The following is a 288,358-nucleotide window of genomic DNA, read 5'->3' as shown; positions in this document are numbered from 1 at the left end:
GGATTAGATTCCTATCCCGTGAGGATAACATCTTCACCAAAATAGTACGGGGCTGGGAGCCTGGGACTGATTTACAACCGAGGAGTCGATGGGCTCTCTCGATCACCAGTCCTTGTGGAGAGAGATCTTTACCAAGAATTTCTATCAAGCACGTGTGAACAAACTGGACAGTGTCCTTCTGTTCAACACCTTCCGGGAAGCCCACCAGTCTGATGTTAGCGCGTCTGGATCTATCCTCCAATTAATCTGAATCAATCCTCCAGTAATTTTTTATTTTCCATCTCTATTTTCACTCTCCCTCTTCTACCCACTCAGTATTCAGTAAGTTGAGATTTTATCTAGAACAATTAACCTAAATTAATGCACTCCTGACTTATCCAAAAACCTATAATCTCATCCATAAAAACAATGCTAGTGTTCAGATTAATTCAACACAGGGGGTATAGCATTAATAAACAATCCTGCCATAAAACGTTCAGTAGCAATGTTGTTAAATCAGTCCAGCTTGAGGAATATAGCATTAATACACAATCCCACAATATAATATCCAACAAGATTCAGATTAATCCAATACAGTGGGTATAGCTTTAGTGCACAGTCCCACAGCGTTAGGCCGGTTCTATGGGTAGGCAAAGTGGGCAATTGCCCAGGACCCCCTCAAAGGGGAGAATCTCTTCTTTCAAATGAATCTTGAATTTTGTTTCTAGCTACCATGGATCCAAAGATATTCAGGTTTAAAGTGGGAATATCATGTGCCATTTTATATATAAAAATCACTCCCGATGGTAGTTCAACAGTTAAAATCTCCTGACACTTATAAAAACAATTTAGATTCATATAAAAGAGGAGAAAAAAGAAGTGAGGTTCTATGTGTCACAGAGCCAGAGATACAGCCCTCTGGAGTGTACCCCCCCCCCCCCTCCAGATTCTTAGCCATCAGGCTTTAGGGAGAATTTGCTGGACACAGGAGCTGCTGCACCTCACAGATAATGGAAATATTCACTTTATATGTTACTACATTTTGATAAGGAATAATATCAACTAATATTCATGTTTTTAATCCTCTCCTATCCAGAACTATCTAAGGCCCCTTTCACACTTGCGTTTTTCACGCGTGTTTTCTGCGCGTGTTTTTGACGCGCAGAACTTGCATTGCACTCTGACCCATTGTAATCAATGGGTCTTTTCAGACTTGCATTTTTTTTCACGCACACACGCGCGTTTTTTTTAACGCGCGTTTAAATCTCGACATGCTCTACTTTTGCAAGTCACGCGCGTGAAAAACGCACCATACAAGTCTATGGAGATGCATCAAAAACGCATTGCACTCTGAGACACTTGCAAGTGCAATGCAAGTGAAATGCGTTTTTCACGCATCAATTGCCATAGAAAAGATAGAGCTCAGTCCTGAGTCCATTTCACGCGCGTTTTCTGCGCGTGAAAAGCGCATTGAAATTGCATCAAAAACGCGCGTGAAAAACTGAGACACTGAACAAACTCTGACTGAAAACTGATTGCACTCTGATGCAAAATGCGCGTTTTTCACTGACCAAAAACTGATCGCACCCTGATCAAACTCTGACGTGAAATGCAACGCGAGTGTGAAAGGGGCCTAAGAGCACACTTTCTCTCTTATTACCTTTTATTTCGTGATAGTTTTTTTTTGCGAAAATTGACTGATAAGATGAACATTCGATCCTCTTTGCCTAATGTTGCTATTATATATTTACACCGCAACCCAGAACATGTCCATAAAGTTATATGTAATACCAATAACACACACATAGTTCTGGAATAAAGTTTATATTTCACACCATCCTCCATTACTTACACCTGAGTTATGACGTTCTCACTCAGATTCTTATGAAGTGCGGAGGGTTCTGTTATTGTGCGGCTGATACAATGGCGCACATCTAAATGTGACTTTTGTTATCTCATTAGCTTGGTTTATAGATATTTAGTTATTTTTTTGGGTGACCATTGTGTAAGGGAGCATACAATGATAGATCTGTGTGAAGCTCCGTGTAATTTTCTGCAAAAATTGTCTGGTGCCCCTGTGGATTTAATGTTCCCTTTGCTGGATATTTTGGTGAATATACACGTGAGGGGTATGTGTGATCTCCTCACATCTTACTGTTTAAGTAAAATATATTTTCTTTATACAAGTATCTGGATTTGTACATATTTTAGGGGAAATTTTAAATGTTAATTGTCAAATGCATCGCCTGGTTGTCTGCTTTCAAAATTCTATTGGTTTTATGGCGCCTTTACTTTTTATTCTGTTTTATTGACATATTTTGAAGGTTGTGACTGTGACTGTTAAAATTTCTAGCTGAAAAGCAGATATCTAGTTATTACAATTATATAACAGTGATATTATGTGGATTTGTTTATGTGAACATATCAAAATAGGACATTTCTAAACTCTACAAATGTCTATCTATTACATTTAGGAGATGTGAAGGTAAATATTTTCTGTTTGGAGCACATTTTTTGCCATCAAAGTAAAATTTTAGGGATTTTTTATAAACTGTTTCTTTAATGCAATTATGAAAATGGGGCAAGTTTCTGTTTTCAGAAATTATGTGGTTTGTTGGGTTTTTCTTCTAATTCTTTTTGCTGTAATTTAGTTTTTACTTTTAAACGTCAACATTTTTAAAATTTCTCTGGTCAATAACGCGACAAAATATCCAGAAATGCCGGGGGGGGGGGGGGTGAAGGGGAGTGGGGGGGAGATAATATCCCTTGGTTGAATTCCCGGGTGAAGAAGCTTATCATCTATTATCTATCTGTCGAGTTATCATCTCCTATGATCTGACCATTTATAGATCTCACTTTTTCTCAATGTATTAATCAATCTTCTATTTCTTTTCATCTTTCATATTTATCTTCTATAATAATAATTATAATTAATAATTCTTTATTTATATAGTGCATACAGATTATGCAGCGATGCACAGAGCTTGCCAGATCATTCCCTGTCCCTGATGGGACTTTTTTTGGGGTGTGGGAGGAAACCGGAGGACCCAGTGGAAACCCTCGCAAACACCGAGAGAACATACAAACTCTTTGCAGATGTTAACTAGTGCTGCAAAGCTGTAGTGCTAACCACTGAGCCATCGTGCTGCCCATCAATCTCCTTATCATCTATCTCTGATAAAATTATACCATATTACAGTTTGTTTTACCATACTAAAGGGAGCCTCTTGCTGACTCTGACTGGTCATAAAATAGTGGGGCCCCACTTTGTCTAGAACCGGCCCTAACCGCGTAACAGCTAACAAAGCAGAAAGTGGGTTTCAAATCAATCCAGCACAGGAGGATTAATTAATAGCATTAATACACAGTCCCTGCATATAGTGTCCCAAGAGAAGGTAAATACAGATTTCAGATTAGTCCAGTACGGTAGCATTAATACACAGTCCCACCATATGGCATCCAACAAAGGTGCTATTAATTTTCAGGTTAATCCAACACGGGGGGTGTAGCGTTGGTACCCAATCCCACCATATAGCATCCAACCAGGGTGGGGTTAAATTTCAGGTTAGTCCGGCCCCGTGAGTGAGTACACAATCCCACCGTATGGTATCCGACAAGGATGGAATTTAACTTCAGATCAGTCCAACCCAATGGGTGTAATCTTTAGTACACTATCCCACCACGTGACATCCGACAAAGGTGCTGTTAATTTTCTAATTAATCCAACACGGGGTTATACCATTAGTAAACATTCCCACCATATTGCATCCAGCAAGGATGGGGTTAATTTTCAAGTTAGTCCAGCGCAGTGGGTATAGCATTAGTACACATTTCCACCATATAGCCAGGGTCGGTCTGGCCCGCCGGGGGGCCAGTGAATCCCCCGGTGGGCCCCGACTCCTGTCACTATAGCATGGGCCTTTAATCGAGGCTGCTCCTCTACTACTAACAATAGTATTTGCATCATTCAGATGCAAGTACTATTTCTTACAGCACCGCGCAGAACGTCCTGTGCGGCGCTGCTGTGACACAGGAAGCACTTGCTAGCGCTTCCTGTGTCACTACCACAGAAGCAGCCAGAGGAGCGAACAGGAGGAGGAGCGAGGGGGAGGAAGCGCGGGAGCACCACATTCAAATCTGTGGCTGGTCTCCCTGGAGGTGCAGCCCGGGCAGAGCTGACAGGAGAAGCCCCGCCCACCAGCCCGGGCCTGCTGCACAGAGGAGACAGCTCCATCCACTGCCTGACCTGGACCTGCTGCTGGATATGAGGTAAGTGTAATGTGTATATGTATGTGTCTTCTCTGTGTATGTGTGTTTTGTCATGTGTGTATATGTGTGTACAACATGTCCTGTGCTTGTATATAGACTGATAACATGTAATAGCTGTATATATAGGTGTAAAGTGTTCTATATGTGTGTGTATATAATGGTATAACATGTATTAGGTGTGTGTATATATATGTGTGTCATGTATGTGTATATACAGGTTTTACATGTGATATATGTGTGTATATGCAGGTATACCAAGTAAAGGGTGTAGATATAGGTGTAATGTGTGTGTGTATATACAGGTATAACATGAAATAGATATATATATAGGTGTAATATGTAATGTGTGTGTATATTTATATATAGTGATTGCTGGGGGAGCTGTATACAGTGATTGCTGGGGGTGCTGTATATAGTGATTGCTGTGGGAGCTGTATATAGTGATTGCCGGGGGTGCTGTATATAGTGATTGCTGGGGGAGCTGTATATAGTGATTGCTGGGGGGAGCTGTATATAGTGATTGCTGGGGGAGCTGTATATAGTGATTACTGGGGGAGCTGTATACAGTGATTACTGGGGGAGCTGTATACAATGATTGCTGGGGGAGCTGTATACAGTGATTATTGGGGAGCTGTATATAGTGATTGCTGGGGGAGCTGTATACAGTGATTACTGGGGGAGCTGTATACAGTGGTTGCTGAGGGAGCTGTATACAGTGATTGCTGGGGGAGCTGTATACAGTGATTACTGGGGGAGCTGTATACAGTGATTACTGGGGGAGCTGTATACAGTGATTGCTGGGGGAGCTGTATACAGTGATTACTGGGGGAGCTGTATACAGTGATTACTGGGGGAGCTGTATACAGTGATTACTGGGGGAGCTGTATACAGTGATTACTGGGGGAGCTGTATACAGTGATTACTGGGGGAGCTGTACACGGTGGTTGCTGGGGGAGCTGTACACGGTGTTTGCTGGGGGGGCTGTACACGGTGGTTGCTGGTGGAGCTGTATACAGTGATTACTGGGGGTGCTGTATACAGTGGTTGCTGGGGGAGCTGTACACGGTGGTTGCTGGTGGAGCTGTATACAGTGATTACTGGGGGAGCTGTATACAGTGATTGCTGGGGGAGCTGTATACAGTGATTGCTGGGGGAGCTGTATATAGTGATTGCTGGGGGAGCTGTATATAGTGATTGCTGGGGGAGCTGTATATAGTGATTGCTGGGGGAGCTGTATATAGTGATTGCTGGGGGAGCTGTATACACTGATTACTGTACGCTGTATATATTTTGTACTACATGGCGGTACACTGTATGCATTTTGTACTACATGGCGGTACACTGTATGCATTTTGTACTACATGGCGTTACGCTGTAATTATTTTGTACTACATGGCGGTACGGTGTAATTATTTTGTACTACATATTACATATATGGGGGGGGGGTCTCTCTATGGCTCGCCTCGGGCAGCATAAAGGCTTAAATTCTTCACCCCTGTATTGGAGGCCCCTGCCAATGGCTGCAATAGTACTCGATGCGGCCGGAAGCGGACGCTTGGGTACTATCACTGAGTGCGTGCACCGCACTCAAACCTCAGATGCTGGAGGGAATGGCAGCATGTATGGGGATAGCAGTTTGCATGGGGGGCATTAATAAAATATGGAGGGGGGGGGGGTGGCAGTGTGTCCGATCAGTATTGTAGTCCCTGACTTACCTTCTAGTGTGAGACTGCTCTCAGCTTATATACTGTTATATCTATAGGGTCAGAGAGCCAGGTATGACTTGTCTATGTGGTGCAGGGATACCAGAGTGGGGTTATTGTCATCAGTTCTTGTAAAGGTTTTCAGCATTTCCTTATTGGAAGGTTGGTGCAGTGCGAACACTTACATCCCTAACCACAGCCCAGCCACCAGCAGAAAGCCCTGGAAACCAGGGGTAACTCTTATACTATCCCTAACCACAGCCCAGCCACCAGCAGAAAGCCCGGGACACCAGGGGTAACTCTTATATTATCCCTAACCACAGCCCAGCGACCAGCAGAAAGCCCTGGAAACCAGGGGTAACTCTTATACTATCCCTAACCACAGCCCAGCCACCAGCAGAAAGCCCTGGAAACCAGGGGTAACTCTTATACTATCCCTAACCACAGCCCAGCGACCAGCAGAAAGCCCGAGAAACCAGGGGTAACTCTTATACTATCCCTAACCACAGCCCAGCGACCAGGAGAAGCCCGGGACACCAGGGGTAACTCTTATACTATCCCTAACCACAGCCCAGCCACCAGCAGAAAGCCCGGGACACCAGGGGTAACTCTTATACTATCCCTAACCACAGCCCAGCCACCAGCAGAAAGCCCTGGAAACCAGGGGTAACTCTTATACTATCCCTAACCACAGCCCAGCCACCAGCAGAAAGCCCGGGACACCAGGGGTAACTCTTATACTATCCCTAACCACAGCCCAGCGACCAGCAGAAAGCCCGAGAAACCAGGGGTAACTCTTATACTATCCCTAACCACAGCCCAGCGACCAGGAGAAGCCCGGGACACCAGGGGTAACTCTTATACTATCCCTAACCACAGCCCAGCGACCAGGAGAAGCCCGGGAAACCAGGGGTAACTCTTATACTATCCCTAACCACAGCCCAGCCACCAGGAGAAGCCCGGGACACCAGGGGTAACTCTTATACTATCCCTAACCACAGCCCAGCGACCAGCAGAAAGCCCGGGAAACCAGGGGTAACTCTTATACTATCCCTAACCACAGCCCAGCGACCAGCAGAAAGCCCGGGAAACCAGGGGTAACTCTTATACTATCCCTAACCACAGCCCAGTCACCAGCAGAAAGCCCGGGACACCAGGGGTAACTGTTATACTATCCCTAACCACAGCCCAGCCACCAGCAGAAAGCCCTGGAAACCAGGGGTAACTCTTATACTATCCCTAACCACAGCCCAGCGACCAGCAGAAAGCCCGAGAAACCAGGGGTAACTCTTATACTATCCCTAACCACAGCCCAGCGACCAGGAGAAGCCCGGGACACCAGGGGTAACTCTTATACTATCCCTAACCACAGCCCAGCGACCAGGAGAAGCCCGGGACACCAGGGGTAACTCTTATACTATCCCTAACCACAGCCCAGCGACCAGGAGAAGCCCGGGAAACCAGGGGTAACTCTTATACTATCCCTAACCACAGCCCAGCCACCAGGAGAAGCCCGGGACACCAGGGGTAACTCTTATACTATCCCTAACCACAGCCCAGCCACCAGCAGAAGCCCGGGACACCAGGGGTAACTCTTATACTATCCCTAACCACAGCCCAGCGACCAGCAGAAAGCCCGGGAAACCAGGGGTAACTCTTATACTATCCCTAACCACAGCCCAGCGACCAGCAGAAAGCCCGGGAAACCAGGGGTAACTCTTATACTATCCCTAACCACAGCCCAGCCACCAGCAGAAAGCCCGGGACACCAGGGGTAACTCTTATACTATCCCTAGCATTAATGCCCTGAGGTGATATCACCACTGCAGCTCCTGTACACAAACCAAGAGCCGAGCACTAGCAGAGAGGGAGGGAGAAAGGGCTTAGCTTATCCTCTGCATCACTGCCCCCGCTAGTGCTTACAAATTCCCTCATCCCAGAATATTTATATGCAGTAGTAGGTGGGCCCCCAAAATCAATTTCACTGGTGGGCCCCAGGCACCCCAGTCCGACCCTGCATATAGCATCCGGCAGGAGCCGGATGCTATATGGTGGGAATGTGTACTAATGCTATACCCACTGCGCTGGACTAACTTGAAAATTTTGCATACTGCATCCAGCAAGGATGGGGTTAATTTTCAGGTTACTCCAGCGCAGTGGGTATACCATTAGTACACAGTTCCACCCATTACACCGGGCGAGATTGACGACAATTTTCAAATTAGTCTCACACGGGGGGTATAGCATTGATACACAGTCACCCTGTAGTGGCCCAAGAGCGATGATAAATGCTGTTCTAGCATTACAACATAGTCCCACCGTGTCAAAGAAAAAAGCGTACTAAGGGCAACACTGCTCCGGAATGGCATCGCGGAGCCGGGAGGTGAAGGGGCGGAGCCTTGGGCGCTCTGTGTTACGTCATGCCGCACCTTCTCCCGCACAGCCACATTAATTTTAATCGACATATTCATTTAATAATAATTCTTTATTTATATAGCGTCTACAGATATGAATGGATTTATTACCCACTGTACCGCACAGGTTGATGCAAAAAAGATAAAGGATGCTCTATCTTTTCCTGTACGACCGGCTTTGTTGCATGGCTCCGTGTGGAGGGGTTCGCAGTGCTCACCTCTCCTGCCAAATGTATGTTATGCCAGGGCCCTGGCCCAAATATAGCATCTGTTTGTGGGAAAGGAGACTTGAGGCACATGTACACGATGCGCTAGCGTTGTGTTTATAAATACAATGCTAGCATCCAGGGACGGCCTCAGCTCAATTTCATTTTCAGTGAAACACATGCGATCGCTAACCAGCACCAGGTGTTTTGTATTGTTTATATGCAAGATACCTGTTGCTGGTAACTGATCATATGCATTTCACTGGAAACGCAATTACAACAGTGTCCATGACAGGGCTGAGTAACACAAGCATGTATATCATTATGAATAAAGCTCAGTGCAGAGACCCTTTGCATCATATATATATATATATATATATCCCCAACACTAAGGTTGTTCCCTGATTCACCATGTTTGTCTGCTTGAAGCCCTAATATACAGAGGGCCTTACTCTTCAGTTCTAAAGCTGGCCTCCTGGTCAGCACCACTGTGACATAATCACTGTTTTAACCGAGTAAGGACCTGGCCCTTTCCTGTTTTTCATTTCCATTTTTTCACTTCCCACCTTCAAAAATCTGGATATTACAGCTTTTACTGACCGCCACAAATGACATGTCTAATTTATTCTTTGGGTTGGGTTGGTACGGGTATACCAAATTTGTATAGGTTTTATAATGTTTTCATGCATTTACGAAAATTAAAACCTCCTGTACAAAAGGAGCCCTCTCCATGCAGCGGGACCCGACCACCGCCGTGAATACACGGCGGCCGGTGGCAAACCAGTTAAAGCTGCATAAAAGTTAATGAAGTATTACATATGTATTTATATATTTATACTTAAAGGGCTGTCCTGTTGTTGAGAAACGTGGCTTTCTTCTTCCAATAACACCACACATGGTATATACAGATATTGCAGTTTAGCCGTTTGGAAATGAACGGACCTTGGTTGCAATACCAGTTATTACAACCCATGGTCAGCTGTTTTTGGAAGAAAGCAGATATGTCTTTCAGCCCCCAGACAGCCCCTTTAACTTTTCTCTGTTTGCATTGTCAAGAAAAGTTAATTTTGCTATACTGCAGGGGCCAAGACACTATAATCCACACGTCCATATGCAGAGACCTAAAAACAAACATTTAATATTTCCATGTAACAGAAAGTGTCAATTTCACTGGTGGGTCCTTGGCACCTCAGTCTGACCCTGGAGCTACCTCTAGTGATGTCGCATATGCTCTTTATCCTCAGGTTGCAATCGAGAAGTAGGGTCCTTTTTTTCTCTCGACGGCTCCTTGGTCCCTGTTACAGGTAATTCTGACCCAGGGGAGAGTGGTTCTTTCTTAGGTAAGGTCAAGGGCAACCCTCCTATAACTCTCAGAGATGTCTTGTTGTTCTCTGGGGTCCGTTTGTTGGAAACTATGATGCCTGATGAGGTCAGCCTGGGAATACCAGCAACTTGTGCACTATGCTTTTCGGAAGCCAAGCCTCAGACTACACAGGGATTTTAGCCCATTTGAGGACCTTTGCATGCCATAACGAAGGGCCGAATCTCTGCGATATGCCATAATCATATCCTCCCAGTCCTCCTCTCTTCCGTCTTTTGTCCAGCATTGGGAGCGTGAACTGGGTAAATCCTTTCTAGAAGTGGCATGTCTCCGATCATTTGATTTCTGCCACCTGTTTTCAATGTCTTGCAAAGCACAAGAGACAAATTACAAAATTCAGTCTCGTTGGTATAAGCACACCTGCCATGAGGTGAGTTGAGAACTTCACCTAGGGGTGAAGAGACACTTGGCGTTTTTAGGCTGTTTTTACTAAGTGCGTTTTCAGATCGTAAAAAATGCATGCGCTAAAAAACGCATCCGGTTTTTTGAAAATGCATGCATTTTTGTCCCTCTTAATTGCGCAAATTCGGAAAACCGGACAAAAACTCATGCGTTTTCAAAAAACAGATGCGTTTTTTTACGATCTGAAAACGCACTTAGTAAAAATGGCCAAAAACGGCCTAAAAACGCCACGTGTGTCTGCACCCTCAGGGTGAAGATACACGTGGCGTTTTTAGGCCGTTTTTAGTTAGTGCGTTTTCAGATTGGAAAAAACGCATGCGTTTTTGACAGGTTTGACCAATTATCTTAATTCAAACTGGTCAAAAACGCATGCGGACCAAAAACGCCACATGTGTCTTCACCCTCAGGAGGTGCGTCTCCTGCTCGACACAGCCCCCCACCGCCACTGCCGCCGACACCAAAAGAGCAAAAGTAGTTGTGTATGCATATGCAGTATATGTGTTTATTTGTAAACTGCTACCGAATTTGATATAAATAAGGCTACATTGACACTGCCTTATGGGGGACGTATATACTGCTGAAGTATATAGGCCATATATACATCCCCCGTAGAAGGCAATGCCTGCACGGTGCTGTACAGGAGCGGTACGGTGACGCACAGCATTCCATAGCTGGGGAAAAGATAGAACATATCCTATCTTTCCTCGTAATACTGCACTGTGCGCTATGGAGAGGGGCGGGGCGAGCAGCACTCACCCCCTCCTCCTCTCCTGGACGCCGACATGTGCCTGACGTGCTTACGGTACGGCAAGCACAGCGTTGTGTGAATGTAACCTAAGGCCGAATTCACACAAACGCATGTGGGACATATGTATGGATGTACTACATGGCGGTACACTGTATCTATTTTATACTACATGACGGTACGCTGTATCTATCTTGTACCACATGGGGGTACGCTGTATCTATATTGTACCACATGAGGATACGCTGTATCTTTCTTATACTACATGGCAGTACGCTGTATGCATTTTGCTTTATTTTCACACCAAACCAATATGATGGATCTGGTCCTGACACATCTTTTCCCTGATATATTACATAGTGAGTGTGTGTGAGTGTGTGTGTCTCTAAAACTCGCCTCGGGCAGCAGAAAGGCTTGGTGCACCCCTGGGTCTAGGGTCCCAGCCATTTGACATTTCCTCTCCCCGTCCTTCACTCTACTCTTCACTTGCGGTCCTTCCTCCATTCTCTCTCTGTACTCTCCCTGATCTCTCCCTTTTCTTTTACTTCCTTCCATGCTAGTGCTCTTTTGATGTGTAAGATCCCTTTGCTTATAACTGAATTACTTACATGACAATTAATTGCACAATATATGTTCCTTGTTTTTTTTTTTTTCTTTATGTGGAATACCCAGAAATCTCAATGTGGATATGGAATTGAGAACATTCTTTCAGGTGCAAACCCTTTCACACTTTTCAGGTGCAGAGGTGGGACGAGGCAGATATTAACCCTTCCAATGCCAGTGGCTTTATTTAAAAGATAGGGGTGTTGTCTTTGTTCCTGAGGCAACAAGGCATCTGTAAGTTTTGTTACAATAAGCCAGTAGTTCATTGTAATGAATATTGTTTAAAAAGCCATATACTGCAATACAGTATTATTGCAGTATATGGTAGAAACAATCAGACAAACAATCTAAGGATAAAATACGCTAGAGGGTATAAAAAAATATATATATGTTAAAAAAACAAACATTTTTTTTAAAAACAAATTCAAATCACAGCCCTTTCCCTAGAACTGATATAAAACGTAATAAACAGTAAAAATCACGAACAGGTTGGGTATAGCCGCATCTCAAAATGCCCCATCTATTAAAATATAAAACCGGTTATTGCCAGTGGTGAACCCCATAATGGAAAATAGCATCCAAAATGTGTAAAACACTACTTTTACATTTTTTTTTTTATTGGATGTAAAATGGTGTAAGAAAAGTGATCAAAAGTTCATGCAGTCCTCAAATTGGTGGTAATGAAAACAATCAGCTCATTTTGCCAAAAAAATTACAACTCACACAGCTCCGTATAGCCAAGTATGAAAAAGTTATTAGCGTCAGAAAATGGCAAAACTAATTTTTTTTTTGGTACACATTCATTTAATTTTTGAAAATGTACTAAAACACAATAAAACTATATTAATTTGGTATCGCTGTGATCGTACCGAAGCAAAGAATAAATCAGCTTCCTAGTACACAGCATGGAATAATAAATAACATCACTGAGAAGTAAACATTTGTTATGCAGAAAATAAGAACTGTACACGGAAAAATTAAAAAGTTATGGATTTTTGAAGGTGGAGAGCGAAAAATTTATGAAAAAATCCTGCGTCCTTAAGGAGATTGTTTGCAGATGCACAAGTGAGGGAACCACCTCTGGAGAAAATGGTGAATGCTAGACTTTGTTATCCACGGATTATACTTATTTGTAGCAATCTAAAGGATAGTAATATAAATAGGATAGCTAATGCTGGTCACAATTGTCACACCAGTTAGAATTAAATAAACCAGAGAGCTACCCACCTAAGCTTACCCATGTGCACTGTGCCCTCTTCAATGCGTGTTTCAGCAGCTCAAGCTTTCGTCTGGGGGGGGGGGGGGGCTGAGGGCTGAAGGTTTGAGTGGCTGCCATATTTAATTCTATATACCTTCCCAGGTGATACTACTTATCCAAGGAAACAATGGTCTGAGCCGTTTTAGTTGCATTAACCCTTCTCCGCAAATGACCTTTTTCTGTTTCCATTTTTGCTTCTCACCTTCAAAAATCCATAACTTTATTTTTCGCTATATGAGGGATTGTTTTCTGCGTGACAAATTGTACTTCTTTGTGTTGGTGTTTAATATAATGTACTGGGAAGATGGTAAAAAGTTTCAAATATTTCCAGAATAATTTTTGCTATTTTAACCCCTTTGTCTCCAATGATCATTGGTACTTGGCAGTTTAGTTATGTTGTTCTTTAAAGGAAATCTACCAGAAAAATAAAGCATGAGGGGCTCATAGATTCAAACACCTTGACTTTTGTAATCTCTTATTTGTTATCCATGGCCTCCTACCTTCCAAAAAGATGCTCAAGAGACAAAAGAGCTTCAGGGGTGTTACCAGATTTCCTCCATGGCTTAGCTTTATAGACTGTTGCACTGTACAGGAGCACTTTCCCCTCCCATTGTGTGAGATTAGGCAGAGGGAAGTGCTAAGGGAGCAGGCACAGAATGAAATGCAATGTGAAAGCTGATGCAAATGTGAAAGCTAATGCTAATGCAAATGCCTGTGAAGCTACATCATGGAAGGGCTCAGGTTATCTACCCCCCCCCCCCCAGGGTTCTTCTAGCATAATTTTAAAAGTTGACTTTAGAAGGAAGGAGGCAATGGATAACAAATATTAAAAAAAAAAAAAAAGAAGACAAGCACAGTGCCTGGATCTCTGGATCTTTGAGTGATTGTTCTGATGTATTCATGCTTGATTTTGATTGTAGATTTCCTATAAATTATATCTTTAGAACAATTTTACATATCATGAAAAATAAGGAAAAACTGTTATGATGTGTTCACCGCTCCCAATTCTCAAAGGGAATTTAGTGCATATAAAGATTGGGGGATTAAAACTTAACTTTTATTAGGTATGTCATAAAAGGTTTAGGTCAACTCATGCAGCAGCACTAAAATGCTTACTGCGAGCACAACCAGCCAGAAACATCAGTCCGATTATGCATAAATTTAAACATCCACTATGCAAATATTAATAAACATAAAAAATCTAAAATGTGTGCCAATCATCCGCTAGACACAAGTGGCTGTATTAGAGATTAACAAAACTCCAGCCAGCCTCAGACACCCACACTGATAGACTACATATTTGGGCTACATATTTGGTCTAGTGGCACGAGTTGAATGAGCTATGATAGCAAGGTGGAGAATTATTCCTTTCCAATTGATAGCATTCTTTAATCGTCTCTCAGATCTATCGATCAAGGGTAGATTTGCTGTATTTTTTAGGACCATGAAACTGAATAAAAAGACAATTGGAATGTCAGAAATTCTTTGCGACTTCGAGGTAAGCGAGTAGAACACGTCTGACGTCAAGAAATTCAAAATCGGAGTAAGTGCTGGTAACACAACCTTTTGGTTAAGGTTCAATGACGGCGTCTGCCAGGCCTTTAGATCTACTTGCTCTACTCAGTCTCCAGGCCACCAGAGGTGTCCCGAGATTGGGATGAAGGAATCCTTTCTAAAGTAACAGGTCCTCTTTAAGAGGCAATTTCAAGATTCTTTTTCTCGAAAGTTGTAATGCAAGAAGAAACCAGGCTCTCTTGGGGTAGGATCTTTTTGCCTCTAGAAAATTTGAAACGGAAGAGCAAAGGACTTTGAAGATCAGTGGTACAAAAGGAAACACAAATTCTTGACGCCACGGAATTGATAACCCATCTACTGTGGATGGAGAGGGAGCAGAACAGAACCATCTTGGTATTCTCTTTGGATGCCATCACATCCAGGGAGGGAGATCCCCATTTTTGAATGATCTGAAGAAAAATTTCTGGATTCTGCCTTGTTCAAGTGTAGTCAAACAATTTATAAGATTCTAACATCACCAATTTTACTGGTCTTAATTCTCTCAAATTTGAAGAAAAAAAATCTCCTGTGGAACCCAGTGGACACATCTGTAGTCAAGACTACATGGTTTGGTGGGCTGAAGGGGCAACCTTGCTGAACTCTGAGGGGTAGACACCACCACTGCAGATCTTTGATTATTATTTGGGGAATCGTCAATCATCTGTACAGGCCTGGAGGAGATTTGTTCCAATAATTTTCTGCAACAGACGAATATGGGCTCTGGCTCAGCGGACCGCTTCTATGGCGTAAGTCAATAGACCTCAATGCGAACCTGACTGAACACTGGAGTGATGACCTAAAAAGTTTAATTGCAGATAGAATTTTGTGCACTCTTTTTGCCAAAAGATACAGGTGCCTGCATGAAGGATCTATTATGAACCCCAAAAACTTTATCGAGGTTGTTCAAGGCAGCTGGGACTTCTTCATATTAACTAGGAAGCCATGTTGTTGGAGCATGTTGATTGCGACTTGAGATTCAGAAGTACTTGCTGTGATGGTGCTTTTATCAGCCAGTCGTTGAGGTAAGCGACCGCAGGGCTGCTGTGATCACATCCATGAGTTTGGTAAATACAAGTGCTAAAGTTGAAATGCTGAATGGCAGGCATAGAAGATTTCTTTGGGTCATCTTCAATTTATGTGTCCTTTAAATATAGGGACATGTAGATAGGTTTCCTGCAAATCTATTGTTGCCATCAGATTGTTTGGTTGCAATAGACTGATCATAGAACAGATGGATTCCATGCGAAAACTTCTTTGATTAGAAACTTGTTCAGGTAGGTGAGATCTACCACCAACCTCCACGTTCAGTACTGGGAACACTGATTAATACACCCCTTTGTTCTCATTGTGTACTAGCTCTAGTACCCTTTTTTAAATTGAATTCTTCCAGAAGATGATGAAGAATTTGACTTTGTTTATTAAGAACTCGCCTGGGGGAATTTTCTGAAATTCTAGTATGTAGTCTTGAGCGACACGGCCCAAGATGTCTTGGCTCATTCGGAAGAGGATGGGGGAGATTAATCTGTCCACGCCAGATTAATAAAATCTGTCCTACTTTGAACTAAAAAAAACCTGTCTGCACAGCATTTATAGAAGGTTTTAGACAGTTTTCTAGCTGTCCTATGACTAGCTTGACAAAAGGGGCGTTGCCTGGTGTCACAAAGGTTCATGCGCCAAAAATACTCCTACTATGGGAAGACTTCTGGCTTCATTGATCCCAGTGATCAGGGTCTTTCTTCTACTATAAAGTTTTCCTCTTATTAATTCTGTATCTCTGCAGTCTTCCTGAGGGAAATTAGGAAAGGAAGCCCCTTTATATTTGAGGTTTTTTTTTACTTAAGGGCCATGGGTGGCTTAAAAGTTAGAAAGAAAAGTGTGATTTTGATGCCAGATGTCCTGCTACCCCAGCCTTTAGCCACAAGGGGCTATGTGCTGCATTCGAGGGGGCCAACTATTTGGAGGAGAGTTTCACCATATCTAGGGACTGGTCACACACAAACTCTGCTGCTAGCTTAAGTGAAGGAATACTTTGGAGTATCGTATTCCTATCCACTCCATTTTCCAAATCATGAGTTAGTTCACATAGACATACCTGTAAGGCTCTTGCTAAGGTGCCAGGGCGGATGCAATTTTGCAGGCGGAGGCTGATTGAGAATAAGCTTTCCTAGGAACAGAATCTGACCTTTTGTCCCTAGGATCCTTTAATAAAGATGATACTTCTGACAGAAAAAGGGCCTATTTTTGGAGGGTGCCCCAGTACCGGCTCTAGAGAGCCTGTGCCGGCTCTAGCATATACGTTATATGTGGATTTGATCCTGGCTGTAGGGTCCGAGTATTTTTCAGGTCTAGCCCATGGTTGTTTAATCAAATCTGAAACCAATGGGTGGACAGGAAGAAGTTTCTCTTTCACAACCAAAAATAAAACTGTTGTTTTTCTGACTTCCCATCAACTCCTTTCTTTGACTTGACTGCCTTGATTCCGGGACTTTCTCTTTCCGTTGTAGATAGTAGCCATTCCAGTCACCAGACGAGTCTTCTGACAAACTGGTTTCAAAATCTGAACATGGTTATGATTTTTACAGTTTATTTATTTTAATACGTGTTCTAGGGAAAGGGGAGGGGGGTGTGAGTTATACTTTTACTTTTTTTTAACTACTATTTCGGACCCTCTAGAGCAGAGGTCCCCAACCTTTTTTGCACCAGGGACCGGCTTTAAGCTAGACCAGTTTTCCATGGCCCGGTGGGGGCGGGGCTTTGGTCATATGGGGTGGGGTTATGGAGGGGTGGAGCTTATAATATAAGATATCAGGGAGTGTCCGGACCAGATCCATCATATTGGTTTGGTGTAAAAATAAAGCAATACAAAATGCATACAGCGTATCGCCATGTAGTATAAAATGCATACAGCGTATCGCCATGTAGTATAAAATGCATACAGCGTATCGCCATGTAGTATAAAATGCATACAGCGTATCGCCATGTAGTATAAAATGCATACAGCGTATCGCCATGTAGTATAAAATGCATACAGCGTATCGCCATGTAGTATAAAATGCATACAGCGTATCGCCATGTAGTATAAAATGCATACAGCGTATCGCCATGTAGTATAAAATGCATACAGAATACCGCCATGTAGTATAAAATGCATACAGAATACCGCCATGTAGTATAAAATGCATCCAGCGTGCCGCCATGTAGTATAAAATAGATACAACGTACCGCCAAGTAGTATAAAATGCATACCGAGTACTGCCATGTAGTACAAAATATAAGCCCTGATAAATATCAAATGCTGCATATACATACAGCATATATACACATAAACAAACAGATACAGCATACACACACACACACACACACACATACATACACACACATATACATATATACAAACACATATATATACACACACATATTACATATATTTACACATATATACACATATTACACATATATACACATATTACACATATATATGCAAAGATAAAGTAATCTTACCTCTCTATTGTGTTCCTGGAAATTTCAGTGCCTTGTCCTGCAGCGGTGGTGGCGCGGTGAGGTAGCCGGGAGCGGGTAGGTCGTGAGAGCCGGGAGGCTAGGGAGCCTGGAGCTTAAGCGGGGGCAGGGGGAGCAGGGAGCCGGGAGCCGAGAGCCTGGAGGGGGGGGGGGGGACGTTAGCGGAGCCGGGTTAAGACGGGAGTGAAAGGGGAGCCGGGAGCCGGAAGCGGGTAGGTGAAGAACCGAGAGCGGGGGGGCAGAGGGAGCGGTAGGGGAGCGTGGAGCTTCAGCAGGGGCAGGGAGCCGAGAGCCGGGAGCGGGGGGCAGAGGGAGCGGAGAGCGGAGGGAGCGTGGAGCTTCAGCAGGGGCAGGGAGCCGAGAGCCGGAAGCGGGGGGCAGAGGGAGCGGAGGGAGTGGTAGGGGAGCGTGGAGCTTCAGCAGGGGCAGGGAGCGGGGGGGCAGAGGGAGCGGAGAGCGGAGGGAGCGTGGAGCTTCAGCAGGGAGCGGGGGGCAGAGGGAGCGGAGAGCGGAGGGAGCGGTAGGGGAGCGTGGAGCTTCAGCAGGGAGCCGAGAGCCGGGAGCGGAGGGAGCGGTAGGGGCACGTGGAGCTTCAGCAGGGAGCCGAGAGCGGGGAGCGGAGGGAGCGGAAAGCTCGCAGCAGTAGCGGCCCCGCACAGCGGGCACATCACGTCTTGTACCGGGGGGAGGCAGAAGTTCCCCCGCGGGCGCTCCCGGGGCCCCGTGTGTTGTGTGAGGTGCGGAGATGAACCGCAGGACCTTGGCCTTCAGAGGCGGCTGCTCTCTGTGGACGAGGCCTCGGCCTGGAGCCTGAGCCGACAACTCAACGGGGGGAGCGGAGCCGCGGCCCCCTGCGCGGACCGGCTGATAAACTGCAACGGCCCGGTCCTGGTCCGCGGACCGGCGGTTGGGGACCTCTGCTCTAGAGCACTTTAACCCTACAGGGTTTGATTGCTCATTCTACGCAGTATATAGCTATTTTACTGATGATCATTTACAGGCTATTGGAGATCACTATACATGCAAGCTTACAAGCCTCTATGGCAACCCTCCGATGACATCACAGGGCTGGCGATCGGCCATCCAAGATGACAGCGCTCATCATCATCCATGTTAGGCGCTCTCTCTCTCTCCATACAACGCGCAGCACCAGCACATAATAGTACGTCCAGGTGCATGAAGGGGTTAATAAAATAAAAATGTGGTCACAGAAATTTTGTGAATCTGACAAAAGTCAAAATAAATTAAATTTCTATGAAAACAAATGAAAACAGACATTGATTTTCACCCATGCTTCAACAGAATTAAATAAATAAAACTCATGAAAGAGGCCTGGACAGAAATGTTATTAGGGACATGGCAATACCAAATATATTGTGTTTTATAGTGATTTTCACTTTTTATATTATATGTGGTTTAATATGGTAAGGCTACGCCAATTAATTTTGATGTTTTTATCCTGGAAGAGAGAGCCAAAAAAAAAAAAAAAAAATGTTCCACACTTGACCCAGTGGAACCTTTGAATATTTTTTTATTGGTCTCAATTGCTGACCATTATAATCTTCTCTCATATGATTTTTTTCCCATGTTCAACTAAAGGCTATGTTCACACACATTCCGCTAGTATTCTGTTGAACTTGCATTTACATAGTGTAAACATGAGCACAGTGTAAACATGCATGCAATGTAAACAGAAACCCAATGTAAACGTAAAGCAAGTGCAATGTAAATGCAACGGCAAACGTCATGTAAATGCAACGGCAAACGCCATGTAAATGCAAACGCCATGTAAATGCAAACGCCATGTAAATGCAAACGCCATGTAAATGCAAACGCCATGCAGACGTGAGCATAAAGGCAATGTAATTGCCATGTAAACGCAAATGTAATGTAAACACATAGCAAAGCCCCACGTGAATGCCAATACAACATAAATGCAACACATATGCTATGTAAATGCAGAGTAAATGCGTCACAAACTCCATGTGAACACATATGCGACGCAGATGCCACATAAGCAATGAACCGTGAAGCGTACATCACGAAACAAAACATAAGCTTAAACCTGACACAAACGTGACGCAAGTGTAAAGGCAACACAAGCAAATGCTGCGTTGGTGCAAATGCAATGTAAACACAAACACGATGCAAAGGCCATGTAAACATAAACGTGCCGAAAATGCAGCGTAACCATACATTCTACGATGACGCTGCACGTAGGCAGAAATGTGATGCAAACACGCCGCAAACTTCATTTAAACGGCAACACACCGCAAATGCAACATAAGCAAACACCACATAAGTGCAAGTTAAATTCAAACAGCACATAAACACTATGCAAACTCCACGTAAAACGCAAATGCAACAAAGTAAATGCAAATACCATGTAAACCCAATTGTAAACGCAACCACCAGGGAAATGCCATGCAAGTGCCATGTCAAGGCAAATGCCAAGTACCCACAAATGTAAACGCAAATAAAAATGCAATGTTAGCGCAAACACCATGTAAATGGAATGATTCCGTAAATGTAATGTAGATACTTTCACATCACGTTTTATGTTTATGTTCTGGTAACATTCCAATTGAGATTACATTGTATCCGCGGTAAGATCGCATTTGGTTTCACAACTTGTTTGCGATGTAAATGGAATGTAAACGCAATTCCGTAACATTGTGATTATGTAAACGCAGTGTCAACAGAATATTGGCAGATTGTGAGCATAGATAAAAAGTCACAGCTCACTACTGTTCATAGTAGCTTCTCTGACATTGCCTGACACTGATTGGACAGTATAGGAAAATTAGCATAACACACACCTCCAGCTCCTCCTGTCTCTCTTCGAACATCAGATACTGGGAAGTCCTCCTGAATCTGTGTAGCAGCCCCTATAGAATGGCACGCTAATATCCACATGTGTGCCTCATGTCCTCTAAAGGTCCTCTTTAAGAAACAAAAGTGGATAAAGTAATTTAAGTAACACGCAAAAAAGTTAGTGGACCCAGGGTACCTTAAAGATACCCAGTGAAGTACCATCCTGTGAGAGCAAGAGAAGCCGGTTGCCACACATAAGTAGGTTCAGCACGTGCACCTGCCTCGACACGCAGACTGGTGGCACCCAGCACATCCTCCTGAGCTATCCCTGGACACAGACAAGCCTATGACAGTGGGAGGCTGCGACCAGACAGGGAGGGACAGGAATTCTGCTAACCCTAGCCTGCACACTACCGCAAGGGGGACGTATATACGGCCGATATACGTCCCCCATAGACAGCAATGGGCGCGCGGCGCCCTACGGGAGTGGTACAGTGCAGCACACGTGCGGCACCGTACTGCTCCGTGCCCCGTGAAAAAATGGGACATGTCCTATTTTTTCAGGGCATACGGCGCCGTGCGCCATATATCCCTATGGAGAGGGGCGGGGTGAGCAGCGCTCTCCCCCTCTTCCTCTCCCCGCGCGCTGCCGTGTGCCCGCCGTGCTACGTGTGAATACAGCCTTAGGCAGGAAAAGGAACCTCACCGAGGTTCTTCTGAGTCTCCTGCCGGGGTAGGGAAACAAAACTGAGGCACGGGAGGTCTGGGTTTCCTGTCCCCAGGGGCAGTTCCTGGTCTCTCTGATGGGTGCTGTCATGGTGAAAACAATTATTCCAAGGAAATGGAAATCCTGCTGATCTTCTCGTAACTAACACACAGCAGTGTTTTTAGCCTCACCTGAGTACCATGCCAGCAAAGTATGTATGGTTTAAACCTGGCAAAAATTCTAACAGAGAGCCAGTGTTGTGATTAAACTAACCACTCACCTACTGGACCAGGTACCTTCTACACTTCATGAATAACTTATGATAATACAACTTCACTAATATCTGGAGTGGTGATTGATGATGAGGTACCCCCCCCCACTTGCTTGGGTCTCCTGTGAACACAATGTAGTGGAGATCAGGAACTGCGTTACAAAGGTAGATGAGAGGAGTAAGGACTTGTTGTGTTTCTGGTACCCTGGAGAGCTACTATAACTAATAATTATTCATTATCATTAAAACCTGTAAATGTTTTTGTATACAGTTAAAACAGCAACTCTAGCTATAACGTAAATAAAGAAAATCTGATAAATGCCATTTGTGTGAAAATGCTATATTGCTATATTGTGATACAAGGCCATGAGGAGCAATTAAGGCAATTGAATGTGACTGTAAATCGCAGTTCTAATATTCTGTAATACACACTTTGATTACATTTATGCTCCCCGCAATTGTGCTGTCAAAAACCCATGTATTCATATTGTTTAGAAAATGACCATGGTATTTTAATTCGTTTCATCATTTTGTGGTATGTATTTAGTGTAAAAACCATGAGAGATTATGATCGCTCTACTTTCAAGTTTTGTTATTAAAACATGAACATCATAGGAAACTATGGCTTTTAAAATCAATGAAAAGTTGCACATAGTTGATGAAAAGCATATTTTAGGTAGGCATTCATTTGTACAACAAGCAGCTTAAGATTAATAACGAAAATAAAAAAAATTCCAGTAAAATTATATATTTTGTTGCGTAAAACATCCATTCTAGAAAACGTGTAACGTAACTTCAGATAATCATCCACTTTCAAACCAAGAGAAATAAACCCCATTAAGTTCAGTAGAATTAATGCCTCCAGCCAACAAGTAGCCTTTGCATGACAATGTGTGGTCAACGCACATAGCCGAGTGCCTGCAGAACTGAAGGCAGTTCTCTTCACAATAAATATTATGGGACATTTGTCAAGAAATTGTCACCAATTGTGGGCTTCTTCTTCCCAACCAAAATCATTATCTTCATCCCAACCTTCTGCTTCAGTCTGTAAAATAAATATATATATATTTAGTTAAACACACACTCACAAGTACAGGTAAAAGGAAAAATATGCAGAAACAGATGTTGTAAATGAGAGCTACTACAGTAATGACAAGAGCACAATATCAGAGTTCTTTCATAACGCAAACTATATCAGGGTATGTATGGATGCCACCATTAGAGCAAACTAACAATATATGATCCAAAGTTGTCAATATTTTTAATAGAGTGACCTTATTTGTGTGAGCAATGTTCTAGAATGATAGACATCTGTTCAGATTATATATACATTTAAATGATTAAATAGAACCTGCAAACATCAGGAACAGTACATAAAATAATAAAAGTATAATGCTTTTTACCTCTTCAACATCAGTAGCAGCAAATTTTGAAGAAAATGCAGTTGACTGTTCACCATTTGGATCTACATTGGACTTTGTGTCATTTACAGTCTCTTCTTGGTAACCAAGAGAAGAAAAGGCAGTAGAAATTTTTATTTCTGGTGCCATGTCAGCAAACCAATCCAACTCAGCATCTCTGCTTTTGCATTTCACCTTTATTGTAAATTCATCACCCAAACTATTCCACGAGTCCAATTTCCTTTCAGAGACTTTTTCTTGTGGTGGCTTTGTCACTATTAATGTGTCCGTGTGGGGATTTCCACTTGCTGCAATATTGTCCGAACTAGAAACAAAACTGACACTGGAACATTCTTTGTCTTCGAAACGTACATTTACTTCATTGGAGATATTAGCAGCTTCTGGAATGGGGCGATCATTGGATAGACTGAAGTCATCCCACTGTTCAGCATCGGGATCATCAATCTCTTTTCTCATTTGCTGAAGGTTGACTAAATTGTCACCTGTGAAACCATCTGATTCACTCCAGTCCGGCCAATCTTCTGGTGACTGTACATATTCAGATTTAAGGGCGAAAGTCTTTTGAACCTCAGAAACATCATCTACTGAGTGTAAAAAATTACTTCCTTTAAAAACAAAACAAAGCAACATTATTGCGGTTGGATTGATGGATGAACATGCTTGTTATATGTATTGAATTTGAATGCATATGTTGCCATTGTTATCTGGTGGAAATCCACCTTCGATTTGTAGACAGTTCCAAATTCAGTTTTCAATAAAATATTACAAGCTTTACAGCCTTTGACCTTCAATCTAATATGTGGCAAGCAGTGTATACTGACAAACAATTAAGGTTATTCAACCTTAATTGTTTGTCAGTATACACTGCTTGCTTATTAAAATGATTCCTCAACAGTTACTGTAAAAAAAAAAAAAATTTGAATTTTTGAAATTCAAAATGTTCTTCTTTTGCCACACATAAATCACAGAACCTGATATTCAGCCCCTCAGCAGGGCACAATAGCAGAGTTCCCAAGAATTTATCAAAATCATAGAGAAAATAGAAACATCTAAAAGATAATTTTTATCAAGTCCCTTAATAAAAAGACATACTGTCCATCATTGCTGATAAAGTTATTTTAGTAATGTTCTGGTATGAACTTAGAGGCCTCCCAGACAGGGCACTAACTACTCCAAAACAAACATCACATATAGCACTAGGTTTATATAATACACTTATAGGTATTAGTCAACGATTTCAAACAGACTCACTAGCCCTACGCATTTCTCCGTTCATTTCGGCTCCTCAGGGGTCTCACTGTGCGAAAAGTTGGACTAACCAATGTCTTTGCAATAAATATTCACAATAATCAGAGTAAATATAAAAATTCCAATACCATCCAATTTCATGCTGCTATCAAATTCATCTCATATTGCACATGCTCATAGAGTCAAAAGAGAAACCAAAAAAATACAAGTGCCTGTGATGAACAAGGTATAGCGCTATAAATCTACAAATTGGTAAGCCCTAGATATTAGTGAATGTATCCCATGGACCATAAAGTGCAGCAACAAAACAAATTATGGGCATGTGCAATATGTAATGAGATCTACAGCATTATCTTCAACGAGAGCAGGAACCAATAACTGGGTCACTATAAGTTGCAGGGTTAGATCATATTGCACCTGTTGCATTAGATAAGACATGAGCAAATTCATACATGTCTCAACACCAAGTCCGATTTTATATTTTCTGTGCATATAATAAACAGGCACATGGCAAAGGTACTTGGCTTGATGCATGAGAAGTCCTGTGGGATACCCAGATGAAGATAGCATGGATGTCACCACTCTCGGCCTTGCTTCCTGGTTTTACGAGCCTACAAGCCGATGTCTCTTTAATGCCTATGCGCCAACATCTCTGAACTGGCACTATGCACATGCGTCACCTCCTCACTGCGTGCGCGTATCTTCCTTGAAGGGAACCTGTCATCAGAAATTGGCCTACTTATCCATTACGAATAAGTTGTCAACCAGCTGAACAGCTTCTTGGTCATGTTTTCTTTTATGGTCCAGCTTGGTGGCATCATCCAGAAAATCAACTTTGAAGTTAACAGGTTGTATAAAGTCAAGGAGGCAGAGAGTTTAATATTGAAGTCAAGCTCTCCCTGCCTCTGAACACCTCCAGCCCTGTGATTGACATAATGGGGCACATTTACTAAGGGTCCGCGGACAGCATTTTTGTCTGGTTTCCTGACTTTTTGCGTTTTGCGAAACATTTAACTAGGGTTTTTGGCACACGCAATCGGATTTTGGTGCAATCGCGCCGACTTTCATGCGACACAAATCGGGGGCGTGGCCGTCAGACAACCTGACTGAGTCGGTCTAAGCGCAGGATTTAACATTCAGAATTTTGTCGCAAGCCATGCACTTACATGCACGGGGAAGAAGAAGGTGAACTCCGGCGGACCTCAGCGGGGAAGCGACTCATGCAGGAAATTGGAAGCATCTTAGTGAATTGGACCAATCTTCGTGAATCACGGCAGCTCCGAATAATCGTCGGACAACGCACCACGAGGGATTGCGACGGGACGGGTAAGTAAATGTGCCCCAATGAGCTGGACATCAAAAGATCTGGTCAATGACGTCCCTGAATGCACGACCATAAATTACGTATAGCGAAGGGGGCATTTTGAGGCAGGGAAAGCTTGACTTGGGTGTCAAACTCTCTGCTCTCAGAGTAAAAAACAATGAACGGTTCAGTCAAGCTCCAAGCACAGCGTTTTTGATCCTTTACTGTCGCATGAAGGTAATACAAATACTTGTGGGGGACAACAGTAGCTTACGGGTTTCGGGCGGATATACCGTCCTTAATCATAGCCGACTATGCTCTCCCTGCATCTGAACAACTCCAACCCTGTGATTGAAATATTGCGCTGGACATCAAGAGATAAAAGATTGGATGAACAATTTAAGATAGTACAGAAATTTAAGGAACAACCGGATTTTGATTAAAGAAACAGACATTAGACCTGGCGGGCTCTGATTTGGATAATATATCTAAACAGAAACAGTCAAGTAGAGGAGGAAGAGGCGGTAGAAATAGGGGGAGGGGAAACCGAGGAAATCAACACAAATATCTACCTCTATTTTACCATATTCTGCACCTTCCTCTCAGACTGGCCTGAGAAGCACAGGTCCTCAAGCACCTTCCATATCCTCCTATACCTTCTCTACAACAGCATCATTTTTTTTACAGGAAGGCCTGTTACAAATTGTGTACACCTTCAGGCAATGACACAACATGGGGAAATAGTGGATAGAGGTGAACAACCACCAAAAATAATTAATCTCTCGACACACACCTTCACAGAAACAGAAAAATCTATTCTGGCAAAGGGTTTATCATTTGTCCAGACATCAAGATTTAAATGTCTTGATTGGATTAAGGACCTACATTTGTTTGTTCGGACAGAGAGATGGAAGAAACACTGCAAACATGTCAACATGCGTAGATGTCAGGAGGTCGGAATAGAGAAAGATTAAGAGCAGATTTCCATTGTCTCTTTTTAAAGGCCAATCCTTATATTATGGACATTTGTTACATGTAAGGGCTTATTTTCTGCAAGATTAGATGCACTTTACAAATACTTCATTTTAGTGGGCTATTAGCTTACTGATGAGATTTATTTTAACTCTTGAATGTATGGGGGGGGGGGAATTCTTGGTTTCCTTTTTTTGGGGGGCCATACGCCATGCCATAAAAATAATATTATCTTTATTCTATAGATCACTACGATTATGGTGATACCACATTTATATAGTTTTTTGCATATATTTTTTGAATATAGAGAAAATCTTATTCGTTTTCGTATCGCCATCTTTTCGTAGACATAACTATATTATTTGGTATATTATTTGGCTTAAGGCTTATTTCTTATGTGTTGAGTTGCCCTTTTCAGTGGTACCATTTTGGCGCACATAACTTTTTTGATCACTTTTTAGAACATTTTTGTAAAAGGATTTAATGAACAATGTTAATTTTTGGCGAGTTTTTAGGGTTTCGTTTTTATGGTATTCACCAAGTGGGTCCAATAATGTTTCTGCGTTACTGTACAGATTTATGGCGTTTTCTTGGGGGCTTGGAATTTACGGCTTTCACTGTGTGCCCCCAAATTACATTTCTACTTTATTCTTTGGGTCGGTGTGATCACGGGGATACCAAATTTGTATAGGTTTTATAATGTTTTCATACATTTACAAAAATTAAAAACTTGTGTAGATTTTTTTATTTTGCCATCTTCTGGCGCTAATAACCTTTTCATACTTTGGTGTACAGAGCTGTGGGAGGTGTCACTCTTTGCAACTTCTGATGAAATTTTTAATGCTACCAGTTTTAGGACTGTACGACTTTTTGATCACTTTTTATAGATTTTTTTTTTATTTTTAAAAATGGCAAAAAATGCCGTCTTCCACTTTGGGCTCCATTTTCCGTTACAGGGTTAAATGCAGTCAAAAACAGTTATTATATTTTGATAGATCGGGCATTTTCCAATGCGACCATACCTAATGTGTTTCTGATTTTCACAGATTTTTTTATATTTATATCAGTTCTAGGTAAAGGGGGGGTGTGATTTGAATTTTTAGAGGTTTATAATTTATTTTTTTTTTTTTAACTTTTTTCTAATTTTAACTTTTACTATTTTTCAGACTCCCTAGGTTGAAGCCGCCGGCAGCTTTGCTTGTTAACACCCGCGATCGGTGCTAGCACCAATTGCAAGTTTTACCAGTAAGTCTTTGTATAAAGCAAAGACTTACAGGCTAAGGAGAGGGTTCAGCCCGTGAGCCCTCTCCATGCACCCGCGGCCGACCTGTGACGTGTTGTTACGTCACAGGTCATGAAAGGGTTAAAGGAAATCTACCATTTGTTTTTATGCATTGTGAAACAAACATACCTTGAGAATACTGTAGTGAGACTGATGCAGAAATATATATTGTTTAATCCCTGAACTGGATGGTTGGCTCAAAAAAAATTTTATAAAATTCAGGACCTTGGGGAAGCTGGGTGCAGGCCTACATAAACACATTACTTCCACATATACATGAGCTGCCTGAACTGTCCAGGCAGGACAAATCAACCTGAGCTGGATGACTCATACACAGCAGGTGGGGGATGGTGTAGCAATTGATGACTTCTGCCTGTCAGGGACAACACAGAGATTACGTATTATTCGTTATACGTTTCTGCATCAGTGTAGCTACAACATTCTCAAGGTCATGTTTAATTCATAATACATAAAAGCAAATGATAGATTTCCTTTTAACCTAGGGGACAGAATGTCTCAGGTTTACATATTCTCCAAGTGTACTTGACTATTGGCAGAGTAAATTTCACCCTGGGTTCCCAGACCTCTGCCCTAAGTACTCCAAGACCTAAGGTACCTTCATTCATTTAAAAGGAAATCTACCATTTGCTTTAATGCATTAAGCTATCTTAGGTCTCAGAGGTCTGGGAGCCCAGGGTGAAATTTACTCTCACAATAGTCAAGTACACTTGGAGAATATGTAAACCTGAGACATTCTGTCCCCCAAGTTAGTGGATGCCAGGTTGGGGGAGGAGAGGGAAAGATCCCACTCCTCATCCGTCACGTGACTATGGTCAGTCTCCCAGCGTGCCCTTTGCCAGAGCAAGTGTTTGCCTAATGTGGGTAGACAATAACTCCCTATACAACCAGAATGTAACAGTGTGTGGATTGCAATTTATACAAACAGGAGTATGAACAGGAGTATGTTCCTTTACCTCTCAGGAGAAATAGAAGTTTATAATAGATCATAAGCTTCTGTTACCATGGCAATGTACTTTGGCTTAGCTGCATCTAACTGGTGGTAAGCCAAGGCCGATAACCATCATACTTGCAGCCTAAGAGGTTTAAATATGCCCCCCATTTTAAGTTACCGTAAAAATCATGAAGATAACATTTTTACAGATCTTGTTCTCTTTGGAAAACTACCAAAAGGCACTGGTTTACTTCTATTAAACATGTAGCATACTGTACTGAAGTTTGATTTCTTTAAAGCATGAAGCCTTCAGTTTAATATATAGGCAACTCTTACCATCAGTTTGGAAATCATTACTTCTGAAATCCTTCAAAGGATGTGCCCGCAACTCTTCTTGAGCCAAACAATCCTGATTTACTTCTGGGAAGTTGCTTTTAGAGAGTACAGTTGATAAGCTGTTCTGCGGTGAAAGGCTGAGATGGTTCTTACCCGAATGTACTGGGGAACCTGTGCATTATAAAAGATTAAAAAACATAAATCTACCTTAAAATAGCAACAATACAATAAGACATTAAAAGTAGCAATAAATTAAGGCTTACAGAGTCTGCAAATGGATGGCTGAGGCCAACATCTCCTTCAGGGTATTTCAATATTCTGCTCCATTAAAGGAGCAGAACTACCAGTATGCAATAAGAGACAACAATGATGCCATAATTCTCCAATACCTTAAGTAGGAGCCACTTGGCAGTTTAAGTACTTACCCACCAACTCCAACCATGTCTGTTCATAGGAACTTCAAGCTGGGCCAGAAGTTTCGGCGGTCACAAAACCTGCTGGTGATGTGACTAGAACCTCAAAAGACTTGCGGTCGTATAATATAGGCAGCTAATGAAAAAGATGGGAACTGGATTTTTATCTGCAGTTCACATTCCAAACAAGGTCTTCAGCTGAATGCATCTTGAGTACTGCATCTCACAGCACCGTAAGCCTGATGCAATTTGAAAGATGAGCTTCTTATCTTTAAAAAGAAGTTTACCATTAAAATCAAGCATGATAAACCATGTTTACTCATAGATCCATGCACCATGACTGTGCACCAAGGGGGCTGGGTGAGACATGTTCTGCTCAGTGTAACAGCCTGTGAATCTGCAGCACTGAAGGGCTCTGGTAAATGCCCCCAGAGCCCTTCAGGCTCATTAGAATCATTTTAAAAATGAGGGCATGGATAACAAATATAAAGAAGTTACCACAGTCACAGTGCTTGGATCAATGTGAATGCATCCCTGGTTTAGTATGCTTGTTTTAAATGGTGTATTTCTTTAATATGATATCAGCATTGCTCTAAGTACTGTAGAGCCCAAGATATGAGCATCTACAGTTACTCATCTCAGGCTCTCACCCCATTTGTGCTAATTTGCATAGGACTTTGGAATCTGACAGACACAATGTTAAAATAAAAATATATATCTACACTCACCGGCCACTTTATTAGGTACACCATGCTAGTAACGGGTTGGACCCCCTTTTGCCTTCAGAACTGCCTCAATTCTTCGTGGCATAGATTCAACAAGGTGCTGGAAGCATTCCTCAGAGATTTTGGTCCATATTGACATGATGGCATCACACAGTTGCCACAGATTTGTCGGCTGCACATCCATGATGCGAATCTCCCGTTCCACCACATCCCAAAGATGCTCTATTGGATTGAGATCTGGTGACTGTGGAGGCCATTTGAGTACAGTGAACTCATTGTCATGTTCAAGAAACCAGTCTGAGATGATTCCAACTTTATGACATGGCGCATTATCCTGCTGAAAGTAGCCATCAGATGTTGGGTACATTGTGGTCATAAAGGGATGGACATGGTCAGCAACAATACTCAGGTAGGCTGTGGTGTTGCAACGATGCTCAATTGGTACCAAGGGGCCCAAAGAGTGCCAAGAAAATATTCCCCACACCATGACACCACCACCACCTGCCTGAACCGTTGATACAAGGCAGGATGGATCCATGCTTTCATGTTGTTGAAGCCAAATTCTGACCCTACCATCCGAATGTCGCAGCAGAAATCGAGACTCATCAGACCAGGCAACATTTTTCCAATCTTCTACTGTCCAATTTCGATGAGCTTGTGCAAATTGTAGCCTCAGTTTCCTGTTCTTAGCTGAATTGAGTGGCACCCGGTGTGGTCTTCTGCTGCTGTAGCCCATCTGCCTCAAAGTTGGACATACTGTGCGTTCAGAGATGCACTTCTGCCTACCTTGGTTGTAACAGGTGGCGATCTGAGTCACTGTTGCCTTTCTATCAGCTCAAACCAGTCTGCCCATTCTCCTCTGACCTCTGGCATCAACAAGGCATTTCCGCCCAGAGAACTGCCACTCACTGGATGTTTTTTGTTTTTCGGACCACTCTCTGTAAACCCTAGAGATGGTTGTGCGTGAAAATCCCAGTAGATCAGCAGTTTCTGAAATACTCAGACCAGATCTTCTGGCACCAACAACCATGCCACGTTCAAAGGCACTCAAATCACCTTTCTTCCCCATACTGATGCTCGGTTTGAACTGCAGGAGATTGTCTTGACCATGTCTACATGCCTAAATGCACTGAGTTGCTGCCATGTGATTGGCTGATTAGAAATTAAGTGTTAACGAGCAGTTGTACAGGTGTACCTAATAAAGTGGCCGGTGAGTGTATATATCCATCTCTCTATATATATCAAATCTTGCTCGTCAGGTCTAAGGCCTAAAAGATCCTCCCAAAAGTTGAAAAAAAAATTACTTAGGAGAAGCCAATTGGTTTTGAAACCATCTTTAATCGTCAACATCAAAATAAAATAATTATATTGAATCAACTAATAACCATACATAATATTCTTGCATATCCACTTCTGTCCTGCCTGTATCACAACATGCTAGACAAAATAAAAAAAACAATGTATTGTGTTCAAAGTCCACAGTCCGGGAGTGTTGCCCAGAAAGATGCCTAGGTGTAGGTTTCAGATTTTTATTCTATTAAGATTTTGTTGAAATTACCTTCTTAAACTACTTATTGTACAAGTTAGTCGTGATCTTAGTAGCTATTGTACTGTATGCAAACAACATTGTATGTGAAGGCTGGAAGGAAATGGAAAGAAATGAAATGGAATAGGAAAAAGTCATTGACTAGTAAGGATCCCAGTTCTCCAATACTTTGTTGGGATGAAGATTTGTTGCATCTCTTAAGACTGCAAGATGAACTAACTGAAACAAAACCTAAATAACCCTAAAGGATAGAACCCAACATGGACTAACACCTTCATAAGCAGATTAAATAGAACTAGCAGTTATAGTACGTCCTGGCGAGTGCTTCATTAGAGCACCAGGACGCACTACAACGTCCCGCTTGCGGCACCGGCTCACAAACGAAGCCGGCACCAGAAGCAGCGGCTGTCAGCTGTCTAGTGTGCAAGGGTCGTCCCGCTATGGATCGGATCTCCCGTGCCGCTTACCGGGGGATCCGATCCTCTTCTGGGCAGCCCCGAGGACTGCTAAGTGCCCCGGGACTGCCCGATGCTCGCAGCAGTCAGACCCCCTCCGGGTCTGACTGTAAACTGTCTGAGCATGCACGAGCATGCCAGACAGATTACACTGCTCTACAATGAATAAGTATTGTAGAGCAGTGTATAGGACTTGAAACAGCGATCAGAGCATCGCTGGTTCAAGTATGTATAAGTAAAAAAAAAAGTTCAAAAACACAAAAGTTTAAACATTAGAATAAATTAAAAATATAAGTGCATGTGGCAAAAAAAAAAAAAAAAAAAAGCTCCTATAGGTCCACATTAAAAAAAACTAAAAAATTATAGCCTGTACAATGTGACAATGCAAATCTGTTCTGGATGGCGCCTCCTTCCCTCCTATGCCCGGCCGTGCGCCCATACAGAAGGTTACCACCACATATGGGGTATCAGTGTACTGGGGAGAAATTGGGTATTAAACTTTGTGGATCCTTTTTTAATTTAACCCATTGCAAAGGTTTAAATTTTCCACCCAAAATGAATTTTTTGTCAAAAAATATTTCAATTTGTAGACCACACCTCCATTTTGTTTTAATTCCTATAAAACACCTAAAGTGTTAACAAACTTCTTAAGAGTGGTTTTTCATACGTTGAGGGGTGTAGTTTCCATAATGGGGTAAATTACGAGTCTAGCTATTATTTAGGCCTCTTGCAGTCATCTAAATACAGGTTTTGCGGATTTTCCCAAAAATGTGAAAAATGGCACCTAAATTCTGAGCCTCATAACATTCTAGTAAAATATGTGGAATCTTAAAAAAACATGCCAACATAAAGCAGAGATTTGGTAAATGTAATGTATGAATTTATTTGGGTGCTTTGACTATCTGTATCAAATGTAAAGAATTTAGAACTTTGAAAATAAAGAATTTTTCCAAATTTAGGTTTTTTTCATAACTAAACGCAAAAGATATCATCCAAATTTTTAAACTACCGTATATTCCGGCGTATAAGACGACCTGGTGTATAAGACGACCCCCCTACTTTCCTGTTAAAATATAGAGTTTAAGATATATTCGCCGTACCAACGCATACAAAACACCGGTTAAAATTGAAAAAAAAAAACAGATTTGAATTTAACATGGTCCTTTTTTTAATTTAAATTCTTATGACATGCAGGTATATAGCAGGAAAACTGTCGCTCATAAACATAAGGCATACAACAACATTACCATTGTCCATTTTACTGTAAATGTTACCATACTGTACCTTAAATTTTTATTTGATTAAATATTCCATGCCATGTACTCAGAAGCGGGAAAAATTCCAAAATTCCAAATGCAATGAAAATGGTGAAAAAACGCATTTGCGCCATTTTCTTGTGGGCTTGGATATTACGTCTTTCACTGGGCGTCCCAAATTACATGTCTACTTTATTCTTCGAGTCGGTACGATTAAGGGGATACCAAATTTGTATAGGTTTTATAATGTTTTCATACATTTACAAAAATGAAAACCTCCTGTACAAAAATAATTTTTTTGATTTTGCCAAATTCTGGCGCTAATAACTTTTTTTTATAATTTGGTGTACGGAGCTGTGGGTGGTGTCATTTTTTGCGAAATTTGATAATATTTTCAATGATATCATTTTTAGGACTGTACGACCTTTTGATCACTTTTTATAGATTTTTTTATATTTTTCAAAAATGGCAAAAAAGTGCCATTTTCGACTTTGGGCGCTATTTTCCGTTACGGGGTTAAACGCATTGAAAAACCGTTATCATATTTTGATAGATCGGGCATTTTCGGACGTGTCGATACCTGATGTGTTTATGATTTTTACTGTTTATTTATATTTAAGTCAGTTCTAGGGAAAGGGGGGTGATTTGAAATTTTAGGTTTTTTTTATTATTATTTTTTTTTTTTTACTTTTTTTTATTTTTATTTAAACTATTTTTCAAACTCCCTAGGGTACTTTAACCCTAGGTTGTCTGATCGATCCTACCATATACTGCCATACTACAGTATGGCAGTATATGGGGATTTTCCTCATTCATTACAATGTGCTATCAGCACATTGTAATGAAGGGGTTAAAACGAAATAGCCTCGGGTCTTCCGAAGACCCGAGGCTACCATGGAGACGGATCGCCGCCCACAATGACATCACGGGGAGCGGCAATCCCAGGTAAGATGGCGGCGCCCATGCGCCACTATCTTTTTGAGGCTGCCGGCAAAGCTGTGAAAACACAACAATATGCCGCAAAGACTTACCGGCTATGGAGAGGGCTCAGCCCGTGAGCCCTCTCCATGCAGCGCGACCCGACCGCCGCCGTGAATACACGGCGGGCGGTCGCGATTACCGGCGTATAAGACGACCCCAGACTAGACAGAAGATTTTTCTGTCTTCAAAAGTCGTCTTATACGCTGGAATATACGGTACTTTGAAGTACAATGTGTCACGAGAAAACAAAACAAAAAAAAATCTCAAAATCCCCTGGATATCTCATAGCGTCCTAAAGCTATAACCACTTATAGTGACACAGGGCAGATTTGAAAAATTGAACCGCGTCCTTAAGGCCAAAATAGGCTGAGTCCCAAAGTGGTTAATCCTGATAACACTAACAGCGCAACACTGCTGCACTGGAGATAGCGCTAGGACAGTGGTTCTCAACCTTTCTAATGCTGTGACCCCGCAATACAGTTCCTCATTTTGCGGTGACCCCAAACCATGTACAAGAATATTGTATTTGTGACAGAAATGCAATAAAATCGTGGCTCCGATGGCTTTAGGCGACCCCTGTTTTTGGGTCATTCGACCCCCGCCGGGGTCGCGGCCCACAGGTTGAGAACCACTGCGCTAGGAGCTCATTACTTTAGTGAGCAGCTCCTAGGGCTTTTTTATGGGTGACAGGTCCTCTTTAATATTCCATGTTATATACAGTACTGAGAAGCAGGAAACAAATTACAAATGAGGTGAAAAAGAGAAGAAAAAAAAAACTAAACATTTGCACCATTTTCGTTTGGGCTCTGCTTTTACGGCCTTCACTGATCGTTCCATCTCTACTTTATACTTCTGGTCGGTACAATTACAGGGATCCCACAGTTATATAGGTTTTATGATGTCAAATAGATTTTGATATTTTTTTTTTATATCAGATCTAAGGAAAGGGGGTGATTTGAAATGTTTTTCATGGTTTTTCAGCCCCCCTAGGTTACTTTAACCTTAGAGGATCTGATTGTTCCTACCACATATACTGCAATACTATTGTATAGCAGGTTACGCCAGTTTTGCCATGGATCTGTGCCACCGGAACATTGCTACAGATCGGCATAAATGACAGCACGTAGAGTCTTATACAAACATCTACCATTTGATTTAATGCGTTATGAACCAAACACAACCCGAGAATGCTTTAGCTGCACTGATGCAGAAACATATCTTGTTTAATTCCTGATCCGAGTGGTTTTGCTGAAAAAACAATTTATAAAATTCAGGATTTTGGGAAACATGGGTTGCATGCAACTTGCTATTCATAAATACATTACACAGAGCTTTCTGAACTATCCAGACAGGAATAATCAACCTGTGCTGAATAACTTATACACAGCATTTGAGGGATGGTGCAGCGATTGATTACTTCTGCCTGACAAGCACAACACATCATTCTCTGAAGCAGTGCAAGAGGAGAAGCACTGAGCCAGGCAAAGCAGAGCCAGAGCCTCATTATCCTGAATTTAATAATTGTTTTTTCAGCAAAACCACTCAGCACAGGGGTTAAACAAGAAGTGTTTCTGCAATAGTGTAGCTACAGCATTCTCAAGGTATGTTTTGTTCATAATTTATGAAATCAAAATGGTAGATTTCCTTTAAATGCCTCTGGCAGTATTGCCAGGGGTATTTAACCCCTTCCCGACATTTTGCAGTGCTATTACGTCATGGATTGTAACGATCACTGTGTCTATATCTCCCCTCAAGGACCAGGGGGAGGGGGGGGGGTCACTCCCCCCCTCCATGCCCACGATCGTTGCAACCAGCTGGTCAATTCTGACCAGCCGATTGCAGCAATGTAATAGTTAAAAGATGCTGTATTCAAATCTCAACAGCGTAGAAGGAGGTGATCGATGCGGTCCTTGGAAGCAACGATCACCTCCTTCTGCCAGGTGGCATAGTGCCACCCTCCTGAGCGATCCGATCTGTCAGTCTGTAAAGACCGACATGTTGGGCAGCGATCGGTACCGCCGAGGTGCATGCCTGGGAAGACATCACGCCACCATCCCTGAGTCCTCCGGGGGTGGTGCAGAGTGCTGCCCCCCACCAGCCTCATGTCAGACAGGAATGGAGGGACAGTAAGTGGAAAGGTGGTGAATGGTGCTGTGCAACACAGCACCAGATCACCACCATGGGTCACAGAATAGAGGTGGCATCATGCCACCTCCCAGATCGATCGGTGGCATGTCCCATTCATCCCAAAGAAACTTTTCAGCAGAGAAGGCACATGTCTTTCTTGCCTCCGATACCGATTCATAAGGGGAGAATGCCACGTTCCTCTATTTCCCATGCTCCTCATCCGGTGATAAGGGGCCCTCCAGAAGGCGCCCCAAGGCATCGGTTGAGGCTGTACCCCAGCCCCCAATGACCCCCCTGATAATTATGAGCCTCAAATTTCTGAGTTTGTGGGAAGTTCAGGAATTAATTTTGAGACTGAAAAAGTAAATTTCTGTGAGTCCTTCCAAGTCTTTTTCTCTGAGGACCTTGTGAATTTGATGGTGGTCCAAACAAATTTGCATGCCCAACAGTTTTTGACACAAAACCCAAATTCATAATTTTCTAGCTGGACCTCTGTAGATGCGGTAGAAATGATGAAGTTTTACGGTCTTGTGTTACATATGGGCATTGTCAAAAAAACCTGGAGATAAGGCAGTATTGGAGTCCTGATATTTTTAAAGTACTCCTAAAGTATCGCATAGTAATGACTCGCACGCGGTTTGAGGCCATTCTAAAGTTTTTATACTGCAATGACAATTCGCAGAGCCAACCTCAAAGCAACCCGTCATTTCGTCTATACAAAATTAGGTCAATCCTTGATGACTTTAGCACCAAGTTTTTTGAGGCCTTCACACCTGAAAAATGTATTTGTGTAGACGAGTCACTTGTACATTTTAAAGGAAGACTAAGAATACGTGTGTGAATGTAGCCTAAGAACTAACTAGCATGTAGGATTTACCAATGGTTGCCTTGCTATAATTTATAGTTAACTGCAATACATACACATGGATAAAATTGTTGGTACTCCTTGTTTAATAAAAGAAAAACCCATGAAGGTCACATTTCTATGCAAATGAACAAATGAAAGGCAGGCATTGCTTTTCAACCATGCTTCACCAGAAATAAAACTCATGAAACAAACCAGGACAGAAATGATGGTATCCTAAAAAGATTTGAGCAAAAGGAAATGTTAAATCAAGGTGTGTCCACTAATATGCATAACTGGTGTTTACAATCTTGTTATCAGTCAGTGGCCAATATGTAGGGGCTACAGCTACTCGCTGTGCAGTTTGGTGACATGGTCTGTACTACACTCAACATGAACCAGAGGAAATGAAGGAAAGTTGTCTCAGGAGCTCAGAAAAAAAAAAATTATAGACAAGAATGTTAATAGGTAAAAGGTTATAACACCATCTCCAAGCAGATTGATGTTCCAATGACTTACAGTTGCACATATTATTCAGAAATTTATGATCTATGGGACTGTAGTCAACCTCCCTGGACATGGCCGGAGGAGGAAAATTGATGACAAATTAAAGAGATGATACAATACAAATGGTAAGAGTCCAGTTCTAGTGAGATTAAAGGTGAACTTCAAGCTCAAGGTGTCAGTGTCAGATCACCCCATCTGTTGTTGTCTGATCCAAATTGGACTTTGCTGAAAACAAATCATAAAAAGCAAGACTGGAATTTGCAAAACTACATGTTGACAGGCTACAAAGCTTCTGGGAGAATGTTCTATGAACAGATGAGACTAAAATCGAAGTTTTTGGCAAGGCACATCTGTTGATATGGAAAAATAAAGCACATCTTGAAAACCACACTGTCCCTACTGTGAAACACGGAGGAGGCTCTGTTATGTTCCAGCGCCGATCTGTGTAGGGTACAATGAAATCTCAAGACTATAAAAGGATTAGAGAGAGAAAGGCGCTGCCCAGTGTCACAATGCTTGGTCTCAGTCTCTTGTCATGGGCCTTGCAACAGGAGAATAACCCACAGGTAAAAACTTCCAAGAGGAAAACATTGGAATATTCTGAAATTGCCTACTTTGAGCCCTGTCCTAAATCTTATTGAGCATCTTTGGAAGGAGTTGAAACATGCCATCTGGAAAAAGGTGCCTTCAAACCCCAGAGCAGTTTGCTCATGAGGAGTGGGCCAAAATACCGCCGAGAGGTGCAAAAGTTTTATTGACAGTTACAGAAATCGTTTTATTGCAGTTATTGCCTTAAAGGGGTTATCCGGGTTTAAATTTTTTTTTATGTCCGGGCTGGGGAGGGCTAGTTAAACACAATAAACATGTACTTACCTCCTCCGGTGCTGCCGATGTCCCGCGCCGCGGCCCGTCTTCTCTGTGCGCCGGTTTCATTACACCGGCGCACAGGGAGCTTCCGGCCGGCCGGAAGCTCCCATGCGCACCATCTCTCAGCGCTTACAACGCTGAGAGATAGGGACGCATGGGAGGAGCCGTCCACATCGTGGACCGGAAGCTCCCTGTGCGCGGCTTCCGTGCCCCTGTAAACAAACAGGGGCACGGATCGAAGGGACCGCGGCGCGGGACATCGGCGGCGCCGGAGGTGGTAAGTCCATGTTTATTATGTTTAACTAGCCTTCCCCAGCCCGGACATAAAAAAAATGTAAACCCGGATAACCCCTTTAAAAGGTTGTGTAACAAAATATTACGTTAAAAGGTATAATAAGTTTCTGTCCAGGCTTGTTGCATGAGGTATTTTGTTTAATTATATTGAAGAATGGTTGAAAAGCAATGTCTTTATAGAAATTTAATTTGACATTTTGTCAGGGTCATTTTTGAGACCATTGTGGTTTTTTTTTCATTAAACAAGAGGCACCAACAATTTTGATCATGTGTGTGCTAGACACTATCATGATAGTATTGTGTAGAGGAATTTATGTATGCATGTATGAAGTGTGACCTCTTATCATAGCAATGGCTGTTTCCCAACCTTGCCAGACTATTCCACAATAGTCTGCTTCAGACAGATCATACTACAATGTGAGACATGGATAAAAATGATCTAAAAAAACTAAAACAATTTTTAATGCCCAGAGCAAGGAATCACAGAAAAGCTTTCATAGAACACCAACTATGCCATTATCAGTTGTTACGGGCAAAAAAGATTATTTTTTAGTAATCCTTCATAAATCTGCCCAAACGTACAAATTCCATATTGGGAAGCGAAGTCTACCTTGTTGTGCAATATAGTAGAATAAACAGCCAGATTTAGAGGAATGACAAAGCAATGTAGACATCACAATGAAGACTAGGGGATTCTGGGAAACATGCAAATATGGAGAAAGAAAACAATACCTCTTTAGGCAGCCACTAGAAGGGAACCTGTCACCACATTTCCACATATAAAGCTAGTGATAGGGCTCTATGGGAACCTATTAACTTACCAACACCATTCTTCATCTTACACTACCTGGCATCAGAGGGGGCGTATCCTGCTTGGCCGGCTCCACCCATAACCTTATGCCTCCTTACTATTCAGCAGTTCAAGTCATGTGACCAGGATGACATTATCTCAGGTCCTTTAGCCTCTTAACAATAGCAAACTGTACCCATACAGTACTGTATGTGATCACATGAAGTCACAGGAGCCTTCATGGACTTCCTCCTCTCCATCCTCCATGGAGGCTGCTGTGAGTTCATATAATCAGATACATGGGGAATAGTTTGCTATTGTTAGAAGGCGGAAAGACCTACAGTGGTGTCACTCTGGTCACGGGAAATGAATATAACACAAGGCACTGTGTAAAAAAATTGACACAATATTTCCCATATGTACATAGAGCTTTATTTGTCTGTTGTTGAATATTAGCAGATGGTCCCCAAGTACAAGGAAGGATATGGAAGAGGGCACCAAATCCAATTTTGAAAATAAATGCTTTTAATTGGATTGAGTGCCATCTTCCATTTCATTACTTGCATACGGGGTTGGGACCCTATTTTGGCATCATCAAATACTGAAACAGGAGTGCAGTACCCAATCACTGTAATTAAGGTACAATGCCTCACTGGCATCTATTTTTAAGTCATATGGGGAGGACTGGTAACCCTTTGCAGGCATTGTTAGTCAGAATGGTAAGATTCTGGAGACAGGTCTTTTTTAACACCCAGCAAGAGTAACAAGAACTCTTATGATATGTGGGATTAAACCAAAAAAAAAAAAACACAAAAAAACACAAAAAAAAAAAAAACACACCACATGGGTACCTGGAGTCAGATTCAACAGTGTTGACTACAGACTACATATGAGCAAGGCAAGATGCTGATACAACTATGATTTCTTTGATAGAGGCATCAAAGTATTTACAGTAGAGGGCTCCTTCGCCATCACAATTCATCAGATAGATATATCTAAGTAATGCTGCCAAACAAACACATTGTCACTTTCCATTGTCAATTTCCAATATTTACAATTGAATAAAGTTTACATTTTAAGTCATATTGATTTTATTTAGTAACGTGGCTTTAAAAACATCAACCATAAAAGCCCATACAATTAAAATAAAAACTAATTTTAAAGTTACTTAAAAACCAAAAAACCCTGAGAACCCCAATATGGTCCTACTGTAAACACCATTTCATCCTGCATCAACTGTTCTTTAAGCAGGGTAACATGTAAAATACAGAGATAACAAGGTAGATATATACATACATGACTAGGAGATGGTGCTGCTTATGTAATTACTTCTCAGACACCATGACAGCAATGCTTTCAATTCAAAAAGGATATACAACACATTTCGGCCCTGAATCAAAGCCTTCATCAGGAATGAGATAAACATAGAGCAATAGAGGCAGCATTACTTACATAATACCTGTGTACTCTAAGTGTATGTCATACCTGATCAAGTCTCAGGGCTTTATGCATTGTACACCCTTTTTGCATTAAAAGTTTTCAATGCCATCCGGCATCTAAGAAAGAAACTATGGAAGCAGTGCCCTGTCCTTAAGGGCTTAAGTTTAATAGCTTTTGGAGATATTTTATCATTGTAATCCTAGCCAGAACTTTTTTGGTCTCTATGACAATTGGATTTTAAAAATGTTGTGTTGTCATAAGAACCAGGATTAAAAATAAAGCTTCATTACAGACACCTGTGATAACTGTTACAGCTGCATATTGTAGCCTAGGACTAAAGTACAATAAATTACCAATATCCAGTGGTCCGTTTGTAACTAGGTGTCGTATGTAAGTCGAGTGTTCTTAAGTAGGGGACCACCTGTACTTAGCCTTTCCAGATATTCATCTCTTATTTCCCATAGATCATTATAGTTATTATATTATTATTTCCCATAGTTATTTTTTACCGATAATTACAGTAAGCTTACATCTTTGTGAACATGAGCTTCTTCCTGTACCAGTGGCATGGCCACTGAGCAATGCAGTGTGAATTCAGGCTTACCCTCAAGAATGTTATGTTTAAAGATTTTAGCTATGTAGCATTTTCCCTCAAAAAAACTCTACAATCAACACAGTAACCAATCTCTTGCAGCAAAGCATCCAAAGGAGATAGAAAATAGGAATAGAAAATGATCAGCCAGTACTGAACAAAGTCTAAAAACCAGGAGCTCAAAGAGGTCTATAATTCCAAATGCTGACAATTTCTTATTTCCAAGCTTCAGAGACGTGAGGTATATTCATGGTTAAAATTAACTCAACAGCAAATCGAGCCGCAGGCCTAATAAATCTCTAGGGCAGTAATGAAAATAGCTAGTGCAAGTTGTTGTTGTTGTTATTTCCAACAATGGGAAATCTACTTCACAGAAGAAGCAGAAGTCCATAAAATGGTTGTAAAGGTTTAAGAAAATTGCAAAGTTATAGCATAGCAATGTGTCATTATATAGATTGAGGTCCTGAAATGTGAAGAAACTGTATATAAAAAGAGAAAATATGGTTGTACCAACACAAAACTGACTGGAACGTCCCAGAAGAAAATCCAATGAAGAGGTAAAAGAAGATGGGAATGTACGTTATACTTTGTTTTGGCGGTTTAGCAGGAAATCTAATATTGGATATTCTAACCAGGGTTGTTGCATCATCTTCACGTTGAAGAGAAGAATATCCTGTTCTTCCAAAACCTGGGCCTCAATTTATATAGATGTTCAGGTTAGTGTTTTCATTGACAGCATACTTATATCCAATCAGGAGGAGAATGTAGAGATGTAAAAGGCAAAGCTATGAAAAAAGATCCAACATTATAAGACTGTCTAGTAAAAGGTGAAAAAGTCCATAAAACAAATATGTTAATATTATAAAGTACAAAAAAATCTACATGCTTCTAGCTAAAAAAAAAAAAATCCAATAAACTGAGAAAGGAGAACAACAAAAGGGGAAAAATAAAGAATCAATCCTCAAAGTGTGTTAGAAAAAGTGCATTCTCACTCACGTACTGGGAAACAAAATAAGCATGGCATATCACAAAGCCCCAAGAGTGGCAAAAAGAATAAAAACTGCGGACAGCTGACTTTTTAACCACAATATACAAGATCTAGTGACCTAAGAAAATTTGGCTAACACAAAGGAAAGAGGGGACCTATGTTATAAAATAATATAACCTAAAACATGCCATTGCTCTAGTAGAGATCCTACAACATTTACACTTTATGAAAAGATGCAGCAAACATCTAATAAACAACTTGTATTGTCCAGGCATGCATCAATTTCGAACAATTATCCTACAATGTTAATCCAGAGGACAACAAAAAACCCCAGTAGACCTTATGCAGATGACAGCTTACTTTGGACATGTGCTAGCTGCCGTTTTCACAGAAAGTACACCTCTCTATGCGTTTCTACAGAACATGTGAGCAGGTCCTATACCTGACAATGTTTACTCTGTGGGTAGTCATTTCTATGTTCATCACTGTATGAGCAGACTTCACACAGGTTGCAAACAAACAACCATGGGTTAGTAGTTTGTGGCTTGTGTAATGCACGTTAGGCCCCTTTCACACTTGCAAGACAGCGGCTGGATATACACTCACCGGCCACTTTATTAGGTACACCATGCTAGTAACGGGTTGAACCCCCTTTTGCCTTCAGAACTGCCTCAATTCTTCGTGGCATAGATTCAACAAGGTGCTCGAAGCATTCCTCAGAGATTTTGGTCCATATTGACATGATGGCATCACACAGTTGCCGCAGATTTGTCGGCTGCACATCCATGATGCGAATCTCCCGTTCCACCACATCCCAAAGATGCTCTATTGGATTGAGATCTGGTGACTGTGGAGGCCATTTGAGTACAGTGTCATGTTCAAGAAACCAGTCTGAGATGATTCCAGCTTTATGACATGGCGCATTATCCTGCTGAAAGTAGCCATCAGATGTTGGGTACATTGTGGTCATAAAGGGATGGACATGGTCAGCAACAATACTCAGGTAGGCTGTGGCGTTCCAACGATGCTCAATTGGTACCAAGGGGCCCAAAGAGTGCCAAGAAAATATTCCCCACACCATGACACCACCAGCAGCCTGAACCGTTGATACAAGGCAGGATGGATCCATGCTTTCATGTTGTTGACGCCAAATTCTGACCCTACCATCCGAATGTCGCAGCAGAAAATCGAGACTCATCAGACCAGGCAACGTTTTTCCAATCTTCTACTGTCCAATTTCGATGATCTTGTGAAAATTGTAGCCTCAGTTTCCTGTTCTTAGCTGAAAGGAGTGGCACCCGGTGTGGTCTTCTGCTGCTGTAGCCCATCTGCCTCAAAGTTCGACGTACTGTGCGTTCAGAGACGCACTTCTGCCTACCTTGGTGGCGATTTGAGTCACTGTTGCCTTTCTATCAGCTCGAACCAGTCTGCCCATTCTCCTCTGACCTCTGGCATCAACAGGGCATTTCCGCCCACAGAACTGCCGCTCACTGGATGTTTTTTCTTTTTCGGACCATTCTCTGTAAATCATAGAGATGGTTGTGCATGAAAATCCCAGTAGATCAGCAGTTTCTGAAATACTCAGACCAGCCCTTCTGGCACCAACAACCATGCCACGTTCAAAGGCACTCAAATCACCTTTCTTCCCCATACTGATGCTCGGTTTGAACTGCAGGAGATTGTCTTGACCATGTCTACATGCCTAAATGTGCCGCCATGTGATTGGCTGATAAGAAATTAAGTGTTAACGAGCAGTTGGACAGGTGTACCTAATAAAGTGGCCGGTGAGTGTATGTCCCATTAGATGTCTATCTGCTCTATATCTTTTCCTATGTTTACGGCCAAGAATCGTACTTCGCTATGGAGAGGGAGGAGCAGCGCTCCATCAGCCGGGAGAGCATATATTAGGCGTGAAAAGAGCCATAGTATGCAAGTAGGTTAAGGCTCAGTCAATTGTCCTATTGTGGAGAAAAAATGGTAGTCAAAAGAACTCCCTGGTTCACTGTCCCATCCAAAGAATCTAGAATCTTTTAATACCATCCAGAACTTGAACTTCAACAAAGTAAACTATCACCAGCTGGCTTACAATTGTAGTGCAGTCAAGATAAGCAGAAGTCCATATAGCCTTCAGGAAGAAAAGTCATCTTAAAACTTTATTTGTGCTTTATTTTCAGTATACAACAAAGGTGTGGATGAAACCAACACCTGTACATTTCTAAGAAGAAGCTTAAAAGGGGTTGTCCACTTTCAGCAAATAATTAATAGTTTGTGGAAGGAAAAGTTATACATGCACCTGCATGTGTATCACATCTCCAATCTCCATGGACAAATTCTTACCACTGGAAGTAAATAGAGAAGCTTTCTATAGAAGTACAGCAAGCAGAGATCTAGAAAACCATGAGGAATGGATACAGAAAATATATTGAAAAATTTTATAACTTTTCATTACACAAATAATATTAATAATTTACCGAAAGTGGTCGCCCACTTTTTTTATTTACAGAAAGTTCCTCCTGAGTGCAATTCCTCCATTTACTGCATTCTATGTGATCTTACAGCCGTGTCGGGCATTGTGTGGCCCGTTGATTGTTTTTGAGTCACCCCATGTGACCGCAATCGTGGTGGGCAGTCAAGCAGGAACATTGGAGTCTGGCTCATGTGAGGCTACAGTTGTAGCTACCAAGCTGTGGCAGAGCAGGGACTAATACACTCCCTGCTCTGCCACTATGGACAGCACAGCTCCCAACGCATAAAGTAATGACCTCAACGGCAGCCTTGCTGTAGGGCCAACGACAGCCGCCGCTGAAGACCAGAAAGTGGAGTACTTTTTTCATTGAAAAAGGAGGCACTATATATAGGCGAATAATGGGAGGGGCAAAAGGGGGCATTATAAAAATGGGCACAAGGAGTGAGTACAATTATAAAAGGTAGCATAATGAATGAAGGTGTGATAAAAGGGGGTGTTATGAAGGGGGACATCATTAGATGGTCATTACATAGAACTAAATATATTCGTCTGGCTCTCCATTCCACATTCTCATGTGGCCCGATAGGAAAATTAAGTGCCCACCCTTGTCTTAAAGTAAAGAATCCCCTTTCTAAGACTATGCTAATAAGCCTCTAGGCTAAGAGCATGCTCCCATGTCATTGTTATCGGTTTCCCTTTCTCTCCGAGTTATCCATCCTGCCATAAGCCATGGAGACAAACCAGCAGCCTAAGGGTACTTCCACACATGAAAAAACTGTAGCAAGAAGTCTCCTGCTGATCTCAATGGGAACCCACAATGTGTCAAATCGGTGCAGACTTTTTCTGGTTTTAAAGATTTCAATTTAAACAAGAATATGTAAGGGGAACCCCACAGCACAAAAATAGCTCTAGATACATACATAAATATCTATAAATAAATAATCTCACTTTATATAAAGAGAATAAATATGGGAATAGAGGTGTCAGGATATTGTGCTAATAATGTCTTCAAACATTACAGAGACTACATAACTACACTCCCAGTGGAGGCTCATGTACATTACCGTTACCAAGTGAGGGAAATTGTCCCCGAGCTAAACAACGGGCAAAACAACAAACGCCATCTGTACTACAAAATTCTGCAGAACCTAAAATGTTATAAAATTACATACTGAAAAAAAGCATGTTTTTGTGGCTAGACACAGACCATGGGCCACAAAACAGAAGCCATATTGTTCCTATTGTTTTAGCCTTGTATGCTGGTACCAATTTTTCTAAACATTTTTAACAAGAGAAAATGCTTCATATTTCTGATGTTGTTACCTTCAGGAGTTGTATCTGTAGTTTTTGTAAATCCAGGGATAGTACTTTTGAAAATCTTAACTCTTCCACCACCAACAACTACTTCTGGTCCAAGTAAGCACACCAATGCTGCTAGGCCACGAAGGGTTACAGATACTACTAAATCACTTGTGTCACGTAAACCCAGGAGAACCTAAAAGACACGGTCAGATATAAAATTTCAATACAAAAACAATTAGGAAAGAAATTATAGGCCGGTCTTCATATAACGGTCTATGAAACACAGACATTTATAAACAAAGAAAAAATATCAAATAAGGAGAAAAAGCTGAAATCAGCCATTTTATAGTGTTATACTGAACATCTATCATTACAAAATGCACTTACTTGTGGAAGGATAATGTCTTTCAGCTCTTTTAATGTGAAGAGCTCTCCATAAGCATCTATATGGGTAAGCAATACCACACGAACATGTTCTTCATGTACTTCAAACATTTTCATCAATACTGGGATTACTTTGGTCTGGAAGAGAGCTGGGGACAGAAGGCAATCTTCACGGTTTCTTCCCATAATATCTATATCAAAATAACCGAAGTGGAAACAATTCAAGAAATATTTTAACCCCTAGGATGCAGCCATTTTGGAGCTTAAAGGGGTATTCCTATCTGGGCATTTACATTCAATTTAATTCATTTACCATATGTAAACATTTCTTCAATTAGATGTTATTAAAAAAATGTTCCTGTGTGAAGATAATTTCTCATAAATGTTGCCATGTTGTCCTTAGAAACGAGATAGCTTCCTCGGATACGACCATCTCAATCTCTGACAGCAGTGGCCAGACATGTACTATTCAGTCCTGCCTGACCTACTGGATTCAGCAATCATTACCACAGGACGGCAGTGCGACATACAGTAACTCCAGGACATTTCATATACAAAAACCTTTTGTTTCTTTGTGCAATCCCTCCAGCAGAGGTGGCCGTATTCAGGGACAGTGTCTTGTTTCTAAGGGACCATATGACTACATTTATGAGAAATTATCTTCACACAGGAATTCTTTTTAATGACATCTAATTGAAGAAATGTTTATATATGGGAGATTAATGAATCTGGATGTGAATGCCCAGACGAGTACCCCTTTAAGGCTCAGCCCTATTTTTTGTATTCTGACATTTGTCGCTTTATAACTTTTGAACACTGTTACTTCAAAATGATTCTGAGATAGTTTTCCTCACATGTTGTACATCATTTTAGTGGTAAGTGTTGGCTGATAAGTTTTCCGTTTATTTAGAAAAATTTATTTTCTTTTTTTTAAATTTGCCATTTTCGAAATCATAGTGTTTTCAGGCAGATAGATTTACCACCTAAATAAGTTGCAGAATAACCGTTCCCATATGTCTACTTTACATTTTCATCATTTTTTTTTTAAATGTCTGGATAATTTATTTTTATGTCACCCGTCTTACAAATCAAATACAATTTTCCGTATTTTCAGAATTGACTATTTTGGGGATAAATACTGTTTTGAATGAAATTTTACATATTTAACATGAAAAAACTCCTATATATCAACCTATTTTCAAATCCGCACCCCTCAAACTATCAGAAACAGTTTTTTAGGAAGATTGTTAACCCCTTGAGATCTTCATAGTAATTAAATCAAAATGGAGGTGAAATTTAGAATGGTCAAATTTTGTCGGGTATACGGCCATTTAGCCACAAAATTTACACATTTCCAAAAAATAAAACCCATCTAAAAATTTGTTATGCAATTTTTCCAGAGTACAGAGACCACCCAAAGCGAGGCGCAGAAGGGAAGGAGGGACCTGCAGCTGCCAGGATTTTAGTTTCCTCATTGGCCCCTTTTGTAGGCTATAAAATATTAGCTTTTCCGTTATTGGGGGCCATGTGATGAGCTGCTTTTTCCCATGTTACCATTTTGGGGTTGGTATCCCCTATTGTTTAAAATTTAGGAACTTTTTTTTTTTTTAAAGGCAGGAGTAGAAAAGCATCAATTTTTTTTTTTTTTTGGGTGTTCACCTTATAGCCTAATAATCATGTAATCTTAATTCTATGGGTTTATATGATTACGGGGATACCATACTTGAATATTTTTTCTTACATTTTACTAAATTTGCCAAATAAAACCCTTTTTTGGCTATGGAGCATGTTGTACTTTGCAACAGTATCATTCTGGAGTACAAAGGTTTTTTTGCTCACTTTTTATTGCATTTTTCTGGATTAATTATAATTTTTGGCTGGCTTTTATTTTAATGGCGTTCATCATGTGGGTTCAATAAATATTTGCTTTTATTCTACGGGTTGTTACCGACACGGTGATACTATACATGTGGGGTTTGTGTTACGATTTGGACTTTTTTGATTGATTTATTACTTTATTTTTTATTAAATAAAATTTTTTAAAACTTTTGTACTAGTTCCACCATGGGACATAAGCAAGCAATCATCTGATTGCTTGTTCATTATGTATTGCAGGGTAAAAGTAGTGTCAGCCTATGCAGCGATCGTGGGGGAAAGACCCCCCCAAAGGCAGTTAAAATGCTGCGGTCGCGCTGACCATGGCACTCAAACACCCACAATTGGAGCCCACTCTAACCGTGGGTGTTACACTGGGGTGTCGACTGTTAGTTACAGCCGGCACTCTAAGTATCCCGATGGCGGTTCGGCTCAGATCTCGAGTTGAACCGGCATCGGCTCTGCGTCCGATATTTATGGGATGCTAAAAGTTAAGTTAGTGTGCTCAGCGTCCAATATATTGGACGCTGAGCAGGAAGAGGTTAAATACACACACAGGCATAGATCATCTAACATACCACTTTGGTGGAACACAACTTTGCTTACAAAATCCTCAATAAGAATCTGCTGCTTTATGGTAACAGAGCTGGAAAATTACCTCTTTTAGGCCTGAGAAGATGAGGCAAGAAACTTTTCACAGCCATAGGCTCAGCAAATACAAACTGATTCAGTAGGAGAGGAACTAATCTTGAGGAGATGAGCTCTTCATGTAAAGAAGACACTCTATCCAAGAGAGTCCTAGACAAGAGCAGACGCTTTATGACACAATTTCATTCTGACAAATAACATTTTCCTAACAAAAACATATATAAAAGACAACTTAGCACAATATGAAACCTTGTGGGCTGATACTCAATGCCGCTGCAAGATTTCTGTAAGACAGGAGGCGGGTTACAAATGCTTTAGGGTTATGCAATAGCCAGAGGGGCTCTGGTAATGCACTCCCCCCACCCCACCCGAAGGATTCCTTAAAGTATATTTTATACCTAAAGTACAAGAGCAAAGCTCCTAATAAACATATAGTTGTATTAATGCTATTAAATGGGTTTCCCATGAAACCCGCTTTTTCCCTGCTTCCCAGTACACGGCATGGAATATTGAATACAGTCAGTATGAAGTGCAATTTGTCATAAAGAAAACAAGCCCTCACACATCCAGTTATGGATTTTTGAAAGTGAAAAACGAAACTAGAAAATGAAAAAGGGTCTAGTCGGTAAAGGTATAATAACAGTGAAGTAGAGAATGTGTTCTTTTGTTATTCTCAGTATATTTAAGAATCTGGCTGAAACTCGCCAAGTTCAACAGGGTGATATCTACCCGCAGTATATTTACAGCAGGAGGTTGTGGTCCCCAAATTATTCTCCATAAAAATATTTAAAAGACAATATGATATTCATGGCATGGCCTTTCGTAGGCTTCCCAAGCCGTAAGCAGCAGAAATTCAGGGAACGTGGGGACACTGGCACTGTAATGTGTATTCTCCATATAAACATATGCAGTTTAGCATAAAGTTTCCTTTAAAACTCACTTGAAAAATTCATTCTTCTCTTCTTCAGTTTTCACAGTTAAACTTTCTAGGAAATTTACAACTTCCAGAAAATCATTTCTGTTGGTGGAAAAATAAACTGTGTTACATTAAACTTTTAATGGAATGTTAGAACTAAGAAACAGTAATGAGTGAAAAATAAAACGGGATGTTATGGAAGAAAACAATCATTGCAACAAAATAATCAATAAATACTATGATAAAAAAAGCACTGCACTTTACAGCTGTCTACAGAAGGTGCTAGGTTAAATAAATTACAACTGCGAAATAATATGCAAACTATGTTTCCTAGAGAAATATGGTCTGTTCTAAACTGGAATTACCTACCTAAAAAAGTCATGGTTTAGTAAAGTGGACAGGGCAGGTCGAAGCTCTGGTTCAGGGTTCAGAAGTAAGTTCTTAACAGTGTTCTTGAAGCTAGAGAGCACTTCAGCTGGAAACAAATTATAAATGTTGTTTGGTTTATTTTAATGCCTTTGGGTTAGGCCCTAATTCTCCATTATTGTACAGCAAAGATTTGTAAACCCCACCTTTAAGTAATCTATCTGTAGTATACAATAAAGCTCAGGTGAAATTTTCAAAGAAAATGAGAAAACACACCATTCAGGCAGAATAATTTATTACCATTTTTTCACTTCAAGAAGTCACAACATACAACAGTTACATGTAATACTGTAGGTCTGAAAAGGAAATTATCCACATGATTGTTGGGGGGTGTCACTCATGTGACCCCCACTGACAAGCTGTTTTACACTCCAGACAGTGCAAGAACAAAATAGCTCCATCCATAGTGCAGCCGCCCACTAGAAACGGAAATATCTTAACAGCAGCTTTGAGTCATGTTCATTCTACAGATAAGTTATCGTAAAGGGAACTTGGCAGCATAAATTCAGTGTATTAAGCAGCTCTAAAAGTTTCTTTCATGGCATAGTGTAGCCACATTAGCCAGCAAATCTAATTTAAAGGGATATTTAAATTTGTTATTTAAAGTCATGGAAGCTGACATATTAGCATTGAAATCAGGCTCGCACTGCTTCTTTCACCACTCTCCCTGGATGCAGGGCTGTCAATTATATCAGAGAGGGCGTCCTAAAGCAGGGAGGGGCAGAGAGAATTCAACTTCACAGCAGGCAATAATAGTACTGGAGACCCCATAGCAGACTTTAATAATGGAGAAACCCCAAGTGTAGACAATAATAATGCTGCAGACCCTAGAGCATAAAACCACTAATACTGGAAACCCCATGAACACCATGGGCCCTCTTTTGCTTCCAGCAACACACTGCATTCTTCTTCATCTTATGTCTAATGCTGGGTTTATGCCCCGGCATTAGGACACAGAAGAGCTCCACCTGGAAAGGTAGAGGTCGCAGGAGCAGTACAGTACAGCTGACAAGTACTTAGCAGAGTGCGGACCACAACTCAAGGCTTTTGCCCGGCCGGTAGAGGTATTTCATTCTCTTCTAGGCTTTAAGTTGAGATAAATCTGTGCTGCACTTTATGCTCAGTAGCGAAGCTCCTCCTCTACAGATCTAAGGAATAAGAAATGCCTGCACTGCTAGAGTGACCAGGAAAACAGGACTGTGGAGTCAGAGTCTATGACCATTTTGGTGGAGCTGGAGGCGAAGTTAGGGAAATTAAGGAGTCTAACGTTTGGCTTACCGACTCTTGAGATGCCACCAAAAGAAAGAAAATGGATCTGGAAGAAGTTAAGCTACTTAATCACAATATGATAGCGATTAATAAGGTCAATTTCTGCTGACAGGTTCCCTTTAAAGTAGGTTGATCAGCTGATATAAGTCATATACTGCTCAATATAATATATTGCTACTAGCAATGTAGATCTATAGCTATAATAACAGGGCAAAAAACCTGCCCCAATTGGTTTCCTAAAGAACACATCAGTCTCAAAGTTGTAAAACTGCTGTAATCAGGAGCAGAGTGAAAACCCCACATCAGGATAGCAATGACCAAGCAGCCTGAAAACAACCAATATCAAGATCAGAATATGTGTGCGTCGTATAGGAAATTAATAGTTCTGCAAAACATATTTGACTTACACTGATCTTCCACATGTGCCAGAAGACTTTCTACCAATCGTCCAAACAAAAAGGCATCGCGAGCATGGCTTAAAGATACTGGCAAAATGCCAAACTCTGCAGACTGAAATACAAGTAAAACAAAGCTATTATTTTTAAGTAACTTGTAGGATTCTCAATGGATTTACTGCTAAATTACTTAATGAGAAAACACAAGGCATCATGGGAACTGTAGGCATCCTAATGCTTGCTGCTGAGGAGAATTTCTAACAAGTAATTCTGGCCACGGAGTGCGCCTTTTCTAGAGATACACAGCGTCCCTCACCGGATTTCCCCAATTCTCAGTGAAGATGTTCCTTAGTTCCATGACACACATTCTCGAAAACACATTGTTTCTTTCATCCATCAATAAAAACTATTAAATGATTATAAGTTTTCAATAGTTTCCGTGAAGCAGCGTGGTAAAACATTCTCCATTTTTCAGCTTCCTTACTTGTAAATAAGCAACTTCAAAACTGAAAATTTTATAATTGTAGATCCAGACAAAAAAAAAAAAAATTTTTGCCCCAGTGACAATTGGAGTTTCCAAATTTTTTGCTGTATTTGTACCAAGGATTATGAATAAAGCTTCATTACAGACACTTTACAGCTGCTCATTGCAGTCTGGGACTATAGTAAAGCTGCCAGAGAGCTTCACCAGCGGGCAGAGAGGTCTGTCTTTAACTAGAGATAGTCTGTAAGTAGGCGACTGCCTATATTTGGAGTGCTGCTATCTTCTTTGCATATGTATATATGGTTTTAAGGGGTTCAGTAATTATAAAAGGTTGAGAGCAATTGGATGGTGAATGAAGCAGAGCAGTCTGTGTAAGTGAGGTGTCAAATTTCCTTTGCTGCTCATATTCCAAAAAACACGGTAGATTTATGCCACATTTAAGAATTTAGCACTTTCTAAATCCTAAGCTATTGTTTTGTAGCCCATTGTGTTAAAATAATGACAACCAATTGCAAGTTATGAAAAGCGATACGATACAACAGATATGTGTACACACCCTAACAGTTAGCAAAAAATAAAACATAGTTTCCACTTCACCCACAAACACACAACCTCCATTCACTGTAAAAAGGTCATTCTGTTGCCAGGTGTAATATAAAGCAAAGGTCTGTTTGAGTAATGACCAACAAGGACTAGAACGTGCCTTAATGCATTTCCAAAACAACTGCTCTCCAGGCTTTTTTTCAACAATAATCCCATTTATCACTAGGGTGCACGACCTCCCCCTTATGTTTCACTTTACCTGAATGTTTCAGAGAAAATGGTATTCAACACAATGATGTGATTTGTATATTGCATTAAGTCAGCCACAAGTCTCAATGGACAATGGCATAATTTAACATTAGGCATGGATTGTATCCCATGAGAGATATCCCATGTCATTATGAAGATCTCTGTGGGATTCATTATAAAGTGTGCAAACAAAGTGCAGACAATGTACAAATAAGACCATGAAGCTTGAAGAAAATAATGTTTATCAGCCAAGTTATAATAACCATGAAAACACACACAATATAATTTTCCAATGACAACTTTGTTACTAAAAAAAAAATAAATTACGTATCATGCCAGTAATTGAAGAAGAAGAAGCCACCCTTACAGAAATTTCTCCTATCCTAAAGGCAAATGATAAATTCACTTTGACCCTCAGGTCAGGTATCAAAATATCACCGGGAATTTACCAAGCACCAGCAGTTCATATTTTCCCCAGTTCATGCCAGATATACCAAGAGGCTCCGGCATTGCCTAGCTTTGTGCCGATCTATACCTGAGCCAGGAAAAGGATCCCCAAACACTCCATGCCCCTCCACAGCCACTTGTCATGAAGATGGCATGAGTGGGGTAGAAGGTTTGATAAATCCCTCCCAAACTTTCTAGCATTTCCTTTAAAACTCTCTGGCTCACATATTTAGAAAAATAAAATTTAAAAAGTTCCACCCACATACTTATCACTGAATAACATTCTCACCTCTGGAGCCACCTCTGTCAGTTTACAGACCATTTCCATCCCACCCAATTTCCAGTGTCCATCTTCGCTTACAAATACGGAAGACAAGCAAATGTTGTTATGAGAAACCTTACCCTGTCAAAAAAGAAAAAATAAATCATAACATTGATAAAACGATACACAAATTAAAGCCAAGGGAATTATTGAGCTAAAGAGATCCTATTTACCCTTTCATGAAGAAATACTAAAGCCTGTAGAATATCATAGATACCGGCACAGATTTCATCAGCTGAAAGCTTCTGAAGGAGCATTTCCAAGGGCTGAACCCGCTCGGTTACCAGGTAGATCCCATCCTCCTCCACAGTGCAGGACAAAAATCGCAGAAGACATGGATGACGTAAGGTTTTCAGATGCTTCAAAAAGGCAGAAAAATAAATAATAAAAAACAGAATGAAAAAAGGTACTCAATGCACCAACAAAATCACAAATGTGCAATCTTGGACTAAATGTATTCATAATTGACCAGGCCAGCCTTGCTCTCAGTAAGTTGAGAATGTCTTGCCTTGGCACTCAATATATCTCCGAGAGGACATAGATGAGGGTGACAGTATTATACACAGAAGAGTGCCATCAAATCTGGCACTTCCATCAAATACTCCTTCATAAGTGGGATATACTTCCTATTATACACTTATGTTAGACATATAAACCGGGAAAGCTCTTAATCTACGCAAGGGATGTGTCCATAGACATACACTGTCAGACAGAGATATCCTGTTGGCCTCAGTCTGCAAAGGATACGTCACATCCAGCAGGACATAAAAAGTATAGTAGACTGTTCTCCTTCACCATGACCCTGCTGAAAAAATTTTTTTTTAAAAAAAGAGTAAAAGCTCAGTGAAGGTCATAATGGCCAAAGGTAGACGGTGCCCAATGTGATACGGCATTCATCTCTAGCCTCTGCTGAATGTACATTGTGAGTGCTCCATGGCCACATACCATGTATGAGGACGTATCACACTGTATTGGCATACAGTAGGGTATGCTGCTCTCCTTTATTGTATGTATACATTGGGTATCCTCGCAACATATACTTACAACATAGGGTAAAAACTGAGTATGAATGTAGCCTTAACCCATGCTCCTTTGGAATGGTATCCTCGCTGGTAAACATGACTGCCCAAGAATCTATTCAATCTGAAGTCCTTTATTGTAATTTAAATATACCTAACAAATACAACAATTTCATTAATGATGTTCTTAAACATAGGTGATCAACTAGAGATTGTCAATGTCCAAAGTTGGCAATGCCTTAATTGGCTGCCCAATACCCAGCCTTGTTCAAGTTAATACACGTCTATGATTGTGCAGTGGTACAAAGAATAATGAGGCCCCACAGTATCCCTGCATCACCTGAGGCGTCGACACACAGAAAATGCATATTTCTGGATTCAGGGAAATCCAGCAGCATGTCCTCCTGCTGAGGCCTTCAGTATATATATGTTTTTTAGACTTTACATGGCCCCTATGTTCTCTATTATATCAGGACAATGCGAATGTATGGTTAACTTACATGTGAAGTACAGTAAAAGAGAAAGCCCTGTGAATGGTACAAGATCCAGATTGACTCTGCGTCCACTTTCCTAGCATCATAAGAAGGAAAACTATGTTCCAGTGCTACCCCTAATAAAGCAGCTCCCATCATCAATGTGATTTTCAAGAAGCCTAATGACATGATGTTGTATAATAGCCAAACCAGAATCTGCGGGGAGAGGAGTTACCTCCTTGCAGATAGTAGGGAACGGTCCATAGTTTCATGTCTATACCTACGGGTATGGCTATTATCTCACATCGTGTCACTAGGATTCATTAAAGTCAGACATAGATGTATTATTTAAAGTAACACTGGAGCATTTGATTTCCCAACCTACTCCCGGAAAACATATTTGCACGTTTCTTACCCAGGACCTTGCAGTTAGGAGCCATAGTGTTTGAGTCCTGGTGGCAGACTGGATTTGCTCTCTAGAGGGTTGTCATTTACTACATTTCACCAATTGCCAAGTGTTAAACCATTTATTCTCCTAATACAGTAGATAACATCCTGCCACGTTTTGAAATCCCTTCCATACATAGCTGCTGGCCAGGATCTTCTCTGGCATACAAAGGGCACAGGGCACATGGAGACAGCACATTTCCATGGGCTCCACTTGTTATTGTAAAGGACACGGTGTTGCCAGGATGGTCTGTCACTTTCTAGGACAAGACAGGATGAGGCTGAGGAGCAGGTGCCATACTGAGACCTGTTCTCGCCATGGTGAGCCCTTATAACGCAGTGTGATGGGACAGTGACAGTGCACTAGCTGTGCTGCATAGTGGGAGCTCACCTTGGCCGCCTTGTCCACCTTATCCTGGTTGTCCGGCTGATACACAAACACAGAGGCCGGGCGCCCCTCCTGCAGCTGCGCCGGATGGATGGTGAGCCCGGAGGGATGCGTCCATGGCGGGTCCTGCAGTGTAAATCCCCTCATGGAGCTGCTTTCAGAGCCCATAATCCTGCAGCTGTATGCAGGAATGGCTGCCTTTAGCCCGGCCAGCGGGATCTTCTCTGCGGCTCCGCTACACGGACAAGGAAGGCTTAATGGTGACTGGCAGCTCTGCTTCTGGTGCCGCACTGCCTTCTCATAGTGTCCAGCAGCGGCGCTATCACCTCCAGCAGCGGGGGACTGCGGGCTCCCTCTATAGCAGCGGCGCTATCACCTCCTGCAGCCTGACAACGCACCCGGACGTGCAGCACGTCAATCCCCGTAACCCGGAAAAGACTGTAATCCTTTCAGTCCAATAGCAGCCGAGCACACAGCGGTGGTACCTGCCCAACAGAGAAGAGGAGTGATTGGTGGGTCATTTAACTGCTTCCTCACCGAACATAATACCACAATACTCACTTCTAGCTGCCAGAAATAAGCGCTTACAACAGCAGTGTGAGAGTTAAAAACCAACCATAATATGGCGATAGTGCCTGCTGGTTAGGTAACCTGCCCGTACTCTGGCTGCCATGTTGTAGGGCAAAACCTAACAGAAGTCTGTAGACGAAATTTTGGAACAGTAGAGGGCACTCCTGTATCAGGATTGGGTTTAGTATAGAACAGAATCGGAAGACTTCGATTAAACCCTTTCCCTGCCAGGCGTTATGGAAAATTTTGTCCTGTTATTGGCCATAGCAATTTGTACAGTTTTGACAAGTACAAATAAAACTGAAATTACAGAACAAACAATTATATTAAACCCCAACAAAACATATATTTTCTGAAAGAATACACTTGCCCAATTTTCAAAATTGCAATTACCCTTTATCACTGAAACTTGATTTCAACTTTAAGGGGTTTTCCCTCAAAAGAAAATTCTCACATCTGTTAACACAATAAATATAATTTATTGCTGTTTTAGCTCTTATGTCTCCCTCAGCTACTCAGTGCAAATTCCCAGGGTGTGGGTGGGGCCTCTCTAAGCAGCCACATTATGACCCATCTAGTTCTGTGGGGTGACAATGTGGTTACATTATCAGGGTATAGGTGAAAATACACTTTCATCTGGCTTCTGACATTGTACTAACACACACATACAGAGATGAGACAGATACATGAGATTACACAGAGGCTGACAGACTTTTACACTGTTACACTTTGAGCTCTGCTACATATCACAGATATGTGCCTGCTTCCCCCTGGATCACTTACCGCCTTATAGCTTGCAGCCTCTCTCTCTGCTCATGATCTCCTGGCAGAGTGTCTCTCAGCTCCATGCAGGGGGCGGGGCTACAGACTCAGCAGAGAGAGACAGAAATCTCAGTTCCAGGATCTCACACAGAAATCCAAGATGGCCCGACCCTAAGTTAGAAGTTACAGGGTTGTGTCTAGGGGCAACTGAAATTGTGTACAGCAGGACTGATAGAGACAAGTTGGACTTATATCAGTGAAATGCTGGATTTTTGTTTATAACAAATAAGAGAATATAGCCAATTAGAGCATGTGTTATTCTGTTAACCTGTGTATATATAAGAAACTTGTCTTTGTGGGAATACCCCTTTAAGCATCTATCTAGACACCAAATTGTCCAAAAATTGTGGTATGAGATGGTTCCTTAAAGTTTTGGAAAAAATAAGACCTCAGGTACACTAAACCATTCCTCCATTGAACCTGTTGGTGGTATTATCTCACCTAATTAGAGATCCCTAAGCACATCTAGAAGAACTCTCTGAAGCATCTGTCATATTACACAGCTTTTGGCAATCACTACAGCCTGGATCATCCTGAAGCATCATCCAGGTTTCCTACCCAAGGTGGTCTCCATGTTTCACCTTCAACAAGAAGTTGCCCTACCATTCAATTCAAAGGAAACTGCAAGGGTTCTACAGCCAGCAAGGCTACAATAGCTGGATGGATCAGATCCACTATATCCTTATCCTATTGGCTGGAAGGATTGCCCATCCCTGCAAAACGAGGGGCCCACACAACTAGTTTCATAGTTTCTACGGTTGAAAAAAGACACTTGTCCATCAAGTTCAACCAAGGAAGGGAAGGGATTGGATGAGGAAGGGATTTAGGGGAAACAATTCTATATAACATAACCATCAATGTTATTTAGGTGTAAAAAGGCATCTAGACCCTTCTTGAAGCTATCCGCTGTCCCTGCTGTGACCAGCGCCTGAGGCAGGCTATTCCACAGATTGACCGTTCTCATAGTAAAAAAGCCCTGTCGCCTCCGGTGATTAAACCTTGATTTCTCCAAACGGAGACAGTGCCCCCTCGTCTTTTGATTTGATCTAATCTGAAACAACTTACCACCATATTTTTTGTATGGACCATTCATATATTTAAATAAATTAATCATGTCCCCTCGTAGTCGTCTCTTTTCCAGACTAAATAAATCTAGTTGTTTTAATCTTTCCTCATAACTGAGACCCTCCATACCCCTTATCATTTTTGTGGCTCTACGTTGAACCCTCTCCAGCTCCGGGGCATCCTTTTTATGGACCGGTGCCCAGAACTGGACAGCATATTCCAGGTGTGGCCGAACCAGTGCCTTGTATAGTGGTAATATTACATCCCTATCACGAGAGTCCATACCACTTTTGATACATGACAAGATCCTACTGGCTTTAGAGGCAGCTGATTGACATTGCATGCTGTTATTCAATTTATGATCTACTAGTACCCCCAGGTCCTTCTCAACAAGGGACTCTCCCAGATTTACTCCCCCAAGGACATATTTTGCCTTTGGATTATTGGCCCCCAGGTGCATAACCTTACATTTATCCACATTAAACCTCAATTGCCAAGTGGATGACCAAACATTCAGTTTGTCCAAGTCACCCTGCAGCCTATGAACATCCTCCATAGACTGTATTACACTACACAGTTTGGTGTCATCTGCAAAAATAGACACAGTGCTATTAATTCCTACCTCTATATCATTAATAAATATATTAAATAGTAGTGGGCCAAGCACAGAACCCTGGGGTACACCACTCATAACTGTTGACCATTCCGAGTAGGAATCATTGACCACAACTCTCTGGATACGATCCTTCAGCCAGTTTTCAATCCAATTGCAAATGATTTCTGCCAAACCAATAGCCCTAATTTTACCCATCAGGCGTCTATGAGGGACAGTGTCAAATGCCTTTGCAAAGTCCAAGAACACAATATCCACAGCTGCTCCTCCATCCAAGCATCTGCTCACCTCTTCATAAAAGCAGATAAGGTTAGTTTGACAACTTCTATTCTTAGTAAACCCATGCTGGCTGTCACTTATTATACTATTTGATGTCACATACTCCAGTATGTAGTCTTTTACTAACCCTTCCAATACTTTCCCCACAATGGAAGTTAAGCTTACAGGCCTGTAATTGCCAGGCAAAGTTCTAGAGCCCTTTTTATATATTGGCACCACATTTGCCTTGCGCCAGTCACTTGGCACCACACCAGACATTACAGAATCCCTGAAGATTTTAGCCAGCGGTACAGCAATAACAGAACTGAGTTCTTTAAGAACTCTGGGGTGTAACCCATCTGGTCCAGGAGCTTTGTACACATTGGGGCACATTTACTTACCCGGCCCATTCGCGATCCAGCGGCGCGTTCTCTGCACAGGATTCGGGTCCGGCTGGGATTTAAGATGGTAGTTCCTCCGCCGTCCACCAGGTGGCGCTGCAGCGCCGAAAATAATCTTAACGCCCCGGAATGCACCATCCCATAGAAGGTGAAGGTGAGCGCTCCCCAAGCGACACATTTTCGGTTTTTAAATGCGGCGGTTTTTCCGAATACGTCGGGTTTTCGTTCGGCCACGCCCCCCCGATTTCTGTCGCGCGCATGCCGGCCCCGATGCGCCACAATCCGATCGCGTGCGCCAAAAACCCGGGGCAATTCATGTACAAGCGGCGCAAATCGGAAATATTCGGGTAACACGTCGGGAAAACGCGAATCGGGCCCTTAGTAAATGACCCCCATTGATTTTATTGAGCTTAGATTGGATAATGTCTACATTTAGCCAGCCTAGTATCACAGGATCCATGACCCGCACTTGCACCACCCAAGTCAGAAGTTCTCTCTTCTATTGTATAAACAGAGCTAAAAAACCTATTAAGTATCTCCGCCTTCTCCTGGTCTCCAGTCACCGATGCCCCATTTTCAGAATAAAGGGGTCCAACCTGTTGTGACCCATTTTTTTTTGCATTGATATACCTAAAAAATTTCTTGGGATTTGTTTTGCTATCTTTAGCTACCTGTCTTTCATTTTGTATTTTGGCTGATTTGATTTCTTTTTTACAGATTTTGGTAAGTTTCTAGAGCAGTTAACTAGAGCAGTATCAACCGGAAAGATCAACCGGAATCAACCAGTATCAACCGGAAAGGGAGTGGTTAAGGATCCATCTCCCCATTGAGTGGGAAGGGGGAGCTAGACTCAGGGTAATGGAGATAGTGGTCAGATAGGGGTGACACGTGAATATCTGCCTCCACCCCTCTGTCCAGGTGGAAATGATCTATGAAGAAATAGTCAATCCTGGAGAACATATCGTGAGTAAAGGAGTAGTACGTAAAATTAAGCGAACTTGGATACAGAGATCTCCATATATCCACCAACTGGCCCTCTAGGAACAGGTCCCTAACTCGACGCCTCTGGGCTCGTGACAGGTGCGTAGCACCATTTGAAACGTCCATGTCTGGGGACATAGCAAGATTTAGATCTCCCCCAAGAACCAGGATCCCCTGGGCTGTCCTACGTTGGGCATATAAAGATTTGCGAGTGTGACAGTCTGAGAGAAGAGGGTTCCCTTGACAAATACATATCTGCCCTCCGTGTCAGCCCTAGTGTCCATAAAGACCCAAGGGGTGTTTTGTGCAATCAGTATACTCACGCCTTTGGAGCGTGAATCCTCTGAACATCCATGGTAGCAATACGGGAAGCGGCGGACGGAGACCCTCTGAATCCTGTCCTTGCGGAAATGTGTCTCCTGAAGGAAGACCACCTGTGCTCTCAGTCTCCACAGGTCCCTCTGTAGCATCTGTTGCTTCTCAGGAGTACGTAGGCCTCTCACATTGAAAGAGACAATTTTTACGTTAGGATCCATTATACCAGCTCTCAGTTAAAGAAGAGAGGAGACTGAAGCAGGGGGAGGCATGGAAGGGTGGGGGAAGGAAGAAGCAAAGGACGGAGAAGTCTTAGTAAAAAGAGAATTTAGCGAGAAAGAAAGAGCGGGGTGTAGAGGATAGGATCTCTAGAGGGGACACTAGGTTCCAAAAGTCAATCTAAAGGGGAAATAAGAAAGGTTTTCTAAAGGTATCTGCTCAAAGCAGTCAACACCTGGGGATTCCCTAATGGGGAGTTTAGTAAGGCAATACAAACAGAGGAGACAACCGCCCCGGACGTATCTGAGAATGATGCGATGTGCCAGCCACACCTCCAGACCTTAACGACTACAGGTCACTTGTCCTTGGACTGGGTGCATCCGCAGCATGCTCAGCTACAAGGGAGAGGTGTATGAGGTATGCCGGAAGGAGCCAGTTAAACAGCCCCCCCCCATGCACTAGGTATTGTAGTGACTTTGGCCAGGCCACCTTAGGGAGGCCCGTCGCAGTCCTATGTTCAACCAGGGCTTTTAGGTACCTCTCTGGAACTGGACTCCCAACCTGGGACTTGCACAAAACTATGTGAAATATCGACAACTAACTATGACAACTTTCAACTAAACCTGGCGAGGAGGCCCTTGGCAACCTTGTAACTAGCTGTAGTTTATGTCAGCTGCCCTAGAGCATAACTAACAACCAAAAACAGACATGGCTCAGAGACTGTGTTAGGGGCAGGAGAAATGCACTGCGACTGTCCAAGATATCAAGCAATAAACCAGAGCCAGATAGAAGTGTTTGGTCAGTCAGCTCATCTTCAGCGACAGATCAACGGTCATCTAGGTGTTCCCTCCTAGCTGGGCGCTCCTTTGGAGGGCGAGGGACGATCTCGGCGCCCTCGCCGGGAACATGGCAGAGCTGCCACCTGCAGCCAGTCCGGAACATCACACAGGGGACATCCTAGTAGATTAAAGAGGGCCGGCAAATCACTGGGATCATAGACAGGCAATGAACGTCCTCACCTCCGCACAACCAAGTGAAAAGGAAAGCCCCAGATGTACAAAGCATCATATTCTCTAATTTTGTCCAGCAGGGGGCGTCGTCGTATCTGCAGGGTGCAGGCTGAAAGATCTGGCAGGATCTGTATGGTGACCCCGCCACGTGTCAATTGGCCTCTTTCTCGAGCGCATCTCATCAGTGGTTCCTTGGTACGGTAATGTTGGATTCTCCATACTACATCACGTGGGTAAGCCAGATCAGTTGGTTTCGGGCCTAGGGCTCTGTGAACCCAATCCAGTTCAATCGGAGCATCCTGTGGGTCCCCTAGCACTTCATTGAAGATTGTGGTGACAATGGACCCAAAGTCCTCCCCCTCTTCTTTCTCCGGAAGTCCCCTCAACCTCACGTTTTTGCGACGACCCCGATTCTCAAGGTCGTCATGTTCCAGAGTCAATGAATGTATCATATGCTGTTGTGCATTGACTCGCTGTTCTAGCTGCTCCAATCTGATTTCATGGGATACAGTTTGTCTTTCTTGAAAGCCTGCCCTCGAGCCCATCTGTTCCATGGTGCGGTGTACCTCATCCAGACATTGACATTGCATCTTCTCCATTCTGGAGATCATAGAGTCGAAAAAACTTCTTGTAGGTAAATTTCTCAAAGACTTATGCAAGTCAGCTCTGGTCAGTGGGGGTTCGCCCGGGAGCTCAAAGTCCTGTACGTAGGGGGAAGCCCGGGATTGGGAGGGCAGGAACTCTGGGCATCGTGGGTCCATTTATGCTGAAGGGGACCAGTGACTTGGGGATGCAGAAGGGGAGAAGATCAGAGGTGGTGAGGCCTGAGGCCCAAGGGTCGTCCCATGATGCTTTGAGGTCGGCTCTGCCCCCTCTCAGTGAAGGGGACTGCATTGTACCCCATTGTGCAGCCGATCCCGAATAGGACTGTAACTTAGGCCAGTAGGTATTCCTGTGAGTGGCCTTTGTGGGGTGTTGCCTGCCCAGCTTGATCAGTGGCCCCATGCATTCTGACGCCTGACCAGCTGGGGACGCAGCGTGTATCTGCGCCTGGTGGATAATGTTTCTCCTTGCAGTACCCTCCAATTGATGCTGGAGGCTGCCTGCGGTCTGTATTGAGGGACAACTCGCCTCACTGAAGGGAAGCGATTCTGGGCCCAAGTTTGGGCCTGCGGCATCCTCCATATTTTCCTGCGCCGCCGGGAAACAGGGGCTCGAGAGCACTTGAGTCCCTGTTCCGCTTTCCCTGGGCCTGCAGGAAGGGTAGCATTATTCTTCGCCCGTGAGTCTGTGGACGCCGGCAAAGACGATAGAGGGCTGGCATCGGGATTTCCGCGGGCAGCTCTATCTGTGGGCGCCCATGGCGACCTGTCGGTAGCGGGTTTACCGCAAGCGGCTCCCGCTTTTAGGGGCTTGGGACTAAAGTGGAGGTCCCTCACGGCCTGAGAAGCAGGGGCACGGTCAGAGGAGGCGGCCATCTTCTCAGGCGCAGCGGCCATGTTCCCAGGTCCGGTGGTAGTGTCGGTCCGGGAGCGCAGGTAACGGGGGAGGGTATTCGCTGGGTGTACCGCAGGCTTCAGGGTGGTCCTGTGTGTCTCCCTTTACTCATAGCCATGGTCTTGTGTGTTCTGGGCACAGGGATGACACTAAATGTTGTCCAGGTAGCGGGAGCTCCAACGGCGTGCCTCTACTCTCTCTGCATGCCGAGACCATGCCCGGCAAGGAAAAAATTTAAATTACTCTCACCAGTAATTGGATTTTGGGTAGTCCTCCACAACAGCACAGGATTTTCCCACCCTCAAAAAAACAAAACAAAACCCACAAAATTAAAAAAGTAAATACACTTTTGTAGATGTCTCATTGGAGGCTCACACTTTAAAAGTCCTTTACTTCGAGCGGAAGGGACCTCCATTTATTGGCTTCACATTGTTTCCTGTCCCTGGGGAGGAGGGGAATCTCTTCTGGAGGACTACAGAAAATTCAGTTACCGTATATACTCGAGTATAAGCCGACCTGAGTATAAGCCAAGGCCCCTAATTTTACCACCAAAAACTGGGAAAACTTATTGACTTGAATATAAGCCAAGGGTGAGAAATACATTGGTCACAGCCCCCCCCCCCATATATAGCTAGCAAGCCCCCAGTAGTATACAGCCAGCCTTCCCCCTTGTAGTACACAGCCAGCCCCCAGTAATATACAGCCAACCTGCCACCTGTAGTATACAGCCAGCTCCCTAAAGTATACAGCCTACTAGCCCCCAGTAGTATACAGCCAGCCCACCCAGCACTTAAAAAAATAAACATGTATACTCACCCTCCAGCGGTCCCGATGCTCATTGTGGCTTCTCTTCTTGCTTCAGTCTTCTGTTACAGCCAGCAGAGGTGCTGCCATGTGCTCTGCCGGCCATGCATACTATGATGGGGCCGCTGATGACATCATAGTATGCGCCGGCCGGCAAATAACATGGCCGCGTCTCTGCCGGCTGTTACAGAAGACCGAAGAAAGAAGAGAACCGCGGGGAAGATAGAAGAGGAGCCGCGCCAACAATGAGGAGCCGCGCCGAGCATCGGGGCTGTTGAAGGGTGAGTTTATTTTTTTTAATTGACATCGGCTAACTATATACATACACAATGAAACCTCTCCAGAAGACCAAGTCTCTGAGAGGACCACTCCCTAAAAGACAGTTTTTTTATTAAATTAAATCACTGATTTAAAAAAAAAAATTATTCTCCACAGAAGCTGCCCTGCATCTGCACCCTTTCTTGTGCAAAGAGATCTACTCAAAGAGGTTTTATTGTACAGTCATGGCCAACAGTTTTGAGAATTATACAAATGTTAATTTTTGCAAAGTCTATTGCATCAGGTTTTTTAATGGCAATTTGCATATAAAGAGTGATCAGCTTAACAGCAATTCATTGCAAAATCAATCTTTGCCTAGAAAATGAACTTTTCCCCCCAAAACACATTTTAACTTCATTGCAGGACTGCAATTAAAAGGAGCAGCTAACATTGTTTCAGTGATTGCTCCCTGTTGATGCGGACAGGGCTGGAGATCAATCTGTCATGATTAAGTAAGAATCACACGACTGGACACTTTAAAAGGAGGCTGGTGTTTGGCATCATTGTTTCTCTTCTGTTAACCATCGAGGTTAGGATCAATGGATCCTCTGGACCACCGCGGGAGATGTAACTAGCCAACACCCGGAACCAGAGCCTAGCGGCACCTGGTATTCACCAGAGCCCGCCGCAAAGCGGGTTGGACTTGCTGCGGCAGGATACCACTAGGTCGTTCCCAGGTGTGACTAGCCCACGGTGGCAGCCGAGGTCGAGGTACATGGTTAACAGAAGAGAAACAATGATGCCAAACACCAGCCTCCAAGAAACTGTTAGGATCAATGGATCCTCTAGACCACCGCGGGAGATGTAACTAGCCAACACCCGGAACCAGAGCCTAGCGGCACCTGGTATTCACCAGAGCCCGCCGCAAAGCGGGTTGGACTTGCTGCGGCAGGATACCACTAGGTCGTTCCCAGGTGTGACTAGCCCACGGTGGCAGCCGAGGTCGAGGTACCTTAGCGGATGACAATCTCGTAGACAGGTCCAGGCACAGGGTCAGGGCAGGCGGCAGAGATGCAACGTCAGGTCCAAGTCCGGGGTCAGCAACAGGAGGTCCAGGCAGGTGGGAACGGGAACACAGGCACACGGAACACAGCAACACGGAGGAACTCAGGTAACACGGCAACACAGGACTCAGGAGCGGGAACACACAGGAATACACAGGAACACAGGAATACACAGGAATACGCAGGAATACACACGAACGCAGGAATACCCGCTTGGAAGCTTTCTCTAAGGCTATGAGGCACAAAGATCCAGCAGGGGACACAGGAAGAGGCAGGATTCTTAAAGGTGAGCTGTGCGCTGGCCCTTTTTTAATTTTCGGCAGGAGCCACGCGCGCCCTAGGAGGCGGGGACGTGCGCGCACGGCAGTTCGGGGAAGAGCAGGAGCCGGGAGAGGTGAGTGAGGAGACCGGCCTGCAGCGGGGGCAAACGGGGGAGCACGGATGCGCCCGCGATCTGAGACAGGGATTGCAGGAGCACCCGTGACAGTACCTCCCCCCTTCGGCCTCCCTCTCTTCTTGGGCCTGAGAAAACGTTGGAGCAGGCTCTTGTCCAAGATGTTATCCTCTGGCTCCCAAGATCTCTCCTCAGGACCAAATCCCTTCCAGTGTACCAGAAACAACCGCCTACCTCTCACTGTCTTAGTATCCAGGATCTCCTTCACCTCGAAGACATCAGTAGAGTCCGCTTGTGGGGCCGGAGGGAGAGGAACTTGTCAGGTGAAGTGGTTTAAGATGACTGGCTTGAGGAGGGAAACGTGGAAGGAGTTGGGTATGCGCATGCTAGGAGGCAGCCGCAATTTGTAGGCCACCGGGTTGATGCGACTGAGGATTTCAAATGGACCCAAGAACCGGGGTCACAATTTGTAGCCAGGGATCTTCAGTCGGACGTACCTTGAGGATAACCAGACCCTGTCACCAGGAGCTAAGACAGGAAAAGGCCAACGTTTCTTGTCCGCTTGGTCTTGGCAGAGGTTTGGAGAAATGAGGTATGGACTTGTTCCCAGATGGCTTTTAGATCCTGTACCAAGTCCTCCACAGCAGGAACATCTGCAGACACGGGTAACGGAAGAGGAGGCTGTGGGTGCAGTCCGTAATTAATAAAGAAGGGAGCAGAACCAGCAGAAGTGGAGTCCAGGGAATTGTAGGAAAACTCCGCCCATGGTAAAAGAGAAGCCCAGTCATCCTGACGAGCGGACACAAAGTGGCGGAGATAGCACCCCAAAGTCTGATTCATCCTCTCTACTTGGCCGTTGGACTGAGGATGATAGGCAGAGGAAAAGTCCAATTTCACTTGCAGCTGATTGCACAGAGATCGCCAGCTTGGACACGAACTGAACACCTCGATCAGAAACGATGTGCCATGAAGCCGGAAGATGTGCTGGAAGAAGAGACTGGCAAGACGTGGGGCTGAAGGCAAACCTGGTAGAGGGACAAAATGGGACATCTTAGAGAAGCGGTCTGTTACCACCCAGATAACGGTATTGCCAGATGATGGCGGCAGATCAGTAATGAAGTCCATAGCCACGTGAGACCACAGGCAGGTAGGCACGGGTAACGGCAACAGAAGACCAGCTGGTTTTTGTCGTGAGGGCTTATTGCGAGCACAAGAGGCACAAGACCACACAAAATCCCGAACGTCCTTGACCAAATCAGGCCACCAATAGAAACGGGAAATCAGGGCCACAGAGCGCTGCACCCCAGGGTGCCCAGCCACTCGAGAAGAATGTCCCCAGGTCAGGATCCTCTTTCGAAGTCCAGGTCGTACATAAGTCTTGCCGGGAGGTAATTGCCGAAGGTCCACCGGCGCTGCCAGCACAAGCCTCTCTGGAGGAATGATGTGTCTCGGAGCATAGTCCTCCCCCATAACATCGGAAGCACGTGACAGGGCGTCAGCCTTGATGTTTTTCTCGGCTGGGCGAAAATGGATCTGGAAGTCAAAACGGGAAAAGAATAGGGACCACCGGGCTTGACGTGGGTTCAACCGTTGAGCTGTCTGCAGGTACTGGAGGTTCTTGTGGTCCGTGAAAATACTGACTGGAAATCGAGCTCCCTCCAGCAGATGACGCCATTCCTCCAAGGCAAGCTTGATAGCCAGAAGCTCACGATCCCCTATAGAATAATTCCTCTCTGCGGAGGAAAATGTTTTGGAGAAGAAGCCACAGGAGAGAGTTCGGCCCCTAGGCCCCTTCTGGGTAAGTACCGCTCCAGCTCCTACGGAAGAGGCATCGACTTCCAGAAAGAATGGCTTCTCGGTATCAGGTCTGGTAAGAACAGATGCAGAGGAAAACGCAGTCTTTAATCTCGTGAAGGCCTCCTCAGCCGCAGGGGGCCAGAGACGAGAATTGACACCTTTCTTTGTTAGCGCCACCAGTGGAGCTACCAGGGATGAAAAATGTGGAATGAATTGCCTATAATAATTGGCAAAGCCCAGGAATCTTTGGATAGCACGCAGTCCCACTGGGCGTGGCCACTGAAGAACTGCAGATAGTTTAGCGGGATCCATCTGCAGGCCTCTGTCGGAAATAATGTAGCCAAGGAATGGAAGGCTCCTTTGATGAAAGTGGCATTTTTCCAGTTTGGCATAGAGATGGTTAGTCCTGAGGCGACTGAGCACTTGCCGTACATGGGACTGATGGGACTCGAGATCAGCAGAAAACACGAGGATGTCATACAGGTAAACCACAACACAGCTGTACAATAAGTCCCTGAAGATATCATTAACAAATTCCTGGAAAACGGGTGGTGCATTGCAAAGTCCAAAGGGCATAACTAAATATTCAAAATGCCCATCACGGGTGTTAAAGGCAGTCTTCCACTCGTCACCCTTCCTGATGCGAATAAGATTGTAGGCACCACGAAGATCCAACTTGGTAAAGACTCTCGCGCCCGTAGACGATCAAACAACTCCGTGATCAGCGGCAAGGGGTAGCGATTCTTAACGGTGACTTTGTTAAGACCGCGATAGTCTATACAGGGGCGAAGAGAGCCATCTTTCTTGGTGACAAAAAAGAAACCTGCGCCAGCTGGAGAGGAGGATTTACGTATGAAACCTCTTTGCAGATTTTCCTTAATATATTCAGACATGGCGGCTGTTTCGGGTACCGAGAGCGGGTACACCCGACCCCGTGGAGGAGAAGAGCCGGGCAGCAAGTCGATGGGGCAATCATAGGGACGATGTGGAGGAAGAGTCTCTGCCTGTTTTTTGGAGAACACATCTGCGAAATCCAAGTATGGAGCGGGGAACGCCTCCAGGGGCTTGGGAGACAAGGTGGAAGTCCAGACAGGGAGCGGACGAGGGACATCCATACAATGAGAAGAACAAGCCGGGCCCCAACGGAGAATCTCCCCAGAGGACCAGTCCAGCACAGGGGCATGTTGCTGCAACCAGGGGAGACCCAACAGGAGGGTGGAAGTGCTTTGGGGTAGTACAAAAAAAGAAAGTCTTTCTTTATGCAAGGCTCCAACTTGCAGAAGCAGGGGTTCCGTGCGAAACCGGATGGGCACGGAAAGAATCTGGCCACTGACTGAGGCAATGGACAATGGTTTCTCAAGACGAACCACTGGGAAGTGATGCCGGGAGACCAGGGCTGCGTCCATAAAGTTCGCTGTAGAGCCTGAATCCAGGAAAGCAGAAACTTGGATCTGGGTGCCGGTGTCTACGCTGAGGAGCACAGGAATAATCAGACGTGGAGAAGCTTGGCACACACCTAGGGACGCTTCTCCCAAGAGCCCTAGGTGCTGGCGTTTCCCGGACGTTGGGGTCGAACAGGACAAGTCCCGATGAAGTGCCCTGGACTGGCACAATACAGACAAAGGTTCTCCTGTCGTCTTCTGGAACGCTCTTGTAGAGAGAGCCGGATTCTGTCCACCTGCATGGGTTCCTCAGCAGACGATACAGGCGGAGGCTGGAGCGGTCTTTGGAAGGCAGGTGCGAGGCGAGGAAAACGTCTTACCTGAGCTTGAGGATGCTCAGAGCGAAGTTCCTCGGCGCGTTCCTTAAACCGGACATCTATCCGAGTGGCCAGTGTGATGAGACCACCCAGAGTTGACGGTAGATCCCGAGCCGCCAGTGCATCTTTGACCTGCGGCGAGAGTCCTTTCTTAAAGGTGGCGATGAGAGCTGCATTGTTCCAGGCAAGTTCAGAGGCCAGGGTGCGGAACTGAACAGCATACTCTCCCGCAGATGAGTTGCCTTGGCGCAGGTTCAACAACGCAGTCTCGGCAGAAGAAGCCCGTGCTAGTTCCTCAAAAACGGCCCAGAACTCCGCCAGAAAAGCCACAAGAGTAGCCGTGACCGGGTCGCCTCTGTCCCAAAGAGAAGTGGCCCAGGCCAGGGCCTTCCCAGAGAGAAGACTGACGAAAAATGCCACCTTGGAACGCTCCGTGACAAATTGCGAAGGCATAAGTTCTATTTGTAGGGAGCATTGAGTAATAAAACCCCTGCACTGTTTGGGGTCTCCGTCTCCGTCTCCGACAGCTGTAGTCGTGGTTCAGCAGCAGGAAGGCAGACCGGGGTTGCAGGAGCCACGGGAGCAGACACGGGAACCTGTTGCTGTTGCTGGGCGGCTAGCAGCTGTTGCAGCATGGTGGTGACTTGATCCAGCTGCTCGCGTTGAGCAGCAATCTCCCGGGATTGCTGGACCACTATGGCGGCAAAGTTTGGTCGAGTGGGAAGTGGAACCTCGGCGGGATCCATGCCGGACTTACTAACTTACTGTTAGGATCAGTGGATCCTCTGGACCACCGCGGGAGATGTAACTAGCCAACACCTGGAACCGGAGCCTAGCGGCACCTGGTATTCACCGGAGCCCGCCGCAAAGCGGGTTGGACTTGCTGCGGCAGGATACCACTAGGTCGTTCCCAGGTGTGACTAGCCCACGGTGGCAGCCGAGGTCGAGGTACCTTAGCGGATGACAATCTCGTAGACAGGTCCAGGCACAGGGTCAGGGCAGGCGGCAGAGATGCAACGTCAGGTCCAAGTCCGGGGTCAGCAACAGGAGGTCCAGGCAGGTGGGAACGGGAACACAGGCACACGGAACACAGCAACACGGAGGAACTCAGGAGCGGGAACACACAGGAATACTCAGGAATACGCAGGAATACACAGGAATACTCGCTTGGAAGCTTTCTCTAAGGCTATGAGGAACAAAGATCCGGCAGGGGACACAGGAAGAGGCAGGATTCTTAAAGGTGAGGTGTTCAGCCAGTGCACCAATTAGCGGTGCACTGGCCCTTTAAATTTTCGGCAGGAGCCGCGCGTGCGCACGGCAGTCCGGGGAAGAGCAGGAGCCGGGAGAGGTGAGTGAGGAGACCGGCCTGCAGCGGGGACAAGCAGGGGAGCACGGATGCGCCCGCGATCTGAGACAGGGATCACGGGAGCACCCGTGACAGAAACATGTGCAGTCATCATTGCACTGCACAAAACTGGCCTAACAGGGAAGAGTATCGCAGCTAGAAAGATTGCACCTCAGTCAACAATCTATCGCATCATCAAGGAATTAAAGGAGAGAGGTTCCATTGTTGCCAAACAGGCTCCAGGGTGCCCAAGAAGGACCACCAAGCACCAGGACCATCTCTTAAATGTGTTTCAGCTTTGGGATCGGGCTAACAGCAGTGCAGAGCTTGCTCAGGAATGGCAGCAGGCCTGGTGTCTTAGAGCAAGGCCTGGTGTCAAGGAAGGCAAAAAAGAAGCCACTTCTCTCCAGAAAACACATCCTGACTGATATTCTGCAAAAAGTACAGGGAGTGGACTGCTGAAGACTGGGGGTTCATCATTTTCCCTGATGAATCCCCTTTCCAATTGTTTGGAACATCTGTAAAACAGCTTGTTTGGAGAAGACAAGGTGAGCGATACCACCAGTCTTGTCTCATGCCAACTGTAAAGCATCCTGCAACCATTCATGTGTGGGGTTGCTTCTCAGCCAAGGGAATCGGCTCTCTCACAGTCTTGCCTAAAAACACATCCATGAATAAAAAATGGTACCAGAATGTCCAAGAGCAGTTTGGTGATCAACAATGCCTTTTCCAGCATGATGGAGCACCTTGCCATAAAGCAAAGGTGATAACTAAATGGCTCAGGGAACAAAACAGAGATTTTGGGTTCATGGCCTGGAAACTCCCCAGATCTTAATCCCATTGAGAACTTGTGGTCAATCATCAAGAGACGGGTGGACAAACAAAAACCAACAAATTGTGACAAAATGCAAGCATTGATTGTGCAAGATTAGACTGCTATCAGTCAGGATCTGGTCCAGAAGTTGATTGAGAGCATGACAGGGAGAATTGCAGAGGTCCTGAAGTGCTTGGAGCGGGAGGGATATTCACACTTGTTGTCGGGAGGTATCCGATTCGAGCGTGGTAGTAGGGAAGAAGAAAAGAAACAGCGCTACCTCGTGAAGAGCGTAATGTAACGGAGAAAGAGGTATGGGTGGATAGGTCACTCCCCTATTCACATATGCAATTTGCACATGTAAGAAGTGATTCCAGCAGCCAGTAGTCTCCTGTAGATCGTCAGTATCCGGGCCAGATCCCGGAGCTGAAGAGATTCAGTGTGCAGAACCCAAGGGGGGACAGGAGTGTCGGCGCTCAGGAAATCCTCAAAGATCCAGTGGAATTAGCTCGATCTGAGCAAAAAATTTATTTTTTAGACATTAAAAAACAAAAACAGTTAAAATGCTACGCGTTTCTGCTCCGTACCGAAGCGAGAAAACAAGAGAAAGTAACGAATTTCCAACATCAAAAAAAGACCATACACTTAACTTTATCACAACATTCGATAAAGGCAATAAGGAGATTCGAGAAACCCTGAATAAACATTGGGGTATCCTTTTGAGGGACCCTCATCTCATAGGGATTATCCCAAAAAAAACGAAAATAACTTTCCGGAGAGCGACAACTCTTAAAAACATCCTTGCTCCGAGCAGACTGAAAACTATTGACCTCCCGAAAAATAAAAATATCACTCAGAAAAAAGGAATCAGGAGATGTGCCCATAAAAAATGCCTCTGCTGTAAAATGCTGAATCCTGACTGCTCATCTTTTAAATCCTCCAGTACAGGGGAAACCTTTCAAATTAAGCAAGAACTATCGTGTGCCTCCGATTTCGTTGTATATTTAATCAACTGCTCATGTGAACTACAATATGTGGGACATACTATCCAAACACTCAGAGTCAGAATGAATGGCCACAGGCATAAGGCGAAAACTGTTTTTTTGAAGCAGAGCCTTTCTAAACACCTCACCATCGAGAAAAACTGTTCCTTTGAAAACCTTACGCTCACGCCTATAGAACAAATCCCTGAAAACAGCAATAATAGGATAAAAACCCTCAATAGACGCGAATCCTATTGGATTTTCAAATTGGGAACATTGCATCCAAATGGCCTCAACGCGGTTCTATAATCTATCTAAACTAAAACTCTCCACATTTAACCTTCATTTCGCTGACACTGGATGTGTGCTGTGGCATCTCTGGATATGTAATATGATCTCCCAATGCCCAGCACACTATTACTTACATAGCCGATTTCTGCTCGACACTATTCTGCTCGACATACATTGACCTCCGATGCCCGGCATGTAATTTTCCAAAGAGTTCAAAGCTTGTCCTCTCATCCAGGTCCCTGTAATCTTCAGCCACAGCAATCAGCTCCTCTGACTTCCTTGTTACCTCCGTCTTTACCTCTCACTAGTAACTCTCACGACGAGGCTGATCAAGTAACCACTTTATCCCTCCTAGGCTATCGTAGTCTTCCGGAGTCCATCTTCTGGCAACCAGACACTCACCACTTTTAAGGCTGCCGGCAAAGCTGCCGGCAGCCTTAAAAAGATAGCGGTGCATGGGCGCATACTCACCCTCCGGTGGCCCCGATGTAGGGGGGTCGTTTTATACACAAGGTCGTCTTATACGCCGGAATATACGGTACATCAAGACTGCAGCATGTTTGTATTCGGATGACCTGAAGCATGTGGTCAGTCAAATACTTGTGACCAGGGGAGTAAATAGGAGAGGCAGGGCCACCTATAGAATGGTGAACATCTTTATTTTTTTAGTGTCAGGTCGGATAACACGGCCCCCATAGTGGCTGCTGTGTCTGCTACCACTGTAGTTCATCCCCTGCTTGTGACATCACCCAAGATCATAGTTTATGCAGTCTTGGAGTTTTCTACATGTTGTCAGCAATAGTGAGGACTGATATTCTCCTGGACCCAGCCGCTACAGATCGTCTCCTAGTGCCCCTTCTAACAAGAGCCACCCACCCTTCTCTCATCTCCAGCACATACATATGGATTCCCATGGCAACCAATCCAAACAAAGGCAGGGAGAGCTGCCAAGAGAACAAGGTTTCCATAAGTCCACCATGACGGCCCCCTGGAGGTTGCTTCTCCTTCCTCTGTAGGGACAGGAAATTGAGAGTATTAAAAAGCCCTCCCCCAACCTCCCACCAGTGTATACCAAATAACTACACCGGTATAGGCTTATTTTAGGTATAGGTAAATTTTATTTAGTATGTTATATTCACATACAGTATTTACAAGAAGAAACCAACAAAACAACAAGGGAGGGAAATAACAGGGCCGTCATGGTGGACTTATGTAAACCGAATTACCGATGAGGACTAATTCCTTTTTTCCATTTCGTCCCCCATGACGGCCCCCTGGAGACATGCCAAATTGTCCCCAGTTAGGGAGGGACCACGGCTTGTAGGACTTTACGGTTGAAGGCCAGATCTTTTGCCATGGCTATATTCATTCGGTAATGGTTAACAAAGGTGGAATTTGCACTCCAAGTGGCTGCTTTGCAAATTTCATCAATGGAGGCTCCCCTTCTCTCAGCCCAAGATGTGGAGACTGCTCGGGTAGAGTGAGCCCTTAACCCCATCCCGACATTTGACGTAATAGTACTGCATGGCGGTAGGTGCGTTCCCGCAAAATGCAGTATCATTACGTCAAGCTTCTGGCGCCGGCTCCTGAACGGCGCCAGAAGCTGCGGGTGTCGGCTATATATTATAGCCGACACCTGCCTCTAACACCCGCGATCGGAGATTTCTCCGATCGCGGGTGTTAACCCCTAACGCGCCGCGGTCGCGCTGACCGCGGCGTGTCAGAGGCATTTAAATCTAATCTAAGGTGAATCGGACCTCCCCGCGGCACTTACCGGGGGGGGGGGGATCCGCTGCTCCGATCGCAGCCCCGGGACTGCCGGTGCCCGGGGCTGCGAGATCTTCATCCGGAAGCCGGGTCCGTTCCTCCTGGCAGGACCCGGCTGTAAGACACTGGGCATGCGCAGCATGCTCAGTGTCTTACATTACACAGTGCAATACATCTGTATTGCACTGTGTAACCTGTAAAAAAGCTTGAACAAGTGATCAGAAGATCACTTGTTCAAGCTTAGATGTCATTAACTGTAAAAAAAAGTTAAAACAATAAATAAAGGATTTTTAAAATAAAAATAAATAATAAAAGAAAGTGAAAGTCCCCCCAAACACCACATTTCCCTGTACACAAGTAATAAAGTATAAAAAACACTAAATCACAAAAAAACCCCACTTATTTGGTATCGTCGCGTCCGTAACAATCTGTACAATAAATCATAATCATAATTGGACCCTCTAGGTGAACGTGGTAAAAAAAAACCCCAACAATTTTCCAAAAATTAAAACTTTTTATCAAATTGCTTTACAAAAAATGTTCTAAAAAGTGATCCGAAAAAGTTACAAGCGCCAAAATGATACCACTGAAAAGAACAACTTGTCACGCAAAAAATAAGCTCACAACCAGCTCCATCAACCATAAAATACTATAGTTATGCTGCTATAAAAATGGCAATACTAAAACAAATGCAATTTTTTCTATTCTAGTTTTCCTTCAATAAAATTGGACAAATATAAATAAAACTATATAAATGAGGTATCACCGTAATCGTAGTGATCCTTAGAATAAAGATAATATATTATTGTTATGCTACAGTGAACACCCCCCCAAAAAAATGCTAAAAATCCAAAACAAGAATTGATGATTTTATTTTCCTCCACACGAAAAAAGTTAATAAAATTGCTTCGATAAGCTAAACACCCTCTAAAATAAAGGTTTGCATCTTGTTTCGCAAAAAATAACCCCTTATTTGTCTAAATTGCTTAAAAAATAAAGATTATATAGCCTATTCCCAACGCGCGTTGTAATAGAACGGTGCGGCGGGTAGTGACTTGCCAACACGGTTCAGACACATTGATCGGGGCAAGATGGCGGCTGATCCTGACAGCCATCCATCCTGCCCCATGGAACAGAAGGGTTATGTCCCCCCGCATCCCCCCCAGTTCATGATCGGTGCTATTGGCTCATCAATGCAGACCAGCCAATAGCAGCGAATTTACTTATGACATCAGTAATACCGGTCACTATGTCTGTAGACACGGTGATCGGGGCAGGGTAGCGGCTGTTCCTGACAGCCATTAATTGTGCCTTGTGGTTCAGAGGGGTTTTGTTGCCCCCCTCTGTCCATGTTTGCTGTTATTGGCTGGTCGATTTGGTCCAGCCAAAAGCAGCAATATTCGTCACAATGGGCATCGCTAGGGTGAATAAGAGCAACACTTGGCGATAATTTCCCTACGAAAAACGAAGATATGGTACAAAAGCGCTGACCGTGTACATTGTACAGATGATGCTGTACAACTCTTACGAGCTGTTCCAATGTGCAGGTCCTGCCATATCATTTCTCCGTTTTCAAGAGGAAGATATTAGGAAACTAATATTGGGACAAGAAGGATGGGGCCCCAGTACCTCTGGTTTAGATGTTCCTGTATTTTGCCAGGGCAGAATTTTCCCGGTGAATTCTGCTGCTTCTAAAGGTAGGACTCAATAAAGAGTCTGTTCCAAAAGAGGAGTTAGGATGGACACTACATACTACTAAGAGAACTGCGACAACTCCAAGTGTGACAAAAGTTTAGTTGGTCCCTTGGTATATTCCACCTCCTTATACGCAACACATTCACAATTCACGCCCAACCTGTTGTGAATTCAGTAAAATGAATAATTGTAACAACTGGTAGGTCACGTTGCTCCCTATACCCCTCAATTATCTCATAAGGGGCGCCACATAACGGGCACTGAACTTTCCAGAAATAATTGCAATTTCCATCTTGGACTCCATTGCACATTGTATTTGGAAACCACCTATATGTTCAAAATGCTCATTTCACCACGTGTATTACACTACACCACATATTACACATTTCTATATTCCCCAAGGGGTGTACATTCAACAATTAGGGTCACTTTTCGGGTTTTCCTCTGCTTTGGTACCACTACGGCTCTCCAAATGTATCCTGACACATGTGAAGGATTTCTGTAAAATTTAGCCTCTAAAAGACAAGCACCCATCTTTTCCTCTACTGTGGGCCCATAAAGCATTTTATTGCACATGTGGGGTACTTCTACACTCGGGAGAAATAGTTTTACACCTTTTTTGGGGTTATTTAATATATTATCCCTTGTGGCTTACAAAAATTAGGAGTAAAGTGACATTTATAGGAAAATTTTCACCTTTTTAATGTTTAGGGCCTAATTGGATCATTCACCTGTAGGGGCAAATACATATATTACACATTGCAAAGTTCTCTAAGGGGTGTTCATTCAAAAATTAGGGTCACTTTTCGGATTCTTATCTGTTTTATACCACTAGGGTTCTCCAAATGCATGTCAAACATTTCTGTCAAATTTGGCTTCTAAAAGGCAAACCTCCCCCTTTCCTTTTACTGTGCGCCCATACAACATTTTATATACACATGTGAGGTACTTCTACACTGGAGAGAAATAGGTTTACACATTTTGGAGGGTTATTACATATTTTTATCCCTTGTGGCTATAAAAAATTAGGGGTACAATGACCTTTATAAGAAAATGTTCATCTTTGTCCTATTTAAGCCCTAATTAAATCAAACACCTTTATGGACAAATACTCATATTACACCTTGCTAAATTCTCTAAGGGGTGTGCTTTCCAAAATGGTGACACTTGTTGGGGTTCCCCTCTGTTTTGGTACCGCTATGGCTCTCTAAATGCATCCTGACACATGTAAAGGATGTTTGTCAAATTTGGCTTCTAAAAGGCCAACGCCCCTCTTTGCCTTCTGAGCTTCACTGCGTACCCATACAACATTTTATTTGCATGTGTGGGGCAATTTTATACTCGGGAGAAATGCTAGTACACATTTTTTGGGGTTGTTTCATCTTTAATGCCTTATGGGATACAAAAATTAACCGTAAACGTGACTTATTTGGGGAAAATGTTTATCTTTTTCCTTTTAGGGACCTAATTGAAGCAAACACCTGTGGGGGAAAATACACATATTACACCTTGCTAAATTCTCCAAAGGGTGCACTTTCCAAAATGGTGACATTTGTTGGGGTTCCCCTCTGTTTTGGTACCACTAGGGCTCTCCAAATGCATCCTGACACTTGTAAAGGATGATTGTCAAATCTGGCTTCTAAAAGGCCAAAGCCCCTCTTTCCCTTCTGAGCTCTACTGTGTACCCATACAACACTTTATATGCAAAAGTGGTGCAGTTCTGTGCTTAGGAGAAATAGTTGTACACATTTATGGGGTTGTTTCATCTTTTATCCCTTGTGGCTTACAAAAATTTGGGGTAAAAGTGACTTTTTTGAGAACATTTTCACCTTTTTTCCCTTTTGGGGCCTAATTGAATCAAACACCTGTTGGGGCAACTACACAAATTACACCTTGCTAAACTCTCCAAGGGGTGTACTTTCCAGAATGGTGTCTCTTGTTGGGGCTTTCCTCTGTTTTGGTACCATTATGGCTCTCCAAATGCATCCTGACACATGAAAACTTTTTCAGCCATATTTGCCCTGCAAAAACAAAACAACGCTCTTTCCATTCCAAGTGCCCCCCTGTGCCCGTACAGCAGGCTACAGGGACAAAATGGGTATTGGCATACTCAGGAGGAATTGCCCTAAACATTGTAAAATGCATTTTCCTTTTTAACCCATTGTGAAGGTGCAAATTTTAGTGTTCAATGAATCTATTGTAAGATAAAATTACATTTCTGTAATTTCACTTTCATTTATCTTTCACCCTCATGAAACGCTCAGAGGGTTAACAAAATTCCCAAAGGTTGTTTTGAATATTTTGAGGGATGTATTTTCTGATATGGTGTCATTTGTGGGGGTTTTCTGTCATGTAGGCCTTATAAAGTCACTTCTAACTAAATTGACCCTCCAAAAGTAGGTTTTGATGATTTTCGTGAAAATCTGAAAAATTGCACCTAAAGTTATAAGCCTCCTAGCATCCTAAAAAAAGGAAAAGATGTTTGAAAAATGTTGCCAAGTTAAAGCAGACATATGGAAAATGTTAGTTATCAAGTTATTTTAGTGACTAACTTACCAAAAAGTTGAAAATTTTGAATTTTGAAAACATAGTTTTTTTCAAAATTTTTGGCAAATTTCCATTTATTTCATAAATAAATACTAAATATATTGATTAAATTTCTCAACCAACATGAAGTACAATGTGTCACAAAAAAACAATCTCAAAATCAACTGGATATGTTAAAGCGTTCCAAAGTTATAACCACTTAAATAGACACATGTCAGATTTTAAAAAAATGGGCATTGTCAGGAAGGTGAAAAGTGGCTTCAGCGTTAAGGGGTTAACTTCATAGGAACAGGAACACCTTTAAGACCGTAGCATTCCCTGATCGCATTTGTGATCCACCGGCCAATAGTTGACTTAGAGGCCTTTCTTCCCTTATTTTTCCCTGCAAATTGAACAAAAAGGTTTGAGTCCTTTCTCCAGGGATTTGAGACCTCTAAGTATCTAAGTACTGAGCGCCTTACATCTAGGAGATGCCACTTCTCCTCCGTAGCATTCTTAGGATGGCAATATGATCTCCTGACTCCTGTGAAAGTGAGAAACAACTTTAGGTAGAAAATTGCTATCAAGTCTGAGAGTAATTCTATCCTCAGAAACTGATAGATAAGGTTCACAAATCGACAAGGCCTGGAGTTCCCCTATCCTTCTAGCGGATGTGATGGCAACTAGAAATGCTGTTTTGAGCGTTAAAAAACTTATATTATTTGAATCATTGGGTTCAAAGGGGTCTGAGGTTAACGCATCTAAGACCAAGGAAAGGTCCCACTGGGGGGAAGATTCCTTTTTCAGTAGGTCTTAAGCAGGTACAGGCCTGAAAGAATCTCTTTACCCGTGTTCCACAAGTGCTGTATCAAAATATGCGCTTAAAGCTGACACCTGCACTTTCAGGGTACTAGGTTGTAATCCCTTGTCGAAACCCTCCTGCAGGAAATCAAGAACCTTGCAGATATTAGGAGAATGTTGGTTAGGTTGGTCTTTAGACCAGGCACAAATTTTTTTCCATATGTTAAGATAGATAGCATGGGTCACAGGCTTTCTACTATTCCTCAAAGTAGATATAAATCAGAGAACACAAGAGAAAGGGGAATACAATGAAAAATGAGATACATTGAAAGTGAAAAAGATTATGCTTTATTTGGTACAATGTGAGTTTAAAACATAATAGATAAAAAGGATGGCTACAGGAGAGGCAGAAGTCCACAAAGACCAGGACATATGAGATACAAGTAATAAGTAAACAATAGTGAGGGGCATGCTGATGACAGACTCAAAACTGAGTTACAGCATTGTATGTGCCCAAACGGTTTAACAGCAGTGACAATGCAATACCATGAGCAGAGACTAATCCACGGACATGTACAATATAAAAAGCTGTGCACCGAAACCCTGTATTCATAGCTACCTGGTCAGTAAGAATTCCCCAACGCGCGTTTCAACCCGCCGGTCTTTCTCAAGGGGTAACGCTAAGTAAAACCAGCCCAGTATATAAACAGCAACTGTCCAATGAGGATTCAAGATCTGTTAGTGTGATGAAAATCACCTGTCATCACGGTGCATTCCTGTCTGTATGAGTCCGCGTCACCGGCCGGGACGGGCGCTGACGTCACCGAGGCGGTACACGTGACCGCGTCTTGTGACCTCAGCGACACACCTCCCAGCACGGAGACCGCGGGCCAGAGGCAGGCAGGCATGCGCACTAGGTGAATTCGTGAAGAAAGTTGAATCCTAGAAGGCATAGGATGTCAAATAAGGAGGCATGTGGTGCATACCAACCTATTGGAGGTGCCGATGTTCAAAACAGTAAGTTGGACAATATAGGTGGAAGTAGTATAGACCCAATGCAACATTTTGATTGAATACCAATAAAAAGAATTATCTTGCAGTGAATGACATACTAAGGGATTTTTACAATACAAGTGCAGGGCTGACATAGACCAAGGATAAATTCATGACTCATATATAAATGACTGGATATAAAAAAATTATTAAAATTAATATAATTGATATATAGAGATTACTAAATATGTGCTATCTGTATACACAATTGCATCAATAGTTGCTATCCATTTAATAATAATAATAATCTTTATTTATATAGCGCCATCAAATTACGTAGCGCTTTATACATATTTATAACAATATATAAATAAATATATACATCAACAGTTGCTATCCATATACATAATTATAACAATAAATATATAAATAAATATATACATCAATAGTTGATATCCATATACATAATTATAACAATAAATATATAAATAGATAAATATGTACAAAAGTGAAAAAATTCCTCATTAATCCTATTAATGTGCACAAATGCATTAATAAATGAAATATGTACTGAATGAAAAAATTCATCATTAATATTATTACTCGTAAAATTTAAATGGATGTTCAGATCTTAGTGGGTTAAAAATGAACAGTGTATGTGAATGCGGGACTGAAGGTCCGGTGTGTGAGGTGACGATAACTGGGTATGGGGTGCAATGATGATAGATAGTGAGCACTGTAGGGATGAGTGTAGTCTGCGAAGTGATGATGAGTGTGATACAATGTGAGTGTGGGGATGCATGTGAAGTACAATGACATGGGGGTGTGGAAGAGATGTGACAAATGTGAATGCAAGTGTGGTGGAAAGGACAAGTCATGTTACGTACATATATTCAGTAAACAATAAGCATAATAATACAGAGGGACTGCAAACAATAATATTATCCTGGGTAAGTATTGAGATAGTGAGTGTAGGATGAAGTGAGAGTGAATGTTGAAGCAACAAACACAAAGTGAAGTGCTGTGATAACGCGTGATGTGAAAAATGAGGTGACTGGAACCCTTAAAATAATACTTACATTGTTCCAAAGGATAGATGACCTAAGGTTGCATGAGTTGGTCCACCTGTATATGTCGCTGAGGTCACAAGACGCGGTCACGTGTACCACCTCGGTGACGTCAGCGCCCGCCCCGGCCGGTGACACGGACTCATGCAGACAGGAATGTGCCACGATGACAGGTGATTTTCATCACACTAACAGATCTTGAATCCTCATTGGACAGTTGCTGCTTATATACTGGGCTGGTTTTACTTAGCGTTACCCCTTGAGAAAGACCGGCGGGTTGAAACGCGCGTTGGGGAATTCTTACTGACCAGGTAGCTATGAATACAGGGTTTTGGTGCACAGCTTTTTATATTGTACATGTCCGTGGATTAGTCTCTACTCATGGTATCGCATTGTTACTGCTGTTAAACCGTTTGGGCACATACAATGCTGTAACTCAGTTTTGAGTCTGTCATCAGCATGCCCCTCACTATTGTTTACTTATTACCTGTATCTCATATGTCCTGGTCTTTGTGAACTTCTGCCTCTCCTGTAGCCATCCTTTTTATCTATTATGTTTTAAACTCACATTGTACCTAATAAAGCATAATCTTTTTCACTTTCAATGTATCTCATTTTTCATTGAATTCCCCTTTCTCTTGTGTTCTCTGATTTCTATCTACCCTGTACGGGGATGAAATAGAGTTCCCTGGCACCACCCCCTCCTTATAGGCATAGATTAGTACGCATAGCGGTTTTTGATCGTAGTATTCCTCAAAGTCTTTATTACCTTAAAGGAGAGTCCTTTTGTGTTCAGGAAGGCGCTTTCAGGATCCAGGCTGATAGATTCAGGAACCCTGGGTTCTGGTGTAAGACTGGTCCCTGGTGCAAGAGGTCTAGAATCCTGGGAAGGATGAATGGAAGGTCTAGAGCCAGCTTTTGCAGGATTTCCCCATCTGAGGACAATCTCCTGGAAGACTTTGGATTTCAGACTCCATTCATGAGGGAGAATAGGTGTCCTGCTGAGGTAGTCTGCTACCTCGTTCTCTGAGCCTCTCAGATGGACTGCTGAAATTGAAAGAGCATTTTCTTCTGCCCAAGAAAATATTTTCTGGGAGATGTTCTGAAGTTTCTTTGATCTTGTTCCGCCCTGTCTCTTTAAATATGCAACCGTAGTTGTATTGTCGGAGAAGATCTTTAGGTTCTTCCCTTTTACATCCTTAGTACAGGTTTCCAGGGTTTTTAGGACGGCTTTCAGTTCCCTTTCGTTTGAGGATGCACGAGACATTGAATGGGACCAGAGGCCCCTGAACCTGAACATACTTCCCTGGAAGAAGAGCTCCCCAACCTGAGGTGCTGGCATCTGTCTGGACCTGGATTATTGGCCAGAGAACCCAGTTCACACCTCTTTGAAGGTGATCAAGATCCTTCCACCAGTCTAAGGATTTTTTTACTGCTGAAGGAATCTTTAATCGTAAATTCAGGTGATGGCAATCTTTGTCCCATTTTGACAGGATCCAGGACTGGAGAGGTCTTGTATGGTTCTGGCACCAGGCTACACATTGGATGCAGGAGGTCATGGACCCCAGAAGACTCATCGCTGCTCGTATCGAGATGTATTTCCTCTTCTGGAAGTCCTTGATTTTCAGAAGTAATCTGTCTCCTTTCTCCTGTGGAAGATAAGAAGTTTGGGTTAATGAATTTAAGGATACTCCCAAAAATTCTTTAATAGGATTGGGAACCAGATCGGATTTTTCCAAATTTATAATCCAGCCCAATTCCTGAAGAACTTCTATTGTCACCTTCTTTTGTTTTTCTAGATGGCTTACCGAGTCTCCCACTAGTAAGAAATCGTCCAGGTATGGGACCACTAGGACTTCTTCGGTCCTCAAGTATTTGACCACTTTTACCACGACTTTGGTAAAGACTCGGGGAGCTGAAGAAAGACCAAATGGTAAGGCTGTAAATTGAAAATGAGACTCCCCTGAAGGAGAAACCAATGCAAAACGCAAAAACTTCTGAGAATCTGCATGAATGGGAATATGATAGTATGCATCTTTGAGATCTAGTGTACACAAAAATGCATTGCGGTTTATTAAGGGAGTGGTAGATTTTATGGACTCCATTTTGAACTTGACATATGTCACCCATTTGTTCAAGAATTTTAAATTTATGATTAACCTGTAAGACCCATTTGGCTTCTTTATTAGGAAAAGGAGGGAGTAGTGACCCGTACCTTTCTCTTCTGGGGGGACTGGACAAACCACCTCCTTATTCTGCAGGGTAGACACTTGCTCCCAAAGAGCAAGTTTCAAGGCTGCGGGCAATTGATAATATGGAACGAAGTTTGCTGCTCCTGGAGCACAAACTCTCTGGGGAAGATGGTTGTGGGGAGGGAAGTATGGAGGTGCAGAATGAGGGGGCAGCAAGTTGGGTAACATGTAGAAGGCGGGGTAGAGGGAAGAGTTGTAGAGAGTCTAGTCCTGATCTGGTGCACCCCAATAAGTTTGCCAGGCTGGCGGATGAGGTGGATATCAGCTCTGGGGTAGCAATGCTGCAGAAAGACGTGGCCGCTAGCAACCAGGGGAATGTCTGCTCCAGTAAGAAGGGTAATGGGAGCACAGGCAAGGTCAGACAGGTGCTGGTAGTGGGAGATTCCATTATTAGGGGAACACACAGGGCAATCTGTCACAAAGACCGTGCATACCGAACAGTGTGTTGTTTGCCGGGTGCTCGGGTTCGGCATGTTGCGGATCGGGTTGGCGGATTACTGGGAGGGGCTGGTGAGGGACCAGCAGTCATGGTCCACATTGGCACTAATGACAAAGTAACAGGTAGGTGGAAGGTCCTTAAAAATGATTTCAGAGATTTAGGCCATAAGCTCAGGGCAAGGACCTCAAAGGTAATTTTCTCCGAAATACTGCCTGTACCACGTGCCACACCAGAAAGGCAGCGGGAGATCAAGGAGGTAAATAAGTGGCTCAAAAGTTGGTGTAGGAAGGAGGGGTTTGGGTTCATGGAGAACTGGGCTGACTTTTCTGTCGGCTACAGGCTCTACAGTAGGGATGGGCTGCACCTCAATGGGGAGGGGGGCGCTGTTTTAGGGGAAAAAATGGCTAGAAGGTTGGAGGACTGTTTAAACTAGAGACCTGGGGGGAGGGCAACTACACCTGTGCAGGGCAAATAGACGGTGTACATAGAGAGCTGGGAAGAGTCATAGTCCATGGGGGAGGAAGGGGGGCTGGAATGAGATTGGGGAATAAGGACAAAAGGAATACGGACAGGAAAAACCATATAAAGTGTATGTACACAAATGCCAGAAGCCTCACAAACAAAATGGAGGAACTGGAACTCTTGATGTTGGAACGGAAATATGATATAGTGGGTATCAGCGAGACATGGCTGGACAGTAGCTATGACTGGGCTGTTACTATAGATGGTTATAGTCTTTTTAGAAAGGATCGTATAAATAAAAAAGGGGGAGGGGTTTGTTTATATGTGAATTCTTGCCTCAAGCCCGTCTTGCGAGATGACATCAGTAACGCAAATGTGGAGTCCCTATGGGTGGAGATAAGAGGAGGGAAAAAGAATAATAAAATATTACTAGGGGTTTGTTATAAGGCTCCAAATATAATGGAGGCAGCAGAGGAAATGCTGATAAGTGAAATGGATGCGGCTTCAAAGCATGGTGAAGTACTTATCATGGGGGACTTCGATTACCCAGATATTGACTGGGGGGCAGAAACCTGCAGGTCCTTCAAAGGTAGCAGGTTCTTGTCAACAACAAAAGACAATTACCTGTCGCAACTAGTCCTGGAGCCAACAAGAGGGGGGGCACTGCTGGACCTTATCCTGACCAACAGACCTGATAGGGTATCAAAACTACAGGTTGGGGGGAACCTGGGGAATAGTGATCATAATATCATTGATTTTGTATTACGCTTTACTAAAAGCGTTAGTGAAGGGGCAACCAACACTCTAAACTTCAGGAGGGCAAATTTTCATCAACTAAGGGAAGACATTAAAGGCATAGACTGGGATAATGCTCTCAAAGACAAAAGCCCCCCCCAAAAATGGGACTTTTTCTCATATATTCTGAAAAAGTCCTGTAAGAAACACATACCTTATGGGAAAAAGCATAAAAGGAACAAGAAAAAGCCTATGTGGCTGACTAGTCTTGTAAGGAAAGCAATAAGCGAGAAAGATAAAGCGTTTAAGGTGCTAAAACGTGAAGGTAGCGATGAGGCATTACAGGATTATAGAGAGAAAAATAAATCCTGTAAAAAGCAGATAAAGGCCGCAAAAATAGAGACTGAGAGAAATATTGCCAGGGAGAGCAAAAATAATCCCAAATTATTTTTCAAGTATATAAATGATAAGAAATTAAAAACAGAGAGTGTGGGTCCCCTTAGAAATAACATGGGGGTCATGGTGGAAGGAGATGAGGAAAGGGCCAATCTACTGAATGTCGCCTTCTCAACTGTCTTTACCCAGGAAAATCCCCTGGTGGAAGACACAATGAGGAATAATGTAAATTCTTTTTATAATGTCAACAGTTTAACCCAGGAAGAGGTACGGCGCCGCCTCGCAACCACTAAGATAGATAAATCACCTGGGCCAGATGGCATACACCCCCGGGTTCTGCATGAATTATGTACGGTGATAGACAGACCGTTATTTTTAATATTTGAAGATTCCCTGAAGACTGGTTATGTTCCACAGGAATGGTGCATAGCAAATGTGGTACCAATATACAAAAAAGGATCAAATAGCGATCCTGGAAACTACAGACCCGTAAGTCTAACTGCTGTGGTGGGGAAAATATTTGAGGGGTTTATTAGAGATGCTATCCTGGAGTATCTCACTGTGCACAACCTTATAACCCAGCGTCAGCATGGGTTTATGAGAGATCGGTCCTGTCAGACTAATCTGATTGGTTTCTACGAGGAGGTAAGTTCAAGACTGGATCTGGGGGACGCTGTGGATGTTGTATATCTGGACTTTTCAAAGGCATTTGACACCGTGCCACATAAAAGGTTGGTATATAAAATGAGACTGCTGGGAATAGGAGAAAATCTGTGTATCTGGGTAAATAATTGGCTTAGTGATAGAAAACAGAGGGTAGTCATTAATGGCACATTCTCAGATTGGGTTGATGTTACCAGTGGAGTGCCACAGGGGTCAGTATTGGGGCCACTTCTTTTTAATATTTTTATTAATGACCTTGTAGTGGGTTTACACAGTCAAGTTTCAATATTTGCAGATGATACCAAGCTGTGTAAAGTAATAAATACTGAGGTCGATAGTTTAGCATTACAGAGGGATTTGTGGAAGCTTGAGGGATGGGCAGAGAAATGGTTGATGAGGTTTAATGTAGATAAATGTAAAGTTATGTACTTGGGCCATGGAAACAAAAAGTATAATTATGTTCTAAACGGTCAATTACTTAGTAAAACTGAAGCTGAAAAGGACTTGGGCGTATTGGTGGATGGTAAACTTAATTTTAGTGACCAGAGCCAAACGGCTGCTGCTAAAGCAAATAATATAATGGGATGTATAAAGAGAGGAATAGATTCTCATGATAAAGACATAGTTCTGCCCTTATACAAATCCCTGGTCAGACCACACATGGAATATTGTGTACAGTTTTGGGCACCAGTGTATAAAAAGGATATAGTAGAGCTAGAACGGGTGCAGAGGAGAGCAACCAGGATTATTAGGGGAATGGGGGGACTAGAATACAATGACAGATTACAAAATTTGGGATTATTCAGTTTAGAAAAAAGACGACTGAGGGGAGACCTCATTACAATGTACAAATACCTGAACGGACAGTACAAGGATCTCTCCAAAGATCTTTTTATACCTAGGCCTGTGACCAGGACAAGGGGGCATCCTAGAGGAGAGGCGATTCTACCATCACCATAGACAAAGGTTCTTTACTGTAAGAGCAGTGAGACTATGGAACTCTCTGCCGCAGGAGGTTGTTATGGCCGACTCTATGTACATGTTCAAGAGAGGCCTGGATGACTTTCTGGAGAGAAAAAATATCACGGGTTATGGGGATAAAACATTTATTTAATTGTTGAAGGTTGGACTTGATGGACTTGAGTCTCCTTCCAGCCTTATATACTATGATACTATGATATACTATGATGATGTGTCAGACTTCCTGAGGATTGCCTGGACAGAAAAAAATGATGAGGAGGAGAAGACATAAATTCTATACGATAACCATCTTGGATAATGGAAATCACCCACTTGCTGTTTGTTATGTTCTTCCACTGAGTGAGATAGTTCTCTAACCTTCCACCCACCCTGGCATCACTGCTCCTTTTCTTGTTTGTTCGAGGAACTGAATAGGAATGGCTTATTCTTTCCTCCCCTGGAGGTATTCCAGAAGCCCTGTCTCCAGGAGGATCTCCTCTTATTTTTTGGCTGGTCCTTGTTTGCTCTAAAGCCACGAAAAAACTGCTTTTTTGGTGTAGGTTTAGGTTCTGGAAAACCTTTCTTCTTATCCACAGCTTTGTCAAGAATCTCATCTAGCTCAGATCCAAACAAGAATTCACCTGAAAAAGGAAGGCTGCAAAGTTTTGCTTTAGAACGAATGTCCCCCGACCATTGTTTTAACCAGAGGGCCCTTCTGGTAGCATTTGAGAGGGCGGCATCTCTTGAGGCAAAGCGAATAGACTATGCTGAGGCATCAGCTTAAAAGGCAGTGGCAGATTTAAGTAATGGCAGTAAATCTAGAATTTCTTCTCTAGGGGTGCCTTCCCTGGGATGGTCTTCTAAACCCCCTAACCAGAATAGGAGAGTGCGGGATACTGAGGTTGCAGAAATGTTTGTTTTGATTCTAGTCATAGAAGACTCCCAAAGTTTTTTAAGTAGACAATCCGATTTCCTGTCCACAGCATCTTTAAGTTGTGTGGAGTCCTTAAACAGCAAATCCGTCTTTTTTACAACCTTGGTAATAGGAATGTCTACTTTGGGTACGTTCTCCCACAATTTGGTCTCTTCTGCGTCAAACAGTAAGCAATTTTTAAAGTCTTTAACCCCTTCCCGACATTTGACGTAATAGTACTGCATCGCGGGAGGTGCGTTCCCGCAAAATGCAGTACTATTACGTCATGCTTCTGGCACCGGCTCCTGAACGGAGCCGGCGCCAGAAGCTGCAGGTGTCAGCTATATATTATAGCCGACACCTGCCTCTAACACCCGCGATCGGAGATTTCTCCGATCGCGGGTGTTAACCCCTGACACGCCGCGGTCGCGCTGACCGCGGCGTGCAAGGGGCATTTCAGAAGAGTCGCCCCCCCGCGGCACTTACCGGGGGGGTCCGCTGCTCCGATTGCAGCCCCGGGACTGCCGGTGCCCGGGGCTGCGCGATCCTCTCCTGTGTGCCGGGTCCTGCCTTCTTACAGGACCCAGCTGTAACACACTGAGCATGCGCAGCATGCTCAGTGTGTTACATTACACAGTGTAATACATCTGTATTACACTGTGTAATGTGAAGAAGAGCTTGAACAAGTGATCAGTGGATCACTTGTTCAAGCTAACCTGTAAAAGTTAATAAAAGTGTTAAAAACATTACATAAAATAATTTTTTAATAAAAATAATTAATTAAATAAAGTTAGAGTCCCCTAAACACAAATATTCCCTATACACATGCAATAAAGTGAAAAAAACACAAAATCGCAAAAAAACACCACATATTTGGTATCGCTGCGTCCGTAACAATCCGTACAATAACTCAGAAACATTATTGGACCCGCTCGGTGAACGCCGTAAAAACAAAACCCGAAAAACACGCCAAAAATGTACATTTTTCATAAAATCTCTACACAAAAATGTTCTAAAAAGTGATCAAAAAAAGTTATTTGCGCGAAAATGGTACCACTGAAAAGAACAACTCAACACGTAAAAAATAAGCCCTAAACTAGCTCTGTCAACCAAAAAATATTAAAGTTACATCTCCGAAAAGATGGTGATGCAAAAACAAATGAGATTTCCTCTATATTAGTTTTTATCCAGTAAAATTGTAAAAATAAATGAAAAACTATATAAATGAGGTATCACCGTAATCGTAGTGACCTATAGAATGAAGATAATATAATATTTTTAGTGTACGGTGTACGACCCCCAAAAAATACGAAAAGAAAGTAAACCAAAATTGACAATTTTCTTTTCACCCATACATTCAAGAGTTAATAAAATCTCATCAATAAGCTAATGACCCACTAAAGTGAAGTATTTGTAAAGTGCATCTCATGTCGCAGAAAATAAGCCCTTATATGTCCAAATTGCCAAAAAAATAAAGATTGTATAGCCAATAAAAAGTGACAATGCATAATCTGCTCTGAATGGCACAGCTTCCCTTCGATGCCCTGGCGTGTGCCCATACAGCAGGTTACCACCACATATGGGGTATTATTATACACGGAAGAGATTGGGTATCAAATTTTGTGGAGCGTTTTGGTATTTTATCCACTGAGAATTTGTACATTTTTTGAAAAACATATTAATTTAGCCAAAAAAATTTTACTTTCAAAATTGCATCCGATTTTGTTTTAACCCCTGTAAAACAATTAAAGGGTTAACAAACTTCATAAAAGTTGTTTCATGTACGTTGAGGGGCGTAGTTTCTATAACGGGGTAATTTATGGGGTTTACTTTTATTTAGGTCTCTCAAAGTGATTTGAAACCTGAGCAGGTCCCTCAATAGCAGGATTTTGCGTTTTTTATGAAAATGTGAAAAATCGCACCTAACGTTCAAAGGCCCATAACATCCTACAAAAATAAGAGTATGCATAAAAAACCATGTCCACATAAATTAGACATTTAGTGAATGTTAGTTATTACGTTTTTTTGCGGTTATGACTATGTATGGAAAAAGTAGAACATTTTGAAGTTCAAAAATCTAAAATTTTTCCAAATTTTCACCAAATATCTGATTTTCTCATAAATAAATACAAAACATACCACCAAAATTTTTCAAATAACCTGAAGTACGATGTGTCACGAGAAAACAATTTTAAAACCACTTGGATATGTTAAAGCGTTCCGAAGTTATAACCACTTATAGTGACACAGGGCAGATTTGAAAAAATGGGCCGTGTCAGGAAGGTGAAAAGTGGCTTCAGCGTTAAGGGGTTAAGGACATTTAACCATTTCGCTGGCTTTCTCCACTCGTCAACAACAAGACCCTTTAAATTTTCTATAACAGGAAACACCCTCGTTTTCTTCTGTCTCAGTCCCCCAAATAATTCATCTACCATGGATTTTTCTTCTACTTTATCCTCAATTCTTAAGGTATACCTTAGGGCCTTTATTAAGCTATCCAAGTCTTCATTGGCAAACAAAAATTTTGGGTCATTAACCACCTGAGGTTGTGAAAAAACATCCTGGTCTTCTGACTATCTCGTATGAGCATCATCCTCTACATATTCAGGACTAATTTGGGGTCTTTTCAAGGGGGGACCCTTAGAGGCCTTAATTTCTTCCCTCATAATGGTCCTTAACTCATCCAAAAAAAGAGGGCTTCTCTTCCTTAAGGATCCTGTCTAAGCATTCTTTACACAGGCTTTTCTTACATGAGGCATCTAATTTCGCATTACAAATTTGGCAACGCTTGGAAGGAGCCTTTTTAGGCCTATCCTTATCTGGCTCCTTCTCTTTGGGTTTGTCTCTCTCTCTTTCTTTTGGGAGATCTTTCTCCTGTTAATTAAGAAGATAGGGAGTGCTTAATCAGTAAAGACCCCTACAAGAGACCCCAAAAGATGGCAATAGGCAGGGAAATAATCCCCACACATTCCCAAAAGCGTTTACTCACAGAACCCAGGGTTAGGGATCGCGTCTCAGCCACATCCGCCATGCTGTCCAGCTCCATGGAGACCTCAGCAGAAGTGAAACTACACTGCGAGCGTCTAAAATACTCTCCTTCCGGCGTCTGACGTCATCAGTGACAGCCCATCTCCCAGGCTGCCCCACTTCCTGCGCCGAGGTCTCCGGAAGTGGGGCATCGCGCGAACAAGCGGATGATGTGCCGGCAGCTGCAGACCCCAGCAGGAGCCGTATGGCCACCGGCACGCCACAAAGGGCAGCCCAGCACTGGAGACCCCAAGTAGAGCCAGGAGCTCGGACGAGGGAGAGCTGGGGAGGACAAGCACCCCGAGAGGTACGAGATCCATACCCCCTCCCCCCCCGGAGGAGAGAGAGAGGATTTACTCTCAACCCTATCCCCTGTAGGGACAGAAAAACACTGGTGGGAGGTTGGGGGAGGGCCTTTTAATACTCTCAATTTCATGTCCCTACAGAGGAAGGGGAAGCAACCTTCAGGGGGCCGTCATGGGGGATGAAATGGAAATACCTGTTAGCAGGCAAAAGGCTGCAGCTACCTAACCAGAGTAAATTAGAGAATTACTTATTTTAGTTTAGTCCACATTTACTAACAGTTGTTTATCCATCCACAGATGGTCAAGCACTGGGGAGGGTGCAGGCCGGTACTTTTGGCCTGAAAAAGGCCCAAAAGCTGTAGACTCTCCCACCCCAGTAATGTCAGGCTGTTGCTGCTGCTTTATTGTATCTGGCTGGTTATAAAAAAATACAGGGGGAACTTTGCTATTTTTTTTCTATAAGAAGTCCGCTACAATAAAGCATCAGCAGCAGCCTGATATTATTGAGATGGGAAAGCTCATTTTGTTTTGGCTTTCAAAGCCTCCAGCAGCCCTAGTCCATACTAGTCCATCTATAGATGACCAAGGACTGGATTGTACCACCTCTTCCAAGTGTCCCTATTAGTGGCGGGTACCAGGGTAATGATAAGTGCGTTAGGGTAAGTCTTTTTATTGGCTAACCATAAGTCCCAGACTTGGTAATCAGTGCTGTCCATTAGACAACACCAATCCTAAGGTGAAATTCTAGTTTATAAAAAGGATAAAAATATAGAAAGACCCAAGGCTGTCTGGATTTAACCTGTTCATTGTGCAATTCCCACATTTTAACAAATGAGGAGGAAAATCCCCATATACTGCTATACTGTAGTATGGAACTATAATGTAGGATCATTCAGACAACCTAGAGTTAAAGTACCCCAGGGGGTCTGAAAAATAGTAAACATTAAAAAAAAAGTTAAAAAAAATTAAAAAACCTTAAAATTCAAATCACCCCCCTTTCCCTAGAAGTCATATAAATAACCAGTAAAAATCATAAACACATTAGGCATCCCCACGTACCAAAATGACTGATCTATAAAAATATAATAACGTTTTTTCACAGCGTTTAACCCTGTAACGGAAAATAGCGCCTAAAGTCAAAAATGGACCTCTTTTGCCATTTTGAAAAATAGGAAAAATTCTATAAAAAGTGATCAAAAGGTCGTAGAGTCCTAAAAATAGAAGCATTGAAAACGTTATCAAAAGTCAAAAAAGTTATTAGCGCCAGAAGATGGCAAAATTTAAAAATAAATGTATGAATGTGTAGACAAGTGTATGAGTGTAAAAATGATTGTGATTGTATAAATGTGTATATTTTTTGAGAAGGGGGCTCTATTCAAAGGTTTGCTATGGGGCCCAGCCTCTGCTAGTTATGCCCATATTTGTTATGCATATGTAGTTTATTTGTGCTTATGTCTGTGCAAAGTATACATGGCATATGTGTATTCTGAAGAATAACATGCGGTATGGGGCGAGCAGCGAATGATTAGATGTATGGGGGCCCCGTTTCTGAGTTCACACTGGGGCCCACTAGGTTCTTGTTACACCATTGGCTGTCTGTATTACTATGGGCTCATGAACACAGCTAATTATTCCTCAGTACCATGTCTAAGCCTAGTGCTAGTGAAACTCAGAGCAGGTCCTAAGCCTCTTTAGTGTTGAGGCATTTCCACGGAAGCGGTGTCAGCTCCATTTTCTCATGCATTTTGTTTTAAAACTCTCACTGTGCGTTCCGGATGACACCTTGCCTTTATTCTTTGGTTCAGTTCTGTCACACATTTATAGGTTTGATTTGTTTTAATACCTTTAAAACAAAATTAAAATCTTTTTAAAATGCTGTTTAGCCATATTGTGACATTCATATCTTTTTCATACTTCAATGTTCAGGACTGCCTATGATGTCATTTTTTTACAGGACAGGCCGTCTGTTTCATTACTACCATTCTGGGGACTGCCCAACCTTTTGACGACAATTAATCAAACTTTTTAATGGGTATCAAAATGGTAAAAAAATCACAGATTTTCACAATGTTTACCACATTGGATGATTATTTTAAAAGACTGGGCATTGGGATACAGGGATACCTAACATGCATAGGATTTCAGGGGCGCAACTCTGTTTCTCTCATTTGGTGTTAGATCATTTGTGCATAGTAACATTGGGTAAAACGTTTATGTCCCACACCCCTCAGAGAGCTCCACGTTTGCCCTCTCACACGGTCAGAACACCCCATGTTTAGTCCAGCACCAGGGCCGGCATTAGGGGGTAGCAAACTTGGCATTTGTCCAGGACCCTGTCCTGATGTGGCCCCCTGCATGTGGACTTTTGTGGGTAGAGGATGTATTTAGATTTTTTTTAACCCCTTTCTGCCGCAGCCCTTTTTCGTTTTTGCGTTTCCATTTTTCACTCCCCACCTTCAAAAATCTCTATTTTTTAATTTTTCCATGAGCAGAGCTGGCTTATTTTCTGTGTAACAAATCACTATTCAAAATGGTGGTATTTAATATTTCCTCCCTTGTACTGGGAAGCGGGAAAAAAATTACAAATGCAGTTAAATTGGTAAAAAAAACCCCCAGTTTGTGCTGTATTCTTATGGGCTTGTATTTTACGGATTTCACTGTATGCCCCAAATGACACGTCTACTTTATTCTTTGGGACGGTACGATTACGGGTTACCAATTTGTATAGGTTTTATAATGTTTTCATATATTTACAAAAATTAAAACCTGTACAAAAAAAAAAAAAATAAGGATTTTGCACTCTTCTGGCGCTAATAACTTTTTTATACTTTGGTATACGGAGCTTTGGGAGCTTTTTGTCGTTTGTTGCGGCTTTTGATGCTCTTTACAATGTTATCATTTTGAGGACTGTACGACCTTTTGATCACTTTTTATAGAATTTTTAATTTTTTTAAAATGGTAAAAAAGTGCCATTTTCAACTTTGTGCGCAATTTTCCGTTATGGGGTTAAACGCAGTGAAAATACGTTATTATATTTTGATAGATCGGGCATTTTCGAACAATTCGATACCTAATGTGTTTATTATTTTTACTGTTTATTTATATATATATCAGTTCTAGGGAAAAGGGAGTGATTTGAGTTTTTAGTCTTTTTTTATTATAATTTTTTTTTAATTTTTACTATTTTTCAGACTCCCTAGGGTACTTTAACCCAAGAACCAAGGCTGTCATGGCGACAGATCGCCGCTCCCCGATTATGTCACGGGTAGCGACGATCCTCGGAAAGATGGCGGTGCATGAGCCATCAGCGGGAAAACACCTGGCACCGATTACGGGTGGTACCGGTAAGCCTTTGCTGCAATATTCAGCAAAGACCATCGACTATGGAGAGGGCTCAGCCCGTGAGCCCTCTCCAAGCACCCGCACCCAGCATGTGACGTAGTATTGTGTCACATGTTAGTAAGGGGTTAAATCACTTGGTTGAATGCCCGGGTGAATATGCTTATCATCTATCTTCTGTCTATATATAAAAATCAAAAAATGGTGGCACTCCAAGTTCAGTGAAAAAGGAATTCTTTTATTCCAAAAGTGTTCCTTTTTCACTGAACTTGGAGTGCCACCATTTTTTGATTTTTATATGTAAAAAGATTTAACAAACCTGAAGGTTGAGCACCCAATTTTTCTTAACTGGTGCAGCTGAATTGTTTTAATTTTTTCTGTCTATATATCTATGTCTAGTTATATATCTCCTATAATTTGTCTATTTTCTATCTATATAAATATATCTAACTTTTTGTCTATTTATCTTCTATTATCTATTCATCAATCAATTGATCCATCTCTCCTCTACTGTATCTATCTCTCATATCTATCTTTTATCATCTATCTAGTGGTCTATAGATTTATAGAAGGATAAATGGATATATCTATAAATGTATATATCCTTTCATATTTATTTTCCATCATCAATTTACCTATAATCTGTCTATCTCCTAAAAATTCTCCTACAGTCCCATATTACAGATACTTACCATACTACTGTTTGTAAACTACAAAGTGTTATTACCGTGCAGACCTAAAGGGAGCCTCTTAATGAATGTGACTGTTCATAAAATAGTTTTATTTTGGGGCCCTGCCCAGTGCATACCACTCCTCATTCACAGCCCCTGTGTTCTTCCCTCTCCTCACTACTGATTGCCCTTTTTGTTCTACCACCTCTTAATTGAGTTAGTTGTCCCATGTTCCCCCCCCCCACTTCATTCAGTTAACCCCCTCCTCTTTCAGTTAGCCCGCCTTATGTTCTCCTCTTCCTTATTTAGATAGCCCATTAGCAGAGCCTTTTACATACAGACTGGGTTTGTATCACGCTCGGCGATCCCCATCAGCTCCATAAAGATTAATGGAGCAGAACGGTCATGCATGGCCATCTGCTCCCTCAGTCTGGTCTCAGAACGGAGACCCCCACGGATCAGCAAGTTAGGCCCTATCCCATGGATAGCGCCTAACTTTAGTTGGTGGGAAAACCCCTTCAAATTGATCATTAAAATATAAGCTAATATGTAATTAGTTATTTAAAATATTAATTCATGGATAGGGCCTAACATTAGTTCGTAGGAAAACCCCTTTGAGTTTAAACATGTAATTATATAGTTTAAACAGTAAATAAAAAATAAGACACAAAGAAAATGAGACTGAACCTTAATAAAATTACAACATTTTGTCTTAGCAGCAATAAATAAAACTGACAATGACACTGTTTGAAATGTTTTTAATGGCATGAACAAGATGAAAAGACTGCAATAATGCTGTAATGTGATTATTAAATTAAATATAAATAAGAAATTAATAACACTTTATGACATCAAGTTTCCTGAATTTTCCAAGTTTCCCCAGTCAAACCATTTGTGTCTGTTTCCACTGCTTATATGTAAAACACATTGTAGGATTATTTGGGCAAGTCGTACCTTATGAAATTCTATTAGTGTAGTAATTGTAGGAGATGCACATGTATACCACAATCTAATAACAAGCACAGATAAAACACGGACTAGAGGCATGCTTTCCCCAAGGCTGATGTGAATGATTAGTCAATGTGTGGGGTGATAAGCAACTATCGTGCTCCGATTCCATAGTAGTAAGGCTCATCAGGGCGATAGCCATAAGCAGTTGTAGGTCGTCCGGGAATGGCAGCAGACTGTCCAAAATTATCAACACCAATCCTAAAAGAAAAAAAAAGACATTTTATCATATGTCATGACTTGAATTAAAACAGTAAAAATGATGGTTTTAGCAATTTCATAAATTTAGTGAAATAGTATACATAATATATTAGCTTTACAAATGTCAGGAATGTCACAGAAAAGGTACGCTAATGAGCATTTGCTTTTTACCCACAAGATGGCACTCTTGTATATTGACTAAAAAGGATAAAACAACCCTGAGTACGGTAACTCTTAAAACAAACAAAAAAAAAATCATTAAATTGAGTGACTGTAGGATCCTAGTACGATTATTCTGAAGTTGCTTTATCACAAGTTAATTTTTATTGAGATTTTATTTTGAGATTTAATAAGCTGGAGTTCTCCACCTCGCAAAATTCTGCAATGTACATAAACTCCATATGCACTATATATATATATATATATATATATATAAACCATATACATGCAATCCCAAGGTAATGGAACAGATATGTTAGTTCTTAAGTTGAATTTGCATGCAAGTTGGGAAAGGTGTATTTCATAACCTTAACTCCAGGAAATTTTGGGCTGCCTAGGGAACAAGGATTAATAATAAAGTGTCAATGCCGACAACAAAAAGTTTATTATTATAGCCTCAGACTTAAGATCAGTAAATTACCAGCATCCAGAGGTCTTCCCAAAAAGTCACAGTGGGCAGAAAGGTCCGTTTGTAACTAGGGGTTGTCTTTAAGTTGGGTGTCCCTAAGTCAGGGACTGCCTGTATTCACTTTCAGTCCATTACTTCCATTAATGTTGCTGTGTAAAAATGCACATCATCTTTGTATAGTTTTTTTTTTTTTAATTCTAAAAGCATCTAAATACAGCAAATCTGACTAAACCTTTTTCACATACATTTCTTAAAACATGCAACAGATTGTGTAATCCCATAGTAATCACCTATGAGAAGCAAAATATACATATCAACAGTCATGCTTCCGTAGTGCTACACAAACTATTATTGTTATCCTGAAGGGAGGGCTCGGTCTGAACTAACAAGAACATGGGCAACAAATTAAAACTAAACTTCTGCTGTACTCCAGAGTTTTTAGAACCTTTAATATGTAAGCAAAACCTCTGCTCTTTTGTAATGATTTTTTTAAATGCTGAAATCACTTCCAGGCCTCGGTAATAATGACAGGACCTTGCATGTGGACTTCTAAAAGCACAAATATTTCTTTTTCCCACTGACTCACCAGCCCTGTCAAAATAAATTTAATTTGAGATGCTGTGGCACTTAAAAGTTCTTGGATTACCTCTGCTGATGCATTGATCTGTGACCTGCCAGGAGTGGCAACTGAACTTGCAAGTTTAGATTCTGGGAGGGGTCTACAGACAAGATGTCTAGGGGAAACACATCTGAGGTGCATTTCATCCTAATTTTTATCATGGCTTTACACTGTATTGTATAAAAGTACAGGCAGTCCCCGGGTTATGTACAAAAGATAGGGTCCATGGGTTTGTTCTTAAGTTGAATTTGTATGCAAGTTGAAACTGTATATTTTATAATTGTAGTTCTAGAAATTTTTATTTTTTTTTTGCCCAATGACAATTGGAGTTTCTAAATATTTCGCTGTAATGGGACCAAGGATTATCAATAAAGCTTCATTACAGACACCTTGCAGCTCATCATTGCAGTCTGAGGTCTCTATATGCCCTTCTGCTTTCATACATGACCAAGATACCATGCTTCAATGAGTATGTATACCACATGTCCAAATGCATGGTATTATAAGGCTGAATGCAGAAAAAAATTATACCCAGGACCCTGTATCACACCCAATATACACTCACTGGCCACTTTATTAGGTACACCATGCTAGTAAAGGGTTGGACCCCCTTTTGCCTTCAGAACTGCCTCAATTCTTCGTGGCATAGATTCAACAAGGTGCTGGAAGCATTCCTCAGAGATTTTGGTCCATATTGACATGATGGCATCACACAGTTGCCGCAGATTTGTCGGCTGCACATCCATGATGCGAATCTCCCGTTCCACAACATCCCAAAGATGCTCTATTGGATTGAGATCTGGTGACTGTGGAGGCCATTTGCGTACAGTGAACTCATTGTCATGTTCAAGAAACCATAGGAGGAAATATCCCAGCGCTCACGTCTTGCTACGTTGCAATAGATTTATTGAATCATAAGTATACAGACAGAACGCGTTTCGGCTTACAAAGCCTTTGTCAACTGCCGTCCCAAGAAACCAGTCTGAGATGATTCCAGCTTTATGACATGGAGCATTATCCTGCTGAAAGTAGCCATCAGATGTTGGATACATTGTGGTCATAAAGGGATGGACATGGTCAGCAACAATACTCAGGTAGGCTGTGGCGTTGCAACGATGCTCAATTGGTACCAAGGGGCCCAAAGAGTGCCAAGAAAATATTCCCCACACCATGACACCACCACCACCAGCCTGAACCGTTGATACAAGGCAGGATGGATCCATGCTTTCATGTTGTTGACGCCAAATTCTGACCCTACCATCCGAATGTCGCAGCAGAAATCGAGACTCATCAGACCAGGCAACGTTTTTCCAATCTTCTGTCCAATTTCGATGAGCTTGTGCAAATTGTAGCCTCCGTTTCCTGTTCTTAGCTGAAAGGAGTGGCACCCGGTGTGGTCTTCTGCTGCTGTAGCCCATCTGCCTCAAAGTTCGACGTACTGTGAGTTCAGAGATGCTCTTCTGCCTACCTTGGTTGTAACGGGTGGCGATTTGAGTCACTGTTGCCTTTCCATCAGCTCGAACCAGTCTGCCCATTCTCCTCTGACCTCTGGCATCAACAAGGCATTTCCGCCCACAGAACTGCCGCTCACTGGATGTTTTTTCTTTTTCAGACCATTCTCTGTAAACCCTAGAGATGGTTGTGCGTGAAAATCCCAGAAGATCAGCAGTTTCTGAAATACTCAGACCAGCCCTTCTGGCACCAACAACCATGCCACGTTCAAAGGCACTCAAATCACCTTTCTTCCCCATACTGATGCTCGGTTTGAACTGCAGGAGATTGTCTTGACCATGTCTACATGCCTAAATGCACTGAGTTGCCGCCATGTGATTGGCTGATTAGAAATTAAGTGTTAATGAGCAGTTGGACAGGTGTACCTAATAAAGTGCCCGGTGAGTGTATCTATTACATCAAATAATAATTTTTTCATACAATGGTAGAACACAATTTCATGATGGTATAGTGCACTGCCCTTTGACAATGCCAACTATAATTTAGTTACATGTTTTAAGGCGGTAATAACACAACCATGTAAAGAAAAGATCTAGATTTGTACCTGACAATATGGATAAAATAATTTTCCCATGTATAAGTAATAATGTTATTGAAGTCTGCTGTAGGGAATGTGGGTGGGGGAGGGGGGAGTGGGTTGTTTTCATGTTTTTGGTCCTTTGTGTAACAATATGTTTGTAAAGTGTTGTAAAAAACAAAAATACAATAACAATTTTTGATCAAAAAAAAATATTATTGAAAATCTTTGGTCATTGCAATAAATATTAGGAATTTTTCAGTACATGGGCTATAACTACTTTTTCAGTTTTGCCCCACTGAACAGTGGTTAAATTTCTTTAAGTAGAAAGTCAAGTTTTTCCTAAAGGTTAGGAACACAGATGGTGAATATGCTGTAGGCTAGAGTAGGCTTAGAGTCTTCAGCATGTCAACATCTGTAAATTCTAGGAGGGGGCATTTATACATTTTTTTGTTTTTCTTCTTTATTTTTTTTTTTGTGACTTTTTAGCATTTTTTGCACCTTTTTTGCTACTTGTGTTGCCATTTCACAAGTTTTCAGATATGGACATCTGTAGGAGTCACAAATTTTTGCACAATCACGCTTAAAGGTTGGATTTGATGGACTTTTTCCAGCCTGATATACTATGATACTAAAAGTCACAATTGTTTGGCAAATAACCTCCAGTCCAGAGCAGGCATATGCAAGGGGCTGCTTAAACATTTGAGACTCACATGCCTCATATATCAACCACTAGGATATATCAAGCAAGCCCAAAGCCTTACAAAATATCCAAATACTAGGCACATGTTTCCAGACTTAAGATAAATGCCCCCCCCCCCCCCCTAGATGTTTAAACAAAGTCTACCAACAGTTTTGACCAAATACACAGTTCGTCTGAACAGTGTTAGGTTTCAGACCTGGAGAGCCATGCCAATTATGTGTGTTCTGTTAGTATAAACACAAGCAAAGGACTGGACAATTAAAACTTAACTTTTACTAACGTACATAATTAAGAAATCACTTCCTGAGTATCTCTGTAGACGTTATGTGCAAACAACAGCACCAAAATAATGTTTAAAATTGGAGCAGTCTTACCACGTCAGATGTCGGGCTTCAGGATATCTATTCCTGTTGGAGGCCTGTATATACACTCACACTCAACATTATACAGTCCCTAAAGCCCCAATTGATCCTGTCCTGACAATGACAGTACCCATGTAACCTAGTCCCCGTCCTTCCCTACGCATTTCATCACCATTTAGGTTGAATCATCAGGGGACTAGTGAGGACGAGAAAACTCCAAAAGGGGAGCTAGACAAAAATATGTCTGGGGAGAGCTTGGAATCCTGGACTAAGGCCTTACACACAGGCCTTCCGTGGTTTTTCCCTCAGAAAGGTTAAATACTCATTTTGTGAGTGGTATACCCGGCTAGTGAGCACTCTAGAGTATGTTGGAGATATTCTCCTTGTGTATGATAAGCCCCACTTACAAATCTTACCTTACCTGTCTGCCGGGTTTTCACGTCCTTTCTGGACACCACCGGAAGTGTCCCCATTCCTTCGGTGGAGCATATTCGGAACAGTGCGCCTTCCAAATATATTGCGCATTATTGGTGTTTTCCGACCCAGAAGAGGGGACATGGTACTGGAAGTAATAGTCTCTATCCAGCAAGATGATGACTGTGGCGCCTGCGCATTAGAGAGTTATACGGTCCGTCCGTATAACTAACCAAACGAACCATCTGCACATGCGTGTCGGAGGTATGTGCGTTCCATCCCGGAACGCATGTCAACAGCGCCGTGTTGTCCAGCCTCTTTATTTGCTTATCGGCGCTTCTCACTCCAAGCCAACAATCCGTGTACCTGTGTGGAGTGCTGCAAAAAAAGGAGGACAAGAAGACCGTATAGCGGTACTTCAATACAACTATATTTAGCCAACACATTATAAAGGAATCAATCTCCAAACAGTGATTTTGGCTCAAAAAGTGACATGCAGCAGGAGTATAATTCTTTAAATATTACATTTCTTTCTAACAGGATTACTCATGAGATTAACCTTCTTAAAAGATAACGTACAATATCCACAAATGGAAAGCATACATATGTTTGGGGGGTGTATACATTCTTCATACCTTCTCATTATTTTTCCGATGGGTATAAAAAGATGTCACCTCTAAGATGGCATTCAATTGGACTCGATTTGTGTAAACAGAGCCTGTAATACTTGATAGATTCTTGGTTAATCATATCTCTATTACTTGTGGCCGTAGATTATACAAGTTTTTTTTTGACTGGGGTACCGTAGTAGATCTCATCTTTCCCAAAACTATCACAAAAGTCTCATAAAAAAACATTTAAAGTTAAGTTGTTCATTAAGTCCGTTGGGGCTCACTGTCTGAAGTTCAAAAATCCAATAGGACTCCCTTTGTAGAGTCATTTGTTCCCAATCGCTCCCCGCAAAAGAAGCTTTCAAAATAATAAAAAAGCATTGGAACATCTTGTTAATGGACCCCAACATACAAGATGTATAAGTAGAAGGAGATGTATGGGGGAACATCTATTGGACATTGACAAAAATAATGACACATCAATAGAGAGACATGTAAACCAGAAACATGGAGGTGACACATCGGCTATATCCTTTATGGGTATAGACATTTTTAACTTCAGACAGTGAGCCCCAACGGACTTAATGAACAACTTAACTTTAAATATCTTTTATGAAAATTTTGTGATAGTTTTGGGAAAGATGAGATCTACTAGGGTACCCCAGTCAAAAAAAAAAACTTGTATAATCTCAGAATACGACCAAGTAAAAAGATATGATTAACCAAGAATAGATCAAGTATTACGGTCTCTCTTTGGACAAATCGAGTCCTATTGGAAGCCATCTTAGAGGTGACATCTTTTTATACCCATCAGAAAAATAGCAAGAAGGTATGAAGAATTTATACACCCCCTAAACATATGTATGCCTTCGATTTGTGGAACTTGTACTTCTGTTAGAAAGAAATGCAATATTTAAAGAATTATACTCATAATTATGTCAGTTTTTGAGCCAAAATCAATGTTTGGAGATTGATTCCTTTATATTGTGTTGGCTAAATATAGATGTACTGAAGTACCGCTATTCTTGTCCTCCTTTTATGCGGCACTCCCCTTGGTGCACGTATCGTTGGCTTGGAGTGAGAAGAGCTGAAAAGCGATTAAAGAGGCCGTGCATTCTGGGATGGATGGACCGCATAACTCTCTAATGCACAGGCGCCACAGTCATCGTCTTGCCGGATATTGAGTATCACTTCCGGTATGATGTCCCCTCTTCCGGGTCGGGAAACGCCGATGATGCGCTATATGTTTGGTTGGCGCACTGTTCCGAATGTGCTCCGGTGGCATCCGGAAAGGACGTGAAAACATGGCAGACAGGTAAAAAACCGCCAATAAGCCATAATCATCCTATGATAGATTTGTAGATGGGGCTTATCATATGTAAGGAGAATATCTCCAACATACTCTAGAGTGCTCACTACCCAGGTATACCACTACAAAATTAGTATTTAACCCCTTATCACCGACACTAGTTTTCAGCTCAATGACCAGACTCGATTTTTCAAATCTGACATGTCTCACGATAATTGGTTATAACTTCGGAACGCTTTAACATATCCTGGTGATTTTGAGAATGTTTTCTCGTGACACACTGTACTTTCAAAAAGTGAAAATTTGGCAAAAGTTTGTAAAAATTCTTCATTTTCCAAGTTTGAAATGTTCTGGTTTCCAGACAAGATGTAAAACTACCCAAAAAGTTTGATAATTAACATTTACAGAATATCTGCTTTATGTTGGGATGATATTTTATGCTTCCGGTCATTTTTCTAGGATGTTATGAGACGCAGAACTTTAGGTGTGATTTTTCTTATTTTCATGAAAATTGCCAAAACTTACATTTTGAGGGTCAACTCAGCTTTCAAGTGACTTTGAAAGGCCTAAATAATAGTAAAACCCCATAAATTACCCCACTATAGAAACGTCACGCCTCAACATATGTAAAATAACTTCTATTAAGTCTATTAACTCTTTAAGTGTTTCACATGGGTTAAAAAATATGGACCTGCAATTTAGAAACTAAAGAATTTTTTTGGAAAATACCGTATATTCCGGCGTATAAGACGACATTTGAAGACAGAAAAATCTTCTGTCTTCTCTGGGGTCGTCTTATACGCCGGTAATCCCAACCGCCCGCCGTGTATTCACAACAGTGGCGTACCGATCGCGGTACCGAGGCCCGCACCTGACCCCTGCGCTGCGCTGATAACTCAGCGCAGCACAGCGGGCAGATGTTTTAAATTGTGAGAGCCGCGGGCCTTTCCCTTACAGCGCACGGACTGTTCTGCATCTGGTCCGTGCGCTGGATCAGGAGGGCCCGGAGCTGTCACAATTTAAAATTTGAACGGGCCCCCGATCCGCCCCCGTCCCACCCACCTCATCCATCGACGCCGGCACAGGCTTATCAGCCGTCGCCTGCACCGATCTTTAGAAGAGAGAGAGAGCGCGAAGAGGAGAGGAATAACTAGGTAAGTTTTATTTTTCATTTTGCTTAAATCTATGGGGCCCTGTTTCTATTTGGGGGGGGGGAGGCATAGGTGAAAGTTAGGAAATGGCTATTTGGGGGGGATATTACCTATGGGGGACATTAATCACGGCTACTGCTGAGGGGACATTGATTATGGCTACTGGTGAGGGGGGGGGGCATTAATCATGACTACTGCTGGGGGTGGGGACATTAATCATGGCTACTGCTGGGGTGGACATTGATTATGGCTACTGGTGAGGGGGGGCATTAATCATGGCTACTGTTGAGCGGGGGGTACCGACCCAAAGAATAAAGTAGACATGTCATTTGGGGGCTCAGTGAAAGACGTAATATCCAAGCCCACAAGAAAATGGCGCAAATGCGTTTTTTCCGCTTCTGAGTACATGGCATGGAATATTTAATAAAATAAAAATTTAAGGTACAGTATGGTAACATTTATAGTAAAATGGACGATGGTAATGTTGTTGTTGTATGCCTTATGTTTATGAGCGACAGTTTTCCTGCTATATACCTGCATGTCATAAGAATTTAAATTAAAAAAAGGACCATGTTAAATTCAAATCTGCTTTTTTTTTCATTTTTACCGGTGTTTTGTATGCGTTGGAAAAGGGGTAGTCTTATACGGCGAATATATCTTAAACTCTATATTTTAAACAGGAAAGTAGGGGGGTCGTCTTTTACACCAGGTCGTCTTATACGCCGGAATATACGGTACATTCATTTAGGCCAAAACTGACATTTTCAGAATAAATTAAATGATGAAACGCACTGCAACGCACTACAAACTCCTCCAGAGTTTACTGATACCCCATATGTGGTGGTAAATTGCTGTACGGGCGCACGGCCGAGTATAGAATGAATGGAGGCGCCATTCACAGCAGATTTGTATTGTCACATTGTACGACCTATACAATTTTTTTTTTTTTGGTAATGCGAACATATGAGGGCTTATTATGTATGGGATGAGATACAAGGTATAGATAATTTGTTTTGGGAGTCTAAAGCTTATTCATGAGATTTTATTAACTATTTCAAGGGGGACACAAACAAAATCATCAATTTTTATTTTGGATTGTTAGCATTTTTTTCCCCCCACTCACCGTAACGTAAAAATAATATTTTATCTTTATTCTCTGGTTCACTACGATTGCGGGGTTACCTCATTTATATAGTTTTTCTTATTTTTGCTCAATTTTCCTGAGCAAAACCAATACTGGAGAAAAAAGCATTGTTTTTACTATTGACAACTTTTCAGGGCCATAACTTCTGTATTTTTTTGTTGTCAGACCTCGTTGAGGGCTTATTTTTTGCAAAAACAGTTTGTGTTTTATATACTTTATTTGCATTTTATGTGTTACTGGGGAGATTATGGGACTTTTATTTTATTTATTTAATTATATTATAAAAAGATTTAATTTTTTTTTTTTTAAAACCTTTTTTTACATTTTCTACTTCTTGGCTTGAATTAGCGATCATCCGATCACTTGTTCAAGCCTTTACACTGCAATACACTTGTATTGCAGTGTATAGTGTAAGTAACTGAGCATGCTGAGCATGCTCAGTTACACACAGCCGGGTCCTACCGGGGGGTCCGATCCACAGGGATCGGGGAGTTTTTCCGATCCCGGGTGTTAGTGCGGGGTCTGGGCTGTATTATCACAGCCCGACACCGGCACCAGCGAGACCCGGTGTCCCGAAATCTTCTTTTGACGCGCCACCGTAGAAAGGCGTACGCATCAGAAGAAGTACCCTTAATGACCTTAAAAAGCCGATACGGCGGTCATTAAGGGGTTAACCTTTCTAAGGGAAGAACCCGCAGAAGGCCTGTGAGTAACCTTAGTCCAGGATTCCAAGGTCTCCCCACACATATATATGTCTATCTCCCCTTTAGGAGTTTTCTAGTCCTCACTAGTCACCCTAAATGGTGATGAAATGCGTAGGAAAGGAAAGGATGGGGAGCATGTTTATTTTGATATATCTTTAGGGATATACAGTACCCTTGTCTTGGGATGACATGGGAACTGTTGTTGTCAGGACAGGAGCAATTGGGGCTGTAGAGACTGTATAATGTTGAGGGTGAGTGTATATACAGACATTCCCCTGTTAGGCCTCCAACAGGGATAGAGATCCTGAAGCCTGACATCTGACATGGTAATTTTAAACATTATTTTGGTGTTGTTGTTTGCACATAATGTCTATATAGATACTCAGGAAGTGATTTCTTAATTATGTACATTAGTAAAAGTTAAGTTTTAAGTGGCCAGTCCTTTGCTTGTGTTTATTCCTCTTTAGCCCAGGACATTGTTTGAGCATTTTTTTTGCTATAGCAATTGATTTAGCCATATTTTGTTTGCTGTTGGTAGCAGAAGGGCTCTGAAAAGTGTATTTATATTCCAGGATTTTAGCAGTTGTCTCCCCAAACTTCTGTGCATACAAACTGCTGCCCAGATTCTGCTTTAATATGTAACCAGAAGCCTGCTTCAGTAGTGACGCAGAGCAGAGGGCATAAGCTAAAACATTTCATTTTTCACAGTTCTGCAGCTACTAACACACAAAGATAAACCTACACAGATTCCCAGGGCTAATAGCTAATACTGGCTGCAAAAATCTCCAAAACACTTGCTTAGGTATGTCTCCATGTGCATCATCATTAGAAATGATTAGCACCATGCAGAAAATAAAAATGTCTTCCAATAACTAAAACAGACAAACATGGATGGTAACAAAGTAATCCAAAAATTGGATTTCAGAAGTTGCAACACTACGTGGGCATCTTCTTTTGCAAAATGTTATCATTATATGGTTTCCGAGTTCCGAACACTACAAGGAGATGTAATAAAAACCAAACAAACTCAATATAATGTAATATAAAATCAAAACAAAACTGGTTAAAACACACACTGGTTGTTATTGTTCTAATAAAAAAATATTTTTCCGTAAAACGAAGTAACGGTATTAAAAAGTTTAGATACTTTATCATCTCAATATCAACTTTATATTTTATAATTGCTTTTTACTGCCTTTTTTAGATCATTTATTGCTTGAAGCTTTGTTCACACTTCTATTTAAGGCTATTGTATTAAATGAGAAGGAAAAAGGAGAATGCAGTGCTAATCTTTCAAAACAGAATGGGAGAAACTAACAGAGCCCAGTGTAAGCTATTGGTAACTCACATGATGATTCCCGAGCACAGTTATTTTCTTTTATTGCTACAATGGCAGAACACTATCAGACTGTGCCCAAGAACCAAGGAAGCCTTTTTTATGTCTTTGCCAGTTTGTACCTTATTCTTTTTCATTTTAGTTATAGGCAGCTATTTTAGACCATGTATAGATTTTTGTAGTATTTCCCAACACTTTACCATATGGCACATAACTTTATCCTGCCGGTCGGGTGTGTGGAAACCCTAAAGGTTTATATTTTAAACAATAAAAAAAATGTTCAACTGTGATCTTGCCCTAAATTAGATCAATACTAAACCTACTGCCTTAGATCACTAGCAACTACAGTACCTTACTTGGGCAACTTGCAACTACAGTACCCTAGTACCTATTGGCTTCTTATGCTAAATGTGGGACAATAATCTAGGATTTATATGCTCTGTGTCTCTATTATTATCAGGTTAGCACCTATATTAAAATAGTGCAGTGACTGTGAATAAGATTAGAGTAAGAACCAAGTTTTTGACATTATTTGGGCTGCTAAGCATGTGTTCAGCAGATTCAGTTGTATCGGACACTTTTTATTGCATACTGTGTGTGTGAAATGTAATATTATTTCTGAATCAGTGTTCTGGCTAATGTTAACATTATGGTTTTTCTAGAAAATCATCTGTTTTAATTTAGAAATAGTCTTCCCGTGAGAACATAGACTATTATAGGATAGAGGAATGCCTTAAAACAAAGGTCACAGCGCAAATTCCCATGTCAGTTTCGAACCAGTAGGAAGATATGGCATTCATTTCATGTTACTAAGTTGGATGCCTTTTCTTTGACATTATTGATCCCATATTTTGTTTATGTTTACTAAAATAGTAAAAACAGTATTTATAACATATTTTAGAAAAATCTTTAAAATGAATAAATAAATAGGTCAACTTAATCTGTAAAGTCTTTTTTTGGTGATGAATAGTTAAAATGCGCTAAAACTTTTTCTACAACATCAATTTTTTAAACTTATTGGGGCTTATTTACTAAGGGTCCACAGACACACTTTTGTCGGACTTTCCAACGTTTTTGGGTTTTGCACGGCTTTTACAGGTGTTTAACAGGGGGTTGTTGTGCACGCCATTGGATAGTGGCGCAGCTGCGCTGGCTTTCATTCGACAGAAATCAAGGGACGTGCCATCGGATGATTTGACGGATTCGGATTGAACGCAGGATTTAACTTTCAAATTGTGCCGCAAGATCAAGCACTTACATGCAGAAGAAGGTGAACTCCGGCGGACCTGAGCGGGGAAGCGACACATGCAGGATATCGGGCACACGTTCTTTGTGAATTGCGGCAGAGTGCAAAATCGTCGGTCAATGCACTTTCTGCATTCTGCATCCTCCGGACGGGTAAATAATTGTGCCCTAATGGATGGAATCTATTAAAGGGGTTCTATGAAGGTTGAAAAACATGGCAATGCCCCGTCTGACCATGGTGGAGATTTCAGCTATAGTCTCTGCCAGTTTGCGGAAAAGCATCAAAACAGGGAGATAGGAGGCTTGTTAGATGCCCGAGACTGAAGTTCCAGTAAGAATCAGATGTTTAGCATTCTGGCTATGGATATCATACAGCTAGCTGGGCAGTATTTCATAAGCATATGGTGGCAGAATTCCAGGTACTATGGGTGCCATTATGATTAAGCTTTGTGCATATTATGGCTTGGTTTATTATAGAGCCCTAAACGGCTATACAGGTATAACTCCATCTGTGTTTCATTTCATATAGAGTTTTTTAATAGAATTTCAATTCTGGTATGCTCCATTGGAAGTATTATGTAAACTGCTACTAGGGGTGAGGCTCTCTTCATATATACACTGGAGAACAAAAAACAAAACAAAACAAAAATCGAGAACAATGTGTGGTCACTTGATTTTTTTTTCAGAAATAATGTAATCTTCATTGATCAACATTTGATGGATACACCCTGGTGTATTCATCAAATGTTGATTTGATTAGAACAGTGTTTTATAAAATTACCAAAGTATATAAACGTAATACGATTATTTTGCAAAACATTTGATGATCATAATTAGGGACCAGCAATGACTGCAGCATAGTTAAAGATTGTAACTAAATTTTCTAAAGTGTAAAGGCCTTTGCTTTGATTGACTTCAACACATCTGCGGTCACAGGACATCACTAATCTCTCACACTGTTCTGGTGTGATTTTGGTCCACTCTTCTTCTAGTCTCTTCCACAGTTCCGTGACTGTTGTGGGTTTCTTGGCCATAACTGTGTCACCAAGGATTTTCCAGAGGTTTTCTATTAGGTTTAGATCGTTACTCTGGGCTGCTCATTTCATTGTTTCTGTTTCAAGGAACTTCGCTACCCATTTGGCTGAGTGACGGGCATTGTCCTGCATGAAAATTGCTGGATGATTGGATGAAGAATGCAACGAAGGAACCACGTGCTGTCGAAGAAGCTTCAATTTGAGATCCAATTTGTGCAGCAGAAACATTCTCCAAACCATTACACTTCCGCTACCACCTTTCACTGACTTTACACACTTTGGGTTCAATCTTTCCCAAGTTTGTTTGCAAACATAAAGGGGGGACATTTTCTTACCTGTCCGGAGGAGTTCACAGAAAATAAATTGTCTGTGTATAATGCACTAAGATTGTGCGCCCGATATCCTGCATGTGTCGCTTCCCCGCTCAGGTCAGCAGGAGTTCACCTTCTTTTTCCTGGTGCATGTAAATGCTTGATCCTGCGCCACAATTTGAAAGTTAAATCCTGCGCTCAGTCTGAATCAGTCGGATCCTCAAACAGCCCACCACCCGATTTCCGTCACATGAAAGCCAGCGCAATCCGATCGTGTGCGTCACAATCCCCAGTTAAATACCTGTTGTTGGAAAAACCAGCGAAAGTGCGTTCGCAGACCCTTAGTAAATAAGCCCCAATGTTTCCCATAAGATCCAAATAAAATAAAATTGCTTTCATCACTAAAATAAACTGTGAAACACTCCTTAGTGAAAGGTGAGCCTTTTGAATCTATTTCCTAATGAAAGCTTTGGTCTGCAGGTTGCGCTTTCAGTCAAAATGCTCTAATAAGCCGCAACAGATCCTTGCCCTGTTCAGAGCTGAACTGGCAAGCTAATCCAGCTGCAGTTTTGAAACAATTACACATTAACCCCTTAAGGACGCAGGGTATTTTCGCTAAATTCTCGCTCTCCATCTTCAAAAATCCATAACTTTTTCATTTTTCCGTGTATAGAGCTGTGTGAGGGCTTATTTTGTGCGTAACAAATTTTACTTTCCCATGATGTTATTTATTATTCCATGCCATGTAGTGGGAAGCCGCAAAAAAATTCCAAAAGTGGAAAAATTGAAAAAAAACTGCATGTGCGTCATGTTCTTGTGGGCTCAGTTTTTACGACTTTCACTCTGCACTCCAAATAACACCTCAGTTTTATTCTTTGGTTCGGTGCGATCGCGGCGATACCAGGTTTATATAGGTTTTATTGCGTTTTAATACATTTTTAAAAATTAAACGAATGTGTACAAAAAAGAAAAAAAAATTTTTGCCATCTTCTGACGCAAATAACTTTTTCATACTTTGGCGCATGGAGCTGTGTGAGGTGTCATTTTTTGCGAAATGAGCCGACGATCTCATTGCTACCGTTTTGAGGACTGTGCGAAATTTTGATCATTTTTTATTACATTTTTTATGTCATCTAAAAAGGTGTAAAAGTCGCGTTTTGGACATTTGGGCGCCATTTGCCGTTCCGGAGCTCATCGTCGTCAATAACCATTTTTATATTTTGATAGATCGGGCATTTTGGGACGCGGCGATACCTAATGTGTCTGTGATTTTTACTATTTATTATATTTTATATCAGTTCTAGGGAAAGGGGGGTGATTTGAACTTTTAATATTTTATTATTTTTTTTACATTTTTTAAACTTTTTTTTTTCTTTTTTTCCCCACTATTTCTTAGACCCTCTAGGGTACATTAACCCTAGATGGTCTGATCGCTCCTGCCATATACTGCAATACTACTGTATCGCAGTATATGGCATTTCTGCCCACTATACATTACAATGAGCCACAGGCTCATTGTAATGCATGTGCAGAAGCCATGTATCCTCGGGTCAAACGAAGATCCGAGGCTACCATGGCAACCGATTGCCGCCCCCGATGACGTTCGGGGGCGCGGCGATCGGAGGTAAGATGGCGGCGCCCATGCGCCGCCAAATTTAAAGTGCCGCCGGCGACTTTGCCGGCGGCAAAGAAAAGGTTAACACCCGCGATCGGTGCAAGCAGGCCCGTGAGCCTTCTTCATACAACCTTCACAGCTCCATGGCGGATATATCCGTCACGGAGCGTGAAGGGGTTAAAGATCCTCCTTATTATCCTGTCTTTTGAGGGTGACCAGCCTTCTTGTGGGACTTGAATGAGTTTGTGATGTTGTAAAGATGCAATATTCTAGAAATCACAGACTTAGAAAGACCAACTTCTATTGCTATGTATAGCTGATGGACAATATACATGTGGACAATATACTGCCAGAGCGTTTCAGTCAGTTTGGAACAGCACACCATTTTTTGCAGAATCAGTGAAAACTGGAAAGTTAGGCTGCCAGTTAAATAGGGTTTAACAGGTAATTAAGGAACTTAGCACCAGGTGCCATATTAACGCAATAACTTGCAAGTATCTGAAACTGTTCTCTAATTGGGATCAGTTTTCTTTATCATTTATCCAATTTACACTTTTATTCAAATTACTTTTATTTATGTGCTTTAGAATATATACAATTTATAAAATAAGCTTAAACTACTGCTATCTTACTCATGTTAGGATAGATTTACATAAAACTATTCAATGAGCTTGAGAGTTAAGAAATTGTGTGGCATTTCTAATTTTGATCTCCTTCAGAGCCAAAATGAGTATATGAACCTGTATACCTGTGCCTTGAACACTCTTCAACATTTTTTTTGTCTCCTTTAGTATTTTATTTCTTTTAAAATGATATAAACTATGATATAAATTGCATAGTGCATGTATGCAGTTGTGATGTTGAAACAGAGAACTGCCTAAGATCGGCACCAAGTGTCTGAATCTCTTCCACACAAATCTTTAGATATGTTTTTCTCTTAGGCAGCCGTATCTGTTGATCCAATTACAAGTACATATGAATACATTAGGCTTAAGCAGTTTAAGTAATCCCTTAATGCATTGTACAGGAAAGGCTGAACATTTTAAAAACACAAGACGAAAAACCCCACATGAATTAGCTTTCTTTTTAAAATTCCCAGTTCTGGCATAAAACAAAAGTTATGGGCCCTTTATTTTCTGAGGGTCTTAAATCTTTCCTCAAATGCTAGCCTTTAACCACTTATCTTTAATAAAGCGAGTCCCGTAAAAAGGTGGAAGGGAGGTGGCAGAGGAATAAAATAAATTACAAAGACAACATCATCAAAACTGGACATTGTGCCTTTGAGCTTTATATTTTTAGCTTTTAAGGACTTGACTGGCTTAACATTTCACAGCATGCGAGTGGTGAAAAAGAAGGAAATTTACTCTCATTAACTGCAGTGAAAAAGAGCTATGTAATTCGAGAAGTGACAGAACTGGGAGATCAAAGCTTGTTCAATCTGGAAAGCCAAATAAACCCCTCTGGCTACTTCCTGGAAGGAAAATTACTCTGACAAAATAAAACAGAAAGGTAAAGAAAAAGTGTCCAGCCTGTTTAAGGGCTGTCATAGGAACTCATATTATTAGTGCCATTTTATGTATATTCTCAATTTTTAAGTTAATTCAAACTTGTATTTATATAGTTGTAAAAAGAAATAAAAATGTGTAACAAAATTTTCTCTGTGACTAGTGCTTCAAACTTGGGTGTATGGCTTGGGTATTGTCCAGGTGGGGCGTAAACAAAAAGTACAATCATAATTTAAATAGTCAATTATTTGGCTCAGCGGTTTCTGATAAATAGATTATATTATACTCCTATCCTCTTACACAAAATGGGTTACTCTCCTGATTCACATTGTGCCCTGATCTGCAATGTTTTTGGAATCAAGTGTTTGACCTGCTGAAAAAACTTTTACCACCATTATCCAGCCATGCCCTCTTAGGCTATGTTTCGGATTTACCATTAACGGCTGTTCAAAAGCTCACTGTTATCCAAAGTCTTACATCAAGCTTGCAAGTTGGTTGTGTCTCATTGATTAGCAATTGTCAATATAGTAGGAGGCGTGTCTAAAGAATATTATTCATATCATAAAAATGGAAGAAAAAATGTATTCAAAATGCAATACAATAAAAAAATAGCAGTCCAATGGTGCTCTTGTTTGCTGACTTCAGGTTTACTGACATCTTTTTTGCTTAGGGATATGACTCTATTGGCGCAAAGCTGAAACTAGTAGCTTACCGCACCTTACTTTGTGTAATAAAGTGCCTTATGCCTTATCACAGAGTGGCTTTTGGACAACTTTGACGTGCGAAGGGCTTGGGTTGGCGGGAGGGAAGTTGTGCTTGACCATATTCATTTAAAATGTTACAAATCTATGTAATAAAGATTAATTTATTTAAAAAACCAATTGTGATTATTTTAGGCAAAACAGCAGAAGAAAAAGATTTGAGGGTTCTAGTGATGAGTTACTTAATTTTAGTGACCAGAGCCAGGCAGTTGCTGCTAAAGCAAATACAATTATGGGATGTATCAAGAGATGCATAGATGCTCATGATAAGGACATAGTTAAGCACCCATACAAGTCATTGGTCAGACCACACATGGAATATTAAGCGCAAATTTGGGCTCCAGTGTATAAAAAGGACATAGTATAAAAGGACAGACTAGAATTCAATGACAGATTTCAAAACTTGGAGTTATACAGAAATAAATGACTCCATTATGATCTACAGTTATCTGAATTGGTAGTACAGAGTTCTTTCTAATTTGTAAGTGGGAAGAATGGGGTTTGTTGTGGGGATTGGTGTGTCTTGTTTGGCACCTGGTGCCTTGTGCACTGGCTAGCTGTCATACGAGGACAATAAAGGTTATTATTTGTACATTTGACCATTATACACATTTTTTCTTTAGTCCTGTTATTGACTTGTTGTAACTCTTTTTGATTAGATGACCTATTTGTTTATTTTGGCAAATCTTTCTAATGATGTTATTATACCATTCTCTACTCTTAGAGGAGATGCAGTCCACCAGAGCTGCAGGATGCTTTACTGTAAGAGCAATGAGACTATGGAAGTCTCTGCCACAGGATATTTTGATGGCTGACAAGTTCAAGAGGGGCCTGGTTTCCTTTTTTGAAAGAGGAAATATCATAGGGTAACAAAACACTGTCATTTTGATGTTGATTCAGGTAGTTATTTTGACTGCCCTATTGGGGTCAGCAAAGATTCTTTCTCTAAATTTGGACCAATTGACATTTTGCAAGGCTTTTTCTGAATCAATACTGTAGGATTTATAGGCTGAATTTTATGAACCTTGATGTTTTTTTCAACGATACCAACATATCAATACTATCATACTATAATGGAGTTTTACTCATGAAGAGTACATCTGTTTTTGACTCATTGGCCAAGATTTATTTTTTTGCGCCAGTATTCTGGCATAGTTTGCAGATAAAAACATGTGCAAACTGCTTGAACATGTATTTATGTAGCATTGCAGTCAGTATTCTGAAGTTCGCCACAACACAATACTGTGAAATTAAAGGGGCATTCCAGTGTATATTCGCACTGGCTGCCACCTCTACGGTGGCAAGTCCGACATAATTGTGGCGCACGCCCGTTAAACTGGGTGCACCAGAAAAAACAGGTGCATTCAATTTAAGCGTTATTGGTGAATGTGATGTGTGCCAAATTAAGGAAGACTGCATGTCAGTCTTCATTAATCTGGCACAATCTGCATATCATTGAGGCAAATTGCACTGAACAGTAAATCTTGTCCAATATGTTATTTAGATTCATTTATTTATTTGGATAGTAAGCATACTATATTTTCTTTGCAAGAAATGTAGGAATCCAGGTAATTCCAAATGTTACAATTTCACTTGTTTTTCATTCATCTGTTTTATTGAAACAGTATGTCCATTATTTTACAGATTACTCAAACAGTTTCCAATTTTGTTAAAAACTTATGCAACAATCTTGCTGGTTTGGAGACTTAAATTTTCCAGCATTACAGACCGGGTAAAAGCAGTTTGTTAAAACAGTTTCCATTTTAGGAAGGTAAGTTTTTAAAACAGTGCAGTGATTCGATATTCGAAAATGTAACTGTCTGACAGCATTATGGATGCTTTTTACTGCTCCACAGGCAATTAGCAGACCTGGCATCTAAATCAGGATCAATGCAAGGTATCTAGAAAATGGATAATCTTTTAATGCAAATAACATCTACAGATCAGAGCTATGATTCTGCTATTTACACATAATATTGGAAGCAGTCTAAAAAACACACAGAAATACTGAATAGAAATATACACTAATCACCATTTACACTGTTTAATAGTGGCACCGATGAGATCTATATCTTGGGTAAAATAATTGCAATTTACATATGACAAAATGTTTGCCTTTCAAGCAATATTACGCTACGGCTATAAAACACACGTACATGCAAGATTTCACAGACTGAGCAATGTGCCAGGAACAGGAGTCAAAGCATCAGTTATATATGAGTCAAGGAATTTCTGCTGACACCCAGAACAACACCTTACTGAGAACATGTTTACAGTTTGGTGCTGTTGTCCATAGGTTTTGCTGTGGCTTCTTTTACAAAATATAACCATCATGCTTGGAGTCTTGTTTCCTGGCAGTGTTCATGTGCAAAATCTGCCCAATGCATAGTCCAGGTTTCAAAGACTGAGTATAATTGTGTGTTTTCAAGATTAGAAAGTAGTCTGAAATGCAATCTAGAAAAGTTTTGGTCCCAAGGCTGCTTTCATTATCACCTAGACTATGAATGACTATCACTTGAAACTTCTCTCTAAATTCTAGATTACTGGTCCCGTGCCAAGTTACAGTTCAAATTACAGTCATAGATTTCAAAAGTCCTGCATCAAACAATGTCATAATGTTAATTACCAGCTATAAGTATGTTTAACTGTGGACAATTGCTGCTGAATGTAAAGAGGTAACCACAAAACTTTGAAGAAGTTCAATGATATGCAAGGAACACTGAAAATTGAGCTTTCTAGTAAAAAAGCACACAATTTTCCACAAGTCATTTAATATTGTACACGGTTTACAATTTGGGACAAGTGCAGACTTTAACCCCTTCATGCTTCGTGCCCTATGTGTACACCGCAGGGGTGTGGGTGGTGTATGAAGAGGGCTCACTGGCTAAGCCCTCTTCATACACAGGTGGGGTTTGTTGCATATTGCAGCAAACCCTCACTGTTAATAACCGCAGTCGGTGCACCGATCGCAGCTATGAACTCTTCCGGTGCTGTAGGTGCCGTGGGTGCTTGGATCCAATTGTTGCTCCCCCAAGGCTTATTGCTGGCGGTGAAGCACATAACGGAAAATAGCACCCAAATGTCAGAAATGCAACTTTTACACCATTTTACATCACATAAAAAATGGAAACAAAAGTGATCAAAATCTTGAACACGCCTCAAAATGGTAGCAATGAAAATGTTGGCTCATTTCACAAAAAATTACACCTAACACTGCTTTGTACACTGCAGTATGAAAAAGTTAGCATCAGAAGATGGCAAAATTTTCTTTTCTTTTTCGTACACATACGTTTTATTTTTGAAAATCTATTAAAACCTTTATAAATTTGGTATCACCGTGATCGTACCAAACCAAAGAATAAAGTAGAGGTGTTATTCGGAGAGCACAGTGAAAGACGTAAAAACTGAGCCCACATGAACTTGACGCAAACACGTTTTCTTTCCCATTTTTCCCACATTTTTTTCCAGCTTCCCAGTACACGGCATGGAATAATAAATAACGTCACGGAGAAATAAAATTTGTTATGCACAAAATAAGCCCTCACACAGCTCTGTACACGGAAAAATGAAAAAGTTATGTATTTTTAAGGTGGAGTCAAGAAATGAGCGAAAAAACCCTGCGTCCTTAAAGGGAACCTGTCACCACGTTTTTCATAAATACAGCTAGTGACAGGTTCCTATAGAGCCCTTGTAACTATCTGACACCTTGCTTTTAGCTAAAAATTGTTTCCTTCAGAAGCCCATAAAATCAGTTATAATCTTGCCTGGTATCCATGCATCTTTGGAGTGAGTCAAGGGGGCGCGGCCTAATGTCATGTGACCAGGGTGACATTTTCACAGTTCCTTAAGCTACTTAACATTAGCAAACTGTACCCAATGTACATATCTGACCACATAAAACAATCATAGGACTCCTACTCTTCTCCATGCAGGCTACTGTAATTTCTTGTGATACAATATGCTGTGATTTCATGAGATATATGCTTGGTGTACAGTTTTCTAATGCTACAAAAGCTATAGACCTGCGATGATGTCACCCTGGTCACATGACATTGCTGCATCATACAGGAATGGAAAGGAGCTGTGGGAATCAGCCCCGGTAGGCCACGTCCACCTCGACTATAGCCATGCTTAGATACCAGGTAAAACTACAAGAAACTAAAAGAAAGGTGTCAGTTAGTTACTAGGGCTCTATGGGAACCTGTTACTACCGGTATTTCTGAAAAATGTGGTGATGGGTTCCCTTTAAGGGGTTTATTTATTTTAATTTTAATACACTGCATAGTGAACTTAACATACCATGTGGTCAAAAAGTATATAGACACGTTTAAATTTTTTACTTTTTGTTTCATTGCAGTCAATTGTTTTTTTGCTCATTAATGTACACTCTGTACACCCCATCTTCACAGAAATAAACAGAAATGTAGATATTTTTGGTTATTTATCAAACAAAAAAAACTGAGATATCACTTGGTCATAAGTATTCAGACCCTTTGCTCAGTATTGACTAGAAGCACCCTTTTGAACTAGAACAGACATGAGTCTTCTTGGGGAATGATGCAACAAGTTTTTCACACCTCAATTTGGGGATCTGTGCCATTTTTCTTTTGAAGATCCTGTCCACTTCCTTTGGGTTAATTAGATAGTTGATAGATAAAAATATTAATAATCCCAAAAAGGGATATTGTCTTTTTGCCACAGCAGTACATTTAACACAACAGAAGAAAACATATATACACACACATAAAAGATGATTACAGGATGGTGAACATTGGTGGACAGGCATTTTCAAATCTCTCCAGAGATGACCAATTGGGTTTAGGTCAGGGCTCTGGTTGGGCCAGTTAAGAATGGTCACAGAGTTATTCTGAAGCCACTGCTTTGTCATTTTATTTTATCTGTGCATTGTCTTTTGGTAAGGCCCTGTTTGTAAGGTCCAGTCTGAGTTCCAGAGCAATCCAGAAAAGGTTTTCATCCAGGATATCTCTGTACTTGGCTGCATTCATCTTTCCTTCAATTCCAACCAGTCATCATGTCCCTGCAGCTCACGAACAACAACTACCATATATACTCGTGTATAAGCTGAGTTTTTCAGCACAAAAAATGTGCTGAAAAACGTCCCCTCGGCTTATACACGAGTCAATGTAAACGTGTAAACTGTAAAAAAAATACTTAAATAATAATAAACTTATATACTCATCCTCCGGTGGCCCCGACGTACAGTGCTGCTCCCCCGATGTCCGCGCCGCTTGTCTTCAGGCTTCCGCGCCCGTCTTCTCTCTTCTGCTGGGCGCCGCCAAGGGGAAAGACATGGCGGCGCCCGGCAGAAGAAAGAAGACGGGCGCAGAAGCCTGAAGACAAGCGGCGCGAGGGGAAGCTGCGCTGCACGTCGGGCCACCGTAGGGTGAGTATATAAGTTGTTTTTTTTTCTTTTAATGCTGGGGGAAAGCTGTATACTACTGGGGGCAGTGCTGTATACTACTGGGGACAGTGCTGTATACTACTGGGGGCAAACTGTATGCTACTGGGGGCAAACTGTATGCTACTGGGGGCAGGCTGTATACTACTGGGGGCAGACTGTATACTACTGGGGGCAGGCTGTATACTACTGGGGGCAGGCTGTATACTACTGGGGGCAGTGCTGTATACTACTGGGGGCAGTGCTGTATACTACTGGGGGCAGTGCTGTATACTACTGGGGGCAGTGCTGTATACCACTGGGGGCAGTGCTGTATACCACTGGGGGCAGGCTGTATACCACTGGGGGCAAGCTGTATACTACTGGGGGCAAGCTGTATATTACTGGGGGCAAGCTATATACTATAGGGGGCTGGTTGGCTATATAGTGGGGGGGGGGGGATCTGTGACCAATGCATTTCCAACCCTCGGCTTATACTCGAGTCAATAGTTTTTCCCAGTTTTTGGTGGTAAAATTAGGGGTCTCAGCTTATACTCGGGTCGGCTAATACTCGAGTATATACGGTATGTCCCAATGTTGGGATTATATTTCACCAGTGATCAGCAGTTTTTCACACAAACCGCCTAGAATTAACCCCAAAAAGTTCAATCTTCATCTCATCAGACCAGAGAATGTGTGCCCGGCCATCCTCCTTCAGTGGATTACAGAGACTGTATGGGCCTCAACGCTTGGTTATTTCTGGCCACCTGACTCATTCAAACAATTATAACTGAACGTCCAGTTATCAATAGTTCTAAAAAAACACCTTCGTGCCACACACACATTATTGTACACCAAGTGTGAGGAGAGAGAAAAAAATTAAAAGGTGGGAATAACCGGGGTGCTGCTGTGGTTCAAGGAAACACAATTGCCGGTGAGTAATTACCGCTTTCCCCCTCTCCCCCTCCCCTTCTCATCACGACATCACCGAAGATAACACTCTTCGACCCAAAAGAAAACTCGTGTTCACCTGCCACATCCAATCTATAGGGCTTGTAGAAGGTGTGTGTAGAAGACTAGGTGGCAGCCTGGCAGATCTGGCTTACTGACACCTCTCTATACTCTGCCCAAGAGGAGGAAACAGTTCTTGTAGAATGGGCTTTTAGCCCTTCCGGCACTGGTTGCTTCGCAGCAACATAAGCTGAACTAATAACTAGCTTAATCCACCTAGATGTAGCCATGGCTGAGGCCCTCGAAAAAGAATAAACAGTCTGTCTGAGATACTCCATTCTTCAGACCTGGATAAGTAGATCTCAACAGATCTTTCTACATCCAGCTTACTATATTCTTTTTCCTTATCTGTAGATGAGTTATTACAGAAGAAAGGAACCCTAATCTCGTGAGACCGGTGAAACTTTGATGCTACCTTAGGTAGAAATGCCAGGTCTCTTGTAAGTACAACTCTATCCTCGAAAATCTTGGTAAAAGGTGCTCTACAGGACAGGGCCGAGATCTCCCCAACCCTACGGGCCGAAGTAATTGCCACAAGGAAGACTACCTTTAGTGTTAACCATTTTAAAGGGCATATCTCAAGAGGCTGAAATTTATTTTTTAGTAAATAATTTAGGACCAATGTGAGGTCCCAAGGAGGAACTGTACATCTAAGATGCTCATGCTCATACATCATACAAGATGCTGCCTTAATAAACCAGACTATCCAAGGATTTGAAGCTAAGGGAGATTCAAACAGAGAGCTAAGGACTCGTATCTGAACCTTAAGAGTGGCTGGTTTTAAACACATATCTAGACCAGCCTACAGAAAATCAAGAATTTTAGCTATATTTGGATGACTTAAGTCTATCTGCTCTGGACTGCAGAAATCAGGAAAAACTCTCCAGACTCTGAAATAAATTTTATAGGTAACTACCTTTCTACTACTCTGAAGAGTTGTAATTACCTTGTCTGACAGGCATTTCTAAATCAGGATGCGCCTTTCAAATTCCAGGCAGTCAGATATAGACTCGCAATCTGTGGGTGGAACACTGGCCCCTGGGAGAGAAGATCTTGCCTCTCTGGGAGGATCCAAGGATCCAACACTGAGAGTTCTGTTAATATCAAAAACCACGCCCTCATGGGCCAAAAGGGTGCTATTAGAATGATCCTGGCCTGATCCTTTGTCTTCTTCAGAACTCTTGGAAGGACTGACAGAGGAGGAAATGCATAGGAGAGGCTGAAGTTCCGTTTTATTGAAAAGGCATCCAGGCTCATTGGACGATCCTTTGGGTCTGGAGAGTAGAAATGTTCGACCTGTTTGTTTCTCCTGGTGGCGAACAGGTCTATCCTTGGCCACCCCCACAGTCTTGCTATCTTGCAAAAGTGTATATGAAGGGGGGTTGGCCCCTAGAAGAAACCAAGGTGACCTGGCGAAACACGTGTTGGGACACTCTTCACTAATCAATGCTCACAGAATAGGGACAATTAACTAAGGGACAGTGCTAGCATACATACCAATAGAGAGCCAGTGCAGCGCTGGGTTCCTGCGCCTGATACAATTCATACCGTGTGTGTGCACGGAGACTAGCTACAGCAAGCTGCTGGCGCACTGTGTCTAGACACATGCGGCGCAGCACATCGATACCAGCAAGGAATCTGACACAGCGCGGCACTGTGTCTGTATTCACACATAGAAGCATTGTGCTCTCAGGCGGCCTGCAGATTATTAGCACCTGCCGCTGGATGATGCAAACAATATACCACTGTCTCCTCTTGTCCTCTTATAAAAATTATTAGGAGGAAGTGACATTGGACTACAGGAGGACTGTTCAAACTAAGGGGACCTCCTCCTGTATTACTGTCCCAGGCTTACAGTATATAGCCACAGTGACATTGATTAATTGTGGTTTGTATTGCCACACAGAACCTCATGGTGTATGTAGACGCACACAAGTCTTGGTTATTTTAATATAAGAACAAATAAAAGTTACATTTGAAAGTGATACACTTTTTCCTCTTCCCCAAACCCCCCTTCATATACACTTTAATCCTTTGGTGGTGCACATAGTGGGTGTTTGCTCTGTATAGTGTGAACACGCTTCTACCCATTCTCTGTCTTGCAAAAGACATCCCTGTGGAGAGACCGCTCCCCCTGCCGTAGGAGTTGACGGCTTAGGAAGTCTGCTTACAGATTTTCTTTCCCTCTTATGTGAACTGCTGAAACCGATCTCAAGCTCGTTTCCGCCAATCCAAAAATTTGATCCGTCAAATTCATCAGAGGTTGGCTCCTGGTAACTCCCTGGTGAATTATGATGGATACTGCCGTCCCATTGTCCGGAATAATCTTCAGATCTGTCCCCTAAATTACAGGCAAGGATTGTTTGAACGCCTCCAGGATGGCTCTCAATTCCCTGTAATTCGAGGACAACCTCTGGGTCTCCTTGCTCCATGCCCCCTGGAATGGGAGATCCTTCACCAGGGCTCCCCAACCCCAGGCACTTGCGTCTGTTACCATGGACAGTGGTCTTTCCTCTCTCCAGGGTCTGCCCACCTGGAGGTTCTCCTACTTCAACCAGCATCCTGGGGATCTTAGTATATTTGAGGAAGTGGAATCTTCCAATCCAAACTGGCTTGGTCTCTGTCCAAGGCTTTAGCATGTACAACTAGAGCTCGTATGTCTACCATGCTAGAGCTCGTATGTCTACCATGAAAAAAGGCCTAGAACTTTCATTATCTCCCTTATTGTAGGAGATTCTTTCTTGAATAAATCCTCCACTGAGACTGTTATCTTCAGAACTTTCTCTGGATGAAGGAAGGACTTCTGGCAATCTGAATCTAACTGGATTCCCAGAAATATTTTTGATTTTGAAGTTGAAAGGGAGGATTTCTTTAGATTCTCCATCCGTCCTAGACGGTGCAAGATCTCCAGAACTACCTTCTCTTGGGTCACTAGTTCCTCCACCGACTTACCTACTAGAAAAAAGTCATTGAGATATGGCACAAAGATCCCTTGAGGTCTCCTTACGTAGGCTACCACTTCTGATATCAACTTCATGAATACCCTTGATGCTATAGCTACCCCAAAGGGTAGGGCTCTGAACTGGAGGTGTGTGAGAGTGCCATCCAGCACTACCACCACTCTCAGGTATTTTTGGCAGCTCGGATGAATGGGAACATGGTAGTACGCATCTGCCAGATCCATAGATGCCATGTAACAATCTTGAAAAAGTAAGTTTATCGTGGATCTTATGGACTCCATCTTGAAGCTGTCTATCTGCAGGTATTGATTCAGAGGTTTATAATGGTATGAAGGGAACCATCCGGTTTCTTTATGAAGAACAGGGCCGAGTAGAACCCTGCACCCTGCTCCTAAAGTGGAACCCTGCTGAGTACGTTCTTTCCCAATAGGGACCTCACCTCCGCCTCTAGAGCCTGTTGAGCTTCCAGAGCTGACACCGATGTTATCTTGAAGAGCAGTGGAGGGAGAGAAACAAAGGGTAACTTTAGACCGTCCTGGATAATTCCCAGGATCCAGCCACTCCCTGTGATCTTCCTCTATTCTTCCTTGAACAAGGAAAGTCTTCCCCCCACTGGTTCTCTGGTGTCATTGCTGACTGGGGTGCTTGTTGGAGTCTGAAAGGTGTGAGAACATGAAGCCCTTTGTTCTTCTAGATGATCTACATCCTTCTTTTCTGTCCCTAGATCTCTGTCCCTAGATCCCTAAACTTTCTTGAGGGAAGAAAGAAATTTTCCTTGTGGTTTTGTGCATGGGAAAACGTTTCCTTCCTGTAGTTACCTCCGTAATTGGATGCGATCTTGAAGCACCTGACTTAATCTTTTCTTCCAGCTGAGTAAGCCACATGAAAAGTGATCTGGAGACACAAGTAACGGCGATGTTAGGCTTAAAGGTTCCTGCGGAAGCCTCCCAGGAACGTCTTAGAAAGTTATCCGCTTTCTAGACCATGGGTCTTTCAGAACACCAGAAACTTCTACTGGAAGTTTGGATAGGCCTGGACTTTGGCAATGTCCACTTTTGGCGCTTTATCCCATGCTTCCGTATCATTTTCCACAAATGGATATTTTCTTTTGATAGCTCTGAGAAAAAATACTTTCCTCTCTGGTTTTTTCTATTCCGCTTTAATAAGGGAGGAGATGTTCTCGTGAATGGGAAATAATCTCTTCTGTTCTCCTAATTCCTGGAACATGACATCTGTCACAGACACACATCTGGGACTCCACCACACTTCAAACATATTCAGATAAAAATATGATCCCCAGGGGACTAAGAATTAGAAAATTCCCCTCGACGGAACAAAATGCTGAATTTGAAGCAAAGTGGAATGATATACTCTCCAATTGCTCCCTACAGCTAATGCAACTAATCATCACGGATGAACGGGAAAGGCTTGCATCTCTAGAAAATGAAATTGCAGCTATTCAGACGCAAATGCAGCCATTTGAATCCTGCAGCAACTTTCAAGATCTACAGAATACTACACAAGAACGTCTTAACTCTCTTGAAACAGAAATTATGCAAAACAAAAAAGAAAAATTTAAAAGAGATTTAGACGACTACACCACAAATCAAGTTTATACCAAAACATCCCAGTCTAAATATAGACCTATTTTGCGAAGGAGAAACAAACGCAACAAACCTAAAAGTAAAGTGACATTCTCGTCCTCGGAATACGAGTCAGATCCCAATACTGACATGTCTGATGTTGAAAATTCCTCTTTCCCAAAAGAACAGCGGTCAAAAAACTCCAGACCGGTGGCCAAAACGGCCACAAAAAATGTCGCAGAGGGGGCAGAAAACATAAAGGAGGACGCGGTAAAACGCACTTACACAACTCGACAAACCAAGAAATAAATCATAATATATGTGAGAATTCTTCCATATCCACTGCCACAACACGATGTACCACCACTTTCAGTGTTGTTAATCTCTCTGCCAATACTTTATCTTTTGATCAAATCAGTGTATTGAAAAAGGGCCTAAGCTTTGCTCCTACTAACAATATGGATCTGTATCAGACTATTAAGGACGTAAATAAGTTTATAAGACTCTTAACAGTAAAAAAGCACTTTTTGATCTCAACAAGACATCCAGTACTCTGTCCCCTAACATTTCTAACTTGACTAACAGTACGGGACAAGAACTGTTTGATCAGAAACTTCATTTTCAAGAACAAGTCCTACTACTCAACCTAATAACTGATGATACTCAAGAAGATCAACTTACCTCTATACTGGACACTTCCAAAATTATCAACACCAAAAATCCCACCTTTTATCCAGTTAACGCAAGATGCACTGAAATGGATATGTTCCAGGAAGCAGTCGAACATGAACTTAAAATTCTACGAGATTCCTCTATGGCAAACTCTCATAACTGTAACCTCACTTTCAGGGAACGCAGGGCCATAAAACAACTATGCAACAACCCTAATATTTATATTAGACCATCTGATAAAGGTGGCTCCATAGTTGTACTCGATAAGGAGTTATATAAAAGGGAAGTTGAGACCATGCTACACGATCCTCTTGTATACACCAAATTGTCTTCCGACCCCACTGAAATTATTTCGGGTAATTTAAAACTTTTACTACAAGAGGGCAATTATTTGGGCATCTTTGATAAACACATGACCGAGTACCTCCTTCCACTCAATCCTGTCACTCCATCTTTTTATGCCCTACCCAAAACACATAAAGAGCAGTTCCCCCCACCCTTTAGACCCATTGTTTCCAACACTGATTCTCTTACTGAACGGCTCAGCGCATGGCTTGATAAACTTCTCCAACCCTTGGTGTCCCGCCTCCCTGGTTTTCTCCAAGATTCCAAAACAGTCCTTAATGTCATGAATAATTTCTCCTGGCAATCATCTTACAGCTGGCTTACATGTGATGTCACTGCATTATACACTTCTATTCCACATAACACAGCACGTACAGCAGTTAAATACCATTTACAGAAATACAGCAATTACAATGAAACACTCCAAGACTATATCATCACAGTTCTCACTTTCTTATTATCCAACAATTTTTTCACATTTAACAGTGTTTTTTATCTCCAAAAACTTGGATGTCCCATGGGGGCCATTTTTCCCCCCTCATTAGCCAACTTATACATGGCATATTGGGAAGAATTGTATCTTTTTACTTTTGATAATCCATTTCTTACATCTATTGCCTGGTACAGCCGGTATATAGATGACTGTCTCCTGGTCTGGAACTCCGACCAGGAGACAGTCCAAAATTTTGTTACCTATCTTAACCATAATACTCTGAACCTACAATTTACTTTTTCCCATCATCCGGTAGACATACCCTTTTTAGACATCATGTTAACAGGCGACATTCAAACCCATTCTGTCATCACTAAACTGTATCGAAAATCCACCGCTGGGAATACCCTATTACATGCAAACAGCTGTCATCCACCGCACACTGTCAAGAATCTCCCTATAGGTGAGTTTCTTAGGGCCAAACGTGCCTGCACACTACCCAATGACTACATCACCGAAAGCCAAAATATCGAGAACAGACTCACACAAAGGGGCTATACTCGCAAATTGTGCAACAGAGCTAAAAACATAGTGGACAATAAAAACCGTGACACTTATTTGGAATCTAAATGTGCAAAAAATACACACAATCAGTCTCGCATCACGTTCACCACTCACTACAGTTTACAGTATTACCAAATAATTGACATCATCCATAAACATCTGCCCATTCTCAAACACGAGGCGACACTCAGACAAATATTGCAGACTGGCGTATCTTTTTCTTCCACCCGAGCCCGCACGCTAGGTAATATTTTGTCCCCTAACACTTTTTCTGATAAGACTCCACAGAGACAGTGGCTTCAGGTCAAAGGCAGCTATTGCTGCGGCGGCAGCCGTTGTAACTTATGCAAATACATGTGCAAAGCCACATCATTTACCTCAGCAAGTACAGGCTTAAGTTATAACATCTCCTCATACATCAACTGTGAGACCTCTCATGTTGTTTATCTTGTCCATTGCCCAATCTGCTCCCTTCAGTATGTGGGCTGTACTGCCCGCAAGCTGAAGGACCGCATCAGTGAACATATAACTGGTGCCAATCCACGCACTATAGCTAGTACACGCAGTCTCTCTGGCATATCGAAACATTATAAAGAATTACATTCAGGATCCATGAGCAGTATGCGTGTCACAGCCATAGAACAGGTCCGCAAGCCCCCTAGAGGAGGAGACTGGAAAAAACTGCTGTACTCTCGGGAAGCCTTCTGGATTTTAAATTTGGAGACTCGATCTCCGAAGGGATTAAACTCCAAACAAGATCTCATGTATATTTACTAATGTTTATGTACACTTAGAATATTATTATTGCATGTGTCTCTGTTTTGCCTTTTTTCCCTCCCCCCTTCCTTTCTTTTCATTGTTTCCCATGTTATTTGTATCCACGCCCGTGGAGGGTGTGTGCTTTTCCCATGACCTCACCGGAAACTCGTGCAGGTGTACCACTAGGTATTATTTAAGCCCTGTCATGAGTTATTTTAGCCAGGTATGAGTAAGGACCATACAGCTTAAGGTCCGAAACGCGTTACCGCAAGCTCCTTTTTCCCAGTGTGTTTTGTCATGTCGTCTGTGTGTTCCCATGCCTGCTTTCTTGCTTCATGCAAGTTTTTTTCTATTTTAATGAAGATGGAATAAATTTTTGAATACTTTTTATCTCACAAAGTCTTACTTGTACATACCTTCTTGCTGGAGTCCGCACCTGTGTTTCCTTTTGCCATTTGCCTTCTCGGTGGTCCCGATACCGGATGGGACCTTGGACTCCGTGCAACCTGCCGCTCCCAGGCCTCAAGAGAATCCATCTGGGTGAGCTGTTTTTCCTTCTCTTTTTTCTTTTTTGTAATCTGTCACAGACCGTTCCTCCTCCTCATCCTCTAGTTTCATCATTGCCCTGACCAACTTTATTAGTTGATCAGTATCCTCCGCTGAGAATAGAGGCCTGCCCGACTTATCTTCCTTTTCCGAGTCTGAGGACAGTTCCTCTGGGCTTGAGTCCAAGTCGTCCAGCACTCTAGAGGTGCCAGGGCAGCTATGGTCCCTGAGGGTTTTTTTATTCATGCTGTGACCCGCAGCTTGCTCCGCATCACCCTGCCGAGGCCTCTTCACCCACTGGTAAGCCTTCGGTGGGGCCCGTGCAGAGCCTCTACGGGGTACCTGGGACTCCCATTCCCCCTCTTACCGTGCTACGGTGCCTCACCGCGGTTCCCTGGATCCCCGTCAGGGACAGGAAACCAACCATTAAAGTCCTGAGTTTCCTGTCCCTGGAGGCGGATCCCTCTCTCTGGTTGGGTGCTGTCATGGCGAGAGGGGAAAAATAGGGTTCTTCTTTATCTCTTTCAGCAAGGTTTTTCTCCCATGATTGCGTAGTTTGGCTAAGCGGTCAAGTCGAGGAAGAGTTGTGGTCGTCCCAAACTTCTTCCATTTAAGGTTTATAGATGCTGTAGAAATTCTTTTGTAACCTTGGTTGGATATGTGCCTTGCTACAATTCTGTCCCTGAGCTCCTTGGGCAGTTCCTTAGACCTTATGATTTTCATGTGCTCTGACATGCACTGTGGGCAGAGAAGTCTTATATAGACAAGTGTGTGCTTTTCCTTAAACACAGATGGACTCCAACAAAGGAGAATAACCATCTCAAGGAAGGTAAGTGATCATTCAAAGGGTCTGAATACCATGTGACATTTCTTTTTGTGATGTTTTTCTTGTCTAATAAATTATCAAAAATATTTACAATATCTCAAATTTAAAGGGGTCTGAATATTTTTTTTTTACCCACTGTATACTATTCATTGCAGTTACACTGAACATAAAGTGTAACCGTCATTTCAAAAAACTTTTGATATGTTGTAAGGCAGGTAATTTTCAGCCCTTTTGCAATTGGATTAGTTACCCGAATCTTGCTCCTTTCTCTTGTATTCTGCAGACTTCCCCTAATTGTCAGTGATCTCTCAGAAAGCTGTTGCTAAACAAATCCTGTCTTCAGAAAGGAGGTGACTACAGAGGTAGAGACACGCCCCCATCTCTCTCCCTGCACACAGCTGTTCACCTCATGGCTCAGTGCTCCAGCAGTTATGTGCTGACAGGAACACTAACTAATGTAGTAACCAAACACCTTATCTCTCCTTCAGCTTTCCCTACACTTTTGTGTAAACAAATAATCCACACAGACAGAAACTGCAGTCCACCTCCCCCCATCAACTTAAACTCCACAGCAGGAAATGGCAGGAGACACTCTCCAAGTCTTCAAGCTGTTCCCTCATGTGCTGTGCTGAAGTTTTACTTAGATAGGTTGGTAGATAGATATAGATACATAGATAGATATAGATAGATATGAGATAGATAGATAGCAGCAGGTACCTGTAATGAGGTGACAGGAGGCAGATCCCGCCCCTCCATCTTGCTGATTGTAATGTTTTTGAGAGCTGGAAACCATGATTCCAATGGGCCAAAAGAGGTACTAAATTAAGACCGAGATGCAAAGTACTTTGAGGAATGATTCCCAGGGACACCAGGAGCAGGCTTGATAAAATTTAGGCTTGTGGATCTGTGAGCTTCAGAACTGGAGGTACAGGCAATTGAAGACATAGTTGGGAATGTGAGCTGCAGGTAAAGGTCCACTTCTCGATTCCCTTTATCTAATTTTTTCTAGCTCACAGAATTACAAGCCTGATGTGATTTGTAAGACGAAATTTTTATGGAACAAAAAACTTGTTTCTAATTTCTAGAGAGCCAAAGCCAGAAGTAAAGTTCCCCATTCAGCATATAAAAAAAGAAACTGATTGCAGGAAAAAAAGTGACAATTTCTACCTTATTGCATAAAACAGAATGCCCCTGAAGGGGCAGGATAGATTAGTGGTAAGCTGGTAAAATTTTGTCCCTTCAAGCTATCTCTACTGACTAAGAAACCATACCGAGAATTTTGCCCCTGAACCGAACATCTATTATATACATTTATATAGATTTAGCAAGTTATAATAGCAAAGCAGGCACATATCTATATATTATAGTTGTACAAAGTTTTATGTAACAAAAACTTGCAGAAGGAACACAAATGTGATTACCCTGTGTTGAATGCATGCTGTCCAATAAGATCTCCATTCTGAAGTTGATAGTCATTGAAGAAGTCTGGACTTACAGCACCTTCAGGTGGCATCAGTCCTTCTATGTCGAAAGACAAGGGAAATTATAGTCTATTATTAATGTTTATAGTTATAGAGTTTTTTAAGATTCTACCTACATAAAATGTAATTACCAAATACATTTTAGCACATAGAGTAATGACATAAAAGCTGTTAGTGTAGGGACAGTCATCTTAGATTAGATAGTAGTACATATTTGTAGATATTTTTAACCCCAGTGATATTGCAGGGTTTGATTCTGCTCCCACCTCTTCTGATCCATATCATCTATATGTGAGCAACCCCATATCTAGTGTATGTTGTTAAATAGGAAGCTCTGGTAAGATGGAATCACTAAAGAAACACTCTTTAATGAATGGACACACAAGAGTAGCTGGACTGTTGTGTGGACTGGTTACAGATCATATTTTTAAGTTATTACTAAATAACTTAGTTATGACTTCAATCTCATTCTCTCCAAAATGGTTTAAAGAGGAATTTTCTTTTCCGCATCTGTAATAATATCCACGACTGTAGCAGAGAAATCATCATAATTATCTCTGCTGTAAGACAGATGATACCAGGCTGTCTACTCAAACCCAGGACTCCCTATCTGACAATAAAGAGCCTAATTAGCACAGCTGTAACGCCAAAATATGCTAATTAGGCTCTCTATTGTCTTTAGAAGACGGCAAAGAGATTGAGTTAATAGAAGTGGTTAAATTACCTCTTTAGTAACATAAGCTTTATAGGTGTAAATGTTTTTACTTTTCAGTTAACAGAATCACATAAGGGCTTATTTACTGTACTATAAATTGTACTTCCTATTGCCACTACTAACATAGAATGTGGAGGCCACCACACAAGCAGAACCACTTGTGTTTACAGTGTACAAATAACCTGCTAAAAATTGGAACATACATCAACATAGTCAATAAAAGATCCAATACTCTAGATTAGGACAGCATCTCACCTGCATTGTAGTACAAGTCAGGTCTTTCCAGAATATCTCCTTCATGGATAAAGGGTTCAATGGGTTCATCTCCATAAAGATATTGTTCATTTTCATCCATTTGACGGCTTTCCACCATCTCAAGCCACTGAGAGTTATGCCATCGGAATTTCTCACTCTGTATCTTCTTTGCCCATTCTTCATCATATTCCTACACAGATAAATGATCACTGCTTATATTTCAAGGTGTCTTACCAGGATTTGCATTTTGTATGTATACTAAAGCCCCACCCCAATCATGAGAACAGGTACTTGGTACTCTCATTTTAATGAGACATCAGTTTAGCATGTGTGATAATACCCATCCAACTCAATAGGAGAGTTCTGGAGAAGCAAGGTACAGCATTCACCTATGCCACAGTTCAAAATGTTGGTAAACTTGCTTGACCACTGCTCCAATCAAACAGAGGGAAACAGAACAGGATTGTAGAGGTCACAGCATTTAGATTCCCAATAATCAAAGCTGTGAAAATGTTTAAATCTATTCAAATCTATGATCAATCCAGAAATCCTGTAGAGTCAATACTGCATCATTGGTACCCAATATAACATGGTGTAGGTAACTAGTTATAAGAAATGTTAAAAGCAAATCCTCAGACCTGTATGTCCAAATGGAAAAAAGCAATGAAACTAGTACCAAAAGCTTTCATTACTCATATCTCATTTCTCAAGTCTATACTACTCACGTCACATTGCTCATCAAAAAGATTGTTTTTTTTTTTGAATCAGGTAACGTTTATTAACAATCACCAATAAATGACAAAGATGGTCTGTGCATTTGTTATTCGTTAATGTTACATCTTTTTGTACAAGAATAATACACAGGCAAAACAGGACCCCCCTTCCCTACCCTGCGGTCTGGCCCTTCGCCCATCCACTAAACAAAATACCCCATAGGAGTGCCTCTTTCAGTAGTACATTCACACAAACAAAGATTAAAAGATAGCGTTTAAAGTCCCAGCAATCCACCAGGTCTGGTTCGCATGCAACAACACATCAGTTCCTCAGATGCTATCTCTTGACAGTCTACCCAATTTTCCATTGTTTCTGAAACTTAGCCACCGCCTTTCTTTTGACACACACTCTCAGTTCCATACGGATAGTATTGTTCAACATACCCTTTCTTCTCCTATATCTGGAGGGGAGGCATCCAGCCAGCGGCGAGCAATAGATTTTTGTGTTTGATATAAAATTTTTGCCACCTCCAGCTGATCTACGCAGCCAAGCACACACAGCTAGGCTTCACTTGGGGCCTACACCTCAAATACCTCATAAATAAGTCTGAGTACATCCTCCCATAACCTTGACAAGAGAGGACAAGACAAAAACATGCATCACATTTGTCTCATCCGTCCCACACCTTGGTCAACATGCATCTCCATGCACCCCCATCTGTCCAAGTAACAGTTGCGATCTCCTCTGAGCCACATTTAGTGACAGCACTCTAGGGGACGCTACCAAATCTTCCCATTCCTCATCCAACAGGGGTCCCACATCATCCTCCTGTTTCCCGCGGACCATTGCCACCTGATCTTATCCAATATTTTCCTATACAGTATAGATATCAAACCTCTCATGGACGCAGCCTGAAGCACACCCGTCATCACTCCCAGAGATGAGAACAAAAGTCCATGGTCCTACCACCAACAACTTCCTAAACATACCCCAGACCTTCTGTATGAGTGCAAAAGTGGGAAGGTGCCTAGCCGATCTTCCCAACATCCCAGCTTCCAAAAAGATTGTTTAGATATGTTTTTAAAGACCACAGTAAGTGTCTAAAATGTAAAGGTGATGTGCAGATATGCTGCTTATGCCCTAAACTATTTTGAGGTTGGACAGAAATGAATATTTAGGATTGTAGAGGACTTCAATTTCCAAGATCTATGACATCCCGTGTGTTATGGAAGACAATTTGGAAATACCGGTTTAGTGTCAGCCTAAAATAATATTGAGAAAGGCTATTTTCGTTCTTATTATGATGAATTGGAAAAAGAGAAAGCTCCAAGCTTTTAAAGATGGAGAGTTTACAAAACTATCAAATCAGTATTGGAGAGAATGGAAGAAACACTAAAGCAGTGGTTCTCAACCTGTGGGTCGCGACCCCGGCAGGGGTCGAACGATCAAAACACAGGGGTCGCCTAAAGCCATCGGAGCCATGATTTTATTGCATTTTTTGGCACAAATACAATATTCTTGTACATGGTTTTGGGTCACCGCAACATGAGGAACTGTATTGCGGGGTCACAGCATTAGAAAGGTTGAGAACCACTGCACTAAAGGAAACATAAGATAACCCTAGTACATCTAATAATAATGAAATGTACCAAACAGAAGTAATACGTTTGGTACCCACCCTTCTTCCAAAAATGGAAGGTGGGTGGGTTGGGATGGGATGGCAATGTTAGGTTTGAGATGATGACCATTGAAATATGTTGTCTAGGAAGATTAAATTTAAGTATATTTGAAAAAAAATGCATAAAATTGTATAAAAAAAATAAAAAATGTAAAATTTGGTGCTAACTTACCGCAATGATATCAAGGGTGTTATCACATACTTTTCGTATCTCTGCATTTTTATCGTGCATTAAGTCTATCAGATAGGCAGGAGCCTCTGAAATGTTGACTTTAAGGAAACTAAAATGACAGCAACTTAAACATTTATTAAAAATATAGTACAAAAACATAAGCTCTCTGACATGATCTTCTTTTAGAACTTGCTATTCAATTAAAGAATAATTTAACAAATGCACACAGTAACTATGTAGTTGTCAAATTAATAAACTTAATTAATTAATCAATAGTTAATTAATAATTTAACTATTGTATATTTACTACTTACATAAATAAACCATCTATGTAGGGGCCATTTACTTACATAAATAAACTATGTAGGATCCACTTTATACTAGTGTTATTGGCACATAGAATCATTATGTAGAATTATGATGTTTGCTACTGGTGCAGATTCTTACCAGTAAGAATTGAAAAAGTAAAATGTTAGTAAAGTCTTAAAGAGTAATTGTTATTTCAGTTATATTTTAACATTGTGTACATCGGTCATTTGGGGAGCTTTTGTAACATAAATTTAAATTCCCTAAAAAGAACTGCAAAAAAAGCATGTTGGCAAGGAAATGTCTTCAGACTTCATGCACACGCCTGCAACTAGCTGCAAAAATGGCAGCCATTGGTCAGCCACCATAGACATCAATTGTACGCAGGCTTCCGTCCTTCTCCAGAAGGCTCATGGATCACGTCTGCTCGTGTGGACGTGTGCATGGAGCTTCCATCTGTATAGGGTCTACATTTTGTAACAAACATTATGAAATGCCCTTTATGATCCCCCTAAAAAATATTTTACTGAAATGACAGTTATTCTTTGAATAAAATTGTTAAAGTGATGTTTCTTTCTCCTGAATACCGTACTTAATTAGGTAGTGTGATCAGAAGATACTAAAGGGTTAAACACAACCTGACTACATGAAAACAGAGATTGTCCAGAGTTAATTTAAAAGGTAACTAATAATTGGCTGGGACTCCGGAGATGCAACTACGTAAAAGATGCGGTAAAACATGCAGCCATTACTCCTGCTTATAGGCTTATGTGTGTACAATCATATCCTTAATCCTAAGAAAACAGAGAAGAAAATGTATATTTAATGTGATGTGTCCACTAGTAAGGGGACTTTCATTCTTTATGATTGTTCTTTGATTTTCTCCTGAGACTGGGGGAACTACAGAAAAGCTAGTTTCAGTGAAACAGGTTCCTGTTTGCAGATTTGTTGATTTTTTTTCTTATTGCAATGCTTGTGAACATTGGATATAACGTGATTTTAGGTCCAATAAATTGAGCTGTAATCTGGAAAAGAGAAACACCCATACAGAAATCAACACAGATTATAGATGTGTGTAAAGAGCTATTTAACCCATTCGAGTCACAGCCAAGGAAAGTAAAAAATCAAAAGACACAGTCATGAAGTTATGATTTCAACCAGACAGGAAAAATGTCAAACATAAATTAGCATAGCGCCTCAGCTGCAATTTGCTGAATGTTTGGCTTAGTAGAAAATCTGCAACTGACAAACATTGGTAGACCTTCTTTGGACAAAAGGCAGTAGTACAGGCGGCCTTTGTTCCCTACTCCATAGAGAGACAAACATCTTGACTTAGAAAAATCTACATAACAGACATGACTAATTTTTCCAAAAAGCCTGAGTGCCTTGCGCTCATTAGCATATTTCATAAACAGTTTTTTAGGGAAATTGCCAAGATTTAATAAAAACAGTATTGGACAGATGACATCTCGGTCAGTAAGTACATTATAGGACTCTACCATCAGTATTTCTGGTGGTAGATGTCCTTTAAAGAAAGGCAGCTATGTTCTGATTACCGTATTTTTTGGAATATAAGGCGCACTGGAGTATAAGGCGCACCTGATTATAAGGATGAATGACCAGCAGGTGGCAGACCTGTGCACAGCTCAAGGCAGCTGGTGTCTGTTAGTGTGGTTCATATATAAGGCGTACTGGACTATAAGGCGCACCTTTGACTTCTCAGAGAATCAAAGGGGTTTTTTTTTGCGTCTAGTCCAAAAAATACGGTAGTTGCTTTACAATTGTTTCAGATTTTTAACACCTCATGCCAAATTAGTGCAAAGAAAGTTAAAAGGAAATGCAATCCTTAGTCCCAATCTAATTTCAGTAAACTGCAAACAGAGAGTGGTCCCCATGCCCTTCCCCAAAGTGACCCAAATCAGTAAAAATAGAAGCCAAGTCAATGTACTCTATATTCCACCTCCATGGCATATATAAATCTATTGATTTTATCTGATACAATAAAAAGTTGACAATGTTGACAACAGGTACTTTCTGTATTGAGTTTCTTTTATTATGAATTAAGGATACGGGTTTCTTTTATTATGACATCCCTTGTTGCTTGATGAAAAACCATTTGGTAAAAGACATAAACAATCTGGCATACAAACTCGTCATCTTCTTGTTGAGCTAAAAAAAAAATTAAATAAATAGAGAGTCATCCTTATCATCACAAACAAAATAAATTAATAACACAGGAAAATGTACCATTCAGTAGTTCAATAAGTGCTGGAATAATTCCAGATTTTGCCAACAATGCAGCACAGGAGTCATCCATTGACACGGTTCCAATCATTATAACCACTTCCAAGACAAGATCATCTTCAGCAGATCCTTTGACAAGATATAAAAATGTTATATGTTTAATACATAAAGAAAGACTCATCATCTACTGTTCCAATCAATCCACACAAACTCCCATCCTGCAAAACAGGCACCAGGTTTATTGAGCAAGGAAGTAAAACAAAATTATGTTTTATTAGCACTTTTGCACTTGAATCAATGCTCAAATGTAATGAATACTGATGTAAGAGAAAACAGATTTCTAAATGAAAAAAAGTGTATGTTAACGCAACATATTTTAGCATGGTCCATGCCAAAATACCTCTTTAACTAAAATCAATAGTATACATATGAGCATTTTTATAGACTTTTCAGTCAAAATCTATGTTAGAAAGCTTGAGAGTGGCATTTAAAGCAAACCTTTCACTAGGAATGCCGTTTTTAGCTCGTGCAAGTCTAAGTTATGTAGCTACGCTGCAGCTGCACCTCTGCCGGGACTCACCACTTTCTGCTGGCAGGGAGCCAGGTAATGAGAATTAAACTTATAGACACTATTGAAATGATTCAGAATCCTGACAATATTTATTTTTAAAATCGACATAGTGTAGGCTACGGGAACCTGTTAACAGCTAAAAATGACATTTCTAGTGACAACACAGAATTTCATGGACTTGCGTCTCCTTCCAGCCTTATATACTATGACATTAACGGAAATCAGTGCGATACTGGTGTGAAAATACCTTCAATAACACTAATTCTGTCTCCACTGCCTGTTCAAGCAGCTCACAGGAATTCCATTCCAGTCTTTATCTAGTTAATTCATACATTAGCTACACAAGTAGTGTATAGGAATAACAGCATGTCAGGCTGTTACAATTGCTACAGGATGCTACCATGTGTATAGGAGTATCTCATACACACAGGCTGTACGGGCATGGCCGCCAGAACCAGTAAGTACATAGAAGCAGCCAGCACCAGGAATATCACATCATTATACAGGCTGTCAGTCAAGTACTGTGGGGTTTGGCTGAGCCTCACAATCATGAATAAGCTGGACTGCTGAATAAGATAATGACTTATTGGACCCATCTCAAGTCATTTACATAGAGCTTTAGGACCAGATTGTTTAACCTCCATATCGAGTTTTTATGGCGGCCATTAAAGGTACTGATGGCTTCTGACGACGCAGAAAGGCGGAACATCAGAAGAAGATTGCGGGACATTGGGTCCGGAAAGTAGCGGTCCGGAAAGTAGGGCTGTCTCATTACAGACCCTCCAAACCCGAGGCCGCAGTCAAGCATGCGCAGCATTATACAAGTCACCTGGATACGTTAAAGCGCTCTAAATCCAATTATCGCGATAAATGTCAGATACTAAAAATTGAGTCTGGGCATTAACCCCTTACCGACGCGCGTCGTAATATAATATAGATTAGAATAAAAAACATAAAAATTCAAATCACCCCCCTTTTCCTAGAACTGATAAAAAAATAAACAGTAAAAATCATAAACACATTAGGTATCGCCATGTCAGAAAATGCTTGATCTATGAAAATATAATAACGGTTTTTCACGGTGTTTAACCCCTAATGGAAATAGTGCCAAAAGTCGAAAATGGTACTTTTTTGCCATTTTGAAAAAAATTTAAAATTCTATAAAAAGTGATCAAAAGGTCATACAGTCCTAAAAATGAAAAAAAAAATGGTAGCATTGAGAACGTCATAAAAAGTCACACAAAATTACATCACCCACAGCTCCGTACACGGAAGTATGAAAAAGTTATTAGCGCCAGAATATGGCAAAATCCCCAAAAAAACATTTTGTACGGAAGGTTTTAATTTTTGTAAATGTATGAAAACATTATAAAACCTACACTCACCGGCCACTTTATTAGGTACACCATGCTAGTAACGGGTTGGACCCCCTTTTGCCTTCAGAACTGCCTCAATTCTTCGTGGCATAGATTCAACAAGGTGCTGGAAGCATTCCTCAGAGATTTTGGTCCATATTGACATGATGGCATCACCCAGTTGCCGCAGATTTGTCGGCTGCACATCCATGATGCGAATCTCCCGTTCCACCAGATCCCAAAGATGCTCTATTGGATTGAGATCTGGTGACTGTGGAGGCCATTTGAGTACAGTGAACTCATTGTCATGTTCAAGAAACCAGTCTGAGATGATTCCAGCTTTATGACATGGTGCATTATCCTGCTGAAAGTAGCCATCAGATGTTGAGTACATTGTGGTCATAAAGGGATGGACATGGTCAGCAACAATACTCAGGTAGGCTGTGGCGTTGCAACGATGCTCAATTGGTACCAAGGGGCCCAAAGAGTGCCAAGAAAATATTCCCCACACCATGACACCACCACCACCAGCCTGAACCGTTGATACAAGGCAGGATGGATCCATGCTTTCATGTTGTTGACGCCAAATTCTGACCCTACCATCCGAATGTCACAGCAGAAATCGAGACTCATCAGACCAGGCAACGTTTTTCCAATCTTCTACTGTCCAATTTCGATGAGCTTGTGCAAATTGTAGCCTCCGTTTCCTGTTCTTAGCTGAAAGGAGTGGCACCCGGTGTGGTCTTCTGCTGCTGTAGCCCATCTGCCTCAAAGTTCGACGTACTGTACGTTCAGAGATGCTCTTCTGCCTACCTTGGTTGTAACGGGTGGCGATTTGAGTCACTGTTGCCTTTCTATCAGCTCGAACCTGTCTGCTCATTCTCCTCTGACCTCTGGCATCAACAGGGCATTTCCGCCCACAGAACTGCCGCTCACTGGATGTTTTTTCTTTTTCAGACCATTCTCTGTAAACCCTAGAGATGGTTGTGCGTGAAAATCCCAGTAGATCAGCAGTTTCTGAAATACTCAGACCAGCCCTTCTGGCACCAACAACCATGCCACGTTCAAAGGCACTCAAATCACCTTTCTTCCCCATACTCATGCTCGGTTTGAACTGCAGGAGATTGTCTTGACCATGACTACATGCCTAAATGCCGCCATGTGATTGGCTGATTAGAAATTAAGTGTTAACGAGCAGTTTGACAGGTGTACCTAATAAAGTGGCCGGTGAGTGTACATAAATGTGTTATCCCTGTGATCATACTGACCCAAAGAATAAAGTAGACATGTCGTTTGGGGCGCACAGTGAAAGCCATAAAATCCAAGCCCACAAGAAACAGTGCAAATGCGGTTTTCCACCATTTTGACTTCATTTGGAATTTTTTCCCTGCTTCCCAGTGCAATGTGTTACACAGAAAACAAGCCGTCACAGATTTTTGAAGATGGGGAGTGAAAAATGGAGATGAAGATACAAAACATGGCCAGGTTGTTAAGGGGTTAAGCTGAAAACAAGCGTCAGTGATAAAGGATTACGCTTACAAAAATGTAGAGGGACAATACTTTCTATGAAAATCTAAATAATACAGGTTCTCTTTAAATGATCTTAAAGGGGTTTTCCCATGAAGCTCCCTAGAGATTAATGAAGCACAACAGTCATGCATGTCCGTCTGCTCCATTAGTCTGAGGAGCGGTGAGGGGTTGGTTGGATCTTGCTTTACACCATCAATTACAATGTGTGATATGCAAGTTGTAATAGATGGTGTGGAAAATCCCCATATACTGTCATACCGTAGTAAAGTACCCTAGGGAGTCTAAAAAAATAGTTAATTACTAAAAAAAAATTTGAAAAAAAATATGCAAATTAAAAATTCAAATCACCCCCCTTTTCCTAAAACTGATATAAATATAAATACAATAAAACAGTAAAAATCACAAACATGTAAGGAAGGTATCACCACATCCCAAAATGTCTGATCTATAAAATTTAATTTAAATTTAACCATTTTCCCAGCATTTAACCCCGGAAAATAGCAACCAAGGTCACAAATGCCCGCTTTCAAGTACACAGCATGGAATATTAAATACCGTCAGTATGAAGTGCAATTTGTTATGCAGAAAACAAGCCCTCACACAGCTCTTTACATGGAAAAATAAGAGAGTTAGATTTTTGAAGGTCGAGATTGAAAGATGGCAATGCAAAAAATGGCCTGGTCATTAAGAGGTTAAATAAGAACATAAATAGCCCATACTGTAGTCATCGAGTTAACTATTATCACAATGCTGGTATCTGTGTTTACGTTAATAAATTATTTGTCATTGTCACTTGTTAAAAAAACTATTCAAGTTAGAAGATTTATGAGAAAAAAAAAATCTTAAAGCTCTTATTTGACTAATTACAAATTTTAAACCCCTAATGATGTTTGCACAATAAAGATAATTTTTAACTCCCTTACTCTACGATTTTACTTAGTTTTTGCTCCTATCACTCAGTGATAGTCAGTGTAAAATTCCAGAGTGTATATGGACTCTAGCTGAGCAGACACTTGATGGTTCCTCTGTGCTATGAGATGCTGTGTGCTGACAATGTGCTTAGATTATCAGGGTACAGGGTTTAGCAACACTTTCATTTAGCATCTGAACAGTCTACTAGTACCTGACACAGAAAAAGAGACGAGACAGATCAGAGTCATAAGATGGATATAAGACACAATGAAACACTGAGCTCTGCTACCTCAACTATAACACACACAGTCAGCTCTGCTATGCCAAAGGGTCCAAATACTTTTCATTTCCACTGTACATAAATATACACACACATACATACATACACACACAATAAATCACAAATAGGGGCCTTATGACACATGACTGTTACTCATATGACTTCAATATGTGCAACGGCAGCAGTTATTCATATACTGCTGATCAAATATAAAAACAGATAGCAAATAAAGCTTAATGTGTTATTTCAGTAATATTTTACCTGGTTTAAGTTTATCCTTGAGGTAAGGTACAAGCTTATATTCTTTGAGAACCAGTTCCCAGTCCAAATCACTGATAGTGAGGTTGGCAAGGGTCCCTAGGCATTCAATAACAAATTCTTCTTCTTCATCATTTGAAATCTGAGCTGCCAGGTCCCCAACATAGTCCTGTAGCATTCATATTGCATAATTTTAGTTAAATATTCCAAATGGGTTACATAACATTTATTCCATATTCACACAGCAACTATTTCCATACACAGAACAAGGATGTCCAAGCCCACCAATAACAGAGGGTACAATATAAATTCAATATGAATGATCAGTTAACAGATCTGTTTCCTAAATTCTAATCTGGTCACTTTAGCAGAGCTGTAATTTTCACACTTCAGTGAGCTTACAGCAAGAATTCAATAATAAATGTCAATTTAGGAAGATAGGAAGAGTAGGGTGCAGGTAAATTATGGATAAAGTGATGAGTGAGAAAGAAGCATTTTTAAACCAAATAAATAAATAATACTTTCAAATAAAATAAACTTTGTAATATATTTAATTCATACATTATTTTCTGAAGTTAGAAACAATTTGTTACACACATTTAATGGAAGATGTGGGAAATATTAAGATGTAGTAATTAGCATAAACATAATTCAAAAAATATGTCATGTGAATAGATGACTGACACAATATTTTAACAAGTAATACATAAAAAAAATTACTTACAAGAAACAAATTCTTGGTTGGCCCATCATGTTGAGAAATATTCCTGATCATCTTCATCAGCAATGGATCCTTAAATTTTAGTGCTTTTTTCATCAACATCTTTAGCCCATTTCCTAGGGATAAAAGATAAATTCCTGATATTTCCATGTTTCAAATGCGGGCACCAAACAGAAAAGAATGTTCAAGTATGGAGGAGTATGTCACTGTATCACATGTCCCAATTAAAGGTAAAGACCTAAGACATTTTAACATAGACAGTGTGTGTGAATAGTATTCAGACCCCTTAAAACATTTCACTCTTTGTTTTATTGCAGCCAGTTGGTAAGATCAGAAAAGTTCTGCTCACCACCTTGACAGAAAAAAATCAGAAATGTAGAAATTTTTGATAATTTATCAAACAAGAAAGACTGAAATATCACATTGTTATAAGTATTCAGACCCTTTGCTGTGACACTCATTTATCTCACATGCTGTCAATTTCCTTCTGATCCTCCTTGGGACGGTTATACTCCTTTATTGGAGTCCAGCTGTGCTTAATTGAAACTGATTGGAGTTGATTAGGAAAGGCACACACCTGTCTATATAAGACCTTACAGTTTACAGTGCATGTCAAAGCACATGATAATCATGAGGTCTAAGGAACTGCCCAAGGGGCTCAGACACAGAACTATGGCAAGGCACAATTCTGGCCAAGGTTACAAAATAATTTCTGCAGCAATCAAGGTTCCTATGAGCACAGTAGCCTCCATAATCTCTAAATGGAAGAACCATCACTTTCAGCCCTCCATCGGTCAGGGCTTTATGGGAGAGTGTCCTCTCCTCAGTGCTAGATAGTGCATACAGCTCGCAAAAAAAACCCTTTTTTAATCTCACCATTTGGCTGCAATAAAACAAAGCCTGAAAAATTTAAAGGGTTCTGAACACTTTCCAAAACAAATGTATAAAAAAACTTCACAAGAAATATAATATATATACACACACACACAAACATAAAAAATATAGTGAGCATTTAACTTTCCATGAGAAGTTGTAATGGTTTTAGAGGGTCAGACTAATATATGCAACTCAGTTCTACTCAATACTTATATACTGTATTCAGTATATAACTTATCCCTACATAAGAAAAACGGTAAATAAAACATTATGATGATTCAATTAAAATACGGAGAACCTAATTGCACCATTATTATAGGAAGGAGAATGGAGCTACAATTTTTCAATGAGCTCAAGCGAGCCTTTGAAAGAAAAGAAAAGTTAGAGGGCCGGATGCCCAGATTTGTATTAGAGGAACATGGAAGAATAATAAGATGACATAAGTTCTTCTCATACTGTATTTTGGATTTCCTTGCATAATTTTTTTTTTTTTTAATTAAATTTTTATTAAAGTTTTACCTGTAAACACACATCTTATAAGAGAAGAAAGAACATTAATCTTTCATAGAAAGTCATGTGCCAAATCAGTTTAGGATTTCCTTGTATAATTGCCTCACATGAACACAGTATAATTGTACAGCAAAGAAAGAAGTTACACCTTACCTTCACATATTAACTGAGCATTTCTTTTATTTGCGGCTAGATTTATGCAGAAAGAAATCAATTCAAGATCAATGCGTTCCTCGGAACACTCAAACAACATTTTCATCAACTAAAAATGGAAGAAATATAACAAAAAGAAACAATTACTAAGCTGTTCATAACTTAGCCAGCTAATAATAAATGGGTTGTAGGAATCAAAACTGATCTATATAAAATGAAACCATAAAAAAAAACCCCATAAAAGTTCTGATGCAAAAGTTAATTTAATTGCAGGCTAAACATCTGTTCACACTACAATCGCTATTAGAAAGAGTAACTTGTTTTGAATGTTCATTTTTAAGTTTTTAAAAGCCTGACCAATTAAATGAGCAGTTGACTTTACGAACTTGTGGCCTATAAGTTGCTTATTATATAGTTGTTTACAATAATTGAAAAGCATGACACATCAAACACAGAGATAATTGACACCCAATAGGAAATATTAACATTAAATTTGTCCTGCTTTAAAAGGTACCCACTGTCATCTTTTCCTAATTTAGCAGGAAGGCATTAAAAAGGACTTCAGGCATTCTGAAGATGTAAGAAGGAGCTTAATCAGACAAGTCCCATATTGAGTATCAGATAGCATAAGGGGCGCAGTAAAAATCACTGTGTCTAGACTGTCTGGCACCTGACTTCACATAGTTACCAGTGACCAGAGGCCAAACGCTAAATCGTTCTCTCTCTGTGCACACACCTCTTCCCTCCCCTATCCTGAACATCTTTAAGTCATTATGCTGTGGTTCTGCATGCTTTAGGAATTAGTCTACAGACCAGCTTGAAGTTCTGCACCCTGCCAAACAATAGAGTACGGAGAGCAAAAGGGTTCAGATTGGATGGATGCTTTGAGAGTGAGGCTTAAGATCAAAGTCTGACTGAAAACAGAAGGCAAGAGTGAAACATGTGGACATCCAAGCCAATTCTTCATCATGCTAAGTAGAAAATATTAAAATGTTCACATGACATCACATTAACGCTATGTGAGTGTATGGTTGACATTTGCATGTATTTAAACACTACTACTTCTGGGTTATAAAGCAAAAAAAAAAAATGGAGTGTTTTAACGGTTTCTACAATAATGTTGTTTGATTCTGATGTGAGGTAACTCTGTCTGACTATAAAATGAGAAAAACAACTTAAATGTACACTGAAGCAGCCACCTTTCCTTGACTAAAATAATTACTTATAGGGCATTGCTGCTTTTTATCACTATACCCACAAATATACATAATAAAGATGCATTTAATTCTTGCATGACATAAGCCAAACTTTATAAATCACAAAAGCAGAATAAAATCCGTCACTAACAAAAATATTTCTTAAAGTTTATTTAGAGGAAAAAATTATTTTATAACCAAATGACTTCTATTATTACAACTACTACTAATAGTAATAATTTACACCAACAATTCTAAATTCTGATGATTCTGCACATATAGAACATTTCTAAAAACACCTTTATTATATTAATTTGCTAAAATGTGTGCTGCCTTGCCTCCATATATCAGCTAATTGGGATACCATTTATTATCTCTTTGTGTGACCATTAGGATCACACCCCCTTATGGCTGTATGGAATATACTGTTCTCAATGGCTACTAACTCCTAACTAGAAAGATCAGTAAAGCACTCTGCTCCTCTGTGTGCAATTGAAACACCTGACCTAGCAGGAATTAGTTTAAGATGTAGAATAGCACCTCATAAGCCAAACTTCACAAAAGCAAAATAAAAGTGGTCTGATATATAAAACATTTTTTAAAGTTTATTTACAAGAATAATAATTGTTGTGATTTTAAAACCGAAATCTTCTACAATAATTTACAGACAATGATAACTATAAACACATTAATTTCATATTTTATGGTTCTAATCTTAGCATTGCAAGAATATGTAAAGAAGACAAATTTTTTTTTTTATTTATTTTACATTTGCATATACACTTTTAAAAGGTTTTGTCTTTAAGGGTGTGGTATGATTAAATAAAAATGTGTTAATTGTTTTTAAAGTGTAAAATAACAACCAAATAATAAAAACTGTCAATTATTCTATTTCATACCCCATTTTGCTCCTATAAGCAGAACTTCCGCTGTCGTTTGGTTATAAACAGGGAACTTCTCTTCCATCTCTGTATTGCAAGGCACAGATGTCTAGTTGGCCCAGTTCATTCACTATGCTAAAAAACAACACCCTTCAAGCAATGCCTTAGAAATAGGGGAAGCTTCAAGCTTACTGCCAGTGTCCAGACCATAACAGAAGCTTCCAGGACTAAGAAAGTTTACTGTTAGGATGCTTAATACATTAACTCAATAACCAGTATTAGTTGTCTCAGGCCAAGGTGGTCAGTAATCAGTGCGTATAACAGATAAAAGTCTCCAAAAATCTTTACATGGGAACATCAATGTGTTCAAGGTGTGCACCACAGTATGCCAATCTTTTTATGGCTGAACTGGAAGGTGCACATGCACCAAAAAACCCATGATCTACCTCCGTTATATTGATGACATTCTGATCATCTGGACTGCAAGAGAGGAGGCCCTACTTAAATTCCATGAGCGCTACAACAACTTTCACCCCACCATCAGTCTGAAACTAAGCTATTCAGACAAGGAGATACACTTTCTGGATACCACAATACAGATTAATGACAGCTGCTTAACCACAACAATTTTCTATAAACCAACAGACAGAACGGCCTACCTGAGAAATAACAGCTTCCACCCCAAACATACCAGACAATCTATCATATACAGCCAGGCCATACGCTACAACCGTATATGTTCAGACAAGAAAGATCTGGAAAAACACCTCCTGGAGCTCAGGTCTGAATTTCTCCAGTTGGGCTACAGACCAAAAGTGACTGATAACCAAATAAGAAAAGCAGCAGCCATCAACAAAGACCATTTACGTACATATAAGGAGACCAAACAGGAGGCCATGGTCCCCCTAGTAGTCACTTACAGCCTACAACTAGAGATCCTACCTCATATTGCCAAGGGACTCCAACCGATTCTGCATAAAGATACAAGACTCAAAGAAATATTTCCAGTCCCTCCTCTCCTGTCCTTCCGGCAACCACCAAACCTGAAACAACTGGATGTCCGGAGTGCCCTGAGACCCCCATCAGAAAATGGTACATCACCCTGCCTGCAAAGCAGGTGTAAAATGTGCCAGCACATTGACCAGGTACCTGTACCTTAATCACAGCAGGTACATCAGATCAAGAGGACCTTTTCCTGCAGGTCTTCTAATGTGGTCTACCTTATTATGTGTCAACAGAGCCCCACCACAGGCCTTTATGTTTGGGAAACATACCAGAGACTCCATCAGTGCATGAACTCAAACCAATATGATATTGAAAATGAAAGGAAAGATCTCCCAGTAGCTGCACAGCTTTTAGTATGGGTCAAGCTCCTTCTTGAATCGCATGGGATCTACTTCTGAACATGTGCAAATGGAGAAACACACAGTTAAAAAAAAAAGACAAATTGTATCTTTATCTGCAGTTTACATTCCAATCTATGGTTTTACTTGCCCATACATCTGCTTCTGTAGCTTACAGAACCACAAGCCTGAAATAACACCCCCTGCAGCTTTTATACCGGACTCATCACAGGCAAAATAAAAATCTGTATGTAAAAAATACAAACTTTTTACATGACTTTAGAACAGTAAACTGTTAAGAGGTAATGCTAGAAAAGATAGATCATACACTAAATAATGCTGCTAATATAGTGTCATAAAAGTAAGTGATTGGTTTCATAAAAAAAAGTCAATAATGTAAAAGACAATGTAAAAACCCCAAGTTCAAAGAAAAAAAAAAAAGAGATAATAGGCCTCACCGAATCTGTAAAAACCCAATCTAATTAACTATTGTGTTAATTATCCAATATGGTGAACAAAGTAAAAACTAAGAAAAAAAAATAAAGTTGCAGGATTTACCAACTTATTGTGCATCCACCTCCAAAAAAGGCATTTGTAGGAAAAAAGGGAACCAATAAAAATATTAACTCTTTCAGCAAAAAAACAAGCACTGACACATCTCCACCAGAAAAAAATAATGGCTTTTGGAAATACAATAGTTCAACCAAAATAGAATCTTTAACAGCTACAAAGCCTCCTGCAAACAATAAGCCTCTGTACAGCTACATTGGTGAAAAAATAAAAATGTTATCACTCTTGTCATGTGACATGCTTAAAAGGGTTGTCCATTTTTAGGAAATAATTGATATTGTTTGTGTAAGGAAAAGTTATACAATTTTCCAATATATTTTCTCTATCAATTCCTCAATGTTTTCTAGATCTCTGCTTGCTGTCCTTCTATAGAAAGCTTCTAAGTTTCATCCAGTGGATAGAATCTGTTCATGTTGCTGTGATGGACATGAGTATCACAAGCTATTTGTATCACACAGCTCTGATTACTCTCTATGATAATAATGGCTCATGCACCTGCATAACCAGGGACAGATTTTTATCCACTGGAATTAAACAGAGAAGCTTTCTATAGAAGCACAACAAACAGTGATCTAGAAAAACCATTTGGAAGTGATAGAGAAAGTACCGTATATTCCGGCGTATAAGACGACCTGGTGTATAAGACGACCCCCCTACTTTCCTGTTAAAATATAGAGTTTAAGATATATTCACTGTATAAGACTACCCCTTTTCCAACGCATACAAAACACCGGTAAAAATTTTTAAAAAAAACAGATTTGAATTTAACATGGTCCTTTTTTTAATTTAAATTCTTATGACATGCAGGTATATAGCAGGAAAACTGTTGCTCATAAAGGCATACAACAACAACATTACCATCGGTATGCATAAAAACATTGAACACCATCCACCAGTAGCCATAATTAATGTCCCTCCTCACCAGTAGCCATAATTAATGTCCCCCATCTACCAGTAGCCATAATTAATGTCCCCCATCTACCAGTAGCCATAATTAATGCCCCCAACCACCAGTAGCCATAATTAATGCCCCCCCCTCACCAGTATCCATAATTAATGTCCCCCCCTCACCAGTAGCCATAATCAATGTCCCCACCCCCAGCAGTAGCCGTGATTAATGTCCCCCCTAGCAGTAGCCATAATCAATGTCCCCCCCACCAGTAGCCGTGATTAATGCCCCCCATAGGTAATATTCCCCCCCCCCCCAAATAGCCATTTCCTAACTTTCACCTATGCCCCCCCCCCCCAAATAGAAACAGGGCCCCATAGATTTAAGCAAAATGAAAAATAAAACTTACCTAGTTATTCCGCTCCTCTTCGCGCCCTCTCTCTCTTCTAAAGATCGGCGCAGGCGACGGCTGATGACGCGTCTGCCAGGTCAGGTGCCGGGTCATAGACCTGGCGCAGGCAGGCGTGTCATTAAGCCTGTGCCAGCGTCGATGGATGAGGTGGGTGGGAAGGTGGGTGGGAAGGTGGGTGGGACGGGGGCGGATCGGGGGCCGTTCAAATTTTAAATTGTGACAGCTCCGGGCCCTCCTGATCCAGCGCATGGACCAGATGCAGAACAGTCAGTGCGCTGTAAGGGAAAGGCCCGCGGCTGTCACAATTCAAAACATCTGCCCGCTGTGCTGCGCCGAGTTATCAGCGCAGCACAGGGGTCAGGTACGGGCCTCGGTACCGCGATCGGTACGCCACTGTTTGAGGCTGCCGGCAGCTTTGCCGGCAGCCAGCGCTGTGAAAACACCCGCGATCGGTGCTAGCACCGATCGCGGGTGTTACCGGTAAGCCTTTGCAGCAATATGCAGCAAAGACTTACCGGCTATGGAGAGGGCTCAGCCCGTGAGCCCTCTCCATGCAGCGCGACCCGACCGCCGCCGTATAAGACGATTACCGCCGTATAAGACGACCCCAGAGAAGACAGAAGATTTTTCTGTCTTCAAAAGTCGTCTTATACGCCGGTATATGCGGTATATTGAAAAATTGTATAACTTTTCATCACACATTTACTCAAAGTAGCCGACACATTTAATTTCTGGAGCTTCTGTGCAGACCTCCATCTCTGTGATTATAAACACATTCAACCACAGACGGTTTTTCTGGAAGTCTATCCCAGCTTTTCATTCAGGAATATGAGGTCTGCAAAGGGTGGTACAAGCCGACATATACTCTGGTATGACATGGATTTGAATGTGTCTAATTTTTTACTTACAAAGAGTATTACAGTCAAGACTTCCCTAAATTACATAGTCCATCTAATTCCAGTCATGTTTCATTCATCAGCAGCTATGGGTGAATCATCTGTCAGACAAGATTTCTTAGGCAAGCCAAAATAAATAAATGATGCAAGGGACAGGTAGCATCATATATAGCCCTTTCGGTGCTACCATGTCGAATTTCCAGACATCTATGTTGTAGATCTATGATATATTGTACACAAATAACAGTATATACAACCTACGTTAATGATCCATACATAATGATCTTTATATAATGATATATAATCTGAGCTAATCTGAGATGTATACGGTAGTTTTTATATAGCTTATTATCTTGTGGTCTATTGTAATTATGTGTATAAATCAACCCATCTATACAAACTTGTACAACTTTGACATACAAGTTAACCCCTTCACTGCCATGTAGCTCTATACGTGCATACGTATATTTTTTATGTGTATACGTATATTATATTAATAATATACGTGTATACGTATATTTTTGCACATGCCCCGTGCAAAAAGGACAATTTTTAAACGTTACAGTTGAAGTAGACCAATTTGGCAAACTCTGTGTAGCACTGAGTAATCTGTGCTATATAAAGAATTAATATTTAAAAAATGTGATTTTTATATACATAAATATATACATATATATGCTTTCTATTTCTGAGATAATCGCATGTAATTTTAAGAGTGCATCTCCGGTTCTGTGAAGCATCTATACGCAAGATATAAAGGGGAGAAACTCCTGTTTGATATGAAACGAGAATAGTGTTTTTAGGTGCCAGGGTTCAGGAGATATAGGCGTTTGAAGTGTGCCCTCCTCCAGCCTGTCAGCTGAAGGCAGAATGTAGAAGGAGCTGCAGGAAAGAACTTCGCTTACAGTCTGCAAAATTGTAGAAGTACATGCAACCTCTGTCTCTGAAGAACTTGGGGAAGTATTATAACAGTTACAGGAAGGGGTTATTTTTCAACCGCTGTTTTGTATTTATCCTCTTGTTAAAGGGAAAACAGTTTAAACAGTAAGGGTACTGTTTACTGTACCTCCAGCCAAAATTTTTTGTTCTCTGAGAATTGGATTTTAAAACTTTTGGTTTATCATAAGAACCAGAAGTAACAATAAATCTTAATTGCAGACACCTTTGTTAACTGTTACAACTGATCATTGTAGCCTGGGACTAAAGTACAGCAAATTACCAACATCCAGAGGTCCGTTTGTAATTAGGGGTTATCTGTAAGTTGGGTGTTCTTAAGTCGGGGACTGCCTGTTTTGCCAAAACTTTTGTTGCGCTTTAACATTTATGGACAGTTAATAATATTTTTTGGAGCCCTGCTCTACTTGGTAGTTAGTCTTAAATAAAAATTTACATAAACATCTTACTTTTTTCATATTAATGTGTCATAATTTTTTTTTACCTTTAATGTACCATTAACAGACGTATAGGAAAGATTCAAGTGAAGTGTATCAGCTGATATACACACATGTATGTTATGATGGGAAACATAGAATTAATGAACCCCTTCACGCTCTGCGACGGATATACCCGCCTCAAAATGAAGAGGGCTCACGGGCCGAGCCCTCTTCATACAGAGATGGGCTTTTGCTGCATATTCTCTTTGAAGGAAAGACATTTGGAGTGACGAATCCAGAGAGACGCCCAGAAACGTCCTCCTGGGATCCAGATGCAATGGTATTATGACAACTCTTTTTGTTCTCAAATTGGTCACTAGTTCTATCACTATTTTTGAAAAGGTCCTTAAAGCTGACGATATACTGAATGGAAGGGCTTTGTATTGGTAATGACCTATATTTCCCTCTGGGGCAAGTACCACGAACCTGAGGAATTTTTGGGATGTTTTGTATATATCGGCACATGATAATAAACATCCTGTAGATCAGTTGTGCACATGAATGGGTGGATCTGAGTAATCGCCGAACCTACGGTTTGCATTTAGAATTTTCTGTATAGAATGTAATCGATTTAGGTTTTTCAGGTTGCAGATAATTCTGAATGAACCGTTGGGTTTTCTTATCAGGATTAACGGAGAATAATGACCTTCACCCATCTGTGTTATTGGTACTGGGATGATAACGTCAAGATTCAACCGCTTTTGAACTTTCCACAGATTTAGTCTAAGCTCTGCTGACGGTTGCTTGGTGAGTATGAATTTTTTGGGAGGAAGTGTAGCTTGTATCCATCTTCCAGCAACGTCAGAATCCAAGGATTCTGTGTAATTGTTGTCCACTGCTGGTGAAATTCCAGGAGTCTTCCTCCCACTCTTGCGTCATTTCCTGAATGATGGGGTAGCATTGCTGGTCACCCCTCCTCCTCTCCATTGTGGTTGACGTATAACCGCCCATAGCCATGCTGGAATACGTTAGTGTATATAGGGCCTAAATATAATTCATTGAACTTTTGCAACAAGCACTTGGATTTTTAGGAGTACATGACATACCATATCAAAATAACATTATGGAATAATTCATTTTACCTGAGGTATGCAGTCTGTATATGCAAACATGGATTTACATCGATCATCAATACTTATATGATACAGAATGCACATAACAATTTGCTTGTAGTTTTCATTTTCTGGAATATAAATGACAATAGTTGCTTTAGAAAAAAAAAAAGGAAAATGTATTTGAAGCATCAATGTGTTATAATATAAATTTGATCACATTTGTAGCATCTTTTCACAAGTCTTTGAAATAAAAAAAAATCCATCTTTGATATTGTCAGTGCAATTACACCTAAAAGAATCAGATTAAAACAATGTTATAAAAGTTTTCATGAGTTATGAATGAATGGAGATAAAATTAAAAAAGAACTATTAAAAGCATATGGTCAGCAAGGGTTCCAGCAGGGAAATCTTTAACCTAATTGGCTAAGCATAACGTGGAGGCATAAATTTTACGGTGTGTAATAATGGCAAGCAATGTGGTTAGATCTTTTAGTTAAGTTTCCCAGCAGGGCATATGCTTTGCATTTGGTCTTTTTGCCAAGATTGACCTCTGTATTTTAATCAGTGATTAGATACTGAAAATAACAAATGCAGGATAAATCTAAAGCAAAGAACAAAATATGGAGGTCTATAGTATGACTAATAAACCATTAAAACTGGTTAAATATCCAGTCATTTCATACTATAGAACATTACAAAGCAATTGTGGTTTTCAAGGGCTATTATATACCATATATACTCGTGTATAAGCCGAGTTTTTCAGCACAAAAAATGTGCTGAAAAACGTCCCCTCGGCGTATACACAAGTCTATAACAAAACCCACTTAAAAAAAAAATAAACTTATAGACTCACCCCCCGATGTCGGCACGTCCCGTCTACTTTCTTCTCTGCGGCTCTTCTTCCTCTTTCTTCTGTTATGGACGCGGCCACCTTTTCTTCCTGGCCGGAGCATACTACATGGCCGCGTCCATGACAGAAGAAAGAAGACGGGATGCGCCGACATCAGAGGGTGAGTATATAAGTTTATTTTTTTAAGTGCTTGGGGGGGTGGGCAGGCTGCATGGTGCTGGGGGGCAGGCTGCATGGTGCTGGGGGAGGGGGGCAGGCTGCATGGTGCTGGGGGCTGGCAGGCTGCATGGTGCTGGGGGCTGGCAGGCTGCATGGTGCTGGGGGCTGGCAGGCTGCATGGTGCTGGGGGCTGGCAGGCTGCATGCTACTGGGGGCTGGCAGGCTGCATGCTACTGGGGGCTGGCAGGCTGCATGCTACTGGGGGCTGGCAGGCTGCATGCTACTGGGGGCTGGCAGGCTGCATGCTACTGGGGGCTGGCAGGCTGCATGCTACTGGGGGCTGGCAGGCTGCATGCTACTGGGGGCTGGCAGGCTGCATGCTACCGGGGGCTGGCAGGCTGCATGCTACCGGGGGCTGGCAGGCTGCATGCTACCGGGGGCTGGCAGGCTGCATGCTACCGGGGGCTGGCAGGCTGCATGCTACTCGGGGCTGGCAGGCTGCATGCTACTCGGGGCTGGCAGGCTGCATGCTACTCGGGGCTGGCTGGCTGCATGCTACTCGGGGCAGGCTGGCTGCATACTGCTGGGGGCAGGCTGGCTGCATACTGCTGGGGGCAGGCTGGCTGCATACTGCTGGGGGCAGGCTGGCTGCATACTGCTGGGGGCAGGCTGGCTGCATACTGCTGGGGGCAGGCTGGCTGCATACTGCTGGGGGCAGGCTGGCTGCATACTGCTGGGGGCAGGCTGGCTGCATACTGCTGGGGGCAGGCTGGCTGCATACTGCTGGGGGCAGGCTGGCTGCATACTGCTGGGGGCAGGCTGGCTGCATACTGCTGGGGGCAGGCTGGCTGCATACTGCTGGGGGCAGGCTGGCTGCATACTGCTGGGGCAGGCTGGCTGCATACTGCTGGGGGCAGGCTGGCTGCATACTGCTGGGGGCAGGCTGGCTGCATACTGCTGGGGGCAGGCTGGCTGCATACTGCTGGGGGCAGGCTGGCTGCATACTGCTGGGGGCAGGCTGGCTGCATACTGCTGGGGGCAGGCTGGCTGCATACTGCTGGGGGCAGGCTGGCTGCATACTGCTGGGGGCAGGCTGGCTGTATACTGCTGGGGGCAGACTGGCTGTGTACTAATGAGGGCAGGCTGGCTGTATACTACTGAGGGGCTAGCTGGCTGTATACTGCTGGGGGCAGGCTGGCTGTATACTGCTGGGGGCAGGCTGGCTGTATACTGCTGGGGGCAGGCTGGCTGTATACTGCTGGGGGCAGGCTGGCTGTATACTGCTGGGGGCAGGCTGGCTGTATACTGCTGGGGGCAGGCTGGCTGTATACTGCTGGGGGCAGGCTGGCTGTATACTGCTGGGGGCAGGCTGGCTGTATACTGCTGGGGGCAGGCTGGCTGTATACTGCTGGGGGCAGGCTGGCTGTATACTGCTGGGGGCAGGCTGGCTGTATACTGCTGGGGGCAGGCTGGCTGTATACTGCTGGGGGCAGGCTGGCTGTATACTGCTGGGGGCAGGCTGGCTGTATACTGCTGGGGGCAGGCTGGCTCTGTACTACTGGGGGCAGACTGGCTGTGTACTAATGAGGGCAGGCTGGCTGTATACTACTGAGGGGCTAGCTGGCTGTATACTGCTGGGGGCAGGCTGGCTGTATACTGCTGGGGGCAGGCTGGCTGTATACTGCTGGGGGCAGGCTGGCTGTATACTGCTGGGGGCAGGCTGGCTGTATACTGCTGGGGGCAGGCTGGCTGTATACTGCTGGGGGCAGGCTGGCTGTATACTGCTGGGGGCAGGCTGGCTGTATACTGCTGGGGGCAGGCTGGCTGTATACTGCTGGGGGCAGGCTGGCTGTATACTGCTGGGGGCAGGCTGGCTGTATACTGCTGGGGGCAGGCTGGCTGTATACTGCTGGGGGCCGGCTGGCTGTATACTGCTGGGGGCCGGCTGGCTGTATACTGCTGGGGGCCGGCTGGCTGTATACTGCTGGGGGCAGGCTGGCTGTATACTGCTGGGGGCAGGCTGGCTGTATACTGCTGGGGGCAGGCTGGCTGTATACTGCTGGGGGCCGGCTGGCTGTATACTGCTGGGGGCAGGCTGGCTGTATACTGCTGGGGGCAGGCTGGCTGTATACTGCTGGGGGCAGGCTGGCTGTATACTGCTGGGGGCAGGCTGGCTCTATACTGCTGGGGGCCGGCTGGCTGTATACTGCTGGGGGCAGGCTGGCTCTATACTACTGGGGGCAGGCTGGCTCTATACTACTGGGGGCAGACTGGCTGTGTACTAATGAGGGCAGGCTGGCTGTATACTACTGAGGGGCTAGCTGGCTGTATGTTGCTAGGGGCTGGCTGACTATATACTACAGGGGGCTTGCTGGCTATATACTGGGGGGTTGTGACCAATGCATCCCCCCCCCCCTCGGTTTATACTCGAGTCAATAGTTTTCCCCGTTTTTTTTTTTTTTTTAAATTAGGGGTCTCGGCTTATACTCGGGTCAGCTTATACTCGATTGTATACGGTAGTTGTGTAGATACAATGCTATAAATAAATTAAAATATCTTTTTTCTTATTGTCCTCAGGCAGCAGGATGTGTTTATATCCTAATAATGACAGAAGGGGTCATAATCAGTATCAATAAATAAAATCAATCAAGAAGCCAATCTGTTGCACATTTTTTCTAAAGTGACAGAGGATATTTTGACTTTTGAAAAGTGTTTGGATAATATTGCTAGAGCTAAAAAAAGGCTTAGTTTTCAGTGTTCTGCTTTTTATTTCGGTGCCATTATTACAAGCATTGGTTCCTCGGTCACTTCAAATACATTGGGGGTCATTTACTAAAGGCCCGATTCGCGTTTTACCGACGTGTTACGCGAATATTTCCGATTTGCGCCGATTGTACCTGAATTGCCCCGGGATTGTGGCGCACGCGATCGGATTGTGGCGCATCGGCGCCGGCATGCGCGCGACGGAAATAGGGGGGCGTGGCCGAACGAAAACCCGACGTATTCGGAAAAACCGCCGCATTTAAAAACCGAAAAAGTGTCGCTTGGGGAGCGCTTACCTTCACTTGGTCCGAGGTGGTGAATTCCGGCGCGATGAGATGACTTTAAGCGCAGCAGCGCCACCTGGTGGACGGCGGAAGAACTACATTCATAAATCCCGGCCGGACCCGAATGCAGAGCAGAGAACGCGCCGCTGGATCACGACTGGACCGGGTAAGTAAATGTGCCCCATTGTCTTGTATTTGCAGGTAGTGTGCTACAAAGGAGAAGACAGCAGAACAGACACACCAGAAATTTGTGAGTACCTTCTATGGCATCTGTCAGAAATCCATCTCTGCCAGGATCTCCAGCATTAGTAGTTGTCTGCTATGGGGGTCATCAGTATTATTGGTCTAGTATAGAGTATCCAGTTGTAGGCTTCATTCACATGGCCGTAATCTGGTTGCCTGATTTGCGACCAGATCACTGCTGCCACAGACCTCTACGGCTCCTGGTCAAGGCACAGTGAGCACACGGTGTGTCACCGCTCCACAGCCACTCGTCTGCCTATAGAGAGAGGAGGGGTGAAGAGCGCTCACCCCTCCCATGTCCTCCTTCCTGCCCTGTTCCCGTCCAGGATCCAATCTGGGTGGGCACATGGCCGTGGGAATGCACTCTTTTTCGTCTGCTCTGGGGTTCTCCAGAATTATATTGTCTACTCTAAATATAGTACAGGCAGCCCCCGGGTTACATACAAGATAGGGTCTGTAGGTTTGTTCTTAAGTTGAATTTGTATGTAAGTCGGAAGTGTATATTTTATCATTTAACCCCCAGCCAAAACTTTTTTGGTCTCTGTGACAATTGGGTTTTAAAAATGTTGGGTTGTCATAAGTATCAATATTGACACTAAAGCTTCATTACAGACACATTTGATAACTGCTACAGCTGTTTATTGTAGACTAGGACTAAAGTACAATAAATTAGCAATATCCAGAGGTCCATTTGTAACTAGGGGTCGTATGTAAGTCGAGTGTTCTTAAGTAGGGGACCGTCTGTATCTGGTTTCTGAGGTGACATTTTGTGTTGTACTGTGGGTGTGGGTGCATCTAGGGTGCTGGTTTCTGGTGCAGCCCCTTAAAGTTAAGCAGTATGATAATGTGCGTTGTACACCCCAGACCTAAATCCTTAGAACAGGAACAAAACAGACATTTAAAGAAAATTTCATAATTTTTAGAATTTATTATATATATAGGGAACAATGTCTGTCCATTTTATCATGGCTCTGACTCCACCAAAAAGGTCACCATATCTGACTCCACGACTCCAACTCCATAGCCCTGAACAAAAAAACATTTTAGAACAAAAAGAACAACATAAAATAAAGTCATTAAACTATACCTAGAAGAACAGTAAGCTTGGGCAGAAGTCCAACTTGCACCATCTTGTTTCTAAGTCCAGTGTCAAAAGAGAGGTTCAGAAGGAGTCGTAAAGTAATATTCAGTAAATCTTCATGCTCACATGGCACCATTTTACAAAGTTTTTCAATAATATCCATTTCCGCCTAAAAAATAAACATCAAGAAAACTAATTTTTGGATAGCGGAGCAGAAAATACACAAGATGATCCACTGTCTTATTTGCTGAAGCACATAAATCTTTTTTAAAGAAAATACATACGGCATATTTTTTTTAAACAAGGCTTTTGCTATTGTTTTGTTAAAATAACTGCTAGTAAATCCTTGCAAAAAATAACACACATACTGCCTGCATACCTTTAACAGTTAATACATTGCCAGTGCTGCAGTTCATCTGACCTGTGAAAGGTGCGCTGTTCAAGGGATCTGACCAACAATGGTCTCGTTCACGACCAAAAGCAGACATACTACCTTTGCAGCTGCACACAAGGTTTGAGAAAGTTCTACCTGCCACAATAGGTAATATGCAAATGTTATGCCCAGGATAGGATAAGGAAATCATTGCCTCTTGGCTACCTTGCAAGGCAGCCACTTTAACATCAAGCCTTACTTGTTCAGTGGAGACTTACAGACTACACTGTACTGACCAGATGCAATCACATTGAAAAATCACAACCTACAACTGGGAGTCTGTCCTTATGGAATAGATAACTGGATTTGCTATTATCCTGCATTACGTTGCTAGGCTTTCTGAAAAAGGTCATGCTTGATGTTAATGGGGCTTCCTTACAAGGTAGCCAATAGGCATTGTTTTCCTTATCCTATCCTAAAAAATGTATTTGAATATTTCTCAGAGTACCCCAGTGCAGAATAAATGGCTGTAAGTGGCCACATACCTGCAGAGGCATTTTTAAATGGAAAGTTCTCTGAAAAGAGAGCTCTTATTTCCATGCCACAATAGGTCTCAGAGAAAGGACTGACAGCTGACAAATAAATGTCCTTTCTGGACAAGAAGTTAGATGAGTACACATCTACAAACAATATATCAGTGGATCAATGCCCACACGCAGATCAATGACACAGGCCTGGAGTTCAGTGTGGCAACAACCACCCAACCAAAACACCGTTTCTCTCAAGGACACCTTTAGGGCACTCCAGGAGAAGATTAACAATCTTGGAAACAAATACCAATGTGATTATCTATATTTCCCGCCAAGGCCCTTTTTTTTTGCATTTCCGTTTTTTGCTTCACTTCTTTATTAATCCCTAACTTTTTTAGAACAGAAAAACATATGCAGCAATCAGCATTATATTTTTAGATACTAATACAGTAGACGGGATGTAAGGAAACCTTCTGCAAAGCTTCCATCTGTCCATTAGTCCATAATAGAAAAAGGTTAAGAAAAACCCCTATGTAAGAGTGTGGACCCGTGGGGGAAGGGTGCACCGCCAAAACTTTGCTATGGGGCCCACTCATTCCAATTTACACCACTGTGTAAAGGTTAACACCAGCGATCAGTGCCAGCCCATGAGCCCTCTCCATACACCGCTTGCTGTACACCGAATTACTATCACGCGGGTTTGCAGCAAGAAGTAAATGCACAAATGTTTTTAGTGTGTTAAATATTGTGTAACATTAACACATATTTTTGCAGAAACTTGACAACCCCTTTAAAGAAGTTTACCTTAATTTCTTCATCTGCAGATATTGCAAATGTGCTGAACTTCACCTTATAGCTGTGGAATATGGCATCTTACAAAGGTTCAGTCTGTGGCCAGACCAAAGAGACCAACAAAACCAACAACTCCAACCTTGTCAAGTCATCATAATGTTCTTTCGATCACCACTATATGGAAACATCTGATCAAACAAAATCTCAAGTTCTAACTGCAGTTAACTTCTAACATTTCTGTTCACTTAAACTTTTATGTCATTGTACTAATGTTAGCTGTTCTTTTCCTACTTGAACAACATCCATCTATCTCTACAGAATCCACCATCCACATCAATTCTTTCCTCTATCCTTCACTATTGCACACTTCTCATGTTCTCTATAGTTTATCTAACCATCCTAAAATTAAAGAGACAATGTAACACAAAGGCAATTACATTGTACAAAAGAGAATTTCAAAGAAATTTTCAAAGTCAAACAAAACAAGGCTACTTGTGGAGGGGTACAAGTTACAATCATAAAACGCATATGCTCAAAAGTAGCATCCCATCTTTTGAGAGACGTAAAAGGGTGCAGTTAAGATTAATTACATTAACTTAAATCACAACAAGATGAAATGGGGCCCCAAGAGCAAATCCCTACATGATAAAGTAAAAAGAAAAAAAATAATAAATGTCTGCGAGGCCCTCTTCCACAGCACTATATGACCTAGCCATAAGAGGGTGTGTTCAAAACCAACACAACAACAATCAATAGAGAGATCGACATTCATCAGAAAGGTGTCGAAACTTTCTGAGCACCGTTAATCAGGCATATTGGCGAAAGAACCTAATACTGGTAGCAAGACAGGGAAGAGGGGAAAGGAAGAGCAAAGAAAGCTGTATGAAGGAAAAGAATCGAAAATAGGAGTTCATTGTTGGAAGAGCTTAGAAAAAAGGGGAGTGGGGCAAGACATGATAATATCATATATAGGACTCAAACCCACTATCTGCTTCAACCATTCTGACCAAGTTAATAGAGCTGAGAATATCTTATGTGCCTACACCTGGTCACTTGCTGGACATTTTTATTAAAAAGAGTTGTTGCTGCATTTCCCTCCTTAGGCTTATACTCAAGTCAATAAGTCTTCCCATTTTTTGTGCCAAAATTAGGTGCCTCGGCTTATACTCCAGTCAGCTTATACTGGAGTATACACAGTATTTTACTTTTTTAGAATGAAATATCTTTGTTGCATTTGACTTACCATATCATTCTTGTTTTCTAGGAATATGCTGAGCTTCTTAAGAAAGGATACAACAAGGATAAGGAGCTCACAATTATCTCTGTCTAATGCTTTAACCAACATATGGACAATATTCTTGTTTCTCATCTTCAATTCAGTGCGAGTATCCTCAGCAAGATTAAGCAACAGATAGAGGGCAACTAAAACAATAATGATAATAAATGGCTTAGATATTGTGTAAACAAATTAAAGGTTAGCAAATATGAAATACTGCAAGGTACAGCCTTTCCCTAAAAATACAATAAGTGCTTGTATTTATGTCATCTACAACACTAAAAACAAAATACATAAATTGGTCACAAGAGAAGGACAATCAAGCTCTGTTCAAAGCAGTATAGAATATTGAGATAAGTATATCATTAGTTTTCACAGAAGTAGTTAAAATGAATTGTCATTTTCTTACCTCTATGTGGAATGAAATAATAAAGCCCTAGTATGTTGAAAAGAAATCAGTGTAGTGTAAAATAATTAATTTTTAAAATAAAATCACCATGCACTATACAGAGGGAAAATCCATGGAGCAGTAATATCTTAACCTTACATTATTCTGCACAATATTATATTAGAAATTTTGTTCTGTGGGATGACAGTAATTGCTGAAGTATATCTTCACTTCCAGAGAAAAAATGTCACCTATTTAAATGCTGCATTCTGATGCGATTGTGTTTGCTGTTTCCATGTTTTGCAAAACAAATTTGTTCTGTTAAAAAAGGGGCTGGCTACTTTATAATAAATATCTTTTATTAACCATGTCTCTGCTTGTACAGTGTATGTACCTGGATCTTTGCCTCCTTTAAAAGTTGCAGCCTTTCCCTGTACTTAGCATGCTGCCCTCCACTCTATAGTGGCGCTGCTGGGTTTTCATGTGACATCCCTCTCTATGGGCCTGGCTGTCTTCTGCAGAGCCAAGAAATGAGCATACACAGTGGAGATTTTCCCCCTCTTCACTTCTCACACAGTCCATCCACTACAGCCTTATCATTTACTACCTGGAAGCTGCACCCTGACTGAGCCAAGGAGGAGGGGTCAGTCATCAAGTATAGGGAGGGAGGAACAGAGTAGCGCAGGCTCTACGCACATTAGAAAATTAAGTTGCTTAGTTGCTTTCATTCATTCATTCATTGATTTATGTATTGTATACAAGGAGACAAGTTTGGAACAAATGTATGATGAAAATTTCAATGCCTTGTCATAAAAGTCACCAGATTGCAACACTAGGAAAAAGTGAAAATAGACATAAAACATAACTTTTAATAAATAAAAAGTAAAAAAGTGTACAATGAACAGTACATAAGACCAAGGGTCAATAAAAGCAGCAATCACCTATTCACAATAATGCGAGCAAGTCTATAAAGAGTGAATCTACCCAAACACAGTGCAGTGAAAAAAGGGCAGAACTAGATATGGGCAGAAATGGAAAGAACAAACCACCATATAGGGTGGAGAGATGAGGCACTGCACCTAGAAATCCCTATGGCTGCACTGTCTCTAGCCCCATATCATGACTCCAGCCTGACAAGGACAGTCCCAGGGAGTCCCCATAGATATAAGGGATCCCTTAGTATGCCCTCACAAAAATCTTCACGCGTTTCCAAATCCACTAGGTGGGCCTTTCATCAGGGGAACTAAACAAATAGTCCATGATCCGTGGCATGCAGGTCGCATATAGGTGCAGGACAGTGGTCCATCCACCCACACAGCGGTGTAACATAAGGCGGCATAACATGGCAATGCAGTCATAGGGATTACTAGGTGCAGTGCCTCATCTCTCCTTGGCCTGGGACAACCTATATGGGGGTATGTTCTTTCCATTTCCGCCCATATCTTGTCCTGCCTTTTGAAGACAGGTAAGATCTGCTCCTTTTTCACTGCACTGCACTGTTGTGCATAGGTAATTGCTGCTTTTATTGACCCTTGGTCTTATGTACTGTTCATTGTACATGTTTACTTTTTATTGCCTATTTTCAACTCTTCCTAGTGTTATTTTGTACAAGGTAGTAAAGGTACATGGGCAACCTCACAAACACCTTTAAAACCAATTTTGTAAATACAATAAACATTAGTTTCCTTATTTTCTCATTCTATGGTCGGTATTTATTATAAAAGGTACTACAAAAATTAGTTTATTTTCCTCTATAGAATATCATAAATGTTTGACCTCGATATAGTCCTGAAGACAAGAGACTTAATTTAGCTCAAAATGTATCTTTCTCCATAAGCTTTTTTTCTTTACTATTATAGAAAGGTTAGCAGGGAACACATTAATTATCATCATTTACAGATTAATGATAATATAGACTTAGCAGCTGATTAGATCTTGTTACCAGCAATCTGTATAAAGATAGAAAACACTAATGTCTTCTAAAGACTCAAAAACCCATCTGTGAAAAGAATCCCAATTATTGTTAGTATTGAAGTCATGGTAAAATATACCTACACCGAAGTTAACTCTAAAGTGACCAATGCGTTACACTTGGTAAGAAACTGACCTGTGACACCAATTCCAGTAGGTTCCCGCAGGTCCGATAGATGTATGCAGCGGTGTGTTTTCCTAAGTCCAGGTATGCGTTATGCCAACGCCGGTGTTCCCGATTGTAAACCACGCAATAGCAGATCAGTAGAGAAGCCCCGGCCGGCAGCTTCACTGAATCTGACTGACAAACGGATGTACCGGTGACGTCACCCAAGGTACGGATATTCCAGAGAGACAAAAAGAGTTTCCACTGACACGTTATCAAAAGCAACGGCTTTCTTCCTTAGGGTAGAGTTCCTGACTCTGATGATGGTACTTATATAGATTCTGTAAAATGTGGTACTAGTTCGTTCTTAAAGAATGTTAAATGCGTGTTATTGTGATTATTCGGGCATTTGATCATCTCTATTGTTACTTATTTCAAAAAGTAAGTTTACCTAATGACTCATATTCCTCTATCCTCATTCCTATTGCTGCTCATATTTCGGAGCCTTTTGTTCTGTCAATACTGGAGTGGTCAATCTTCATTTAGAGTTGTTCCTTATTTCTGAAAATAAAACCTATGTAATTATCTTTATTGATTTAAATTAAAATTGTATATACTGATTTCTCTACTTTAAAACTGTACTTTATAAAATAATCTAAATATTGCACGATGTTTTAGATTCTGTGTATGTCAGACATTTTGCTAAACAATCTTTTAAAATATGATAATATTCAATAAAATTAAAAATGAAATAGAAGTATTACTAATCATAAGGCAAATAGTTCAATTTCACTGTTTAAGCTGTTGGGTATTAAAGTATCAAGCTAAAAAATCCAGCAAATTTCTGCCTTAGACATATATTTTATATAGTTACCACCTCTCCAATCTCGTTTCACCTGCTCTATTCCAAATATAATGCTGTCTTTAATTTGACCATCATGTTTCTCCTTGTAATGTCGTGATAGGAGATGGCCCTCATGACGTTTTGCTATATTTCTCAAGTGTTCCTTTATCCTTGTCATGAGTTTTCTTTTTGTGTGACCGATATATCTTTTCCCACATGGGCATTGTATATAGTAAATTAGCACTTTCGTATTGCAACTAATATGTTGTTTAATAAAGCGGGAATTGTTATCGACAAACGTGTGGATTGCAGACCGTGCATTGGCACATCTTACAATGTCTACAGGGATAAAAACCTGGTTCTTTGAGGAAGTTATTAATATTATTGTTGTTGTTATAAAGCTCTCCATGTTTAATTTTCCTCCTGTTCTGTATAGTAGGTGCAATCAAGTTCCCCAAATTTTGTGATTTTCTCAACACAAATTTCGAATTTTTGTCATGTGACAATATGCTCCAATGTTTCTCAATAATACGTTTAAAGACATAATGGTCCTTAGAGAATTGTGTGATTATTGGGATCTTTGTGAAGTCATTATAAATATCAAGATAATTTTTTAAGATCATTTACTTGAAAGAAATAGATCCCTAGATCAGATTTTATTTTACGAATGGAGTCCATTTCATATGCCTTCTGGATGAGTTTGCTTTCCAAATTATCAGCTTCTCTTAGAAAGTCATTTAGTTCTGTACAGTTTCTTCGGTGCCGTAAGAATTGACTCTTAGGAATATTATTCAACCACATAGGTAAGTGGCACTTACCTATGTGGCACTTACCTATGTGGTTGAATAATATTCCTAAGAGTCAATTCTTACGGCACCGAAGAAACTGTACAGAACTAAATAACGTTCTAAGAGAAGCTGATAATTTGGAAAGCAAACTCATCCAGAAGAGATATGAAATGGACTTCATTCGTAAAATAAAATCTGAAATAGCCAGTACTTCTAGGGATCTATTGTTTTCAATTAATGAGAAAAATAAAATAAAAACGATCTTGATATTCATAATGACATCACAAAGATCCCAATAATCACACAATTCTCTAAGGACCATTATGTCTTTAAACATATCATTGAGAAACATTGGCGCATATTGTCACATGAGAAAAATCCGAAATTTGTGTTGAGAAAATCACAAAATTTGGGGAACTTGATTGCACCTACTACACAGAACAGGAGGAAAATTAACATGGAGAGCATAACAACAGCAACAATAATATTAATAACTTCCTCAAACAACCAGGTTTTTATCCCTGTAGACATTGTAAGACGTGCAGGAGTACCAATGCACGGTCTGCAATCCACACGTTTGGCGATAACAATTTCCGCATAATTAAACAACATATTAGTTGCAATACGAAAGGGGCAATTTACTGTATGCAATGCCCATTTATTTTAAGAAATAAGGAACAACAGTAAATGAAGACTGACCACTCCAGTATTGACAGAACAATAGGGTCCGAAATATGCGCAGCAATAGGAATAAGGATAGAGGACTTGAGTCATTAGGCAAACTTACTTTTTGAAATAAGTAACAATAGAGATGATCAAATGCCCAAATAATCACAACAACACGCATTTTAACATTCTTTAATGACGAACTAGTACCACATTTTACGGAATCTATATAAGTACCATCATCAGAGTCAGGAACTCTACCCTGCGGAAGAAAGCCGTTGCCTTTGACAACGTGTCAGTGGAAACTCTTTTTTGTCTCTCTGGACTATCCGTACCTTGGGTGACGTCACCGGTCCATCCGTTTGTCAGTCAGATTCAGTGAAGCTGCCGGCCGGGGCTTCTCTACTGATCTGCTATTGCGTGGTTTACAACAGGGAACACCAGCGTTCGCATAACACGAACCTGGACTTACGAAAACACACCGCTGCAAACATCTATCAGACCTGCGGGAACCTACTGGAATTGGTGTCACAGGTCAGTGTCTTACCAAGTGTAACGCATTGGTCACTTTAGAGTTAACTTCGGTATAGGAAGTTCAGTTCTCTTTTAATAACACACGCACATACATTTATTTTAGCCAGCGCAGGTATATTTCCCTTTCTTTTTTGGTACTAGTAGCGGTGGAGAGGCACACCCCTGATACCAGCGACGGCATTTGTCCCAATCATACCCCCATCGTGCGCCTGTGTGATTTTTATTTTCATATTTTAGACTAGTTTAAAGGGAGTTTACATACTCCATTAAGCATTCAAAAAGAAGAGAAATCCGAAAGAGTGGTGGATAAAGTGAGGTAGCCCGCAGGTGACCCATGATTACCTATTGGTGATCCCAATAGGTTGGAAATTACATGAAAAAGGCTAAACAGTGCGCCTATAATGGTAGCGGCCACACACTGTCATGTAACCCGGATGATGACATCCAGTAGACTCAAGGCACCACTTTCACAAAAGCAGAATTATTTATTGATTCATAAGAGGATGACATGTTTCGAGGGGGAACTTCCCTCTTTATGAGATCCTATATAGTCCCAACCTCTTTATGAGATCCTATATAGTCCCAACAGACCGATCTCCTGCTTATATGAAGGGGAGGATAGTGATGCAGTTAGGAAAAGCTGAGGACATGACTTTGATGCACCAACTACCTCATTAAAAAATGGATTAAAATGTGAATTTATTAGAAATGACATAATGGACAGAAATACTAAAGGTATTTTTACCATTATTCATGACATATTGCCAGCAGACTAAAATACTTAGGTAGGTTGTAGAGTCTTTTTAAATACAATCTTACCATTTGGAACCAAGCATGCCAAAGAAAAATGTGTAAACACACAAAATGTAAATAAAATCTTGACATGAAAGCCAAAAGGAGATATATTAAAAAAATCTAATGCTGATCAAAATTGTTCACCAGATACAATGCAGTCGTACGTACCCCTTAAAAGCTGTTCCTGTTTGACAAGAAGCCCCTGGTATTTTTTATATGTTTTCTCATATTCTTTTTTTAAGGATGTAGTTTCTGGATCATCATCAAGTATTCATCTTAGTTAAGAAATATAAAATTTGTGACACTAACATCAAGTTTACAAAAATAAATGCAGTTCACACCAGACCTGTAGTTATGGCACAATTAAAATTACCGTAGTCTTCTATGTTTAGAATTTGCCATTTTATTTATCTTATGAAGCCTTCTCAAAATTTCCAGCTCATAGGACAAACGTAAAAACATTTTCTAGAGTAGCGCTATTATAGGCTGACTGCAAAAAAAAAAAATTTAAAAAAAGAGCCTGTGTACAAGAGGATCATAGCAGTGGTACAAAGCTACTGGGTATTTTCCTCCAGGGGTAGTATAAGGGACATTTTCTGATGAAAAAACACACAGACGGACATTTAATAAATCTAGAACACCAATAAATAGATCTAATTCTAATTAGACAAATTTGTCACATGAAAATTGTTATTTAGTTCAATCTAGCCAAAAACGATCTAAAAATGAACTAAATATCACCTACGCTCCTATTTATCGTGATCCCAGCAGTGGTGTTCTTTAATCTTGACACAACGGGATTGCCTGGAAAAACAGACTTATAATTGAGTAGGCCAGAGCGCGGGGACAAAATACACTGTGCTCTAGGTTGCTAATTATACCCACACCTCCCTCTCCCAGCATGGTGACGTCACGCTGGAGACGTGAATAATTAGCAGCCTGGAGGGCCGGACAGCTTGTACCTGCGCTCCGGCCTGCTAATTAAGTCTACTTTGACATATGTCACGATAATTGGTAATAACTGCGGAACACTTTAAATAACATATCCGGGTGATTTTAAGATTGTTTCCTCGAGATACATTGTACTACATGTTATTTGTAAAATTTAAGTGAGAAGTTTTAAGTTTCATTCTGGAAAAAAATTTCAATTTGGCAACATTTCGGAAAAATTCTTCATTTTCAAAGTTTAAAATGTTCTGCTTTCCAGGCAGGTAGTTAAACTACTCAAAGAGCTTGAAAGTTAACATTTGCGATATGTCTACTTCATTTTGGAATGATATTTTATGCATCCTCTCATTTTTCTTGGATGTTATGAGGCTTAGAACTTTAGGTGCGATTTTTCTCATTTTCAGGAATATTGCTAAAACTCACATTTTGAGGGACAATTCTGCTTTCAAGTGACTTTAAGAAGCCTAAATAATAGTAAAACCCATAAATTACCCCACTATAAAAACTACACCCCTCAACGTTTGTAAAACAACTTCTAGTTAACCTGTGGGTTAAATCAAAATGAAAGTGCAATTTAGAAACTTTTGAATTTTTTGGGAAAATACATTCATTTAAGTCAAAAATTACTCTTTTCTAATGATCTGCGGGGGACACAATTACACGCCTGTGTTTGTATCAGTTTTTTCCACGTACGTACCCTATCCGTTTTTTTTCACATATGCAAAAAAAAGTGATGGGTTTCTTATCTTCTTCTTACCCAGCCCTCTTGGTTGCCTAGGAACATTTGAAAAAAAACCTGTCTGCATACGGATGTCATGCATGTGCTGTCCATTATTTTTGCCGTTCATTAATTTTTTCAACGAACATGTGACATAGGAAACAATGGGGCAGATTTATCAAGTGCCTGAAAGTCAGAATATTTCTATTCATGAGCATTGGTAAAATGAAAGCTGAGCTGTGATTGGTTTCTAGCTGAGCTAGAAACATTCTGACTTTCAGACACTTGATAAATTGGCCCCATTGGGTTTGTTTGCCATCCGCAAAAATGCCTATCTAGCGTATTGACATAAAAACGCCTGTCTAAATGACTATTTTATATTAACATTGCCAGGAATCTTTTCAATTCATGTACTACACTCATAAAGCACTAAATCTTTTCCTCTCAAATCACGCTGTTGATCGCATGTGTTTCAATGGAAATGCATAAGTGATTAGGCTGAGCCCCACCCACAAACATTTGTATTGCATTTCTAAACATAATGTAAACCCCCCCCATGTGACCGCACCCTAAACATTCAGATAATACTTTTTTTCTTTTCTTGAAAGTATCATATCAATATTGTGATACTTTTCTGGGTATCGTATCGCACTCGAAATTCTGATATCTGATATCGGCGGGCTGTGATGATACAGCCTCGCACCGGCACCAGCAGGACCCAACGTCCCTTCTTCTGATGCGCCAACATATAAAAGTGGCGCGCCAGAAGAAGTTCCCTTAATGGCCAAGGTAAAAACATGATAAGGCGGTCATTAAAGAGTTAAATTAATCTGCTCCAGTATGTCAACGTAAAAAAAAAAAAAAATTGTGAAAGGATATTTGCCTTCTTCTTCTTGGCCAGTTCTTCTTGCCATAATTCATGGCGTTTCAATTCATGGTCAATGATGTTCATACAAAGTGCTCCAATTTTATAATGTGTTATTAACCCATGAAATTGAGAAAAACTATAAAAATACAATGAAATCAGTTTTAGTTAAAGATGTATTCAATTCTGACACACACTTACCCAGACATGTACATTAAAGCTTGCTCTCCTAAATAAACAGCATGTAAATTACCCATATTTTATAATCCTGTATCTTAAATCACATTTTTTTTATTTTTTGCATGCTCATGTGAATTTGTGAATATTTTTATTTTCATCCTTTATGAACATTTTTTTAAAATAAGTTTTGCAATTTGTTCTTTTTCATCTATGAATTATATTCTATAAGAGGTGTGTTTTACCTATTCAGGTTTTTATATGAAATTCCCATATTATTTTTCAAATTGTAAATTTTTACTAGAGTATTTTAGTTTTTTTCTTTTTCACAGAAAAAAGGCATACAATACATTGCATACAATATACGGATGTGCAAAGTTCAGATATTTCGGGAGGGCATGCAGTTATGTTCCAGGTTACATGCCCTATGAGCGCAAAAAGGAATCCCGTGGCTCCCATACCTTATAGAAAGCATCTAATGTTTAGTTAAGGGAGGCAGTCATTTGTTCCAAAGAATGAATTCCCTTAAATCGGGTAAGTAGATCCGGGGTGCTGTCTGTTTCCAAGGCCTCGCTATAAAAACTTTTAGCTGCTGTACAAAGACTTAAAACAGTTTAGTGCAGAATAGATTACCTGCCAAAGCCCTTACCATATCCCAAAAAGGAGCTACAAGGGTCCATAAAATACGGTACAATGTACCTACATCAGCTAGACACCTCCAACAAGAAGATGATATTGCGGGATTTAAAGGGGTTTTCCCAGGAAAAAGGTTAGGCCCTATCCACAGGATAGGTATCGCTCTGTGCACCATTGCCGTCTATGGGGGAGCTGGCGTCTTAGCTTGCAGCCGTACATACGTCCCCCATATGGTCGTGTCAATGCAGCCTTATTCTATACTTGACTCAATGGAAATTTGTGCATCACCCATCACAGATTAGAGCTCTTTTTGAAGAATAAGAGTTATGTAATTGTTTATCAGTAAAAAAGAGATTTGTAATCATGAAAATGGAAATAAAGACCAATTCTAAAAAAAAAAAAAAAAGAATAAATACAGAAACTGGGGGATACAAGTGTTTGTTGCAGTCAGCCATCATTTGCTATTTTTTCCCGTAGAATAACCCATCTGAAAGCTGCATGGTTCCGTAACATTATCAAATATTTGAGCTCTATTTACACAAATAATATCATTCACAAGAATTGTTACATTGAACGAATAAGTCTCACCTTGAGAAGCAGAAAAATATATAAATGATATTTGTAGCAAGCTCAACACTTTGCTTCCAGTCTTCCCTCAATACACGAGCCAAGGCTCCTAATGCAGTTTCTTAACAGAGAAATAAAGACATTATTATATACTGTCAATCCAATATCTCTTATAATGATTTATTAAAATGCATCTCAGTGAATTATTAAAATGTGACATTATATCCTGATAATGAATAGAAATAGTTCATTGATAACCAAGCTTCTTACTGTCTGTAAAGAGTTCATTGAGTGAACCGTAACACAATGTACTTATGAGACTATATGTGTAACCAGGTGGGGAGGGGGGGTTGTTGGAAGGGAGGGGGTGGGGGGATATTGTTTTAATGTATGTAAAACTTGAAAATGTTTAATAAAAATTTGATTTAAAAAAAAATGCATCTCAGTTATCAACCAACTTTGCATAACTTAATATCTCAGAGTGTTATGGGAGGTGTACTCCTCTTTTTGAATAATTTTCCAGTCTACAGTCCACGTCCATAAATATGCAGTCCATATTGAGATGGTGAGAGGAGACTCTTCTACTTGATGTCTACATAGAACTTAAATTTAATCGGAAACATTATTGAGTGTCTGATAAAGGTCATGTTATAACGTTTATTTTACTTTTGATATCTGCAAAGTTTGTTAAAAAGTCAAAGAGCCAATTTAACAAAAATACTTGCCATTAAGCAATAACTCCTCCAAATTATCTGGGTTTCTTGCAAGTTGAAGAATTAGCGCAGAGCCACGGACCTTATCAGGAATATCTTCATAAAGCAACTCAATGTATTCATCCATGTCATTAATATTAGCAATTTCATCAATCTGAAAATCGGAATGTTTTATTAAGAATGGTTAAAACTGCATGTGCCTTAAACCAGATTTAGTACATACATTCTTGTTTTACACAATGAACTAAGCAAGTACTCCAGTATAATGTAATGAAGTAAAAAAATATTTATCAGCAAAGGGCAACTGGAAAGTCCTACCTCCATTCCCTCAAATGGTGGTGGATCCTTAGGTTTGTTATTCTTCTTTTCCTTTTTTTCTGCAAAAGGAAATAAATGACCATTAGTTCTTCTAATGTTCATCCTTATCAGAAAAAAAACTTCTGAAATGGAGAAACACCTCGGCTCATAGCACCATCACCAGTTTCCATAATGGCAACTAAATACTGATACATATGGAAATGTACAATGAAAATGTAATCTTAAACAGATCCATAGACCAAGTCGTCAAAAAGTTATGGGTGTGAGAATTTAGTATGACAACAAAACTATACAAATTTGGTGTCTCCGAGATCATAGTGACCTATGGAATAAAAGGGATGTATTATCTGGACTGCACTGCCAGAGCCATGAAAACTTGCAAAAAAAAAGGTGCAACTGCAGTTTTTCCACAGCTTTTTGAAAAAATTTCCCATATTCCAGTAGATTCCACACAATATAAAAAATAGTGCCACTAGTAAGTTGTCTTGGAAAAAACAAGCCCTTATATATCTCTGTAAATGGGAAAATAGAGAGCCCTGGCTTTTGGAATTGGGGAAGTGAAAAATTGAAATGCAAGCACTGAAAATGACCTGGTCTGGAAGGGGTTAAATAAAAAATAGAGCTTTCTCTTAAAGGAGTTTCTGGGAATGTCAGCATCTGAAAACATAATAAAGTGCCCAATAGGAAGTGGATTTGTAGGTTCATTTGAAGCTGGTAGCTTTAACAAGAGTGTGCAAGTTAAGAACGTGCATAACAAAACAAATTTAATAGTGCGATGCACTTTGTATTATATCTTAGTCTGAACATTACATTTTACATTTAAGTATTCATTTTATTTGCATAGTCTTGATTCTATCCACATTCAGGATGACTATGTGTCAGTTTATAGATTTTTTTTCCCCTTAAAACATCAGTGTAAAGAAAAGTTGATGCATCATCACTCTCGAGGCTGAATGATATTGAACAGGAAATGAAACACTGGCTTATATTCAGCTGGCCTAAACTTGTAAGACATGAAAAGCCTCTGAACTATGAATGGCTTAAGCAACAATTACTATAGTTTAGCTGTATCGGGAGCACACAAACCTTGGAATGTACTTGCAGGATATAAATATAATTAAGTAAATTGTGCACATAACAGAAAATATTTGCATCTCAATTGTTTCACAGATGGTTTCAACTAAAGGGATAATAATAAAATACATATTTTAAAAACCACCCTCATCCTCTTCTATTAATTATTTGTCTGGGTTTTTTAGTTTTTCCATAAATGCATCAGAGAAATTTTACAAACAACCTATAAGCAGAAAACACCATTAAAGAGAATCTGTCATCAGAAGTTTGCTTAATAAATCACTGGCAGTATGTTGTCAAGCAACTGAGCAGCTTTTTAAATTATGTTTCTTTCATGGCCTGGTGGTGTGACATTATCCAGAAAATCTACTTTTAAGTGAGATGTAAATTGGTTTTATGATGTCAAGGATGCAGAGAGTTTAAAGAGGACCTGTCACCCATAATTTCGGCAGTAGGAGCTGCTTACTAAAGTAAGCAGCTCCTAGTGCTTAAACAAACGCCGCAGTGTTAGAGTGAAAGCGTTACCGGAAACCTCTGGGTCCAGATATACAACATCCACAACGTCCCCCAGATCCAGTCAGGAACTTACTTCCTCATAGAAGCCAATCAGATTAGTCTGACAGGACCGATCTCTCATAAACCCATGCTGATACTGGGTTATAAAGTTATGTACAGTGAGATACTTCAGGATAACATCTCTAGCAAACCCCTCAAATATTTTCTCCACAACAGAAGTTAGACTCACAGGTCTGTAGTTTCCAGGATCGCTTTTTGATCCTTTTTTATATATTGGTACCACATTTGCTATGCACCAGTCTTGTGGAACATTACCAGTCTTTAGGGAATCTTCAAATACTAAAAATAACGGTCTGTATATCATGATACATAGTTCATGCAGAACCCGGGGTGTATGCCATCTGGCCCCGGTGATTGAACTATCTTAGAGGTTGTGAGGCGGCGCCGTACCTCTTCCTGGCTGAAACTGTTGATATTCAAAAGAGGGTTTACATCATTCCTCATTAGGTCTTCCACCATCATCTTCCTGGGTAAAGACAGTTGAGAAGGCGACATTCAGTAGATTGGCCCTTTCCTCATCTCCTTCCACCATGACCCCCATGTTACTCCTCAGAGAGCCCACACTCTACGTTTTTAGTTTCTTATCATTTATATACTTGAAAAATAATTTGGAATTATTTTTGCTCTCCCTGCCAATATTTCTCTCAGTCTCTATTTTTGTGGCATTTATCTGCTTTTTACAAGATTTCTTTTTCTCTATATAATCCTGTAATGCCTCACAGCTACCGTAGTGTTTTAGCACCTTAAACGCCTAATCTTTCTCACTTATTGCTCTCCTTACAAGATTAGTTAGCCACATTGGCTTTTTCATGTTCCTCTCATGCTTTTTCCCCATATGGTATGTGGTTAGTGTATTGTAAACTCAAGATCGGCAACGGCATTAAAGAAATGTAGAGGTTCTTTCACTGCAATTCAATGCTTCTGCATACTGCTGACTATGGTACAATATTCATATGTACATAGTTAGATGTCTGGCCATGTTCAGACGTTGCTCTTGAATTGAAAGGGGAGGGGGTCTTTTGGACAATAATATGAAAGCTGTAAGAACACAGCCCAGAGGGAAATGTTGCAAATGTTGTTTTTTTGTCAATTTCAATGCATTTGAAACTTTTTTCCATGTTCCCAGTACGTTACATGAGCTATTAAATATTGATGCTAGAAAGTACAATTTGTTACCCAGAAAACAAGCCCTCATACGTCTCTCTGTATAATGAAAAAAAAAATTAAAAACTCAAAAAGCAAAAAGTAAAAAGAGTATTGGTGGGAAGGAGCTCATGGAATGCTTTAGAACAGTGGTGGCGAACCTATGGCACGGGTGAGGTGGCACTCTGAGCCATTTCTGTGGGCACTCAGACCATCGCCCCTTTACAGAGTTCACCAAATAGGACCAAATCTTCCTGCAGTCCAAGGCAACTTAAGCGACACTTCTTTGGAATAGTGGGAAAAGTGAGAAGATGTTGTCATAACTGCATTATCTTTAAAGGTCATCCTGCTGAACCCTCCATTCTTTCTCTACGGAGAGACTCTGGAGAGAAGCTACAACAAGAGTCTGATTTGCCCTCCTTCTTTCAACTGTATTGGAGGCCTCAAGGGCCCGAAGATGTGGAAGAATAGGTAGCAATAAGTTACTGCTTAAAATGACATGTTGGCACTCCACTGTAAATAAGTGAATTTTGGTGGTAGTTTGGGCCTTAGAACATAGCTGCCAATGACAGATTTAGCATCTTTCAAAACATCATCCTTGTATTCCAATAGCTAGGATGTAGCACTGAATGTTATGGTACGTCTCATCCTTTTCTAGTCTATGGTCCATAAGTCCGTCCATTTACCTCTTTAAAAACTTACTTGTAGATCCATCTACTCATCTATACTTGCCCATACCTTGGCCCATACTCAAGATGGCGAAGTGGTGCACATCCCTCCAGCGCATGCGCTCATCTTGGCGGTGGCCCTGGACTTCCGGTTCACGATGACGCGCACACTATGTGCGTTGTGCGTCTTCCGGAACCCGGTACCGCCTCCTGATGGGTGCGTGTCGACCGCGGCAATGCACCAATACATACACTTGCCGTCCACCTGCTCATCAGGTATGATACAATTTTACTGGTTCCAACAAGACATCTGACCTATATATGCTGGGCATCTACCACACCACTGCTGTGGCGGTGGTTGTGAATCATTGGCTCACAATTTTGGTATTATGCAACACCCATTTAAAGACTGGTGACCATCTCTTGGTGACTCTTGTTCTTGTGGATTTTATTATATGCTTTTAATGGTTTATTTTTGATGGCCATACTTAATGATAATAAAGCTTGTGTAATGTTTTCATTATTAAGTGGTAATGAGTATTACTTATTGATGGGGAATATTTTGGTCCTATACACCTCTATTGGTATTATATGTTTTGGATTGGTAATAGGAGCAGTTTACCTAGTATTGGGTTTTCTTTTTTTGGTATTTATTGTTTGTTTTGATTGTAGATCACCCAACTAACACTATGGATTTCTGGAGTAGGGAATCGAATTGGCTATCTATGGTGACTCAGATTTTTAATTGCGACTCTGTGAGCTCGATGTCTGGGAGAGATGAAACTAGGGAAGGATCTGCCAAGAAACGTGTGAAAACGTTGTGGAATAAAGACGCATTAGAACAATATTTGGCCAAGGATTTGGTACCTAGAGGTTTGAGGGTGCAGGTATATCCCTCTTTCTCTTTAGATGATGAGATTACTAAAAAAAGAAGGGAAGAAGCATGCACCTTTATTGAAATATTGATTGGTATTGAAAAAAAAAAAATTGGAAACTATAGAGCAACCTATGGTGCCTTTACAGGAAAAGATTAAAACACTACTATCTGGTGATAATTTGAATAAATTCGAACAAGATTTAAATTCCGACTATTTAAAATGGGAAAAGGATATCCAATCGGTCAAAACGAAGAAATTTCAAAAGGATATGTTGGACTTTCAGAAACATCGTGTTTATCGCTGGCAACGAATGAATCTCACACGTTCCGTCAGGAGATCCGACTCCACAACATCGATTGACACCTTGGCTTTGGACTCCTCATGCTCTGGAGCAGAGGGTATCTCAGAATATCGTGGGCCTAATCATAATGTGAGAGGCACTCCAATGAAACGGAAATACAACAATCAGCAGGACCCCAACAGTGGCAAATTGAAGGTAATTAATCTTTCTCAAATTGTTTTTACATCGGAACAATTGTCTCTACTTTCTCTGGGCTTGAATTTCAGCCCAGTGGCCACTTTTGATGATTTCACAGCCATTAAGGATGTGTATTTACTGTGGAAAAAGCATTTCTGTAAAAGCGATGATTCCTGTTCTATCACAGCCCCGGAAGACCTGGAAACACTTTAGAATCAAATATTAGAATCACTTCTACAGGAACAAGAACAACATGGGGTGAGTGACCAAATGAAATTTCCTGCAGAGATTAGACCAAGATCTACCACGTTTCCCCCCTGGTCAATTAGCCCAGAGGTCGAAATGTTTGTAAAAAATGTCGGTGGCAGAATTACGTAAGCTGCCACAACACCGTAAATTTGATAATCTAACCAGGTGACAAAGACAGGCCCTACAAGAACTACGCAACATGAAGCAGGTGGTTTTCAAACCCGCCGATAAAGGGGGTAATGTGGTGGTATGGCCGACATAGATGTATGAAGCTGAGGCTTTCAGGCAATTAGGACAACAGGATTGTTACAAACAATTGACAGAAAACCCCACAGAAACTTTCAGCAAGGAGTTGGCATATATATTGGACACGACTCTGGAGAACCATATTACACCACCACAAATTAGAAAAGGGTTGGAGGTGGACTTTCCTATCATACCAACCCTATACTTTCTCCCGAAAGTACATAAGGACGCCAAAGTACCCCCTGTTCGCCTGATAGTATCGGGTTGTGGCAGCTTATGTGAACCTGTCGGTTCATAGATTTCTACCTACGGCCATGTGTAGAAGAATTACCCTACATCCGTGATTCCACTGACGTTTTGAAACGTTTAGAGGATGTTGTGATGGAACCGGACATGTTTTTAGTGTCTTTTGATGTGGAGGGACTATACACCTGTATCATCCATGATCTGGGCATCAAATCGGTGAAATTTTTTCTAGGGATCCGTGACCTAGATGAGGACTTTGTTAAATTTCTCCTCATATTGATGAGATTTATTCTGGATCATAATTATTTTCTGTTCAAGGAGAGATTTTACATGCAGGCCACTTGTGCCCCCTCGTATGCAAATCTCATCCTTGGTTACTGGGAAAGGAATGAGGTCCAGGAAGCCATGGACAGGGCATCAGGACAGGTCATTTCCTGGGTGCGATTTATCGACGATGTCCTGTTCATATGGCAGGGATCGAAGGAGTGCTTGGACCAATTTTTGGATGACCTGAACTCCAATAATTTAAATATCAGGCTGACTAGCAACATTTGGAGTTCTTGGACATTCAAATTGATGCAAGATGCAATGGTCAATTGAGCACATCCATTTATCGTAAGGAAACCTCAGTTAATGAATTATTGCATGCCAGCTCCTTCCATCCAGCTCATACAATACGTTCCATGCCTACAGGCCAGTTCTTGAGAGCGAGACGAATCTGTGATACCCAATCCAACTTTGAAGATGAACCGATGAATCTTAAGACCCGCTTTAAACAAAGAGGCTACCGTGACTCGGATATACAGAAAGGATATTTACGGGCCAAATCATCGGATCGAAGATCCCTACTCACCCAACAACCAAGATGTTCAAAAGAGAATAAGGTAAGGATTATCACAGCTTATAACTCCCAATGGAGAGAAATTAATATGATTTTTGAGCGCTTCTGGACCATACTCCAATCTGATCCAGAAATTAAAAAGCATATTACAAACACACCACAGGTGGTCTCAAAACGGGCAGATACCATCGGCAATATGTTGGTGAGGAGCCACTATGCACCCCCGAAATCTAAAAATTATATTTTTGGATCAAAAGGCCCTGATTGGGGATCTTTTCCCTGTGGACACTGTAAAGTATGCCCTCAGATTGTAAAAACTAAGACATTGCAGGACTCTGAGGGCCGACGTGATTTTAATATTGTGCATTTCATAAATTGCAGTTCCACGGGTGTAATTTACATCGCTTGCTGTCCCTGTGGATTGAAGTACGTGGGCATGACTACACGAGAACTAAGGGTTCGTATCCAGGAACACATGAAAGACATAAGAGCAGCAGCTAAACTCCTTCCCACGGATCACAAACAAATAATGTAGTTGAAACCGATTCCCAAACACTTCTTGGAAAGCCATGACTGCAGGTGGCGTGATCTGCGGGTGTATGGTGTTAAAGATATTACACTGGACTCAGACGCCATCTTACGTACTGTCGGACATTTTAAAGACTCAGCATTCATTTCATATAACTTTGTGTAGTGATAACTAAGTTTGGGTGTTTCCCTCTGCAAACAAAGGCTTAGTGCTCACTAGCACCACCTAGAGGAAGGTATCCAGGCGAGCACCTGGGAAGTTTCAGTATTTGCATGTAGCCAATAGTATTAGACTCCTTTGTGTGCTTACATCCAATAGTGTTACATTTCCTGGGTGAGAACACCCAATTATAGTTGTTGCTTTCCTACTTACACGCCTTATGTAAAGTGCCTTATGGTTTTCTATAAATGTGTCAGTCCCACAATAAAGTAGCAGTCTTGTTGCTAACTTCCAGGAAGGACAGGTCTTGTCTTTTCATTCAAGTTAGTCACATTCCAGCGCTGGACACAGACTCATTTAATTTGAAAGTCACCTTACAATGATTAGGGGTTTGAGCCCCAGATATAAATCTATAAGAATGGCATAGACAAAATCAATCTGGGTGGACGTGGCGGAAACGCCTTCAAGAAATTGGAGAGGATCGAACTTAAATGCATTGTCAAACTGGCTACGACATCCCCCCAAGGATTAAATGAAAAACTCTCTTTCTCCCCATATATATAACTCCAGCTCCTAGTCGCTAATTTTAAGCAATGTCTTTATTGGTTTGTCTTTATATCAATTTTTAAGTGGTTTGTTGCTCGGGTTTACCTTGTGGTACTTTTGAGGTGGACGTGAGGTCATCAGTTGAGGGAGGTCCAATTACAAGTGATGGCTACTCCATTTTACCTTTTCTGGCTTGAACAATTTCTAGATGGACATATACCAGTGGTGGCGAACCTATGGCACGGGTGCCAGAGGTGGCACTCAGAGCCCTCTCTATGGGCACCCTTGCCATCAACCAAGGGCAGTGTTCGTCAGACAGGACTTAAGGCCTCTTGCAGCCCAGGACCCTAGAAGGAAGCTACAATGATAATCCAAACTTTTTCTCCTTCTTTCTACTGTATTGGCGTCCTCAGATGCCTATACAATTCCAACCTGCGAAAGAGCAGGGAGTAATAAGTTACTGCTTAAATTGTCGCCTTGGCACTTTGCGAAAAATACATGGTTTTTGGTTGTAGTTTGGGCACTAAGTGTCTAAAAGGTTTGCCATCACTGACATATACTATGGCTGGTCCATATATGATTTATATTGCTTCATTATGATCTGTACGCGCATGGCTTCCTATCTTGGGGTGCAACAAATTCTCTATATATATAACTATATATATTTCATGGTGCACTTATGCACTTTATTATCGTATATCTTCTGTCATCCTTTGGGCTTATTATATAGGAGTAAGCACTAGCACATATTGCATATGAGCACTTTGAGCCTTTTTTTGCATCTCCATATATTTTTAATAAGGCCCCTCACGGACAATGTTATTTATATTATCCAGTGGTAACTATTAGAAAGTTATTCCTGTATTCCAATAGCTAGGATGTAGCACTGAAAGTCCGTTCATTTAACTCTTTAAAAACTTACGTGTAGATCCATCTACTCATCTATACTTGCCCATACCTTGGCCCATACTCAAGATGGCGAAGTGGTGTGCATCGCTCCGGCGCATGCGCTCATCTTGGCGGCGGCCCCAGACTTCCGGTTCACGATGACGCGCACACTGGGGCACATTTACTAAGGGTCCGCAGCCGCGAATCCGTCGGGTTTTTCCCAAATATTTCCGCTTTGCGCTGTATTTCACGGCATTGTGGCGCACGCGATCGATTTTTGGCGCAACCGCGCCGACTTTCACGCGACAGAAATCGGGGGCGTGGCCGCCGGCCACCCCAAAGGATTCGGTAAAAACGCGGAATTTAAAAAGCCATTTGTGTCGCAAGATCAAGCACTCACATACACCAGAAAAAAGCAGGTGAACTCCGGCGGACCTCGGCGCAGCAGCGACACCTGGTGAATATCGGCGCACAGACCTTAGTGAATCACGGCAGAACCCGAATCAGCACCGGAGAACCCGCCTCTGGATCGCGACTGGACCAGGTAAATAAATGTGCCCCACTGTGTGCGTTGTGCGTCTTCCGGAACCCGGTACCGCCTCCTGATGGGTGCGTGCCGACCGCGGCGATGCGCCAATACATACACTTGCCGTCCACCTGCTCATCAGGTATGATACAATTTTACTGGTTCCAACAAGACATCTGACCTGTAACACTTATATATGCTGGGCATCTACCACACCACACCACTGTGGCGGTGGTCGTGATTCATTGGCTCACAATTTTGGTATTATGCAACACCCGGGTGGGTAATATGCTTGGTTACAACCAAAATTGGATATACGGTGATGATATTGATATTTGTGCATTTGATAATGCTTGTTACGCAATGGAAGACTGGTGACCATCGCCACACTCTTGTTCCTGTGGATTTTATTATATGCTTTTAATGGTTTATTTTTGATGGCCATACTTAACCCCTAGGCGCACCAGGACGTTATAGAACGTCCCCGGGGCTAGATGCTTAGCGCACGGGGACGTTCTATAACGTCCTGCTTCTGGCACCGGCTCACGAACGGAGCCAGTACCAGAAGCAGCGGCTGTCAGCTGTCTAGTACAGCTGACAGCCTGCGCTAACACCCGCGATCGGAGCCGGCTCCGATCGCGGGTGTTAACCCCTTACACGCCGCGGTCAAACATGACCGCGGCGTGTAAGGGTGTTTGCGTTGTGGATCGGATCCCCCGTGCCGCTTACCGGGGGATCCGATCCACTTCTGGGCAGCTCCGAGGACTGGCATGTGCCCCGGAGCTGCCTGGTCTCCATGGCAGCCAGACCCCTTCCGGGTCTGGCTGTAAACTGTCTGAGCATGCGCAAGCTTGCTCAGACAGTTTACACTGCTCTACAATAAAATAGTATTGTAGAGCAGTGTATTGAACTTAAACCAGTGATCAGAGCATCACTGGTTTAAGTTCAAGTATGTATAAGTAAAAATATGCAAAAACACTTAACACTACACATTATAATAAATAAAAAATAAATACATAAAAATATAAGCCCCTAAAATGTCACTTTCCCATAAAAACACTTAATAAAGTATAAAAAACACAAAAACACAAAAAACCCCGCATATTTGGTATTGCCGCGTCCGTAACAATCTGTATAATAAAACAGAATCGTTACTGGACCCGCACGGTACACGCCGTAGAAAAAAAAACGCAAAAACGTTCCGAAAAAAGATAATTTTTAATTATACCCTATCAAAAAATGCTCTAAAAAGTAATTTAAAAAATGTTATGCACTCCAAAATAAGCCCACTAAAAAGAACAACTCTTCTCGCAAAAAATAAGCCCCTAACCAGATTTGTCAGCCGAAAAATAAAAAAGTTATGCATATGAAAAGATGGTGATGCTAAAATGAACAAGATTTTCTCCAAATTGGTTTTTATTCAGTACAATTGAATAAAATACACAAAACCCCACATATTTGGTATCCCTGCGTCCGTAACAATCTGCATAATAAAACAGAATCGTTATTAGATCCGCAAAGTGAACCCCGTAAAAAACAAAACAAAAAAAGCTCCAGAAAAAAGATCATTTTTAATTAATACCCTATAAAAATGCTCTAAAAAGGGATTTAAAAAATGTTATGCACTCTAAAATAAGACCACTAAAAAGAACAATCCTTCTCGCAAAAAATAAGCCCTTAAACAGATTTGTGAGGCAAAAAATAAAAAAAGTTATGCATATGAAAGACGGTGATGCTAAAATTAACAACATTTTTGCCAAATTACTTTTTATGCAGTAAAAATGGGAAAAAAATTAAAAATCTATATAAATGAGGTCTTTTTGTAATCGTGGCGACCCATAGAATAAAAATAATATACTATTTTTATGGTATGGTAAACAGCCAAAAAAAAAACCCCATAAAAATCTTCCTGAAAAGTGATGATTTTCATTTCCTCCACCAACAAAGAGTTAATAAAATCTCACCAATTAGCCTATAGATTCCCCCAAATTACGTACCAGAAAAGTGCATCTCATGTGGCAAAAGAAATAAGCCCCTATAGGTCCACATTAAAAAAAGAAAAAAATTATAGCCTGTACAATGTGACATAGAAAATCTGCTCTGGATGGCGCCTCCTTCCATTCTATGCCCGGCCGTGCGCCCATACAGCAGGTTACCACCCCATATAAGGTATCGGTGTACTCGGGAGAAATTGGGTAACAAACTTTGTGGAGCCTTTTTTTATTTAATCCATTGTAAATGTTTAATTTTCCACCCAAAATGGGTGTATTGTGAAAAAATATTACAATTTGCAGACTGCACCTCCATTTTGTTTTAACCCCTATAAAACACGTAAAGCGTTAACAAACTTCTTAAAAGTGGTTTTTCATACGTTGAGGTGTGTAGTTTCCACAATGGGGTAATTTACGAGTCTCACTATTATTTAGGCCTCTCAGTGTCAATTAGAAGTTGAGCAGGTCTATCTAAATGCGGGTTTTGGTGATTTTACAAAAAATGTGAAAAATGATACCTAAATTCTGAGCCTTATAACATTCTAGTAAAATATGTGGAATCTTAAAAAACCATGCCAACATAAAGCAGACATTTGGGAAATGTAAGTTATGAATTTATTTGGGAGCTATGACTATCTGCATCAAAAGTAGAGAATTTAGAACGTTGAAAATAAAGAATTTTTCCAATTTTTTTCCAAATTTTGTTTTTTTTCATAACTAAACACAAAAGATATCATCCAAATTTTTAAACTAATTTGAAGTACAATGTGTCACGAGAAAACAATCTAAAAATCCCCTGGATATCTCATAGCGTTCCAAAGCTATAACCACTTATAGTGACACAGGTCAGATTTGAAGAATGGGGCCGCGTCCTTAAGGCCAAAATAGGCTGTGTCCCCTAGGGGTTAATGATTATAAAGCTTGTGTAATGTTTTCATTAATTAAGTGGTAATGAGTATTACTTGTTGATTGGGAATATTTTGGTCCTATACACCTCTATTGGTATTATATGTTTTGGATTGTTAATAGGAGCAGTTTACCTAGTATTGGGTTTTCTTTTTTTTTGGTATTTATTGTATAATTACATGTTCCATATTTTTATTACAAACTTTAGAACTTCCATGTCTAAATGTAGCCTAAAACTAGTAGTAATAAGTTTTCTATTGTTTCATTGATAAAACTAGACAATGATCATATTTTCACCTTTACCAGTTAGGCCATCCCTGCGATTTTGCAGATAATAGAGAAGTTGTTCCACTTCAGCTAATTTAGAGGGATGGATCAGCTTACATTCTTCAACCACTTTTCTTGCCAGAGAGGATATGTCAGTGTTGGCATTGAGACTTTTCAGGCGAATGCTGCAAACAAAGATGTGAACATTCGCTTATTTGTTACAGGTTTTGCCTCAATTGCTCAGCATTATTTTACACCAGAATTTCTGCTCATACATTACAAAATAGCTCATCAGCTTGGTTAAAGGGGTTTTCCAGGTTTAGGAAATGTTTGATATATAAAAATAATGAAGAGTTCATACTAACCCACTGAACACTGAAGAGGGAGAGTATGAACTTTGAGCCATATATCTAAATTTCCTACAGTCATGGCCAAAAGTTTTGAGAATGACACAAATATTATATTTTCACATGATCTGTTGCCCTCTGGTTTTTATGTGTGTTTGTCAGATTTGTCAGATTGGACAGATTAGCAGTCCATTCTTGCACAATCAATGCTTGCATTTTGTCACAATTTGTTGGTTTTGTTTGTCCACCAGTCTCTTGATAATTGACCACAAGTTCTCAATGGGATTAAGATCTGGGGAGTTTCCAGGCCACGGACCCAAAATCTCTATGTTTTGTTCCCTGAGTCATTTAGATATCACCTTTGCTTTATGGCAAGGTGCTCCATCATGCTGGAAAGGGCATTGTTGATCACCATACTGCTCTGGGACGGTTGGGAGAAGTTGCTCTTGGAGGACATTCTGGTACCATTCTTTATTCATGGATGTGTTTTTAGGCAAGACAGTGAGAGAGCCGATTCCCTTGGCTGAGAAGCAACCCCACACATGAATGGTTGCAGGATGCTTTACAGTTGGCATGAGACAAGACTGTTGGTATCGCTCACCTTGTCTTCTCCGAACAAGCTGTTTTCCAGATGTTCCAAACAATCGGAAAGGGGATTCATCAGAGAAAATGACTTTGCCCCAGTCCTCAGCAGTCCACTCCCTGTACCTTTTGCAGAATATCAGTCTGTCCCTGATGTTTTTTCTGGAGAGAAGTGGCTTCTTTGCTGCCCTCCTTGACACCAGGCCTTGCTCTAAGAGTCTCCACCTCACGGTGCATGCAGATGCACTCACACCTGCCTGCTGCCATTTCTGAGCAAGCTCTGCACTGCTGGTATCCCGAAGCTGAAACACTTTTAAGAGACGGTCCTGGCACTTGCTGGTCCTTCTTGGCCGCCCTGGAGCCTTTTTGGCAACAATGGAACCGCTCTTCTTAAATTCCTTGATGATGCGATAGATTGGTGACCGAGGTGCAATCTTTCTAGCTGTAATACTCTTCCCTGTTAGGCCAGTTTTGTGCAGTGCAATGATGACTGCACATGTTTCTTTAGAGATAACCATGGTTAACAGAAGAGGAACAATGATGCCAAGCACCAACCTCCTTTTAAAGTGTCCAGTGGTGTGATTCTTACTTAAACATGACAGATTGATCTCCAGCCCTGTCCTCATCAACACCCACACCTGTGTTACTGGAGCAATCACTGAAACAATGTAAGCTGCTTCTTCTTGAAATGTGTTTTGGGGAAAAAGTTCATTTTCTAGGCAAATATTGACTTTACAATTAATTGCTGTTAAGCTGATCACTCTTTATAACATTCTGGAGTATATGCAAATTGCCATTATAAAACCTGATGCAGTAGACTTTGTAAAAATTAACATTTGTATCATTCTCAAAACTTTTGGCCATGACTGTATATTTGAACAACACTCCAGTAATTGTCTGCTCTGGGGGTCTCCAGTATTTGTAGTTTTATACTTTTGGGTTTTCCAATATTAGTGGTCTTATACTCTATAGGGGTCACCAGAATTATTATCTACTATAGGGTCTTCAGTATTTGTCTTGTCTTGACAGCTGTCTTGAACAGCTTGTTCGGAGAAGACAAGGTGAGCGATACCAACAGTCTTGTCTCATGCCAACTGTAAGGCCCCTTCCACACTAGCGAGTGTGATGCGATGAACTCGCATCACACTCGCAACGCAAGCTGCCGGGAACGCACGGCCCGAACCCTGCACCGCGGGAGTGAACTGACATGCTGAGTTCACTCCCGCGGTGCAGCGTTCGGGCCGTGCGTTCCCGGCAGCTTGCGTTGTGAGTGTGATGCGAGTTCATCGCATCACACTCGCTAGTGTGGAAGGGGCCTAAAGCATCCTGCAACCATTCATGTGTGGGGTTGCATCTCAGCCAAGGGAATCGGCTCTCTCACTGTCTTGCCTAAAAACACATCCATGAATAAAGAATGTCCTCCAAGAGCAACTTCTCCCAACCGTCCCAGAGCAGTTTGGTGATCAACAATGCCTTTTCCAGCATGATGGAGCACCTTGCCATAAAGCCTTAAATTTATGCCCCTGATCCGCCTATGAAGTGTACGGACTCTTTCCCTCTGCAAATTTGCACATCCTTCTAGGAAGTGCTGGCAAGGTTGTTCTTGCACATACATGGCTCTCTGTACACTATGTAGGTGGATCAAGCAGTGGAGGAACACAGTGGTGCTCTTCAGAGCATGTTTGCTCATTTGTACCTGGGGACGGAACGGGGAGGCGAGTTGTAATCATCTACCTTCAGATAATCTAATGGTAGGTCTCCTTTAAGGAGCAAAATGGGTGCTTTAGTAAGGGATTAAAAAAAATAATAATGTAAATGTATTTAAAGAAACGTAACACAGAATGAACTTTAAACTTGAGAATAACTTACATTTTTTGACACTCCTTTCTCTCACCAAGCATTGGATCCCCCATTTCTCCGAGGATAGTGGCCTCCACTTCATAGTGGACAACAAGGGCTTTTTCTGAAGGGTGGACATCTATGTTACCTCCTTTCACTTTCCTAAAAACAGAAACAGGGTGTAAAAAGTGGATCACAATAAGGTGCCTTGTTTAAACATTAATCCGTATTTTTAATGACCAATAACTATGCAGCTTGTGCGCAAGAGGCGAGTAAAGGTGAGCACTTTTATTTGGATGTATATAAAACAGCTGTTTTACTTGTTATGCTGACACTGGCACTAATAACCTGCCTCAGCCGGTGATTGGAGGAGAAGTGGGGACCCGGGGACTGCCTGTACTATAAACTCTCTTCTGTATTTACTAGATATACAGGTGCTTCTCAATACATTAAAACATATTAGCATAAAAGTTATTCCTTTCTCAGGAATTCAATTCAGAAAGTGAAACTTATATTATAAATGATCAAGAAGAAGGTCCTCAGCACTATCCTATCTCAAAATATACACTTGTATAAAAAGTATATACAAATGGTGTGTTAGTGGAGGTGCTATCAGTAATGTGCAGGGGTCCAACCTGCACCAAACAAATATGCAACCATAAAATAAATACCAAGCACTAACTCGCACTACACCAGACACGTGATGCAAACCTGGAACAGATATTTATTGTTTTAAAAGAATTAAAAAATCAAATGGTGACCTGATAACAACTGATAGCTAGTTTTAGTTTTGTGGCTATATATTCTGACATAAGCTATATTTGATAGGTAACAGACGTCACAATATAAATCCTTGAATGTACCTGAATTAACCTATAAGCAAACAACATTTTATATAAAAGATAATAACACTTCATATGAAACATAAAATGAGATCTGTGTAAACAGTGTAAATAGGATCACAGGCTGGGCTATAATGAAAGGTGGCACTGTTAAAAAAAAGTGTGGAATATAAAACAGTCTAATTTTATGAGGCAATGGCCCACATTTATTAAAGCGTTTGCACCAGTTTTCTGTCTGACTTCAGTTTTCTGCTTGCACATGTATTTAAGTGTCTGCGCCAGTTTTGTGTCGTGGCTACATTACTGATGTGTGCCACAATTCTGCCACACAAAACAAAAATGGTTCACACTTCCAGAGCAATGCCGGGTGCACTAGACTAATGAAGACTGTGCGCCAGCTTTGAGTAATCTTGTACACTTTGGGGGTTTTCTTGACTGTAAGCCATAATCATCAACATTAACAGAAATAAACACTTGAAAAATTTGACTCTGTTTGTAATGACCCCATATATCAGTGGTAGCAAACCTTTTGGGAGGACAAGTGCCAAAGTTGCAACGCACTAATTTTTCAAAAAACACTAGAATGAACTTACTGTTCCCTTCTTTGCCAATAGCTTACAACAGTATCTTCATTCTCCAGACACCAATACCATTAAAAGATGGAGGGGCCTTTAGGATCTTACACAGAGCGGTCTAAGCATTCAATTTCCCACCGTCACCACAACACACAGACTGCTTAATGGCATGCCCCAAAATGCCAAACTCCAGCTACCGAACTGTTTCATGGGTTATGGGACTGCTCCCACTCACAACAGTTGTGGAAAGAAAAAAGCAGTATGGGGGGGGGGGAATTTCCCTGACATGTGACCCCCACTTTTGTTCCTGTTCCACTGCGATCTAGTAGAGACCATGGAAGGAGATGGGACAGAATCATATGTGCCCAAACTGTTCCACTCACCATGCCTGGTAGTCAAGAGACGCATGCTACAGCAATGGCTAGAGCCGGAAACCCCATTAGTTCAGAGAGTCATCTCCCAAATGAAAAAATATTTTCACATAGAAAGATTAGATACTGAGCGACGCAAATCCAAGCTCACAGGTCAGCTATTCAAAAAATGGTGAAACGTCGTCGTTCACCATTTCACACTTGAAGAAAGACTCTGCATAATGCGACCCTTTACACAATGGTATTTGATGGAGAATCTCCGGGGATCACTGGGCAGATGGGGACTTGTCTGAGAGAATAGTGCAAAAGTTGGTAATAGGGAGGGAAGAAACGGTGGGGAGGGGAAGGAAAACAATGGTATGTTTATAAGGTCTAAAACCATATTGTAAATAGCATATGGGCGAATGATATGAGTTGGATGATGATGTGTTTACTCGCCCCCTTTTTTCTTTGTTTGCACTGCAATGTAATGTAATATGTACCAAGGTAAAGCATAAAGCATATGCAAGCCGAATATTGTCACCTCTGATGCGCCATCTATTCGCACGCAGCATTGTCACCTCTGATGCGCCATCTATACGCACGCAGCATTGTCACCTCTGATGCGCCATCTATACGCATGCAGCATTGTCACCTCTGATGCGCCATCTATACAGACGCAGCGGTGTCACCTCTGATGGGCCATCTATATGCACACAGCGGTGTCACCTCAGATGTGCCATCTATACACATGTAGCAGTGTCACCTCCGATGTGCCACCTATACGCACGCAACGGTGTCACCTCAGATGTGCCATCTAAATGCACACAGCGGTGTCACCTCTGATGCGCCAGCTATACACACGGCTCCGTGTCACCTTTAATGCGCCATTTATATGCATGAATCAGTGTCACCTGTGATGTGCCAACTATATGATGCGGTGGCATCTCTGATGTGCCAATCATATGCACAGATCGGTGTCACCTGTGATGCGCCATCTATATGCACACAGCGGTGTCACCTGTGATGCGCCATCTATATGCACGCAGCGGTGTCACCTGTGATGCGCCATCTATATGGCGCAATGGCACCTCTGATGCTCCATCTATTTCAGTGATGGAGAACCTATGGCACGGGTGCCCGAGGCAGCTCTCAGAGCCCTTTTTGTGGGCACCCGGTCCATCGCCCCAGCACACCAGACAGGAATCAAAGAATTTTCCTGCAGTTCCAAGCAACTTAAAAGATGCTGTTTTCAGTGATATTTTGATACCAGTGATATTGGTGTCACCTCTGATGCGCCATCTATACGGCCAGTGGCAGCAGCAATATTTATGTGCACAGAGCACTGGTCCTTCTGAAGTGCTGTATATGTACTATGTTCTATATATAGAACGCTTGGTCACTGGTAACCCTTTATTACCTCCCCCTGGCCTGCTATATCCTGCCTGTCACCGCTGGGCACACAAGCCTATAGAAAGGACCATTACTCGGTGTGATGGAGAAGGCTGCAGTATGGGTGTGTACAGGATACAGTAGCAGAGGGTCAGCCATGTTGCACTATACAGACATGGTATATAACAGGACTATGGTATATAATGGGATGGGCCTAGCCTCTATATAGCAACTTTTATTCATCCACAACGTCAATAAATGCAGAGCAGCCGCATCCCACCCACAATGTTCACCTCTTTAGGTATCTGGCGTCCTCGGACTGCATGTCTAGTACCAGTACCGGTTCCGCTGGCGTTTAGCACGGGATGATGACGCTCATGTAACCGGGAGGACGGATCGTTTGTTGTTGTTTCCAGGGGAATAGCACTGCCTTGATTTTGGAATGGGAAAGGCCCGGTATGACGTCACTGTCACATGACTGTGTTGTGCCGGCTGAGGAGGAGCAGGGGAGGAGTCTGCTCTGTAGAGAGAGCACAGCATCTGGTGAGTGTGCAGCGCTGGTTCTCCTCTGCACATATATTACCTGGTGCTATTCTGTTTACACCTTACTACAACCCACAATTGTTTTTCAGCCTTCAATTGCATATGTAGAAAATTAACATTTCCGTTGCACTCCATCAAAAAGTGTTGTGAGGCACCTGGTAAACCACAAAAACCCTTTAAAGGAGAAACAAATGTACATGTTTTACATCGTATGGATTCACTCTGATACGAACCATATCCTGTATCTCAAGTAATTCTTGATTGTGTGGGCTCTGCTTAACAGAATATGCATAACCAGGGCCGGATTGAGGTTGGTTGGGGCCACTATTGAATGTAGTCCAGACAGTAAACAGCAATTGCTATATACTGTTCCCCAGAAATAACTATATACAGACTCCCCAGTTATCACTATATACCACGCCCAGTATTCACTATACACAGCCCCCTGACATCTCCACCGGGCCCTACCCTTTTCTTGAGGTAGCTGGGCCCAGAATACCGGAGTGGCTGGCTATTATGGCCTTGGGCACCTTGGGCCAATGTGAAACCATCTTAGGACTGGTGTCTGTGCTGTGTGTCAGTTGTTTTGTGTCTCCATTTTGCTTTTGTTTTATCCCCACAGTTGCAAAAAAACCCTGAAGGTTTAACCCCTTCACGCTCCGTGGGGGATATATCCGCCACGGAGCTATGAAGGGTGTATGAAGAATACTCACGGACTGAGCCCTCTTCATACAGAGATGGGCTTTGCTACATATGGCAGCAAAGACCCATCGCTAACACCCGCGGTCGGTGCTTGCACCGATTGCGGGTGTTAACCTGTTGTTTGCCGGCGGCACTGAAAGCATGGAGGCGCATGGCCGCGGCCATGTTACATGCGATCATCGCTCCTCCAAACGTCATTGGGGGGGGCGGTGATCGGTTGCCATGGTAGCCTCAGGTCTTCGTTTGACCCGAGGCTGAATGGCTTCTGCCTATTCATTACAATGAGCCAGTGGCTCATTGTAATGTATTGTGTGCAGAAATGCCATATACTGCGATACAGTTGTATTGCAGTATATGGTAGGAACGATCAGACCATCTAAGGTTAATGCACCCTAAATGGTCTAAGAAATAGTGAAGAAAAAAAAAAAGGAAAAAAATGGGACAAATTAATAAAATATTAAAAAGTTCAAATCACCCCCTTTCCCTAGAACTGATATAAAACATAATAAACAGTAAAAATCACCTTGTCCCAAAATGCCCGATCTATCAAAATATAAAAACGGTTACTGCCGGCGGTGACCTCCGGAACGGAAAATGGTACCCAAATGTCCGAAATGCGACTTTTACACCTTTTTATATGACATAAAAAAATGTATCAAAATGTCACACAGTCCTCAAAATGGTAGCAATGAAAAAGTCAGCTCAATTCGCAAAACATGACAGCTCCTACACCAAAGTATGAAAAAGTTATTAGCATCAGAAGATGCTTTTTTGTACACATTCGTTTAATTTTTGAAAATGTATGAAAACGCCATAAAACCAGTATAAATTTGGTATCACCGCGATCGTACCGAACCAAAGAATAAAGTAGAGGTGTTATTTGGAGCTTAGAGTGAAAGTTGTAAAAACTGAAAAAAAATTAAAAAGTTATGGATTTTTGATGATGGAGAGCGAGAAATGAGCGAAAATACCCTGTGTCCTTAAGGGGTTAACATTGGTTTGAAAACATATCTGGTTCCCAGTATCATCAGTGAAACAAACTGACCTGTCTTCAGCATCCGCACCAGTGAAAAACAGCGGTCAGGTTTCACATCTTTTTTTCCACGGATAGGTGGAAAAAAAAAGTCAACGTGAAGACACCCATTGAAATCAATGGCTCAGTAAGGAATCTGTGAAATTAAATGAACCAAGGATGTTAAAAACAACATCAATGTGAATGAGCCGAAACACTGTGACACTGGGGCTCATTTACTAAGGGTCTGCGAACCGCACAAACGCCGGATATTCTGCCGATTTTGAATTTGCGCCATATTTAAAAGGGTATTGTGTCGCACGCCATTGGATTTTGGCGCAATTGCGTCAGCTTTCATGCGACACAAATCGGTAGGCGGGCTGTCGGACGATCCGCGGTATTTAACTTAAAAATTGTGCAGCAAGCCAAGCACTTACATGCACCGGGAGGAAGATTGTGAACTCCGGCGGACCTGCTCAGGGAAGCGACGCATTCAGCAAGACGGGCGCGTGATGAAGTGAATCGCGGCACAGTGCATTGTCCCCGGACAATGCACTTTTGGAATCTCCTCCGGACCAGGTAAGTAAATGTGCCCCACTGTCTTTTGGTAAATCTGCCCCAATTATTTTGAGCTTTTAAATTTCATGCTCTAATTCTCATCATCAAATACAGCTTTGAATGTGAGACAGACAGGATGATTATGTATAGAGTTATGGTAATCTCATAAATAAATTTGACCTGATAAAATAAGAAGTGTCCCTTTAGGAGACAACCAGTTCATAGCTTAAGGCTCAGCCCTATTTTCGTATCTAACATTTCTAACATTTCCCATATATCTACTTTAGGTTTTCATCATTTTAAAAATATCTGGATATTTCATTTTGATGTCATGCAGCGTACAAATCGAACATCGGTCTCAGACTATCAGAAACAGCTTTTAGAAGGATTGTTAACCTTTTAAGATCTTCAAAGTAAGCAAAACAAAATGGTGATGACATTTAGAATGGTTCAATTTTTTTAGCAATACATTTATCTAACCAAAAAATTTACACATTCACAAAAAAATAAAAAGAGAAAGCCCATCTTAAAATTTGTTATGCAATTTCTCACGGATATGGAGACACCTCAATGTGGATGGTATTTGTTGTATGGGTGCACAGCGAAGAAGAGAAGGGAAGGAGGGTTACACATTAGCCAGTTTTTCCCCATTGAATTTAGTACCTTATATACTCGAGTATAAGCCTAGTTTTTCATCACAAAAAATTGTGCTGAAAACCCAAACTCGGCTTATACTCGAGTAAAAAATATATAGGTTTTACCCGGTTTTTGTGGTAAAATTAGGGGCCTCGGCTTATACTTGGGTCGGCTTATACTCGAGTATATACGGTAGTTTTAAGCTGGTTCAGGGGCACACTTTTGTGAGCTATAAAATATTTATTTTTCTGTTAATGTTGCCATATGAGGTCTTATTTTTTGCCAGATTACATGAATTATTCAGCAACATTTTTTGGGGTGGCTGTGCCATATTGCTGAAAATTTTATTAACTCTTTTTGTGCGGGGTTGTAGAAAAAACATCAATTCTGTACTTGATTTTTGACAATTTTTTTGGGCTTTTACTTTATATCCTAAGTAACATGTTAAATGTATTCTACAGGTCAGTGTGATTACAGTGGTACCAAATTTGTATATTTTTGGTTATGTTTTAGTAATTTTCTATAATAAAACTTAATGTGGGGAAAAATCTATAATTTTTTGCATTGCCATTTTTCAAGTTGGATTAGTCTATGAATTTTTGGTCTATAAAGCTGGTTGAAAGTATTACTTTACAACATTACCATTTTAGTATAGATCTTTTTTTTGATCATGTGGCTTTAATAATGATCTTGTTTTATTGTATGGGTCTTTATGGACACAGCGATACCTTGTATGTGGGGTTGTTGTCAGGCCTCGGGGTCAGTGAACCCCCTGGACCACCTGGGACCGGAATCTAAGTGGCACCTGGTCTTCACCAGAGCGGTATGGTCTTGCTGCGGCGGGGTGCCACCAGGTCGTTCCACAGGTGCGACTAGCCCGAGTTGGCAGCCAAGGTCAAGGTACCAATACAGGAGACAGTCTCTTAGTCAGGTACAGGCTGGTTGTCAGGGCTGGCGGCAGAGATACAGAGGTCAGAGTTCAATTCCGGGGTCAGCAACAGGAGATCAAGGCAGAAACAGGGAACAGCACAGGAACGGGAAACAGGAACATGGAGCAAGGAACAGGAAGCTTTCTCTCATCGCTATGAACTCAAAGAGTGATGGGAGCCGACGGTTTAAATAGAAACATGGAAGTGGCCAGCACCAATCAGTGGTGCGCTGGCCCTTTAAATCGCACGGCCTAGCCTGGACGGAGCAGGATTGTGGAGAGGTAAGTGAGGGCCGGGACGCTGACACCTAGAGGGACACCCGTGACAGTTGGTATGGTGATATTCACTTTATTATTTTATATCTAAGTGTTTTATGTAACAGGGCTTTGGGGACTTTTTTATTAATTTAAGCTTTTTGCGATTTAAATAATTTTCAAAACTTATATAAACGTTATAAAACTTTTTATAAAACTTATTTTAATACCCTGCAATACTGATGTATAGGCTGACACACTGCCAGAAAAGGGGCACTGATCAAGCAAAGAATCTCCATGCATGCATTTAAAGGGTTAACACTCACGATCAGAGTTACATGGGGATTTTCCTGATGACGGTTCAGCTCAGGTGTAGAGCTGAACCTTCATCAGGTCCATAAGGTACTATTACGGTCTGGAGCACAATCTGCCACTCTCCATGATGTAATAGTATGTCCTAGAGCAGCAAGAGGTTCAAATGGTTTTCCATATATGATCCAGATAAATCTAAAAAGTCCAGAAAATAATTAATTAATAGGAGTTTAAAGCTATATGCTAATGTCAGGGCCGGCGCTATGGGTAGGCAAAGTGGGCAAATGAATCTTGAATTGTGTTTCTAGGTGCCACGGATCCAGAGATTTTCAGGTTTAAAGCGAGAATATCAGGTGACATTTTTTATATATAACAATCACTCCCAACGACAGATTAACAGTTCTCTCTGTTATATATTCTGTTTCCTTAGAAACACAAATTTAGATTCATATAAAAGATGAGACTCTTTTTTCATAGGAAAAAAGAAGTGAGGTTCTATGTATCACAGGGCCAGAGATACAGCCCCCTGAAGTGTCCCCCCTCCAGATTCTTAGCCATCAGTCTACAGTACAGGGAGAATTTGCTGCACACATGAGCTGCTGCACCTCACAGATAATGGAAATATTCACTTTATATATTACTACATTTTGAGAAGGGATAATATCAACTAATATTAATTTTATTATCTTATTAGCTTGGTTTATGGATATATAGTTATTAATTGGGTTACCATTGTTTAAGGGCACATACAATGATAAATCAGTGTAAAGCTCAGTGCAATTTTATGCAATAATTGTTTGGTGTCCCCTGTGGATTTAGCATTCCCTTTGCTCCATATTTTGGTGAATATACACATGTGGCGTATGTATGATCTCCTCACATCTTACTGTTTTAGGAAAGTATAATTTCTTTTTATAAGTATTCTGGATTTGTACATATTTTAGAGGAAATTTTTAATGTTAATTGCCAAATGCATCGCCTGGTTGTCTGCTTTCAAAATTCTATAGGTTTTATGGCACATTTACTTTTTATTCTGTTTTATTGCTATATTTTGCAGGTTGTGACTGGCTTAAAATTTGTAGCTGAAAAGCAGATATCTAGTTATTACAGTTTTAGTGATATTATGTGGATTTATTTATGTGAACATATCAATATGGGATATTTGTGAACTCTACACATGTCCATCTATTACATTTAGGAGATGGGAAGGGAAATATTTTCTGCTTGGAGCACATTTTTGCCATCAAAGTCAAATTTTAAGTATTTTTTAATAAAATGTTTCAGTTTGAATCAAAATTGCATGAAGGCGCCTATGTCTATAAACTCTTTAATGCAATTTTGAAAATGGGATAAGTGTTTGCTTTCAGAAAATATGTGGTTTGTTGGGTTTACTTTAATTCTTTTTGCTGTAATTTCGATTAAATTTTAAACATCAAAATTGTAAAAATTGCTCTGCTCAAAATATCCAGAAATGCCTGGCAGTGAAAGGGTTAATACCCCTTGGTTGAATTCCCGGATGAAGATGCTTATCTCTCTATAATCTGACCATTTATATATGTCGCTTATTCTCTATTTACTAATAATAATAATAATTACCGTATATACTTGTGTATAAGCCGAGTTTTTCAGCACAAAAATGTGCTGAAAAACGTTCCCTCGGCTTATACATGAGTCAAAAAATAATTAAAAATGGACTAAAAAAAAAAAAACTTATTTACTCACCATCGCGTTGGGCGCCGCCATTGTTCTTCTCCCGTGCGGCGCCTAGTATGACGTCAGCAGCGGCGCGTCATACTAGGCGCCGCACGGGAGAGAACAGTTGCGGCGCCCAACGCGATGTTAAAGAAGACAGAAGACGGCGCGGAAGCAAGAAGAGGAGCCGGGAAGCCAGAAGAGGAGCCGCGATGACATCGGGGGAGCAGCGCTGCGCATCGGGGCCACCGGAGGATGAGTAAATACGTTTTTTTTTTTATTCTGGGCTCACTGTTTCCTTCTGGGGGGACGCTGTATACTACTGGGGGGGGCGCTGTATACTACTGGGGGCATGCTGTATACTACTGGAGGGCAGGCTGTATACTACTGGGGGGCAGGCTGGGGTGGCTGTATACTGCTGGGGGCAGGCTGGGGTGGCTGTATACTACTGGGGGCAGGCTGGGGTGGCTGTATACGACTGGGGGCAGGCTGGGGTGGCTGTATACGACTGGGGGCAGGCTGGGGTGGCTGTATACTACTGGGGGCTGCCTGGGGTGGCTGTATACTACTGGGGGCTGCCTGGGGTGGCTGTATACTACTGGGGGCTGGCTGGGGTGGCTGTATACTTCTGGGGGCAGTGCTGTATACTACTGGGGGCAGTGCTGTATACTACTGGGGGCAGGCTGTATACTACTGGGGGGCAGGCTGTATACTACTGGGGGGCAGGGCTGTATACTACTGGGGGGCAGGCTGTATACTACTGGGGGCAAGCTGTATATTATAGGGGGCTGGCTGGCTATATACTTGGCTGGGTCTGTGACCAATGCATTTCCCACCCTCGGCTTATACTCAAGTCAATAGGTTTTCCCAGTTTTTGGTGGTAAAATTAGGGGTCTCGGCTTATACGTGGGTCGGCTTATACTCGAGTATATACGGTATAATGAATAATTCTTTATTTACATGGCGCACACAGATTACGCAGAGCTGCACAGAGCTTGCCAGATCAGTCCCTGTCCCCAATGGGGCTCACAATCTAATCAACCTACCAGTAATATTTTGGAATGTGGAAGGAAACCGGAGGAAACCCACGCAAACACAGAGGGAACATACAAACTCTTTGCTGATGTTGACCAGCGCTGCAAGGTTGTAGTGTTAACCACTGAGCCACCGTGCTGCCCATCAATTTCCCTATCATCCATCTATCTTCTTTAAAATTCTCCCATATTATAGTTTGTTTTGCCATATTAAATGAAGCCTCTTGCTGACTGTGACTGGTCATAAAATAGTTTTATTTTGTGGCCCCCCTTTTAGTTTTGCCCAGGGCCCCTCTTTGTCTAGAACCGGCCCTGAGGTGAGGAGACCCTCCCCCACTCCCAGGCCTCTCAGGAGGTGAGGAGACCCCCCCACCCCCAGGCCCCTCATGAGGTGAGGAGACCCTCCCCTACCCCCAGGCCTCTCATGAGGTGAGGAGACCCTCCCCCACCCCCAGGCCTCTCATGAGGTGAGGAGACCCTCTCCCACCCCCTGGCCTCTCATGAGGTGAGGAGACCCTCCCCCACCCCAGGCCTCCCATGAGGTGAGGAGACCCTGCAATAGCTCTGCTTCTCCTCATGTAACCACATACATGGAGCTGGATGCAGAGAAACAGTACAGTAGTAGTAACTCTTCTCTGTTCTCTGCTCCTTCACTAACCACATGTGCAGCTCCATGCTCTTCTGTCATCTCTCCCTGCACTACCACTCCCATTATCTCTCCCTGTAGCATACCTCCCAACATTTGTGAAAGAGAAAGAGGGACAAAATGGCGGCATGCCAAAAAAATTATCCTCATTGGGATTTGAACCTAGAACCTGCAGTGTCCATGAACAATAATGACACAGCTATGACCTCTGTGATTATCAAGGATTAGAATTTTGGTAACTAAGAACTGTGACTACCACTGTTACACTGTGACACAGAATTAATGCCTTGGTATATAGGGAGGGATCTTCTCAGAGATTATTGTAATTATTGCGACTATTATTATTATTATTATGGAGATTATTATTATTATTATTGAGATGATTATTATTATTTTTACTATTATTAATAATCATCTCCATAATAATAAAAATAATACAATTTATAATAATAATAATAATAGTCTCAATAATTACAATAATAATCTCTGAGAAGATCCCTCTCTATCAGTGCATTAAGTCTGTGTCACAATGTAACAGTGGCAGATAACACTTCTTAGATACCAAAAATCCTTTGATAAGTATCACTGGGCTTATAGCTCAGTTAGTTAAGGCTCCTGTCTACAGTGCAGAGGGTCCCAGGTTGAATCTTAATTTAATTAAATAAAGAGCTTGTGTCTGGGGAAGCCCTGGAGACCATGCTGATCTGAGCCTGATGACGTGGTCCCTGCTCTCCGCTAACCCGACACTTCTCTGAAAAGGATTCCCTGCCCGATATCTGCTCTGGGGAACCCCAGGAGATGCAGTGACCATATATGGATAGAGATCTGACCCTGATGACGTGGTCACTGCTCTCCGCTAACCCGACACTTCTCTGAAAAGGATTCCCTGTCCGATGTCTGTAGAAGCCATTCTGTACTGTGGGTTCTGGCTTTCAAAGTATTTACTATGCGGACACAGCGCCGGGACATGCGGGACCCGGGGGGGGGGGAATCCCTGACAATCTGACAGCTGCCCGTGACGCGGGGCAGAGGTAAGAAAAACGGGACTTTCCCGGCAAAATCGGGACGGTTGGGAGCTATGCTGTAGTTCCTACAGTAATACTGGGAGCTCATACTAGTTGTGCTCAGTCCTCAGAGGATGCCCCTGCACTTTCTCAGGTGGTTGCTGGGGGGTCAGTACAGTCCCCAGTAGTTGTCTGTGGCAGATGCCACTGCAGCCCAACAACCCCACCCCATAGTCAGGGGGCTGCTTGGATTAACCCCTCACATGCTGCAGCTGTGAAGGCTTTCACTGCAGTTTTCTCCTTAGCAGGAAGCTACTGTAATTAACCTCTCATGTGCTGTATCTGTAGAAGATGTCACTACAGCCCTCCCCAGTCAGGGAGCTGCTGTAATTAACCCCTCACTTGCTGTGTCAGCCTTTTCTGTCGCTCCCCTGTAGTCAGGGGCTGTGGTCACTTCAGTATTACCACATCTTGTTCCCCATGGTCACAGAGCTCATAGCCATAATCCCCTTCCTCCGCCCGGGAGTTACACTGGCTCTCCTGCCGCGGCTCTGCGGAGTCTAATTCAACCTGGCGCAGGCGGCGCTCCCCATCATCTCCGGTGGGTCCTGAGCGCTAAGACGATGACTGGTACTTGAAACCATGGACGGCATATGCGGGACCGCAGTGGGTCATTCCAGGATCATCGCCTGGTTCCTCCAGTGACTTCAGTTCCTGTGGATCGTCCATCTATTCCTGCAGCAACTGCTGAGCTTCAATATGGAGGTGCTGCGGGTGTGCGAGAGATTCCAAGGTGAGACAGAATAGTCTCCTCTCTTATGACCTTATTACACGGGTTTCCTAGATATTAGCGCAGCTCCGGCCCCTGTCCACGCAGGTAGCCATAAAGACTCTGTATAATGTACAGCCCGCATATAGATTGGGGAGAGGATATGGGCCAATGCTTACATTGATATCTGGCCCTTGTGTCTGTAGAACTGCTTACAGCAGATAAGGAACAAGTAATTCTATCAACATGGACCCAAGTCCCTAACACTAAGGAGCTGAGATTATCAATAAATACCCCAAGGCTTTCTCTGTTTTTAGATGTGATGGGTGAAAATCACTTGAGTGTTATTCTGGGATGTTCACATATCGGGATGCAATTTATTCTTCATGCAAGACACAGGTGGCCTTTCTGGTGGTGATATGACACCATTTACAGGTTCCGGTTATGACCCGGAGCTGATGGTCCTGCAATAAGGGACACTGACTATTTTCTGCCTCTGTAGATATAAGCTCTAATGCCTCTCCTGTGGGGGGCGCACATGTGCGTATTGTATGTCTCTGTCCCGTTTCCAATTATCCTTTTAAGGTAGCACCTGCAGATGAAACGATGGCAGTGAGTGCACTAAAGATGGGGTTAAGATGATCCTTTTAAGGTTAACTGTGTTCATTTTTTAGGTTTTGTTTCCTTATTTCATGTGTGTTTAATAGTGTGGGTTGTTTTTTCAGTACAGTTGCAATAGGCCATCCCAGTGTCCTTTGAAAAATATATAGAAATACGTTTCCTGGGGAGGGGTGTTGGGCCCCCTTTTAGGTGCCCCTGCCCTTCAGCCTCCACTCCCCATTTCTTGACATGCACATTTCTCCTTTGGATAGTTCCAAAGAAGGAACCAGCGCACTACTGTCTCATTTTTCCCCTATCCTTCCCCAAGAGTCGGTCTATGACGAGATGTTTCCTGGGAAAGCTTAGATGTATTATGTTCCTTATATCCGTGTTGTGTTTCCCCACCAGTAGGCGGCCGGGGGCCCCAATGGCCTGGTTGGTTATTGATTTGGCTTTGTGTTTCTTGTTTGTTCCCCCAGACTGAGCAGCTATGTGGACGGTGAGTATTATTGTGATACTTGTCTTCCCACCATTGCTTCATTTCCTTTATATGATTACTATGCTGATTTGCGGATCTTAGGGGACATGTACAGGGATAATTTTATACATGGAGAAGTAAAGTTATTGCAGTGGGAAACATTTTAGTTCTTTCCTGTAGGGGGTTGTCTAACATGTCACCTTTTTTTCGCTCAGTTACTATTTGGACGATTTGTCTGTAGATCCCGTAATTTTCCTGTTTGTGCTCCTTTGTTTACATTTTCCTGCATTGTTGTGATATCCCTCCGGATAAGGCTTGAGGCCTGTGCTCGGTCCTCAGCCATATACTGTACAGGCTGATTGCTTTGTAGACGTCTTTTGTGCGGTTTCTCTATGGCTTCATGGTTGTTGCTCGCAGGGTTACACCGCTGGGGGAGTTTTTGTCTCACAGCATTTGTGCTTGTTTTATAATATCAGAACATCTCATCCGTATTATCACCAGACTTCATGTGCACCTTACGATTTAGTGATGATTTTGTTGCCATACAATGTTATTACATGCTGACGGCCAGGGCCAGGTCTCCTGTGGTTTTGGTTGGAATTTGGGGACCTGTGCTGCAGAACCTCGGGTACCACAGTGATCTGACTCTGGCCCAATCCAGAACCTGACTTTTCTGGATCTCTTCCCATTTGTGGTTGTATTGATTTGTGGGGCTACTGTTTCCAATATGAGAATTGATTTCTGTGCTGATAACTTAGGGTTGTAGTTTGTTATTGACTTGTTGTAATCTTATTCTTCCCTTCCGGGTCTTTCCCTGTTGTGTACTGGGCCCGACATGTACTGAGTGTTTTATACTTTGGCTGCAATATGTCCAGTTTGAGTCTCCAGGTCTTTTCACCAATGGCATCCAATATCGGCTATGGAAGGTCTGGGGTCCACCCGGTGGCCATTTTCTTCACACATTGTGGTTAGGTGCTACCCAGCAGTTTTCTCCTTAGGATACAAGACCTTGTTTTCTTTGCCTTTAGCCTAACCCCTAGTTTTGTGACCATCTGTATCAGGGATCTTGTCTCTCGTTCAACCACCCTCCTACCCTCTGTTTATTAAGGAATGATTCACTTTGGCCCAAGTGTTTGTATATCGATACAATACTATCATAGGCGTAAAAGTTGCCCGATATTGGTCAGGTACAGCTGTACAGGTTTCTAGGGGCTGTCTCTGGCCCGATTACAGTGTCTCAGGTGATTTTATCTTTATCTCGGTTTGGGTCCCAATTTTTAGTTCATGAAAGTGCCTCCTCCCCTCACTTTCCCATATTTAATTTCAGGTGATATTTTAAATATGTTGAGGGTCTTAGGTTGGACCCAAGAAGATGTGAATCCTGGGTGTGAATTTCCCCACTGTGGGACTAGTAAAGGATTACCTATCTTTTCTTATCTTATGAGGGCACACATTCCTTTCAGATTGGGGCAGCAGCTGAGGGGTTTAGAGCCGGCCTCCCAGGTGTGGAAGTTATGAGGTTTGGGAGGTCTACATGCTTTGCTCACTGCCTGATTTATTGTGGGATTGCTTTTTTTACCTTCTTAATGTTTCAGGTTCTCTTTTAATGTTTGCTCCATGACAACATTTTGGATTCTGTGTCATTTGTACATATTTCAGGTACAAGTTTTTGGGGTATTCAACAGGCAGATGTATTTTGGAGGTCTATCCAGGGCTTAAACTGGATTCAGGTCCTCCCAGAGGCTGTATTATTGACCTTAATGAGACAGACCTTGGCAGTGTGCAATCTTCTTTCAGAAATTGTGAAAACTAAGTTTTGAAGAAAGTTCCCCGAGTTATCTGGCAAGGTGCTAGGAATTCTACTGCTGTAGAGCAGGCCGGGCATACGGTTAACTCCGGCATGGTCCATTTCATGCACTGTAAGTGTGGTGATCTAGTACGGCACAGGTAGATGGTGAGAATGATGCTCAAAAAGCGCGATTTTATTCCAAGTGCCTGATTTTGGATATTACGGGTTAATACTGTATATAAAATAAATAAAGCTGTGACCTAATTTTCCACCCAGCAAGAAGTGTCTGTCATATTTTGGAAATTACCCATAACACAAATATCAGTAAACTGTAAACAAATAAAGTGCCCTTACAGGTGGTTTACCTAAGGTGTTCTGTTACTTAACCCCTTAAGGACGCAGCCATTTTGTAGCTTAAAGCTCAGTCCCATTTTTTGGATTCTGATCTGCGTCTCTTTTTATGGTTATAACTTTTGAACACTGTTACTTATCTAAACGATTCTGAGACTGTTTTTCCCCACATGTTGTACTTCATTTTAGTGGTAAATTTTGGCTGATAAGTTTTGCGTTTATTTACAAAAAAAAGAAAAAATTATGAATTTTTTGAAAAATTTCCCATTTTCGAAATTCGAAATCATTGCGTTTTCAGGCAGATAGATTAACCACCTGAATAATTTGCCAAATAACATTTCCCATATGTCTACTTTATATTTTCATAATTTTTGAAATGTCTGGATAATTTATTTTGATGTCACGCGGCTTACAAATCGAATAGCGATTTTCCGTATATTTTCAGAATTGACTATTTTGGGGATAAATACTGTTTGAAATTAAATTTTACATATTTAGCATTAAAACCCCCCTATATAATCAACACATTTTCAAATCTGCACCCCTCAAACTATTAGAAACAGCTTTTATGAAGATTGTTAACCCCTTGAGATCTTCATAGTAATTGAATCAAAATGGAGGTGAAATTTAGAATGGTCAAATTGTGCCAGTTATACGTTCATTTAGCCATAAAATTTACACATTTCCAAAAGATAAAAAGAGAAAACCCACCATACAATTTGTTATGAAATTTCTCCCAAGTGCAGAGACCCCCCACATGTGGCCGTTACTTGTTTTATGGGCGCACAGCGAGGCGCAGAAGGGAAGGAGCTCCCTGCAGCTGTGAGGATTTTAGTTTCCTCATTGGCCCCTTTTGAAGGCTATAAAATTTTCGCTTTTTTCGTTATTGGGACCATGTGATGGCATTTTTTTTTGCGGGATGAGATGCTTTTTCCAGTTTTACCATTTTGGGGTTGTTATCCCCTATTGTTGAAAACTTAGGAACTTTTTTTTGAGGTCACGAGTAGAAAAGCATCAATTCTGTACTGGATTTTTAACTTTTTTTTTTCCTGTTCACCGTATAGCCCAATAATCATGTTATCTTTATTCTATGGGTCGATACGATTATGGGGATACCAGACATGAATATTTTTTCTTATGTTTTACTAAATTTGCAAAATAAAACCCTAATGTGGGGGAAAATCTATCATTTGTGCATCGCCGTCTTCCAAGTGGCATAACATTGTTACGTTTTTGGCTGGTTAATGGCTTGTTTTTTGTGGGACATGTTCTACTTTGCAACAATATCATTCTGGAGTACATATGTTTTGTTGATCACTTTTTATTGCATTTTTAGTGGGATTCAATAGGTAAAAATCATAATTTTTGGTGGGTTTTTAAAGTTTTTTTTATGGCGTTCATCGTACGGGTTCAATAGTTATTTAGTTTTATTCTACGGATTGTTACGGACCCGGTGATACTATATATGTGTTGTTTGTGTTATGATTTAGACTTTTTTGAGCGATCTTTGTCTCTATATGTTTTGGGGCTTATGGGCATGTTTAGTGATTGCTTGTTCATGGTAATATTTTGCAATACTTCTGTATTGCAGGGTCTTAGCAGTGTCAGCCTATGCACATGCATAGGCTGACACTGTGCCTTTAAGATGACGTCACAGACGCCATCTTAAAGGCACTGCCTTCAGGCATCTCTGGGATCCCAATCGAACCCCAGAGATGCCATAGCAGCGATCGGTGCCACAGAAAACTGTGCGGGGACGCCGATCGTGGGGGAAGCATTGACCGCGGCATTTAACGGGTTAAACACCCGCGGTCGGAGTGGGCTGTAGATTACCGCTGACATCCCACGACCCCCGATGCTGGTTCGGCTCCTGTGCAGAGCTGAATCGGCATAGTCTCTGCGCAGTAGCTGTAATTTGTAGACCCCCCAATTTCTCTGAGGAAATAGAGGGTCACCTATATAAACAGATGGAGCGGGCTGCACAGGAGGGGACCGTAGTGATAATGGGAGATTTTAACATTCCAAATATAAATTGGGGTCAGGGCTCTTCTTCATCTGTAAAGGGGAGACATTTTATCAACTTTCTGCAGGATAATGTTATGGTGCAGCTTGTAGAAGATCCCACAAGAGGTGATGCACTGTTAGACCTTGTGATTTCTAACAATGCAGAGATTGTCCAAAATGTCAGTGTCCGGGAACCCCTTGGGAACAGCGATCATAACAAAACTATTTTCCTCTTAAACTGTAAAAAGCAGAAACAGGTGGGGAAAAAAAAAAAACGAAAACTTTGAATTTTAAGAGGGCTAATTTCCAGAAATTCAGGGCTGCACTACAGGATATAGACTGGGATCAAATACTGTCAAATGATGGTACTAATGTTAAATGAGAGAAATTCACATCTATCCTGGGTAATTATACTTCTAAATTTATTCCATTAGGTAACAAGTATAGAAGGCGGAGATACTTAATAGGTTTTTAGCTCCGTTTATATAATAGAAGAAAGAACTTCTGACATGGGTTATGTAACTATGTGAATGGTCCATACAAAAAATATGGTGGTAAGTTGTTTCAAATTAAATCAAATCAAAAGACTAGGGGGCACTGTCTCCGTCTGGAGAAATCAAGGTTTAAGGCGACAGGGCTTTTTTACTATGAGAATTGTCAATCTGTGGAATAGCCTGCCTCAGGCGCTGGTCACAGCAGGGACAGCAGAGAGCTTCAAGGAGGGTCTAGATGCCTTTTTACACCTAAATAACATTGATGGTTATGTTGTATAGAATTGTTTCCCCTAAATCCTTTCCTCATGCAATCCCTTCCCTTCCTTGGCTGAACTTAATGGACAGGTGTCTTTTTTCAACCGTAAAAATGACTCACTGGAAGTAGCACGAAATGGCCGTTGCCTTTTTGTGAGCATCACCCCCCCACTCCCTCCCTAGCTTGTCCTACATATGTGAGTACCATTTTTTTACTACAGGATATCGGTGAGTGCCGTCCTTTCCAATATACTTATGCTCTATGACACGGAACTTCTTGGCTGGGACACGGAACAGGAATGCAGGCACAGGCTGGAGTACAGGCACGATGACACACACGATGACAGGAACGCAGGAACAGACCACAGGAGGCAGGACCACAGGGACAGACCACATGAGCAGGACACAGGAACGGACCACAGTAGCTGGATACAGGAACGGACCACAGGAGCTTGACACAGGAACGGACCACAGGAGCTTGACACAGGAACGGACCACAGGAGCTGGACACAGGAACGAGACACCAGAATGGCAGGACCTCAGGATGGCAAGACCTCAGGATGGCAGGACGTCAGGAGCCACAGGACCACAGGAACACCCCAGGGATGTTACAGGAATGCCACAGGGATACAGGAACATCACAGGGAACTCAACATGGAGGAACCTTGGGAAGCCAGGAACACGGAGGAACACTGGTAACACACAGGAGACACCAGGAGCATATGGAAACGCTGGGGACAAACAGGAGGTTTTCACTTCAGGGGGAATGGTTTGAAGATCCGTCGAGAAATGCTGGGAGCCACCGATTATAAGGTGGAGCCAGATTAGCCAGCGCCAATTGGGAGGGCGCTGGCCCTTTAAATCCTGATAAGCTGGCGTGCGGGCCCAAGTGAGTGGGGACACGCGTGGCCTAGTCAGGCAGCAGGATCGCGGCCTACACGGGACCGGAGTAGAGCCAGGAGAGGTAAGTCCGAGCAGGGGAGTAACCGCGACACAGGGAAGGGCATCGGTGTACCCGCGATTTGTACCGAGGATGGCGGTTACGGCCGTGATGGTTGATCAGGTTTGGACCAGTTAAAAGAACGTCGTTCAGGGACATGCCATGATGCTTGGCACTGGAGTCAAGTGCCAACCTGATCTGGTTCGGTTTTCGTGGGTGATATACTCCAAAAGCAGGAAGATACCAGCATTCTTCATGTTCTTGCAAAGGTGGAGCTGGCTCTGTGTGGTCCTTGTAAAATATCCTTTCCATAAAGGCCACAAAGTGACTTTTCATCTCAGGCTTGTTTCTTAATGTACGTTGCAAGGAGATGAATCTGGATAATGCTTGTTCCTGGTTATTAGGAAGCCTGGCTCTTTCAGCCCGAAACGGTAAGGGTGCAACCCAATGGTTAGATTAATCCTTGAAGCATTCACTGTCCATTATTTTGATAAACTCTTTATCTTCTATGGACAAAGCTACTCTGTTGTCATCTTGTGTTGTGCGAAACACTGATCCTCCTAAGTCATCATAAGGCGTAAGAATGATGTCTAGTGCCTTATGGAAATTAGAAAGATGCTCCTGTGAAGTATTGTTATGTGTTTAATGAAAATGCTTTTTATTTTCATATGCTGTGGATGAAGATTGATAACAGTGTTTGATAACCGTGTGATAAAACTCTGCTGTGCAGTGGAAAGATTGTGGGCTTTGGCTGATTTACGATACTGCCCACTCCAAGGAGAACAGAGTTTGTTTCTGGGATGCCCATGTGATAATTTACTAGCCAATGAACTATGGACATTACTTCTCATCTTTAAAGGGGTTGTCCGAGTTTTAAAAAATTTTTTATATGCGGCCGGGAGTGGGCTGCCTAAAATAATAAAGCTGTACTTACCTTCTGGTGCCCTCCAGTATCCAGCATTCAGCTTCCGACCGGCCGTGGCCTGGTACGCCTATCCGTCCCTATACACAGCATTGTGTATGGGGGCCGGAAGGTTGTCGGGTCCGGCCGGAAGCTGAATGCAGCGCCGCTCCGGCGGCCATGTTTATTTACATGGCGCCCGGACCGGAGCGACAGCAGCGCTGGATACCGGAGGGCACCGGAAGGTAAGTACAGCTTTATTATTTTAGGCAGCCCGCTCCCAGCCACATATATATATATTTTTAAACCTCGGTTCACATGTCGGGTCCCGGTACATGGAGAGGGCTCGCAGGCCGAGCCGGTAAGTCTCTGCTGAATATTGCAGCAGAGGCTTACCGGTAACACCCGCGATGGTTGCCGGCACCGATCGCGGTTTTTTTACTGCTGATTGCCACCGGCAAAGGTGCCGGCGGCATAAAAAAGACGACGGCGCGCGGGCGCCGCCATCTTTCCGTGGATCGTCGCTCCCCGTGACGTCATCGGGGAGCGGCGATCCGTCGCCATGGTAGCTTTGGGTCTCACGAAGACCCGAAGCTACTTCGGGTTAACCCATTCATTACAATGTGCTATCAGCACATTGTAATGTATGAGTAGTAAAATCCCCATATACTGCCATACTGTAGTATGGCAGTATATGATAGGATCGTACAGACACCCTAGGGTTAAAGTACCCTAGGGAGTCTGAAAAATAGTAAAAATAAAAAAAAGTTAAATTACAATAAAAAAACCTAAAAATTCTAATCACCCCCCTTTCCCTAGAACTGATATAAATAAACAGTAAAAATCATAAACATATTAGGTGTCGCCGCATCTGAAAATGCCCGATCTATCAAAATATGATAACGGTTTTTCACTGCGTTTAACCCTGTAACGAAAAATCGTGCCCAGAGTCTAAAATGGCACTTTTTTGCCATTTAAAAAAATTTTAAAAATTCTATAAAAAGTGAACAAAAGGTTGTATAGTCCTGAAAATGATAACATTGTAAACGTCATCAAAATCCACAAAAAACGGCACCACCCACAGCTCCATACACCAAAGTATGAAAAAGTTATTAGCGCCAGAAGATGGCAAAATCCCCCAAAAAAATTTTGTACAGGAGGTTTTAATTTTTGTAAATGTATGAAAACATTATAAAACCTATATAAATTTGGTATCCCCGTAATCCTACCGACCCAAAGAATAAAGTAAACATGTCATTTGGGGTGCACAGTAAAATCCAAGCCCACAAATGCGTTTTTTTACCAATTTCACTGCATTTGGAATTTGTTTCCCGCTTCCCAGCACACGGCATGGAATATTAAATACCACCATTTTGAAGTGTAATTTGTTACGCAGAAAATAAGCCATTACACAGCTCTGTACATGGAAAAATAAAAAAGTTACAGATTTTTGAAAGTGGGGAGTGAAAAATGAAAACGCAAAAACGAAAAAGGGCTGCGGCAGGAAGGGGTTAATGTTGTGCTTAATTTGGCTGCGTCACTGTCTCAGCGTGAGATGGCTACTACACAGTGTTCTTTGCCATAAGTCATCAAGATTATCACAGAACTCTTCCTTAATTACTTAAAACACTTAGAAATGACATGCCATGCGGTCAAAACACATTGCTACTGCACAGTGATGATGAATATGTCTGCAACAGTCACAAATGTAGGACAGCATGAGGAAGGAGGAAGTGATGCCACAGAAAGAGGAGGAGAAACTGGGCAACAGTGCATGATGGGATAGCTAGCTTAGCGATACAGCAAAGCAAACATTCAAACAATGAAAACTTTGACCAGTAGGTGGCAGCATGCATAACATGAGAATGAACAAATCATATCAGACTGAATGTACAATACAAGACCAATAACATTGGCAATATGACAGGCTATCAAAGCATAACTTGCATCAGTCAGATATTATTTGCATGTTTCCTGAGTATGCCAAGAATGTCTTTCATGAAAAAAAAACCTTAAATAACTTTTACGACAGAAGTGTGCTTTGAATGTACCCATGCATCATGACTCTGTGGAAGAAACTCACTTGGCCTGTAATTTGTGTAGTAATTGTATTTCCATTTTAAAGTTACATTTAAAAATCATAGCATTTTTGTTTAACACAATTCCAGAGACATTTAAAAATAGATCATTTATGAGTTCCAGTCGCACATCGTAACTTAATAACATGCTTGCCTGGCTGTTACAGTAACATAATCAAAACATCATTACTTAATGAACCACAAACCCAACATTTTTTAGTTTTACTGAAACCAGATGTTTGGAGAGGTTAAATGCTGTAATCTGGTTTCATATTGAATACAATGAGCCATGTATAAAATAATAATCCATTTACTGCTTTTGTTTTCACATTTCATGTACCCTCATTATTTTCAAGACCAAAATGGGAAAATGTGATTTAAAGCAGGTGTGGTCTAAACTGATTGTGCACATTAGAACTTCTGATATGCCACTGACAGCAGCCAGAGGGCACTGTGCATAAAAAAAAGTGTTGGCCATAGTAACCAAACATATTTCACCATATTAATAAAACCTTCTCCATAAAAACAGCTGTCTACCATTGGTTTAATGCATAGTAGTACATCACCAAGCTAATGTAGATATACCAAATCTTACATATGCAAGGAATGTAATACAGGTACTGTGTTATCTGTGACTTGTTACTTTTACTATAAAATAAATAAAAAGAAAGATCCAAAAAATTCTTATATTTCTGGGAATATCTATGCTAATGAAAAAGTTATTCTTGTTTCTTATACAGTTTGTATGAGGCATTAATTAATAAATGAAGTATTAAATGAACATCTGAAACTGTCTATCCAATTCCCATAAGCCCAGAGATCAATTTATGAATGATAACTTTTATCCCTAAAATAATTTTTGAATTAAGTTTTCATGTGTCTGCCGTTTAAATAGATGATGACATGCAGTCTGTGTCTTGTAAAATTCATAGCAGGACTTTTGCAAGGTATATTCTCCAGAAATAGAGTGGCCTTTTTGAGTCAAGTTGAATTTATTCAGAGATCATATCATTTTACACTTACAGTGCAGTTAGTTCTCGGTTGCGTCTTACTATCAGTTCACAACAGCACCTGCTGTGGGCTCACTAAATTCTCAGTGCTACTGCCAGCAGCGTCTTATACTTCAAAATTCTGGTATAAAGTGACACATTATATAGCGGAGCACAGTAGTCTAGATGTTTGTGGATCACCGTCCACACCTTCATTTATGTCAAGATACAAACATGGAGTACCTGGGAGCTCACCTTGCCTTTAAGTCACGCTGGCACAAGACAGATGAAGAACTTTGCAGACATAGTATGTCATTTGTTCTTCACAAGGCAATACGAAATGATTTCTTTGAGAGTTACCTCTATTTATTGGAGAAATATCCTCTTGGTAAGTAACATACAATGTCATTTTATTTAGAACCTCTAAATGAGAACATTTTCTATTGTCCTATATGAGATTATTTAAAGCTTTTTTTGGCTTGGGAACTGTACTCGTGTATTCTAGGTTATATAATGATCTAGGTTTTAAAACTACAATATGTCTGCATATGTTAGCTAGAAAGTCCAAAAGTGCATTATAAAATGAAAGATATACATGCCACATTGTATGTCATGTATGTTTATCAAACACGTCACTCAATGACAAATTAAAACAGTAGTATAGGATTAGGCAAAATTGTTGTATTTGTGTTATGTGTAGCATGTTACCTAGTTTCTTTAAATTGTTTTAGCTATAGATAAAGAGGCTAAGAACTAGAAAATATCATAGAAGAAATGTAACAAAGAAAAAAAACGATACATACTAGTTTTCTTCCCTTCACTGCTCTGATGTTTGTTTACATGAATGCCTTTATACACCACATCACTCCTGCAGCCAGTCACTATAGCTTCCATCTACTATAAACTGCACCACTGTGATTCAGACAATCATAGTATCAAAGTAGCTTAGGTTGGAAAAAGAATTAAGTGCATCAAGTCCAACCTTTAAGATTTAAACAAATGTTTTTTTCCCCATAGTCTGTGATATTTTTGCTTTTAACCCTCTGCTTTTAACCCGCCTTTTTTATTTTTGTGTTTGTTTTTTACTCTCCTCATTCCAAAAGCAATAACTTTTTTATTTTTAAGTTTACAGAGATGTGTTAGGGTTTGTTATCTGCGGGACAAATTGTACCTTTTTAGTGGCGCTATTTAATATTCCATGCAACATACTGGAAAGCTGTAAAAAAAATTCCAAGTGCAGTGAAATTGACAAAAAAAATCCCTTTTGTGGCATTTTCCTGTGGTATCTGTTTTATGGGTTTTATTCTGTGCTCCAAAAAGCATTTTCTCTTTATTCTTTGGGTCACTATACTAGATACCAAATTGATAAAGATTTTGTAGAAAATGAAAATCTTTTGTACATAAAAAATATTTGCCATTTTGCCAAATTCTGAGGCCAATAACTTTTTCACACTTTGGTGTACAGACCTATGGAAGGTGTTATATTTTTGCGGTATGTGGTGCCGTATTAATTTATATCAATTTGGGACGTATACAACTGTTTGATCATTTTTTATTCAAATATTCATGGATGGAAAAATGGGAAAAAGTGTCAATATGGTCATTTTTGGTTTGTTTAGTTTCTTTTCAATAAACTTTATTGAAATTTAGCAATGCCATGTTTGTGAACAATTTCTACAATTATGAACTTTCAGGGTAATTGCAGTTATGCATATACCACAATCAGTAACAAAAGTAGAAATAAATCGCAATTGTTAGTTAAGCAAACCATATACCTTTGCATTGTATAAGTCATAGGATTTATCTGATATGAGGCTAACCCATGCTATTAGTATAAAACAGGGAGATTAAGATTCTATGCCATTTGGAAACATATATTAAACTACATCTACCAGGCTAGACGGGGAGAAAAAGGTGGGACATAAGTTACCATGAATTGGGAAGCCCGGGGTTGGGGGAAGGGACTGGTAGAACACAAAGGCCAAAACATATAGGGAAAGAGGGGGGTAAGGTTGAGAATAAAATTGTCCACTGTATAATTCCTTCCCAGTTAAACAGGGGTCTGGAGGGACCATTGAGTCATTATCCAAGTAACCAACTCTTTGGAGCAAGGGAATCCGGGTGGGGGTGGGGGTTTGAAACCTTATATTACTTTATTAATTTTTATCTATGTTCTAGTGAAAGGGGGTGTAAATTATACTTTAACTTTTTTTTTTACATTCTTTTAATATTTTTACCATTATTTCACACACTCCAGGGTACTTTAACTCTGCAGGGTCTGATTGCTAATACTATAAACAGCTATACTACTGTATTGCAGTATATAGCAATTTTACTGCTGATCTCTGCTGCCTGCCATCCGCTGGCTATGAGAAATCATTACACATGGCTAGCTTACAAGTCTCAATGAGATTATAGACTACCATGGCAGCCAAATGCTGCCCTCTAATGACTTCACGGGGGCAGAGTTCGGCCAAAGATGAGGGCACCCATGGGATGGTAAGTTAGGTGGTAAGTTAGGCAGTAACAGGCGGGTGTCAGCTGAATTATACAGCTGACATCCGCTGTGTATGGAGAGAGCTGGTGTGCGTAGGAGTTAAGAAAGGCATCGACCATAACAACCTCATGCTGCAGAGGGTTCCACAGTTTTACTACTCTTACAGTTAAGAATCCCCAGTTAAGAATCCCCTAAAGTCTATGGGGTCAGTAATACCACCTCTCCTCTAGGCGGTAAATCTCATCAACCATTCCTCTTGTAAACCTCATCAACCATTACTCCGCACGTTCCTCCAGCTTCCACAAATCCCTTTGTAGAATCCCTTTATAGAAGCAGCCTCAGAGTGGCAAACAGAGTAGTGTTCAAAATTGCCCTCGGTTGGCACTACTTCTTTTTCGACAGCAGAGGATAGAACACAGCCATACATTGATATGAACATACTTCGGTAGCACCGGTGCTCAGCACAATGTGGCAGAGAATGGCAGTTCAACAAACAAAGAAATAAAATAGGCAGTACTCACCATCCAGAAGTCTTCTTTATTAGTCACAAAATAGGTGCAGAGGGAATAAAACTTTACATGGCGATGGGCCATTTTGCGTTACATGCACTTCATCTAGCCATAATTGAGACGCCGGGAGCAGGACTCCTTATAGGAGGTTCAACCTTGTATGTCATCAGTTCCTGTGTGTCATTTGATGCTGATCATGAGAAGGCTGGACGTGCTCTGGACTGAAACCCATCTGACAATATGCAAAACAAGCCATCTCAATGTGCAGTGAGATTAAAAACATTTTAAAACAACTAATTATATAAGAGCATGACATTAAGCTACAATGTGAAAAGTTATTCATATAGCAGAGCTTATCAGACAAAAGAATATTATAAGAACACTGACATTTCATTGCAGTCTTTCGGTCCTAAATTACCCAGTGTTTCTGTGTGAAGAATCCACCTTGCTTCGCATCGTAACAATAATTTATCACCTCCTCCTGGTAGAGAACCTATTCTTTCTATACCTGCAAAACCAAGAACATCAGGATTCTGACTTTAAGCTCTTGCAAGCAGGGACCTCATTCATATGACTCTATATTAATATATTACCCAGAATCTGTATACATAATGCCATCAAATTCTGTAGTGCTTTGCAAAGATTATTATAATTATTATTACCTGCATTCTTGCTTTATGTTTGCTATAAGTCTAGGTGATCCCTTTCCAGTTGTTATGGAATGCCATTCTTCTCTAATTCTAATGAAAAGTATCATTTTGCCGACATAATACCTTCCACAGGGGAAGAAAATTACGTAGACTACAAAGTCTGTTTTATAGCTAATAAATTATTTGACAGTTTTCTGAACATTTCTCATACATATATGTTGTGACTTTATATTGCATTTTCAAAAATTACATTGGCTAAATTCCCTTTCAGAATGTCACATTCTAACCAGATCAAATTTTTATCGGTAAACCGGCTTCTAACCAACATGTCTTTAACGGTACAATTCTTTCTCAAGACTACTATAGATCTAAGATGAGATTTATTTATTTTTTTTCGCAAAATGTGCCTGTTTCTTTGTATTGCTGAGTGTATATCTTTTTTGTTTGGGCAGAATTTGAACAAAAATACAAATCTGTCTTTTGTGTTTCCCTTTTTATTTAAGAGGGATTCACGTTTCACCGATTTGGCCTTTGTCAATGTCTTACCTAGATCCATCTCTGGATAACCTCTTTTCAAGAGGTGGTTTTTAAGAGTCTGGAAATTCTCATTGGTACAGTTTATCAGCCTAAGGCGCAGGAATTGACCATAACCAATGGGGACAGGATGAAAACTAGTAAAATGCAGTAAGGAATTTGTTGCAGTGGGTTTGGGGAACACTTTAGTTTTAATTTTCTGATTTTCTACATACATCTCCACGTCCAAAACGGAGACTCAGAACATGGAGGTGAATTTCACATTCATATCATTCTAATCATTAAGATATAATTAAATAATTCCACGCTATGAATATGTCATTGATGTATTTTAACTCCTTCCCGATGCATGCCATAATAATATGGCAGTGTGGGAAGTGACTTTATGGCTTGCGGTAGGTGCTGACTCACGTTCAGTACCAGCACCATACAGAACGGGTGTCAGTTGCATATCGCCTCTGCATATCGTATATTCCTCCGGTTGCCGGTGTCAACCCCTTACACTCCACGAGCACAAACTGACCACGGTGTGTAAAGGGCTTTTGACGTGAATGGGGGGGGGGGTGTGATCCTCCGCTGGCTCTCTTAACTCCTTTCTAGAATTCCCTCTTTTATGTGAAATCAAAAAACCCTGTTGAAATTAATTCGGCCCAAAACTGACTTTAAAATGTGGGTAGTAAGAGGCAGAGGGCTGCAAAAAGGGCATAATAATCTGGCAATTGCTTTGCCAAAAATCGGATATGGAAGGCACTTATAGTGTAACTCTAATGTCATAATAATTTATGTGATTCCCCTTTTAAAAACAGAACAATTGCCTTTTTCTTTCCAGTGCTTCTTCCCCCTCTGGATTTTCTGCCAACACTTCCATCATTTCCCTCATTTAGTGACTCATTGTGGTATTATGGAACTATTTTGTACAGAATAAGCATGGTATTTCTATATGTGGCGGAGTCCTGGACCGACCACACTCTGCGGACGGAGCTCATATATTCTTCACAAAGTTCTTGCTTTCCTGTTATGCAGCAGAGGTGACACTGTTATAATTACAGTGTTGGCTCTGCTGCATATCGGTGGAAATAGAAAAAGACAACAGACAGCAACTGCCTGTATTGAGGATCATTTAAAACGTATATATTTTTTTAGAGTACTATTAAAACTTAGCCTTGTGTATAGTGCAAAAGCCCTATAGATTATTTTTCCCTAATACAGGCTTAGACTCAGGGAGGACTCCAAATGTGTACAACTGGCTAATATTACATATAATAGATATATAGACCGCGTTAACATAGATATCACACCACAGAATTCATGAACTTGCTGTATTCATGTATTCTGAAGCCAGCTATGCGTAGTTTATACAAGAAGGGTCCTACGCCCAAGTCCACTAAAGTGCAAAGCAAAGAACCATATATCACGGTTCTACGTCAAACAACTCCAGATGGTCACTTTGTAAATTAATTTTATTTTATAGTATAAACTACACCTAGCGCGATTCCCTGTTGCAGTTGTTGGGCAACAGTTCATCAGTGGTGTCTTAAACATAATAGGAGTCAAGCACAATGGTCAGAGCTCATTGTGGATCTTCACACATAATTTTATTTCTCTGACTCATATTTAACATCAATCTGCGTTAAAATAGTTAGCAGCTCCGTGTCCCAGTCTGTGATTTGTTTAGAAGTAATTTACATCGGCCAGCGCTCCATACATCCAACTCATAAGATTCATTACTTCATTAGCACTCCATGAGTCGATGTAACGTCGGCTATCTCGTACAATTCTTATCGACACTGTCTATACTGTCCCTACAGTGTCTTAGTTTGTTGCTAGCCATTATACTGACTATAATGGCTAGAATATGAATATATTTCCACACATTCATGCGGGCTAGCTATCTCTAAGTTCACACACTGAGCTCACTCATATCAACAAGACACCTGCTCTGGTATGGCTGCCTGATTATTGGTGGAAGTGGAACTCCTTCCATCATAAATCAATATGATGCACAGAGTTCTGTCCCCTGCAGTGTGGTCAGTTCGGGACTCAGTACTTTTCATGTTCCGTGATCACAGCAAGTTTATTTTATCCCTTAAAATGGAGAATCATTTTCAAAATTTGGACTAAAGGGTTTTTTTCCATGAAAGAAAGGTCTAAAATTTTAACTCCTTACTTTACAATTTTACAGTTTTATTGCTGTTTTGATGGTCAGTGTAAAATTCCACAGTGAGGGTGGGGACTCTCTAATACACTAAAACTGACAGTAACATCACTCTCATAGCTACATATATGTGGCAGGTCCGCTGGAATACATATATAACAAACCAAACCAACCAGGCCAGTGTCATATGACAAATTCAATTCGGCATTCAGAAGAATTTTATTGTTATGCATTAAAAACATCTAAAACACGGCACATCCCTGTGTGCCCCTCAAAGCCATTGTGACAATAACACAGTGGGGCACATTTACTTACCCGGGTCTTCCGGCGATTCATGAAGGTCCTGCGCTCGATGTCCGCCAGGTGACGCTGCTGCGCCGAAGTCCGCCGAGGTGCCCCGTAGTTCATCGTCTTCATCGTGGTGCATGTGAGTATGGCCCGTGCGACCAATTTTTTTTTTTTTAAATGCAGCGGTTTTTCCGAATCCGCCGGGTTACCGTTCGGCCACGCCCCCCGATTTCCGCTGCGTGTATGCCAGCGCCGATGCGCCACAAACCGATCGCATGCGCCAAAATCCCGGGGCAATTCAGAGAAAATCGCCGCAAATCGGAAATATTCGGGTAACACGTCGGGAAAACGTGAATCGGGCCCTTAGTAAATGACCCCCAGTGTGTTCTCCTCTTGAAAGCCAGACAATATGGCTATATAACAATGTGGACAAAGTGCAGATAAAGTGCCAAAAATGAGTCCAACTGCAAGTCAGCAATATCAAACTGGACAATATCATGAAATCAGTCTAGGCCAAATAAGGTAAAGATATTTTTAAACAAATGTCACCAAAGTCCATGTATAATGAGGAGAAAGACTTCCCCACGCATATCGCCGCGCTCCTTTGGCTTCCTCAGGAGTGTTCTGATACCAATGTGGGTAATCCTTATATTTGTTGAGCATGGGCCCCGGCGTCTGACGTCACTTCCGGGTAGGATGTCATGTGCACCTCCTCCACCTCCATGTAAGGACACCGAGTGCGCCACAGGCCATGCCCCCCCGACACCCGCGTCAAAGCACACGCCCCTCCCTGGAGGCCCGCACGAAATCCCAGGCAATCCAGGCATTTGCTGCATCACGAAGTGGTAATGGTACTTCACGTATGATTTGAGACATTCCATCAGAGGTATCATTTCATTGTAATTTCTGCAGATTGTACAGTAGTTTTAGTTGTATACATCAGACAGGTTCATGAGAGGTACAGAGGAGATGATGCTGGAGGAGACAATTGTAATTGGGCTACAGAATCAGGTTAAATCAGACATATATAGTATATTGATAGGCGATGTTAAAAACAATGTGATTAAACCTTATTATTATAATAGGCATGCAGTGCTGTAGTGCACGTGTCAGAAAATAAATTGAATGAAGAAATGGGACTACTATTGGCCCCTATGTAGTGGTGTGTGAGAATGGAAGCCTTAAATAACACATCCAAAGAAGCCCATCCTGAGATATGTGATAAGAAGTTGAACAGTACACAAAGGTGAAAATATGATAAAAAAAGGAGCACCCTCCCATACACATTGATAACCCACTCCCACCCCACTCCACTCCTAAAGAACACACTAACACATACCTCCCCAAACACACACACTCCCCCATATATTATATATATGCTTACCTTTGTTTGTAGAATCCTGTGAACAAAAGTTCTTCATTTAGTCCACAAGGAGCCATGGACTGCATGGTGTCGATCCATCTAGATTAAAGTTGTAATAGTTTAGACGTCAAACTGCCCCCCCCCCCCTTAAAGTTGGGGAAGATCCTGTCTAGCCCCACGATTTGTAAATCTTTGATCTTATCGTTATGATATTGAAGAAAGTGATTGGCCACTGCCGTCAAGTTTTTGTCATTTTGGAAGTTTCTTTTTGCTGTATTGATGGTAGAAAAATGTTGCTGTATTCTCCTTCTCAGCTCCTGTGTTGTTTGCCCCACATAAATCTTGGGACAAGAACATACTATGGCGTACACCAGATTTTTGGTTTTACAATTGGTATAATGGTTTAAGCGGTATGTCTTACCGTACAGTGGATACTTGAAAGTGTCTTGTCCCATCATGTATTGGCATATGTTACAGTCACCGCATGCATTGGTCCCCTTCAGCCGGTGTCCTCCTGTGGTGCCTCCACTTGGTCTACTGAAAAGACTATGACTCAGTTGGTCCTTGAGGTTCCTAGCTCTTCTTGCCTTAAGGGCTGGTTTATCAGTAATATGTTTTGTCAATCTAGTTTCACTCAATAATATGTGCCAATTCTTCCTCAAGATACAGTGTATGTCATTCCATCGGTTGTTGTATGTAGCTATTAACCTGACTTTATTGTCAGGTAGTCTTTTCTTGGGTTTCAAAATCTCCCATCTGATGCTGTTCTTCGCTCTCATATAGGCTCGGGAGATAACCTTTTTAGGGTACCCTCTAGCTCGCAATCGTGTTGTAAGATCCAGTGCGTGTATTTTAAAGTCATGGTTATCACTGCAATTTTGTCTCAGCCTGAGGAATTGACTGACAGGAATACCATCCTTGAGATGCTGTGGGTTAAAACTGGTATAGTGCAGTAAGTTGTTAGTCGCTGTCTTTTTACGGAATGAGGAAGTCTCAATTTTGATATTAAGTATCATAAGTTTCAAATCCAAGAATTCCACCTGTTCTGTAGACATCTGTGGAGTGAATTTTATGTTAAGACTATTGCAATTTAACTCTTCTACAAATTCTCTACATTGTTCTTTTGTGCCACTCCACAGTACAATCACATCATCAATATAGCTATACCATTTGATGACATGGTCCCGGAACTTCTGCAATGGGTGTAGGTGCGTCTCCTCCCACCAACCTAAAAATAGGTTGGCGTATGAGGGTGCGCACCTAGCACCCATTGCATTCCCTGGCGGTAAAATTTCCTATCAAAACAGAATAATTGTGGTTGAGTACGAAGCTCAATAGATCTGAAATGAATGAATCGTGCTGTCTATCACTATCAGTCCTTTTGTTGCGATGATATGCCACCGCTCCTATGCCTGCTTCATGCCCTATGCTAGTATACAAGGATTCTATGTCCATGGTATGTAAAATCATACCTTGTACCGTTTGAGTCCCTTTCAATACTTCCATAAGGTGCATAGAGTCCAGCTGGACCACCATAGGTTGAAGAAAGAAGTCCAAATAGGAGCATGCTTGCTCACTCAAGCTTCCAATTCCCGCAACGATGGGCCTTCCTGGGCGGGGGGGGGACCATCGACTTGTGAATTTTGGGGACTAGATAAAACGTTGCTGTCACTGGTTTGTCCGTTTTGAGGTAACATACCTCCTGTTTAGTGATTATACCATAATTGAAGGCAGCATCTACCAATCGATCAAATTTTTTCTTGAATGTCATCGTGGGATCTCCTTTGTCTGCAAGGCCAGTTGCTAAAAGCGTTTCTAAAAGGCTTGCAGGTCTGCATACTCAATTCACATAACTGAGTTTCCATAGTTTTCAGTTTTGTAAACAGGCTGGTTCTTCAGCAGGGCATCCTCCTCCACTCCGGCAGGGCCGCATCTGCCATGAGGCCAGAATTATTTTATACTGGGGGGAATGATGGAATTCTATATATATTAATTGGGGCTATAATTACTTTATACTAGGGAGAGGGGTGCTGTATTTATTATATGGGGCCAGAATTATTTTATACTGGGGGGGATTCAGTATATATTATATGGGGCCAGAATTATTTTATACTGGGGGGTGCTGTATATATTATATATTACTAAGCGGGGGGCTGTATATGGGATACATATATTACTAAGCTGAATGCTGTATATGGGATCAGTATATTACTAAGCTGGGGGGAATGTATATGGGATCGGTATATTACTAAGCTGGGGGGGGCTGTATATGGGATACAGTATATTACTAAGCAGGGGGGATGTATAGGGGATCGGTATATTACTAAGCTGGGGGGGGCTGTATATGGGATACAGTATATTACTAAGCTGGGGGGATGTATATGGGATACAGTATATTACTAAGCTGAATGCTGTATATGGGATCAGTATATTACTAAGCTGGGGGGAATGTATATGGGATCGGTATATTACTAAGCTGGGGGGGGCTGTATATGGGATACAGTATATTACTAAGCAGGGGGGATGTATATGGGATCGGTATATTACTAAGCTGGGGGGGGCTGTATATGGGATACAGTATATTACTAAGCTGGGGGGATGTATATGGGATACAGTATATTACTAAGCTGGGGGGATGTATATGGGATACAGTATATTACTAAGCGGGGGGCTGTATATGGGATACAGTATATTACTAAGCTGGGAGGATGTATATGGGATCAGTATATTACTAAGCTGGGGGGAATGTATATGGGATCGGTATATTACTAAGCTGGGGGGGCTGTATATGGGATACAGTATATTACTAAGCTGGGGGCTGTATATGGGATACAGTATATTACTAAGCTGGGGGACTGTATATGGGATACAGTATATTACTAAGCTGGGGGGCTGTATATGGGATACAGTATATTACTAAGCTGGGGGGCTGTATATGGGATACAGTATATTACTAAGCTGGGAGGGGACTGTATATGTGGGGCAAGATTTTATTTAAGCTGTAGGCGATCTGTATATGGGAGCTGTATATAATTTAATTGGGGGGGTGAATAATGAGGCCTTTAAATATATGAGAGCAGGGCTATATAAAAATAAATTTATATATATATATATATATATATATAATAAATTTATTATATATATATATATATATATATATATATATATATATATATATATATATATATATATATTAGGGGGTGCTATATATTTGATCAGGGTTGCACTGTATGTAAATCATGTAACATAATTACAGGGTGGGATATATTAGTTATAGGATTACTTTGCATGTAAACCAAATGTTGGGGGGGGGGGTCTGTATTAATAAATTGGGGGTGTTGTATATTGATTGGTGCTGTACATGCTATAATTCCAGTAGACTATATATATATATATATATTTATAGATATATATGTATGAAGGGATGTTTTGTATGTGGGGAGAGTGTGGTCAGTTGTGTTGTGAGGAGTATATATTATTTAGGAGCACAGTGTTGTTATCCAGGAGCTTTATACTGTAAGTGACTGGGGTATTTTTAGGGACGCCGGGTGGAGATGCTGCACGGAGCTGAAGATATCTGGCAGTGAATTCGGCAGTGATACGTTATGGATTGGAGAACCCGGAATAAAGTCCTACTGATTGAAGAGATTGTCATCTATAAGGTACTAGATGCCACTAATGCCTCTCAGATCCTGTAGTCAGTCACACAGTGTCAGGGAGCTGTCTGTAGGGTTGTTAATTGTTAGTAAAGTTTAAGGATTTACTTAACAGGGAGCGGGGGGGGGGCAGCATTTTAATATTCGCCTCAGGCAGCAAATATGCTAGAATCGGCCCTGCACTCCGGGCACTTCTCCTGTTGTGTTTCTTACCGTCCGTATGGCCATATAGGACATAGTGGACTTCATGAGGGGGACCACACAACATGCATTAAGTGACAAGAGCAAAATTACAATCCCCAATATCACCCCCACTTAAACCCTTCTGATTTCCCAACCACAAAGTGAAGGACAAAGTGGAGTTTCTCTTGAGTTCCCTGGACAGTCCTTCAATCATTTTAACGGCATGGTTAATGGATCCATAGGGGGCAGTATCATTCAGGATGTACATGCAACAAGACACTCCCACCATCTTTCAGACTCCTCCCGTCTCAGCAAGGATCATATCCAAATCCATGCTGTTCTCGAAATCTCAGATATAATTCACAAATCTCTGTTGATTACAATAAAAACCGTTAACCCAATCAACATTTTATTCATAGCTATCTGAGGAATAATGGACTCTAGACCTGCCCATATATGATTGTGGGCTCATCTGGGACCCCCCTATATAAACATTGTTATCTAGGTCCTTCTCTCTTTGACTTCTAGAATACTTTGGGATTCTCTACCTTTTCTTTATGTGTGTTATTAAATTATACTTGGGGATGACTTGAAGGAATGCACAAATTGTATCACAGCACACTCAGGCTTGACCTGACTTTTATATCCCCACAAATCCAGTATACATCAGACACTGCTAATACAGGGTTACCTGTGCTGTCAATGTTAAAGAAGGTCATTGTCTTGTTGCATCAAATGTAGGTAAAGTCTCCTACCCTAGGGACATCCTGGTCAGCCCTGTAGATACAGTGATAGTCATGGTTGGGGTAATAGTCACAGTCTCCTCGAGCTCGGAAACATGAGACAAAATATTTTAATATTCGTCGCATATTCTAGGCTGCCAGCTTTCTTTGCTCTGGGTTAGGGACCAATGGTAATAGCTTCAGTACAAATCTTTGAGACTCATTACTGTGGGCAAACCTTAATAGCATAACTGTATCACTGACATATTGACAATCACAACATAAAAATAATCTTCATAGGGGCGTAAAAAGGTGATATAATACTGCAATGCTATAGGTCAGCTTGAATATCTCTCCATAAATTCACTTTCCCAAAACATGCAGATGAACTTTACATATGATTTCTCACACAGAGCACTGTGTCCAGGGAGACAGAATGTTTTTACTAATAGTCCTGAAAAGAAGACTCCAATGGCTCCTCGGTGATGCCAAAACATAAGATAAACAGGTGCTGTAGCAAAAATATAGGACAAGAGTCAAGGACAGAACTGTCTCTCAGCAGATGCAAACAAAATTATGACTCTTGAGATGAATAGATATTTTACAATATAGTTTCTGAGTGGACAACATAGCTCCTTCCCCCCCGCTAAGACAAAAATGGCATCCGTTTAGACCAAAATGGCGTCTGTTTAGAGGAATATATCTCTCACACAAGCACACGTCTATCCTCTCTAATGGACAAGAATATAACTACTATAATACTGTCCCCTATGTACAAGAATGTAATTACTATAATACTGACCCCTATGTATAAGAATATAACTACTATTATACTGCTCCTATGTACAGAATATAACTACTATAATACTGTCCCCTATGTACAAGAATATAACTACTATAATACTGCCCCCTATGTACAAGAATATAAATGCTATAATACTGTCTCCTATGTACAAGGATATAACTACTATAAAACTGCTCTTCTCAGCACAGCAACCACTGTATACTGCTTCCCCCGCAATCACTATATACAGCCACCCCAGCAATGACTGTATACAGCTCCCCCAGCAATGACTGTATACAGCTCCCCCAGCAATGACTGTATACAGCTCCCCCAGCAATCACTATATACAGCCACCCCAGCAATGACTGTATACAACTCCCCCAGCAATGACTGTATAGAGCTCCCCCAGCAACCACTATATACTGCTTCCCCCGCAATCACTATATACAGCCACCCCAGCAATGACTGTATACAGCTCCCCCAGCAATCACTGTATACAGCTCCCCCAGCAACCACTGTATACTGCTTCCCCCGCAATCACTATATACAACTCCCCCAGCAACCACTATATACAACTCCCCCAGCAACCACTATATACAGCTCCCCCAGCAACCACTATATACAGCTCCCCCAGCAATCACTGTATACAGCTCCCCCAGCAATCACTGTATACAGCTCCCCCAGCAATCACTGTATACAGCTCCCCCAGCAATCACTGTATACAACTCCCCCAGCAATCACTGTATACAACTCCCCCAGCAATCACTGTATACAGCTTCCTCAGCAATCACTGTAGACAGCTTCCCCAGCAATCACTGTATACAGCTCCCCCAGCAATCACTGTATACAGCTCCCCCAGCAATCACTGTATACAGCTCCCCCAGCAATCACTGTATACAGCTCCCCCAGCAATCACTATATACAGCTCCCTGTAATCACTATATACAGTCCCCTATAATAACTATATACACCCCCTATAATAACTATATAGAGTCCCCTATAATAACTATATACACCTCATATAACTATATACACCTCATATAACTATATACAGTTCCCCTATTACTATATATACCCCCCTATAATAACTATATAAACCCCTATAATAACTATATACACCCCCCATAATAAATATATACAATCCCCCTCTAATAACGATATACACCCCCCTATAACAACAATATACAGATTCCTATTATCGCTATACCCCCCTTCCCCCACATAATAACTATATACATTCCTAGATAAAATACTAAAATTGTACTCACCCTCCATTGTTCCCACAATGTGCGCTGTCTTCATCCTCCCTCGCGGTGTCAGGGTGGAGATTGGATGTAAACAAGGATGGAGGCGCCCTGCTACAGCCCGCACCATGACCCAGCGGCTGGGCGCCGCCATCTTTATTTACATTGGATCGTCTATGGCAGAGAAGGGAATTTATTGTTCCCTCGCTCTGCCATGGACTAAAGGCAGAAACATCGGCGGGATTTGGCCCGGGGAGCCCGGCATCAAATACATTGTTGGCGAATTGCCCCAATTTGGTGGGAGCCCCTTTTAAAGGCAAAGTGGTGGGGGCCCCCTATGATCTGGCTGTGGCTCTTCTGTACAGGAGTATAACTACTATAATACTGCCCCCTTTTACAAGAATATAACTACTATAATACTGCTCTTTTTACAGGAGTATAACTACTAACCTTCTAACTGTCAGCAGCACTGTGCCCCTGGCTGCTGTATAGAGGAAAAGCCAGGGTCATGTACAGCCACTCATTGAGAAGGATCTTGTCATTCAAAGTCCCAAAGCACAATCCTGTGTGCTTACTGCACACATTTATTAATACATTTTTGCCACGAATTTTGCCCTTCAAATAAAATGCATATATTTTATTTAATCCATGCAATATATATATATTTTTTAAGCTGGCTTCATGTTGCATGGGTCAAACCAAGTAAAGCACATCTAAAAAGGCTTTTTATGAAAATGAGCCTGAGGGGTTCTGGGGTCCATAGGTGTTAATGCATCCTGGAGCCCCTCAGGCTTATATGCAAAGATTTTAAAGCCTTTTTTCTTAAAAACACGGGCATTGGAAGTTTTAAAGAAGAGAAGGTTCTGCTAGAGCAGGATCCTTGATCCTGGTGGTAGATGTCCTTTAAAGTGGTGAACCCCTAATTTTTTCATCTGAATTAGATAATAGGGCAGATTTATCAAGCTGTCTGAAAGTCAGAATATTTCGAGTTGCCCATGGCAACCAATCACAGCTCAGTTTTCATATTACTTAATAGATGTGGACCAATATACTTTGGATGGATGCACCATGAAATATTAACCTCTGTGAAAACTGAAAAATAACTGCCATGTAAAAATTGTTCAGGGTTGAGATAAGCGCAAGGCATTTTGTTAAGCATATGGCATGCATAACAAGAACTTAAAAGATTACGTTTTAAAATCCAGGAGATGACGTTTAAACAGGTGCTGACTAGAATAGCCTGCTGGAGGTCCTTACAAGATTTGACCTTTGCAACTGCAAAATATTGTCAATCAAAACTTATTGGTTGCATTGATGCGATTTAAATTGACATTTTAGAGTTTAAAGAACATCTACCATCAGTATTACTGATGGTAGACATGTTCTACCAGGAGGGTCCTAAGGAACATTCCTCAGGACCTCTTTTATTATAACTATATATGTGGCAATATATTGTTATAAAAAACTATGCTAATAAGGATACATTCACATGACTCTAGAAGGACGCAATGGACGCCTGGAGCGATATGGTACTGCACACATGCGGCTCCGTACACAGGGAAGGATAGGGCATGTCCTATCTTTCCAAGTGTCAAGGCGCCATGGGCAATAAATCACTATAGAGAGTGGAAGGGTCACCTCTCCATGGCGTATGGCTACAGCCTGGCGGGAATACATTTGTGTGAATCCAGCCTTTGTCTGGGGCACTCTAGCTTCGTCACCGGGGCACCTCAGAGCACCTTGTCTTTTAATAATACACTTCCACCATTCTGTTAAAAGTCACAGAGTGAATCATTCTTGGGGAGTGAATAATTTAAAAGACTTGGCACTCTGAGGTGCTCTGGTGATGTAGCCGAAACTCCCTAGGCTTATTGCCACAATTGCAGCATATAGAGTTATAACAACGTTCCTCAGGAACCTCTTAGTAGGACATGTCTGCCATCAGTGAAGCAAGCATCGATTGCAGGTGTTGCTGGAAGGTGTTTGCTGCCCCATACACCTGCAGTATACTAAATCCTATCACTGACTTAGACCATCTAGAGCTTGTGCACAAAGGAGACTGCTCACCTGCACTGTCTGGTTCTGTTCTTAGGTGTCAATCAAATAATACTGTCACGGGTGCACACCTGTTTCCCTCTCCGTGCTCTCTCGGTCCCAGCTTCACTTACCTGTCCCCTGTCCTGTTCTGGCAGTCGCGCACACGCGACCCTATTTCCTAGGGCGCGCCCGTTGGCTCCTGAGGGTTTAAAAACCCATACCCAGAATCCCTTATAACCAAGTCTCTCCCTGCACAGCCCGTAGGATCTTTGTGCCTCGTTGCCATTGAGAAAGTTTGTTCCTGATGCCCTGTGCTGATATTACGATTTCAGGTTGTGACCCTGGTTCCGTTATTGACTGCCTGTGCTGCCTGTCCTGACCTCCTGCCTATCCCCAACCACAATCTTGCCTTACGACTTTGCATTTTGCCTTGGCCATGGACAAAATTGCTCCTGCGGAGCGACCTGGTGGTACCATGACGCAGCTGCCACAGCAATTTGCGGCGGGCTCTGGTGAAAACCGGGTGCCACCTTGACTCTGCTCCCAGGTGTTGGCTTCTGTCATCGTCTGTGGTGGTACAGTGGGTCCCCTACCCCCGGTGCCTGACACATTCTTCTGGTCGACTGTGGTAGTATGCCAGAGCCTCTGTTTTCCTCTGACTGCTGTGAATTTAGCCTCTGCTGCACTCATGACCTTTCCTGCAATTTACCCTTGTGCAGGCTTGGACTGGCCCACAGGTGAACAGATGGAAGGGGCTATGTGTGTGGGGTTACAATATAAGGGATAGATGAGAGGCCACAATATGAGGGGGAGATGACAGGGGCCACAATATGAGGAGGAGATGAGAGGGGCCACAATAATGCGAAATGAGCCGACATTCTCATTGCTACAATTTTGAGGACTGTGCAACATTTTTGATTACTTTTTAATTACATCTTTTGTGTCATGTAAAATGGTGTAAAAGTTGTGTTCGGGATGCGGCGATGCCTAATGTGTTTGTGATTTTTACTGTTTATTATGTTTTATATAATTTCTAGGGAAAGGGGGGTGATTTGAATTAATATTTTTTTAATTTTTTAAAATTTGCATTCACCATTTCTTAGACCATCTAGGGTACTTTAACCTTAGATGGTCTGATTGTTCCTGCAATATACTGCAATACTACTGTTTTGCAGTATATGGCGTTTTTGCATAGGATTTATTACAATGAGCCACTGTCTCATTGTAACAAATCTTCAGAAACCATGCAGCCTCGGGTCTGACGAAGACCCGAGGCCGTCAAGGCAACTTATCGCTACCCCCCAATTGCGTTTTGGAGGAGCGATGATTTCAAGAAAGATGATGGCACCACTGCGGGTGTTGGCCCATCTCTATATGAAGAGGGCTCAGCCCGTGATGCAGGTAGAGTTGAAATCAATGATGTGGCAGAGAGCGGTCTCTTCTTCTGTGTGTAGCAAGCGCAATATAATGACCTGCCAGTCTGTTGTACACAGCAGCAAAGAAAGAGTGTTTATTATTTTTAATAAAACAGCAAAGAGGAGATGGGGCTACACTAAGAGGGGACACACTATGACAGGGGTCACAAATGAGGGGCAGATGAGAGGGCCATACTATGAGGCTGGAGACTAGATGGGACATACTGTGAAGGGGAGATGATGGGGACCCTCAATAAGAGGGATTAGATGAGAGGGGCCACAATATGATGCAGAGATTACAATATCACAATACACAATACAATATTGTGGTCACAATATGAGTGGGGAATGGGAGGGGGCAACATTAGGGGAAGATGAGAGGCCACAAAATGATAGCGAGAAGAAAGCAGGTGTGCAGGTGTGAGTATATACATGTGTGTATGAGTTTATAAATGTATGTGTGTTTATTGTGTGTATGTGTGTGTGTGTGTGTGTGTGTGTATCTGCTGTATGTGTACGTATGCTGTATGAGTGTTTATGGTATATACTGTATGTCTAAGCTTATGATGTAAATATACTGTATGTATTTATGTGTATGTACTATACAGTGTATGTTGTATATACTGTATGTGTATGTGCTGTATGTATGAGTGTATAAATGTATATATGAGAACATAAATGTGTTCATACGAGTGTATACATGTATGTAAAAACCTAATGACATGATGTAGGATTAACCCCTTAACGACCTGGCCCTTTTTTGTTTTTTCAGTTCACACAAGCCCTCACGTAAATAGCTCTGCGAGGGCTTGTTTTCTGCATAACAAATTGCACTTTGTAGTGACAGTATTTAATATTCCATAATACAGTGAAGATGGTGAAAAACACGCATTTGCGCCATTTTCTTGTGGGCTTGGATTTTACAGCTTTCACTGTGTGCCTCAAATGACAGGTCTACTTTATTCTTTGGGAAGGTGTGTTCACAAGGATAACAAATTTGTATAGGTTTTATGATGTTTTCATACATGTACAGAAATAAAAACCTCCTGTAGACATTTTTTTTCTTGATTTTGCCATCTTCTCCTGCTAATTACTTTTACATACTTTGAGCCTGGGAACCCTCTCCATGCACTCACACCCGATGACAGCCTGCGTCGGGAAGGGGTTAAAGCCATACCAGTATATCTTTGTGAGGAACTTTGTGTGTATACAAGTAAATGAAAATGTTTATATGAGTGTGGAAATGTGTGTCATTCTGTAAACGTGTGTGTACACCTGCTCCTTTTGCAAAACATAGTGTCTCGGGTCATGGTTTTACCCGTGCCCCAGCCTCTCCCCACACACCCTACCGGATCTTTGTGCCTCATAGCCTTAGAGAAAGCTTGTTCCTGATGCCCTGTGAGATTATTGAGATGTTGTGACCTCGATTCCATTCCTGACCTTGCTTCTGTGCTGCCTGCCCTCACCTTCTGCTAGGTCCCCGACCATGCTTTTGCCTCACAATTCTTTACTTCCCCTTGGCTGCCACCATGGACAAAGTCGAACCTCTGGAACGACCTGATGGTACCGTCCGCAGCAAGCAAACCCGCTTAGCTGCGGGCTCTGGTGAAAACCGGGTGCCACTTAGACTCTGGTCCCAGGTGTCGGCTTACGTTATCATTCCCAGTGGTGCAGAGGATCCACTACCGCTGATCCTGACACACAGTACTGTAAAGTGTGTCTCAATAGGGGCCGTTAACCAAGCTACTCCGTTTCAGGAGGTAATCATTGTGTAATAATTAGTTACATCATTTAACTCAATGTGACTTCACCACAGCCCCCAGTTATCAACTTATGCCTTTGTCCCCTAACCCCCTTAATAACTACCACAGGTAGATACAAGGAGTCTTCCTGTGCTGTTAAGTATGTTCAGAACCATTACCTTCCCCAATCTATTTAAATAAAAACTTTTAAGGCTACATTCACACGAATTTATGGGGGGCGTATATACATACGCCATACATCGCAATGGCCTCACGGTGCTGTACGGGAGTGGTACGGTGCTGCACATGTGCGGCATGGCACCGCTCCATACTCCTTCGAAAGATAAGACAGATGAGTCAAAGTATAAGGTCTACAGATTTATTCTGACTGAGATATTTGAAGTCAAGAAGGATTTTTTCCCTCACTGTGGGTTAAATAGCATCACCCTTATGAGTTGTTTTTTGTCTACATCTGAAACAACAGTGTAAAATTATAGGCTTAATTTGAGGAACTTATTTAACCTTGTCTACTATGAATCTGTGATATTATCCGAATACAGACCAAGCTGCTCCTCAAGAGTGACTTTGCAGACCCACTTTTTGGCCATCTCCTAGCATATTCTTGTCCACTGGTTTACGGAAAAAGCAAAGCAACAGGTGGGGAGATTGGAGGTTATTTCTGCAAAACAGAAAGATTAAATAAAAAAAGTAAAAATCATCATTACAGATAGCATAACAAGCCACTAAAAAGAGGTTCAAAACCAAAGGCCACAATTTGAAGGCTATTTCAGCACCTAGGGGATATCATCCCCAATTATGGTCATGACTAGCCTCTTAAAATACAGATGCCTTATGCTATAGATCAGTGGTGGCGAACCTATGGCACGGGTGCCAGAGGCGGCACTCAGAGCCCTTTCTGTGGGCACCCGGGCCATCGCCCCAGCACACCAGACAGGTCATAAAGAATCTTCCTGCAGTTCCAAGCAACTTAAAAGATGCTGCTTTCAGTCATATTTTGATACTTACTTCGCTACTTGGGACTGTAGGAAGAGGGAGCCCATTGTCAGCCCATTGACATTGCTTTAATGGCACTGCACTTGGTACATAAATATACTTACTATACTCTGCAAAAATGCAGATACAAGAAGCACTTCCATAAATGTTATTAGATAAACTTAAAAAAGAAATTCCAAATCCAGCAAATCTTCCTTTATTCATGTAATCCATATGCATATTCCCTACAGCAGTGTACAAAACATTCAACCAATATGTCTTTATCTTGGTCTCATGTTTAAGACCTAATAGTGGAAACATGTTGGTATGACTTTTCAGAAATGATGACCTATAAATAACGTTAGACACATTATTACGGATATTTTGGACCACGCTGTCGCAGAAAACTGGTCAGTAAGCCATAGCATCATTGCCATGGAACATCATACAAAGTACTGTTTGTTAGTGTAATATGCTGACCAAGCCTGTATATTTGCAAAATACACTGGCTTTACCTTAAAATCTTGCCTGTATTTGCCACTAGGCACATAAGGGATTGTGTCTAGGAGATTAAAACAAGATATCTTCAGGAACATTTTGTTTTCATTTTCAAAACTTTTTAAAATTTTATTCATGGCTGGACTGCTGCCACAGACATGCAGTATTTTATAAAATATAGGAGAGGCAGCCCCGTGATTCATTATATATAGTGGGAAAGGAATAGAATTTTTTTTATTATATAGGGGTGGGAAAACACAGAGCTTCTGGTTGAGATATATTGTTATATATATATGGTCTGGTGTCCCAAGTGTGGATACTCTGTAATGACAGGCAACAAACAAGGACAGTGAGCCCTGGCACTGAACCACCCAATCTTTCCTGGCCTGCTTTTTGGGTCCCCCTTAAGCGGAAGCCAATAACTGGTTGAGGTTCCCTCCCTGGGTAAGGTGTGAACATATAACAAGACAGACAGACAAAACACTATTGGCAGAGTGGAGAACAACGGGAATAAACAATGAACTAATCATAATCTAAAAAGAGAAGTCAAAACACAGGCAAGAGATCAGAAACCAAGAAGTAGACAAAGTAACGGCTAAATAGCATTATAGCATAAATAGCAAATAGGTTTGACCTACAAGGAGTGAAGGCTAAGGCTACATGCACACTGCCGTGAGCCTGCCGCACCGTAGCACGGCGGGCACACGGCAGCTCACCCCCGCCCCTCTCCATAGCGATATATGGCCGCGGCGCCATAATACGGGAAAAGATAGGACCATCTCTTAAAAGTGTTTCCGCTTCGGGATCGGGCTACCATCAGTGCAGAGCTTGCTCAGGAATGGCAGCAGGCAGGTGTGAGTGCATCTGCAAGCACTGTGAGGCGGAGACTCTTGGAGCAAGGCCTGGTGTCAAGGAGGGCAGCAAAGAAGCCACTTCTCTCCAGAAAAAACAAGAGACAGACTGATATTCTGCAAAAGGTACAGGGAGTGGACTGCTGAGGACTGGGTAAAGTCATTTTCTCTGATGAATACCCTTTCCGATTGTTTGGAACATCTGGAAAACAGCTTGTTTGGTGAAGACAAAGTGAGCGATACCAACAGTCTTGTCTCATGCCAACTGTAAAGCCTCCGGCAACCATTCATATGTGGGGTGGCGTCTCAGCCAAGGGAATTGGTTCTCTCACAGTCTTGCCTAAAAACACATCCATGAATAAAGAATGGGACCAGAATGTCCTCCAAGAGCAACTTATCCCAACCGTCCAAGAGCAGTTTGGTGATCAGCAATGCCTTTTCCAGCATGATGGAGCACCTTGCCATAAAGCAAAGGTGATAACTAAATGGCTCAGGGAACAAAAGAGAGATTTTGGGTTCATAGCCTGGAAACTCCCCAGATCTTAATCCCATTGAGAACTTGTGGTCAATCATCAAGAGACAAGTGGACAAACAAAAACCAACAAATTGTGACAAAATGCAAGCATTAATTGTGCAAGAATGGACTGCTATCAGTCAGGATTTGGTCCAGAAGTTGATTGAGAGCATGCCAGGGAGAATTGCAGTGGTCCTGAAGAAGAAGGGTCAACACTGCTTGTCTATAATTATTTAATATATATAATGTCAGTGACCGTCTCTGACTGTCTCTGACCATTTCTTTCAGTGACATTCTCTGTATCTGACTGTGACGGTCTCTGACTGTCTCTATATTCGTCTCCGACTATCAATTTTTCTATGGGGAGATTTAGCAGAAGTGTCTGAGAGCAGAAATGCTCTAGTTGCCCATGGCAACCAAACAGAGCTGAAGTTTCATTTTTGCACAGTTGTTTATAAAATTACAGAAGATCTCTGATTGGTTTGCATGGGCAACTATAATAGTTTTACCTCATTCCTGGCACTTCTGATAAACCTCCCCCTATCTATGTATCCACCTTATCTCACACATAAGCTGTCTTATACTCATTACTCATAGTAACCAATCAAAGCTCAGAGCTCATATTAATGACCTGTGGCAGAATAGCAACCAATAAATGCTCAGCTTCTAACTGCCACAGCAGCAGCAGACAATGGCTCCTGTATATGGTTGTTAATAAGTGTATTTTTGAGTGTGGGGTGAAAATTTTGGCTCAAAATCTAGTCTATGATGTTCCCTGAGTCACAGTGAGCGGCTGTGCGGAATTTGGTGATTGTAAACGCGATGGTGCAGATTCCTTCAGTTGTCATACATACACACACACTCAGCTTCATATACTTATAGCAATCTTTAATACTTAAAATTTCACAATGATCCATTTTATCTTTTTTTACAGTTAAACTGTTTGCCTTAACAAGTGAAGTGATAGATGGAGAGATGCAATTTTATGCCAGAGCAAGGAATTTCTACATGGATCTTCCAGCAACAGAAGAAGGGATGATGGGTGACTTTGCTGAACTCTCAAATACCGACATAGAATCATCTAGAGAGTTTCTTAAGAAATTTGTTGGAGTAAGTAATAATGATAACATTTTACACACAAATATTTGTGCAAAACACACTGGGATTATCTGTTGGTTCCAAAAGTTTGCCACTTCCAAAACCAAGCTATTTATAAGTTGTTACGCATTATACATATTTGGTGCCACAGTCCATTACATGATATAGCCATATCATGTTCATAATAACTTAATTAGTATCATTGGGCAGATGGTTGCAGCTGAAGCAACATGAGTAGTGGAATTTGATTATGACTACATGGCTTTTGGTCTCATAGTTCCATTCAACAGTAAGTTGTAAGTAAGTTGCAATGCTAGAGTACTCATGTACACGGCCTATATAAGTTTTTCCCTATACTTTAAACATGTTTGTTAACTCTTTAGGTGTTTTATAGGGGTAAAAACAAAATGAGGTGGAATTTACAATTTGCAATTTTTTTTGGAAAAATACATAAATTTTGTCCCAAACATTAAAAATTCACAACAGATTACCGTATTCACAATAGATCATAAATTGAATAACAGCATGCAATGTCATGGGTGGTCCCGCAACCCATATCGCGGGTAGCGGGCACACCCATGCTCCCCAGGACTTGCAGGCGCGGTGCCGGCGCGACTCAACTCTCCCCGCTCTGGAATCGCTCCCAGGTTCCGGCTGCGTATGTCCCTCGCCTCCTAGGGTGTGCGCGCGGCATCTTCAGGAAACTTAAAGGGCCAGTGCACCGCTAATTGGTGCACTGGCTGATCACTTCCCCTTTAAAAATCCTGCACCTTTCTTACACTCTTGCCGGATCTTTGTGCCTCACAGTCTGAGAGAAAGCTATTCTGCGATTTGCCTGCAATTCCTGCCTTCCTGTGTCTTCTGCGTTCCTGTGTCTCCAGTGTTACCTGAGCTCCTCCGTGTTCCCGTGTACCAGTGTTCCTCCATGTTGCTGTTCTGTGTGCTGTGTTCCCGTACCCTTCTGCTTGGACCTCCTGTTGCTGACTCTGGACCGGACTCTGACGTTGCACCTCTGCCGCCTGCCCTGACCTTGTGCTTGGACTTCGACCACGAGATTGTCTGCCATCTCTGTACTTCTACCTTGGCCGCCACTGCAGACAAGTCACGCCTGAGGAACGACCTGGTGGTACCACGCCGCAGCTTGTCTAACCCGCCTTGCGGCAGGCTCTGGTGTAAACCAGGTACCACTTAGACTCCGGTCCCAGGTAGTGGCTTACGTCATCGTCTGCAGTGGTCCAGAGGATCCACACCTGCAAGCCTGACAGTCAATCAGCTGCCTCTAAAGCTAGTAGGATCTTGTCATGTATCAAAGTGGTATGGACTCTCATGATAGGCATGTAATATTACCACTATACAAGGCATTGGTTCGGCCTCATCTGGAATATGCTGTCCAGTTCTGGTCACCGGTCCATAAAATGGATGCCCTGGAGCTGGAGAGGGTTCAAAGTAGAGACACAAAAATGATAAGGGGTATGGAGGGTCTCAGATATGAGGAAAGATTAAAATAACTTGATTTATTTAGTCTGGAAAAGAGATGAATTGTTTCAGATAAAATCAAATCAAAAGACAAGGGGGCACTGTTTCCGTCTGGAGAAATCAAGGTTTAATCACAAGAGGCTGCAGGGCTTTTCTACTGTGAGAACTGTCAATCTGTGGAATAACCTGCCTCAGGCGCTGGTCACAGCAGGGACAGCAGAGAGCTTCAAGAAGGGTCTAGATGCCTTTATACACCTAAATAACATTGACGGTTTTGTTATACAGAATTGCGTCTTTACCCCACGATCGCCCCCCCCCCCCCGCCGTTTTCGATCGCTGCTATGGCACCTCTGGGGTCCGATCGGGACCCCAGAGAAGCCTGAAGGCAGTGCCTTTAAGATGGCGTCTGTGACGTCATCTTAAAGGCAAAGTGTCAGCCTATGCATCTGCATAGGCTGGCACTGCTAATATAGAGGAAATGAGGAATTCACGGTCCAGCCAGGCTCCGAACACCAAGAATTTTTATTTAATGCATGTACAAAACTTCAGTAATCCACTCGGATAGACAGTAATGCCTTAAAGTTGGCATTACTGTCTATCCGAGTGGATTACTGAAGTTTTGTACATGCATTAAATAAAAATTCTTGGTGTTCGGAGCCTGGCTGGACCGTGAATTCCTCATTTCCTCTACATTGATATACCCCAGCAGAAGGGTGGCCCGTGCCGAGCCCAACATCCAAAGGGAGCAGGTGAGCTGGCATTTTCCTATGTTTCCACTGGCACTGCTAATACCCTGCAATACATCAGTATTGCAGAGTATTATCATGAACAAGCAATCAGATGATTGCTTGTTCATATCCCATGGTGGATCAAGTAAAAAATGTAAAAAAAAATGTTTTTCAATAAAAAATAACTTTATAAATCACTAAAAATGCCCATAAGCCAAGCCCCAAAACATATAAAGAGACATATAACGCTCAAAAAAGTCTAAATCATAACACAAACCCCACATATATCCGTAGAATAAAATATTCATGTCTGGTATCCCCGTAATTGTATCGACCCACAGAATAAAGATAACAGGATTATTAGGATATACGGTGAACACGAAAAAAAAAAAAAAAAGGAAAAAAATCCAGTACAGAATTGATGCTTTTCTACTCATGACTTCAAAAAAAGTTCCTAAATTTTCAACAATAGGTGATACCAACCCCAATATGGTAACACTGGAAAAATCATCTCATCGCGCAAAAAAATGCCATTACATGGCCCAAATAACGGAAAAGCGAAAATTTTATAGCCTTCAAAAGGGGGCAACGAGAAAACTAAAATCCTGGCAGCTGCAGGGTGCTACTTCCCTTCTGCGCCTCGCTGTGCCCCCATAACACAAGTAATGTTCACATGTGGGGGGTCGCTGCACTCAGGAGAAACTGTAGAACAAATTTTATGGTGGGTTTTCTCTATTTATCTTTTAGAAATGTGTAAATTTTAGGGCTAAATGAACGTATAACCAACAAAATTTGACCATTCTAAATTTCACCGCCATTTTGATTCAATTACTATGAAGATCTCAAGGGGTTAACAATCTTTATAAATGCTGTTTCTGATAGTTTGTGGGGTGCAGATTTGAAAATGGGTTGGTTATATAGGGGTTTTTTGATGCTTAATATGTAAAATTTAATTTCAAACAGTATTTATCCCCAAAATAGTCAATTCTGAAAATACGGAAAATCGCTATTCGATTTGTAGGCCGCGTGATGTCAAAATGAATTATCCAAACATTTCAAAAATTATGAAAATGTAAAGTAGACAAATGGGAAATGTTATTCGGCAAGTTATTTAGGTGGTAAATCGATCTGCCTGAAAACGCGTGATTTTGAATTTCAAAAATGGCAAATTTTTCTAAAAATTCATCATTTTTTTCTTTTTTTTGTAAATAAACGCAAAACTTATCAGCCAAAATTTACCACTTAAATGAAGTACAACATTTGGGGAAAAAACAATCTCAGAATCGCTTTGATAAGTAAAAGTGTTCAAAAGTTATAACCATATAAAGAGACGCAGGTCAGAATCCAAAAAATCGGACTGAGCCTTAAGCTGTAAAATGGCTGCGTCCTTAAGGGGTTAATAAGAGGATAATAAAATCATTAATTCTGGTTTAGGGGTTTTAGTTCTTTTTTGTATGCAGTTCATTATACCATAAAAATAATACATTGGGACTTATTTACTAAGGGTCCCGCGGCCACATTTCCGTCAGGGTTTTCCGACTTTTCGGGGATCGCACCAACGGGACAGAGATTTTGAAGGGCATGGTGTTGCACACCATCAGATTTTGGACGATCCGACGGATTCGGACAAACAGCAGGATTTACCTTACATGCACCGGGAACAAGGTGAACTCCGGCGGACCTGATCGGTGAAGCGACACATGCAGGAAATCGTCCACACGATCTTTGTGAATGGTGCCAGAGTGCATGATAGTCGGACACTGGTAAGTAAATGTGCCGCATTATCTTTATTCTATAGGTCACCACGATTGCAGCAATAACCCATTTATATAGCTTTTTTACAGATCTGTTTTTGCACTTGTTTTTTGCGGGACAAGCTGTAATTTTTATTGTTATCATGTCCGGGTAAATGTTACTTTTTATCACTTTTTATCTTTTTTTTTATAAGATTGGATATGAAAATATTGTAAATTTTTAAATTTAAAATATTTAAAATGTAGTTTTTAAAAAATATTTTAGTTACGGTGTTCTTCGTACAGGTTCAGTAACAATTTTATTTTATTCTAAGGGTTGCTACCTATGTGTTGATACCCAATATGTAGCAATTTGTGGTGATTTTCTCTTTTTTAATGTAAAATTAGATTTTTTCATGTGATGGCACATTAGAGGAAAAAGGTATCAGTAGTTGAAATGCTGGACTGTGTCCTGTGTCCATTGTTCTGGAGCTATACCACTAGTGTCAGGCTTCAGGGATAGTGGACCCCCTGGACCACTGCAGACACAAGCCGACACCTGGGACCGGAATCTAAGTTGCACCCAGTTTTCACCAGAGCCTGCCGCAAAGCGGGTTGGACTTGTTACGGCTTGGTACCACCAGGCCTTTCCACAGGTGTGACTTTGTCTGTGGTGGCAGCTAAGACGAGGTACAGAGTCAGAAGGCAGTTTCATGGTCAGGGACAGGCAAGCTCTCTCTTAGGTATTAGAAGTCGGCTTTTATCAAAAGCATGCGCTGGAAAGCCAGGACGGGAGCAGAAGTGTGGAGAGGGGAGTGATGCTGGGGGTAGCAGGCGCCATGGAGAGGGGCACGGGTGCGTCGGCGACCCAGGATGACACTTCTTATATACCTGTTCAAGCAGTTTACACCTAAAAGAACATGAAAAGTTTGTCAGAAAACTGGCGCAAAAGCCCTTAGTAAATGTGTCCCATTATGTAATGTCAAGTTCCACTGCGTAAAGGGGTGCATAATGGCCCGCAATTACTAAGCTGCTTGCGCCAGTTTTCTGTCAGAGTTTGCAAGTTCTTTTATGTGCAAACTGCACATTTATTTAAGAAGTGTCTGTGTCATGGGGCAGTTTTGTAGTGCAACTGTACTATTCTTACTGCAACAGAAATTTCTGCAATTAAATGGGCATTGTGGTACACTAAAAAAAAAGTTTTATAGACTGTCACAATGTCTATCCACTCCTTATGACTAAAATGACGCTTGATTGATTAATTTATTGGAGTCATCAAAAATTTTTGAATATTCTTTCCATCAATGGGGATTTTCTGCTTTCCGCGTCACTTCTTTCTAGGTGCAATAGCTTCTTCATTTGATCAATTACTCTTAGGCTCCTTCCACACTTGCGTTTTTCACGTGCGTTTTCTGCGCGTGCGTTTGACGTGCAGAATTTGCATTGCACTCTGACCCATTGTAATCAATGGGCTTTTTCACACTTGCATTTTTTTTCACGCACACATGCGCGTTTTTTTTAACGCGCGTTTAAATCTCTGCATGATCTACTTTTGCAAGTCACGCGCATGAAAAACGCACCATACAAGTCTATGGAGACGCATCAAAAACTCATTGCACTCTGAGACACTTGCAAGTGCAATGCAAGTGCAATGCGTTTTTCACGTATCAATTGCCATAAAAAAGATAGAGCTCAGTCCCGAGTCCGTCTCACGCGCATTGAAATTGCATTGAAAATGCACGTGAAAAACTGAGACACTGAACAAACTCTGACTGAAAACTGATTGAACTCTGATGCAAAATGTCAGTTTTTCACTGGCCAAGCCCTGATCGCACCCTGATCAAACTCTGATGTGATCTGCAACGTAAGTGTGGAAGGGGCTTTACCATTGATGGTAAGATTCAGCAATAAGCGGCCTGGTTCAGTGTGTGTATGTAAGAGTCTCAGAATTCCCAGATTTCTGGGTTTGTTTTCATCTTCCTGCTGTGCATAATGTCAAAATTAAACAGATACATCATGGGGTCTCTAGGGATCTTCCTCCCCAAAAATCATGTCCCCTAGTCATTGGACCTCTTCCCAAAATCCCCTTGAATTCAGTCATTCCCACAATCCATGAAGGTTAGACCTAGCCTCTGACATTTTTGACAACACTAGAAGATCAGGGAATGCCAGGGAGGGGCATAAATTGAAGGCAATGGTTACCCTGCGTATATTACTATACTCCAACCTTTTAGGATTTTTCTCCACCACTATCATGTGTACTTGAGTCGCCCACCCTGAAAAAAGAGATGTATTTACAATACTGCAGTGATCCCAACTGGCAGTAAAAGATGGAGATGCCTCTCCTTTGTATAGCTAGTGTCAGTAGTTCATTAAACAAGTTACGGTCTGCCTCTTAGGAGGTATCCACTATTTTGTCCAACAATACTCCTTGCTCCCACCACCCTATGAAGAGCCTTCTTTGGCATCCCTGGGGAAACTGGGATGGTTCCAAAGGGGGAGATATTTTAACTAGTCAACGGGAGATAAAAATCCCTTTCCAAGCAGCAATGGTGTCTATGAATATCACTGAATGCTTCAAAGCTGGATGTAAGATTCCAATGGGAACATAAAATAGTGTACTAAGGTCCCAAAGAAGGCAATAATAAAAATATATATCTATACACATTTGTTCTTTTTAACCACTCCAATATGTGGTGGAGGTGACAAGCTAGGTTGTAGCAACGTATATTAGGCAAGTTCATTCCCTTTGCCACCATTTCTGTAATCCTATCCACAGCCGTTTAACTCTCCACAAAAAGTGCGAGATTTCAGATTTAAGGCTTGTGACATCCTCTTGTTTCAAGAGCAGAGGTACGGTTTGCATAGGGTACAGCAGTTTTGACATGCTTATTATTTTTACTAGCTGATTACGATCCTGCAGGGAAAGCCCTCTCTCCCTGCAGGGTTGTAATCAGCTAGTAAAGATATGGGTGTTAAGTAATTTTGCTAAAAAGAGGGAGATAATTCAGGCGATAGATGGAGTCGGGAAACTTACCTTATCTTAATTACCAAATAATTGACCCACGGGGGGGGGGGCTATTGGAATGTCTGCAATGCTAGTCGAGGAAGGAACACAGTGTCCCAATTGCCTGATAATTAGCACCTAATAATTTTCTGTTTTTGTGGTATAAACCCAAAAAACTGAAAATTCACCAAACTCGGAGAACAGTTGCATTATCACTGGGAGGTGTTTGCGTGGTTCTTTTAAGAATAGTACTCTATCGTCTGCATAGAGTGCTAATCAGAGTGATGAACATCGAACTGGTATTTATTTAAAAGGGGTGTCTGGCAGAATCCTAGCCAAGGGTTCCACTGAAAAATTTAAAGTCCAGGGAACAGTGGGAACTCCTTGCCAGTACCATTGTCACATGCATTGCTTCATAAAATTTGCCAGGATATTCATCAGGCCCTAACGACATACCTTGGTCGTAATTGGGGCATTCAAACATTGTAGTCCGTATTCACCTTGGTAGCTCAACTCAGGACAAAAATGGCTTACCTAAGGATCCCACAATCAGTGAAGATGAGTATACAGACATGTAGTAATCTCTGAGTATCATATTGATCCTTGCAAGGTCTCTGGGCTCTGATCCATCTGGACCTTTCAAGTCGAAGGTTGGTACCCTACCTTTAGCCAGGTTAGCTAGGAGTTTGCCTGACTTTTTCCCATATTTGTGCAACTCTAATTCAAATTGGGATCTGGTGAAGCTTTCCTTTCTCTTAGGCTGCTGGCCTCAGTGTCATATCGGCTACATCAGACATATAAGACCGTCTGACTGCCTCACTAGTCTGTGTGAAATGAATCAGATGTATTTTTTATGACACTACATTATACAATCTCTCAATACCACTTTACCTGCCTACCAGAATAATAGAGAGTCAGTTGCATGTTTCCCATTGGACTTCAGGTACTCTAACCATCAGCCTTTCAATAATTTGACAAAATCCTCATCTGTCTTGAGGAATGATGGAAAATGGCAAAGATAGTCTGATCCTTTTGGAAAGTGAGTGGGTTCCCCAGTTCCTCCCTTTTCCTCTATGGCTTCCCTATTGTCACGGATGCTCCTGCGACCCACATCTCGGGTCGCAGACACCCCTGCTTCCCTCATCCTCACTCACCTCTCCACGCTCCTGTCCCAGCTTCCTAGCACGCAAGTCCCTGGCTCCTAGGGTGCACTCGCGCCGGCGCTTGCAAATTCAAAGGGCCAGCGCATTTGAGATTGGCGCTGGCCGCTTCCCGAATTAGTTAAAATATGTCCCTTCCCAGCATTCCCCAGCATTCTTTTGCTCTATGCCTCAGAGAAAGCTATTACCTGTGACCTGTTCCTCTGTATTGTCCTCCCGTTGTGACCCTGGACCTGTTCCCAATTTCGCTCATCAGCTGCCTGCCCTGACCTCCTGCTCCATCTCTGACCCCGAACCTTTGCTGTCTGTCTTGACCACGAGATTGCCTGCTGACTTGTACCTAGACCTTGGCTGACAAGTCGCACCTGTGGAACGACCTGGCTATTACAATGCCGCAGCAAGACCAACCTGCTTTGTGGCAGGCTCTGGTGAAAACTGTGTGCCAATTAGATTCCGGTCCCAGGTGTCGGCTTGTGTCATCGTCCGCGGTGGTCCAGGGGGTTCACTTGATCTTATGGTGGCAGAGGGGCATCATACCTCTCTCCTCTTGAAGGATTACTGCAGATCTCTTCTCATCTCCTCCACTGAATGTTATGACTGTGTGAGAATGCATTTTGTGGGAATTGCTCAAAAAAAAGTTGTGAATCAGAGAAGCAAATGCAACAAAGTTGGCTGAAGAGCTTACTTTTCTGTCACTTCTTGAGAAAAAAAAAATCTTCAAATAGTATTGGTTAAGGTTTGTCTGGTTTCTCGTTGCCACCGTCGGTGCCTGAATGTTGTCTGGGTCCACTACGCCCGTATTTCACCATGTTTTGGTTTCTCTTGCAGCGCTATTGGGCTTCGGAGATCAGATGCTGTGAGGATCCTCCGATCCTGACAACCCAACACTGTGCAGGGAACAGGGGCATCACAAGTTCAAAACATCTGGGGCCATACCCCGGATCTTTTGGCCTGTGCTCCAGATGTCCACAGCAGGACTCTTAATTCACTGTTTGGGCTGCTCTTGCAAACTCTCACCTCTATCTGCCTCCTCCGGGGAGGATTAAACTGGAAGGCTTTTAGGGTATTCCTGGAAGACTTGCAAAGACATTACTAGGGACTGTGACAAGACATAACTGGGGCTGTGGGGGACATTACTGAGGGCGCTGTGGGGGATATTACTGAGGGCACTGTCGAGGACATTACTGAGGGGGCTTTAAGCACATTTCCTGGTGGGGGGAGCTGTGAAGGCATTGCTGAGGAGGGGGGGGGGCTGTGAGGAAATTACTGGTGGCTGTGGAGATATAACTGGGGGATGTGGAGACATTACTGGAGGGATGTGGGGGATAAAGAAATAGAGGAAGAAGGCAGTGAGGGACATATAGAAATAAATGACCTCTTCTGGGCAATTTGAGTAAATGTGATAGTGAGATAATGGGGCACATTTACTTAGCCGGCCACAGGAGTTCCCGAGTGTCCGACAATCATGCACTTCGGTTCGATTCACAAAGATCATTCGCACGATTTCCTGCAAGTGTCACTTCCCCGATCAGGTCCACCTTCTTGTTCCCGGTGCATGTAAGTGCTTGGATTGTGACACAATTTTTAAGATAAATCCCGCTATTTGTACGAATCCGACGTCCCACCCCCTGTTTGTGTCACATGAAATCCGATCGTGTGCGACACAATACCCTACTAAATCCCTTTCCCAGCGGTGTGATCCCCGAAAAGGCCGAAAACCCGACGTAAATGCAACCACAGGACCCTTAGCATACAAGCCCCTATCTTAATGCATGATCGTCATCACCCATCATCATTTAGAGAAATAGCAGTTCTTTTGCTTCAACAGTATATCCCTAAATTGTAGTGTCCATATTCGTTGCATCCATGTTTTTCAAAATAGCAGTTCTTTCTAAGGCTACATTCACACGCATGAGCCTGTATATATGTGACATTTTTATCTGTACGCAGCACGTATGTAACCCATATTTTATACGTCACCATAGACTTCTAGGGCATACGGAACTGAAATACGTACCGAAAATAGGACATGCTCTATATTTTTATACAGCTAGTATAAGGTACGTTACGCTGTCAAAAATGGCAATATAAATGGTTGGACATATTGTTCATTGAAATGAATGCGGCCGTATGCAACCCATAAAAAAGCGGTATGGTACGGATATGTCAGTTTTCATACGTCCGTGTGAATGTAGCCCGACTGTCCGTATTCATTCCAAAATAGCAGCGTTTCTGTTTGCTCCATCTGTTTACTCTTCTAAAGTGTGGTGTGAAGAATTGCAATTGTTTCAAAATGAGGAAAGTAGGAATTAAGGGAAAGGGAAGATGCTGTGGTGATGGAGCTGGAACTGCAGGGAGAGGACATGATCTATCTATGCAAGCTACAACTGGGGCAAGCAAGCAAGCAGAGAGTGCAGCAGGAGCACTAGCATCACCTCCATTTTTTTTTTTGCATTGATATACTTAAAAAATGTCTTGATTTGTTTTGCCATCTTTGGCCACCCATCTTTCATTTTGAATTTTGGCTGATTTTATTTCCTTCTTACAGATTTTGGCAAGTATTTTTGCAAGTATTGAAAGCATCGGGTGACCCGAGAATAAATTTTAATTTCTCCCATTTTACATTAGTATCATCATTTGTCAGTATTTGATCCCAGTCTATATCCTGTAGTGCAGCCCTGAATTTCTGGAAATTAGCCTTTTTAAAATTTAATATTTTTGATTTTCCCACCTGTTTTTGCTTTTTACAGTTTAAAAGGAAAATTGTTTTGTTATGATCGCTGTTCCCAAGGGTTTCCTGGACACTGATATTTTGGACAATCTCCACATTGTTAGAAATCACAGGGTCCAACAACGCATCACCTCTTGTGGGATCTTCTATGAGCTGTACCATAAAATTATCCTTCAGAAAGTTGATAAAATGTCTCCCCTTCACAGATGAAGAAGAGTCCTGACTCCAATTTATATTTGGAAAATTAAAGTCTCCCATTATCACTACTGTCCCCTCTTGTGCAGTCCACTCCATCTGTTTATATAGGTGACCCTCTATTTCCTCAGAGATGTTAAGGGGTCTATAAATTACACAAAAAAAAATTCTCAGAGATCCCTTGGCTTTGAATTTCAACCAGGAAACAATTAATGGTGGGGGACAGCATAGGAAATAATTAATGATAATGGGGGGGGGGGGGCATATTCAATAATTAATGGAGAGGTGTCCCAGTATATTTAATAATGAAATGCAATAAAAAGAAGGCACGAAGATCCGTCAGGGGGTAATGAAAGAGGCAGGTTTAAATAGCCTTCTGGGAAAATGTCCAGCGCCAATTAATGGTGTGCTGGTCCTTAAAATTTCCTGAAGCCATGCATCTCTAGGAGACGGGGATGCGCGGGGACGGGACGTGGACGGAAAACAGGAACGGGAGCAGCCGTGACATTGTGTCTTCCTTTTTCTCCTCCCCCGATCCTAGTTTAAAAACTCCACCACCCCTGCTGGGATCTTCTCCCCAAGCACAGCTGCCCCCAACATACTACAGGGGGCTGGCAGGCTATACACTCCAGGGGGCTGGCAGGCTATACACTCCAGGGGGCTGGCAGGCTATACACTCCAGGGGGCTGGCAGGCTATACACTCCAGGGGGCTGGCAGGCTATACACTCCAGGGGGCTGGCAGGCTATACACTCCAGGGGGCTGGCAGGCTATACACGCCAGGGGGCTGGCAGGCTATACACGCCAGGGGGCTGGCAGGCTATACACGCCAGGGGGCTGGCAGGCTATACACGCCAGGGGGCTGGCAGGCTATACACTCCAGGGGGCTGGCAGGCTATACACTCCAGGGGGCTGGCAGGCTATACACTCCAGGGGGCTGGCACCAATGCATTTCCCATCCTTAGCTTATACTCAAATCAATAGGTTTTTCCAGTTATTTGTGTTAAAATTAGGGGTCTCGGCTTATTCTCGGGTAGGCTTATACTCTATCCAGGAGTTGGACTGATGCTTTAATCCAGGTCTGTCAGAAGAAAATGCCTGTGGAACTGCTGAGACTCATTTTGTTGTGTTGAAGAATTTCCACTGAATTTGGATCAGCCTAAATTTGGACCTTTATGACAGGTTAATTTTGATGCTCGTTGATCATTTTTATATTTTATTATTATCAGTTAATTCAACTATGTAATTAATAATTGTAATAATTGAAAAAATATATATCTAGGTAATATAGAGTTGTAAAAATCTTAGGAATAACTGTATGGTGATTTACTGCTTATGTAATAAATGGTAATGTTTAACTGTTAATAAACACATACTGAACTAATGATAGCAGTTGATAGATCACTCTCATCTACATGGAGTAAAAATGAAATAAGGAAGCTCCTGATACTATAAACTGAACATGATACAGAGAGAAATCTGCCAGACCTACAGTACTCTATTTTACTGTAGAGGTTGAATGGATTAACAGCTTGGCTTCTATTTCAACACCCACTTGTCATATGTCACTTAAGGAGTTAACTACCATCTCCTTTAACTAAATAAACAAAAGAACTGCCACTGAAGTCCATTATCATTCAATCCCAGTACTGAGATTTAATTTAAAACGAAGATTTACTTACGGTTGACAGCATACACGTTGATGTTTTTCTAAAAAAAAAAAATATTTTCTGCATGGTGTTTTTACCATATGTTTTTTTAAAAGAGATTAAAAAAAAAAAAAAAAGGTTTATTCAAAATCTTCTTGATAAAATTTTTTACCAATAGTTATTTTCTAACAAGGTATACAAACTGGTCTTATGGAAGTTGTCTTATAGGGTTAAGCAAGGTCAATCTCACAGAAGCTAGTTCGTTCATCCCAAACTACTCCGGGTAGCTGACAGATTAACAGGCCCAAACAGCTGAACTGAAAAGTTTAGTACAGATCAGTTGCTTAGTGTAGGTAATCTGGCAAACAAGTGTGTGTGTGTGTGTAATTTATCAAAAGTTAACAGAGAAAGACATATTTATTACTGTGTCATATTATCACTGGTACTGGATGATAAATCTGTTTTTTAAAACTGACAAAATTTTGGTGCTGTTGCAGAATTTTTGGCACACATGCTTTATTCCATGAAGAAGTGAACCTTTTCTAATGACACACTCCTTTTGTATTAACTATTCCAGTCCCTTCCCATCCTTAGTTAAACTTAATGGACATGTGTCTTTTCTCAACAGTATTAACTTTGTAACTATATTAGGAAACGTGTTTAAAAACTACATTTTGTGAAAAATATTAGCAGATGGCTCAGGGGGATGCTGCTAAAAACAACCAAAGACTACAGTCATAGACAGATCAATTTTCAGGGCAGGTGGCAAATTCCAAATAACAAGCTTTGGGTCAGGGGCAAATAGCGAACAGACAGATTCAGAACAATCCAGAACTGTCAATTAAAGCAGAATGGAATCAGGAATCACAATACCCAGGCGCCTCCCCGTGGGTAGGGTGTCTTATCAACGAAGATGTGTACTTTTTGGTAAATTACAGATTTTAAATGTGTGCGAGAATGCCAGAAACCATTGAGGAGCATAACTAACAGTTTGGAGCAACATGAAGGAGGCTTTGAAAAAGGAATCTATCGGCATCAGGCAAAAGGTAAAAGTAAAAAGTACAAAAATTTATTAAGGAAACATTAAAATTCCATGGAACCTCTCTTTTCTATCACTAAGCCAATTACTTACCCAAATACACAGATTTTTCCCCTAGTCCCAGCAGTCTCATTATGTACCAACCTTTTATGTGGCACTGTATCAAAAGCCTTGTAAAAGGCCAAATATATGACATCCCCCGCCTCCCCCAGGTCCAGTCTAGAAGTTACCACCTCATAAAAGCCAATCAGATTAGTTTGACAGGACCGATCCCTCAAAACCCATGCTGATGCAGGGTAATAAGGTTATGTACAGCGAGATATTCCAGGATAGCATCTCTAACAAACCCCTCAAATTTTTCCACATAGCAGAAGTTTGCAGGATTGCATTTTGATCCTTTTTTGTATATTGATACACATTTGCTTTGCGCCAGTCCTATGGAACAGAACCAATCCTCAGGGGAACTTCAAATATTAAAAATGTCTATCACGGTACATAATTCATGCAGAACCTGGGGGTGTATGCCATCTGGGCCCCGGTGATTTGTCTATCTTAGTAGTTGTGAGGCAGAACCGTAGCTCTTCCTGGGTTAAACGGTTGACATTCCAGAGAGAATTTACATTATTCTCCAATGTGCGAATAATGTGCTTAGTTGCCCATGGCAACCAATTACAGCTCCCCTTTAAAATATTCTGAGCACTGGCAAAATGAAAGCTGAGCTGTAATTGGTTTCCATGGGCAACTAAGCACATTCTTCCTTTCAGGTAGCTTGATAAATCTCCCCATTGTCCCAGTTTATGCCTATAAGCTCCTCCCTACTATAAGTTGGTGAAAATTTGTCCTCCTGAAGCTTAGAGTGTTTGCTGCCCCTCCACTAACCCTCTTAGTAAGGCGTAATACAAAATCAATGATATTGTGATCACTATTACCCAGGTTTCCCCCAACATATAATTTTGATACCCTGTCAGGTCTGTAGGTTAGGATAACCTCTTGTTGGCTCCGGGACTAGAGACGACAGTTAATTGTCTTTTGTCATTGACAAAAACCTGCTACCTTTAACCCTATAGCGCAATAAAACGTACCTGTACGCCTTATTGTGCATAGGGAAGTATGAAGAGGGCTCACGGGCTGAGCCCCCTTCATACTCACCGGGGGTTTGCTTCACAATCAAGCAAACACCCGTTGCTAACACCCGCAATTGGTGCTAGCAGCAATGGTGTTAAACCTTTGATCGGTCCAGCAAAGCTGCCGATGGCATTAGCGAGCCGGCAGCAAGTGGGCATTGCCATCTTGGCTCAGATCATCGCTTCTCGTGACGTCATCGGGGAGCGGCGATCTGTTGCCATGACAGCCTCGGGTCACACAAAGATCCGAGGCTATTACAATGTGCAATTTGTACATTGTAATAGATGGTGTGTAAAATCCCCATATACTGCCATACTGTATATGGGGAGTCTGATAAATAGAAAAAAAAAACCCTAAAAATTCATATCCCCCCCCCTTTCCCTAGAAGTCATATAAATATTAATAAACACCAAAAATCATAAACACATTAGGTATCGCTGCATCCAAAAATGCCCGATCAAAATATAATAACTTTTTTATTGCATTTAACCCCACCACAACCGAAAATAGCGCCCAAAACCGTAAATGGCATTTTTTGCCATTTTGAAAAATATTTTAAAAATTCAATAAAAAGTGATCAAAAGGTCATAGAGTCCTAAAAATGGTAGCATTGAAAAAGTCATCAAAAGTTGCAAAAAAATGACACCACCCACAGCTCTGTATACCAAAGTATGAAAAAGTTATCAGAGCGAGATGGCACGGGGAGCGGTGATCCGTTGCCATGACAGCTTCGGGTCTCACGAAGGCCCGAAGCTGTCTCGTTTTAACCCATTCATTACAATGTGCTATCAGCACATTGTAATGAATGAGGAGTAAAATCCCCATATACTGCCATATTGCAGTATGGCAGTATATGGTAGGATCGATCAGACAACCTAGGGTTAAAGTACCCTAAGGAGTCTGAAAAATAGTAAAAGTAAAAAAAGTTAAAAAAAAATTATAATATAAAAACCTAAAAATTCAAATCACCCCCTTTCCCTAGAACTGATATTAATATAAATAAACAGCAAAAATCATTAACATATTAGGTATCGCCGCGTCCAAAAATGTCCGATCTATCACAATATAATAACGGTTTATCACTGCGTTTAACCCCTTAACGGAAAATAACGTCCAAAGTCAAAAATTACATTTTTTTGCCATTTTGGAAAATATAAAAGAATTAATTAATTAATAAAAAGTGATCAAAAAGTCGCACAGTCCTAAAAATGATAGCAATGAAAACGCCATCAAAAGTCGCAAAAAATGACACCACCCACAGCTCCGTACACCAAAGTATGAAAAAGTTATTGCCGCCAGAAGATGGCAAAAATAAAAAAAAAAAATTTTGTACAGGAGGTTTTCATTTTTTTAAATGTATGAAAACATTATAAAACCTATACAAATTTGGTATCCACGTAATCGTAGCAACCCAAAGTATAAAATAGACATGTCATTTGGGGCACACAGTGAAAGCTGTAAAATCCAAGCCCACAAGAAAACGTCGCAAATGTGTTTTTTCACCATTTTCACTGCATTTAGAATTTTTTTCCCCGTTTCCCAGTACGCGCCATGGAATATTAAATACCGTCACTACGAAGTGCAATTTGTTACACAGAAAATAAGCCCATACACGTCTCTTTATATGCAAAAATAAGTTATAGATTTTTGAAGGTGGGGAGTGAAAAAAAAAAAAAAAAAAAGATGCAAAAACAAAATGTCCACGGGCCTGTTTTGGTTTTTAGGACGCAGTCCCATTTTTTCAGATCTGCCCTGTGCCACTATAAGTGGTTATAGCTTTGGAACACTTTAAGATATCCAGAGGATTTTGAGATTGTTTTCTCATGGCACATTGTAATTCAAATTAGTTTAATAATTTGGATGATATCTTTTGTGTTAGTTTCGTTATGAAAGAAAAAACGAAATTTGGCAAAATTCTTTATTTTCAAAGTTCTAAATTCTCTACTTTTGAAGCAGATAGTCATTGCAGCCAAATTAATTCATAACTCACATTTCCTAAATCTCTGCTTTATGTTGGCATGGTTTTTTAAGATTCCACATATTTTACTAGAATGTTATGAGGCTCAGAATTTAGATGCCTTTTTACATTTTTGGGAAAATCAGCAAAACCTGTATTTAGATGGACCTGCTCAACTTTAAATTGACTGTGAGAGGCCTAAATAATGGCTAGAGTCGTAAATTACCCCATTATGGAAACTACACCCCTCAAAGGACGAAAAAGCACTTTTAAGGAGTTTTTTAACCCTTTAGGTGTTTTATAGGGGTTAAAACAAAATGGAGGTACGGGCTACAAATTGTAAGATTTTTTGACAATACACTCATTTTGGGTGGAAAATTAAACATTTGTAATGGATTAAATGAAAAAAAGCTCCACACAGTTTGATACCTAATTTCTTCTGAGTGCACTGATACCCCATATGTGGTGGTAACCTGATGTATGGGCGCACGGCTGGGCATAGTATGGAGAAAGGCGCCATCCATTGCAGATTTGCAGTGTCAAATTGTACAGGCTATAATTTTTGTTTTTTTAATGTGGACCTATAGGGGCTTATGAGATGCACTTTTTTGGTATGTAATTTTGGGGCATCTGTAGCTAATTGGTGAGATTTTATTAACTCTTTGTTGGTGGAGGAAATGAAAATGATCAATTTTTAGGAACATTTTTTGTGGGTTTTTTTTTGGCTGTTTATAATACCATAAAAATAGTATATTTTTATTCTATGGGTCGCCACAATTACAAAAATACCTCATTTATATAGGTTTAAATTTTTTTTTTCCATTTTTATTGAATGAAAGGTAATTTGGCGAAAATGTTGTTAATTTTAGCATCTATCATATGCATAACTTTTTTATTTACCGCCTCACAAATCTGTTTTTGTGAGCATGATTGCTCTTTTTAGGGTTCTTATTTTAGAATGCATAACATTTTTTTAATCACTTTTTAGAGCATTTTTTTAAAGGTATTAATGAAAAATGATCTTTTTCGGAACGTTTTTTTCTCCGATGTTTACCGTGCAGGTCCAGTAATGATTCTGTTTTATTAAACAGATTGTTATGGACGTGGCAAAACCAAATATGTGGGTTTTTTTGTGTTTTTTTATTTTTTATTTTTATTTATTTATTTTTCTTCTAATGTGTAGTGTTTTTACCTTTTTTTACTTGTACATACTTGAACCAGCGATGCTCTGATTGCTAATTCTTGTAGTGCAAATTGTCTGAGCATGCAGACACATGTGCAGACAGTTTACAGTCAGACCTGGAAGGGGTCTGACTGTCAGGCACATCGGGCAGCCACAGGGCATTTGGCAGACCTCGGGGCTGCCTAGATGTGGATCCCCCGGTAAGCGGCATGGTGGATCCCCCGGTAAGCGGCATGGTGGATCCGATCCATAGGCGGAAGCATGACCGTGGCATGTAAGGGGTTAACAGTCGCGATCAGAGTCGACTCCGGTCACTAATGTTAGCGCACGGTGTCAGCTGTGATAGACAGCTGACAGCCGCTGCTTCTGGTGCCGCTTCTGTTCGTGAGCCGATGCCAGAAGTGGGACGATAAGGCGCGTCCAGATGTGGGAAGTATCTATCCGCAGGGATGTACTATAACGTCCTGGTGCACGTAGGGGTTAAAATATAATGTTTTTTTCAGGAAAAAAAAAAGAGAAAAAAGTAAAAAAAAATGCCACTTTTTTGCCATTTTGAAAAATATAAAAAAATTCTGTAAAAAGTGATCAAAAGTACTTACAGTGCTTAAAGAATAGTATCTAAAACATAATCAAAAGTCATAAAAAATGATCCTACCCACAGCTCTGTACGCTGAAGTATGAAAAAGTTATTAGTGCCAGAAGAAACAGGAGGTTTTCGTACAGGAGGTTTTAATTTTTGTAAACATATGAAAACATAAAACCTATACAAATTTGGTATCTCCGTGATCGCACCAACCCAAAAAATAAAGTAGATCCAAGCCCACAAGAAAATGGTGCACATGCATTTTTTCACCAATTTCATTGCATTTGGAATTTTTTTCCCCGCTCCCAGTGGAATATTTTTGAAGGTGGGGCTTGAAAAATGGAAATGCGAAAAATCAAAAATGGCACTTTTTTGCCATTTAAAAAAAAAATTTAAATTCTATAAAAAGTGATCAAAAGGTCATACAGTCCTAAAAATGATATAATTGTAAACATCATCAAAAGCTGCAAAAAACAAACACCTCCCAAAGCTCCGTACACCAAAGTATAATAAAGTTATTAATGGCCGAAGACGTCAAAATCCCCCCCAAAATTTTTGTACAGGTTTTAATTTTTGTAAATGTATGAAAACATTATAAAACCTATACAAATTTATTATCCCTGTAATCGCACCGACCCAAAGAATACAGTAGACATGTCATTTGGGGCGCACAGCAAAATCCATAAAATCCGGCACAAATGCGTTTTTTTACCAATTTCACTGCATTTGGAATTTTTTTCCCGCTTCCCAGTACACGGCATGGAATATTAATTACCACCACTTTGAAGTATAATTTGTTACACAGAAAATAAGCCGTAACACAGCTCTGTACATGGAAAAATAAAAAAGTTATTGATTTTTGAAGGTGGGGAGTGAAAAATGAAAACGCAATAACGATAAAGGGCTGCGGCGTTAAGGGGTTAAACCATTTCCCAATTTTATTGGTCATCTGAATGCAGCTATTCAGCAATTAATTCTGTGCTCACATAATTAAATACATTCACTATTTTATTTCCATACAGGGTCCAGGAAAAGCCGGCACTGATTTTGCACTTGATTGTGGATCAGGGATTGGAAGAGTGAGCAAAAACGTTCTCTTACATTTTTTCAATAATATTGAGCTGGTGGATATGACAGAGCAATTCTTAGAAGAAGCACAAAACTATTTAGAGGAAGAGGCAGATCGGGTGGAAACACTTTATTGCTACAGTCTCCAAGACTTCACACCTCATGCTAGGAAATATGATGTTATCTGGATGCAGTGGGTCTCAGGTTGGTGTTTATATATATAACATATTCAAAATGATAGTGTTGGAAAAATATTTGCTTCTATTTTCTAAGTTTGTACAGTACCTGTTTCAGGCTTTCAAACTAAATGTTGTATAAGATAATATATAACTTTATTGCTTGAAATGAAAAATATGGCTATTAAAATGGTCAAACATTAAATATCATAAGTAGAAAGCAATTGTATTGGACACATTTTCCTCATGGGAGCTTAGATGCACTCAGTTCAACATATGGTAGATGTCTTATTCATACAATGCAAATTATTCATAAATATTGTTAGTTCTGCACATTAAACTGTACACTTTAATGACTACCTGACAAGGGGACTTGTGTTGCATCCTCTGTATCATAAAGCACAGTGAGAGCAGAAATTTACCCTTCTCGCATGTATAGGATTTAAGAGTTTAAAATATTGTATTATGTTACTGTCTGCTCAGAGACAGCACTCAGCAATTAAAAAAATATTAACTGCAATAGAGAGAAGAGAGGGGTAAATATGCATTGTATGGGATATGTTGCAGTATTTCAATGGAGTGTACTGGAAGTCTTTTCAAAGTATACTCCCGATATACATTTTATAACATATTATTCCACAGTTTACTATACAATACCTTACAATATTATGGATCTGTTGATATTATGTTTCTTGTTTATTTTGGGGAAAATGCATCTCAACTACCCTAATGCCAAAGTTTTCTTTTCTTTAGGTCACCTGACAGACAAGGATCTCCTGGTGTTTTTGCTACGCTGCAAGAATGCTTTAAAAGAGAATGGGGTTATTATTCTGAAAGATAATGTAGCAAGAGAAGGCTGCAGACTCGATCCCATTGACAGCAGTATAATTAGGGACATCCATATATTTAGAAGCATTATTGAGAAGAGTGGAATGTCAATCATCGCTGAGGAAAGGCAACAAGGATTTCCAGATTTGTGTGTTCCTATTTGGATGATTGCCATACAGTAGACTTTTATTCTTAGGGTTTTATAAAAGTAATGCATTAGGTAAGAATAGGAAATTTCTATTTACTGATCTATCTGCCTACATTATCTGTTCTTTAGCATATCTAGAAGAAGTCTAGTTTATACAATTTATTTACATTGGGGCTGCTCTTGCAATCTGTTTGTGACAGAATAGGAAACTGTCTTAACCGACAGCATAAGGCTGTCTTGTCTTGCTTGTCTCACTTTAAGACACTTTTGATAAATCTGCACCAATGTATACTAGACATACCCAAACCAGAAAAAACTAATTACAATACAATAAATAGCCTTAGTGTATTAGGTAATAAAAGTTTGTTCATAGAGTGAATTTTGGCGCAAATTATCTATTTAAGGCTACATTCACACAGACATTTGCCGGCAGAGCACAGCAGGCATGCATTGGCGCTGGGGAGAGGAGGAGGGGCCCCTCTCCATAATAATGCATGGCGCCGTATTCCGGCGAAAGATAGGACATGTCCTATCTTTCTGCAAGCTACGGAACGGTAAGGTGCCGCACGTGTGGGGACGTTATGGGGGGACGTTTTTACGTCAGCCGTATATACGCCCCCCCATATGCGTGTGTGTGAATATAGCCTAAGACTTTTTGTTACACAGAGAGTTGGGAAATGTATAGAAGAGGCTAATTGTAGGTTTAAACTATAAAAAGTGTTTCTTATATCAATGTTTTATTTATTTTTTTGTATTTATTTATTTTTACTTTTCACAAATGTACAAAATTTTCAAATTATAACAATATCTGATAATATATGTAAAACAAAAACAAAAACCAAACCCATATTAAACTGGTGATTTTACTTTTTTTAAATCTCTAAAAAAAAAAAAAAAAAAAAAAAAAAAAGTCAGAAAATATCTTTACAGGTATGTCCTTTGTATTGTTATTTGGATCCTTGTAAATTAAACTAACTATGCCTAAACTGTAATAATAAGTACCGCAATTATAGGTCACATCAGACCTGACTATTTGTCAAAACAAGGGTTCTACTTGGTCTAAAAGAAAGTATTATAAGTGTGACTAAGTGTATCAAACTGATCATGCAATTACTGCAATGCTCCGCTCCCTCACCTCCCATATTTATTGTGAGCCCTTGGTGTCAGGGTCCTCCTTCTACTGTTTCCTGACCACTGTAGGTTTTGTATTTATATACTTGCATTTGTTCTCGTCTTAGTTTAATGTATGTGAACCCCTTATTGATTATACAGCAATATGGAATTAATAGTGCTCTTCAAATATTAATAATGCAAATACAATGTGATACAATGGGGGAATGTGTATTGATCTACTTTGGACAATCATCTGTTGTAATTTGCATAAAATTATTTTTTTACACGTTTCCGGCATGGTATCTGGAAAAGGGGCGTGGCCACACAAAAATTGTCCGTGCAACAAAAATATTTAAAACGTGTGCTACTGTGACACACATTTATACAAACTAACAGAAGGTTTAAAGTAGGACCTGCCCATGGTACACTGCTGCAAAAGACTAGTGTAGACAAACTCAGAACTAGTGTACCATGTGGCACAATAATAAAATCGACCCCTGTTTTAGCGCTGTAACCAGGGAAAGGAAATCCTATAGGGATAGGGATAGCAGTCTGCAGCTGTTAGGGAAGAACAGAGACATTATCTAGGGGGAATATTGCTGGTGATTCTAATTCATACACAATGGGCGTCATTTACCAAGGACCCGAATCGTGGTTTTCCGTCGCGTTACCCGAATATTTCCGATTTGCGCCGATTTTCCCTGAATTGCCACGGGATTTTGGCGCACGCGATCGGATTGTGGCGCATCGGTGCCGGCATGCACGCGACAGAAATTAGGGGGGGGGCGTGGCCGTAAGAAGACCCGACGGATTTGGAAAAACTGGCACATTTTTTTAAAAAAAAGTGTCGCTTGACACGCGCTTACCTGCACCCAGCATAGCTTGGTGAACTTCAGTGAACTCCGATGGAATTCAGCGCAGAAGCCACAGCTAGTGGACATCGGTCGCACGACCTTAGTGAAACGCCGGAAAACCCGAATCCTCCACTGAGAACGTGCCGCTGGATTGTGACAGAAACGGGTAAGTAAATCTGCCCCAATATCTGGCACCTGCCTGTTTTTTTTTGGGGGGGGGGGAGGCCAATATCCCCTTTATTTTATTTAAACACTTACTAACTCACCTGTTTTTCCACATTAATGACCAGTTTTTGTTTAGCTATATTTTTATATGGGTTTATGTTTTTTGTCGGAAGAAATATAGTTTCATATGTCCTACTCATGAACTTTTTATTAACCCTGAGAGTACATTTAAAAAAAGAAAGCAAATCTGACATTTTTTTTTCTTATTACAAATTTTCACCATTTATTTTGGAACCTAAATAAATAAAAACATGGTCAATACAGGCAGTCCATGGGTTCTATAGGTTTGTTCCCAAGTTGAATTTGTATGTAAGTCGGAACTGTATATTTTATAATTGTAGCCCCAGCCAGAATTTTTTTTTGTTTCTGTGACAATTGGATTTTAAAAATGTTGGGTTGTCATAACAACCAGGATTAACAATAAAGCTTAAATTGCAGACACATTTGACAACGGTTATCACTGTTTATTGTAGCCCAAAGATAAAGTACAGTAAATTACCAACATTCAGAGGGCAGTTTGCAAATGAGGGTTGTCTGTAAGTCGCGTTTTCTTAATTGCAAAACCAAAGTGTAAAATTTTTTTTTAATTACTTTCAATTTCACAATGAAATACTTTGAGGAAAATAAATATTTTTTGTATTGTCACTTTCAAGAAATCATAACTTGAATTTTTTGTCAAAATAGCTTTGTGAGGCCCTTTTTATGCGTTAAAACCTGTAATTTATATTTGTAAAACCTTGGGGTACACGTTTAAAATTATTTTTTGTGTGATAGATTAAAAAATGTAAATTCACGGACTGTTATTGCTTTATTTTTTATATTTTGTTCCACAGGATAAATACTATTATAATTTTCTATCCTGGGTTGGTTTGTGTTTTTTACTTTTTATTTTTAAAGACATGGGTGTTTTTTCTTTGTTGTTTTTTTTTTTTTTTTAAACTATTTTTTTTAAACTATCTTTATATTTTACAAATTAAGAACCAAAGCCAGGGTGGAGTCTCCAGGATCTCATGGTGGTCCATGGAAAACTCCCCATGGTAACACGTAACTATGACAAACGGGAAGAGAAATGGAGATTAGGAAGATACTGATAAGAGTTGTGGGCGGAGGGAGAGATGGGGGGGAGTAGTAGGGTAGACAGGGAAGGTGGGGTGGAGGCACTCAGGTTAGGAGGCGGGGGAATAACCAAAAGAAATTGTACTTCAAATAGATTGCCTGTACTCGGCAGATTGTTGGAAGATGATCCATGGCTGCCAAGTTATACTGACTTTAACATATGTGCCATGTATAGAGGAGGTGAGGTCTTCCATGTGCATGATGTCGTTCACTTTAAAAATCCACATTGTAATCGTTTGTGGAGTAGTCCGTTTCCAGAGTACTGGAATGCAAGACCGGGACGCAATTATTAGGAAACGTAAGGGGGATCTCTTGTATGTCCGCGTTGAGACATCACAGTGATGGAGGATAGGGAGAGGAGGATATAGGAGTCCCCACAGATTGAGGAGATTAAACGTTGCAGGTTTCCCCAGAACGGGGCAAGGACCCGACAGGAGCAAAACATGTGCAGAAAGGACCCCTCCTCCTCTCTGCATCTCCAGCATGTCGAAAGTACTAACGGGAAGATCATATGTAGCCTAGTGAGAACCCTATACCATCTTGACATGAGTTTATAACCTGCTTCTTGGTATCTGGAGCTCACCGAGGCGCTGTGACATAGTTCGAAAACCCACAGAAGAAAGAAGTAAGCGTCACTCACCGGTATCAGGGACAACGTTCGCTTTATTGTAGGAAAAAATTCATAGCAGGGAAGATGCACGCCACGCCGAGGTGACTGGCCGTTTCACGCGGTGTGCGCCTTCTCACACCTCAGGCAACGCGAGACTTCCGGAGCAGCTGATATACCTGCCTCGGGTTTGCGTTGCTTTGGGAACAGTATACAAACAAAGTGTGAGATATATACAAAGAGGAAATATTAAAAACAACAGTTAGTTACATTCAAGTATCTATTCACTTAATTAAGTGACTACTATAACAGCTGGGTTTCAAAAATAGAAAAATACATCTTAGTATCTACTGACGCAAATTGGTCGAGTTTTTGCAGCTGGAAGACAAGGGAATATAAATACAATCCGAGGGGGACAAAGATTCAGGTTGGAGGACAAAGTAAGTAATAGACGGTAGGACAACGGAAGAGGGGGGAGAAAAAAGTGTGGGATAGTTTCAAAACCTGTGTTTTTTGCTGGGGCGTGAGTGAAATGCTCAAGTCAGCTTCCCACTGCATCAGGTATTGAGGGCCAGGGTCACAATTATGGCTGTTTGAATGTACCCTTGCTGTGATTAGTACAGCCCCATTCAGTTTAGTTGATGGTTGCCAGGACAGGGTTTTTCACAGGGTGACATGCTGCATATGATCAATCCTTCTTTAGGGTGTGAATACAGAGTTTGGAATCCCTGTGGAATTTCTGACTGAGTCCCAGACCCATGACCCAATTGCCTGTTTTTTGCTGTAACTTCAGATGATAACCAAGCTGAATGGAAATGCCCCAAGGTTAAAATTGCATTGTAAAGAATTGAATTGAGATTTTTGGTTTTGCCAATTCAAATTTCTGATAATCAGCTCATGGTAGCCTCAGATAAATAGGGCTGAAAAGTGTGTTTGTCAGCAATAAATGTCATATACTAAGCAACAGACCCAGGGAAAAAGTAGGAAAAGAGGTGCAATAAGTGGCAGAATATATGTTCAGTACTAAAAAAATTTTTAAAGTAAAGCTTCACTTTTGACACAAAGGGGAAGTCCTCAGTAAGGAAAAGGGCTCAGACAACCCATAGCTCATATATGTAGTACAGCAAAAATCCACAGAAAGATGGCCATTATTCGGACTGCAGCCTCTGAGAATTTTTACTGCATTGTGAAAATGCTAAGTACCGTAAATACTCCCCCGAAAAATACTCCCACCAAATATGTTCCCCCTAATCCTGTCCCCAGCTCCCCTTTATAATTTTATAAATTTTTATTACAATTTGTGTGTGCTAACATAGCTTTAATTGATCCGACCTCTTACCAATTAAGAGGTTGGATCCACGTACAGGTCCCCTGGCAGTCGGCCATTTTCATGAGGGGTCCAGGCCGATACACTCATGGACATGTAAGAATCGCCGGCAGCAGCGCATGTATTGCGCAATCGTTGCCGGCTCTATGTGATGCGCTGACAGCGATCGCAGAGGGGTATTCAACCGGCACTGTGAATAAGCGAGGCGCAGCCGCTGTCTGCATGCCGCATCACATAGAGCCGCCAGCAATTGCGCCAGCGATTCTTACATGTCCCTGACTGACAGGGGCGTGGAGGGGGTGTGTTGGCTGGCCCCCTCATGAATACGGCCGACTGCCAGGGGACCTTGTTTGGTAAGAAGTCATTTAAAACTATGTTAGCACACACAAATTGTAATAAAAATTGAATAAATATAAAGGGGCTGGGGACAGGATTAGTGGGAACATATTTGATGGGGGTATTTTTCAGGAGTGAGAGGTACTCTTTAAATTATTAATTGGCAATCTAGAAAGGATGTTTTTAGTTGCACTATTTGAGAAGTACAAAAAAAGAACAGATTGTAATACATCTCTCTCTTTTCAAATACTGCAAAGAACACCTTTCTCACAATAATTCATGTCCATGTAAATGAGCCCTTATGCTTATAGTACATTACAGTCAGCTTTGTATTTAATGTACTGTACATGATCCCATGGACGTCAAGCTGCTATTTGGGCTCACATATATGTAGATTTATTGCTCAGCTAGGGTTTTATTACACTGATCAGCTGTACAACATTTGTAACCATATACCTTGTCACTTCAGATTGCCTGCACAGCTGAAATTGCCATTTACTGTGCAGTCACGTTGCATACACATTTAGCTGCCTCATTCACTAAAATCAGTCATGTTCTGCTAAGTAGTTATTGTGCTGCAATAACCACAATGATAACCACAATAGAATAGATTCAGTTGAAACAACTGATCCAGTGCTTGCTTTCCACCTTGGAATCTGTCTTTATCAGTTCCCCTATAAAATAAAAATTACTGGGTTAGGCGGGTACGCGAACAAGTATACTTTGTGGTCGGCCTGACATCAAGAATAGGACCTGCTCTAGAATGCAGTGCAGGGCGTCGGGCTACATTGGCTTGGGCAAATAGAAAGTCATGTGTTAGGCACAAAAGAAAGGTAGCCTGGCCCGGAAACTTGGATATACTGCATTTCCCTGCAAGATCGGACCGGTGATGGTCACATGACCTGCAGAGAAATGCAGTATGCAAGCATCAGCCTAGAGAAGAGAAGAGGCTGCTGAATGTGACATGAGGGGGAATAGGCAGACACAGTAAGTGGGAAGTTAATGAAAAGGGGACACAACGAGGGCTCACTGAATCAAAAGGGGGCTCATTGAATGAAGAGTAGAACATAGGACGGCATGGGGGGGTTGAGAACATACGTGGGGCTCTCACTGAATGAAGGGGGGCACAAGGGGTCTCACTGAAAGAAGGGGAGTTCCGATACAACTCATTATTCAGGGCTGATAAAAGTCAGATTTGTCAATTTTTCAACATTTTGTCAAAAGTGATCTAAAGTTTGTACAGTCCTAAGAATTATATCAATATACAAATGTCAGCTCATCCTACATAAAATAACACCTTACTCAAGTCTGTACAAAGAAGTATGAAAATATATTTTTTCAAACGATTTTAATTTTGTTTTAAAGGTATCAAAACATAACAAATCTATACATTTATGTGACAGAACTGACCCAAAGAATAAAGTTGTGGTGTCACCTGGACCAACTATGAAGTCTAAAAACTAAAGGCAAAAGAAAAAGGCAGAATGTATTTTTTGTGAATTCTACTGCATTTGTTATTTCTTACTACAAAATAAATTAATTTAAATCACAGATACTTAAAGGGAACCTACCACCACGGATCTCCCTATTAAGGTAGATCGGGTGGTAGGTGCATCTATTAGACGTGAGGATATCCCTTTTAAGGGCTAATCCTCACGTCCCCGCAGTCTTTTTATAACCTTTATTTCTGTAATATGCAAATTTTCTAAAGAGGCTACGGGGGCGTGGAGTAGCCGGAGCTGAGGCTACACAGCGCAGCTGCTTCATGCCCCAGTAGCCTCTTTGATTCTCCCACCAGATATCTTCCACGCGCAGCTATGAGGAGCTGCGCGCCATCGTCTGCGAAGCTTGACATCTACGCATGTGCAGAACAGCAGGCCCACGGCTGCGTGGTCACTGCTTCAAAGCTGGAGCTACTGCGTATGCGCAGAACTTCAGCTTTGCAGACGAGGATATCTGGTGGGAGGATATGTGGGGCATGGAGTAGCCGCACCGTGGAGCCTCAGCTCTGGCTACTCCACGCTCCAGTAGCCTCTTTAGAAAATTAGCATATTAAGGAAATAAAAGCTATAAAAAGTTTGCAGGGACATGAGGATTAGCCCTTAGATGCACCTACCACCCGATCTACCTTTATAGGTAGATCTGTGGTGGTAGGTTTCCTTTAAAATGTGACATAATGGTAAATATATTGAAATCCCAATTCTCCATCCATTCTCCTGGGTAAACAGTAGGCTACCGTACTTAGGGTTCTTTTTAACTTTCCTAACCTCTAAAATTTGAAAAAGAAAATTACCATAGAATTGAATAAGCACAAATATAACACAGTTTCCTATAGCCAAAGGAGGATTAAGCTCCACATCAGTATTACAGAGCAGTCCTACTAGATCAACTAAAACCTTTAAAGAGAGCATGTTACCACATTTTTTGATTTACAAATACAGCTAGCAGCAGGTTCCTATAGGGCACAAGTAACTACCTGACACCTTTCTTTTAGCTAAAAAAGTGTTTTCCTCACATTCCTATAAAATCAGAATTATAAACTTGCCTGGTATCTAGGGGTCTATATGAAATTTTTACTCACACTATCTGAATCTTAGGCTCATTTCACACTACCATTCTTTACCTCCAGTAAAAAAAATAAAGAACTGAAGTTTAGAAAAGCTTTAGCATAACAATTAAAAATCCCATTGACATCAATGTAAATATTATGCCATCCGTTCAGTCAGTTTGGCACGTATTTGTTATCCATGCATTTTTTTTTGGAATGCAGTAATTTTTTCTGTCCAAAGAACGCATATATCACTGGATACCCGCCTAAACGGAACATAACAGATGACATAAAATGGACATTGGCGTCAATGGGATTTTTAACTAATAGGTTAAACCTCCATTCTTTACTTTTTTAATGGAATTAAGGAACAGAGAGGTAAGGAATGGTAGTGTGAACTTAGCAATAATACCAACAGTTTGAACATAAGTGATATAACACTCAAAAAGGATAAATGTACATCAAATTGATTCTTTATTAGGAATATACAGTATATATACAATGTGGCAGCTTAATCAACATACATACATAGATAAAAAAAAACACTAATAAAAATATTAGTGCATGCGCATAAAATGTTATTAAAATGTCAAATGAATGGACAAACCAGACCAGGATGTGAATACACTGTTTACCATAAAGATCGTCAGTCACTGCTGTTGTAGGTAATGTATATGTGCCAGTTCATGAGAAAAAGGTTTTAGCCACTGAATTGTCCTGCTAGTATTACTCATATATCATCTGCAGGATTAGGGTTTCACACGTCACCATGCACCCCTTTCTTAGAAGTTTGTGTTACTCACTGACATCAACTCTGCCATGGTCTAGAGAGGCTGGGATCTCTCACTCCCTCTCCTGCTCTCAAACCCTGTCAGCTGCATGAGTGTGGAATGTGTAGCAGGAGTCCGCTGGGTCCTAGAGGCAGATTGTAACACAGGTAGCCGGCTTCCATGGAGTTGATGTTAAGACCTATGGCTGTATCACTTGATTTCAAGTAGATGACAGAAATATAGTCGCTATAGAGTAGTGGCTTTCTCCCAATCTGTTTGAGCATCCTGTAAGTATGGCTATATGGGGCTAGACGCGTTTCGAGGTGTCTAACCCCTTTCTCAATAGCTGTATACATCCTGGATTTGGCCTGGTATTTAAACCCACTAATGTTGCAAAACCTGGTCTGGATTTTTGTCCATTTCATTGATACGGTCCATTTTTTCTTTTGTCCTCCTAGGAGGACAGTACGTTTAGCTACTAGGTGAATTTTATAAACAATAGCATATTGTAAATTGATAATTATGTACACAGCAAACCGAATTATATAGAAGAAAGTTATGCTCTAATACACACAGTTAGGTCAGGGGTATGTAGGACAGGACTGAACTCAGCATGTCAGTTCAGTCCCGGTTTGCAGCGTTCAGGCTGGGAGATCCCGGCAACACACGTAGCGAGTGTGATGCGAGTTCATTGCAAGTGTAGAACGGGCAGGACAATTCAGTTGCTAAAGTCTTTTTTTATGAACTGGAACGTATCCATTACCTACAACAGCAGTGAATGACGATCTATATGCTATACATTATATTTACATACTGGTCTGGTTTGGTGATTAAGCTGCCACATAACCTATTGTGATACTATAGATTGCCTTGTATTGCATACAAAAGGTATCCATACTTGGTATAATGAGACTTTATATTTATATTTTTATTTGTATGAATTAAACACATGTTGGTAAACAGAATTCAGTAGTGCATGGGATTTTACTATGATTAGTAGAGGAAATATGGGGGCACATTTACTTACATGCATCCCTCTCTCTTTTTTCCAAATTCACATGATTCATTGGATGCAGATGAATTATCATATCTTGGCCCTACCATTATATGACACACCAATTTCCTGCATGTGTTTCTTCCCCGCTGATGTCCGCAGGAGTTCACCTTCTTCTTCCCGGTGCATGTGAGTGCCGATCTTGCGACACAATTTGCTTTTTAAATTCCACGGTTTGTCCGAATCAGTCGGGTTGTCAGACGGCCACACCCCCGATTTGTGTCGCATGAAAGCTGGTGCAAATGCGCCACAATCCGATCGCGTGCGCTAAAAGCCTGGGGCAATTCAACACAAAACGGATAAAAAAATTGTGAAACCCTACGAAAATGCGGCGTTCGGACCCTCAGTAAATGTGCCCCAGTGTGTTTCCTCAATGGACACTCTTCTACAAAACCATTCTGTGTGCCTTGAACCTAAGGCAAATCACTTGTCTTATACATAGGGGATTTGTATGGAACCCTATGGGTTTTTTTAATAGCAAAGAAGTACAACCTATGAATGAACAAAAATTATTTACATGTGAGGAAATATGTAAGATATTATTATACACGTGATCAGGGCCGCACCTGCCATGAGGCGAGATGAAAATCTCGCCTCAGGCGGCAAATATCCGACCCCTGATGAGAACGGCATCTTGGGTGAATAAAATGAAGGTGATTCGGGCGCCCATTGCCGCCCGAATCACCCATCATGAAATTAAACGCGTCTGTTTCTTTAAGAACACAGACGCGATTAATATACAGAGTGGCGCAGGCCTGTTTGCCTGCGCTGCTCCGTAGCACTGGAGGACCCAGGCGGCGTGTGATGATGTCACACCACCTGCGTCCCGGCACAGATCGTACGGGGGTAGCAGAGGAAATGGCAGCGGCTGCGTGCAGTCTCGGGTCTCCGCGATGCCACCGGCAGCATCATATAACGATCTCCTCCAGACTCTCAGGGAGCAGCGGAGGAAGCCCAGATGATGCACCAGGTAGCACAGCAGCTGCTCCTGGCCGTGGATGTTGATGGTGGTCTGTGTAAGTCAGCCCCGGACTCTCACAGCTGCCGCTCCTCCTGCTTAGGGTACCGGCACCATCGAATCTCCACGATGCTAACACGCAGCAGCCCAAGCCCACAGCCATCTTGGGGACACAATAGGAGGAACTGATGTATGTATATAATGTGTCTATATATGTATGTGTTTATGGTGTATGTGCTGTATGTGTGTGTGTTGTTGTTTGTGTGTTTTGTGTGTGTGTGTGTTTTGTGTGTGTGTGTGTGTGTGTGTTTTGTGTGCATGTGCTGTGTATGTGTGCATGTGCTGTGTATGTGTGCATGTGCTGTGTATGTGTGCATGTGCTGTATGTGTGTGTGTGAATGCTGTATATAAACTGTGTGTGTATATGATGTATGGTATGTATATACTGTATGTGTGATGTCTATATACAGTATGTATATGCAGTATCTGTGTATATATTGTGTTTATACTGTATGTGTGTATATACTGTAAAGTGTTATATATATATAAATATGTCCAAGTATATTATGTGTATATGCTATATGTGTTTATAATGTATATGTACTATACAGAATGTGTGTATATGATGTGTATATGTTGTACGTGTGTATAAATGTATGTGTACATATTTTGTGTGTATATACTTTGAGTTTGTATATAATGTATATATGAGTGTATAAATATATCTATGACTACATAAATGTGTGTGTATGAGTTTATACATTTGTGTGAGAGTGTATTAATGTGTACAATGTGTAGAACTTGCAATATAACTATGTACTATACTATGAACTATGTAAATGTATATAAATGAGGGTGCTTTTACAGTTCTGTATAAATCTGCTATGGGGCTGCGTGGGAACGTAAACTGAGGTTATTTCAGGGGGGGGGGGCAGCATTTTCAACTTTCGCCTCAGGCAGCAAAAAGGCTAGAATCGGCCCTGCACGTGATTCCAATATTCAACATGTTATTGCCAAATCTCTCTGATTAAATTCCGATTTAGAGAATTTCCATTAACTTTCACGTGACTAACAGCAACATCTTATAAGGTATGTAATCAGGTGCATAGCGATCGCGGTCGCAGGGCCTGCGTCTGCCTCAGCCTCAGATAGGTACAGGCACTCCCCAGCACTTACGGAGGCACTGATGCCAGCTGGAGCGCCGTCACCGGCACCACACCAGCTGCCTCAATAAGGTCCACTTTATTTGCGCCTCTTAGTTTGGGACCGCCACAACCACTCCGTCTGCGGCTGGCTGGCCCACCTCTCACATCCATGGCACACCTCTCCGGCCCGCCCACCGCGGGCATCCGGCCCGCCTCTCCAGCCCTATGTTTGTTTGTATGCATCTCTGTATACATGTTAATGCTGTATGGTGAGTGTGTGTATATGCTGTGTTTATGTTGTATGTGTGTATATACGCTGTGTATTTGCTAAATGTGTATATATATATGCTGAATATATGGGTACATGCTGTATGAGTGTGTGTATATATATATATATATATATATATATATATATATACATACATATATATATGTGGAATAAAAAATATGCGTGGAAATTATACACTCACCGGCCACTTTATTAGGTACACCTGTCCAACTGCTCGTTAACACTTAATTTCTAATCAGCCAATCACATGGCGGCAACTCAGTGCATTTAGGCATGTAGACATGGTCAAGACAATCTCCTGCAGTTCAAACCAAGCATCAGTATGGGGAAGAAAGGTGATTTGAGTGCCTTTGAACGTGGCATGGTTGTTGGTGCCAGAAGGGCTGGTCTGAGTATTTCAGAAACTGCTGATCTACTGGGATTTTCACGCACAACTATCTCTAGGGTTTACAGAGAATGGTCCGAAAAAGAAAAACTTCCAGTGAGCGGCAGTTCTGTGGGCAGAAATGCCTTGTTGATGCCAGAGGTCAGAGGAGAATGGGCAGACTGGTTCGAGCTGATAGAAAGGCAACAGTGACTCAAATCGCCACCCGTTACAACCAAGGTAGGCAGAAGAGCATCTCTGAACACACAGTACGTCGAACTTTGAGGCAGATGGGCTACAACAGCAGAAGACCACACCGGGTGTCACTCCTTTCAGCTAAGAACAGGAAACTGAGGCTACAATTTGCACAAGCTCATCAAAATTGGACAGTAGAAGACTGGAAAAACGTTGCCTGGTCTGATGAGTCTCAATTTCTGCTACGACATTGGGATGGTAGGGTCAGAATTTGGCGTCAACAACATGAAAGCATGGATCCATCCTGCCTTGTATCAACGGTTCAGGCTGGTGTTGGTGGTGTCATGGTGTGGGGAATATTTTCTTGGCACTCTTTGGGCCCCTTGGTACCAATTGATCATCGTTGCAACACCACAGCCTACCTGAGTATTGTTGCTGACCATGTCCATCCCTTTATGACCACAATGTACCCAACATCCTTTCAGCAGGATAATACGCCATGTCATGAAGCTGGAATCATCTCAGACTGGTTTCTTGAACATGACAATGAGTTCACTGTACTCAAATGGCCTCCACAGTCACCAGATCTCAATCCAATAGAGCATCTTTGGGATGTGGTGGAACGGGAGATCCGCATCATGGATGTGCAGCCGACAAATCTGCGGCAACTGTGTGATGCCATCATGTCAATATGGACCAAAATCTCTGAGGAATGCTTCCAGCACCTTATTGAATCTATGCCATGAAGAATTGAGGCAGTTCTGAAGGCAAAAGGGGGTCCAACCCGTTACTAGCATGGTGTAGCTAATAAAATGGCCGGTGAATATATATATTGGTAGAGAAGTGGTTGTCAATACGGGAGTTGGGAGTGGTCTTCATACGAAACTTTTTATTGGTTACTCAACAACACAACGCGATTCGAAATCTGAATTGAGACTAAAAAACATATGTGCATATATAAAAGAATAAGAAGAATGTATAAACAGAGAGGTGTCCAAAGAATGGCCAGTTGTGCACATAGAATTCCCAATGGGAGAACCCAATGGGTTAAAGGTTATGCAAGTGTCAAATGCAAAAAAATTGTAAATACAAATGCATATAATAAATATATATATAAATAATTCAAGGATATATATAAACAAGGAATATATAAATATATGAATAAATATATATACAAATATAAATAAAATTAAATACATACATATATATTGTAGTTAGATTTGGGCATAGTTAGACAAATGTATAAAAAAATTCATATTGTGAGGCCATAGTCAGACAATTTTATAAAACAAATGCATAAAAACATAAAAATATCTAATTTTGAAGTAATAGTTAATAGCTAATCATGTTCTAAATAAATAAATAGATATTGGTGTGCTGTTGCCTAGAAACAACAAAGCCTCCTCCTCCCCCAGGTCATTTGCCCCTGCCAGTACATCTTCATCAGGGAAGGTCTTGCAGATATTACGCCAGGCACTAGGACAATCCCTGTGGGCATGCCCCACCTCTCCACACAAGTTGCACCTGATATTCTGACATTCTGCACTCACATGGCCGATGCCTATAAAGAAGGAATTGGGCAGATGTTGGGTTATGTTATGGTACTGGCTAGAGATGAGCGAGCACTAAAATGCTCGGGTACTCGTTATTCGAGACGAACTTTTCCCGATGCTCGAGTGCTCGTTTCGAGTAACGAGCCCCATTGAAGTCAATGGGAGACTCGAGCATTTTTCAAGGGGACCAAGGCTCTGCACAGGGAAGCTTGGCCAAACACCTGGGAACCTCAGAAAAGGATGGAAACACCACGGAAATGGACAGGAAACAGCAGGGGCAGCATGCATGGATGCCTCTGAGGCTGCTTAAATGCACCATTATGCCAAAATTATGGGCAACAGCATGGCCATGACAGAGTGACAGAATGAAGCTAGATAGCATCTAAAACATCCAATAATTGACCCTGACACTATAGGGGACGGCATGCAGAGGCAGCGGCAGCAGCGGAAGGCTAGAGAGTGGCATGGCGACATACCCTAAATGGACTCAGGCTTCAAACCAATGGGTAGCAGAGAGGAACCAAAGGAGGTGAGCAAGAAGCGCTCAAATAATATTGGTACATGATAAAAGTTTGCCAGTATATTTTGTGGATTACACAGCAGGGTGGCGACAAAGTTAACATGGAAGCCATGAAAACAATCCAAAATTCTGCCTGACACAGCTCGTTTGATAAGGGGACGATGTATGGAGGCAGTGAACTAGTAGTAGATTAAAGGTGCTGCAGTTAAAACTATGTTAGTTGGTTCTTGGCATGGAGCTGGCGCTCCGCTGCCAGGCGAGCTTTCGCCAATCCAAGCCCCTGTCTCTAGGCTACTCCCCAAACAGCACTTCTAAGAACCTTTCGGATAAGATCAAGTGTAGTAGCATTCTTATAAGTTTGGGATATGGCGGGTGAGGGGAATGTAAACATCTGTGCAAGAAGCGCTGAAATAATATCCGTAAATGAAAAAAGTTTTCCAGTATATTTTGTGGCTTACACAGCAGGGTGGCGACAAAGTTAACAAGTTTGATGTGGAATGCCCTGCAATAGCTCTTGGGCGGTGTGCCTTTTATCACCTAGGCTCAGCAGTTTGAGCACCGCCTGCTGTCGCTTAGCGACGGCATTGCTGCTGTGCCTAGAGCTACCGACTGATGGCGCCATGCCCACGGATGGTAATTCGGAGGAGGAGGAGGTGGAGGAGGGGTGGGAGGATTTGGAGGTATAGTAGGCCTTTGAGACCTGGACCGAGGTAGGCCCCGCAATCCTCTGCGTCGGCAGTATATGACCAGCCCCAGGGTCAGACTCGGTCCCAGCCTGCACCAAGTAAAGTGTAGTAGTGTTCTTATAAGTTTGGGATATGGCGGGTGAGGGGAATGTAAACAGATGCGCAAGAAGCGCTGAAATAATATCCGTAAATGGTAAAAGTTTGCCAGTATATTTTGTGGATTACACAGCAGGGTGGCGACAAAGTTAACAAGTTTGTTGTGGAAGCCATGAAAACAACACAAAATTCTGCCTGACACAGCACGTTTGATAAGGCGGGCATGTATGGAGGCAGTGAACTAGTAGTAGATTAAAGGTGCTGCAGTTAAAACTATGTTAGTTGGTTCTTGGCATGGAGCTGGCGCTCCGCTGCCAGGCGAGCTTTCACCAATCCAAGCCCCTGTCTCTAGGCTACTCCCCAAACAGCACTTCTAAGAACCTTTTGTATAAGATCAAGTGTAGTAGCGTTCTTATAAGTTTAGGATATGGCGGGTGAGGGGAATGTAAACAGATGCGCAAGAAGCGCTGAAATAATATCCGTAAATGGTAAAAGTTTGCCAGTGTATTTTGTGGATAACACAGCAGGGTGGCGACAAAGTTAACAACTTTGATGTGGAATCCATGAAAACAACCCAAATTTCGGCCTGACAAACCTCGTTTGATAAAGGGACGATGTATGGAGGCAACTATATGGACGACTTTTGGAGGTAGCAATGGAGACAACGTGTGGAGGCTGCTATGGAGACAATTCAATTTGGATAGTGCCTGTATGTGGCAGTCCAAAAAATTTTTCAAACCAGAGGAGCAGGTAGGTGGCCCTCCAGAAAAATGGAATAGATTGAGTGCCTGTATGTGGCAGTCCAAAAAAGTTTTTAAACCAGAGGAGCAGGTAGGTGGCCCTCCAGAAAAATGGAATAGATTGAGTGCCTGTATGTGGCAGTCCAAAAAATTTTTCAAACCAGAGGAGCAGGTAGGTGGCCCTCCAGAAAAATGGAATAGATTGAGTGCCTGTATGTGGCAGTCCAAAAAAGTTTTTAAACCAGAGGAGCAGGTAGGTGGCCCTCCAGAAAAATGGAATAGATTGAGTGCCTGTATGTGGCAGTCCAAAAAAGTTTTCAAACCAGAGGAGCAGGTAGGTGGCCCTCCAGAAAAATGGAATAGATTGAGTGCCTGTATGTGGCAGTCCAAAAAAGTTTTTAAACCAGAGGAGCAGGTAGGTGGCCCTCCAGAAAAATGGAATAGATTGAGTGCCTGTATGTGGCAGTCCAAAAAAGTTTTCAAACCAGAGGAGCAGGTAGGTGGCCCTCCAGTAAAATGGAATAGATTGAGTGCCTGTATGTGGCAGTCCAAAAAAGTTTTTAAACCAGAGGAGCAGGTAGGTGGCCCTCCAGAAAAATGGAATAGATTGAGTGCCTGTATGTGGCAGTCCAAAAAAGTTTTCAAACCAGAGGAGCAGGTAGGTGGCCCTCCAGAAAAATGGAATAGATTGAGTGCCTGTATGTGGCAGTCCCAAAAAATTGTTTAAAACAGAGGACCGGAAAGGTGGCCCTCCAGAAAAATTGAATAGATTGAGTGCCTGTATGTGGCACTCCCAAAAATTGTTTAAAACAGAGGACCGTGTCGGTGGCCCTCCAGAAAAATTAAATGCATAAAGTACTATACCTAGAGCCAGTGGGCCCGGTCAAAAAACAGCCAGTTTCCTCTGCTTTACTGTAGAAAGAGGAGGAGAAGGAGGAAAATGAGGAGAAGGAGGAGTGGATAAATTATTCAGGTTGAGCTTCCTTCACCTGGTGGAGATTTGAAATTAGGAGAAATCCATGCTTTATTCATCTTGATAAGCGTCAGCCTGTCAGCGCTGTCAGTCGACAGGCGTGTACGCTTATCGGTGATGATGCCACCAGCTGCACTGAAAACCCGCTCTGACAAGACGCTAGCGGCAGGGCAGGCAAGAACCTCCAAGGCGTAGAGCGCCAGTTCGTGCCACATGTCCAGCTTTGAAACCCAGTAGTTGTAGGGAGCTGTGTGATCATTTAGGACGATGGTATGGTCAGCTACGTACTCCCTCACCATCTTTCTGTAAAGATCAGCCCTACTCTGCCGAGACTGGGGACAGGTGACAGTGTCTTGCTGGGGTGACATAAAGCTGGCAAAAGCCTTGTAAAGCGTACCCTTGCCAGTGCTGGACAAGCTGCCTGCTCGCCTACTCTCCCTCGCTACTTGTCCCGCAGAACTACGCACTCTGCCGCTAGCGCTGTCAGAAGGGAAATACTGTTTCAGCTTGTGCACCAGGGCCTGCTGGTATTCATGCATTCTCACACTCCTTTCCTCTCCAGGGATGAGAGTGGAAAGATTTTGCTTGTACCGTGGGTCCAGGAGAGTGAACACCCAGTAATCGGTGCTGGAATAAATTCTTTGAACGCGAGGGTCACGGGAGAGGCAGCCTAGCATGAAATCTGCCATATGCGCCAGAGTACCAACGCGTAAGAATTCGCTCCCCTCACTGGCCTGACTGTCCATTTCCTCCTCCTCCAACTCCTCCAATTCCTCTTCTTCTGCCCATACACGCTCAACAGTGAAGGACTCAACAATGGTCCCCTCTTGTGTCTTGCCAACATTCTCCTCCTCTTCCTCCTCATCCTCCTCCACCTCCTCCGATATGCGCTGAGAAACAGACCTAAGGGTGCTTTGGCTATCAACAAGGGAATCTTCTTCCCCCGTCTCTTGTGAGGAGCGCAAAGCTTCCGACTTCATGCTGACCAGAGAGTTTTTCAACAGGCCAAGCAGCGGGATGGTGAGGCTGATGATGGCGGCATCGCCACTGACCATCTGTGTTGACTCCTCAAAGTTACTCAGCACCTGACAGATATCAGACATCCACGTCCACTCCTCATTGTAGACTTGAGGAAGCTGACTGACCTGACTACCAGTTCTGGTGGAAGTTGACATCTGGCAGTCTACAATCGCTCGGCGCTGCTGGTAAACTCTGGATAACATGGTCAGTGTTGAATTCCACCTCGTGGGCACGTCGCACAACAGTCGGTGAGCGGGCAGTTGGAGGCGGCGCTGCGCTGCCCTGAGAGTGGCAGCATCTGTGCTGGACTTCCTGAAATGCGCACAGATGCGGCGCACCTTCGTGAGCAAATCAGACAGATTGGGGTATGTCTTGAGGAAACGCTGAACTATCAGATTTAACACATGGGCCAGGCATGGCACATGTGTCAGTCTGCCGAGTTGCAGAGCCGCCACCAGGTTACGGCCGTTGTCACACACAACCATGCCTGGCTTCAGGTTCAGCGGTGCCAGCCACAGATCAGTCTGCGCCGTGATGCCCTGTAATAGTTCTTGGGCGGTGTGCCTTTTATCGCCTAGGCTCAGCAGTTTGAGCACCGCCTGCTGTCGCTTAGCGACGGCACTGCTGCTGTGCCTAGAGCTACCGACTGATGGCGCCATGCCCACTGATGGTCGTTCGGAGGAGGAGGTGGAGGAGGGGTGGGAGGAGGAGGAGGCATAGTAGGCCTCAAACACCTGGACCGAGGTAGGCCCCGCAATCCTCGGCGTCGGCAGTATATGACCAGCCGCAGGGTCACACTCGGTCCCAGCCTCCACCAAGTTAACCCAATGTGCCGTCAGAGATATATAGTGGCCCTGCCCGGCAGCACTCGTCCACGTGTCCGTGGTCAGGTGGACCTTGTCAGAAACGGCGTTGGTCAGGGCACGGATTATGTTGTCTGACACGTGCTGGTGCAGGGCTGGGACGGCACATCGGGAAAAGTAGTGGCGGCTGGGGACCGAATACCGAGGGGCGGCCGCCGCCATGAGGCTGCGAAAGGCCTCGGTCTCTACTAGCCTATAGGGCAGCATCTCCAGGCTTAGCAATCTGGAGATGTGCACATTAAGGGCTTGGGCGTGCGGGTGGGTTGCACTATATTTGCGTTTCCGCTCCAGCGTCTGGGGTATGGAGAGCTGAACGCTGGTGGATGCTGTGGAGGATCGTGGAGGTGACGATGGGGTTTTTGTGGCAGGGTCCTGGGCAGGGGGCTGACTATCAGCTGACACAGGGGAAGGAGCAGTGGTGTGCACGGCCGGAGGTGAACGGGCTTGTTGCCACTGAGTGGGGTGTTTAGCATTCATATGCCTGCGCATACTGGTGGTAGTTAAGCTAGTAGTGGTGGAACCCCTGCTGATCCTGGTTTGGCAAATGTGGCACACCACAGTCCGTCGGTCATCCGGTGTTTCCTTAAAGAACCTCCAGACTTCTGAAAATCTAGCCCTCGCCGCAGGAGCCCTTGCCACGGGAGCTTCACTAGTTGACACATTTGGCGCTGATGCACCAGCTCTGGCCCTGCCTCTCCGTCTGGCCCCACCACTGCCTCTTCCAACCTGTTCTGGTCGAGGACTCTCCTCCGTCTCAGAAGCACTGTGTTCACCCGGCCTCTCAACCCAGCTTGGGTCTGTCACCTCATCATCCTCCGATCCCTCAGTCTGCTCCCCCCTCGGACTTCCTGCCCTGACAACAACTTCCCCACTGTCTGACAACCGTGTCTCCTCATCGTCGGACACCTCTTTACACACTTCTTCCACTACGTCAACAAGGTCATCATCACCCACAGACTGCGACTAGTGGAAAACCTGGGCATCGGAAAATTGCTCATCAGCAACCGGACAAGTGGTTTGTGACTGTGGGAAGGGTCCAGAAAACAGTTCCTCAGAGTATGCCGGTTCAAATGGCAAATTTTGCTGGGAGGGGGCAGACTGGGGGGGAGGAGGCTGAGGTGCAGGAGCTGGAGGAGTGCCGATTTCGGTGACATGGGTGGACTGCGTGGAAGACTGACTGGTGGACAAATTGCTCGAAGCATTGTCGGCAATCCACGACATCACCTGTTCGCACTGTTCTGGCCTCAACAGTGCTCTACCACGATTCCCAGTAACTTCAGACATGAACCTAGGGAGTGTAGCTCTGCGGCGTTCCCCTGCTCCCTCATAAGCAGGTGGTGTCTCACCCCGCCCAGGACCACGGCCTCTGACCCCTGCAGTAGTTGGACGCCCACGTCCCCGCCCTCGTCCTCTACCCCTAGCCCTCGGGTTAAACATTTTGAAAATGAGAGTTATAACTTGAATTTTTTTTTAACTTTTTTTTTTTTTTTTTTTTGTGTTTTTTAGTTTTTAAAACCAAACGATGCTATCCTATTGCTATGGCTATTTTCTAGCCAAGTATTACAGCACACTACTATGCCAGATGAGATGACGCTGAGTTATGAAAAAAATAAACGTAAAATAAAAAAGGAAATGGCAGACTGTGCCTAATTGAAATACAACCCCGGGCCCTAATAAATTTTCCCACTTCGGTCTTTGCGATGGATATGTGCGTCACTAAAACACAGTGGTCGCAAGTCTGACTCCAAATTGCTCCCAATTTGATAGTAGATGCACTGCAGCAAGTACAGCCACCAGCAGATCAACCAGAAATCAAATATATATAACGCTACTGTAGGCGTAATTAAGCCGTTTGTATTCTCCTATGGCTATTTTCTAGCCAAGTATTACAGCACACTACTATGCCAGATGAGATGACGCTGAGTTATGAAAAAAATAAACGTAAAATAAAAAAGGAAATGGCAGACTGTGCCTAATTGAAATACAACCCCGGGCCCTAATAAATTTTCCCACTTCGGTCTTTGCGATGGATATGTGCGTCACTAAAACACAGTGGTCGCAAGTCTGACTCCAAATTGCTCCCAATTTGATAGTAGATGCACTGCAGCAAGTACAGCCACCAGCAGATCAACCAGAAATCAAATATATATAACGCTACTGTAGGCGTAATTAAGCCGTTTGTATTCTCCTATGGCTATTTTCTAGCCAAGTATTACAGCACACTACTATGCCAGATGAGATGACGCTGAGTTATGAAAAAAATAAGCGTAAAATAAAAAAGGAAATGGCAGACTGTGCCTAATTGAAATACAACCCCGGGCCCTAATAAATTTTCCCACTTCGGTCTTTGCGATGGATATGTGCGTCACTAAAACACAGTGGTCGCAAGTCTGACTCCAAATTGCTCCCAATTTGATAGTAGATGCACTGCAGCAAGTACAGCCACCAGCAGATCAACCAGAAATCAAATATATATAACGCTACTGTAGGCGTAATTAAGCCGTTTGTATTCTCCTATGGCTATTTTCTAGCCAAGTATTACAGCACACTACTATGCCAGATGAGATGACGCTGAGTTATGAAAAAAATAAACGTAAAATAAAAAAGGAAATGGCAGACTGTGCCTAATTGAAATACAACCCCGGGCCCTAATAAATTTTCCCACTTCGGTCTTTGCGATGGATATGTGCGTCACTAAAACACAGTGGTCGCAAGTCTGACTCCAAATTGCTCCCAATTTGATAGTAGATGCACTGCAGCAAGTACAGCCACCAGCAGATCAACCAGAAATCAAATATATATAACGCTACTGTAGGCGTAATTAAGCCGTTTGTATTCTCCTATGGCTATTTTCTAGCCAAGTATTACAGCACACTACTATGCCAGATGAGATGACGCTGAGTTATGAAAAAAATAAGCGTAAAATAAAAAAGGAAATGGCAGACTGTGCCTAATTGAAATACAACCCCGGGCCCTAATAAATTTTCCCACTTCGGTCTTTGCGATGGATATGTGCGTCACTAAAACACAGTGGTCGCAAGTCTGACTCCAAATTGCTCCCAATTTGATAGTAGATGCACTGTAGCAAGTACAGCCACCAGCAGATCAACCAGAAATCAAATATATATAACGCTACTGTAGGCGTAATTAAGCCGTTTGTATTCTCCTATGGCTATTTTCTAGCCAAGTATTACAGCACACTACTATGCCAGATGAGATGACGCTGAGTTATGAAAAAAATAAACGTAAAATAAAAAAGGAAATGGCAGACTGTGCCTAATTGAAATACAACCCCGGGCCCTAATAAATTTTCCCACTTCGGTCTTTGCGATGGATATGTGTGTCACTAAAACACAGTGGTCGCAAGTCTGACTCCAAATTGCTCCCAATTTGATAGTAGATGCACTGCAGCAAGTACAGCCACCAGCAGATCAACCAGAAATCAAATATATATAACGCTACTGTAGGCGTAATTAAGCCGTTTGTATTCTCCTATGGCTATTTTCTAGCCAAGTATTACAGCACACTACTATGCCAGATGAGATGACGCTGAGTTATTAAAACAATAAACGTAAAATAAAAAGAAACTGGCAGACTGTGCCTAATTCTACTCAAACCCCTAATAAATTTTCCCACTTTGGTGTTTGAGGTGGATATGTGTGTCACTAAGAGCTAAACACAACGGTAGCAAGTCCCCCTGCTAATTCCTCACAATATGGTACTAGCTGCAAATAAAAAAAAAAAAAAATTATAACGTTATTGTAGCCCTAAGAAGGGCTGTTGGGTTCTTTTAGAATCACTCCTGCCTAACAGTAAGCTAATAGAACACCCTAACGCTTTCCCTGAGCAGCAGCAGCTCTCTCCCTAGCGGCATCCAGACAGAGAATGATCCGAGCAGCGCGGGCAGCGGCTAGTCTATCCCAGGGTCACCTGATCTGGCCAGCCAACCACTGCTATCTACGTGTAAGGGTACCACGTCATGCTGGGTGGAGTGCAGAGTCTCCTGGCTTGTGATTGGCTCTGTTTCTGGCCGCCAAAAAGCAAAACGGCGGGAGCTGCCATTTTCTCGAGCGGGCGAAATACTCGTCCAAGCAACGAGCAGTTACGAGTACGCTAATGCTCGATCGAGCATCAAGCTCGGACGAGTATGTTCGCTCATCTCTAGTACTGGCATAACCTCACCAGGACCTTCCACCCTCCTCTCCAGATCCCATCGTCATCCCTGGTGTTAGTGAGCTCTGACATTAGGTCACAATGTCTCCTGAGCCAGAGCGCAATATTTTGCAGGGGCCTAGCTTTATTCCAGAAGATAATGGAAGCAGAAACAGTATCCGGCTTAGAGATGGGGATGAAGCTGACTTTATTCCACCCCTCAGCATCTCTGACCCTGGAGAAATTTGCCCAAAACTGGTCTAGGTTGCACATTAACTTAAAGCTAATATCATATCCCTGGCGGTCTGGGAGATTTATAACTGCCAGGATGTCACTTGGCGAGAAACCCATCTGGTCACACAGCAGCGATCTTACTACAAACCTCCGGTCAGGTAGGTCTTCCTTGGCCCCTATGTAAACCTGACCACGTTCCTCCTCTTAAAAACCTGACTGGTGTAATTTGAGCCAGACATAGAGGATGGTGCACCAAGGCTCCCGGCATTACCAGAGGAGGCCTGGTCAGGACCAGTACCACGCTGTGACTGAGGGCGCTGTGGGGGCTGTTGAGCACCTGCAGTAGTGGGGTCTAGACCAACATCAGGAACTAAAGGGAGTAAGTCCTGAGCACTGGCCTGCGCTACCTCCTCCCCACCATCAGCCTCCATGTCCCCAGCCTCCATACACTGCTTTGACTGCTCCAAGGCAACATCCCAGACAGATGGTGAAGCTCCTACCCCTGGAAAATTACTACACACAGAGGAATCACCAATGCAGACACTGGGATCAGACAAAGAAATCTCAGCGATATCACATACAGAAATCTCAGCAGTACAAGAAACATTACTATCAGCCAGGGGTCCCATCTGCTCCAGAACTGCCTCAGTTTGGGTGATGTTGTCTGCGAGCTGCTTGCCCAGTGTGGCCAGTTTCTTGTCCAGGAGCTCGTGTCTCTCAGGGTTCACTGCCTTCAGCTTGTAAGCGCAGTCAATGTTTTTCTGCAGCAGCAGCTTTTGTTTCTTTAGTCTCTCCAGTCTTTAAACCAGCGCTGGGATCTGGTCAGCCAGGCGGAGCTCGGGTGCACTCTCAGCCACTGGACTGGGAGAGGCTGCAGGTTGGTTACCTGCTGAGGGTAATGACTGGCTGGTGGGCTCTGGCACGCTGTGGCTGTTACTACTGGGGGTCTATAATTGGGACTGGGTCCCGCTTTCCTTCCAGTGACAACGCTGGTGGCAGCTTGAAGTCTCCCTGCTGGTCTCACCTCAGACTCCACACATTTTATAATCTTGTTACCTCCACTCCCAGACTGTTTCCTCTGAGTCCGGATCAGGACAGGCTTCTCCAGGATGGTCTGCCTCTCTAGAGATGTCCTCCTGTCTGTAATAGAGACTGCCTCTGCTCCTGCACAACTTTCCCTAATGCCTGACCCAGCGCTCTGCTCTCATTCACTGGTTCTTACTTCTCTTTAACACTGGTGGCTGGTTTCCTCATACAGTTACTTACTGCTGCTTCTTGCTTTTCCACATCATTCACCCTACTCTCACAAACTCCGGTCTTCACTTTAGGATTTGCATCCTCGGGTTTTGGTATCTGAGAGTTTCCTCCCAGAGAAGGGCTTGGAGCCTGGGCCTTGCTTGGAGAAGTTGGCCCCACCCTGGGCTAGCTCCAGGCATGAGGACCTCAGGAGCTCAGCTGAAACACAACCTCCCAGCAAGAGGGCAGTATTATAGTAGTTATATTCTTGTACATAGGGGGCAGTATTATAGTAGTTATATTCCTGTACATAGGGGGCAGTATTATAGTAGTTATATTCCTGTACATAGGGGGCATTATTATAGTAATTATATTCTTGTACATAGGGGGCATTATTATAGTAGTTATATTCTTGTACATAGAGGCAGTATTATAGTAGTTACATTCTTGTACACCGGGGGGCAGTATTATAGTAGTTATATTCTTGTACACAGGAGACAGTATTATAGTAGTTATATTCCTGTACATAGGGGGCAGTATTACAGTAGTTTTATTCTTGTACATAGGGGCACTATTGTAGTAGTTATATTCTTGTACATAGGGGGCAGTATTATAGTACAGGCGGTCCCCTACTTAAGAACACCTGACTTACATACGTCCTCTAGTTACAAACGGAACTCTGGATGTTGGTAATTTACTGTACTTTAGCCTTAGACTACAATAAACAGCTATAACAGTTCTCACATGTGTCTATAATGAAGCTTTATTGTTAATCCTGGTTCTAATGACAATCCAACTTTTTTAAAATCCAATTGTCACAGAGACCAAAAAAGATTTGGCTGGGGGTTACAATAATAAAGTATACAATTCCGACTTACATACAAATTTAACTTAAGAACAAACCTACAGACCCTTTCTTGTATGTAACCCGAGGACTGCCTGTAGTTATATTCTTGTACATGGGGGCAGTATTATAGTAGTTATATTCCTGTACATAGGGGGCAGTATTATAGTAGTTATATTCCTGTACACAGGGGGCAGTATTATAGTAGTTATATTCTTGTACATAGGGGGCAGTGTTATAGTAGTTATATTAATGTACATAGGGGCAGTATTAAGTTGTGTTCTTTTAAAAAAGAAGCTTATTCCTGGCAGTATGATTTGGACAATCTATGTGGAGTTTAGTAACTCCACCCACATTACATGGTCACGCCTACTCGTTTTGACCCCGCCCACTTTAAATTCCCAGTCCGCCCCTGGGTGTGTGTATTTATATATGTAGCATGTATATAGTATGTGTAGAGTTTATATGGTGCAGTGTTTATATAAGTGTGTTATGCATATGTAATGTATGTGTGCTGATGTCTGTGCAAAGTATATATGATATCTGTGTATTCTGAAGAATAACATACGGTATGGGGCCGGCAGCGAGGGTTTAGGTATATGGGGGAGGGGGGGGCGTTTCTAAGTTTCCACTGGGGCCCACTGGGGTCTTGTTACGCCACTGTATGTAATGCTGGGATGGACAGTGCTTCACACATTGAAGATAAACAATAGAGAAAAGACAACACAAGACAGATTCAAGTGTAGTATAATAGAGAAATTCATTAAGTGCTAGCTATTTAGCATACAGATCCGTGTTGATCATAGATACAAGTTCAGGATATTGTTAGCCCAATATTTCATCTGGAGTTGCCCTTAATTCCAAAAGGCAAGATAACAAAGTAATAGTGATACACAGAAATATGGACAATTTCATGACAGGCACTGGATCCCCATTATATTTTTACAGTTTACACCACAGTTTACACCACAGTTTACACCTGATGAAGGCTCTAGTCTTAGTAATTTCATTGTAGAGCTAAGCAATAGCCACATTGACTACCTTTTCCTACACCCAAATACTAGTAAATGGTTTTTCTCACTCTTTCTCTTACCTGAAACTATAAATTTGGGAATATAGTGCAGGTGGGAAGGGATAGTTCAGTTATCTACAGATTAATTACAGGCAGTCCCCGGGTTACATACAAGATAGGGTCTGTAGGTTTGTTCTTAAGTTGAATTTGTATGTAAGTCGGAACTGTATATTTTATCATTGTAACCTCAGCCAGAACTTTTTTGGTCTCTGTGGCAATTGGATTTTAAAAATGTTGGGTTGTCATAAAAATCAATATTAACAATAAAGCTTCATTGTAGACACCAGTGATAACTGTTACAGCTGTTTATTGTAGCCTAGGACTAAAGAACAATAAATTACCAATATCCAGAGGTCCATTTGTAACTAGGGGTCTTATGTAAGTCGAGTGTTCTTAAGTAGGGGACTGCCTGTATTACTGTTTCTGTTTTGGACTTTGCCCGTGCATTTTGGCTAGGTTTTGCTATTGTGTCTTGGGACTGTGTTCCTGTTAGTTTATTACACACTGTTTAATTGCAACTTTTTGCCTAAAAATGTGCTATATATTCGTTCAGAAAATGTTTTACTTTTCAACATTGCTGTTTTCTGTTTCTCAACTGTTGAAAACATTGATGCTCATGCACTATATTCAAAATGTCAAGCAGATTACACTTTGTGTCTCACTTTTTAAATCACAAACTTGAACTTGGTCACCAAGATTTGTTGGAAATCCCTGTAATAAATTTTGACAAACCAAGAGGGTGGTAAAGATTATGGAATTATCTAATGTTGTAACTAAAGAATAGTACTTAACTTTGTATTAAGTGTAAAATTATGTTGCTTAAACATAGTCCCAGGTCATAGTGTCCTCACACTTCATAAAATATCTTGAAAGCAATAAAAGAGCTGCAATTTTAGGGGCTGATATTAAATTCTGGATTCTTTCTTTCTTACCCAAATCATTATATATTCGTAAAAGAAAAAGTGATGTTATGAAATTCTTTACAAAATAATTCTGGAAAGCTTTAAACAACCCACAGGAATGGATTCCTCATTTCACCGACTTGTTCACACTTCATCATAGCAGCCTTTGTGTAGGGCCTCGGAAGGAAGTACTCAGCAGAGCTGCAGCAAATTAGATATTTTTATTATTAGAAAAATGCCTTCAAAAACCTCTAGATTTTACAATTTCAGTGATCTGCTAAGTCTGCCTAAATGCACATTTGGGTTTCATCTATTGGGTATTATTTATTTATTCTAGAATTCATTATTGAGGAAACTACAGCTCAAGTTGAAGTTCAGCTTAAATGTATTTACACTTTGAGTAAAATTATTAAAAAAACAAGTTAAATTTAGTCATTCTCATGCTGATTGCTGTACATATGTTCATATTTAACTTTTCATTTTCATTCTTTTATTTTTAAATTGTATATTTGAATAGGAATACATTGGCCACATTCAATTATTCTAAAGATAACGACCTGGCTCAATATTTCAGATAGATTCTTCAATAGGCAATATTTGAGGGTAGAATTATACCAATGGTAATTTTTATAATTCTAAAATGCCTTGTTAAAATTCTATACAAAGTATAAATATAAATGATTACTAAGGCTAATAAACTTACTGGAGATAAAGAAGTTATGCAGAGGAAGCGAAAACTAAAATTATGCACTGGTTTGCAGAACTGCAGCAGAAAAAGACTTTTGGGTATTGAGGGTAAGGTAATTTGAGTCAACACAACATATTGTTTATACTGCACAGTGAGCAGCAAATTGAAATTGTATTAACCTTAAAGTGAAATTGTATTACACCTTCAACCAAAGGGCTACATTTAAAGTAGCTCCTTTCTCAGGCATTAATTTAAATAAAATGGTGTCTGTCACTGAAAAATGCATCACAACCTGCGAAAAATAAGGCTAAGGCCTTGCCTACTGAAGATAAAATCACCCAGGCAAGGTCAAACCCGCTCTCAGAAACATAACTAATGGAGAGACCATGCAAGGTGGCACAGAAAAAACTTAGTTTGTCTCAATCAATGTCCTCAGTCATTGCCCTCCAATGACGTCGCTTAAAATTGGCCATCAAAGATGGTGGAGCCCATGTGCAGAGATGTTAGGTGCTGCTTTCTGACCTGACCACAGAACCTCAAAGATTACCGTAACTGATGTCAGTGCCTACTGTGGCAATTATCGACACGTGTCAGCTGTATACCACAGATGACACCTGCTGTGTATTGAGAGTGCTCGGTTTGTGAACTTTCTCCCTATACAACCTCAACCTTGCCAGACATATTTTTACACAGGCCAGATATAAAAGGATTACATTGGTGCCCCAAGTGGTGTAATAATAACTTAAACTTACTTTTGTCCTTACCCCTAGAGCACTGATGGCGGACCTTTTAGATACAGAGTGCCCAAACAACAACCAAAACCCACTTTTATGTCGCAAAGTGCCAACATGACAATTGCAGTAACCTATTGATTGTTTTAATCATATTGGCGTCCTGAGGAAACAGGAGACATTTGGATTGTACCTCATCTCCAGGGTCCCCTGAATAGGAAGAATCAAGAAACCCTAAGCAGGAGCTCCAACAGTAATCTATCTATGTCCGCACCTTATCGCTCCTCCTGTAGTCCTGGCAGCCAAGTAGGTGTCAATATAAAATAGCACTGAGCATGGTGCCTCCTGAGCTGTCTTGGACTGCAGGAGGAAGCCTTGAGTCCTATCTGATAAATTCTGTGCTGGGTGCCCACAGAAAGGGCTCGCCACCACTGCCCTAGAGCATCTCGGTGCCTCCTGTTACTGCCAGCCTCTGTTTCTATAACAACGATGTGAGGTTAACATCACGCACCCGTCAGAGCCTTGCCAAGCCTTCTCCATACTTACTTCTTCATTCCGATAATTCTGGTACAGGTTTATCTTAGTTTCATTTATCAAAAGAATTTTATGCCTGAAATGTGCTTACCAATTTTGATGGCTTTTTTTGGCACAGTGTAGGCTGTCATTTTATTTACTGATACACTTTCTTACTGGAGAGTGTTCTTAATTTGGAAGAATGTTCGAAAGGGTTTTTCTTCACCATAAAAATTATTTACCTCTGTCTTCTTTGTGGACTAGGTCTACATGATTTTTTTAAGGTCTTCTTTCGCACAGCCTAATGATGGTCTCTTTCATTTCCATTGAGAACTATTTTGACCGCATCTTGTGGCTTCACAACAACAGCTTACAAATGGAAATGCATGGAAGAGATGAAAAAACAATAAGGTCTTGAATTGCGCTGCTTGGTAAATTCAAATTCTTATTTATTTTTCAAAGACAAATACAGGATGGACTACGCTTTTCGGGAACGAACCGTTCCCTTCATCAGGTCCAATAATATATTCTGAAAGAATATTTAACATAAAATTGCATAAGAACAACGGTTCAAGACGTACATAGTATTAAAAATAGTATAAAGTACATATATTATAATAATAAAAAATGGAGGGTTAAATGGATGCTTAAAATATTATTATGATGTTAATTTATATACAAATAGATAAAAGTGTGGCCATGTGATTATGACATGAAACACAAGTACAATGCATCAGGTTCATGGAGAATAAAAGTGGCAGTAGAGAAGTTACATTCGGTTCTTAATTAGGAAGCGGAAATACATTAATAGGTAGTAATAGTAATTAAATTCATAGGGGACAGTAAAAAATATATAAATAAATAAATAAATTCATTCAGAAGGTTTAGCGAAAAAATGAGATTGTAGACCCTACAGTATAGTAGACGTCGAAGTGGTAGACA

At 41.6% G+C, this 288,358-nt stretch overlaps 4 protein-coding genes and 1 long non-coding RNA gene across 9 annotated transcripts; 1 reads left to right on the top strand and 4 right to left on the bottom strand.

Annotated features, from left to right (window-relative positions):
- Positions 1 to 22,401: 22,401 nt before the first annotated feature.
- On the bottom strand, positions 22,402 to 57,692 carry SCYL3 (SCY1 like pseudokinase 3). 2 transcript variants are annotated; one of them, XM_072128858.1, is made up of 12 exons: positions 57,221 to 57,692; positions 55,064 to 55,249; positions 54,858 to 54,971; positions 52,858 to 52,960; positions 51,125 to 51,230; positions 50,780 to 50,857; positions 49,850 to 49,989; positions 47,320 to 47,465; positions 46,954 to 47,125; positions 29,339 to 29,509; positions 23,228 to 23,850; positions 22,402 to 22,869 (listed from the first exon to the last, which is right to left on the bottom strand). In XM_072128858.1, exons 1-12 carry the CDS (start codon positions 57,383 to 57,385, stop codon positions 22,804 to 22,806), a joined length of 2,070 nt encoding a protein of 689 aa, XP_071984959.1. In that variant the 5' UTR covers positions 57,386 to 57,692; the 3' UTR covers positions 22,402 to 22,803. The 2 variants fall into 2 exon arrangements, with proteins under 2 accessions (XP_071984959.1, XP_071984958.1); XM_072128857.1 differs by having other exon boundaries at positions 47,320 to 47,507; positions 57,221 to 57,691.
- A 23,083-nt stretch (positions 57,693 to 80,775) lies between these two features.
- LOC140104848 (uncharacterized) lies at positions 80,776 to 84,947 on the bottom strand. The gene is made up of 2 exons (XM_072128598.1): positions 84,096 to 84,947; positions 80,776 to 81,009 (listed from the first exon to the last, which is right to left on the bottom strand). Exons 1-2 carry the CDS (start codon positions 84,666 to 84,668, stop codon positions 80,950 to 80,952), a joined length of 633 nt encoding a protein of 210 aa, XP_071984699.1. The 5' UTR covers positions 84,669 to 84,947; the 3' UTR covers positions 80,776 to 80,949.
- Positions 84,948 to 98,230: 13,283 nt separating this feature from the next.
- Positions 98,231 to 192,636, bottom strand: KIFAP3 (kinesin associated protein 3). 3 transcript variants are annotated; one of them, XM_072128711.1, is made up of 20 exons: positions 192,498 to 192,636; positions 189,076 to 189,207; positions 186,308 to 186,462; positions 174,067 to 174,125; positions 173,761 to 173,902; positions 173,057 to 173,156; positions 171,670 to 171,794; positions 169,293 to 169,391; positions 163,000 to 163,178; positions 160,068 to 160,230; positions 154,709 to 154,809; positions 146,007 to 146,115; positions 144,471 to 144,583; positions 143,750 to 143,915; positions 138,844 to 138,969; positions 138,667 to 138,765; positions 136,291 to 136,376; positions 133,727 to 133,916; positions 132,697 to 132,796; positions 98,231 to 98,697 (listed from the first exon to the last, which is right to left on the bottom strand). In XM_072128711.1, the coding sequence occupies exons 1-20, from the start codon at positions 192,527 to 192,529 to the stop codon at positions 98,589 to 98,591; spliced, it is 2,385 nt and encodes a 794-aa protein (XP_071984812.1). In that variant the 5' UTR covers positions 192,530 to 192,636; the 3' UTR covers positions 98,231 to 98,588. The 3 variants fall into 3 exon arrangements, with proteins under 3 accessions (XP_071984812.1, XP_071984813.1, XP_071984814.1); XM_072128712.1 differs by having other exon boundaries at positions 186,314 to 186,462; XM_072128713.1 differs by lacking the exons at positions 186,308 to 186,462; positions 192,498 to 192,636 and having other exon boundaries at positions 189,076 to 189,195.
- A 26-nt stretch (positions 192,637 to 192,662) lies between these two features.
- On the top strand, positions 192,663 to 258,619 carry NTMT2 (N-terminal Xaa-Pro-Lys N-methyltransferase 2). 2 transcript variants are annotated; one of them, XM_072128715.1, is made up of 4 exons: positions 192,663 to 192,747; positions 236,744 to 236,919; positions 256,495 to 256,744; positions 257,470 to 258,619. In XM_072128715.1, exons 1-4 carry the CDS (start codon positions 192,663 to 192,665, stop codon positions 257,724 to 257,726), a joined length of 768 nt encoding a protein of 255 aa, XP_071984816.1. In that variant the 3' UTR covers positions 257,727 to 258,619. The 2 variants fall into 2 exon arrangements, with proteins under 2 accessions (XP_071984816.1, XP_071984815.1); XM_072128714.1 differs by lacking the exon at positions 192,663 to 192,747 and adding an exon at positions 213,262 to 213,562.
- LOC140104928 (uncharacterized) lies at positions 233,347 to 266,916 on the bottom strand. The gene is made up of 3 exons (XR_011850451.1): positions 266,622 to 266,916; positions 261,641 to 261,805; positions 233,347 to 233,632 (listed from the first exon to the last, which is right to left on the bottom strand). It is a non-coding gene; the product is annotated as an uncharacterized lncRNA (long non-coding RNA).
- Between the last annotated feature and the right edge of the window lie 21,442 nt (positions 266,917 to 288,358).

The sequence above is a fragment of the Engystomops pustulosus genome, chromosome 10 (assembly GCF_040894005.1).
Source record: "Engystomops pustulosus chromosome 10, aEngPut4.maternal, whole genome shotgun sequence".
Taxonomy (NCBI): Eukaryota; Metazoa; Chordata; class Amphibia; order Anura; family Leptodactylidae; genus Engystomops; species Engystomops pustulosus.
Note: the sequence above shows the minus strand (reverse complement) of the source record. Positions and strands in the feature narration are given on the sequence as shown.

Bases quoted from the DNA above. Each gene is read 5' to 3' on its own strand.
- SCYL3 (XM_072128857.1), bottom strand. From the start codon at position 57,385: ATGGGCTCTGAAAGCAGCTCCATGAGGGGATTTACACTGCAGGACCCG. The intron at 50,858-51,124 runs GTAGGTAATTCC...TTCCACCAACAG, and splicing joins CTAAACCATGACTTTTTTAG to AAATGATTTTCTGGAAGTTG. The intron at 23,851-29,338 runs GTAAGAGTTGCC...TTGTTTTTAAAG, and splicing joins TAATGATTTCCAAACTGATG to GAAGTAATTTTTTACACTCA.
- LOC140104848 (XM_072128598.1), bottom strand. From the start codon at position 84,668: ATGCCAGCACCTCAGGTTGGGGAGCTCTTCTTCCAGGGAAGTATGTTC. The intron at 81,010-84,095 runs GTAATAAAGACT...TCACTTTCACAG, and splicing joins CAAAAGGACTCTCCTTTAAG to GAGTCAGGAGATCATATTGC.
- KIFAP3 (XM_072128711.1), bottom strand. From the start codon at position 192,529: ATGCAGTCCGAGGACGCCAGATACCTAAAGAG. The intron at 138,766-138,843 runs GTACATTTTCCT...TTTTTTTTTTAG, and splicing joins ACTTATTGAACTACTGAATG to CTCAACAAGAAGATGACGAG. The intron at 136,377-138,666 runs GTATCCTTAATT...TCAACATTTCAG, and splicing joins TGTCATAATAAAAGAAACCC to AGGCTCCTGCCTATCTGATA.
- NTMT2 (XM_072128714.1), top strand. From the start codon at position 213,361: ATGTTTGTGGATCACCGTCCACACCTTCATTTATGTCAAGATACAAAC. The intron at 236,920-256,494 runs GTAAGTAATAAT...ATTTCCATACAG, and splicing joins TTCTTAAGAAATTTGTTGGA to GGTCCAGGAAAAGCCGGCAC. The intron at 256,745-257,469 runs GTTGGTGTTTAT...TCTTTTCTTTAG, and splicing joins CTGGATGCAGTGGGTCTCAG to GTCACCTGACAGACAAGGAT.